This window comes from Haliotis asinina, chromosome 4 (assembly GCF_037392515.1).
Source record: "Haliotis asinina isolate JCU_RB_2024 chromosome 4, JCU_Hal_asi_v2, whole genome shotgun sequence".
NCBI classification, from domain to species: Eukaryota; Metazoa; Mollusca; class Gastropoda; order Lepetellida; family Haliotidae; genus Haliotis; species Haliotis asinina.
This window is the reverse complement of record NC_090283.1, coordinates 70,350,840-70,635,419: the sequence shown is the minus strand read 5'-3', so window position 1 is coordinate 70,635,419 and position 284,580 is coordinate 70,350,840. Positions and strand designations below refer to the sequence as shown.

Sequence of the window (284,580 nt, the reverse complement as noted above, 5' to 3'; positions counted from 1 at the left end):
ATCAATTACGTATTCAAGATAAGGACAAACGTTGGGATTTGTGCCTGTACTGAAGGAATTGCCTTAAATCAGCCGTTCTAAAGAGTCATCATCCTGATGTTAGAATCAACATGACTGAGCAGCGCAACCGCTTAAGACTGCAGAGGACACGCAACCACTGTAGAAGAACCTTCCGCGTGTAGATACACATTAGACCTTGATGACGGAGTGCCTACGACAGGAATGAGGTTTGAGTTCCAACAAAACGATGCTCGCCCTCATATTTCCCGTGTTTGTATTGACAGACTTTGACCTGCAACCATCCGAGTGTTGCCAGGGTTGGCTTATGGTCCCATTAAAGATCTGTCGGATGTTCTTGGCCGTAATGTTCGTGAACGACCTGTGTAGCCTTGTAACCTTTCCGGGCTCTACAAGATGAATGTCGTAGAATCCCCATTGGTACCCTTCCCCAACTCATTTGAGCATGTCAAGACAATGCCAAGCAGTTGTCAATAAACGTACCTGATGCCAGAGTGACTATATATACAGGGAGAAGAAACTCCGCGAAAAACCCCTGAACGTATGTCTCGGGTCGTTACGTAACCAGTGTAGCCAATATGGTGGCAGCTCAGTATGTAAGATTGAGCCCGGTATATTTTCAGCAGCCGATTAAATTCGCTGAGTGTTGTAACAACTGAAATCCAACATGTAGAAGATAGGTTAACTATTTTGTCACTTCAGTTTAAGTCAAATAATTGGTATTAGTGTCCGTGTTAGGACAGAAGATTTGCAGTAAAGTTTCAAGTCAGTATGTTCTATTCTCGATTCACCGCGAAGATAAAATAAATTGTGCCAATAAAAACTTCTTTCACACATTCCTTTAACTTTTAGAAGGGAAACATGCCTTTAGTTGAAAGGTATTTGCAAGTAACAGTAATAGTTTTATGACTTTAAAAAATGTTGGGTGTAACTGAGGTGTGTGAAAAATATGACATATCGCCGATCTGTTCTGATCCGCCATTGAAATGCTACACGCCGTTGTTTGAGTTTTTCTTCAAAAACATCTTTCACATACACCTCTAATTCTTATGAGGGGAATATGCTTTCTGGTGGAATGTGTGTGCAAGTAATAGCGATAGTTTCATAATCCAAAAAAGACTGTTAGGGTGTATTTCAGGTGTGTGAAAAATATGATATATCGCCGATCTGTTCTGATCCGCCATTGAAATGTTGTACGCCGTTGTTTGAGTATTCCTCATTATTTCCTCAGAAACATCTTTCACACACACCTTTAATTCACATGAGGGGAATATACTATCAGGTGAAATGCGTTTGCAAGTAATAGTGATAGTTTCATAGTCTAAAAAAGAAGGTTAGGGTGTGTTTTGAGTGTGTGAAAAAAGTGACATATTGCCGATCTGATCCACCATTGAAACACTACTCGCAGTTGTTTGAGTGTTTCTAGTTATTACTTCAAAAGCATCTTTCACATACACCTTTAATTCTTATGAGGGGAATATACTTTCAGGTGAAATGTGTTTGCAAGTAAAAGTGATAGTTGCATAATTTAAAACAAAATGTTAGGGTGTATTTGAGGTGTGTGAAAAATATGGCATATCCGTAATCTGATCTGATCCGTCATTGATGCTTGTGATGCTTGAGGGTTATAGTTCCGTAACTTTCTTTCTTTCTTGTTGATCTTATTATTTGACAAAACTGGAAAGGTGTGTAGGACGCTTTGTGACAGTTTTACACTTTCTGTTTTTGAGGGGTGTGTGACAGTGTCAGTTAACATTCTGTTAATGTCCATTCCATTCCCCATATGGAATAAGATATCTGAATTAATTATTAATGTAAACAAAAATGTCTCAAAGTATATTTTTTTAAAATGGACAGCTGGAGTTAACATGTGTTCTCGCGATACTTTTGCATTCTTTAACATGTTTTGAGGGGGAAGGCCGCGGGGTATCATTTATTCTTTCATTCATTCACCAACTTCATTCTTTTATTGTTTCTTTCTTTCATTCATTCACATAATTCTTGCTCTTAATTCTTACCATAATTCATTCATTCATTCTAAAATTCTGACTGATACAATAAACCAGCTGAAGTTCTGTTAAACACAGCTGAAGTAGCGCTGGGAACGAGCCAAGTCACTGTGTATGTTGGAGCATGACGACACACTAATGGTAAAGAAACCATACAAGTGACCTATCCCTGTGTAGATTATCCCTGCTGATACTGAAAATGATTGCTAGAGACAAACACTTTCACCTGTGAGAGCTTTTCTCTTACCTGTTCAAATATATTACAATGACAAAAAATTCATGTGTTCCATTCTTTTTTTCCCATGAGTAAAGACTTAGATAGTCATCAAATGTAACATGTTCTATTTGGGATTGCATTTTTTCAGTAAAGTACTGATTCTAGTACTTATGTTAGGTTAAGCAACATCCAGGATTTGAGATGGTATTGTGTATTTACAGCTTTCAGCATGGGAGCCGAGACAGTTCACACTGGAACCTAAAAATTCTGCAATATATGCTGAACAGTAAAAGGAAATGCAAGTTTTGAAAAAATGAAATCTCATAAACGTAAGCGCTCATATTTATGTCTTCTATTGAAACACTTGACAAAAAGTTGGGTTTCTTTTCCTCTTCAGTATATTTTTCTCCATGCATTTATTTTCAACATTTTCCACAGTTATGTGAACTGACATCCTTACTGGATTTAAAAAATCTTTCTACAAAAATAACTCCCACACAATATTGACATATATTTTTTATTCTGGATAAATTTTCAATCATACCTTTCTTTCATTTCTGTATCTTGAGTTGTCTGTCATAAAATAGCCTCACTGGTTTGACATTTTGAGAGTACCATAGTTAAAACCATATCACATGAACACAAGCTAGGCTGTCGTCATGAGGCTTTTGATGCTGACACGCGACGTGCCCTCTCGTACTTGAACATCACATTGAACATATCCCCACCAAAACGGTTTGCCAACCAACGGTTCTTTATCACAGCTACTTTCAGACAATCACAGGAGAAGGCTGCGTGAAAATTTGTGTGGATTGCTCTCCCCATGCCTTCGATGATGATCAGATCGGTCTCCATAGTTTTGATGGTGTCTACAAGGCTTTGGTCTATCAACCTGAAATAGACAACAACTTTCACCAGAACAGATAAAAAGATCGTTCAACACGTGAAAGGGACAGCAGAGAATGTCTTGAGGTTATAGTCAGAGCATTGGACTCTAGACTGTTACACATTCCATGACTTGATACACTTCTATAAGACCTTTGTAAAATCTATTGTATTGGTACCCTGATGAAATGTATGGGAACCATGTGAACATATGCATCACTGTATATGGACTGTTATATCTTTCGCTCCTAAAATCTCTACTTCAAATTCCCTTTGTAAGTACCTTCTAAAATTATACAACGCTATATATGGGGTGTTATATCTTACATGCCTTCATGTACATGTAAAGTATCTCGTAAAATTATGCATCACTGCACACAGACTGTTAAATCCTCTTTGCTTTGTTACACTTGTATAACTGCTCTGTAAAATCAGGTGTAACCCCGTATATAGACTGGTATACTTTGATGTACATGTATAAGGGCCCTGTAGAGTTTTGTATCAATGGATATTGACTTGTTATATCTTTCAAGCCGTTAATCTCCACATTGCCGTTCCTGCATAAGCTCCTTATAATGTATGGACCAAGTTGCACCTAAGGTTCACAGCCCACCCCACCGTAAGGAAATAAAGAATATGAGAATATTCCTTTGCCTTTTCTCACAAAATGCATCTAGACAAATATGGGACACAATCACAACATTTGGCAGGTCCTTATTAAAAATATGATCAAGAGGTCATAGAAATGTCCTGTCTTAACATGTATGCGGACATGCTACTTATATTGCATCACTTGCTAAAGAGAAACATACTTTCTGAACATTAATTTGATGGTTCATCTTTCACCAATATTAATAAGTCCACCAAACTATTATTAGATCATTCGCTCCTACAACTATTTAACACTACTAGCGCTAATCTGAATAATTAGCATATATTACTTCACACTTTCTCAAGTTTTGCTGACTTGCTATATGTTCTTACCTGAGATTTAAGCATGGTGAACCTTGACCCGATTCCATAACAAGGAGTCTTCCTTCTGTGAGGGCCTGGTTTATCTCCCCTGAAATTGCCGCCACATGCTTGGTGATGAGCTGGAGTTCGCTAAACGTGACATCATTCAGAGTGGGACGAGAGTTGGCACACAGAATCACCTGCAGGTAAGATCAAACGTTGTGATGAAGGCATGGAATTTCATCATTCCACTCAATCCCAAAGTATGGTAAGTATCGGCCTTCATTTGAAGGTTCAGCTATATACTTGAGACAATCAGTGATAACATGTAACCATTATTTTCCAGGGTAATGATGTTTATGACAAGAACATGTTCCATTGAAAGGTGATGACACACTATAATTCTCCAAAAGTCTGTTCAGAAATACGATTGGGGCACTTAAATCTGTTGTCATGACATTTTTTTAATTCTCCAAAAGTCTGTTAAGAAATACAATTTGGGCCCCTGCAATGAAACTCTTTATTCTCCAAAAGTCTGTGCAGAAATACGATTGGGGCACTTAAATCAGCTGCAATGAAACTGTTTAATTCTCCAAAAGTCTGTTCAAATATACAATTTTGGCACTTAAACCTTCTCTCATGAAACTCTTTTGATTCTCCAAAATTCTGTTAAAAAATACATTTTTGGGCACTTAAACCTGCTCCGAAGACATTTGTTTATCCAAGCACCTGATATCAGAAATTCTATCACAGCACTACTTACACTGGTCATCGAAAAGTCTCTAGAGGAATGTGACTATTTTTCCAGGTGCATATTAACTCTAGTTTTGATTACTATCAATGGCAAGAAAAGGTAAAACATTAAGACAAAGTCATCAATGTCCCCTGCAATGACAAAATACTCTTCATGAATATGTCGACAACACAGTGGAAGGAAAGCATTGAAACGTTTTTAAGTTCTGCTCCAGAAAGGAGCACTGCCACAAAATTCAGTCGCAGACAAACTTGTTGCCACAGAAATGGCAAAAATATTTTATTAAGAAATCCAAAACACCAAAAGGCACTAGTACACTACCCAATCTATCTATGTGCAAAGTTTGGTGAAGAAATATTGAACAGTTTTAAAGTTCTGCTCCAGAAATATATGTTGCAGGGAATAGCAAACAAGTACAGCTAGAAGAATGATTCAACCAATGGGATCTCTGCTACACCCAAAGCAAGGGACAAAATAAGATGGAAATGATGCTTTATCAGTATGGTTGATCCACTTTATCAGACATTTGTAAAAATTTGCCATCATTACCACAGATACCTTCAGCATGTCACTTGAAAGTATGAACACTTACATTGGTACCTCGAGACAGCAGCTCTCTGGTGAGAGGAATCACACCAAGAATGATATCAGCCCCACTGTTGTCACAGAAGATGGCTGCGCATTTGTGGGGTGGGGACCGAGACAATCTAGCCTTCCACAGATCAAAGTCATCAAACAGCCATGGCCGCTCTAAAATAACACAGTACACACATTTTGTTACTCAGTAAAGGTGAGTTATTGTGCATTTATTAAGAGATGTTTCGTATTTTCAGCTGGTCCCTGTCAAAATCTTCTATTCATTCCAGGAACAATGTGACCATACACTTCATATTGCGATTACATCTTACACGAAGTATGCTATGGAACCTACTCGTTCCTGACATAACTCATTAAGATGCAGGTTAGAATTGGACCTCAGCCATGGGTTAAAAATTCCCATCGCCTGACGCCTGGAACAAGTCAGTTTTCATTTCGGGCAATCTAATAATGTTATCTTACTTGCCTGTGGACTACTACATAATTTTCAGTTATGGTTTCATTTCAATTCTGCTGATAATGTAGCTATTGATGCTCATAATATTAATCACTGGATTTTGTGGTCCATATTACAGACTGCCATCATATAGCTGGAATATTGCCTAGTGCAGTGTTAAACAACAAACAAACAATCATTTTGATCTAATTTTTTTGGGTATACCATGCTGCCTGGATAAGAAAGACACAATAACTTGGAGTGTCATGTGGCTGTATGAGTTGTATGTTCCCTCAGGAGTTGAGATTGACAATGCAAAGTTCGTCGTCATCAGCAAGAATGTCGTCATCAGCAAGAATCCTCTAACCTTGCAGTTTATCCTGAGCATCAGCAAAGCCAAAGTCTTGTGTCTCCATGATCTTCCTGACTTCCATTGCTCCCCAGTCAAACACGTTCCCAGCCAGCAGACCCTTGGCTAGTGCCAGCTGTCGGTCATCCCAGGACAGACTGTCCAAGTGCTTCAGATGACTTTCTAGTGACTTCAAGGCTTGCTCATTCTCAAACTGCTTCTGCTGGGAAAAAGGGTCAGTGAATTCCAGCTCCGACAGAAACTGACTACTTGTATCCAGTAAGGTTCGGACATTCAGAGACCCAAAACAACTGTGGAATTAAACAAACAAAATTAAACAATGGAAACAGATATATCAATTTTCACAAATATTAATTCAGATCAAAAACATAATAGGATGAACCATGATTGAAATATCAAAACAAACTTCACTTACACATGCAAGACTTCTGAGACAAATTTACTGCTGTTCAACTTTTGCAAAACATCCTTACTTTTCAAAACACAAAGTTCCTGAGGTGAGTGAATGAGTTAAAAGTTAACGTCACATCAGCTATACTTCAGCCATATTGTGATGAGCCTGTCCTTAAGGATTCTGTCCAATGTTCTTCCATCTTGAAAGACATTGATAAAAATATTTTGGGAATGAGACTTCCCCCAGGAAATGCTGACTCGTCGAACCCACCAAGAACTTTCTGGAGAATATGGAGACTCCCCAACACTGCAGCCTTCTGTATTACCCATAGTGTCAGAAGGTCTGTGTTCCCAGTGGAGAACCTGAGCTCTTTCCTGATCAAGAGGGTTTTTCCACCAAACCAAGGGCACAGAGGACAATGGTGAGTTTGATGACAGTGTACTTGTCATCAAAGGGAGACATTTGAAAGGCTAGGTCTGCATATACATCATTGCAGAAACAGCTCAAAATGGGGGGAGCTAGCATGGAACAAGTTGTCATATGCATATGTAGGTCATGATGTACAAATTCTTATAATAATTGCACTCACCAAGGGTTCGTCTTGAGTACACTGAGTCTGTCTAGGTATCTGGACTTGAATTTTTCTGCCCTTTCCACTGCATCGGGGGAACTAGGCTGACTCTTTATAGCTTGCAGCTTGCTCTGTCAGAAAATAATGACCTCTTGTATCAACCATTTACAAAGGACTTGACACACTAAAGTATATCCCAGCTGAATTCAAAGTTCTGTTGATTTCGAAAATTGCATTGCTTGAGCTATATTAAGGGAGTACAGTCAGGCAGCGTTAGTCCAGACCCCAACAATCCGATTCCTGCGATATCTGAACAATAGCTAGCTGTAACCAATCTGGTTTACTATGTAAATCCGATGCTTCACTCTCCGTATCCGGACGTTAATTAGCGGTAACAGATTAGCTAATTACACATAGTTTTGCTTCATTACTCCAGCGGTACATCAAAAAGGTCCGAATAAACCCTTCACATCATGAACCCCATTCAGTGGTAATTGTTAAGTGACACTTCCGAGTTGAACACGTCGTTAGTTTGTGATTTTGATCAATTAGTATGTCTCACTTTTGGTTAGTTTGAGTAATGCCTGTCATGCTTACTTGCTGTATAAAACACCGATAGTGTCAAAATGAGATCAGCTGACGCTTGTCAGTCATAATGGGAAATCCTGCCCCTAAGCGTAAAAGACGTGAAATTACAGCCGGACAAAAAAGAGAAATTTGTAGATACAAAGAGAAAGCGCTTAAAGCCAGTTTCGATGTGTATGTGTAAACATTTTGGTCAAGAATTCGGACATTCTATCGGCAAGAACACAATTTTGGACATCAGATATGTTTTGTGATTGGCTGCGATCATTTGACAGACAGATGCGAACACGTGGTTGACATGTGATCTTACTTTGTGACAATGCTGCCAGTCACAAGTGTGCCAATGTCAAACTGACCAACATGAAAGTTCATTTCTTGCCCCCAGACACCACATCACACATTCAGCCAATGGATGCTGGCATCATAAGAACTTTCAAGGCCCACTACAAGAAAATATCTCATCAAGCATTTTATCCAGTGTGCTGAAGACAACCGGCCACAAATGCTTAATCTCCCGCGAAGCACTTTGATTTGTGAAAACTGCCTGGTGAGAAGTTAAAAGCTCCACCATTCAGAACTGTTACTGTCATGTAGAGTTCTTGAACAAGTGAGTTTTGTTATGTGTATGTCTAATCTATTCTGACATATTGTATGCACTGATTGGTTGTTTTATGAATATTCAAGTTGTTATGTCTACAAACTGTAATAAAGTCTTCTGAAACTTGTATACATTCGTAGGTTTTTGTATTGCCATGTGCAAGGGAAGTAACTCTACTGTAGTTGTGTTCATAAAAGTTCGTTTCAGTAGTCTGTATGTTTCACTATCCGAACATTTTTGATGAAAAACAGAAGTGTCTGGATTAACGGGGCCTGACTGTATGCGCATGATCAGAGTGCATAAGCAGTTTCATTGGTAGGGAAGATACCTTGTCACTGTCATGAGAACTTTTAAAATGGAAATCTGGAAGTTAAGTTACACAAAAAGCAAACAAATATCAAAATTTTTCACCCAAAATCGTTAATACCACTTAAAATGCCTATATACCAAAAAATAGCTTGCAAAAGTTCAGTAAGATCAGTTGTTTGTGAGTGACAGGCAATATGGAAATAGGAAACCACGTGATCACAACACACCCTTGCAGTGAGGAGCAAAAAGTATGGTTCATAGTTGAAATCCCATACAAAATCACCAGATGTTGAGTGCAGCAATGGTTTACCCAATACAATGTCATCAATACTATTATTTTAGGAAACACTTGATATTTCTTTAGTGAACTAAAATTTTAAATGATATTAAAGGTAAAACATATTTTTTTGCCTGACATCGTCAAAAAACCCTGACACCAGGATATGATAAGAAACATAAACATAAGTCAATCACGAACCATTTCAAATTTCATTATGATGGTATTCCCACTGACACAAACAAAAACGGAAGTGACATTTGGGCTTTAAGGGGAAATTTTAAAATTCTTGCTACAGCTGCATTCACACGGGTGGTACTGATGCCACCAGGAATATAATGAAAGCTTTATACACTGGGAAAGAGCTTGGGACCATACAGCTAGGGGGTGTATATGTTTATAGAGAGACAGGGCTTGATTTAAGAGATGTCAAACTACTTGCAGCAGAAGAATGAAGATTTTATGGATATCAACTTCTTTATATGAGAACACAACGTTTCGGAGTTAATGCTTACTCCTTCATCAGGTGATTGAGAATGGGGTACAGAGCTATATTTATATGTACAGGTAAAACAATAACAAAGTAACAAGTGGAATGAATTAACGAAAGCTTGTTACTTTGTTATTGTTTTACCTGTACATATAAATATAGCTCTGTACCCCATTCTCAATCACCTGATGAAGGAGTAAGCATTAACTCCGAAACGTTGTGTTCTCATATAAAGAAGTTGATATCCATAAAATCTTCATTCTTATGCATTTCACTTCTAAATGCCCTTCAAAGACTTGATACTTGCAGCAGGTGTAAGATAAAGACCTAGTTGCACCGGTCAAATTCCAGTTGCAACGCAGTGTGTTATAATGTCAGAGGTTTTGGTGCACATAATACAATTGAAACCATAGCAACACACCACTGATCCCTGTAACAAGAGCTGTCATAGCCACAACCCTTTGGTGCCATAGCTATTCAAAATTTAGAAGAAAATGAGCTGACATATTTATGCTTATAATGTTGGATTTATTGCTGATCTATTCCTGAAACATTTACTTGCATCTTGTGCAAGTTAGACTAGGTTGCACTTTGTGATATTGGGTTGCACCACTGCATGTAACAAAGAACTAATTCGAGTCCTGAGACTAATTGAGCATCCTTAGTCTCTACCTAAACACATTCTAAACTCATACAATGGAATATCAATAACAACGGTATCATACAATTGAAGACATGTTACGTTCATGAAACAGTAATGTGGAAAAAAGAGCATAAGAGTCTAGTGATGAAATCAGTTTTCACAAACTACTGAGAGAAAATGTGTGTGCAATACCTTCTCCGCTCCCTGAGAGAAGCACTCCAGCCAATATTCCCCGACTACTGAGAGAAAATGTGTGTGCAATACCTTCTCCGCTCCCTGAGAGAAGCACTCCAGCCAATATTCCCCGACTACTGAGAGAAAATGTGTGTGCAATACCTTCTCCGCTCCCTGAGAGAAGCACTCCAGCCAATATTCCCCGACTACTGAGAGAAAATGTGTGTGCAATACCTTCTCCGCTCCCTGAGAGAAGCACTCCAGCCAATATTCCCCGACTACTGAGAGAAAATGTGTGTGCAATACCTTCTCCGCTCCCTGAGAGAAGCACTCCAGCCAATATTCCCCGACTACTGAGAGAAAATGTGTGTGCAATACCTTCTCCGCTCCCTGAGAGAAGCACTCCAGCCAATATTCCCCGACTACTGAGAGAAAATGTGTGTGCAATACCTTCTCCGCTCCCTGAGAGCACTCCAGCCAATATTCCCCGACTACTGAGAGAAAATATGTGTGCAATACCTTCTCCGCTCCCTGAGAAAAGCACTCCAGCCAATATTCCCCGACTACTGAGAGGAAATATGTGAGCAATACCTTCTCCGCTCCCTGAGAGAAGCACTCCAGCCAATATTCCCCGACTACTGAGAGAAAATATGTGAGCAATACCTTCTCCGCTCCCTGAGAGAAGCACTCCAGCCAATATTCCCCGACTACTGAGAGAAAATATGTGAGCAATACCTTCTCCGCTCCCTGAGAGAAGCACTCCAGCCAATATTCCCCGACTACTGAGAGAAAATATGTGTGCAATACCTTCTCCGCTCCCTGAGAAAAGCACTCCAGCCAATATTCCCTGGCTTCAGCATCTTTAGTGAGATCTACGGTATCGGGGTAGTAGCTGTTGACGTCAAGTAAAAGAGTGCATGGCAGCAGGGGACGTTCCAGACGGTCTATCTCAAGATGGTCAAACTGTAGAAACAAATTGGTTTCTTAATACATGACAACTTTATGGATAGCATAAGAATGAAGATTTTATGGATATCAACTTCTTTATATGAGAACACAACGTTTCGGGGTTAATGCTTACTCCTTCATCAGGTGATAGAGAATGTGGTACAGAGCTATATTTATATGTACAGGTAAAACAATAACAAAGTAACAAGTGGAATGACTTAACGAAAGCTGTAAGCCAGTATAAACAAGCGCTGATAGGAACCCGACAGTTATGATACCAATGATAGAAGCCAATGGTAATACATTTCACTTCTAAATGCCCTTCAAAGACTTTATGGATAGCAACTCCTTGGGTTTATTTTCACGACGTTTCAGGGCTTATCCTAGCCCCCTCATCAGGTGGAGCTGAAATGAACGGTAAGCCTAACTGTTAACTGTGCCCATGAACTCACAATGCTTATTTCGTCACAATGCTATGACAACATGATACCAGTAGCTAACAGGAATGCTATGACAACTAGCTACTGGTATCAATGTTGTCATAGCATTGTGACGTCATAAGCATTGTAAGATCATGGGCACAGTTAACAGTTAGGCTTACTGTTCAGTTCAGCTCCACCTGATGAGGGGGCTAGGATAAGCCTTGAAACGTGAAAATAAACCCAAGGAGTTGCTATCCATAAAATTGTCATGTATTACTATGCCAACTTCTAAATGCCTTTGAAGAATCACAAATTGGTTTCTTGCAATGGTTAAAGAACGTACAAAATATAAGCATCATTCTTCTAATGTTCTAAATGTCATTCAAACAACATACTAAATTAAACAATACACAAATAATTGAATAAGTCATGGCTGAAACTATTTTGGAATATTTCCATCCTGTTTGCAAAAATTGTTAAGGCAGATCAATGGTCGCAGTAAACCGTGAATTGTTACATTGTTTCTTGAATTTAAAGTTTGACTGTACTTAGTGTCACTGGAAAGTAAATATCACAAATGTCAAGGTCATTGAATACGGCTACCACATGCAGAAATTAGCAGGATTTTTTTTGCAATATATTCAATAACCAGTATTTAAGATTAAACTGATTGTGAGTGGTCGTATGACAAGCATGGGTTGTTGAAGATCAATTCTAAGCCGGATTTAAAGTGTCATTGTGGATGGAGAAAGATTCAGCTGAAGTGAACTAGGTATAGTTTCCTGATTCTGAGATTATCACCATCCCAGTATTTGCATTTACAAACAAAACATCCATACCGGTGAGCTCCTGCTCATGGCAATGTCAAAGTTCTTCTGTTTGGGACTGACAAGGCCAGAACTGCCTGCGTAATGTTCTCCCCACGAATACCTCTCAGTATCTGGGAAACACAAAATAATGTAGATTGTAACATTTTGACAACAATATATAATGTCCTAAAGCTGTTCAACTGCCTGTAACAAACTTCTCCATTCCATCATTTAGAAGTTGAAAACAAAGGAAGGATAGTGGGTGAAGGTGTTTAGGTTTACCACGCTTTTGGCAATATTCCAGCAATATCACAGCAGGGAACACCAGAAACAGGCTTCACACAACTGTTAAACCACTAGGATACAACACCGCCCCAATATAAGGATAAGATATACAAGGATGAGCACATTCTTTATTATAAAATGTTATGAAGCATGTGATGAGTCTGATGATAGATGAGAATGTCACATCTGTGACAACCACAAATAACTTCATTGAAACGCTAGTTAGAAGTTTCAGTGTAGGTTCTAACACAGTTTTCATGCAAGTGACAATAAAGAAGTTCTTTATGTCAGTGAGTTCAGGGTGAGATGGGTTAGCCTAATGGTTAAAGCATGCCCTTGTCACACAGAAGACCCAGGTTGGATTACCCACGTGAGTACAAAATGTGAAGCCCATTACTGGTGTTTCCTACTGTGATATTGCATGAATATTGCTAAAATCTCTCAGGGTGGACTGAATGTTTCCTCATGAAACACTTATTACTCTCTCAACATCAGATTTTGATCATAACGAATTGATTTTCACAGCAACACAGAGGAATGTACAAGGTACACAAGAAGTCATCACATCTGTTACCACTCCATACAAGCACATGAGACATTACATAATACCCACCCTCCTCCTCTTCGCCTTTAAGGAAGGCACCAATGGCACCCAGGTAACCCTCGTGTCTCAAGAACAGTGCCTGGATTTCTTTCTGAAAATAACAAGGAGTAACCAGGACTTGTATCTCAACTGTGGTAACTAAGCAACATTCTTATAAACACATGGAAGTTCCTTGAAAACATCTTACTGTTATCTTATCTCACACATAAACACCATTTGCTGACTGGCTGAGCCAATCAATGTACCTCACTTACAAGCAAGTAACATTTTCTATGGTACCTGCTGGAAATGCCAAAATGTTGGAATACATTTACTTCGTGTTAGTAGTGTTTGTGCTAGTGCCTAACTCCAATGCTAATTATTATGATCCAATACCAGTTCTTCCAAAAGTTCAAAATTAACATTGCGGTGTTTGACAGCATCAAGACATTGTTCACTAGTTCCTCAGGGCCAATAGGAATATAAGCAAACATCAAAGTTATATCAACCCATGTTCTCCTCAGGATCAGTGAACAACTTATATAGTAGCAAGCAAACAGTTATCACCTTCATGAGTATGATCGTGACATGTTTTACTTTGGATTCTTCTCACTGGACGGGTGATATGTTTATCGGTAGCTGATGGGCCAAATTTGGCCATGTAATGTAATTTCACATAAAACACCTGTACGTTAAGAAAGCGTGATATAACATGTTGATCTAAACTAGATCCAAATATGTCAGACAGACTTGTGTAGTCAGTAATTGCTTACAATGAACACTTTTACAACTTAATTTAGCACTTTTTAAAATGCATAACCAGAATAGACTCAGTGGTCATGAAAAGAATCTGACCCTCAGACAAAACTGGCAGATTCACCGACATTCTGGTGGAAGTCGACAACCAAAAGAGTCTGACTGTTATCTCACAATGCTTTGAATGCAGTTGTCATATGTGACAAGATGCATGTGTTTGCCGTTCATAAATTTTACATTTGTTAATAATTTCCTGTTACTTTAAAACACTACCAGTGAACACTGTAGACTGCTAAGTTCATTGTAAATAGTGACAGAGTGAGGGATCTTTCACTCTATTTTCAGTAATATTCCCCAAGAAGACCGTACCTTGGACCAATAGTTGATGGCAAAAGTGATAGTATGCATAGTCATCGGATGACCACGGATGAAATAGCCACCAAAGTAGATCTTCTTGAGGTTATGAATCTTAGCATGGAGGTAGGCAATCTGACCGATGTCATTACTGATGGACAAGAGCAGGCTACGAGCCAAGTCCTCCTCCTTGAAGCTCTTGGCTGAAACAGGGAGAAACAGTTTCATCTGTAGCGTTATACATTTACTTTAACATTTTATTTGTTGTCTAATGCCACACACAGCAATATTCCATCTATATGGCATTGGTCTGGGATATTAATGTATTCAATCTCACAGGGAGGCTCATCAAACCTTTCTACACGTAGTGATAGTGATATGCAGAAGACAATTTCCATTTTTTATACCTATCTTTCCATTTTTTATACCAATCATAAAAGCAGTAAACATTGTACTAAGGACAGTGTTGAAAAGAGATCTGAAAGGGTTTGTTTATGAACAATCTCGCTACACAACTGACGACTTTTGTCTTTTGGTGAGCGTGCCGCTTTCCCAAAGCTGCTGGCAATGATGTCTCCGGGAAGACCTATGCTGGTGTAGGCGCCCCCGTAGATGTCCTTGACCAGCATGTCCACTGACCGATGATCTCCACGTTCCGCCAGCTCAACCAACTCGTCAAAGCTCTGTGGGAGAATGTCATAGATTATAGTGTTTGTTGCATGGGGAAATTACCAACAATAACAAGAACATGAGTAATCAGAAAACCCATAAAGAAAAACTAGTACGTTCAGGAAACAAGTGTGACCTTCCACATTCCAATTTTGTCCTGATCCGTTGAAGAAACAATTGAAATTTTCAAATTATCCAAACAACTTCTTGAGCGGCATTTAGAAGTTGGTGTGATGAAAAGCAAGGAGAGTTTTATGGATATACAACTTCTTTCATATTATTATGAGTGAGGTTTTGGTGAAGCTGCTAACACCGTTATCAAGCCAGTGACGACTGTGTTAGTAGCTACTGGACTACAGTAATAGTAGCTACACCAAAACATGGTCATAATAATATTAGTATATCCATAGAACTGCCCCAGTTGTTCAACAACCTAACTACTGCTATTTGTGCCTTTCAGTAGGAAGACTTATTGTGTTATATATATATTCTCCATTAAAATCAAGAGGGCGCGGGAATTGAACTACTGCAACATTACACTAATTCATTTGAACCTTTTAATTCAATATTGTAATCTAAATACATAGTTTTAATTGAAGTAAATTACATGGTAGTTTCCTTAGGGTTGATCATTATTGACGGTAGTGTATTATGTATTTTGTAAAGATGTGTGAGTCATATTTTGCCTAGTAGTCAATAAAGGCAAGTTGCTTTAATGACAAGAGTGATCTATGCTCTGTAGGGTTGACTACTGAGGGCAGGACACAACTACTGCAATAATGATAATCTGTTGCAATGGATTTTTCTCCTTGAATTACCTCATTTGAAGTCGTTTCCCAAATGAATGTATAGTTTATATGAAATGAAAACACGCTGAAGTTTCAAACTCTTTTATTAACTGACAAGAAACTTGAGAGCCAGATCATGTAAAAAGGTAAAACTTACAGTAACTGTTATTCACAATTTGAAACTCGATTTGCAAGCCATGATTGCTGCGATGTTTGTTCATGAGATTCCAGGGGCAGATAACTCTAAATCAAAGTGAACAAATCTAGTATTCAATGTATTTTGCACAGTGCATTTATCAACAGAAGTCAAGTACTAAACAATCAATAGTCACACGTACTATCAATGCATCGATAGTTTTTAATTTGTGCCATTGATTAATTGCTTTCGAGAACTCAATAACTGCAATCCATTGATAGTTTGATGCTTCGTTACAGCACTAAAACTCAGATGTATTGCTGGTTCTGGAGAACAGTGTCATGATGTATACAAAACAAAGCATCACGATAAAAGAGTTTATCAGCTATCTGGGGCAGTGGGTTAAACACGTGGTCACACAAAAAACCTGAGTTTGACATGGCTACCAGGTGCAACCTAAGGTAAAAACGTAAATGCAGCAGACATATTCCATTTGCACTGGTTTTATTGCACTGTGTAATTAAAGGAATATGCTATCGAATTTCGATGCTTTATTCCAATGTTTACCCACTCCAAAATTGACTTGCACCTGGTGCAAGTTAAGCTTATAACTAGGTTGCTTTTAGTAATTTTGGGTTGCACCAGTGCAAGTAACAAAGAACTAAATTGAGTCCTTTTGTGTGAAGCCTATCTATGGTGTCCCCCAAATTAAAATCGACAACATTTGGGAACAGCATAACAAGCTCAAAAAACTACTGCCAACATTACCATAACAAAAGATGAACAATTAATTGCTAGTCACTTGATGTCTAGTCTCGAGGGATGGCTACTGAGAGGGAAACAATTATTGCGATAGCAATTGTCAGTTGCACCATACTACTGCAATAGCTTATAGTCTATTACAACCAACTATTGCAATACTATTGCAATACATGTAGTTTTTCTCTCCTTGAATTGTGTCATTTGAAGTCATTTCCCAATGGATGTATATTTTATATGAAATAAGAACAAGCTGAAGTTGTTTCAGTCTCTTTTATTAACTGACAAGAAACTTAAAGCCCAGATAAAGTTTGTTTACAAGGTAACAAGGGCAGATAACTCTAAATCAATGTGAACAAATCTGATGCTTCCTATATCTTGTGCTAAGCATTTCTCAACAGAAGTATATACCTAAAATATCAATAGTTACACATACTATCGATGCATTGATTGTGTTTTATTTCTACTGTCAATTATCAGAGACTCAACAACTGCAAAGCATTGATAATATGATGCATCGTACACAACTAGTCTCTATCTCTCTATCCTGCCTTACCTTTGCCTCTGTGAGGAGTGAGCCCAGCCCCCAGAAGGTCCCACCTCCTGTCGACGTCCCACCGATCCTCTCAAACTTGTTCTCAGACTCCACCTGGAAATACCTACATCAGTCAGATTGTTTGTAAATATCACTATGTATTATCTATTTTAATGTCATGCTGTGCTGTAAAACACGACTAAAGTTCATTGTGAGCAAAGTTCTCATGGCTAAATTTCCAAGACTCTGAATCGGGTTGACATGTCATTATACCCCAGTTGTGTCGATCAATGCTCAAGTTGTTGATCACAACCCTCTATTGTTTGGTCTAAACCTGATTTTTCACAGATTGTCGCTATAAAGCTGGAATATTGCAGAGTGCAACGGACTGACTTCTTTGTATAGTCATCAAGGATGAAACCTACTGTGAGTCTCATGAGTCATATCATGGCATCAATACAATGGAGATTTTGATAGGATACAATAATATATTTGTGAAATACGAATACGAAAACATTTACGCTGACCAGAGGCATAACATGGGTCACAACTACAGAGCCCTAAACACCAATTTAAGAGTGGGGAGTTTATGTGGTAGCTGGCTGATTTGTTTCTGGAGAATAGATCCCTACCTCTGAGCTGGTGGTTCGATTCCAAGTAATGTCTTAACTAGAATCTGCACTTTACTGAGAAAGTGTAATCCCAAATATATACTGAACAGCAAAAGAAATGCAAGTTTTGAAAAAATGAAATCACATAAAAGTAAGCATACATGTTTATGTCCTCTAGCTGAAAACTTGACGCAAAAAAAACACAGCTATTTCTTTTGTTGTTCAGTACAACATATTTCACATGACCATTTTCTATATGGAATTGCAGACTTTTACTGTATTGTAAATATCTCTTAGGATGTGGACTCAATATTTTCAAAAGGTACACATTATCCATAATTCGAAGTGACATGTGGGTCATTTTTAATAATATTTTTTTTCATTTACCATGCACTGTGATTTCCAGCCAATCAATGGACACAATTCTAGAGTCATTCCCACAAACCTTGATAAGACTGACACCAGAGCCAATATTGACAAGCAGGTAGGGGAAGATGTCGGTACTGACACCCTGGAACTTGTAGTCTGGGCTACCATGACGCTGGTACCCAAAGGACTCATCGGGGATGTTTTTGAGGAGGAAGTTGCAGCCAGAGATCAAACAATCCATCTCATCTTCCTTGTCAACCCTTTTAACAGAGGAGTAGAGTACAAGTACGCAACAAGTGCATTACGTACTAGTTATACATGTATATGACAGTACAATCACTATATGTATGTACAATATTGGAAATTTTAATTATAAATTGTATATTTATATATTTATCCTATCTCACGTTATGCATCTCTCTTCCTCTCTTCGACCCAGTGTGGAAACATGCTGTCAGCTAAGTTGAATCAAATCTTCCTGGCCTCTGACCACCCGATCTCTGCCCCTGCAATAGACGCCTGTCAATCATCCTGTATGCGCAGCCAATCATGTGACTACTTGTCATTTTCTTCTTGGAGCTCCAAGTCATCTGTGATGCAGGAAGGAAGGGTGGGCATCCATTGCGTGAGATAGGATAAGTATACAAATATACAATTTATAGTTAAAATTTCCAAAACTTTTAAACTTATCCTATCTCATGTTATGCATTATCCCACAGTTGGCTGGAGAGCTGCAGATTACCCTCTGATACACTGCACAGGCAAGGATGCATTCCACAAGGGGGCCAAGAGTAGCACCAACTCCCGATATGCTACTCTGTACTTGTGATGGATGCTTCGAAAACCCCTTGGCCTACACAGCACAAAAACTCTAAGGAGTGGGCGCTCCCGAGTAAATGTGGTTTCAGCCCCAACTTTGGCTAAGCAAAAGGACGCAGTTTGGCAAGGAATTAATGCTGCCGCCCCACGATTTATCAGGAGATCCCAGTGATCTGGCACGTCCCTGCTTCAAAACTACCTCCCACTGACACATGCTGGACGGCAGTGAAAGGAGGAGTGGCCCGCATGCTCAACAAGCTTAACGTTTGGTACCAATTTGCCTACTTACCAAGGTGAGAAAGGACCTAGAAGCGAACGCTTCGAAAACTGTTAGATAATTGGAATTCAACACTTCACTGACGTGACTGCTCAGAGAGTAGAGGTCAATAAGTGGAGTGTCGATCATCTCTGCACATGCACGAGACTGCCGTGTAGACGATCGAAGCACATTCGAAGCGGTAAAAGAATGCCAATCTATCTGCCGAATCGACGAGTGATCCAGAATCGTAACGAACGACATCGGGCGAGAGACAACTGATGGTTGAGAAAGCTCTGCCATGTGTGGTGGTGATGAAACTATGTTAGCATCCCTTAAACTCCCCAAAGTCGACTGCCTGAGATCCTCACTAAAATAAGCATCCAATGCCTCCAGTAAAAACTCGTCATCTGCCAACCTAGATGCAGAACACCATGCCACCAACTTAGGGCGGTCTTTTTTTGTCTTCTTAGGTGCTGAAGAACCATCTTCTGGCCTGCGCCTATCTCTATCTGACGTCCTCCTCTCATTCACCCTAAAATTCAGCGTCATCTAATCCAATACACATCTAGGTGACCTCTCACACAAGCCAATACAGTCGACACAAAAATTCTGCGGGTCTGCCAACGAAAAGTTGCAGTTACATTCACCACAACGCTTGCGTTTTCTAGAAGTATTCTTCTCTTTAGAAACACCCATTGTCAATCACTAAATCAAGCTATCAATTCTCTTGCAAAACACCACGTCCAGCCTGTGGTGTGACAAGAAAGAGAATGACAAGTAGAGGATGTCACATGATTGGCTGCACATACAGGATGCGTGACAGGCGTCTATTGCAGGGGCAGAGGTTGGGTGGTCAGAGGCCAAGAAGATTTGATTCAACTTAGCTGACTGCACGTTTCCACACTGGGTCGAAGAAAGGAAGAGAGATGTATAACATGAGATAGGATAAGTTTAAAAATTGCACATATCATGGAAGATGGCATATAGGTATTGAAAATATTCGGATGATGGCTCATGTTCAAGATGGGAGATGGCAGTGTTTAATAATAATAATAATAAGTCATCTTTTATAGCGCACAGAGTCCAAACACCACGTGATTGCCCGCGGTGCTTTTGATAAGACAGCTAGTCTAAACATCAGGGTAATATTTTTGGAAGAGGAAAGTGTTCAGCTTTGACTGGATGGTAGACAGTTTTTCGGTGTTTTTTATAAAGATGGGCACATCATTCCAGAGAAAGGTGGATGTGAACGAGAAGCGTCTGTGTCCAAAGGTTTTCAGTTTGGCTGTGGGAATTTTGAGCAGTGAGTTGCTGGCTGATCTGAGACAGCGAGATGGAACATACTCTTTCAAAAAGGTGGATTGCATCATATAGATATTGAAAATATTCGGATGTTCGGATGTAGGCTTTGTTTAAGATACAGCTGGATACTGGATTGCATCGCATAGATGTTGAAAAAATTCGGATTAGGGCTTCTCGTCAAGATACAGATGGATACTGGATTGTATCACCTAGATATTGAATATACTTGGATGATGGTTTCAGTTTAAGATACAGCTTAATATGGAATATGTATTTTACGGGAATTCACATCACCAATGTACATGACCCACTTACTGAACCCCTAGCTTGCTGGTGATCAGGTCCTTGTATTTATATGCTCCTCCTCCTGTTGCCTTTATACACTTGTCCTTCATGAAGTCCTTGGACTGTATCAAGTTCCCTTGTATGAAGTCCAGGCATGTCTCAATGTACTTGGTTTCAAACTTGACAAAATGTAGTCGAACAATCACTTCATCTGTTTCAGAGATGTTGTAGATATGACTGCCATCATCCTGAAACAGAAAAAATTACTGTAATGATGCATCAAATTACCCATGGATTGCGATTATTGTGTCTCCAATAGCATTGTTGAAAAGAAATACCATCGATAGTATGTGTGACCATCGATAGTTTAGTAACTGGCATCTGATGATAAATGCACGGCACAAAATACAGGTAGAACCAGACTTGTTCACTTTGATTTAGATTTGTCCACCGTCTTACTTCTTAAACAAATATGGCTCTTTACTTGATCTGGATTAGAAGTTTCTTGCCACTAAACAAAAGATAGACACTAGTTCAACTTGTTTTAATTTCAAATAAACTGAGCATTCATTTGGGACATGACTCCAAATGAATCAATTCAAGGAGAAAGAGGCTATGGCAAAAGTATCACAATAGTTGGTGGCAACAGATGACCGCTATCGCAATAGTTGGTGGCAACAGACTATCACAATAGTTGGTGATAACAGACTATCACAATAGTTGGTGGCAACAGACTATTGCAATAGTTGGTGGCAACAGATGACTGCTATCACAATAGTTGGTGGCAACAGATGACTGCTATCACAATAGTTGGTGATAAAAGACTATCACAATAGTTGATGATAACAGACTATCACAATAGTTGGTGGCAACAGACTATCACAATAGTTGGTGGCAACAGATGACCGCTATCACAATAGTTGGTGGCAACAGACTATCGCAATAGTTGGTGGCAACAGATGACCGCTATCACAATAGTTGGTGGCGACAGACTATCGCAATAGTTGGTGGCAACAGATGACTGCTATCACAATAGTTGGTGGCAACAGACTATCGCAATAGTTGGTGGCAACAGATGACTGCTATCAAAATAGTTGGTGGCAACAGACTATCACAATAGTTGTTTCCAATTCCACAGTCACTCCTACCGGGAAGCATCATCAACAGTGATGTACGATGTTCCACTAGCTGTCATACCAGCCAAGTTGGCCAGGTGAACATATCAGCAAATACTTGTTCATTGAGGACTTCACAACTTCTTTCAAATCCTAAAGCTTGGTTTGACTCATTTTGTGGGAAATATAAGAGATTCTGTTTCATTCTGTTATTGGAACCATGGTTGGTTACTTGCTTTCATGATTCAGGCTGGACACAGCAATATACCAACTATATGGCGGCAGTACTTAAATAATCCAGTCTGGACCAGGCAGTTGACTGATCAACATCGTGAGCACTGATCTACGAAAATAGGATATGTGGGCAAAACTTCACAGTCATCCCTTTGCCTACACTGAAACATAGTATACTGAATACCGCTGAAAATATTATCATTCCGTGATCTACAACTAATATACCACTATGAAAGGTCTGGATTTTCCAGTGAACCGCTCACTTAACATGCACTGATGGGTCTGAATGGTCTGGGTGCCCCTATACAAACAACTCTCCTGTAGTAAGTCTGTGTTCAGGAGTGAGAGTTCTTAGGGCTAAAATCTCTTTGCACAGCAGCACCATGGTCCCCCATTTATCACCTCAGGAGTCAGCTTAGTTCTGGACCACATTCATGAAAAGTTTTGATAAATTTCAAATTCAAATTTATGAAAATATGAACTGTTCTGGTTCATCGATTACCAATATATGACAACTGTCACTGTATGAACAAATTCTGCTGTAAGTCAATGCTAAGATGTGCAGTCAAGTCTTGTTAGTCAGACCTCTGTTTATCCAACAATTGCTTTTATCTGATGCTTTTGTTGGTAACAAATTGAATAAATGTAATTTAGGCCACACCAATTTTATTTCTTGTTTTACGGATCCGCCTGCCGGATTTTTCAAGAATAAGAAAAAAACAAAAAGCGAATTTACCCGCTCAAAAAATAAAATCTTATTGTTTTTACTGGCCAAAAATGAAAACTTCAAAAGAAATTTTTTTCAAGATTGTTTTTTGGCCCATATTCACTTCATAAACTGTCAAAAGGAAAATACTTTGAGTACTTAAATGAAATATTACTTTGATTGGTGATTTTATTTTTATTTTTTTTCCCCTCCTGCTTTAGGGTTTTCTGAGGACAAAAATCCGTAAAACAAGAAATAAAATTAGTCTGGCCTTAGCCTCATTTAATTAGTCTGACATACTCATTAATCCAACTTGACGGTATAAGGTTATGATGAGGTCATGATAAGGTCATGATAAGGTCACGATAAGGTATATGACTTTAGCCCTACAATCACTTTGTACAGCTGTCCACGGTCCACTTGTCATCGCTTTTGGAGTCAGTTTATTCCAGGACCAGCTTTGATAACAGTAAAGTAGATTTCAAATATTTACAATGGACACTGACCTGTTCTGGTTCATCAAACACCTTAGATGTCCTTCTACTGACCGTAGAACAGTAGGACAGTTTAGCTAGGGAGCCTCCTGGGAACACAAAAATTGAAGAATGAAAACCACACTTGCAACAAAAACAGCATGGAATATACCTCATCAAAATCTTACACAATTAAAAATGACATCAGGAAGTCGGTGAGAGAACATACTTTGTTCAGACATCAATAGGGCATTGAAGTGGCCTTGTGGTTAAAGCGTTCTCTCATCACGCTGAAGATCCAGTTCGACTCCCCTCATGGGTACAATATGTGAAGCCCATTTCTAGTGTCCCTTGCTGTGATATTGCTGGAATATAGCTACAAGCTGCATAAAACTAAACTCTGCTTACGATGAGTTCATTAATCATCCCTAGCCTCCAGTAGAAACCCACTACTCTGTGTCTATCACTCATCAGGTTTCCACTGGTCTCTATGTTTATCCCCATAATCCTTCGTCACCCCTCCTCTGGTAAAACTCTACACTGACATAGCAATTCGGAAGAAGACCAATATCTTCAGACTGTTTTATTCTTCCTACACCCACTGTTAAAAAAATATCATGGTTTTGTGATCATTAATTCAAAATGTCATTGTTTGGAGCAGTGTATTTACCTATATCAATAGCAAATCTTCGAGCATGTTTGAGGTTCCTAAATATTCTCTCTGTTGGTAGTTCGATGCTCCGTGCATAACTGTTGGCTGTCATGTTGCTGGCAAGGGCACGCCACCCTCACACCCAACCTGAAACAATACACGAGACTTAAACACGTTAAAAAAAACTGTAAAAACATAAACTTAACCCTGACTGTGTATGTAAATGTTAATAACAGTTACCTTTAGCAACTATGAGTCATGTTTCTGCATCTCTTCCCATTCTTCTGAAAGATTTCATAACAAAACTGAATGATATATTCTTTAAATTCATACGGAATCATAAAAACGACAAGTTAAAGTGAATTAATATAACGTGAAAATATGAAGAGATATCAAAACTTTGACTGATTCACAGAGATACTAGTCACATTCTTATTACTTCAGTCAAGCTGGTTTTCCTGTAAAAAACAGACTTCTTTTATAAGGCAAAAATACAACTAAACAGTACAAATTCAAAACCTTTTTTGGGAAAGACATACTTGATGCATGGAATAGATATATTAAAGGCTCTGAATGAAACAAAGATATGACTGAAATTCTTATGCAACCCAATTGGCTAAATCACCTGTGTAACCATCCTAATTTGATTATGTTTAACTGGTTTCAAAAAGGAAGAGTACACATTAAGGACAAATGTAATGGTAATGAATACCTTACATTTTCAGAACTTCGGAAAAAAACTGATGGAACAGAACTTCATCTGAATCATGTTCTTCTCATTATTCCCCCCAAATGGAAATAGGTGATAGACACAAACAACAAATCATCCAAATAAATCTAAATCGGCAAAATGTTACCCTTGGAATGACTTCAACAAACCTGCTAAATGCACAAGATTATGTTATTTCATGTCCGAAAATATTTTCCCCCAAGTCTGTGATAAGTGGGACAGTGAAAATGACTATCATATGAACTGGAAGGCCATATTTAGTTTTAGACCAAACTCAGCTGTATTCCAGCTATATGGCAGCACTCTGAAATTAATCAAGCCTAGACCAGACAGCCCAGTGATCAACAACATAAGCATGAGGCTGCACTACTGAGAATCAATGGCATGCACCAAGCAAGTCAGCAAGTCTGACCACCCGATCCCATTTGAGCCTATTACAATAAGCATGGGTTGCTGAAGATAGATTCTAACCTGGACCTTCACAATGACATCCGTCAACCCATCCATCGATACATATCATCTTAGCATGTTTAAATTCACAACACAATAACTACCTTGTAACACAAACACGGAAATTTGCTCATGCCTCTTGTGTGCAATGATGTCCTTGTAGCTCTCCAGTAGGATTATTAATAAAATTTTCCCACAACATATATTGAATTGATGTCCCAGGTGACAAGACAGGACAGATGTTGTCATTGTTCACTGTCCAGTGCCAACATTTCACGGCTTGACAGCTGTTATATGAAACACAGATGTCAATTACATTTTGTGCCTCACAGCACAAGCTCCAGGTCATGATATTGGCCTGTATATCATATTACAATGCCTGACCAAAACACAAATGACATGTTTCACTGACTCAGAAAAACGTAGTGATGTAATGAAAATAAAAGTCAACATTAAGGTACTAGTTGTGTAACTGGCAAGTGGAAACATGTTTGTAGGGCTGGTTAAATTTCGATCAACTTTCTTATTTTATTAACCATCATTACCATTTGAAAAAGTATATGTTTGGTGAACATCACTCAGATTTCAAAACAAAATAGTCGTATCTCTTTCAGAATGACTAAACCAACAAAATGACATAGTGTGTTTTTCTACGCTGCAACCTGTCCTCTCTCATCTTTTCTTATCTCTCTCCTCTCATCTCTTCTTTCCTACCCATCTTTACACGAGAGAAATTACTTGTGTATGTAATGGGAGATGAAAAAAAAAAGAAATGAAAACAACAGAATACTGGCTTCCGCCATTTATCTGGAAAACATATACTGTAACTCATGAAATGTCTCAGTGCAATGTAGAACTAAAAAAATTTTTTTAAAATATTTAAAAAATGGGCGGTTAGATCCACAATATTTTCTAATCACATACAGTTTGAGTAGCTTCTAGTCCAATCATGCAAACAAACATCGACAACATGAGGCAGCTAACACTAAGTCTAAGATTTATAAAAGTTCACCTGAGGTCCCTAAAGCATTTACTTGCCAAAACTATGGCAACAAGTCAAAGCCTCACTAAGTCTATATGTATGAACCATTTCTTCTGACTTTCTACAGTTGACATTCTCAGACAAAAACATTTCAGAAATTCATTTCGTTAGATGGGTTCAAGATCCTGAGGTGGATCTACCTTAATCGCAGTAATTTACAACTGACTTGCAAATAACATGCATGGTGAGCAGCAGTTTCACAATAGTTGTAGCTATAAAAAAATACATTGTGCAGTAAAAGATCTCAGTTTTCATTGTCAGATTTCAAAACAGAACTGAACTGACTGTCTGGGATTATGACACCGCATTAGTGTTACTTCCCTGTCCCTGTGACAAGAAAGAAGATGGATGACATTGACAACAAGTCTGGCAATACTTTATCACAATACAGTGGAAACTGCTGAAACTGGCACTCGTTGGGACGGAAGAATTAATCTGATTTAGACAGAGTGGCAGATTGAAGAGCTAACGCAGTTACCTGGAACTGGAAGAGATCCAGTTTTGTCATTCTTATGCACATTGTTGTATAGGGCCGTCTCATCTTCTCGTGGGTTTTCTATTCTTGCTGTAAACACATTTTCTGCCAAGATCGCTGATGCGTGATACTTAGCGGTTGTTTACATCACTGACCGGTAACTAGGAAGTGGCCCAAGTCATTGAATGATCAACATTTTGCAATGTAAAGAAATTTTTTTTACCAACTTGGACAAATCATAACTTTTTCCTGCACTTTCCAACAGGATTCCTCTTCCTTACTCTTCATAAGATTACTTCCTCATTATGCCATGAGAATGGGAGAGACCATAAATAAGTCAGTGGCTGATTACCCTTTTTGTCATAGAATTCAAGAGTGATAATACACCTGATGGTCGAAAGATGCAGATATTACACGGGAAGTCTCTTCATTTAAAAACAACAAGCATTCATACAATAAGAACTGTATTCATTATTTTTTCAGAATAGGAAATATCAGTATATCACATGGTTCTGTCAATTACTGGACACATTCACGATGAAAGACAAATATTTCAGCGCATATTCACTAATTTAGCATCCCTCATGTGTAACTATATTCACTAATTTAGCATCCCTCATGTGTAACTATATTCACTAATTTAGCATCCCTCATGTGTAACTATATTCACTAATTTAGCATCCCTCATGTGTAACTATATTCACTAATTTAGCATCCCTCATGTGTAACCATATTCACTAATTACATCACTAACTACAATCACTGACCACATGCAATTTGAACATAATACATATCAGGCTATACACCATAAATAGGCATGCACCTGAGTTCTGTCTCTGTCACACAGACAAACAGATGTGGTATTTGTACTCATGAAATGTTATGGTGTCTGTTGATTACAAGCAAACTGCATCAATTATTCTTGAATGACATGATTGGCAGTAAACCAGCGTTAACTCAGATGGTCAGTTTCTGCTTTGTACTTTACTATCCACGTAGTAGTTCACCTTCTCAGTATTTGATGACTGGATCAAACACAAACGCAGAAAAAATGAGCATGTATTTATAAAATCCAACACCTGAGTGTATCAACAAATGAACCAGCCAGTGAAAGTTTTTTGTCACATGCGAGTGCACGCCCATCCGCTCTGACTGGGTTTGCTACCCCAGCTACTTAGTTTCAAGAATAGTAAATCCAAGTACAAAATATTCCACTTTTGATTTGTAACTGTACACTTACAATTTTGTTGATTTATTTCTTCATAATCAGAAATGTATATTATATGACATGGTGCATGGTGTACTTCAACCATGAGTCTCTACAGAGTCCTACTACACAAAAAGGTTATATCCAGGTTGAACATATCCTCAAGAAATACAGATGAAGCATTCCACCAAACTACACAGACACCAATCTGTTCAGACAACCAGTCTGTTAGAACATTCAGTCTGTTAGGATATCCAGGCTGGTAGGATATCCAGACTGGTAGGACATCCAGTCACGTGAACATCCAATGGTGATGATCAGATTCTTTCTCATGGCAATGAACACTGATATAAAGACAACAAAGATACAAAATCTATTTCCAGGTGTGAAATGATGAAATGATGAATCATTACTTATCATGCAAGGATGCAATTATATAAGTATTCTCCTCTATACAAGACAAAAAGACATGACAATACACTAGTCAAATTATATGTGTTTTGTCAATAAAATATTACAAAATGACTTGTAATTAGCTTTTCAAGTTTTCTATAACTTGCCTTTACAAATATGGCGCTACAGGTGACTGTTCCTGGCATGCCTATGGAAGCTACTCTGAAATATGACTCACTCACTGACTGGTCACATTTACACATGATATGATGTCACAATGTTTACAACAGAACATAGCATGAAAATGTATGGTGATAGTATTGTATTTCTAATAAAAAACATGAAATGCATAAAAATCACAATACATACTGTATATGCAAGCTGCATTTATTGAATGCCCAGAGGTTCAAATACCCCACTGCCCAACACTTGGGACAAGTCAGTTTTCATTTCGGCCATCAAATAATGTTGTCTTACTTGTCCATGGGCTACTAGATAATTTCCAATTACAGTTTCAAATGGCAAATAAACATGCATTTCATTTCATATCTGCTCAAAATGTAGCTATTAAATAAAGATAATGATAACTATGATAATAAAGTAGAGTTATCTTTCTTTGATATTGACTGCCTCTTGATAAATAGTACAGTAAACATTAACATCACATATCATGTTCATTTATCCTTTCATAAATACATCATAAAAAGCTGTCAGGAGAAGTTGCTTTCTAAAAGTCACTTGCCCTATGGCAAGTGGCTTTTTCAAATGCATTTGAACTCCTGAATACTCCCAATAAATACTCCTCTTATACATCATCACTGACAAACATATAATTTCCAAGCCTTATGTGCAGACACATATACACGACTGCCGGAATAAATAGTTCACCGGGACATCTCAGCGTACTCGACCAATCCACAACTAAATTCGCGTTTACCATCTCATTAATAAAGATCACAAACATGACCAGTCTTGTCCATTTGTCCTAAAAATGATAAAAGCTGAAAATTTAGGACGTGTCCATATTCATAAACCTCTCAAGTGCATGAGGATGGACCCTTAATTTCTAACTGACATACGTCTACATACAAGTAGGTCATTGTTATTCAATCTGCTACCTCAGATGGGGTTGTGGTTAGTGGCATAAACAGACAATCACTGGACCGTTTACAGGAACTTCAATTTTGTAATTCTTGATTAACAACACGAATAGCCAACGGAGTTTTACCTGACTTGTGATATTTCATCATCTGCAGAACTTGAGAGGGATTCTAATCAAACTTGCAGAAACAACCAAATGTCTTGTAAAGAACCAGATCACCGATGAGCGTCCCAAGGATCACAACATGAACTCCCATACAAGGTCAAAGGTTGTACAGTGAAGGTCGCTTCTCAAGATCCTCACAGCGATAATCGGTTCGCTGAACTTTCGTAATGACAGCGCGAGGTGTTACGCGCTGGGAAGGAGTTTGGGCTTTACTTAACACAAGGGACACAACTCTGTAGCTGTGAAAGCAGAGATGAATATTGCGTCTTCTTTTCTCCCGGGTGAAAGAAACAATTTGATCCACACCAGGATTATAAACTGGATGTTTTGAACACGTTTTGTTCCTCCTTTTTAGACAATAAATTGGGAGCATATTTATATATAGTCCTCAGTTGCAGCGTAGACAAGTGACATGTGACATGAGCCCTATAAAACCTTGTAATTTTGCAAGTTCAAAAGAGTTTCATTCGAAAATGAACCAATTTTCTGGCACGTTCCAACGTCAAGGGTATTGTTTTTTTGGGTTTTTTTTGTAATTTCATCATTTCATCGCCCGAGCAATACAGAGGTATTCACATTCACATTTACAGAGAATGGATTTGTTCATAATCAACACGTACATACTCGTAGCTTATGCCCTTTGTGATATGGCGTCACTGGTGTCAATATATTGACGATTTACGTAACTGGACTTCTAAACTTTTTCATGCTGCGTAAGTACAGAAAGTTGGGTATGTTAATAAGAGAAAGAAGTGCTACTGCCCTGAATGTATATTTACAAAATAAAGTTCAACAGCCCCGAACCTATATTTGCAAAGATGTAACTGCATTGAACGTATATTTACAAATGAAGGCGACTGCATTGAACTAATATTTACACAAGAAAGGGCAAATGCACTGAATGTATTTACAAAAGGAAGGTCGTCTGCACTGAATGTATATTTACAAGAGAAAAGGCAGCGGCATTGAACGTACATTTACAAAAAGGACTTTCGTAAAAGTATATTTACAAACGAAAGGACGGCTGCATTGAACCTATGTTTACAAGAGAATGTTCGAGTCCATTGAATGTATGTTTACAAAAGAAAAGTCGACTTCACTGAATGTACTTTTACAAAAGAAAGGGCAACTGCACTGAACATATATGTTCTAAAGAAAGGGCTCCGCATTCGTGCTTGTAAAACACAAGAGTCTGGGTAAGCGAGGCTGGACACGAAAACTGTATTGTCCAAAGATGGTTCAAAGAGTCTTTTAGACCCGTGACAATCCAGACTTGACATAAGAGGCGACCAACGGGATCGAGTGATCGCTGACTTGGTTGACACATGTCATTGTATCCCAGTTGCATAGATCGATGCTCATGCTGTTGATCTATTGTTGTGTCTATTTCAGACACGATCCTTTACAAACCGTGGTTACATAGCTGGAGTATTGCTGAATTCTGCATTAAACTACATCTAAACCAATAGCCTTGCTTTATGCCGCCAAGTTATAAGGAAGTCAAATACTAGTAAGTACCACCATGGAGCGCTAACAAAGAATTTTATTGCATGATGTATTTTGGCTCTAAATGTTATTATGAGTATACCACTCGAACATATTTGTTTTGGAAGAAAGGTACTGGAGATGATTTTAGGTTCGTTTTTTTTTTCAAATTGAATAATTATGGTAAATGGTGGTGAACTTTTTTTCTATTTCAAGTTGTTCTTATTAATGAACCCTGTCAAAGAGTACAGTTTGGGGTGAAGGGACGGCATTATTTTGCACAGCTGATGTTTTGTCGTAATCTGTGAGCAGCTACATTTATGGGATTCTAAGATATGCAAACACAAGCATTTATGTGGTCCATCACTGCTCATAGTAACAAAACTTCACCCACAAGTAATCAAAACTTGGTCGCCGAATCCGATTAAGGGAGGTAACCCTGTTGTTCCTGCTCTGGTAAAACACTTACACATTATATATGAACATAAAGAAGAAACCAAAACTTAAAATTATCATGTAAATAGTCACTTGTGCCGGCGTCTTTTTAAGGTACATAAAGTATAAAGTTGTTTAAAGGTTATAATGAAACAGACATGCTGTGGGTTAGTACAAATTAGACCGATTGAAGCGCACGTAATATCTTCACACATGCACCAGCCATTAGATGCACTACAGAAAGACTTTGAGTTCAGAGAGGTGTTTTGAACGGCGACTGTGCTGAATCAGGTGTTTAGATCAGACAGCTAACTGACTGCGTGTCATTTCTATATACACCGGCAATGTGAGTCGCCGTTTGATCAGGCTTTGAAGTTGTTACATGTATCTTGATCAGAGTACGTATCGCCCATGTAATCTGTCAATAGTTAGTAATTCACTGAAAAGTGTTCTGAAACAATTTTGGGCGATCATGAAATACGCAGGTAACAGATTTGATGTTTCTTAACAGGAGCTCTTGTATGCCAGGCTAGTTATGGAGTTAGTTTTGTTTGATTGTTAACCCCGCACTCGGCAGTAATCGAGGTGCATGGCGTCGTTCTGTAAAAAACAGTCTGTGCCTCTGTTAAACATTAATTGATATCCTATATCGCCCCAAAGACCATTTGAATATTAAACTGTCAACTATAGTGCAAAATATATACTGCTGGAGCTACCCTCTGTCAAGAATCGATCGGATTTCGAAAACTACTTCCTGACCGTAGTTAAATATGTGTTTGAATCACGGCCAAAAAGACTTCGCATGACACCACTTGTAACAGAACTAGAAGAACGATTTATAACATTATAATATCTAGCGATTTTGACAGAATCGTCTATGAAAATATGTTGTACAGTGTTCCCAGAAATTATTGAGAAAATCTTTGTTCTTTTTTTCTAATGATGCTAAGATTGGAAAAAGGGCCTTCACTATGCACTAAGCATACTAAATAAGGGAGACAACTCTTGAAGGCTTAGAAGGCAGCTCATTATGTCAAGCGTTACCTCCCTTGTCTGAGCAGACGGCTTCCTGTGTTGACATGGCAGAATTTACAGCAAGAGAGAAAAGAAAGCTCATTCTAGATGATTTTTAAAGGGGTGAGGCTGATGCTAAAGTGTTAGCTTGTAGACATGGTATTCCTCTGTCTACAGTTTACAGAACTTTGAAGAATATTCAAACAGGAACCGGGATAGAGCATAAAGCAGGGGCAGGTCTCCCTAGGAAATTCAGTGTTGTGGATCGCCGAAGACTTGGGCAGATTGTGAGTAGGGGCAAATTGAAAAGTGTTGAGAACATCAGAAATGAAATGATTAGCAGAGGAAGTCCTCAGGTATGCAATGAAACAGTTAGGCAGGAATTACAGAGACTTAATTGGGTGAAAAAACGTGGAATTCCCTCGCCGTTGATGAAAGATGCACAAAAGGAAAAACGTTTAAACTGGTGTCGGGCTCATGAAAATCAAGATTGGGATAATGTTTTCTTTTCGGATGAAAGTTCTGTTTGGCTTTTCCCTAATTGTGTGAAAATTTGGACCAAAGATACTGTCAAACCTATCTACCAGCGACCAAAGCATAGCCCGAAGTTTCACATGTGGGGTGGCATATCGGCTCGCGGAGTGACGCCATTGTGTGTTTTCACGGGAAATTTGACAAAAGAAAGATACGTTGACATTCTAAATGGTCACCTTCTTCCGACAGCACAAACATTGTATGAAGATGATTGGATTTTCCAGCATGATAATGACCCAAAACACACTGCGCGCTACACAAAACAGTGGTTGTCGGGTGAAAATGTTCAAGTTTTAGACTGGCCCAGTTACAGCCCAGACCTAAACCCAATTGAGAATGTGTGGGGAGTCATGAAGGACAGAATAAACCAAAAGGGACTGAGAAATATTGAAGATATGAAGGCCGAGGTGGTCCAATATTGAGATACCCTGTCACACGATTACCTACAAACTTTGATGGGTAGTGTGCCTAGGCGTATTCAGGCATGCATTGCTGAGCGAGGAGGTCTAACAAAGTACTAAAACAAGACTGAGACTGTAAAAGGATGATGTTTTAACATGTTTATGTAAGTAAAACGCCAGAAGTCAATAAACGTAATGAGTTACATGACGCAACATGATTCTCAATAATTTCTGGGAATACTATATATCGGAACTTAAGCAAAGCAGGTGACAAGATTAAATGGCAGTAGATTGTGAAAACATAGAGCTTTCATTTTCCAAAACAACTGTCACGATTGCAGGTTTATACAAACCTTAAAACAAGATAGTCTACTCACGGAAATGTACATGAATACAACAGCTTCATAGGTATTTCTCACATTACGTCATGGAGGCGCGCCCCTCTGATTGGTTGAAATTTCGTTCGCGGGAGATAATTGTCCACTCTTGTCAAAAAATTCGATTTAAGGTAATAAAATGTCGAAATAAGTAGCTTTAATGATGGGGTTTTATTTATAACGATGTCAATAAATGATTTATGTATCTGTATCCCTCTAGAGTATATGTGATCGTTAAAGCGTTAAAGATCGGGGATCGACTCTCCACGTGTGTACATTGTAAAGCCCATTCCTGGTGTCCCTAGCTGAAATGTTGATGAAATATTGCTCAAACGGCATGAATCATCTTTACTCAATCTTCCTAAAGGACCATCCTAATGCCTAGTCTTACAGACATACACGGTGTTACACGACTTATTGTGCAGGGATCAAAACGTTCATGCTCCAGGAAACAATCACAATGTGAATATGATTTTGTAAACAAACAAACAAACAAACAAATAAATAAATAGATAAATATTTTTTGTAAATAAGGATGCCATGACAAGAATATTTTACGAGAACATTTATACCCTATGGGTCTAGCTTTGGGGGAAGTTGAGGTGTATCAACACTGTCAGTGACATCATCTGCATGTTAGGTTATATAGGAGCTGTCAAACATTGGATAATCACACATGACAACATAATGTTCTGATTGCTACTGGTCAGAAAGGTACACGTGCCATCTCGCAACTGCAGGTGGATACGTGTGTACCACAATACTGATTACAGTTTACTTGATTAGTATTTTCTGATTACGCCATAGGTCTCTCAGTATGTCCATGAAAATACAGAGTGTAAACACAAATTATGAAACATTTCGAAATCACCACATCTAAAAGTAAAACATTCTGAACACGACATAAAATTACGACAAACACCAATAACCTGGTAATATATGCAAGCCATAAACATTAACCTCAAACCAGCAGATCAAACTCAAGCATGTTCTGACCAAGTAAATATTGTAAATGGTTGAGTACCAAAACAACTCAAAGTCAACGTCAGTGAAAGAGGAGAGACAGTCTTCTTGTTTGACCGTGAGCGAATATGTTCATGACCATCTCAATGTCCACCACGATTTGACGATGTTGAGCAAATGCAAACAATCTGCCAGTTAACATGTAAACGTGAAGGTTGCTGTGGATGCAGCCATTGTTGGTCAGATGTACGATAATTACGAATCAGAGCGACGATACAGAGAAAAAGTGAAAAAATTCACATCATGGTGTATTATTTGGTTTTAAATGTGAAAAACACAAAGAACTGTGTATTGATTTCAGGACTAACTCCCCAACAGTGCCACCTTTTTTCATTAATGGTGAACCAGACAGTCACTGAACACAAGTACCTTGGAACATTTAGTGATAGCAGCTTAACGCGGGATACCAACACCGGCGCCTTTTATAATAAATGCTAACAACGCGCCCATCTAATGCGCCAACTGCGATCATTCAATGTTTCCCAATCTGTTGTGATGTTGTTTTATACCCCTTTTATTCAGAGTATACTCGTTTTTTCTTCTCAGTGCCGGTTCGAGTCCATTTCAGTCAAAAACAAATCAATACAGCTGGTACAATAACCGAGGTCACTTTCGATAATCTTTCAAATCTCTATGAGCGACACGTACCTTCAACGTCTGAAAAAGTCAGAAATGACCCAACACATTTTTTAAATCAAGAGTATAGGTTTTTACTAGACTAACAGCTAGTCTCTGAAATGAACATATTTTACTGAAAAAACGTTCATAGTAAAAAAAAATAATAATATAATGAAATGGAGCCCTGAGACTTTCTTCATTTACTCGCTATGAATTCAGCAGATTGGTACAGACCCTGAAGCTATGGAAATCTAGACTTGCCACATTTTCTAGACTTGCGTGGTCTTTCTTGGATATATATACTTCAGGGTCTGTACGAGAGACTAAGGTTTTTACCATCTGGTCACTGCTACACAATGCCAATCACCTGGACTAAACGAGATCGAACATGCTTTGTACCTAAAAGTATTGCAATATTGATTTTCCAGTCATCATCTTATTCGTTTAATTATATTTACGCACATATATATCTCTCATTATGTTTTTAATAATTTAATATTTTATGTTGCAATTCATTTGTATTTTCTCAAGCTCTGTGATCCAAAGACGAATTCCTTTTAAGGTAATAAAGTATTTTCTATGTCTATGTCTTTGAGGACACTGGCTTTGTAGCCACGGTTTTCACGGCCACGTGGTTGTGAGGATAAAGATCCTCCATGGCAAAGTCGCGAGTTGTAAGCAGACAAGATTGCCTTTCTTAAATGACCACGCTCTGCCAACGGAATCGGTGTTCAGCCTTTCGCTGCTCACTGTTGCTTTGACGTCATTGTATCAGAAAGTGTTTGGGAACACTGGATACAACTGTCAAGAAAAACGGACGCGTCAGTCAATGTGGGTTGTATAATCAAATGTAGATGAACGTTTTGAAGATTTCTTATTAATTTCTGCACAAAAATATAATACAGAAGTGGTAAAACAGTTTCAAAGAAAAGATCAACGATGTCACCCTCAGAACAAACGGTATTTGACTGTCCCTCGAAAAATCAGCCTATTTCCAGGCATAATTTATTGCACAGAGTAGACAAGAAGCAAATTGTGTTCGGGTGCCACGGTTCAATACCAGAAACAACAACAATGTTTATATTTAGCATCTTGAATTGCAACATTTTTACAGTTTTAAAGTGTAAGCACGTGATTTCCGTGCTACGCTTTAGCCATGTCACCGATATCTATGCATTACATAACTATATAGTTATCGTAATGTGTCTCAGTATCATAAACACCGTTGTAACTAAGGGCATATAACAAAACATCTATAATGATGCCTGATGTCTTTTAGCGGCATTTACAGGTTGTATATGTGACCAGGATCATTTATGCATGTCGTCTTCTTAATTCTTCGAAACACAACGTTCCGGGGTCTCACAGTTCACCTGACGAACGGGTCTGAAATGACCCCGAAACGTTGTGTTTCAAAGAATTAAAAAGAAGATGTATCCATACAAGATCTTGGTCAAAACGTCTGTCGTTCTCTCGGAATGTCTCAGTACTGTGTCGTATAGAGACGACTACAGTTTTCACCATATACCCAGCTTGTATCACGGTCCCTGAAGCGCATTATCTTCCCTTCTGCCCAACCCTTTCTGTGACGCTAAAGCCCGAAAGAAGCAAGCCTGGATTTCTGAATCTCCCGTTCAGGTTAAAGTGAATTGTTGCCATCAAAAGTATACATATGTAAAGACTACGCGTTGTAGTGTAACAATGTTAGCGTGCAGGTGCGTGCGTGTGTATGTGCGTGTGAGAGCACATGTGTATGTTTTTCGTGTTTTTCGTGTGCGTTTCATCGTTATGCCACGACTTTCGGGCTTCCTTTCATGACTATGTTCAAAGGTTTCCAACACAGAAAACTGCATGGCCCTGTTTCGCTAAGCAGCACTACGACTGTCGTACCTCGTACCTTCATACTGTATCATGAGTTAAGACAACCGTAGCGCTACGTTAGCTTTGTGAAACGGGCCCTGTAGTCCCTTTCAATGTAATGTCTCAGTGTAATATATGGGGGTTTTTTTTGTTGTTGTTTTTTGTTTGTTTTTCATTTTACATATACATACCTCTCAACATGTTGCCAATCGGCGTTGTATTCTATACTGTATCTTAGTGTGTCATACAGTCCCTAGTATACAGAGGAATTTCTTACCCACATGGTCAGGGTATGGATAGTTGTTGCATACTAATCTCGAGTGTCGTATCACGTTGACCTGCCTCGCAACGACTTGCACTGAGATTCTAAGGATTTGAGTGGATAACTGATGACGTTTCAATTAGGTCACGTTGTAACGGAACTACTTTTTCATTCATAACAAACACATGCATTCTACAACTTATATGCATTGTGGGAATGTAAACATTGCGGACGTTGTCGTTTCTCTGTTTAATTGTGAGTCGAAATGAGACATTATATCCGTCAAGCGAAAACGTTATGTTTCGACCAGTGATGTTTCTGCGAGTAGTTTACTATTGAAGGCTGTATGAGGGGATGACACCTGACCTGCATCGTGACCTCAGTTAGCACTGGGCAGACGCAAATGGCATGCACAGTGACGTCAATACATTGTGACGTCATGCAAACTTACCCGTATCAAATTAGGGTATAAATGCTAACCACGTTTATTTTCCTACGTCATTGTAATCGATTGACAACCAGGAAGATGAATCGTTTAAATCCAGAGCAGAGGGGGAGAGCAATCGGTATGTTACAGCAGGTGGAACAGACACAATAGCATGTGGCTATAGGACAGATTGACAGTACTGAAGACATACCAGAGTGATAGACTGAAGGTCACTACCCTGCATTTACGGGTGTTGCGTCATTGTGACGTCACCAAGAGCAAACATCCAGTCAGCAGACAGAGTGTAACCAGACGACTCCGCATTCATGGTCTCTGTGCCGATCGACCTTTCAAGGGCATGACGTTCACGTGCCAACACTGACGTGCCAGACTGAGACTGTGCCAGGACAGTGCCACATCGAAACTGGCGAAGAGTGAACTTTGGTAACGAAAGCAAGTTCCAGCTCTTCAAGATCTGTCCCCAATTGAGCACCTTTGGGAATAACTGGGACGTCGTAAACGCCAAAATCAGCCATTGACGAGGAACGCTTTGGGAGCTGCTCTGCTGAAGGAATGGCGTCGGATCCCTAATCGAGACTCACCTACTCAGTTCGGACCTGCATCATTGCTAGAGGTGGCCACACACGATATTGAAAAATGTACTGCCCAGAAAGCTCCCAGTCGATTCTGCACTGATGATCGAACTGGACAATGTACCCCAGTGTCATTCATAAAGCCTTAGGTCACGTGCTGCGTCGTGTTCTTCGCGTTATCCATTAAATATTGTTGCTAAATGATTGAGTTTTGCAATAGAAAATAAATGTTACCATAATTGTTTTAGACCAGAGAAATAATTGGTAGTGTTTCTTTTGGACGCTAGTATATCAACGCTTGACGGTAAAGGCAAACATATCCTAGGCAAGCATGGGATATTTGTAACTTTATCAACTCGTGTTGATATAATTCATATCAGTACACAATGGGTGAGATTGTAATTCTCTCACGCACGCAAGCACGCCCACACACAATGGTATACATCCCATTTCCTTTTTTGTAAGATTTACATGCCGGTTGCACCCATCATGATTGTATCATAGATAGATAATTTAGAGCTATACAAATTTAGTCATAAAATAAAAATGGGCCACGTACATCTATACACATTTCCCGAAGTCTTACAGAGTAACCATCTAGAATATTTACACATATCTCAGTGTCATACAGGTGAGAACAATTTTCAGCTACCCTTTTGTAAGAGGGGCAGATGGGGATTGGATGGTCAGACTCGCTGATGCTTGTCGCGGTAACCCAGTTGCGTAGATACATGCAATCACTTGATTGTCTGGTCCAGACTGGATTGTTCACAGACTCGTCATATAGCTGGAACATATTGCTGTGTTAAACAAGACTAACGATATTGATCCACACACGTTTCAGTAATGTTATATGTCAACGCTGTCTATAAATAATGTAATCCATCTTGTCTAAAAGAATTCAAAGAGGATAATTAAAAATATTCCTGTAGCTGAGACACCTTGAAAACAGAATATTGATAAAGCTACCACTGAGTTTTGAATTGCTGATTTCATTAAACGTCATACTGCGAGTCTCATGAATTAATTTTCTGTTTGTGCTCGCAGTCTTAATTAATCGCTTCCTCAAACGTCACATTTTTGTGAATGCAGGTAAACTAACTAATTACTAGCAGCCATCTCTGGCTGGGTGGGCGGAGGGCGCGTGCCCACATGTTGTTTACAAGCCATGAATGGATGTGTCAGTCCATTCATCGGAATTGCGACATCCTATTGGCTATCGTCCTGTGACGTCACAGATTTCGTGACCAGTGTCACAGGACTGGATACCAACGTGGAATTATGTTAACCAGCGTTGTGTATCGATTGTCCCGTGGCTAATAATACACACGAAATGGCCTTGAAATCTTTCCGATCACATTCTCTTCGTGAACGACTGGAATCTTTGTCTCTGTCGCCAATTTCAATGTAGCAACCTATTCGATGAACATTCCGCGATTGCCTCATTAACACTCGTTAAAAATCAATGGTTTTAGAAGAAAGGATGGAATCCATGGAGGTGTCTGATTCTGCGTCAAGGTGTGGGTGTCGATTGCATAATACAAGGACGATTTCAGTGTACATTTCATATCGATGAATGCTCGGAATGACAAGCAGCTGTCATGGACATATTTCGCGGGAGAGAAATAGGAATATCGGATAAGGCTCAACAGCTGATCATTTCTAATAGGACTTGGTTATTTCGCGTAACGTTGAGATAGGTACAGCACTGGTGTTGGTCTAGCTTACAGCTTGTTGCTGCATATTTGTGATGATAGCTGTTATGACAGTGGGGCGTTGGTTTAGCGTCCGCTCGTCACGCCGAAGACGGTTCGATTTCCACAATGGGTACAATGTGTGAGGACCATGTCTAGTGTTCCCCGCCATGATATTGCTAAAATATTGATAAAAATCGGCGTAAAACCGTACTCATTGTTATAACAGTACTGTTCGTGGTACCCAGATAAGATATATACGTGAGGTAGTTTGATGGCCACGTGGTTAAAGCGTTCGCTCGTCACAACGAAGACCTGTGTTCTATTCCCCACATGGGTACAGTGTGTGAAGTCCATTTCTGGTGTCCTACCGCGATATTGTTGGGATATTGCTTAAAACGTAAAAACTACTCTCTCACTCACTCACCCACTCACTCACTCACTCACTCACTCACTAGATAAACACGTATACCACATAGTTTCATTATAGCTGAGAAACTGCGAAACGCGTATACCGATGTAACTGTTTGTCCTTCATTTCTCTAAATACTTTGGTTGCTGTTCAGTAGCAATCACGGAACTACATCAGTGATTGAGTTTAGTTTTATGGCGCATTTAACAATATTCCAGGAATGTCCCCGACGGAAGACATCGGAAATGGTCTTCACACATAATACCCATGTGGGGATCTGAACATGGTGTTTGAACATTTGAACACGGGTCTTCGGTGTGACGAGGGAACACTTGAACCACAAAGCTACCCACCGCCCCTCGATGGTGAATGCGCGACGTAGAACGAACAAGGGCGACAACTCTTCGGCCTGTATACTAAAAACAAAAATGATTATGTTGTTGTTGTTGTTGTTGCTGCTGCTGCTGCTGCTGCTGCTGCTGTTTATGCTTCTGTTGTTTTTAACGCTGCAATATTCTAGCTATATGGAGGCATTCTATAAATAATCAAAATAAGTAACATGATAATAAGTGTACATAAGTGTAAATAAGTGTACATGGACCAAACAATCCAGTTAGCAACAGCATGAACATGAGCATCGATTTACGTAACTGTCAACCAGGTAGATGAACCTGACCGCCCAAATCCCGTTAGTCACCACTTACGACAAGCATGGGTTGCTGAAGATCAATTTTGATCTGGATTGTCACGGGTCTATACAAGAATGCCTAACTGACTTTGTTTGGGCTTCACACATTGTACCCATGAAGGGCTTCGAACACGAGTCTTCGGCTTGATGAGCCAATGCAAACAAACAAGAATGAAGACTGTGTAACGTTTCGCCATATAACATTAGTAATTATAGTGTTTTATGTCTGTGTGACGTGCAAGTAAAACTACTTAAGTGTGACGCACCAGTACTACACGCAAGTATACGATGTACCACGTACTTGAACACCACAGGTTCGGGCTTACATCTTTATCACAGAAGTTACTAAACACTGAAGACCGAGAAGCATTAGCAGGGAACAATATGCGACTACCGCTGTCTCACTGGTGACGACATGACGTATCATCGGCACCGGTTCAAACTGGTATCAGCAACCCATACTTGTCCTAAGAGGCGACTCTCGGGGTCGGCTGTCCAAACTCTCTAACTTAGTTGACACGTGTGATCGTTTCCGTGTTGTGTATATCGATGCTCATACCTTTCATACTGTTGGTCACTGGATTATCTGGCCCAAACTCGATTATCTACAGATCGCAGCGATATATGCATGGAATATTGTTAAACAACAAATAAACAAAAACAAAGACGACGTTCTGCCCATGTGAGGAATCGAACCCGGGTCTTCAGTGTGACGAGCGAACGCTTTAACCAATAAGGTACCCATACGTCCCAGCCTAACATTGAAATTGTATGACATGCAACTATCACAATAAGGATTGTGTGACGTAATGGTGGTGCCACCCTAACTACGTACCCATATATATACTCTTCAAGAAAAGTAGGGGAACTTCTTTGTTATATTATTTACGATTAAAAATATTTACGAGATTTATCGGAGTCAGTCAATGTTGATATGATATTATTGAATGTTTTGAGAGTGCATCACTATTTGCACTTCCTTACAACCATAGCTATTTGGAATGTTGTCGCTTTTGAAAAATGATTGGTGTATGGCGTGTAATTAGCATATATACGATTTTCGTTTTAAAACAAACGACTAGAAACAAACACTAACAAATGTGTGTTGCAAGATGAATGTAAAAATTCATAGTGATTTATCGACCTTCTTAAATAAACGTCAAAATCGAGAATGGGACTCCATGCACGTGTATGGGGTTACTGCATTGTGCGTGTGCATATCATGCGTTGTGTTTAGGGGTGGTAATAGAGGGAAATGGTGGTGCGTTCATAAGAGATGTGTCCTTGAAACGTTTACTCTTCCTATCCAAAGTGAAAGTTCTGCTTCCCCTACTTTTTCAAAGAGTATAACAAGAATGAAGGCAGCGTTATGTACCGAAAGAGAATGGGGATTTATGACGTACTTCTACCGTCATAACACTAAGCAGCCATGACACCCACGTGACGGACAGTACAGATAGTGTTTGGCGTATCACTATCCGAATGACGATCGTACCTGTGACGTACCAGTGAGTGAATGAGGATGGTTTTACGTCGCTTTTAGAAATATTCCAGCAGCATAACTGCCGTATCACAATAACAGACATGACGGCTTTATGACGTACCATTGTGTCGATGGATAATGTGTTCCGTAGCACTGAATGACGATCGAACGTTTGACGTACCACAATAACAGCAATGGGGGCTTTATCACGTACCACTATATCAATAGATAACGTCTGGCATATCGCCATCCGAATGGCGATCATGCGTTTGACGAATCAAAACAACATCACTGAGGATGATGTGATTGACGTACCGCTAACACAACATTCCATTGTACGTACTACTGCTACCACTTCCTAAAACCATCAAACATTAGAGTGAGTGAGTGAGTTTTGTTTTACGCCGCTTTTAGCAATATTCCAGCGATATCACGGCGGGGGACACCAGAAAATGGGCCTCACACATTGTACCCATGTGGGGAATCGAACCCGGGTCTTCGGCGTGACGAGCGAACGCTTTAACCACTAGGCTACCCCACCGCCCCCTCAAACATTAGAAAGTAATAGGCTGTGAACAATTTTGTTTTCACCTTCAATCATATTTTAAACAAATAAATATGTCATTCCGCTTTGCAAAAGAGGATATCTCATTTAATGTATTATACAACAGCTTATCGCCTTTCGTATTCTCCTGCTGCGGCGGGGTAGCCTAGTAGTCAAAGCGTTCGCTCATCACTCCGAAGACCCTGGTTCGATTCTCCACATGGACACATTGTCTGAAGCTCTTGTCTGATGTCCCTACGCCTCGATATTGCTGGACTATCGCTAAACTCGGCATAAACATAAACTCATTCATTCACTCACTCGTATTGAGACCAGCGTATTCAGACCTTGTTGGGTTGTCTCTAGACATTCCAGGGGCGGTGGGGGTAGCCTAATGGTTAAAGTGTTCGCTCGCCACGGTGAATCCCCGGGTTGGATTCCACACATAGGTATAATGTGTAAAAGATGTTCCCGGTGTCTCCTCCGTGATATTGCTGGAATATTGCTAAAAGCGGTCTAAAGGCATTTGCCATTTCAGAATATTTAATTAACTAAGCTTGATGTAATGCGATCGAGCAATACTGGTGGTAAAAATCTCTGTTTAAGTTTTGTGGAAAACAATGAAATGTTTCGGGAAATAGAATAATATTACCTTTTGTAAGCCTAGTTGATAAATCCTTGTTGACGTAACTTAAGATTAATTATGAACCTATTACAAAATTACGGAATATTCATGTTATTTCAGACACGTGAAAATCCACAACAAGGGTGTGACTGTACACTCTTAGTCGAATCATATCAGTACATGTTTGAAATGTTAAGTACAGGATATTTTTCGTTTCATTGTTATATTTTCATCCTGCAATTCTCCCGTATGTTTCCAGTGACTTTTCCATGTGTTGCACATTGCCTTGTTACATATTTAACTGGGCTTTCCCCGTTTGTCGCTTGTTAATTTTAGAGTGCTCGGAGGGGATTCCCTGGTGTAATGACGTCATAAGAGGTCACGTGATGTCTACATTCACGAAAACTACTGAAAATGTGTGTCAAATGAAATATCATTCAATAAAACGTATCGAAGGCAAAGACTCCTACTCAGTATTGCATCATATACTACTGAAATAGTGACATTTGTGTTGAAATGGATACCTGAAAGCGCTAAACTACAGCTTTCAAGGCAGTGTATCCCGGCATTCTTTGAGCTGATTTCCTCAAAATATTCATCATGGCGGCGTTTATTCCAGGTAATAAAATATTTTACCATTCTATGCTCTGTATGGTAGCCCACATCCATTGATCATTCATCGAGGTATACTACCCGATAGATTCATCTTATCAGGTTTGTTTTCTGAGATATAGTTGTAATTGCGTTCAGTATGATGCAGATAGCACCCTTAGTCTGTTGTCTAGTCGAGATAGACTGTAGATTTTAGGTGCACAAATTTACCATATTGGGATGAAATCTGTCAGTTTTAAAAGGAAATTTGTCAGTTTGAGTGCTTATTTTTAATGTAAAGCTGTTTCGTGAAGGATTTTTGTGCATCGCTGAAGCTGTACTGTTGTTATTTTGTGACAGACACTGAAAACCTTCACGTCTGTCTACATTTTCAACCCCTTACGTTGCCGATTTGTTGTCATTGGCGGAGGTGTCAGATTTTGACAGTTGAGGAAGCTGGCACAAAACAATTTTCTTTCCCATCTTTTCCTTCCGAGATGAGTATGATATGGAAAATGCCTTGATTCACTGAATTCACAAAGAAGTAAAATTAAGCTAAAGAGGTTTAAACTGTACACTGCACATGCTGGCATTTCCGAATTATCATTTGGTGAACGTAAATGCGGGGGCGATGTCACATGGAAACGGAGATACATTGGATTTCTTATTTCTGTTATCCAAAGCCGGTTCCACATCGCGATTAGGGTTGATTACATGCAGTGTGTGTTCCAGTTGTTAGTATTTGATTCATCATTTGAGTGGTGACAGTCATTTCAATACCCCAAGACAACCCAGTGGATCTAGCATCCTTGATTTCATAGCAGCTGGCATTATGGTGAAGATGTGAGTAGAGACTTTGGCTACCATATGTTGAGAATTTAGATCAAATCATAGATATCAATTATATGCAATGTGGGCAATATTATGTTAGTATACAATACTTTTTTGTAATATTCACTGTTTTTCATATTTGGTTGAAATGTGGAACTGATAAATTTTCTCATGCAAGTCGACCATTTCAACCCAAAGTATGATGTGTGTGTAATCTGACAATAATCTTTTGGCAATCTATGTCTGTTCTTATTACTTGAGGTTGAACTAGTAATATTAAAAAGTCAAGATGATTTATCTTAAAATGTTTAGCTTTACTTTTATCTTTCAGGATTTATTCTAGTACATGTACACACTAAGAGCATAAAGATGTTTCATGTCAGAGATTATCTGTGTTACATTTCAAAATTTGAAAAAAATAAATAGGACTGTAAGCTGAACAAAGGATATCATTATTCTCTTGCTACAATATGTGTAGTTATTTCCATTTCACTGTTCTTCAGTATGTTTAGTGTAAACTGTTCTATAACATCTTGATCCTTGATTAGCAATGAGTCAGGGTATTAATCAATGGAAATGGGTTTCTATTGTGAACAACATATTGATCGTATTGAAGTGTTGTGATATTTAGACTAAGATAATTTCTGAGAAAGATACTATTACTCTCAGTGATTCTCATTATTCAATATTTTATGACACTTCATTCACCTCAGTTAATACATAATTTACTTTATATTTGATATTCCCCAAACGTATCCTTTTCTAAATGTTGGTACAACCATTTAGCTGGGTTGTGCTGCATAAGATATCAAATAACCATAACTGAGCTACAAGTTTGTCCTTCCAAGATGAGTGAAAATTTAGATGATGTTGTTGAAAATTGTCTGTTTTAACATATCAGTCCACAGTTTTAAATTGTTATAACAGATATGAATATACATCTGGAATGTACTAATATTTTTTTTTTTTAAGCCTTGCATACTTTCAGTTGTTGTTAAAGTGTACTCAAGAGAATTTTTATTTTCTGAATTTCAAAATTGGTTTCTCAGATTGAATAAATAAAACATTTGCTATTTCTGTAATCTGTATTTATTGGTGTTGTGCATGCGTGTCACCAGAATGACATTAGAGAAAGTGGCGGATTGACTTTATCACAAATATTTGGGGCTGCTCCAGTCCGTATATTTTATATGAGCAGATAAGAAATTTCAACTGAGTGAACACATGCAATATTTTGTGGTATGCATTGCCGTGAATGAAGCGTAGATTGTGATACTGAAGTCAATTCCTGTACCCTTGACTAATTTTACATTAACATACTTGAATTTCTGAAAAAAACCCAACTGGGGACTCATTTGATTTGAGCAAGGCAACCTATGCCTGTTCATATCCCAATCATAGATTGCACATGTGGATTCCCCCCCCCACCAAATTAATGTCATATAATTATTCTGTTTATTCATACAATAAATATTTATCAATACAACACATTACATTAGCAATAAATGTAAAATTTGTTCATAGACAGTTTACTGTAATATTCACCATAGTGACGAATACAAACTGTGAATGCAATGCACATAGATTTACACTGTTGAGCGCATATTTGTATGTGAATATTTGTCAAATTTAATGGTTAGTTTACTGCTCTGAAACCTTGATTAGATTAGCTTGATTAGCAGATATCACCTCTTGTGGAATCTTTCTGTGTGCTTCCGTTTGTGGAACCTTGATATATCACTCAATATTACCACTTGTGGAATGTTTATCATATTCCTGTGAGCCATCACTAGTGGAAACAAGTGTGGAATTTTTGTCATATTCTAGTATGTCATCATATTATGTGCAATATTTCTGGTGTCCCTGCTGTGATATTGCTTACATATTGTTAAAATTGGCTTTAAGAAAGTAACTTGTCCTGATGAAAATTCCACTTCCCCTGATTTTAGGACATAATCATAATGATGTAATCGTGCAAGAATAAATCAGCTTCATATTTAATAATGTTTGCTGGACTGTTTGTTGAATAGTCTTAAATAGCAAAGAAATATAAACCTACTGTATTATCCTTGTGAAATTTAATGGCTACATTCTGAGCAGATATGAAATGAAATCCAAGTTTATTTGCATTTTGAAACAGTAAATGGAAATTATCTAGTAGCCAACGGACAAGTAAGATGGAAATTGACACAAACAGTAACAAAAAGACAGCCATGAATAGCTAATAGGTTCGGTAGAACAATGAATGATATCTGAATATGTTTTTATGCTTAACATTGCATCCAGAGTGGTTAGGTAATTTTTATCACCATGAGATATCTAGAACGTCCATCATTGATTTTTGATTAACTGAAGATATTTATACATATCACCAATTAACGCATTCATCCCCAGCATGCTGATGTTTACATTAAAGATTTTATAGATTTCCAGATTTATATGCTATTGCAGCCAAAGAGTCGTTGTGATCTTCCTTAAATGTTTTATCACGATTTTTCTTTATAAGCAGTATTCTAACAGTATCATAAAAGATTGTATTGAGAATCTCTTCTTTAACCTCACAGGTTGGTTTCAACAAATGTTCTTTATCTTGTTCATTTTTGTGTTTTGGCTGAGCTGTGTGTGTCAACTGTGATCATGTTCTGTATTTTGACCTATCAGTGTTATTTAAGATGTATCAATAACATATATACTTTGTTAATCAGAAAAACTACACTAGTAGGTTTGAAATGAATCGTCAGGTGGGCATGATGTGTAACAAATATTGAGCAATGAATATTAACATTAGGTCTGAAATCAATACAAAGTCAGCAGTTGGTGAATTACCATTACTGCTATTTATTATATTCAATGAAACAATAACAAGTACATTCTCTGACATGTTTTAACCATGCTGACCGATGTCATTAGCCCTCATGCTTGGATATGTTCCATTTGGGATGACTCACTTTGAAAAGTAAAAGCAAAATCAGTCACAACTCCTTTCAATAAAGGGCTGATGGGGTAGCCGAGTGGTTTAAAGCATTTTCTGAAGGCAAATGCTGAACTGAATTCATGAAGAATTAGGGTTTATTCACATAAGGTGCCACTGAATCAAAGGAGCCCTTGTATTTATAAATATCATTATTATCAATATCAATATCATATGCTTGATTTTAGCAGATGCTATTTGCTGAACACAAAGAATTTCCTGGCTTTCACCTTCTTTATATACTTATATAAAATGAGAAGAATATATATAGAATTAAAACAAGATGAAATCCAGGAATTTGTTTATGTTTATCAATATCATAGTAATGTATTAAGTGTGTGAGTGAGTGAGTTTAGTTCCAGCTCTATGGCGGTGGTCTGCAAATAATCGAGACTGGACCAGACAATCCAGTGATCAGAATGGGCATTGATCTGCACAATTGGGAACCGATAACCTGTATCAAACAAGTCAGTGACTACCCAATCCCGTTAGTTGCCTCTTACGCCAAGCATAGTCGCCTTTTATGACAAGCGTGGGTTGCTGAAGACCTATTCTACCCCGGAATCTTCACAGGTCGCAATGTCTAGAAGTAATCATCAAGAACCCCAACGTTCACATGGTTTAATGTTTTGTTTGTGTGTATAATACTCATTTGTAAGAGAAATCAAAGCTGAGGAAAGAAAGTACATGTACCTGATTTAATATCAAATGTTACGCTGGCAATGTGTTTGTATTTGATCTGTATTGAACAGGTCAGAGAGGTCATGATGGGGCAGTAATGGTCACAGATATACCTTCCATCTCTTCATTAAGTATCAATTAAATATTGATTGATGTGGAACATTGTTGTTAGAATCATGAGAAGTACATTGGAGCAGACGTGAAACAACTGTTTGTGTGACAGCTTGTGCAAAAATCATTGAGTCTAACATTTAACATGCCTCTCAGCAACAGTTTTGATTGAATTTAGTGGTTTGTGGACTATTTTTAACTTAGCTTACTAGACCGAACAGAATGTTACTAGACTCATGTTTTGTCTGAACCAGTGGCTAAAGCAGGCCATTGTGATATTGTTGCCACTCGGGAACCAAATGCACAATCAGTTAGTTATCTGAGCACTTGTGGTGAATGATTTTTTATTATAATCGAAGGGTATAATTTTTATTGTAATCACCCGTTTTCAATTTTTTTCCCACAGTATTTTTTTTTTCAAATTCTGAGTTTTTCTAACTAATACTGTTATGAAATGAAATGCATGCATACAAGAGAGACACTGGAATAGTAATTAAACAATGAAAGTTGTTAAAATTTTACAGTGCACATAGCTTTACGCTTTATCAGGTTGAATGGTTTGTTTACTTCATTCAAGTGTGTTATACTAAATCAACAAAACTGCAGTTAATGTAAAAAATGTTATTTACAATCGATGGTTATTTTTAATCCTCTTTTGATTGATCTTTTATTATTTTTGAGCATCGGAACTCTACTAGATTGTGATATTCTTAAGTGGGTTATCTTATTTGTAAACAGTGAAGACAATACTGATTGCAGTGTTTATAAATCTTAATAAAACTTGAAATACAGTGAAAGTTAGTCAAGTACCTTATCATCACCAAGGATTATGTTTCATCGACTTTAAATGAAGTCAGTTCTCTCCTACTTGATCTCTGATATACATTGCGGCTTATGGTTTTGATGCACTATATACAATTAGCTTCAGACATTCCTGATTGGTTTAGTTCTCTGAAACAATTGCATGTTCCAGTTTAATCAGAGCTGTTGTGACCGAAGGTGTTTTTAATTTCATGATATGTACGTTACAATTCATGTGTCTTAAATACCTTTGTGGAAAGCATTTGATTGTTTGGTGATCAACTGATCCTGTAAAAATTTATTAGATATTAAGATAATGATGAATGACTAGAATCTGCTTGTGTGGGTGTATGAAAAATGATTGTCATTGCATCGCCACAGTATCCATTATTATCGAAGAATAACGTCTTCTCCTTTAACCCACTCCACTCTCTCACTCACCCACTCCTACTCTTCCGCTCTCCCACTCACCCACTCACTCACTCTCCCGCCTTCCCACTCACCCACTCCACTCTCCTACTCCAACTCCCCCGCTCCCACTCACCCACTCACCTACTCACCCACTCACCCTCTCCCGCTCTCCCACTCCCACTCTCCCACTCATCCACTCACCCACTCAACCATTCCATTCTCCCACTCATCCATTCCACTCACCCACTTCACTCACCCACTCAACCATTCCACTCTCCCACTCACCCACTCCACACACCCACTCAACCATTCCACTCTTCCTCTCACCCAATCCACTCAAGATTGTGTTGTTGGAACATGTTCTTGGGTGTGTGCACTGTCGAAGAATAATAAAGCTGTTAAACCATAGCCTGTTGTCATCATCATCACAATTATTGGTAAAATTTAGTCATGGAAATTATTTGTTGCTTTCGCTCTTTTAGATTTAGTTCATCTCATTGTGTTGGTCACTGGATTGTCTGGTCCAGACAGATTATTTACTGACCGCCGCCATATAGCTGGAATATTGCTGAGTGCGGTTAAAAATTACAGGCACACTCACACAAGTAGAATCACGATATGACTGAAACATTGCTGATGTGACAATAACCTGTAACTCACTCAGTACAAGTCATTGATTGGCCACTTCTTATTAGAAATCAAATTTGTGGCAAACTGTAGAATTGAATGATATCAAGTAATCATATCAAGATATCAAGTTGTGAAAGCTGTCCCAGTATTTGTGACCATCTTGTGATATCCCTAAATAGCATACGCTTCAGAAAGGATTTCATGTTAACATTTAAATACCAGAATAACTTCAAACAAGAACAATAACTATTTCTGTGTGATTCAAATAGTAATAAACATTACCCAAGTACTTTCATGTTGCTATTAAATTAAGAATTTAACCTCTTTAAAATCGTACTACAGGTAATAGCAATGTTAAACATAATTGAGAAAACATATTCTAGCCTGATTATTCTCAGCCGATTGTGTTATATTTGTAAATACTAAATATGGTTTTAAAGGTTAAAAAGAGTAAAATGTGTCTGTTGAAGGTTAATTTCTACTTTCTATTTCCCTTTTATTTAAGAATAGCAAATGTGATTATATTTTTTGATTTGTCAATTATGTTTTTACATGTGTAATAACTGCAAATACAGCCACACATTTGTCAAAGAAAATCAATTGTAAGTATCCAGCTTGGCTGTCTTGGCTTATTGCTTTGTTTTCCATAAACCAGTGTTCATTCAGCACGTATTGCATGAATTTTTAATCGTTAGTGATATCTTTAGAAGTCAAATATGTAGAAATGATAGTAGTAGAATTAGAATGGAGATTGGAATAATGGGATTTTGTTTGTTGTTTGGAATAATGGGATATGTGTGTGTGTGTGTGTGTGTGTGTGTGTGTGTGTGTGTGTGTGTGTGTGTGTGTGTGTGTGTGTGTGTGTGTGTGTGTGTGTGTCTGTCTGTGTGTGTGTGTCTGTCTGTCTGTCTGTGTCTGTCTGTGTCTGTGTCTGTGTCTCTGTGTGTGTGTGTCTGTCTGTCAGTGTCTGTATGTGTCCACACACACACACACACACACACACACACACACACACACACACACACACACACACACACACACACAGAGACAATTTTTCAAAACCATAAATTACTTATACGATTTTATTGTAGTCACTACAGATTTTAACTTCAAACCATGCCCATTCTGATATATAGACAAAAACATATATTTTCAATGTTGAAATACATTTTTGGACTTCACATACCTTCCATTCATAAAATCTAATGACATGTATCACCTGGAATGATTGTAGGTAACAAATGTAATTTTAGCAAAGCTGATTTCAGTACCTTTGTGATTTGACATATTTAGTTCTGGTGGAAATAATTTAACCATGTGACCATTATATTATTAATTTTTTCTCAGAATTCATTATGCTAGTGTCTATTTAGTTGACTACTAATTTTATGGTCAGACTTCTAATTTTGAATGCTGAAACTACCATTTGTAACACTTTGGGATTGGCATTTCTGAACATGTGCTATTGATGATCTTGCTACAACAATTAGCTATATCCAGCAAGGATATATGCATTTGATCTATGTTATTTTGTTGGATAGATTAAAACAATTATGGCTCCACTGTCTTCAATGAAAAAACCTCAATTCCTCAATCTATATCATGGTCAACTCTAATGCAGGCATAACAGGTTCACGGTGCTTACCCATAATCATTTTAATCCTTGTCTATCCGGAATTCTGTCATCATTTTCTGATTGAAGCAATTGGTTATCTTTATCAAGGGGTTTAAACTGAAGTACCTGTGATAAGCAAACAGGGGAAAGTGTATTTTGTCTTAAATTGGAACTGTGAAGATCAGGGTATGAATTGATCTTCAGGAACTAGCTCATGGTTGTCATAAAGGGCTGCTAACATCATCAGGTCTTCAGGCAAGACGTGCCTGATTCATGTCATCGCACCCGAATTGTGAAGAAATCCGAAATGCTCATGCTGTTGATCACTGGATTGTCTGTTACACACTCCATTATTTACAGATCATCGCCATATGACTGGAATATTGCTGAGAGTGGTGTAGAACTAAATTCGCTAACTCACTGTCCTAAATCGTCATTCAGGTTTGCCTATTTTGGCATTGTACTCATCAGGTAAAACTTGATAATGTTAAACTAAATAATACATATACTTTACTCTGTATTGTGTTGATTGATCCTATTGTTGCAAATATTTAAGCCAACTTTACACAGCTAAATTATTAATTATGATTTCAAATTCAAGTAACCAGAGCCAGTTGCCAAGCTCTAATGGAGGATGCATCTGCCTGTAGAGCAGGAGAGCAGTTTAATACCAAAAGACATGAGGCTAATGCCCTTAAGAAGCGTTAAGCTTGGCAGAACCTATAGTTTGAGTTTGAATCTAATGGGGCTGTAGGGTAGCCAAGTAGATAATGCGTTTGCTTGTGACACTAAATATCTGGGTTTGATTCCCCACATGGATACAGTGTGTGATGCACATTTCTGGTGTATCCAGCCTTGGTATTGCTGGTATATTGCTGAATCATTTATTTTTGAACTACCAGTGTTGGTGGATGTCACTAAAGTAAAAATGTCTAGGACAACATCACTTTTGGTTTCCATCCAACATGGTACTGAAGCATTGTCACACAATCTGATATATCTTTAAAGAAGGGGTAAACACTAAAACAGCCACTGATTCATAACACGACACTGACTGACTCACTGACTGACTGACTGACTCACTGACTGACTGACTGACTGACTCACTCACTCACTCACTCACTCACTCACTCACTCACTCACTCACTCACTCACTCACTCACTCACTCACTCACTCACTGACTCACTCACTCACTCACTGACTCACTCACTCACTCACTCACTCCTGCTGCTGCCTTGGTGAATAAATAGCTATTCACTTTTTGAATAATCTTGGTTTCAGTTAAATTTAATGCTAAGTTAGGTTTCAATTCAGCCAGTGGATTTGTTGGCCTCAGTGGTTGTTTTTTACCTGCACCACACAGGAAATCAACTGTGTGTACCCAGAGCTTGTGGCTTGGTGAATTCTAGGAATCTTTGTCACTGCTGGCTGTGTTAACAATTCAACTGGGAACCTGCTTTATGAGCTTACGGACAAGTGATTGTGGGCCGCTCTGTGTTGACGTTACAACATACCTGCGTCGTCACCCACGGCCGCGAGACCAGCGCTGACTTACGCCATGCCTTCTGCCCGTCTCATGTTAGATGGAAAGAAAATATTGGACATCAAACATCGCTGTTCTATTTTCTTGCTTTTCTTGAGTGAAGTCGACAACTGTAGGCTATTTAGATTAGCACAAGGATTATTGTCTGTTTGAAGAGTTTGTGATAATCTTACTAGATTAATGATGGGCTCTGGGCTTTAATCCACTCACCATGCCTGCTGTCAATAATGGATAGAGACCACCTTGCTAGGTGTTAAAAGTACTTACCGTATGTTCTAAAATTAGTGCTCGTTACTTGCCCATGGAAAGGTTGATTGTGAAAAAAATTTGTTGTATTTTTTTGTATTTTCAAGGCAAATATTTCAAGATGTAGAAAACAATTGATATACAAAGATTGTGTGAATATATGCATTATTAATGAGATGCTGTTTCATGTATTTCTAATAATTTGAGTATTTGGTGAAAGTGGTAACACTTTACTTAGTTTCCTTTAAAACGTTTAATAGTAAGATCATGGCTTGAAATAGGTAAGCAAAGAACATGTTTTGTATTCTTTACTTTTTGCTTTGGCAGGTAAAATTTAGGGGAGGTGCATTCATTAAATGCTCTATATTTATCTGGTTTCTGTGTCCTAAAATTGTCTTATTTGCGATTATTTCTTTCGATTTGTAAATAATCTGTGTCTCAGAAAATATTGTGTTTTTCTGGTTTCAGCCCATATGAAATAGTTTAAGTTTGTAGTCTTTTTCTGACCATGTTTTTAATAAAATTGACTGCTTTGCCTTAAGTGATGCGAATAGAACTTAAGCTAGTATCTGTGTCTTGGGTCAGTTTCCAATGCTTTGAAACTTTCCCAGCAAATTTAACCTTACCACTGTTTTAGTCGTAGAATACATGTGCTTTTTGTTTATAGCTACACTTTCCTTCATTTGCCAGCAGCTGTAGGGATGGTGTAAATACAGGTAGGGTCCATCTGGGTTGCTAAAGTCCTGTAAATCTAACGAATTTGATTTCGTCACAATATGGCCGAGATATTGCTGGTGTGAGGTTAAATTTTAGACTCACTCACTCTCTCACTACCAGTTTTTAGGCTCCTCCCCAACAAACACTAACAGTTTGTTCCATATTAATAAGTGGGTGATCATTACTGAGCATCTTATTTAAGTGCAGTTCTGGAAATGTCAGGTCAGCTGTCCATGCTCACCCACTACAATGCACATGTTCAGAGTGTTGGAATGGGCTCTGCTTGCCATCTGTTCTTGGTGATCTCAGTCAGTGACAGTTCAGTGGTTGCCAGAGCTGCTTCTGTCACCATCATATTTAAGTGTTTTCATATGATACCTCCAGGCAGATTCACTTGTCACTAGAACCATTGAGATGTTGTCAGATTACTAGAATTAGGGCCTGATTTAAGGCAAGTCATAAGGGTTTATAAGCCTGGTGCTCCGTCAACAGAAAGCTGAAGTGAGTGCATGTGCCCTGAGTATATAAAATACAGGCCAAAATATTGCCAAAGATATGTGACACTGTGCCTTTAAATGTTATGGTGAGCAATCTTCAGAAGGTATAGTTAGCACTACTTAACTGTTGTGTTTTCCTGTGATCCTGTTCACTGGGTGCTGAGTCATGTTTAAATTACTGTAATTGTGTTAGTATCACCTGTTCGCTGTTCGCTGCTGATCACAATGACTCCACCACATGTTATATTATATATTCTGTGTACAATAATCATTAATAAACACCAAATGTCAAAGAAAAAATGCCTGATTGTGTTACTTTGACATTTTGTCATTCACTTTAAAGAAAAGTGTAGATGAAAACAAGCAAGATGGCAGCAAGTAGAGCAGCTGTTGAAGAATATGTTACTGCCTACTTGAAATAGTTTCATTGTGTTTATTTTGCTAAATGAAAATTGATTGTTAAATGATAGATTGCTTGTACATCCAGCTTTTGATCTGTGCAAATAGTTAACAGTTACCATGGTTTCAAGGGTAGACTAACCTAGCTAGTTTAACCTGTATAAGTCTGTATAAATGATCATATTTTAAGTTGTGTGAGGTGCTTTCCATTTGTATCATTCTTCTGAAAAATAGATTTTTTCTACATAAATCTACAAAATTTTGTAAGGAAGTCAACAATAATTCTCTCAGCCTGATAGAAATCCTATTTCAGAACTAGTTGATTTGATTTACGGAAGGGAACACGTTTCAAGTTTCTCCTGTCAATACCTAGTTGCACTTCCCATCATGGATCCAATACTGACGTTCTGTTCATGTATTACTGGGGTGGTGTAGCCTTACGGTTTAAGTGTTCCCTCGTCATACAGAAGACCTGGGTACAGTTCCCCACATGGGTGCAAGGTGAAGCCCATTTATGGTGTCCTTCACATTGATAATGCCAGAATGTTGCTCAATGTGGCGTAAAACCAAACTCACTCACTCACAATTTTGATTCTGTCTGATTCTCTAGTTGAAGCAAAACTAACTCACTCATTTGTGTTTTACAGAGTTCTCAGATAGCCGAGGGAACTTAGGTAGGTGTAGCTCTTTTCAAATCAGGAACCCTATCCACTTGTGCTGGTTATTGGTCACAGTATGCAGATCGATACTTGTAATCATAACCCCACCACAAAATATACATGGGCCATAGTGGGGCAAACAAAACTTGTGAGCAAACAAAACCGAATCGTGAATGCGTCCATGTTGGGACACGTACACAAGTACGTTGTTCACTTTGCCGTTGTATGAGTCAGGGAACTGTATCAGTTGTTCATGTTTTGATGTTCAATTCCACATTTAATTTTTTATGAATAGAATCTCCCAAACCTATCGATAATCACTGATGCAAGTGAGAACACTCGTTTGACTGATTATGTGATCAATATCTCTCTCACTACTTTCGACCAAGCGTTCATTGCACAATGCCATTTGTAAGACTATCATAACATATGAGTTCTGATGAGTTCAAAAGCTATGAATTCTTTGTGGAGTGGCTCACAGGGGTGTTGTAATGGGTTCAAATCCCATTTTTGTAATCCTTGTTCTGTTGTCACAAGTCCAGTGACTTTAGTGACATGTCACAATTATTGCTGAAGGCTTTCCTCCAACAGTCAATTAATGAAAGAAGTTGTGATTATGCAAACTAAAGCTTTTTGTTTAGTACCTTTGTGTGTTGTTCCCTTTGTATCTAATTTCTGTGTAATTTAACCTGAGTATCTAAGGCTAGAAATTGTTGGGCAGAGTTTGGTCCCTTTGCCATGACAGAATCCTCTCAGTCAGGATTTAATTCTTTATCTCCACTTTGGTATATTTTCACTGTACCTGTGTTTAAAGTTTTCACTGAAGTGGGTAAAGTTTACAAGCTTTCTCACTATAGCTAATCCACTAACTTCAAGTGAATCCAATATCTAAACAAAATTTGAAAACTGTCCAACATGTTCAAAGGAAATTCAAATATGGTGCAAGGGCTACAATGAATACATGATGCAGTAAATATGATATGTACCCAGAATAAAGATGCCACAATGAATTCATACATTGATACTTTTCCAAAGATGATTCAGTTATTGATACATACAAAACTGTATTGATATTTAGTTTTGAAAGTATTGGTTTAAATATGTTTATGTATCGTTTACATTTTGCAGTTGTATCACGTATCGTGTCTCATGACACTCAAATTTGGTATGTAATCGTTACAGTGAACAGTATCATGTGTGGCCTTGGCAAACTAACATGACGTGGGTTAACTGCAAGGCTAGTACATATTCCATTCTTGCATATCACACTGTGAAAAATGACATAAGGGGGCAAGTAAAAACACCTTCCCTTAAAAATATAACAGAATTTGCAAATTTTTGCTCATGTAGACCACAAATAATGAATTGTATTCACGAAGGGCAACAGTTCTATTCACCAGATATGTGAGTGAATTGTGACAGTCTTACTTGGCATCCTTATTTGTATGTAGCTTAAGTAAACAGTGATGTTTCTAGAGACAAAAAACTTAAAAATACCATCTAAAAATCGATTATTTTAATTATTAATTATTGAGATCACGTTCTTTGTCATTTTCCATTTGAAATTATTATATAAAACTGTAATGATTGCTTTGAAACAATGTCTCAGGAAATGGCCAAACTTGTAAATGGGGTAGTGTCACAGAGATGCGGAGGTATTATGGAGCATGTAAGTAGCAACAGTATGGAGAGATGTGGACAGATGTTTTTCCCTCCACCAAGGCATATTTCAGGATATTGAAGGCAGACATATCACTGTTCTTTAGTTCCATTGATTAATGATATTAATATTTTCTGAGTTGCGCAGATGTTACTATGGAAACTTAAATAGGTTAAGAATTGATGAATGTGCCATGATTTCCATCTTCTTGCTGATGTCCTGTGTGGCATCAGTTACGACACATCTTTAAGTTGTCTTAATTTGTTTGACTCGAATACCTGTTTACATAACAACTAAGTATATTAGCCAGTTTTAGGGTATTGAGTGCAGGTGGATGGCTGCTAATCATATCTACCAGAATAGAATTGGCGGGGATGTCGACACAGAATCATCCAGTCTTCTCCTGTTGGTCATTCATTGTCTCTGTACCATGGTAACTGAAAATAGGACTGAAAACTGCAAATAGGACTTTGTTTTAACTCAAAGCCTGCATTTAATTATATTTAATTATCTTGTGATCTTTGTGAGAAGGCCCATGAACTTTAAAACTCTTTAACGTAGTGAAGATGTGATATGAGAATGTTCAATTGAAGGCAATATTTTTTAAATTGACTTATCTAGACAATGGCTTAATGTCAGTGTGTAATTCTTATAGTGTCAAAAACATATTCCCTAGGCAGGGGAGTTAAGTGAATTTGAACAAAACTTTATTCAGTTAATTTTCCTGGAATAACTAGTTTATGCACAGTCCATGAAACAACATGCAAGTCTTGTTTGATTTGTCAAACGTGAGAACCAGGTATTAAGCAATAACAGTTATTTTCCAAATCTTTTTTATATTTTTTTAATTGCTGTGATCATGTGATCTTGTGCACTCTGCGCTGCCATTTTGTTCGAAACAAATAATAGCGATTGAGAAATGTGATTGGTCATCAAGAGGGATGTATGACGGACATAAATGTCAGTGGTGGTGTTACGATTGAGCCGCCACGATATTCCGGCCCAGTTCGGGAGGGGTGAAAACTGATTGGACATCAAGAGGGATGTATGACGGACATAAATGTCACTGGTGGTGTTACGATTGAGCCGCCACGATATTCCAGCCCAGTTCGGGAGGGGTGAAAACTGATTGGACATCAAGAGGGATGTATGACGGACATAAATGTCACTGGTGGTGTTACGATTGAGCCGCCACGATATTCCAGCCCAGTTCGGGAGGGGTGAAAACTGATTGGACATCAAGAGGGATGTATGATGGACATAAATGTCACTGGTGGTGTTACGATTGAGCCGCCACGATATTCCAGCCCAGTTCGGGAGGGGTGAAAACTGATTGGACATCAAGAGGGATGTATGATGGACATAAATGTCACTGGTGGTGTTACGATTGAGCCGCCACGATATTCCAGCCCAGTTCGGGAGGGGTGAAAACTGATTGGACATCAAGAGGGATGTATAAATGTCACTGGTGGTGTTACGATTGAGCCGCCACGATATTCCAGCCCAGTTCGGGAGGGGTGAAAACTGATTGGACATCAAGAGGGATGTATGATGGACATAAATGTCACTGGTGGTGTTACGATTGAGCCGCCACGATATTCCAGCCCAGTTCGGGAGGGGTGAAAACTGATTGGACATCAAGAGGGATGTATGATGGACATAAATGTCACTGGTGGTGTTACGATTGAGCCGCCACAATATTCCAGCCCAGTTCGGGAGGGGTGAAAACTGATTGGACATCAAGAGGGATGTATGATGGACATAAATGTCACTGGTGGTGTTACGATTGAGCCGCCACGATATTCCAGCCCAGTTCGGGAGGGGTGAAAACTGATTGGACATCAAGAGGGATGTATGATGGACATAAATGTCACTGGTGGTGTTACGATTGAGCCACCACGATATTCCAGCCCAGTTCGGGAGGGGTGAAAACTGATTGGACATCAAGAGGGATGTATAAATGTCACTGGTGGTGTTACGATTGAGCCGCCACGATATTCCAGCCCAGTTCGGGAGGGGTGAAAACTGATTGGACATCAAGAGGGATGTATGATGGACATAAATGTCACTGGTGGTGTTACGATTGAGCCGCCACGATATTCCAGCCCAGTTCGGGAGGGGTGAAAACTGATTGGACATCAAGAGGGATGTATGATGGACATAAATGTCACTGGTGGTGTTACGATTGAGCCGCCACGATATTCCAGCCCAGTTCGGGAGGGGTGAAAACTGATTGGACATCAAGAGGGATGTATGATGGACATAAATGTCACTGGTGGTGTTACGATTGAGCCGCCACGATATTCCAGCCCAGTTCGGGAGGGGTGAAAACTGATTGGACATCAAGAGGGATGTATGATGGACATAAATGTCACTGGTGGTGTTACGATTGAGCCGCCACAATATTCCAGCCCAGTTCGGGAGGGGTGAAAACTGATTGGACAGTAAGGACATAACATATGAAGTCACAATAATGATCACATGATTTCTGTGTAGTTCGGGAGGGGTGAAGAATTGTTTCCTTTACATTCGGACAGCCAGCTTGCTTGACACATGATTTTTACCTGACTTGATAGATCTACAGGTTGTTCAGTCTGACCTGATCAAGTGAATACTAATGCATTACGTGACCGTGTCATAACTGGTAGAGTCTATTATTGTGAAGGGGTGCGCCTTTGTCAACATGTCCAAACAGCCGACACAATGTCGCTGTTTAAGATCTCAGTATCAAGAAATCATCAGCAGTGTCCTAACTTTCATTAAACTGTGGATGGTTTAATGTTTCTGATTAGGGCAGACCCTGAAGTATATATCCAAGAAAGCCCATGCAGGTCTAGAAAATATGGCAAGATTTCCATAGCTTCAGGAAGAAAGTCTCAGTTCCCATTTCATAATATTATTTTTCTTTCACTATGAACGTTTTTTCAGTAAAATTTGTTCATTTCAGAGACTAGCTGTCCATGAAGATGTAATCTGTTGAAATATATGTGTTTGGACCCCCAACTAGATCTGTTGTCAAAGTATAATTAGTCTTCCAAATAACTAGTTTTAGTAGTCTCACGCATGTTCATGTTTTGTTCAAGTATACATTGTACCTACAAAGGCATTTCCTGCAGCTGAGCTACCCTATGTAGTAGCTGTGTTACGACAGATGGGGATCAGGTTTAATCGCTTTAGAAGAGCAGAGAGGTTGTGTGGTTCAGATGAGAGTCTTTGTGAATTATGTGCGTCTCTGAAAAAGGTTTCTCAGTGTTGCTGACCCGTCAAGATAGGAAAGTAACTTGGTGAATGTAGACGCCACTATGGCAAATTCCTGGGTCATTTCCCCGTCACTCCAGAGTTTACGCAGCTCTTATCTATTTAAGTAGCGGAATAGAACACAAGAAGTACCCGTTACTCTATTGGAAGATTTTTTCCATTCAATCTGTACTCAAATATCTTTTTGTGAAAGGTTATTGGTGAAAGAGAAGCTGACTTGTTCCGACATCTTCCTCAGCTAGGGAACCACGTAGGTCCACACCAGCAGAGGAATCTTGACGTAACCAGAAAACTGTATTGCCAGACTTTACACCAATTGGCCAACTTCTGAACTAGAATGAATGAGTTACGTGTTTCACCACACTCGGCCATATGTGGCAGTGGTCTGTAAGCAATCTAATCTGGACCAGACAATCCATTGATCAACAGCATGAGCATCAGTCTGTTACAATGTCTGACCTGCCTGACCACCTGACCCTGTAAGTCGCTTCTGATTACAAGCTTGGTTTGCTGGAGACCAATTCTGTTCTTTATCCACATGAGTACTGGAGCCCATAGAGGACAATCAGCGATGGCTTTGCATCAGATGCCTTTTTTGGCCACTGCACTGGATCATGACACTGTTCTCCACCCCCTCTATTTAAAAAAGGACATTTGATCTCTTTCCCCAATACTGTTACATTAATATTGGATGTCAGAAAAATCTTGTGCAAAATGAACATTCTTGTCAACTTTTCAAACAGAAGCACAAATGAAACTGATTTAGTCTGCATTTGAATTGCAGAACTGTCAGCTCTCACACCTTTGACTTGAGACTCACGGTTTTTAAGCATTTGTCATGCTCTCACAGCAGACATTGATAATCTCACGCTTTTAAAAAAAATTAACATAAATTGATCAAAGCCACAATTTCACTCATTTTTCGCTTATGAATTCCACCTTTAGGGTGTTAAAAACCTTTTCTTCAGCTTCAGGGGGGCTTTGCCCCCTGACCCCCAATCTGGTCTCAGCCCTGGACCCGACACGGGCCTGCAGCCACTAGACCCCGGCTTCTCAAGTTTTTTTTGTAGGGGGGTTGTTGGAAGCTCTGGAATTGGAGGTTGTTTTTTTTCACCATTCTTTAGTGCAGACAACAACAAACAATACAACTGTCATGGCCTGAACTTCCTGAAGACAATTTAGTGTGAATGCTGAAGTAGAGAGATCAGCAAATTAGTTCTTCAGTTCAGGTAACTACAGACAACACAGCGATGTCACCTTATTTTCAAAAAGAAGGGGGAGCCAATGCCCCATAGGATCATGATGATACAGACATCTTGAATTTTATAGTCAAAGAATCTTACAATTCCTGAATGGAAGTGATGCAAGTTCAAGGGAAATTAAACATTTCAGCAGACAGCCTTTCCCAGAAGGACAATGTGCTGGCTGTAGGTACCTGAACAGCAGTTGTAGTATGACATAGTGATTATTTCCTGTCTTAATCTTATCGAGTATGTTGTTATGCCTTGAACCTTCTGTTGTTTTGGAAACATATGGCAGACCCAGATATTGCCTTTAAGGATACACGTTTCTGAATGAGTCAAACTGCTTTATCAGCACAATTTTGCCTGTCATCTGTATCCTTAAGCATGGAGCTTTTTGACAAGAAGAAGACTTCCTTGTGATGACGCTTGTGAGAAACAGATTATTGTGTATCTTTAGCAGTTGATATTACAGGTTTCGGGACATTTCCCAGTGGTTGAATACATCCCAAATGCCCATTCTTAAATTGACTGTAGTGGGGTAGTCAAGTGGTTAAAGCGTTCGCTAATCACACCAAACCTAGGTTTGATTCTCCACATGGATTCATTGTGTGTATAATTTCTGGTGTCCCCATTGAGATATTGCTGAAAAGGAGCATAAATGTCCACTGACTTGGTTGATGCATGTAGTCATATCCCACTTGTGAAGATGTCAATTTATTACTTGGTTGTCTGGTCTACACTTGGTTAACACATGTCATTGTATCCCAATTGTGTACATTGTGCTGTTGATCATTGAATTGTCTGATCCAAACTTGATTGTTTACATACTGCAGCCCTATACTTAGAATATTGCTGATTGCGACATTTAACAACAAACTAATGAGTGTGGACAGATTATCAGTGACGGTATCTGAAGTATCATGAGTTTTATGTGACTGGTCACCCGTGAAGATCTGGGTTAAAATTGATCTTCATATACCCATACTTGTCATAAGAGGAGACTAAAGATATCATGTGGTCAGGCTCGCTGACTTGCTTGTCACATGCCATGGTATCCCAAGTGAATAGAACGATGCTCATGCTGTTGATCACTTGATTGTCTAGTTCAGAGTCAGTTATTCACAGACTGCCATGATTTTGATAGAATATTGCTGAGTGTGGAATGAACTTAACTCACTCACTTATTCCATATTATGGTAAAAGTGAAAAGCTGCAGGCAGCATCAAATCCTGCTGATTAACTCACTTCAGTCAAACAGAAACTTTCATATTCAGATTCAAAGGAGCTCTGTGGTTGAGGATCTCTTGCCTGTTTCTTGTGCGAACCCTAGCAAGTTAATCTTGCTTATATTGATCCAGAACATTAACCTCATTTGGGTGTGTAATATATTTTACCTCCATTGCTGTGTTGGAAGGAGGGACAACATACAACACTACCCTCTGCTGTGATTAGCCCTGGCCATCTCTAACCAGGCTAACAGGTTGTCATTTGATTTGCTGCTTTTGTTGCTATTATAATTAAGTGATAAAGGTTTGGGGTCTCCTGTATTGGCATTTAGGGGCCTGATGGATAGAATGGCTGTCATAAAAATGCTCAAAAATCTGTATTGTTGGTAATGTTCTGATTGGCCATTCTGTGGAACAATACATTCATCCAATTGTTTGAATTTCCTAGTGGAAAACAGATTCATCTTTGTTTCAATAATGATCTCAGTATGAGCAATTGTTTAAGCAATGCACAAATGAAGATAGATGCAGGAAAAATTTCAGTGTGTCCTAAAGGACATAAAATATTATTCACTGTACCCACAACACATCTATTACTTTGGTTGTTTACTTGACACATTGCACCATTTTACACTTAATGGGAGAACAGCAGCAGCTCAAGTCACATGCTTTATGCTGCGAGTCAATAAAACTTCACTTGCATATTTTGTTGCACTTGGCAAGTGATGCGGAACTAATTAATTTGTTATTAATATATCAGTTGCAGCCTCTTGTCTCGGTACCATGACTCTTGTTATCATGGCTGTGTTTAAATGGGAAGGTCAAGGACACTGTTGAGCAGAGTAGTTACATGTTGTGTATAAGAACCTGTGAAGGTCCCGGGGTAGAACAGGCCTTCAGCAATCCATGCTTGCCAGACCCGTGAAGGTCCCGGGGTAGAATAGGCCTTCAGCAATCCATGCTTGCCAGACCCGTGAAGGTCCCGGGGTAGAATAGGCCTTCAGCAACCCATGCTTGCCAGACCCGTGAAGGTCCCGGGGTAGAATAGGCCTTCAGCAATCCATGCTTGCCATAAAAGGCGACTATGTTTGTCGTAAGAGGCGACTAATGGGATTGGGTGGTCAGACTCGCTGAATTGGTTGACACATGTCATCGGTTCCCAATGGCGCAGATCGATGCTCATGTTGGTGGTCACTGGATTGTCTGGTCCAGACTTGATTATTTACCATATGGCTTTAATATTGCTGAGTGCAGCATAAAACTGAAGCTCACTCCCTCCCTCCCTCACTCACTCACTTTTGTTATGAGTCAGGATGTTACACTGGGTATATCTTATACCCTGTCTACATAGGGCTGGTTTGAGATGAACCTGGGAAGAACAGGGTTAGAATCAGTCTTCAGCAACCCTTACTTGTTGCTAAAGTAAAGACAACTAATTGGATTGGGTTGGCAGTCGAATTATCTTCGTTGACACATCATCCTACATCCCAGTTACTGTTGATCCTTGGATTGTCTGGTCCTGATTTGATCATTTACAAACTATCTCCATATGGCTGGAATATTCTGTCATATATAATGTAACTGTTTCATTCTATGCAGGAAAAAATATTGTTTTTTTTCTTTTTTAATTTTTTTTTGCTGCATTGAATAAACATGTAATTTTAGACATATATTCTAAGACAAATATTGAAATAATTGAGTTGAAACTGGTCAGTCATGGGTTCAGATTTATCATGATGCAGACCACACTGGGATCAGACTTACCATGATGCAGACCACACTGGGTTCAGACTTACCATGATGCAGACCACACTGGGTGTAGACTTACCATGATGCAGACCACACCGGGTTTAGAATTGCCATGATGCACACCACACTGGGTTGATACAGACCACATTATTTTCGGACGTACCATGATGCAGACCACACTTGTTCAGATTTTCCATGATGCAGACCACACTGGGTTCAGACTGCCCATGACGCAGACCACACTGGGTTTCGGCTTACCATGATGCAGACCACACTGGGTTCAGACTGCCCATGATGCAGACCACACTGGGTTCAGACTTCCCATGATGCAGGCCACACTGGGTTCAGTCATAAACTATAGAAGCTAATGCAAATTGAACTAATTAGGAGAATGTGTTGTCCTCAGTATCTCTCTGTAGATATGTTTACATATTTAGACAGAAAATCATATTTTATTTATGCGTGATTTGTTTGTAATTCATTGCATGACGATGAAATCTGCAGTAACCCCACTCTGTGTTGATGAATGTTGAAGCTGCATGTTTAACTCTTATGTATCTCTGCCTCTAGCCAGCTGTGCATAGGAGATTCACAAGTGATTGAAAACTTGACCTCTCTATAAAACCTGACTCGTGTATGTTATTGTTTTCATAATGAGCTTGGTATATGTCATGAATTACTTACAATAATCAGAAATTCATGATTCATATTCATTTCATGACTGCCACTCTCCCTGTTCGCTAATGGCTATGTGAACTGTAGCATTAAACAGCCATCCTAACATTGACTGTGCCTTTTTCAAGCACAAGATAAAAAATGAAGTAATGTTTAGATGCTATTAATTATCTTATTTGCTCTCTTGGTTGATCATATACATGAGGATAGTGGCGGTGTGCATATGATTGACTGCGCATACAACCGATTGGCGCGAACAACACCTTGGATAAACACCATGTGTCGAGTGGAATGTGTAAACATTTTAAAGAAAACTGTGCAAAGATGTGTTATACTTGATTCCCTGCCTACCTTCTTGATGGGGACATGATCAACAAATTGAAGTAAGTTTAATGCACACTTAATGGTGGGAGTACTTGAGGAAAGTCCAGTGAGTTGATGAGCAGTTACCTGGTACAAAAGCCAATGAATATATGTTTGTATATCGAATTATATATGTTTGTATATCGAATTATATATGTTTGTATATCGACTTATATATGTTTGTATATCGACTTATATCACGATATACTCAGATGCAATAGTAATTGATCATCTTGTAATTCAGCATATTTTTAAATAGCTGATTTAAGATGTGAATGTGTTGTGTTATTAGACAAAATAGACCCTGTGGGCTTTCACTGATGCAGATTAATTTTAAAATCTGAATTTCTGACTTTAAAATTATGGATCCAGATTTTGGATCTCTGTGAGGTAGACGTTTTATGCAGAGATGTCATGTCATTGTTATTTCAACTTGTAGCCCAGACCTTTCTGAAAAACCCCAATAAATATCACTGTTTATATCTATACAAACATATGACTATATGCTGAGATGTCATGTCATTGTTATTTCAACTTGTAGCCCAGACCTTTCCGAAAAACCCCAATAAATATCACTGTTTACATCTATACAAACATATGACTATATGCTGAGATGCAAAAGTTACTGATCATGCCCAGATTTACACATCATTTTTCCTTCACAGATGATTCATGGAGCAAATGTTTTGTGTTAAAATAGATGAAAGACACCTTCTGGATTTTGACTGGCACAGATATTTTAATCCCCGGCCTCATGTTTAACTCAAAGCAGGGGATATAATATTAGGCTCTGTCTGTCCGTATGTACATACGAATTGGAATATCTTAAGAACCATTGTCTAGATTCTTTTCATATTTGGTACCTATGTGCATCACAGTGTAAGATTGGTCCCAGGCAGGTTGGGTGACCTTGACCGTCATTTCACGGTCTCAAGATTACATTATTCTTCATGTCAGCATGATATCTCAAGAAGAGTTTGCTAGATTTTTTTCATATTTAACATCACGCTTTATCTAGAGAAGGCTAGGTAAAGCTGAAGTCTATTTTGGTGACTTTCACGTAATTTTCAAGGTCATAGTGACACTTTGAAGATTTCAGCGTATTAACCTACATGTTATGCTTGTTAATGAGATACCTCAAGAACCATTAACTGGATTTTCTTCTTATCTGACATGAAGCTTCAATGAGGGAAGGCACAGGACCCAGTCAATTTTGGTGGCCTTCCCTTAATTTTCAAGGTCACAGCCACATTTTGAAGATTTCAGCATGTTAGTCTGCATGTTAAGATGTTCAGCGAGATATCTCAAGAACCATTCACTGGACTTTTTTCATATTTGACACCAAGCTTCATCTGGGGAAAGTGCAAGGCACAGTCAGTTTTGGTGACCTTCCCATGATTTTCAGCGTCACCTCAACACATTGAAGATTTCAGCATGTTAACCTGAATTCACTGGATTATCTTCATAGACTTTCAGGACCTACCTTGAATGTTTTTCAATAAGCAATATTCTTAGTACCATTTTTGCATATTTCATACACTATGTCATTCATTTCAAAGGTCAAAGTAGTCTTGAAAAGATCTGTGTGTTTGAACAACTAATGAGCAAAACATCAAGACAGATCGACTGGTCATGTTTTTTTTTTGACATTTAATGTCATCTTAAACTTTCAGTACTTTTTAAGTTTGATTTGATAATTTGCGGCAGTGGATTATGTCACCTCAGTGACAATGCTTGTTAAAAATTTGAATTTAAGCCACAAGACCCGAATTCTTGGATCTCTGTGTGTTCAGCTTACAGAAAGAAGTCATGTAATTGATATATCCGGTTGTAACCAACTCTCTCCTGTAACCCCTCAACCCTCTACCGTCTATCCTCTACCCCTGACCCCATAGGTCCTATTGCTGAGGAATATGAGGGAAAGAAAGTATTGTTAATCATGCTAGTCTTTGAGCTGCATTACTAGTCTCCCTGGCAATAACACATAATCCTGTGTACATACTGTTCTGACTTGTCTGGTACCTAAACAACAACTTGTTGCATGCATGTGTTGCGCCTTTTTGCTAGTCACCTCTAACAATGGCCTATATCTTGTGAAGATTCTCTAGCCAGGTCACAGCAAACTCTCGGTACACTTTCTGTGAGGAGGACTGCTTTTGAAGTCTGGCTATTTTAATGTAATATTGTGTTTGTAGACACTCTGAAGATGGGAGGTCTTTTTCAGTTTAATATGTGAGATGAGGGCAAGCATGTCGACTGGCTGCTGTCTAGACTAAGCAGTGTCTGGCACAGCGCTCACATCAACCTGTCGCCTCCAAGACCAGGAATCTCTTCTCATGTGAAGGGAAGGGCGCAAATTGCGAAAACATATCTGAAAGAAAAAATGCATTCATGGATGACACATGGTATTTGAGTTTAATACATTCACATACTTGATGTCGTTATCTGTCTCAGGTAAACCAATACAGTTCTTTCTAATGCTGAAATTGTTGGAAATCAATGGACAATTGCTATCCAAAGTTTCATGAAAATATCATGTACAGTAATTCCATTGACCATTGCTTGTGTCTACATGCTGTCAGTATCACTAGCATTTTGAGTGAGAGAGTTTAGTATAACAGCGCTCTCAGTAATATTCCTGTTACAGTGGAAGCTGTCAAAACCAGCATCTGTCCAGTCCGGCAAGTTGTCAACACCGGCATAAAATCTCAGTCCCATCCATGGCTTACAAATTTATCATCAGCTCTATTATATGGCACATTGTCTAAACCGGATAATTTCTTCAGTCTACTGAGAGCCAGTTGAGACAGCTTCCTGTGTATATAGTGGCAGTCTGTAAATCATCAAGTCTTGACCAGACTATCCAGTGATTAATAACATGTGCATTGATCTATGTATTTGAGATACGATGAGATGTGACAACCAAGTCAGTGTAACTGACCACCTGATCCCGTTTCCTGATCATTTCATGCCTGGATCTTCATGTGTTCATTTTGACAATAATCACCATGACATGGAACTAGCTTAACATTTCCAAGAGTAATATTATACTTCTATTATTTTATGCATAAGAGAAAATAGATTATTTTGATCAAAAGCAATAACCTGTTTGTGCCAAATGAGTTCATGACACTTTTTTTCTGTTCATTTTATGTCAGAGTCAGAATCCAAATTCGAAAATGAACTTGACTGTTTTGTTATTGATTAATCGGGTAAGAATTCCTGTGTTTACAGGTTTTGAAAGTAATGAAGGCTTTCATGCAGCTTTAACAGAATATTTCAAATATTCCTCTTCTTAAATTACTAATTTCTTTGAACCACATTCTAGTGAAGTCCCAAGTGCAAGCCATGTGCTGTAAACAAGTATATGGAAATTATTATGGCGAGGCACTAACATAACCCGTGGAGGCAACTGAAATAACACAACATGCAATTACAAGTATTGTGAGAAACCACTTGCTAACAGTCTCCCGTGTTTTTTACCGCTAAGCTCATATGCCAGGCTTGGCGTGGATTTTACTCATGAAGTCTTGCACGCCATCACCAAGTGGTATTCTATGGCCCAACGGAACTTATTTATGTAGTGCACCCAATCCCTTTGTAGACTGCCTGTGTAGACTGTGCCATCTGTCTGCCTGTAATCGTAGCCAGATGCACTGTTTTGTCTACCATGTCTCCTGGGTTATCAAGTTCAATGAAATCTCAACAAATAATCCACTTTGCTGCTGAGCAACAGATATTTGAGGAACAGTAACTGCAATCTTGTAGTGAGCTGTTTGGTTGATGAAGGTCTCGGACAACCTTTCTTATACCTTTTGCGATTCGGAACATGTGTATGTCCTATAACTGATAGACGTGCTTGTTGTGTTGATTACTGATATAGGTACAATTTGAGAAGTCCTGTTCTAGTGTCCTCTGCCAAGATATTGCTGTCATATTTTTAAAGCGACATAAAACAAGCTACTCATCTGAGGGTGTTTTGAAACAGTAGAAACATTTTTAAATGTTTCCAGATGGAGGCATTCTTTGGTTTTCCTAAAAAACACCACAATTAATCTTCTAGTTATGCTACCTCCAATAACTTTTGTTTTGCCGATTTCTTGTCATAATTTGAAAGATGGAACTGTTTATTTCAAATTTTAGGAAATGATGTAATTTATATTGCTACCACTATCCTATATCCTTTTAAGTTTGATAAAGTTTTGTGACTATCTGTTATTTAAATATGGCTTTGATCCCAACTGACTATTTGATTCAGGGCTCTTTGTCTGATCCTCAAAAAACTTCATGTAATATCATTTATGTTCCTTTTAGAAATGATATCATTTACAGTGTCCTTAACTTTCGAGTAGAGATTACTTCCTTAATCTGTGGAAGGGTCTTTTTGTCTGTGCCTGTGATAGTATATAGAATGTTAAAACTTTGTTATTGGTTGAGTTCGAGTTGCAAAATCAAATAAAATGTTACTAGATTTAGGTATATATAGTTTCTGAATGTACATAATTTGGGTGGAAACCAATTCCTTTGAAATTGAAAGAAAAGGGAATCCCAGGAAAAGGAAATCTAGACTTGCTTCATGTAGAGTTTTAACATTGTTGAAAGGTTTGAATGGAAGGGGGAAAAAATGTGGTTTCATTGACAGGTAGACTGACCAGTAGACTAACACCTAGTTTCTGAAATGAACATGTTTTGCTGAAAAAAGGTTATTTGAGAGTGGTGACAAGACACCTTTTGTTGTCACATTTGCTGACCCGAGAAAGTCCGGGGTAGAATAAGCCTTCATCAACCCATGCTTTTCACAAAAGGTGAATATGCTTGTTGTAAGAGGTGACTATCTGGATTGGGTGGTCAGGCTGGCTGACTTGTATGACACATGTCATCGGTTCCCATTTGTGCATATCAATGCTCATGCTGTTGATCACTGGATTGTCTGGTCTCGATTATTTACACACTGCTGCCATATAGGTGGAATATTGCTGAGTTGGGCATGAAACTAAACTCAGTCCCTTTTGGGAGGTGACGTTTAATCTTTTGGAACCTCAACACCTCTGTTCATGAGGAAAAAGCATCAGTGCTCACATTGAGAAACCATCCACAGAATATCAGAACCATTGATGAGCCAAGACATTTCCCAAATGATCCTGTCTAAGACATGATAGAGAAATGTGTGAGTGTCAGGCACTGAACTTTTGCAAGCTCTGCAAGAGGAGTGAAATTCCTTCAAATTGCCATTTGGAGACTTTTACTCAGTTTTGTGAAAGTTTGACAAATCATGATTGTCAACTTTGAAATTTCCTTTCTTACCCACAGTTCCTTCGAGAAAGTGTTGCTTATCATCCCATGCAGCAATATTCCAGTTATATGACTGAAGTGATCTATATATTTGTCTTGAAGAAAAGAAAATGGTGATTGGAAGACTGATTGACATTTAGTCTCTGAAATGAACATATTTTACAGAAAAGAATGGGTTTTGAATTATGGGGTATATTTGTTTCAGGGACGGACTATAGGACTGATTGAGTCCTTTGTGACATAAGGTTTGAAGGGTGAGTTAGGACCAACCAGCTGTCACCATGTGTATCATACAACAGATTGATTCTCACAGCAACTGCCACCATATTGCACCTTCATTGTCATGGCGTCAAGGAACCTGCCTCTCTCCCACTGAGAATATTTTATCATGCAGAAAGATTGAAATTTATGCAATGATCAGGATCACTTTGTAAAGATTGCAGAGATAGATTTTTGCCTTTGCACATTATTATCACATCTTCAGAACCCACCTTTGAAGTTATTGAGCAATCTTTGTGAAAATCAAAATAACTCGAGTTATCTAAAAGGATTGTGCTCATTTGTTTAAAGTTTTGCATGTTTCCATTACTGCATCAGTTTGATAAAGTACATATCTTCTAATGGTAAGATATTTTTATCATTTTGTGAATTTCTTTTAAATGACAACATTGAAAAGAAGTAACGGGTCAGCTATTTGTAGCTTGGTCCATTATGATGAGGATGAGATGAATTTAAGTCCGTGAGTCTCAACGCAATCAGAAATATCGGTTTCATGCTGTGTGATTCATTAATTGAGACAAATGGGAATGGTACACATTGTAAATGAACCAACATCTTGATGGACAAGTAAGAACAGATGTATTTTTCCTCAGTCTGGCTTTACTTGTCATTTGTCATCAGCATATGCCACATGAGAATGTATGTAAGCATTTAAAGATAATTCTGATGTTTACCTTCTTCCAAATGTTGAAATATTGTCCTGAAAGGTTACTGGAATGGTTATTTTCCAAATGGTTTTGTTTATGTACTGAAATTACTTTGAAATATGTGCATGTATATCGTCATCAATGATAACTAAAACGGCAGCCATTAGGAAGCGGTAAACATTCAATAAAGGTGATGTAAACAGACTCTGTTTAGCACTTTGGTTGTTTATTTGTGTTGACTTAGGAAAACACCATTGATGGTGAACGCAAGCACATGTGACCTACTGTCTAAAGGCCCATTGTAGTCGAACGGGTTCAAAATACAGGCGACTGGACTTAGGTCAAGAGTGACAACATGCGTATTGAAATGGCAACAGGAATTGACCAGTGATGTCATCATTACAAAACTTTTTGTAGTTGGTATTATTGTCATGTCCTGTTTTTTATTTTTGGGAAACGTGAAGGACTTGAACAATGCCAGTTTACAGGTCAAACCGTATTCACCACATGTGTGAAACCAAAAGAGCTTATGGCAGATTTTGTGGGGGTGGTAGCTGGTTATGGTTTGTGTGTGAAATAGAGATTAGGTTTGTTTGTCAAGCATTGATGTTTGAAATGTGGGGAATAGGTTTGGTGTATTTGGATGCACTGATCTTACTGACAGAATATACTGGTTTCTTGTCTGTTCCGGAATGGTTTCTAGTTGTAGCCTTCATTTGCTAATTATCTTGACTGCCCCCATCGTCAAGTGGATATAGTGTTTGCCTCGAGGGTGTACTGTCGGTAGTTTGATCCTTGGCTGTTTCAGAGACGTTAAGAATAACTGTGGTACCTTGGTGCCTGGCAGTAAGGATGCAATGGGGTAGCCCAGTGGTTAAGGCATTTGTTTGTCACGCCAAAAGATAAGGATGTCCATTTCTGGTGTTCGCTGTTGTGATCTTGCCGGAATATTGCTTAAAGTGGCATTAACAGCTCATTTGGAAACAAAACAATAAACGTAATCCAAACACACTTTTGACTTATTCATGACATATAATATACATTGCTGATCATGAAAAAAACAATGGACAAAATCATAAGTGTACAGTCACAAATTGAAAGTACAATTTTTTGTACGTAGGTTTACTATGCTTGAAATGAAGCACCTGGGATACCGAACCCAGTCAGAGTGAGCTGGCTAGTACTTAAGTGTAACAAGGACTTTCATTGGCTGGTTAATTTGCCAAGACGCTCTTGTTCATGGCGTATAAGTCAGATAGGTGTTAAGTTCAAATTGCATGTGGTCACTGATTGAAGTTGTGTATTGCATATAGTCATTAGCAGGCATCTACTAGATCATCTTATTATATTATGATGAAAATAATCAAGTTTCAATGCATTAAATTTCAGAAACACTATATTAATCAGTGTGTCACAATGTAAGTTGAATATGAAGTTAAACAATATAATATTGTCTTGAGGAAAATATAAGAATCTCCACAGGAATCGGTTTAGCATCTTCATTTGTAAGTTTACAAAGTTACAGTTCTAAATACGGCAAATATTTATCAAAATGAAAACAAAATCTATTTATATAGAAATTATAATTTGCCCTTTAAAAAATCAATTTTCAAAATGAACATTTCATCTAACACATCCACTTTTTTTCAAGTTCTTTTGTCAAGCAGGGCGCATGAGAACTAACTAATATTCATGAGCAAAAACTGTACCAATCTCATTCGTCCAATCATGCAGTCATGCGTCACAATTCGACCCAGGTATTACAGGTTAGCCATTTTCTAATTGGCTGAAAGGCGAATTCCTTGAATTGATCTTTGGTATTTGCATACAAGCACGTGACAAACTTATTTATGTTTGTTATTGGCGGAAGGAAAATTCCTTACGTTGCATCTGCACACTAACGTGATTTACGTGTGGTGGCTGAAATATTGAGTTGTTTCGGCGTCATGAATGCTGTAGAACATGATGATCCAATGCTTATTTACAATACTTCACAGAATATATTTTTCTCTTTCAACATTAAGGGAACGGTCTTTGTTCACCCTTCAACAACAACACAAAACAGAGAGACAGACGTTTATTGTTTATCTTGATGATCCAATGATGCTGCAAGTGTCCGTAACTTGATAGTGCTAACAATTGACAACAAGGAAGTTAGTTGGCTGACGTTGGTGTTTGACAATGAAATGACAATACAAATGATTATAATTGATCGATTATTGGTCGGACAGAAGCGATGTGACAATATGTAACGATAACCAGGTCTAAGCTTAGGAGATGCTTTGGTGAAACATCGTGTGTATTTGCCATCACTGGAACTGAATGTACAGTGCTTAAAAAAAGTTACAACAGAACACCACGTCCACGTCTTAGATGCACAGAAAGACACTTTGCATCCCTGCACAGAAAAATGATAGTGATTTTTTTTATTCATTATTTGTTGTTTTGAAATAGGTAATAGTTTCAAACATTTATCTAAAATTAAGATTGTAATTTAATAATTTAATCTGATCTACATTCCATATATATCTTACTCACCTCCATATTTGCTCATTTTGAAAAATTTGTTTGAACCTTCTTTCAGAAAAATTTTGACCCGACGAGATCGTGAAGGGGAAAGCGCTACCAAAATGTCTGAACATAAGGACCGCAACCAAAACTGTAGTGCAGTGACCAGTGGCCCAGCTTGTGTGACCACAACGGAGGAGAATGGACATCTGAGTGCAGACGACACTCTCAAGAATGGAGTTACTCCCGAAAATAATATCCCATCAAGCAACAGTAATACACAACAATCAGTGCAGTCCAACAGGGTTAATTCCCCAAATTCGTCACGGCCATCGGTGAACCATAGATCAGGCTCACCTAACAGCTATTCGGGATCAAATGCACATTCGCGGGGTGGGAGCCCGCAGACGGGTAGTTCGGGGGGTCAGTCGGGTAACTCCCCACCAAATCATCAACATGTGGTGCATGTACACGTCAACCCAGGAGAAACATTCTCAGTCCGACTTGGAGATCAGATTCAGCATATTCAAGGTAGGTTTTTGTGTTGCTGTAGTTAACTGAAATCTGGTTTTGTCAAACAATAATTATTATGTTTATACTTGAGTGTGCTGAATTTAGGGAAATTCAACATTTTTGTTGGTTCAGTCAAGTGCTGGAATCTTCCCAGCCCTGCATGTATACTCAAAGGGAACATTTCCTGTTTGAGGTGTCCTTTATACAATTACCATGCATCAAAACACACTGTTTTCATGGCACCTGTTAGCTTGTTCATTACCATTCTTTCTGAAACACAAAAATCAACAGTCATGATTGATTTATCTACATTTAAATCTGTGTTGTGCCATACAGCATTGATGACCTTCCCTTGATGTCATAGCATATGTATCTACAGCCAAATGAGATAGCTGGCTGTTCTCTGCATTGAGTAAATCAAAGTCAAGGTTAAGGTCATTGATGGGTAACAACTGTGGCGATTTGTCAAATGTTCTGTATTCATATGTTCATGAAAAGAGAAGTTTTAAGAGCTTCAGGTGGCTAATGTTAGAAGTCCTTGCACGGTATGTGCAAAATATGTTTGTGCAAACACTTTGAAGTTAATACTATCCATTTGACTAAAAATGTTTTGTGGAAAGGGGTGTTTGAAGGTGAGATGGTTTATGGAAGTGCTATAATAATGGATTGAACTAGCAATGGATTGCAACTGTTGAATCTTTGATAGCAATTAATCAATGGTAGAAACGAAAACCTCTTCATATTGACAACTATTGATGTTATGTGTTCTTTGTGGTGTTTTGTAATTCGCATTCTATATTTCACATTCCGCGTTCCGCTTCTAAGTTGTACTTTTACGTGTAACCATATAATACACATTTCGTTGCTGTAGAAGGAAGGCATGTTTTTGGGAGTAAAGAAAAGGGAACCACGTGTTGTGGCCTGACGGACTGAGAAGGTGTTAGTCCTTTTCTTCTACATACACAACATTATTATCGATCGTTTAGTTATTGACTTCTGTTGATAAATGTGCAGCGCAAAACACAGGAAGTACCAGATTTGTTCACTTTTATTTAGAGTTTGCCACCCTGGTTACGTGTTTAACAAACAAGTTCTAGATTCCCATTTCTTGTCAGTTATCAAAAGAGACTGAAATTGCACCAGCTTCTTTTTATTCCATTTACACAATACAGTTATTTGGAAAATGACTTCAAATGAGACAGTTCAAGGGGAAAACTGTTGCAATAGTTGGTCACAATAAACTACCGTGATTGCACTAATTGTTTCCCCCCTTAATGGTAACCCTTAATCAGTGGCATATGACTTTTCCTGCCTTTGTAAAATAATTTATTTAGGAGACAAACATCATGTGTTGGCCAATTTCCAGGTGTTATTTCATTTGAAACCTCCAGCTGACACCATTGGTTCCAAATGTATCTTCAAATACTCAATAACACCCGGAAATTGGCCAACACATGATGTTTATCGACATTGTAAACAAAAAAGTATACCAAAGGGTTTTACTGTCTGCACTCGTTTACACTGAGTAGGGATATGGCAGTGAAGTGTCGTGAGCTGTCCATTTCAGCTGGTTCCCATGGTAGCGTCTGGAGCTGCTCATATGTGACGTCATACTGACTTTACGACTTTATGAATTGAATGATGTCACCAGTGTTGATGACACAACAAAACTGGTAGAGCATGCTTACCCCTTTTTCAAGGACTTGGTGTCATCACTGATTTCAGTGACCCATTCACGTAATTTTCACATCTAGTTTTACCCTTTCGCACCAAACTGATTTACATTCTTAGGATTGTCAAGGGTATTTTTTTTCACTGATGTTCTTTGTTTGGTAAAATATTATACATCTAACCTGTCACTTGGCATCAGATCAGATTGGTAGTTGGGATTCACATGTACTTGCTGTTACATGCTCCTGGGGAGGTGTATCCAAAGCATGTTCGGCATAAACTGGCACAAACCTTGCGCATGTATAATCTGGTTATTATGACAAGCTCTGACAGGGGAGGGGAAGAAAGTCTCTTCCAAATGTCGTTATCCTGCCCTGACAAGAGATTACTGCAGTCATGGTTGAGGGTAATGACATAGTTCTGCTGCTTCAGACCACCATGGAAAGACATTGAGTTCACTTCTGACAGCTGACAAGTTGTGGGAGACATACATTGTGGCATGCGAACAGAGGTTTTTTGCAACATTGTGACTAAGATTGTCATAACTATCAAATTCTGGAACTAGTCTTTTTGTTGATAATTTGTAATTATTTTGTACAAATATCGTATGTGAAAAGCAATCATGGGCTGTAGAGATCTGTGAGATCAGATGTTCACTGGTCACAAGGGGGATACGGGTTGATGTACCCTCTGTGTTTGTTTATGTTCCTCTGGGTTTGTGTATGTTTATGTTATGTTTATGTTCCCAGAAACCAAAGGGTGCCTGATGAAAGTATATTAGTTCTTACTCACCCGTCTTCAATGGAATACTGGGTATAAATGCGCCGCTGAAAATGTCCCTTTTCAACACTTAAACGATTTTAAATATATGGTAACTTCTCATGAATTACAAATATATTGCTGATATTCAAACTTCCACTTTTCTTCAAACATGACATGTTTTGTAGCCCAAACACTGATGACGTATGAGACAATCCCCTGAAGGAAATATTTCTTGCCCTTTGAACAGCACCATCCTCCACACCTTCCATACATTGAGGACGCACATCTTCAGCCAGCCCAACACTAGATTCTTATGATCTCAAATTACCTGCCCTTGGTTTTCATCACTGTTTTCATTGACAAATTAACATTGAGGTATGGAAGTGGGTAAGGGAGGTAACTGTTGTTTTGCTTAGCAACCAAAGCTGCTGTCAGTTTTAATGAATGTGAAAATGTCCATTCTATCAAAAGATTTTGGAAGGCTTTCTTGTGTGAGTATTTCAGTTTTTCAGAGTTGTATTTCTTGTAAACAATGTCATACTTAATGTCACCGGCTGCTGTTGATATCATAGAAACATCGTTGAAGCTGATTTGTTACTCAGTCAGTCTTCCAGATCGATGGACATAATGTAAAACCTGGGGTGGGGTGGGGTCTGGGGTTCTTGGGCTGGGGTTTTGGGCAGTTTGATAAGTGCAGCAAGTCAGACTGACCAATGAAAATACAGATACAGAAAATACAGATTTGAAATCTCTCATAATTGTAGGTCCTCATCTTCCATCCAAAACACTCTTTTTGTGAGATGTCTTCATGTATTTGATATAAATGAATCCAAATTTGAAAAACAAAAGACTGTATTTACCCAAGTGTAGTGTATAATAATTGTGTATTCAGTATTTTTGGAAAAAATAATTTTGAGTGTATGCGCAGAAAATGTTTACCTGGTATCCCTTCAACAAGTTCAAGTTTAAAAGTAAAAGTTTCAAATAAAATGACAACAGAATAAAAATGTACAATGAATGTTTTTTTGGTATCCATACAGAATAATTACAAGGTTGAAGTGTGTATGGTATAAACAACAAACAAACAAACATGACATCATGTGAACTGATCACAACTGAATGCAATATTCATGAACTGTAAGAAGCCAAGAGCTATAGATTAAATATTGCATGCATGCACCACAATTTTTATATATCTCAATTAATAAGCTGGAAGGATGACAAGAGCCCACATGGCCAGAGGCTAAGAGTTCTATTTCTGGTGTACACCCACTGCGAGATTAATGTAAGCAGTAACAATAACACTCCATGACTTAGAGCTAGACATGCCACCGTCATTACATAACAAACACCACCTTCACTGCCAACTTGCACCTTGTCTCCACCAAACCATACAAGACCAAGTCAGTAGGGGAGCTATTTCTGTCAATCAAAGAGGGTTGTTTCGTTCGCCAGGTCTTAACATCAAAGGTGCACTGATGTGCTCTTGGGCAGTGCATAACTTTCCATCGCTTCCTGTGTGATTAAAGTGTATACCAAGATGTATTCACGTCTCTGTTTGTCAGGGATGATGTAATATTAAGCAGGTAGAGAGTATGGTCATTTGTAGAAGTACACTGAGAGATGTTGGTATGCTGCAGTGCTTGTTTGCTTGATTATATAAAGCAGCACTAAGCAGTATTCCAGCTTTGTAAATAAACAGTCCCAAGACCAGACAGTTGTGATTGATGTCTTGAGCATCACAACAGGGGCACGATGACCTGTTTCAACCAAGTCAGGAGTCTGATCATCTGTTCTTGTTAGGTACCTCTTGCAACAAGCATGAGCTGCTGAAGACAAATTTTAACGCCACTTGATTATGTAGGTAGATCCTTATGATGTTGATCACTGAATTGCCTGGTTGAGACTTGATTATTTTCAGACCACCACCACACATATAAAATATTGCTGAGTGCAGTGTTAAAATCATGGATTCTTGTTACGTCTTGTATCTGACCAAACTATCCAATCTTTCTGATTCAATGCGTTGCAAGTTCCATGTCTTGATATGTGTGATTATGGACCAGTTGGTTTCACTCAGTTGCTCATAGTCTGATGTCATGGAATATTGTTTAGTGTGGACTGAAACAAAACTGAACATGTTTAATGAAGTCCCAAGTTGTTTACTGTTTTCAGCAATTCTATTTTTAGGCACAATCTCTCACATCTTTTGAAAATCTTTTGACCACTGAATGGTCTGGTGCAGACTCAATTATTTACAGACTGCCTCCATAAAGCTGGAATATGTGTATGCTGCATGAAACAACAAACAAACAAACAAACAAACAAACAAACAAGTAACTTTCAATAACTCATTCATATGGACTCATTGACTCTTCCCAGATCCCTTAAGCATTGATTATTTGGGTAAGTGGTACCATTTTCTAAACTTTTTCCAGTAGATGAATGTTTCAGTGTGTCTCCAGGCTTTGCTTCCATGCAGCGAGTTCTGTATTGAGCAAAATAGATGCAAACAAGAAAGAATAATTTCTTTCTGTTATTATCGTTTTGTTTACATTTCATAATTTATTACCATATTCTGCAGTGTTGGGAAAGCCTGGCTGAGGGCAGTGTAAACATAATTGATCTGCCCAGCCGCGTTAAGAGCCAGATCGATGATGTCATTGCAGGATTCTGTCTGTTCCGTGTACTTGTTAGAAACCCGAATTTGTGTCATTTGTGATAACGTCTCAAATCGTTGTTACAATCAGTAGAACTCGTGCTTAGACCTACATGGTTTGTAACTCAAAGCAGCTAATCGTGACAAGCAGATACTACATACCAAACATCAACCTACTGGTCTTGTCTGGTCTGGTCTGATGTGGTCCATCCGTCCATCCATCTGTCCGTCCATGCGTGTACATGAAGGTTCTGATGGACTAGGAATGTCATGTACTTTTATGACAGCAAAACACTTTTCTAAACTCTTGGATGGCTGCAAATCCTCTATGAGCTCCGTGAATAATGAATAACAAAACAAGTCATCAGTTCATGATTATTCATGAGATTCAGTGAAACAATAACATGTATTTGACATGTTTTATTTGTTTGTTTGTCATTTAACACCACACACAGCCATATTGAAGCTACATGGTGGGAGAGTTGTAAATGATTAAGTCAGAACCTCACAACCCGGTGGTCAAGCCATGCCTGCTGTAAGAGACCCATGCTTGCTGTAAGAGATTCATGCTTGCTGTAAGAGACCCATGCTTGCAGTTAGAAACTCATGCTTGCTGTAAGACACATGCTTGCTGTAAGAGACCCATGCTTGTTGGTGAACATGATTGACTAGTCAGGATTGCTGAATCGTGTAGATTGATACTCATTAAGTCAACCACTGGATATTCTTGTCCAGATTGAATTATTTACAGACTGCTCACATGGTACAAAATTTCTGAATTTAACTTTTAAACACAAGCAAACAAAGAACCAATTAACAAATGTCTGCTGTAGATGGAATTATGTTGGATTTTGTTCTCTGTGAATCCGACCATGATATTGGTTACAAATGTACATAATTGTGTTCTTTTCCACAAGAGGCAATGGGATGACCTTGTAATAGCCATTGCAGATCAGTACAAAGACCCAGCTTCGATTTCCCACATGGGCACAATGTGCGAGCCCCTTTTCTGGGGTCCCTGCCATGATCTGTCTGGAATATTACTAAAATGGGGGTAAAACTCTCACAGTCATGTGTCTGAAGCCCTTTGCCTATATTGGCTTATGTCCATGTTCACTCCATGGATAGGACACATATTGCAGGAATACTGTTGAAAGTGGCGTAAAACTATACTCCTTCATTTCCACAAACACAGGTTGATTAGTATGTCAATACATCGCACGATTCACTTTTCATGCGCAGTAATCATGCACACTGACTGCATGTAGACAGGAAGTTAAACAGGGTTGTCTCCCTTTTGGTTCTTCCTTCCTCCTACTGAGTGAGAAATGAAGTCTTATATATTACTAGTGCTATTTAATGAAAGGGAGGAGTGATGTGAATGTGGGTGGAAACTCATACTTCCTGCCTGTTTTGATGTTATATTCAGAATTTTAATCAGATCAATGCAATCAGGGGCTATTTTAAGGTTATCCTACGTTTATGAATATCAGGTTGTGTGGTTCAGTAAAAACTTCTTGAATTTACGAGTGGGTGGACTTAGGTATAATTTTGACAACCTGGAGAGATAAAAAGTCTATGCTGTTTTAAGCTGAAACTGGTACGAAAGTTCTGTGACTGAAAACCAGCATTAATGAGAGCCTTTGGCAGGTTTGAACACAATTCAGTTTGAGATTTGTCTGTATACTGTTAGTTTCATTTGTCTAGGCTCAGTATGAAATAACTGCCTTCCTGACCGCCAGGGATAGGCTGCATTCAACACAGACTGACAGATTCTGAGATTCACCTGCCTGATACTAGTAATAGTCTTGTTAAAATTTTGACATGTATATGAAGATATTCATCATATTTCATTTAAATAGTGGTCATTAATTAAACTTGTAAAAACAAATGATGAATTCCATTTGGATGATAATCTTAGTTGCTTGTCAAACCTAAATTACTTGCAGGGAGGTAAGTTTTGGTTAGGCCTGGCAAGTTTTAAATCCAACCGGCCCTGTGGTCTGGCTGAAAGTTTTGGGAGTTTCATACCCTGTTCAGACTCCATTGTAAATATCCTGATTGAAAGATTTTGAGAAATATGGACATTTAGAAAACAACAATCAAGGAAGTGGGTAAATTCACAGAATTTACAATGTCTGGATTAACCAGCTGTGAAGTTTCCAGGTGATTTCCAACAACTTCCACTGATAACATTTAAACAGAATCCTCATGGTATCTAAAGCTGGAAATTCTGTGAAAACTGTCCGATATGTACCTAAAAGCATTTATGATTAATTATTGACTAACTGGTGTTGACATGTATTTACAGTGCATAGCTCAATCATTCCTGGCTTGCACTCTGTCCCTGTTGATGCAGTTCCTCTGCAGTCCTAGTGTTTGAAGTGATGAGACAAAAACACAATAAATAAAGAACGCTCAGGGACCATTCATAATGACAAATTAAGCCACCCCCTATGTTGTATAAAATCAATGACGTCCCCCCACCCTCCAATTTGTCCAAAATTGCTCACCCCCTACCTCACTAGAACGATATGGGTGGGGTCACCTAAAAAAACCACTTCAACCCCTCCCAGCCACATTTTATGAACAGTCCCTTATGTCCATCCATTCACTGACCTCACACACAATTTTTTGTGTTTGTTGTTTGATACTTGTCTCAACCTGTATGGTGGCAATCTATAAGTAACTGAACCTGGATCAGACAATCCTGTGGTCACAATCATGAGTGTCAGGCAGTGAATTGAAATATGGTGACTTCACTAAATCAGCAAACATGGCCACCCAATTCTGTTAATGACCTATGGGTTGCTGAAGGCCAGTTCTAGCCCATACTTGATATCACCAGTGTACACTCTCCGGTAAGTCTCCGCTATGCCCTTGATGCATCTACGGCTAGGTCCCATAATTTTATTACCTCCCTTTGCTGGCTCCGCATTCCCACAGTAGCCAATCAGCTAAGCCGCCGTTACAACCGAGCTTGCCAGTTTCAACAAAGATAGCAGTCGCAGCTGCAAAGGTTTGTTCACAGTGCAACTCAGATTTGGGGGACATCATACAGACAAACTGACAGATTCAAAACTTTACAAAAAATATATATGCAAGAACACCTTCTACCTCTTTCAGAGAACATCTGCATGGTTTGTGTTGCTAAGTTTAAACGGTAAAATAATTTAAACTGCCAGTAGAGACACCTGATTGGCTAGAAATCCATCCAAGGGAGGTAATAAATTGATCGGCGCCGTAGATGCATCCAGGGTATAGTGGAAACGTATCGGGACATATGCCTTGGAGATATCAAGGATGATTCTCTCCTAGGTCTTCGTGGGTTTCAATCCTGAGCCTGGCTGCGCCCCTCACTTGAACTATAGCAGATATATATCTATAAATAGACAATGGTCGCAGATTGTGTACGTTTTGAAAAACAGTTTACTGAACAGCCAAAGTTGACTCACATCATTCAATATTGTTCACTCATTTATCTGATAAGGAAATCAGCAAATGTTTGAATATTGTTGAACTGTCAGTGTTTTTCTTGAGGAAAAAGATAGCTATGGGTTTTGGTCATATTTCATGTATAATTCCCACGGCATGTAATGCGGGGGGATATAGTCAACGCCTAGTCTGTCCATTCGTCTGTCCGTCCACCGTCCGTCCATAATCATTTTGTTTCCAGAGCATAACTCAGAAACTGTTCAATATTTTTAGACCAAACTTGATAGATATAATAATCTCAGCTTATGGTTGTGCCTTTTGCTATTTACAGATTTATATTTTTTTTGTTTTTCCATGGAACATTTTTGTGTTAGTCTTATGGTGGGGTGGGCTTCGTTACCGGAGCAGAACTCAAAAATTGTGCAATATTTCTCTGCAAAACTTGGTACATATATCAAACAGAACCTAAAGTGGTGCCTTTTGCTATGTACAGGTTTTTGTGATTTATTATTTTTTTGTTTTCCATGGAAACATTTCGGACCTAGTCTGAAAAGTGAGAGATGTGTTTCGTTTCTGGAGCAGAACTCAAAAACTTCTTAATATCTGTCAGTAAAACTTGGCAGATATCTGTGGCAGACCTTAAAGTGGTGCCTTTTGGTTTTTAAAGGGTTTTGTGGTGTATTATTTTCTTGGTTTCCATGGAAACGTTGTGGACGTAATCTCAAAATGGAGGGATGGGCTTCATTCCCAGATCACAACTCATTTCATATCTTTCAACAGATCTTGGCAGATATATGAGACAGATCTTGAAATTGTGACTTTACTGATTACAGATATATTGCATTTATAATTTTCATGAATTCCATGGAAACAATTCAAACTTAGTCTGAAAAAAACCAACAATGAGTAACTGTCTGATTATTTGTCCTTTCAAACATGTGGGGGCCGGGGGTTGGGGGGGATGGGGAGTCAGGGGTGGTGGGGTGGGGAGTCATGTCATCTTCTGATGACTCTTGTTTTGTTATCAGAGATCTTAAATAGACTATTTACCAATTCTTTGTCTGCGAAGATAAGTCCTCATTCATCACAACTCACAAAGCAAGAAGACCACCGTGCTCATTGTTTATGCTTTTTCAGATGCACCTGTGTATTTCACTCAAACGACTAAGTTCTTTATGACATACTTCTCAGGGAAGTTGAATGCTCTTATGATTCATCATTGTCAGAATGATTAGGACCAAGGAATTTGGCGGTGTGTGGTCTTGTACATAAGGGATGGCATGGCAGTCAAGGGTTTAAAGTGTTCACGCATTACGACAAAGATCCAGGTTTGATTCCCCACATGGGTACAATGTGCGAAGCCCATTTCTGGTGTCCCTGTCGTGATAGTGCTGGAATATTTCCAAAAGTAGTTTAGAACCAAACTCACTCACTTCTGTACATAGAGCCCATGTTATGTATTAGGTGAAGTTAAGCAATGTTGGTAATGGACGGTCCTTAGATAGGTGACTGTGTTCGGGAGCTTGACACCTGAGGGTTTCTTGGACTTCAGTCCTGTCCCACAACAAGGTACTTGTGATACACACTAAGCAATTGGGTTTGTTCAAAATTGTCTCTGTTCACCCAGCACAGTAGAGAATCTACTTGTTGTAGAGTGGAAATTGCAGGGGTTTGTACTGCTGAAAATAATACGATATATCATGCCATGAAATACATATAATACTGGTATTTTATTTTTTACCAATCGGCTGCACGCCACTGGTGCAAGCCTTTTGAGGGTGAAGGACAAAACATGGTAGACTCAATCACTTGATACCATGAATTTCCCAATAAAGTCGTGTATTGCAGGGACCAGAATAACCTATTTTTTGAGAGACAGAGGTTGTAGAACAAAAGCAGAATATCTAGCGATTACGAAAAGGTTATGTTTTTTCGCTGATGTGGTGGTTTTAAGTGAAATACATGGTATTTCTTCTCCAAGAGGTGATGACTTTCGTAGCAGGTTTTTAGATTACAAACGAAAAAGTTTTGTTTCCCGAGTTCCAAGCAATGTTACTTGGTACATAGTGCACTGATTTTGGATTTATTCGAAAGGGAATTTATCGCGGCTGTATATTCCACAATTTCCCACCCAGACTTAGTCTTCGCCCATAATCGAGAGTGGGGTGTTGACAACTTTGCGTTACATCCGTTTCTTTTTTTATATGTATATGTATGCGTGTTTGACCCAGGATGTATTATTTTCAGCAATACAAGCCCCTGTGATGGAAATTAACATGTGCAGAGCCTTTTCCCCAAACTGCATGGTACTTCACTTGAACTCCTACCCATCCCCAGATGTGTTCAGGCGATACGACCAGTATGCAATGGGTGCGTTTGAACAAGCACTTTCATTGAATAAAACCAAAATGTTAACACGGTTATTAACTGTATAGGCAGATTTTTAACTGAGGTAATAAAGTCTTGGTGTCATGAGCATGCATAAGTGTGTGGACACAGCTGCTTTATGTGAAAAGCCACTATAGCCAATCCCCAGATAGACATCCAAACATCTAGAGAAAAAGATATCAGTGCCTTGAGCATGCACTAGTTGCCTGAAAATGTGCGGTATATATCCTATATGTTATTATTTTTTGTTAATGAACATATTTCTGGTATGGTTTGTGGAGTTTATTTTCCTTTATCACTATCACACATACCATACTCTCAAGCAGGCGTGGATAGCTTTAAGGCTTATCCAATCTGCTGCCCTTTCAAACAGCTTTTTTGTTGTTTGTTAAAATCAGTGACATATTTATGCAACCTCGAATCTTGGTGAGTGGTTCTGTTATCTTGGAGGGTATATTTTTGTCTGTCATGAACATTCGTGATTTGGTAATTTCATTTGAAGGGAGGGTGTTTCAGTTTGACGTGAGTCAAACTCACAATTGTGTAATTAAACTTTCAACTGAACATAAGTGACAGAAATTTTGGCAGATGCTTTGAATGCTTAATTGTTTCCTCCATGAAAACGAAATTTGAAATTAAATGTTTTATGTAGCATGTCTGAGGATGTCATGTCGTCCAAACCATTAAAACTACTTGAGAGATGTAACGTCTATCCAAATATTCCATATTCATATGTAAGATGGCTTGCAACAAGTACAGATGTAAATTATTACTGAGCATAAATAATGACCTTGACTCTAAACACAGTTGGTTAAGACTAGACTCTTCTCTCAAGTTTGCCCTGAACAAATCTCATTTGATTCATTTGGGTGATGATACAAATCCTGTCAGTATATATCTTCATCATACCATCAGGTTAAAAATGTCTGAAATAACATATACTAGTTTGTGGGTGTAACATCCGTGCCAGGTGCAGTTATCTCATATGATAAAAGAACTAAGGACTTACTTTTTCCTTAGAGAAAGATACAATTTTTATTATGTTCAAGGTCTACTCTAAACTTTCAATCATAAAATTCATGTTCTTCATTTAATACAATATATTAATAACATAACATATTTCTTTATAGATATCATCTAATAGATACATATTTCATCCCAAAATCAATACTTAAAGAAAAACTGTTGTTCAGTTTGATAGTAACTTAATGCGTAAACATTACCCTCATAATTTAATGAGTCCATGAATTTGAAAGCAGGGTTTAACTTTAATGTGAACTGCACAGTATATTAACTGTCTCTTAACATTTCACCAACAAATATGAAGAGATCAGTCATTTAGCAAATTGTCGGCAGTCTATCTCATAGCCATACTGGCTTAAATATGTATACTTTTCTGATCTCTTTGCTATATTGTTTGATATAAATTATATAATATCATAAGTCCTTAATGTTGTTAGATTTAAATCTTGTGTTTACATTTTTACTTACATGCATTTTGAAATGGTCAATTTGTTGCAATATTGACAAACCTGCATGAATAACAACTTCTTTTATTTTGGTGTGTGATGCTTTAAAAGAGTTCGGCTTGTTATCAGCAGAAACATAAAGCATGTCAATATTGTAGTTCAGAACTTTTGAATTGCCAATTTGTGTACAAACTTCCCAATTTGTTAACATTTATGTTATGCTTAAAACATGAAGAGTTCTTGATATGTCAGTTAAAGTAATTTTATAGCACAATGTCATATATTGCAGTATGCACAATCAACATCATACTATTCTTTTACTTCATGGTATTACCGATATACTGGTATGTCGCTGTACGCCTTTCAGAGTAGACATATTGAAATGCTTTTTTGGGGGGAGAACCAATATCTTATTCAGATGCCCCGAATATGATGAAATCAGGTCAACAGCCAACGACAATCTTAAAGAAGCCCTTGAAAACAGAAATAATGAATGGGCTCAATTCATCAATATAATCAAGAGGAGAAACGAGAGGGTACATGCAAGGGCCACAACGCCAGAGGCATGCTCCACTACCTAACCTAATATATATATATTTTTATGGTTTGTTAAAATCTACACAGACTTTCATTCACACTGACCAAACAACATATACTAATTTTATAAAACAGAAAATATATTCCCCCAAAATGAAATCTAAATTCCAAATTTCTGTTGTCACAGCTATTAAGTTTATTTTCATGAATTTGGGTGTGTAGAAAACAGGCTCTGCATGTGCAATCGATGCCACTGACAGTCAAATACATAGCTCCCAGTATGATTTGCAATACATATGGATTACTGGTACCAGAATCGCAGTATGCGGAATACATATATTTGCTAGTACACAGCCCCAAATGTGTCTGTGATACAGAACTTGAAGTAAATATATCCAAGAAAGCCCAGCCAAGTCTAGAAAATGTGGCAAGTGCGTAATGAAGAAAGTCTCTAGGCTCATTGATCTGTGAAGGTCCTGGGGTAGAATAGGCCTTCTGCAACCCATGCATGCCATGAAAGGTGACTATGCTTGTTGTGAGAGGCGACTAACGGGATCGGGTGGTCAGGCTCGCTTACTTGGTTGACATATGTCATCGATTCCCAATTGCACAGATTGATGCTCATGCTGTTGATCACTGGATTGTCTGCTCCAGACTCAATTATTTACAGATTGCCGCCATATGGCTGGAATATTGCTGAGTGCAGCGTAAAACTAAACTCACCTGCTCACTCTGGGCTCATTTTTGTTGTATTCATAATTTTGATTAACCTTTTTTCTGTAAAATACTAGCTATTAGTCTACCCCCAGTATATTTGTTTCAGTCAGATTGTGAAATCAGTCATTTCGTGAAACGACTAAACATCGCAGTCATTTCATGAAATGAATAAGAGGGTCAGCCATTTTGCATCATTTTGTGTAACAACTTTCAACATACTTCAGTCATTTCATGAAATTTCATTTTATCTATATATGGCATACAGGGATTTGTGAGGTAGAGCTGCGCTGTACACAGCAAGTGTCAAACAAACAGGTGTAAATGCTTCAGAGCGAGGCTATAGTGCTATAGTCACTGCCATATCAGTTTTAACTGTTAGTGACAAGAAGTCATGTTGAAATTGTGATCCTCTTTTGTAAATTACGTTATTAAGTGAAATTTTAGGAAATGACTGAAGTATATTGATTGTGTTACACAAAATGATGCAAAATGGCTGACCTTCTTATACATTTCACGAAATGATTGAAATGTTTAGTGACTAATTTGGCAATATGACTGTAACACATTCACTCTGTAGGTGTAAATAGTATCACTAAGCACACTGGTACCATGCTGAAGGTTTATACACTGGAATAACTTACATCTACAGACTGCAAATACTGTGAACACTTATTGGATTATTCAACTGATAGATAGTGAACCAATATTGGTGAAAATTGTTTGTCTAATTCATCTCCATATACACAGGTGTTGAGTCTGTTTCGTAATATGAAATTTCTGCCACCAGGATTAATTTTGTCTGTAGTGCAGCCTATTTGTTTCCTGCTTACAGGGCTTTTTATGATTGTTTATTACTTCAGCGGAAGTCAAATTGGACTGTTTGTGAAGAGAGAGCTCTCTTGAAGGTATCATCTGGATTCTTAACCTGACGACACTATTGTGACTTCAATGAATAGACTGTTGTCAGATTGAATATGGTAACCATTTTGTGTCAGGAACTAATAAATGTCACCATATTTTCTAACAGTATTTGTGCAATCCAAGCAATGCCAAACAAAGGGTCTGTGTTTGCGTGGGACATTTTTGCCCAAACCAATTCTAATACTGCTTCATCAGAGACGGTTTCTGACCTAAATTCTCCGAATAGATCCTGTACACATATGTGTTCCTAGTGTTTGCAGTGTTCCATTTCCAGGGTTTGGGTGGTGGGAGAGAAAAAAAATGGCCCGGAATCTAGGTCATTGCTGTTCTGTTAGCCTGATTTATCAGCATTGTGAAGTAGATATGTGCTGAGTAATTGAAGATGGTGGGAACATCGACACTGGGCTAGTTGGACCATGCTGGGCACGATGGATGCTGGTCATGGAGGTGCTGATGGTGCCAACTTAGTGATATGCTCCTCTGACAGACACTGACAGTATTTATGTTGCGGACAATCTCTACAAGTGTGGGTAATCACAATTTTGTCTGTGTTTACAGTGTCAAATTATTTATTTGTCAAAATCTTACAAAAAGTTGATTTTCTGAAATAAATTGTGACATTTTACTGTGTCTGCTATGAAGGCTGACAGACCGGCAGCTGCATTATTCAGAACCCCTGATACTGGTTTTGACTAGATTTGACACAGTGTCTATTACAGATCATATCGCAGTGTGGATCAGAGATCATATCTGCAGTGTGGATCAGAGATCATATCGCAGTGTGGATCAGGTATCATATCTGCAGTGTGGATCAGGTATCATATCGCAGTGTGGATCAGAGATCATATCCGCAGTGTGGATCAGAGATCATATCCGCAGTGTGGATCAGAGATCACATCGCTGTGTGGATCAGAGATCATATCCGCAGTTTGGATCAGAGATCATATCCACAGTGTGGATCAGAGAACAATATACTTATTAGTCAGTATTTATTACAGAGATGGAAAATGCTGTAGAAAACTAAAAAAATTTACAGATGTTCTATTGCAGTGTGAGATAAGATAGATGATTGCAAATACAGACAACTGATTTTAGTACTTTATTGTACTTTCCAGAGAGCTGATTGTAAACAGTTAATATTCATTTATGCTATGCTATGCTAAGCAATAGATGTCTTCATATTTCATTATCTAGCTCATGAAATTTTACACTTGAGTTGTACATAAAATTTTGTGTGGTATTAGGTTTCTTTAATGTTGAAAGGGTTAATGGTATGTTTTTTCAGTTTTAAAGTTGTTGCATGAAACGCTTGTGTACTTCTATTTTTTTACAGGCTTCCTTTATCTGTTATGTTTGAAACAGGACATTTTCCAAATTCTATTTAGAATTTTAAACTTGGGAATTACCACCTGGGTTGCAGTGAGCATGGTAGGAGTTACCTCCCTTGTTAAGTGATCAGCTGTTTATCTTTGAAAGACATTCCTGTCATTCCTAGGCAAAAATGAGACACGATTTCTGTTTTGAAGTGACAGGTACATTTCATGGCAAATAAGGCAGAAAAAGCCACTTCTTTGTACCCGAGAATTCAATCTGTGCTTGTGTAATAAGAATGTTAGGGGAAGTATTTGTCAATTTGTGTAAATAAACACAGCTGACTGTACCTGCAGAGCTTAATTCATGCATGCATTGATTGAGTGGAAGAGTATGTAAGACTTAATCTCTGTTATCGAATGACTTGAGTTAATGTCATTGAAAGCACATACATTGAAATGAATTTGTTACAGGATGTCATAAATATCATAACTACTTAATAACGCCTGAATATTCTATTTTATTGCAAAGTATTGTGAATGGCTACAGAATTGCAGATACTAGAGAGAGCATTCTTTTGAATTGTCATGGCACTCATTTTCATATTACCGTTAACATTTTTGGAATTTAGAGTTTCAGTTTTCAGTTTGTAAGCCCAGAAAGTTTGAAAAGATGATTCTTCTCATAGGTACAATGTGTGAAACCCATTTCTGTTGTTTCCTGTTGTAATATTGCTGTAGTATTTGCTAGGAACGGTAGTAAAAGCTTATTGTACATTTGTGCATTCACAACACACATTTCTGTATTGTGTACAACCTTGAAAACTACTGAGCCCAAATGGCATGGATCATTTCTTGGGCATCCTGTCATACACTATCTGGTAGCAACTTTTATGTTGATAGATTTGTGCCGACTGCAGCAAATAACATTCACTCACTGACTAGAAACTAAACTGTTTGATTACCAAGTCTGGTAAATGATAATAAGTTGTGATGGGCTATTTTCATCCTTTTCAGTTGCTCAAAGGGCACACAATCTGATTATTATTACCCCAGATACCCCAGATACCCCAAAGCAGTGGGATGTTACAGGGTGAATAGTCACGTAACTTATCTCACCGGGTACCCATTTTCTGCTGGGTGAACAGGGGCAATGTGGAACAAATTCACTTGTTTAAGGTGATACCATATGTATCACATGTGCTTTGATCTGGAACATGACTGAAGGCCTAGAATCTCTAAGGAGTCAAGCTGCCAAACACAGTCACCCATCTAAGGGCTTTTCGCACAAAACATTATATCTTCAACTGATTTTGACCTGAGCTCTATGCACAGGACCAAACACTACCACAGTCTGTCTCACAGAAGCAAGTCTGATTTCCCAAGGTTCCCAAATCACTGAGGTTCAGATTGAATGGGTTTATTTGTTACTGTCAGTATTATATAAATATAGAGTGACGAAGCATTAGTCTACAGTCAGGCTTACACAAAAAGGTTGTACTGCTGCAGGTGTAATATCATGTATGAGGGCTAGAACAACTATCACTCACTCACTACTGTTCAGGTTACACTCATAACACGAAGAGAAAAAATTTGCAAGGTGGAATGTGGAGCAAGAATTTTGTGGTTTGTCAACACATGGGAATGTTAGGCCCAGAAACAGATGCTCTCTGACGGGAATTAACTAATTTTAGATCAATGAGATTGCTCTTGGGAGAGGGAATTTTGGTGTGTTTTTATCATCTTATAAGAAACTTGCACTGAAGTCAGGACTATCCATGCTAGTCTGTCTCACAGTCCCTGAACCACACTATTTCACTTCCACCAAGCCCTTTCTGCAATGTTAAAGCCCTAAATGAATTGAGTCTAAATTTCCTAAGGTTCAGAATGTCCCATCTCACTGGGACTCCTTTTTATGTGTTTGTTTCTTTCGAAATCATATGTATTGGAAGACAAAGCGATCAACAGCATGATCATCGACCTGTGTCAACCAACACAGTGAGCCTGACTTCCCAATCCCGTTAGTCTCCTCTTACAACAAAGACCAGTTCTATCCAGGATCTTCACAGGCTCCACCCCTGTGTAGTCTTCATTTCAATATGCTGTTAAGAGCCCTTTACTCCAGCTAATTTTCAGATCTGCTGCATTCTCTCTGGTATAATGGCAATGTTAATTATACTTGTATGTTTTCTACCTTGGAATTTAACATTCGTTAGTACTTCCTCAGGGCTCACTTTAAGCATTTAGAACTTGCACTGCTTCAACCAGAAAATGCTAAGTGGTTTGTATTTCCCACAAGGTTCCAGTGTATGAAGGCCATTTATGGTGTTCCCTGCTGTGATATTGCTGGAATATAGCTAGACTAACAACTAGTCTCTCAAATGAACATGTCTTGCTTAAAAAATTTCAAAGTGAAAAAAAATGTTGCCTTGGCTGATGCAATCACTGGATAGTGTGGTTCAGATAAATATTTACAGGCCACTACCATATAGCTGGAATATTGCTGGGTACTGCCCTGAAAAAAATGCAGGCAGGCACGCAGGCACGCAGGCAGGCACGCAGGCAGGCACGCAGTCAGGCACGCAGGCAGGCACGCAGTCAGGCACGCAGGCAGGCACGCAGGCACGCACGCACGCACGCACGCACGCACGCACGCACGCACGCACGCACGCACGCACGCACGCACGCACGCACGCACGCACGCACGCACGCACGCACGCACGCAGAGGAAGGAAATCATCTTGGTTGCTATGCACTTCAAAATTATCAGTTGTTCCCGTGTTAGCACCTCAGGGACTTGAGACAAACAGCTGGATGACAAACAGGCAATAAGATACTAACATCTTGTTCATACTGATTCTTACAAGTAGAATTCTGCTTCCTCTTTGTTGTTTGATACCCAGTTGATACAGAGATGATACACAGATGATACAGAGATGGAACACAGATGACACACAAATGATACAGAGCAGGCTGACAGGAATGTACGTCATCTTCCAAGAGGGATATCTATGGTTCAGATATAGTAAGTTCCTTCAAGAGTCTGTTTGATTTCTATACTTTTTATAAAATGCTGTTATATTTGGAAGCTTCAAGTTGTTGTCCTGTATAACATTTTAACCAGGGAACATCATTGTCTTTTACATTTTGTTCTCAAATATCTCATTTTAGACCTCTTTTTTCATACTTTGACTTAAAGGGATTTCAGTGAATTTTTAAATGATTTTTTTATTGTTGCTGACTGCAGAACAAAATCTGATTGCAACCAATCACAAATCCTTAACACTTGTACCGTGAAAGGGTATTAGAACAGCGGTTCATAGGAAGGTATGGGAAGCGAATGGGCTGAGACATATTGAACTGTGCAATAGTGTATTCAGTACATGCGAATACTGTTTATTTTTCATATCAAATCAACACTGATTAAGATATTCAAATGTTGACAAAATTGGCACAGACGCACTGGCAAAACCTGTTGTTAGATTGTCACATGACTGGTCACATGATTACTGTTAAAATACAAACACATTTTAACCACTAGGCTACTACACTATCAAGGGCCACCTTTCACAAAACTCTCGTAGGCCTATCATCATGTAACTTTTCTCGTAGCATTTGTTCCTCTTATGTTACAGGATAGGATGTATGAATACTACGAGGAAAGTTACGAAATCTTTGGCTTGTGAAAGTTTTGTGAAATGGGGCCCTGGACTTTGTTGTAGAAAAAGGAAATGTGAACTTAGTCATAAAAGTCAAAGATTGACAAGAAGGATAGCATGAAAGTATCATACATTAATGTTTGATAAAACGTAGGATTTTCTTGTACAGTATGATTTGAGAACCCATCTATTTGTGAGCTTCTGTGACATGTTCCCTCTTAAATCATCTATGTTTGGGAGCCTAGATTACATCCCAGATGACAGATCTCTGGCATTGACAGTAAATGCAGAGCTATTCACCTACCATTTTGTGATAAATCAAATTAAAGCATTCCCAGAGTGAATCTCAGGGAAAAGCTGGCAAAGGAAGTGTGCTGCTCCTGTGTTTGAGCTGCACTGTTGGAGGTAGATTGTAAATTCAGAAACATTAACCACTTGTAGTTGCTGTGCTGATGGGCTGCCAAAACCTGACTCAGAGCTGCAGGGTAGTGACTCTCCTAGGTAGGTTGCACCATCCTGACTTGCAGTAAGACAGACTCTTGGGGCAGCTTGTGCGAATGTTACCCTGTCCCTTCTGGCTTCTGGGCAACATGGAGCCTGATGACTATGTCATGTTGGAAGGCCTTGCTATTGAGTAATATTGCTCATGCCTGAGGGCAGTGTCACGTTTAAAGATGGTTGCCTTATCCTTATTTGCCTGTGAGTATATCAAACCTCAGTGTTGTCACTCTTAGGAAAGTTGCCTTATCCCTGGTTGCCCCTGAGGACACAGAACCTGAAAGTTGCCACTTGAGGATGGTTGCCTTATCCCTGGCTGCCCCTGAAGACACAGAGCCTAAGACTTGTCACTTGAGGATGGTTGCCTTATCCCTGTTTGCCCCTGAGGACACAAAACCTGAGAGTGGTCACTTGAGGATGGTTGCCTTATCCTTGTTTGCCCCTGAGGGCACAGGACCTGAGGGTTGTCACTTAATAAAGGTTGCCTTATCCCTGTTTGCCCCTAAGGACACAGAACCTAAGAGTTGTCACTTGAGGAAGGTTGCCTTATCCCTGTTTGCCCCTGAGGACACAGAACCTGAGAGTTGTCACTTGAGGAGGGTTGCCTTATCCCTGTTTGCCCCTGAGGACACAGAACCTGAAAGTTGTCAGTTGAGGATGGTTGCCTTATCCCTGTTTGCCCCTGAGGGCACAGGACCTGAGGGTTGTCACTTGAGGAAGGTTGCCTTATCCCTGTTTGCCCCTGAGGACACAGAACCTAAGAGTTGTCACTTGAGGATGGTTGCCTTATCCCTGTTTGCCCCCGACCACACAGAACCTGAGAGAGGTCACTTGAGGATGGTTGCCTTACCCCTGGCTGCCCCTTAGAACACAGGACCTGAGGGTTGTCACTTGAGGAAGGTTGCCTTATCCATGTTTGCCCCTGAGGACACAGAACCTGAGAGTTGTCAGTTGAGGAAGGTTGCCTTATCCGTGTTTGCCCCTGAGGACACAGAACCTGAGAGTTGTCAGTTGAGGATGGTTGCCTTATCCCTGTCTGCCCCTGAGGACACAGGACCTGAGGCTTGTCACTTGAGGAAGGTTGCCTTATCTCCGTTTGCTGCTGAATGACATAAAACCTGAGGCTTGTCACTAAATAAAGGTTGCCTTATCTCTTTTTGCTGTTGAATGATATAAAACCTGAGGCTTGTCACTTAATAAAGGTTGCCTTATCTCTGTTCACTGCTGAATGATGTAGAACCAGAGAATTGTCACTATAAGAAAGTTGCCTTGTCTCTGTTTTCTCCTGTCAAATAAAACCTGAGGCTTGTCACTCTTGGAAGGTTGCCTCTTCTCTGTTTTCCCTCAAGCAGTACAGAACCTAAATGTAGCATTATATATACAAATATTGTCTTTTTCTGCTTTATGAAAAATTCAAGAAGCCAAGATCCTCATGATAGTGACCTTGTTGGAAGGTTGCCCTATGTCACCTTGACAAGGATGACTCACAGAGCTGCAGGGTACAGTGCCCTTGAAAGGTTGCCCTGGCCGCCTTGCTGGGGTAGTGACCCTTGATGGAAGCTGGCCTCACCCTCCTGCCTGCCAGTCTCTGCTTGTCAACAGTTGTCTTATTGACCATCTACAGAGTGTATGAAACGCGTTGTGGTTTATTGATCCTGGTTTATGGCTTTAGAACAGTCTGACCAGGCTTCTGTCACCTTGACATTTCATTGGTCATCTCTGTTGACACGGGAAGCCCATGTTGTCTCACTCAGCTGGAGTGATGCGGTCATACTATATTAATTACGAATACTTAAGATTCTTGCATTAATGTGTTGATACTTTGGTATTAACTTGTTTCAGCCGTCGAAGTCTGGTGTTGATCTGATTGAGTTCAGTCTACACTCTTCAACTGGTTTGCCTAAAATCAGAATCTGAAAGGATTTTACAGAATGATCCATCAAAAAAAAAAAAACTTCAAGAAAAGAGAAAGTTGACTGATGTCTGAAAAAGGCTGGCAAATAGAAATTCTTAAAAAAACTTGCAAATATCAGTAAGATTAGATACATAGCATGTCAAAATGAGTGAAATCAAAATACCCTGAAATTGTAGTCAGATGAGCACAATGGCTCAGAGTTATGAGGTATTGAGTTTGCAGGATCTGCTGGTTTGTTTAGGTCCTCAAATTTCCCAATGTCTTTAATACGTCAGCACCTGGGTGTCAGCTATTGTTTTTGCTCAAAGATTTCACCAAAGTAGCAAATGTGAAGATTCTTTATTTCTTGCTTTCGTCTCATATGCTCTGAACACTGAAATATATTGCTAATAGGTCCTACTCCCTCACCGTGAGTACTAACCTATATTATTGCCAGTGTGAGGTCCTATTTAACAGTCATGTCTTAGTTTCACCCTAAGACTGTACTATTTCTGCCACCTTGAAGCACTTTTTTCAAAAGCTACACACTAAATTCTGCAGTAATGATCATTCTGTCAAATTAATACCTCCAGAAGCCATTTACAAACAAATTCCCTAAAATCCAAGGAGGAGGTCTTGCAAGTGGTATTCTAATAATATCAAACCTCTGTGATCAGAACTGACTGTATATGCTATCTTACTACTGAGTTTCAGAAAAGCAGCCCTACTCTATCCAATTATTGAAAACCATGTTTTCGAGCATGTTTGTGGTGAAGTGGTGGAAAAACTTCACTTTGGGGTTCATAAGGTGCAATGCACTTAATTATCCTGATTAAAAGCGGTATTCCCTCAAACTCACTCTTGTGCCAAGATAGAGAACTTCCACAAATTTATCTGTTTATTTTAGTTCTTGCATCCTTGAGTTTTATAACCATACTTGACAAATTCATGTTGAAAGGTGCAGTAGATCAAAGCTGGTCTAGCAAGCTTCCCACCAGGTTGTTCCACATGCAGCGTTCAGAATCTCTGTGTCAGGCTTCAACAAGTTATCATATGTTTGGCATGCAGAAGGGAAAGTTAGACCCCTACTCATTGCAGCCTTAACAAACACTTATGTTTCAAGCCTTTTAGGTCCTGTTTAAGGCTGTCTGGTCTATCTCTCAGTCCCTGAACCACACTATCTTCCCTTCATTCGGAGCTCCCTGCAATGAGAAAGCCTTAAATAACGCAAGTCTAGATTTCTCCAGGTTCTGAGTCTCTGGTCTCCCTTGGGCTCCTTTACAATTTAAATGGATTTATTTGTTGCTATCATAATTATGTATATTCAGAGACTAAGCGTTTGTCTACTTTTCAGTTTGACTGTGTCTATATGTTACTGTTAATATGATATATATTCAGGGTTGAGTGTCTGTCTAAAGTCTTCCTTGAATGTTGGATCTGGTTGGGTGAAATTCATAGTCAGGCATTACCTGAGACAAGTCCAGATTTAAAGGTTTCAGGTTTTTGCAACCAAATAAAACATGACCGGAAGATAAGTTCAATGAATGATTTTCGCATGTAATTTGATGGACACATTTTAACTGAGAATACACAATTGTTACTTCTGGGCTTAGACATTGAGTTATTGAAGGGTTGAATGGAGAGAGACAGATGATACATAGATACAGATGCAGTCTAACAAGGATGCAGACAGGCAAATATGCAAGCAGACAATGATGCAGGCGGAACAAGAAACTTGGCTTTGATCTTTCACGTCAGATTTAATCATTTATGACTAAGAGGTTGTACTTGTTCTGTTTGTCTTGGGATAAGGGTTAATTATCTTTTTGGCCTTAGTGGAACATATCTGACAGCTGAATATAGCTCCCAGTTTATATCTTTGCTCACAGATGGTTCTGATCAGCTGCTGACAAAAGTTTCCTGATGTTTGCATTACCATCTCTATGAAGAAAGAAAAAGTCCAGACATATCAGAACCTCTTCGTGGTTTCACAAGGGGCTGGCTATAACTAGTGGTTGTGTTGTCAGAGCAGAAGTGCAACTGTCTTGGTAGCAGCAGATTGTTGGCTGCAGGTTGCCTTACTTGTGTAATGTCTAGTACATGGGTCACATCACAATGGTCTGTGACTGTGAGTTACTGCTTGTTTAACAGAAGGACAGCAGCCATACTGGGTGTTGTCAATTTCTGGTGTCACATTCCAACTCTGCCTTCACTAGCAACCGGTCAGTAGCTGTAAGTTACTGCCTGTTTAACAAAAGGACAGCAGCCATACTTGTTTCTTGTCAGTTGAAACTGTCACTTCCCAAAACAGCTGTCAGTGCCTGTGAGTTACTGCTTGTTTGACAAAAGAACAGCAACCATACTTGGTGTCGTCAGTTCCTTGTGTCACATTCCAACACTGACTTCACTAGCAGCCGGTCAGTAGGTGTGAGTTACTGCTCGTTTGAAAGGACATCAACCATACTTGGTGTCGTCAGTTCCTTGTGTAACATTCCAACACTGACTTCACTAGCAGCCGGTCAGTAGGTGTGAGTTACTGCTCGTTTGAAAGGACATCAACCGTACTTGGTGTCGTCAGTTCCTTGTGTCACATTCCAACACTGACTTCACTAGCAGCCGGTCAGTAGGTGTGAGTTACTGCTCGTTTGAAAGGACATCAACCGTACTGGGTGTCGTCAGTTCCTTGTGTCACATTCCAACACTGACTTCACTAGCAGCCGGTCAGTAGGTGTGAGTTACTGCTCGTTTGAAAGGACATCAACCGTACTGGGTGTGGTCAGTTCCTTGTGTCACATTCCAACACTGACTTCAGTAGCAGAGGGTCAGTAGGTGTGAGTTACTCCTCGTTTGAAAGGACATCAACCATACTTGGTGTGGTCAGTTCCTTGTGTCACATTCCAACACTGACTTCAGTAGCAGAGGGTCAGTAGGTGTGAGTTACTGCTCGTTTGAAAGGACATCAACCATACTTGGTGTGGTCAGTTCCTTGTTTTACATTCCAACACTGACTTCAGTAGCAGAGGGTCAGTAGGTGTGAGTTACTGCTCGTTTGAAAGGACATCAACTGTACTGGGTGTGGTCAAATCCTTGTGTCACATTCCAACACTGACTTCAGTAGCAGAGGGTCAGTAGGTGTGAGTTACTGCTCGTTTGAAAGACCAGTGTTTCTTACTACATGTGTGAAGCCCTTTTCTGGTCAGCCCTACTATTGCTGAAATATTGCTAAAAGTGGCATAAATCTAAACTTACTCAATGTTCTTACATAAAACAACAGAAGAATAAGTTGTGCAGCCAGACTGGGATGCATCAGTGTTTGTATCGATCATCACATATAACATACTTAATGGACCGGTGTATAGTGGCACAATTAGTCATACCCCAACCAGACTAATCGCAGTTTAACATGTTGCAGTGGTAATAATTCCGTCCGCAGTTTAAATATGTCTGTGTGATTGCTGTCCGGAGCTGACCATCCCGGTCCAGCGGTGACTAATTTCCATTGATTTACCATCCCAATCCATTGATGCCGCAACCTTTCACAGATTACTGATAGTCTGTAAATGTGGCTAGACCCAGACTGACCCAACACGTGCTCGCTGATTATCTCCCCTTGCTATACAAATATTCCCATCCTCTCCCAACTGTTGGCGTTATTAATTATATATGTCATAGTGCTGTGTTGCTGTTGTGAATAATATATTGCAGTTTGTTTTGTTGCTCTTATGAACATGATATTACTACTTTTTGTGTTGCTATTATCGATATTATGTTATGATTCTTGTGTTCCTGTTATAAATAATTTATCACAATTTGCATATCTGGGATATGGCTGTAGGAGTTCTTTGTGATATGGATGTTGAAATGAGTTTTCATATTAAGCAAGATGTTTCATGTAAAACAATGTGATGCAGATAAGGGGAAATGATCAATCATTGATGAAGATGAAGCTTTTTGTGGTGAAGACGCTAATGAACTGATGATGATGATGATGATTATGATGATGATATGATGATATGATGATGAGTAGTAGTAGTAGTAGTAGTAGTGGTGGTGATGATGTGACAACTGATGATGATGATGATGATGATGATGATGATGATGATGATGATGATGATGATGATAGCAATGATGGCAGCAATAATGAAAATATTTGGTCTGACACTTTCCCTATATGTGTTTCTAGAATCCTACCCAGCTTAGTCATCAGCTGCAGTAGGAAGTGTTTACAGAGATGTTTCCATGGTAATGTGATAGTGTTGCAAATGATGTTTGAGACACCTTATTACAGGTTTACATTTGCTTGCTGTCCTCTTCCCTGATAAGTGCATTTTCATGACAAGAGAACTATGTTGTGGTTATGAGTTGGGGAAGAGACAAAAACTGATACCAGTGTTGGTGATATCCTGCATCATGCACAACTGTTCCCTCACAGATGTGTGTCTCACCCCTGTCTTGCTCTTGTAGCAGCACATAATTGCAAGCTGGAAAACAAAAAAGTTACAACACTCTTACAGTCCTACCTGTATTCAGACTTCTGGATGAACTTCCTGGTTTGTCTTTGATGATTGCTGCATTTATTTTCAGTTGCTTGATTTCAAATGCTAAGTACAAGTTTCCTTACTTTGCCACATAAGCATTCAGTGGGAATTTCTTCTATCTAAAAGTTGATCTTTGTCACGAAGAAAAAGTGTCATCCTTTTCATAAATCTGTTAGTTTAGGCAGGTTTATGTTCGGTCTGAGATATTGCAAAATATCATATTGTTGTTGTTTTTTGAGACTTTTGTTTTATTCCTGTCTATGACTGTTTTAAACTTAGAATTCACCACTGTATCTCTTTCTGCCACCCTGGCACACTATCTCTGTCCACTATCCTGACTCTCCAGTCAACACTATCTCTGTCCACTATCCTGACTCTCCAGTCAGCACTGTCTCTGTCCACTGTCCTGACTCCCCAGTCAGCACACTCTCTGTCCACTATCCTGACCCCCCAGTCAGCACTATCTCTGTCCACTATCCTGACTCTCTGCATCTCTGCATGCCCAAACTATCTCTGCACCCATCCACTTACCAGTCTACAAATCTATTGTTGAACTGGTCATGATTAAACAGAGCCCATATTATAAACATACTGAGTAATGTGTGAGTAAGTCAGTGCCAGAACGCCAGAACACCAGCGAGATGTAATATCAGTAGCTTTTGAATGTCAGAAGGCACTTAAAAATATGGTTATGCCCACTGGCTAATGTTTCCATTGAACCAAATGAAAAAGCTTTGACGATATTCCTATATATATCAATGTCAATTTCAGAAAAAAACTGTCAATTTCCATCTCACTTTCCTTCATTTTAAACATACTGAAAAAGATTATTTGATCAGTGAAAAAAATCATTATTTTCTTCAGTCATTCATCTCTTGATTCAACCTGTGTATTTTCCAAAGTAACCTTGAGAAGTACTAAAGGTTGTATCACCAGAAAACTCCCTGCAAATGGACCAACAGCTTAAAACAACAACTAGAACAGTATCACTGGCGCTGGAAGATAAAGTTAATGTATTCGTAAGTGCGAGTTCACCTCTTGACCTCCTTGTGCATGGAGATATTGAAGTGATCAGCTGGCCGCTAATCAAACTAGGGTAATTGTAGCTGTAATTACGCTGTGGTGCTTGGACAGGCAACATGGAGGATACTATTGAGGAGAAAGCTGGATGTTTCTGTTACATTGCCATACAACAACTGCCCCTTGGAGCAGAGAACTGTAAGCATACATTCATTTCTCTCTGTTCATATAGCTGTAAAACATCAGAGCAACCTCAGCTTGCCCACAGGCTAGTAAAGTCACAAATGGCAAGAGAACTAAACAACTATGAATTTGAGTGCCTGCCTGACATGTGTGTCTCACAGTCCCTAAGCCACATAATTTTCCCTACCGTCTCCTCCTTGCAATGCAAAAACCCTACATGAAGCAAGGCTAGATTTCTTCTGAATTTCCCATCTGACTGGGGCTTCTTTTCAATGGGATTATTTTATACTATCAAATATATGTAGACATGTATAGGACAGGCCACGGTGACGTCAGTGTTTTGATCATGTGACGCGCCCGTGTACTTCCGGTAGGCAGAAGTTAAACATAAACACGAGAGAACCATACAAGCTGCATACATTTGATCGTTGACTTGTCATACGTAACAACTCCTCCCGATGTGGTTTTCTTTTTTCCTTTGGTGTGTTGTATAATGAGACAAGTACACAGACTTTATTTTTCTAAAACATTTGTGGAAAGTATGAAATTGACAATATCCAGATTTCATACTTCACTCTGGCCCAATACTGCAAGTCTTCGTTTTTTAAAGCAAGAATGTAATGCAAAAACTCCCAAGTGTTTGTCTCGCATTTCTTTCAAACAATACAAACTTTGAACAAATAATCCCTCACATCCTGTTTCCTTGCTTACATATTGTCAATGGCATAATCAGGAAAGGTGAGTAATCTGCCTCACCTGCCACTCATACATGTTACATAAACACCACTCCAAACCTTCCTTGTCAACTATAACAACACATGCATCTACAGTTCCAACGTCTATAAATGGCATTGAGTTACCATTTTATCACATTAATTCCTACTTATAAAAAACACATACAAAAGCAGCCTTGATCTATGCTAATCTCACCAACAGGGTGGTTTCAAAACTTTCCAGACACACTTGTAGTAGGCATCAGTAATATAGTCTGGTTCATAATTATTGAGAATTTTTCTTCTTACTTTGAGCTATCCTAACACCTCAACTGATTCACTGATACTTAAAACTAAGTTATGGTATAAGGGAGGTAACTCATCTTGGCCTACTGAGTATAGTACAATTAGAGTTACCTCCCCTGAATTTGTAGCAGACGTCATTTTCCTCAGCACTGTCAACAATGTCTGCTGAAGATAAAAGAAGGTTGATTTTTGAGTTGTGTAATCAAGGAATTGATGATGTAAATACATTGGCAGAGAGAACAGGAACTCCTCTTTCTACTGTGTATAGGATTAGGAGGAATTTTAAAGAGGGAAAGGATTTGGGGCACCAGAAAGGAGAAGGGAGACCCAGAAAATTGGACTTCTCAGATCGCGTCCGGCTGGGAATTTTAGCGTCTAAAAAGCAAAGGGCAAGCATCTCCAACATCAGGTATGAAATGATAGAAAGCGGATCAACAGTTGTATCAAAATCTACAGTTAGAAGAAATTTGATTGATCTTGGATGGGAGAAAAAGACTGGAATTCCTTCTCCTCACATGAAACAAGAACATAAAGACAGGAGTGTTGAGTGGTGTTTGGCACATGAAAACTTTGACTGGGAAAATGTGATTTTTACTGATGAAAGCTCAATATGGGTATATCCCAATAATGTGAAAATATGGACAAAGTCTGCGTCAGCACCGTTGTATCGACGACCTAAATACAGCCCAAAGTTTCATGTATGGGGAGGGATATCCTTATTAGGAACGACCCCGCTGTGTGTGTTTGAGGGAAATCTGACAAGTCAACGCTACACTAACATATTAGATAATTTTCTCCTTCCAAGTGCACATGTGTTTTATGGAAATGACTGGATTTTGCAGCAAGATAATGATCCTAAACACACCGCAAAACATGCCAAGCAGTGGTTTCAGGAGAAAAATGTGACTGCATTACCATTTCCTGCATTTAGTCCTGACTTAAATCCCATTGAGAACATTTGGGGGATGATGAAGGAATGTGTGAATCAAAAGGGGTTGACAAAAATTGAAGACAGAAGAGAGAAGTGGTCCGATACTGGGACAGCATAACTCACGAGACACTAACCTCTCTGATAGGAAGTATGCCTACCCGTCTTAGACTGTGCCGTGAAGCTCAAGGAGACTTGATAAAATATTAAATTGTTACCTACACAACATGAAAAGGTCAGTTCACTTTCACAATACATTCAATTTTATCTGATTTGTTCTCGTTTAATAATATGAAATGCTTTAGCTATTCTCAATAATTTTGAACCATACTGTATATTCTTCATTCCTATCAATCCAATATGTAAGTTAGACAGTCATCTCACAAACAAAATTTTCTCGTATTGTCATCGACATTGTGGTACTGTATCGGAAAAACGTGTCCGCTTTCCACATATTCATATGCTTTCAGTTACTTGAAGGGTCTTGCAGATTCGAGGGTGAACTGACCTGGGGTGTCTATCAGATAGAAATAAAATGTTAAGTACAAAATCCGACCATTGTTTGCCTTTCACGCTACACCGTTCCCATCGTTATCATCAACCATTGTGGCTTTCTGCCTACCCATGTCTGAGTGAGCATGGTTGTGACGTCATTTCCGTAAACATATGGACACAGCTATATGTATTCAGAGACAAAGGGTTTGTGTAGACATGTATTGAAATAGTGTTTGTTGGCTCACAACCCGACAGTTTGTCAATCAAGAATACAATTCTCACTTTTGGAGTGCCCAATAATAGAATAAATAAAGATTATGTAATGTTCATCAGGGTCTGTAAATGCTTCTCACAGCGAACGATATAGTTAATGAAACTTTAATGTCAACTTCAAACACTTCCTTGGAGTTCGTCTATGTAAACAGCATTCCATTTCATTTTGTTATTGATTGAAGATATAGTGTAGTGAAGTATGTTTTTCTCATCAATATCCAAATATCGGTTGATGCCTTTTTTGAGAAGTGATAAGGTTTTGATTCCTGGTTAAAAGATCTCTGAACGTTATTCCCTTTTTTGAAAGTGTGAATACTTTTATAATATATAGTATTCATTTTCTGATATGCACAAAATCTGAAATAAGATACACCAAGTTATCGTATGTTGCCTAATACTTGATGGTAGGGTTTGATAAAATATCTCTCAAAATTTGCTCAGGATAATAAAGGACAAAGGTTAGAATGTGTTGTCTGTCATCAATCAATAGTAGTTATAACTGATAATCTGTCTGTTTACATTATCTAGAGAAAAAAATATTTAAACATTCTGAAAATTTATCAATGTTTTCACTGAAATTAGAACAGTTTATACTTTGTATCCTCTTAAAACAAATATACTCTTCAAACAAAGTAGGGGAACCTGAACTTTCAATATGGATAGGAAGTGTAAACGTTAAATGTTTCAAGGACAGACATCTAATGAATGCACCACCATTCAGAACATTAATTTTGACACTCATCTTGCATCACACATTTGTTAGTGTTTGTTTATAGATGTTTGTTTTAAAATGAAAAACATATACCTGCAAATTACATACCAGACATCAATCATCTTTTAAAAGCGACTACATTCCAAATAACCATGGTTGTAAGATAGTGCAAATAGTGACGCACTCTCAAAACATTCAATAAAAAAACTCTGATAAATCTCCTAAATATTTTTAATCGTACATTAAAAAAAAATGAATATCCCCTACCTTTTTAAAGAGTATAAATAAGGAAAATAAATGACTTATTCAATTTAACTTAAGACTGGTTCACAATGGTTCACTGTGGTGCAGTTTCCCCTTATTCTGTGTAGATGCACAGATGAACCTGCTATCAAAAGTCTGGTTAGGTAGTTGAACGTGCTAGCCTTAAACTTATTTCAGGTAGCTTAAAAATTGGAATTCTAAGTAACTGTTAAGAGATTTCTGAGATTAAAAATGTTCACATATTGTTTCCTCTATAGAAAGACTAAAACATACTCATAGACACAGATTGTTGTCAGGTTGGTGTGTGTTGTATTAGACACGTGTGCATGTAATTAAACTGAAGATAATATCTTCTCCCTGCAGAGCAAGGAATGGTCAGTCAGGTGCTGTTTCCTGCTACTGTGATAATCATCCATGTTTCTGTCAGTGTAATCACCTGATTTTGACAATATTAAGGTATTGTTTATACGGCTGTGAGCTGGTATCACTTGACCCAACCAGAGATGGAGTTGATTATGAGGGGGAGGGGGTGGTGAGGGGAGGGGTTGTGAAGGTGGAGGTGCTGGTGAGGGGGAAGGGGGCTGTGATAGCTTGGCTATTCCTTGCAGGGATTTTAGTAGATATCTCCTCATGAGATAAGTGATGGCGATTGTAAGTGCTGAGACAAAGCTGGGTTAGAGTATTTACTTTGACTGTGGATAACCCTCACTCGGGTGTATGACACATATCAGGGTTTTCGGACTGGTCTATGATTCATTAAGACCTGTGAAATGTGAAATGGACTACATTGTTTTCACAGGGTTATCGTTTACCGTGTCTTTCAGATCTATCTTAGAGACTAGTAGCTTAGTGGTCAGTGTACAGACCCTGGAACGAAAATAACTCCAAGAAAGTCTACAGTGCTTTGGCAAGTCTAGGTTTCATCCATTTTTGGAAAGGGCAGTGGTGTAGTCAAGTGCTTAAAGTGTTCACTTGTCATGCTGAAGGTGAGGGTTTGATTTTCCAGATGGGAACTGTGTTCGAAGCGCATTTCTGGTGTCTGTCGTTGTGATATATGCTGTAAAACAAGCTCACTCGTCACTCACATAAGCACAGATTACTGCAGTGTATGAAGCTCACTCACTTCAGCAAAGCTTCTATAGGGACAGAAACGCAACTGTCTGACCTATAGGCTACCCCTTGTGAATTTTGTACTAAATATATTACACCCAGCCAGGAAATACATGAGAATCGACATAAATTGGTTGTAGGACAGTTTGTATGTCAAATGTTCCAACTCCACTACATACAGAATAGTTTATCATGCAAGAAAGATATACTGTATTGTTTTTGTGTTTGGATACAAAATTACATTGGTGTATGATTGTTCCACTATTTTTCTAATGATCTTCACAGCCAGGTACACTCTGTACAACAACCACAAGCATTGATTTTATTTCATTGTCCTGCAAATAATTTGTAAAAGAAAAAAGCTTCACAACATTGAGGAAAGAACTGTGACCTTGCCTCCTTTTGAACAGTGTTGTGAACTGAATGATTTATATATGTTCTTTGATGGAAAATAAGTCATGTGGTATTGTGTTTTGACCTAGTTTGTCTCAACCAGATGTGACCCACTTGGATGCTGAGTTTCAATTGGTTCTCAGTAACTGGGCCAGTCAAATGAGGCAACTAAATGAATTGGGTTGTCAGGCTACCAGATGAAAGACATCTTCACAATTGAGTATGGATTATTGCTCATCATATCAGTCACTGGTTGGCTTGTCCATAGTGAATTACCAGGGCCCTGTTGTTCAAAAGCCTGTTAAATTTTTGTTAGCTGTTTAAAGGGTCATTAGTGTTTAACAGTGCGTTAAAATTATGGTGCTTTGAACAACCTGACCCAGGTTATAGATTTGAAATGAGTTGATATAATAAGTGAGTTGATATTGTACATGGGTCATCTATAGACATAATACAGATGAACAGTGATTTACCATTTACTTTCAAAATGTGTGGTTCAGATAATCCCTAACTTGGATACTGAATTTTATAAATGTACTTAACCTAAAATTATTAATGATTTCAGGCACAGTATCTGCATATACTTCTTGTCAAGAATCTGTTGTGCATCCCTTTGGGCACAGTATATATTTCTCCTATGTACATTCTGTACACTGTGCACATTCTTTTGCATCAATCATTGTGTGAGTTTGGTGTTTGGCATGTAACCAAAATCCATGTTCTTGTGGATAGGCTCTTTAATGTTCAGGACAAAAAAATATGTTGTGTGTATCTGGCCCCGTCAGTATTTCCAGTGATAGAAAGCAATTTGTCATGCATCCGTGTAACTTGCTGTTCAACATGTGTTCAATGATACACACAATCACTGGGATATAAACGTTGTCTATAGCCCTGTAGTGTAAATGTATACAGGAAACTGCCTTGATAGCTGGCAGGAACTGCACTCTGGGTATATCCGATTCAGGGAATATTCTCAAGTAGTTGTATACTTTCTAAGATATGTTCTGTTGTGTCGGAGGTGAAAGGGCACAAATCTTGTTTGTGACACACATGATGGATTCATATGTATTGATTTATATATGTAGTATACACTTACTGACAAAATTGACTTTCTTTCTTTGTTTATTTGGAAAAAATAATCACTTATGGCATAGCAACATTACAATAATTATAGTTTTCTTTAGTAATAAAGACTTTGGAAGATCAGGGTCTGAAATGATCTTCAGCAGCCATGCTTCTTGTAAGAGGCAACTTTAGGGATCTGATGGTGATTCTTGCTGAATTTGTTGACACATGTCTTCGTATCCAAGTTGCGTAGATCAATGTTCATGATATTGTTCACTGATTGTCTGGTCCAGAGTCTGTTATTTACAGACATGTTGCCATAAAACTGGAATATTACTGAGTGCAGCATTAAGAAAAAACTGAACACACTGGTGTCCCTGTCATGATACTGCGAAACGTAGAGATGCAACTCACTCACTCAGTCACACACCCACCTTCCTTGTAGTGTACATGATTCTCATCAATGGGAAAAATAAACAAAGCCCGGGGAAGTTTGAAAGGTTCTGTGACTGCGTGGGATGTGGTTGACTGCTGGCTGACATGGGTGAAGCAACTCATTTCATATAATTATGTAAGAGTGGAATGTTGTTTGTGCAGTTATATTGTGCATGTACTTGGGTACAGCTCCCTAAATCCGTCTGACACATAGTTGAAATACTCTCCTCCATTCTGAAAGTTCAGTATCATTATTTCATGTTAGATACCACTACCTCACAGGAAGGGGAGCTATTATCATTAATAATTGCACAAGCGTAATATTGTTTTTACTATTTGTAAGTAGAGGTTAGGTAGTCAAGCTTGTTTCTTGTCCCATCAGCAGTCCGGGTTCAAATTCTGATGTGCTGCACAGTGTGAACGTGTGTTATACTGGTTGATACTGCTGTGATGTTGCTACAAGTAGTGTGAAACCACACTCACTTGATCACTTCGGATAATTAAATCAGTTCATTAACAGCTCCATGTGTGTGAAATATTCGAGGTTTGTATAGCTTATATATTTCACATCCAACCACCATCACTCGTCCTCTGACCACCTCACCTGGCTCACCCTTCCATCAGTTCCAACTACCCAGTTCACCATCCAACTTACCTTTATATCAGTTCAAATCACTTAACTTTGATTTGATTTGTCAGGCTACCATAACCTGGTAACTCATCATCCAACTTTCCCTTCACATCAGTTCCAGTATCCTCACCTAACTCACCATTACATCAGATCCACCCCCCAAACTCACCATCATATCAATTCCAATTCGTCTCCTCCACCCCCCCCCCCATCCCTGTACTGTCCCTCCCTCTCCAATTCACCATTACATCAGTTCCAACTAGCTTATCTACCTCCCCATCTTAATCGCTTCAAAGAAACGCACCCAGCTCCAAGCACCTCACCCATTATGACTATTCAAGCCCACAAAGACTACATCCCAACCCATCATCATCCACGTTAAGCCTTCCCACAGAAATTGTACACGTGTCTAGATTGAAAAATAACTACCAAAGGCACAGTTTTCGCTGTTCATTTGAAATATGAATAAACATGAATCTTCCCAAATGTCAGAAATAATTATGCTTATGATTCAAAGTCTATATTCAGTATTGATTCATTTCAATTGTATATTGAATCATACTTTGTCCAAGAAAGAGGTCTTTTTTGTAAGTCATGCACAAATTTCTACATCCATCACTTCGACCCTGCTCTGTCCTTTCTACATAGTGATGTTAGTATTTTCTGTATATTAGGCTTGGGGGTTGGCAAAATTTTCATATTGTGATATATTGTGAAATGTGTTGGTGTATTGCAATATGTATTGCAATATTTTGTGAAAGTGTAACACATGGTTTAAGGTAAAGATACTACTGTCTCCTTTCTTTTGAAACAATTTCACCGGTCACTATCAGAATTCAAATGTAACTGTGCAAGCGATCAGCTGGAAATGTTTTCAAATTAAAGACTTTTCTTTAAAGGTTGGAACTCAATAAAAAGCGTCTGCAGTGGCATCCATCATTTTGGTTCGTTCATCCCTACAACAAGTGCTGGTACCAAAGCCTTTTTTTTCATTTATGAGGTTTAAGAATCATGCAAAGGCAATCATATGACCAATAAACGTATCCAAACTATCAATATATAATAATGTAAAGGACATACAAATGATATCAGTATTTTTGACATTGTCACAAAAATAACCAAACGTTGTCATTATTATTGGTTTAACTGGTTTGGGTAGCAATAAACTTGTTGTCCACCCTGGTCTGTCTCACAGTCCTTGAACCACATTATTTTCCCAACTACCAGTCTTTCACTGCAGTGATATAACTTTAAAGAAAGCAAGTCTATGCTGCAGTCTCCCTGAAGCTCCTTTTCAATTTATATGGGTTAGTTTATTATTATCAAAATCATACATATTCAGAGACTGTGGATTAGTATAGGCCCACCCCTACTGTATATATTTTTCTTAATGTCCTGTACTCAATTGCCGGAAAGCTGACTTCACCAAGACAGGATTGCATTTTGTCATGCAAATTTAATTCAAGAGAACATGGAGTTTAAACAAGTAATCAGATGAAATGTCATGCTTGTAAAATTTGGGAAATGTCAAAAGTTAAGTGTGCTGATGAATGAAGCAGGAATGTAGATTACTTGATTGTCTGTGTTTTCTAGGTAGGACATTAACATGTACATCAGCGCAGCAGCGTGGTAAAGGCTGGATTGTCACTGTTTCCCCGTCAGTTTACTGGGCAATGGTGTATCGCTGTTTAGTCTAGCAATATGTCAGGCATTTGTATGTATTGTAAATATTTGAAAGAAACTGTATCTGTCACAACTGTACCAAAGAAATATGTCCATTACTCCCAATATATTGGGGTTTGTTTTGATAGCAGATGGCAGTTTTACTTAATGATTTCCAATTTTAACATTTAAACAAATTATTTTTGTTGAAGATCTACCTGTTAGGCAGCTAATAGGAAACCTTTAATGAAACTGTTAATTGAAGAATGAAAAGGGAAAGTACATACATCAATCTGTCTGCATCATACACTTTATTACAGATTCTCAAAGTCTGTCATACAGACCCTGATACAAGTCTAGAAAAGGTGGCATGTCTACATTTCCACAGCTTCTGTAAAAGAAGAATGTCTTGGGGTTGCTTTTCATCATATTTTTTTTGGATAATTTGATTTTTAAAGTTTTTACAGTAAAACATGTTCATTTCAGAGACAAGATGTTAGTCCAACATTCTCAGTAAAATAGATTCTAGTACTTTTCAGGTTGAGTATTGTCTGCTTTCATTGATGTTTCAACTCCTGACAGCAGATGAAAGATTTTTAATTCTGATGGCTCATCAAAATTTCCCAAATTATCTTCACTGTTGCTTCATCTATCCATGGCAACCAGGAGTTGCTTAAGCATTATCATGTATTCAGTAGATGCATATAAATGGACATTGGATCGACATTTTGGATTTGCCTTCTAAGCAATTACCATGTTTGCATTCCCCAAATACAATTCCACTGGGTGTGCTTGTTGACTTGAGAAGAGGTCTCATTGTTTACTGTTATCGGACACCCTTGGCGGTATCAGGGATAATTAGCTCACTGATAACTTAGTGTGACTGACTGGGGTTGTGGTCCCACTCTTGAGGGATTGTTGTTCTGCTTGCTATAATTGACAACCATTAGTGCTAGGTGGAATTACATAATCCTCCAGTTTCGCTCAGAGAGGACAGAAGTTAATTGAATAGAATCCTGTTGTTGTTTGTTCAGGTACAGAAAAGTATGTTCAGTTTCTGATAATGATATCACTTTGCTGGAAGTGAGATTGTCTGGAAGATGGGCTCTGGATTCACTGGTGGAAGCTTCAGAAAATGCAACATTCTTAAATGAACTATTGCAGTTTGGCATGACAAAAAGGGAAATCAATGAAGGTAGTCTTGTAGAAAGAAATGATTTCAAAGGCTGTTGCAAAGTTCAATGAAGGTAGTCTTGTAGAAAGAAATGATTTCAAAGGCTGTTGCAAAGTAAGCATTAGGCTTTTGGTTGTTGTTTGACTCTGCATTCAACAATATTCCAGCTATATGGCAGCGGTTGGTAAATAATCAAGTCTTTACCAGAAAATCCAGTGATGAACATCATGAACATAGATCTACACTAATGGGATATGGTGACATGTGTCAACCAAGTCAGCTAGACCTCAGTCCCTCAGTTGCGTCTTCTGATAATAATGTATCAATGAAAACCAATTGTATCCCAGACTAGGATAGTCATTGTCTGTAACCACTAGAATAGATTTGGTTTTAGATGACTCTTTTAGGGAGTCAAACCCATCCCCCATAATGATCAGACAACACTTTGACCTTTCTGCTACTCAACTGCCCAAAGACCTGTGAAGATCCAGGGTAGAATAGGTCTTCAGCAACCCATGCTTGCAATAAGAAGCAACTATGCTTGTTATAGGAGGTGTCTAACAGGATCTGGTGGACGAGTTCGCTTGGTTGGCACATGTCATCGGTTCCCAGTTGCGCAGATCGAAGCTCATGCTGTTGACCACTGGATTGTCTGGTCCAGACTCGACTATTTACAGACCGTTGCCATATGGTTGGGATATTGCTGGGTGTGGTGTAAAACTAAACTCACCCACTCATGCAAATTATTGTGACTTACAACAATCAAAATTTCTGTGACCAAAACTGCACTATATATATAAGTGTTGGTCATCTGAACTCAGTGTACATGCTGGTCAGTGGTTCTTTTGATGAAAGTGGAATTATACCTGTTTGATACCTGTGACAAAATTTGTTGTTTCACATCTCCCCAGTTTTCAAAAGCCCCTCATCTTCTGCTTGACTGTCAATGCTGGTTAAGAGGGAGAACCAGAAGTACTCCATGACTACCAATCTGTTTTCTCTCTCCACAAGCTTGTTTTCTTTCACAGTCAGCAGCTCCAGTAGAGCTATTTTTCTAAGACGTTTCGTGACAATTAGTGTCAAAATTTAGAGTAATTGTGCTTGTTTTTACCATTTTTGTGTTCAAATTATATTTTCACATTGCACAAAGGTTTCAAAGTATTTTGATATTACCTCCCTGGCAAAGCAGTTTGGACATACTGTTGAGTGTTTCAAAGGGAAAAGATACATAGTTCAAAGGATTTTCTCCTTCATTTACGAGCGTGGATCTCCACATGCCTGTCTGTGGATCCATATGCTATAACATGGTGGCAAATGGTGCTGTCTGCTTTTAGCCAATTTTTAAATTCAAAATTTCTGCCTTGGAATCCAGTTTAACCTGGCGTATTTGAAGCAGAGGTTTCTTCTAGAACTGACTTGAAAATCAAATCAGTTTATTATTTTCTCACAATCTGTATTCTGCATGCATATCAGCCTGGTGTGGGAGGAGTTCCTTTTAATGATTGGCTTATTTGGATTTGTTTCCATGGAAACTCTTGAGATGGTACTTTGAAATTCTTTGTAAGGTACAATTTGGTAACTAATATCATCACTTTCCAGTGCACTTTATTTAGGGTAGTGTCATTTGTTAACTCTTGATTATTATTGTAGGAAAACATTTTTTGTTGTTATTAGGATGGGCCAGTAAACCAAACCTATATGCATTCAGTAATGCTATTTTATGTACATTTTGTAAACATAGTAGTAATGACTGTCACAAATTCCAAAATTCTGATACCTTTTTGTCTTTTTACTGTCAGAAAATGAATGCTTATAATCACACTAACTTCATTGATCAATAAGTCTGCACTAAATCTGTGAACTAAACACATATGCAGATATAAAAATATAAATGCATCTCTTTATATGATTATTATATAGAATGTTATCCAGAAAGAAATTCCCCTAGTCTGTTATAATTTCTACATTATAATTTAAGTTCAGTGTATAATAGAACCACAATTTGTTTTAATTTTCCCATTTTCCAAATGTTTTGAACACTGTTTAAGTATGTTATTATAGGTTTTTTTAAAAATGAATGTACCTCTTTATAATATAGCTCATTTGTATGAGGAGCACATCTGTTTAAGACTCCGTATGTACATATTTTGAATTTGTATGATGTTCCCATGATTTCTTCAGGGAGTGTTACAAAATCTGATCATATCTTATTTGACCAAACAGGAAATGAATTTTCCCTGTTCAGAATTTAAACAATAACTTCACTATGATAGTCGGGCTATTTGAATAGACACAGCCAGCATATAGTTGAAATATTGCTGATTGCAACGTTAAGCAACATACAAGAATAGAAAAGAAATATATTTCAGCTGAAGGGAGGAAGCAATGTAACCAATTTTTCAACTTTTAAGTGTTATTTCTTCATGTTAGATTCTGTGTAACGAAGCTCTAATATAATTGATGAAATATATTGACTCACAGAGGGACAGACATTAATACTAACTGATAAATTATGTCTTGTAAATGTATGTGAACATTATCTTGATGACAGAAGAGATCAGTTTAAATTTAGTGAGCTTTTCAATGTAAAAACATTTTTTATAGTTACGATTTGAAAGATGGATGATAATTCAGTTTTCTGAAGCCAATATTTGCCTCACTATTTTTAATGCGTAGATGTAAAGTGGGTAAAGTATTTCATAGTGAGCTGAGTGAGATGAATGGGAGATTTATTGATAGTATTTGTTAGAGCTGATGCATAACTCCTCTTTGTGCTCCTAGTATTTAAACCTGGGTCATTTACAGGAAGAAATTGTTGTGTGCATCACTCACAGGAGAAAGTTCAGTGGTTTAAATAAGGGTACCACGGAAGTGACTTACTGGGCCAAATTGAAGCTTATTAGACAAGCCAGTGTACAAAGCAATGCATTAGCCCTTTGATACAAGAACATTATGGTATAGTGTCCATATTCCTCAGTCTTCACAGCTATCAAGACACATTTTCATGGCTGAGCAGTCCTGAAGATGATGATTTCACAGTGGCTTTGAGTGCATAGGAAGAGCCTGGCTGACCTCAGTGGTTTTTATCAACAAGTGGGGCAGACCACATGGTCCATCCTGGCTGGGAGGAATATAAACACCATCAGTTTAGATGCTGAGCTGGAGGTGTGTAGATCTCTGGCAGCCAGCACAGACAGAGGGGCCTGGCTTCAAGTTACACTGCACACTCCCAGGGCTAGCAGACTGCTTCCCCCTCAACTGCCTTCTCCATTATAACACCTCCTCACTATAACATGGGTCCTGTTATGTAAGCCTGTTTTAACTCTCCTGTTATTATTGCCATGCATTGTGTACCTTGATGCAAGGTGGTGGAGACTTAAGCTAATTCTCTAAGCCGGCCCAGAGGAAAATGAGAAGCACATGTATCGCAATAATGGGGAAGTAACAGTGGAGTTGAGAATGAAGCCTGGAAATCCCAAGACGTTGTTTATTTTCTTTTATAAGAACAGGGTTGACTCCTGAAAGAATTTCAGCTGCCCTGTAGACTGAGTAATGCTGCACATATGGTTGCAGTTTGGATCGAAAAATTGTGGTAGAAAAAGTGAATGAGATTTTGGAGTGGTGGAGACTGGCTCCTGGCAAGTCCCAGTTGTGGGTAAAATCTTCAAATTGCTTGCTTCAAGCTAAAAACGTTGATTTTTATTCCATCTGCCTGTATTGTAAGTAGCCTGGAATGAGTGAGAGATCGTGTGAATATGTATATATATGAGAGCTGTGTCTAGGTCATCAGACGGGACTAGCTACACTGAGCCTGCCTGCTTGCCTGCCTGCCTGCCTGCACAGGGGAGGAGGGAATATCTTTAAGAATCTCTCTCTTCTCACTTTCATTGTCTTGGGCGTTGCTAACAGTCGGCAGGAGTTTTTCTCATCGCCACTGGCTGGCAGTGTGTATGAGCACCTCATTATGCCAGCAAGGAAGCTTTTACTTACATCCTCCAGCACTTTCCAGTTTGCTTCTCATTAACAGACGACATTTACCGATTTAGCCAGCAATTGAGTTCAGAACAGCAGGGCTGGGATTTGCTTTTGTGTTCATGTTGGACGTGACATTATTGTGAGCTTTTGTCCGCTTCTCTCTTCAACAAATGACACATAAAAGTTGGACAGAGTTGGCTCTGGTGTTTTTCCTGTGTTGCAAGTTGGGTGTACAAGGCACAGATGTGAGAATATTTCACAGATGAGAATTATGTGACACTGTTGACGTCCATCACTTAACTGTCATTGTGGATGTATTATGCAAGACATTTGGAAATCATTTCATTGAAATTTTTACAAAGATTTTCATGACTCATCCTACAGGCTCTGGTTAATTAATCTGAGCAGACGCATCATCTGTTACATTGAATGCTTGTTTACTGGTGAACAGTTTCATTGAGAATCATTTCAAGAGGCTTGGTGGACATTTTACGCAAGGCCTACAAAGTGTCAGTGAAGTAACTCAATCAAAAGTTGAAAAGTAAGTGGTGGGATACGTTGGTGCTTGGTAGCGGGGGTGATCGGAAGTGACACGGAAAAGAGGAAACCAACTACCGGTCAACACATGAGACCTGATAGATTGTGCCGATGTGTGTTTAGCCTTGACTAGCAATCAGATGCAAAGTACCTCTGACCCCTTGGGGATAAGAGCCTGCTAATTCTAGTGTCCACTTGAGCAGCTGATAGCTGTTACATCACAAGTCCCTCGGATAACGGATTAATTGAAAAGATCACAAGCCTTTGTTGCATAGTTTATGGCTGTATTATTGTGGCGATGGTGTCTTGAACTTGAAGGATAATTCTCATCCCATGGTGCTCATTGCAAGGATAAGAACATTTTGAAGCTAATTGTTTCAGTTTGGAAAAGACTGCACATGTTGACAAGTTGGTGAATTCATACGCTGCTTGGATTGTTCAGCGTTGATACTGACATACATGCTGTTTACTTTGGTGCTATTTTGCTAAGTTAGATCACAGCTGCCTTTAAACTGACAGAAGCAGGTTATTTTCTCGATGAAGTGTACAGACCCCTGTCAGCAAGCTGTCGCCCCTACACCAAAGGTCATGTGTAGTTTATGTATAGAGGAGTATACCGGCTATGGTAAGTGAGAACTTGCACGTTCATTCATTTAGTGGATGGAGTGGATATACCTAATATTAACTCAGATACCTTTATGTTTATGTTGTCACTATTATCTTGAATGCATGTACATGAAGCAACACTTGATCATAAATCAAATTAGTATTTCAGTGTTTTGGGTTTTTTCAGTATATGATGAATGCATTTTGAATATTCAAAAATGTTAGAATTCGTTTCATGTGTCTTTGAGTCAGTGAAAAATGTTGTTTTAGAAAAGGTACAAGAGAAATGCAAAGCAAGCACAATGAAGTGAACAAATTGATGCCTTAGGAGTAAACATTCAGTCACTTGCTGAAAATGTTGACAAGTGACCTCATAATTGCTCTGCCTCCTGTAGACGCTCATACATATCAGTGGTTTTCTGATCGGGCTGTCAGAATCAGGATGGAATCTTATGATTGTCGATTGTTCCTGATTTTCTTTATAATGGTGAACTGACTATAAATTCTGAACAGCTGCTATATAGTTCATGCTATTGATTGTAGTGTCATTTTGTACTGTATAATGGGCTGATTTGCAGAATGGGTTAGATTTGTAGGGTTTAAATTAATATGGGAGAGACCTTATCTAACAACAATGACAGATTATTTCTTGAAGAATTGAAAGAGACTGATAGCTTATGGGCTAGTGTTATGGACCAATAAAGAAGGCGATGATCTTTGTTACACAATGATCAGATGACAGACCTCTGTTGGTGGTACACCATTAAGTACTTGTCCATGTGAAACTCCCTCTTTTTATTAACTTTGCATGCTGGACCTTTCATCTGACCTGTGGTCTGGACTAGGTGACATTGTACCATCTGTGACATGTTACAGTTATTGCCTTGATAATTACTGGGAAGCTGAAAGGGTGGATGTTTTATGATGCCCAAATATTACTCTCTGAGCAGTAAAAGAAGATTGATGACTGGTTAGAGCATAATATATTCATGATAATCATCTTGTTTTAAATTTTTTTAATAGCAAAATATTATCCATGTTATACTTTACAAATATTGCTAGAAGAGTAACGTTGATCAACTCCAAACTTGGCCATCACTTGGTATGGCTGTAGACTAACAACTAGTCCCTGAAAAGAATGTATTTTAAAGAAAATCAAAGTTTTCAAATTAAAAAAATAATTATAATGAAAAGGAGCCCAGGAGCCCAGAGGTTAAGCTGTGGTAATCTAAACCACATTTTCTAGACTTGCAAGGGCTTTCTTGGATATATTTACTTCAGTGTCTGTAGGACAGACTAGGTACAGCTGATGAACCCATACTTAATGGATTAGATAATTCATGTGAGGTATTTGGAGGAAATGGATCGTTTTTATGAATGCAGAGCAAAAATAGTTTTGTACTTTGGTATCTGCAGGCTGGTAAGATTATGTGAACTATGATGAAAGCAAAAGAAACACAGTTTTTTTAAAAATGAGATCTCATGAAAACAAGCGTTCAGGTTTATGTCTTTTATTGAAAAAAATGACATTTCTTTTGCTGATCAGTATAGACAAGGTGAGGTCATCTGAACAGTTTTCAGCCTGGTTGTTTAACATGCATTTACAGACAATGACAGTCTGTATTCAGGTCCCACATAACTCCCATTGTTAAGTCATTTCCATACAATTGACCAGAACAGCCTGGTGAACCATCCAGCTTAGTCATGCTTGATGGAGGAGACGCCCACATGTCATGAGGCAGTGTGATTATGTAACATTGCATGACCTAAGGGCTCTCCGCAACATGCTGCCACCAAACCTTTGTTTCATTTTCGCGTTGTTTGGATGGATTAATTTCTCTTGTAACATGTGAAAGCGCAGACCTTTCCAAGCCAAAAAGAAAGCAAAACACATTGCCATGATGGACTTTTGGATGGCACTAGCTATAAAATTTATAGTCTGTGATACAGACCCTGAAGCAGATATACTGATCAGCAAAAGAAATGCAATTTTTGAAAAAATGTCTTAAAAGTAAGCATGCATGTTTGTGTCTTCTGTTTAAACACTTGACAAAAACCCAAAGTTGCGTTTCTTTTGCTGTTTAGTATATATTCATGCCCTTGCAGGTCTAGAAAGTTAGCAAATCTATATGTCCACAGCTTTTGAAAATTAAGAAACTCTCCGGACTCTTTTTCAAAATATGTATATATTTTTGTACTATGAACTTTTTCCTGTAAATTACATTATTCTCAGAGATCAGCTGTTAGTCTATAACATTTGTTAAAATGCTCGGTTTCATCGGTTGACAAAGTCTTTTTGATTTATGAATGGATGGTACTTTTTCCTGAATAAGATTCATTTAGAGAAATAGCCCTCAAGTGACTTCGAGGAAAAAGAGCCTTCTTGATTTGATGGTGTTGTGGTAAGAGGACTGTTTACCTAGTCAGTAATTCAGAAAAGACAAGCCCTTATATCTGAGCGATTGACTGCATTTAAGATGTTATCTGTTCGCTTGGAGGCTGACTGTCTCCTGATGTTGGTAATGAAGACCTTATTATCAGTGAATCTAAGCCAACCTGTATTGTGGCTGTTGATGGACCATGACTACACCAAGACATTGTGATATCAAGGTAACCCTGCTCTACACTTAAATAAAGAGGACCACTGCTTTGCCTCATAATGCAGTGTGGCTGCATGCTTAAATACTTTGTATGTTGCTTTGAAAGTGATTAAACATTTTCACCTGTCTTTACTTAAGCAATTTGTTTTGAAGTTCCATCTTTGCTGATTCTTACAAATCGTCACACATGTTCCTTTTCTGTGAAAAACTTTCCATCATAAGTCATCCTGGGTATTCCCATGAGGTAATTTTTTTTAAATATCTCAAATTAGTAAGATTATTGTTTGGGAAAATAGTTTTGTGTTGGCTAAGTATCAGAGACATTGTTCTTGATGTTTCTTTATAAATTAAGCTAAATTGTCTTTCTTCATGTTTGGAAGTCACTTCTGACTGTATAGTTTGTGAATGTTGTAATTTTTGGTAAACACAAACTCCCTTCCCTCAGCAACTACCGAGTAGTTATTGATTTTTTTTTACTTGTATAATGTCTCTTATGTTCTAAGAAGCGTTCATGTTTGAAGTTGAGTTAGATACATTTTGTCTTTACATCCTACAGTGACAAACCTATTGATGCTCTGTTCTTGAAATGTCAGCCATATTTGATGAAAGATGCAAATATTGTTTCTAAAAAATAGGTTTATCATGACAAAGAACACAAAACTGGTATTCATTTGAAACCTTCTTCTGATCATCAAGGACCTCTGTAGTTTGAGGATTAATAGAATTATTTGACAAAAAAATAGTACAAAATAAATAACACTTTGTACACATGTAGCAATTTGTTTTGAAGTTCCATCTTTGCTGATTTTTACAAATCGTCACACATGTTCCTTTTCTGTGAAAAACTTTCCATCATAAGTCATCCTGGGTATTCCCACGAGCTAAATGTTGACAGATCATCACCAGCCTTTACTGCTAAGTGGACTGGAAGATCAGGGTTAAATGCGTACCTGCACGTTCTACTGTCACAGCCGTGTCTGCGGTTTCACCTGTGTCGACTATAAGGACAAACTTCGGAAATGACACCCGTTGTATTGTCCGTGTTCGCAGTCAGGCATCTAGACATTCAGTTATGCCAGATACGCACGTTATCAAAGGGATCCACGCGAAGACTCTTCTCCCCATCGCCCTGTGCATACATTTCCACTCTGCTATCGTCAGCCTGTGGTATTAAGTCGTGTTTTGACTCCAACCAAATATTTCATGCTAAAAAATTGTAATAACACCTGCAAATATTTTATTTGTAATGGCATTTTTGAACTAAGGGAACGTTCGTGCAATATTGTTTGGTAAACATGACTGTGATTCATGGTGAATTTTCAACATTTGAAATTGAAATGTATGTTTCTAGAGCTGAAGCATGTTGCATTTTATGCAGTGACTTTAGGGTGAATTACAGTGTGTAATGTCACTTGTCGATATTTGATGTTTGACATAAAAGTTTACACTTTCTGGTTTGTATGGTTTTTGAAAATTAAAACTAAGCATGAAAGAAAAAAACAACCACAAAAATTATGATCTCATTTTCGAGGGAATTATTACGTAGGTTTGAAAAATTAAGAAAGAATGCTTTATTTAGTTTGTATGACAGACTATGCAGCGATGTGAATGCCAAATTGTTTATTTATATTTTTAACTTGATGTACTTTGATATTTAGGATGGTGTTTTGACAGCTGTATGGAAAGTATTATGTTGTTTATGGACTTTTGTGTGAATGGTTCTCACTTAATTTCTATTAGAATGCTTAGTTACAGCGGCAGGTAGGTAAACCGATGGGTTTAACAGCCAGATTTGCTGTGTAGTTTCCATCTTTATTAGCAGTCATTTCATGGCTCAGTTAGAAGAAATAAATCTCTGTAAACTAATTATAAGTCAGTTTGTGTTTATCTTTTTGATATCTGTAGAAGGACTGAGTGGATAATTCGTCTTTTGTGAAGAAAGTGTAAGTCATCTTTTGTGAAGAAAGTGTAAATCGTCTTTTGTGAAGGCACTGAATATCATCTTTGTGAAGACAGTTTAAATAATCTCTTGTGTATAACATGTTTGTCATCTTTAGTGAAGATAGTGTAAATCATCTTTTGTGAAGATTATGTAAATCCATGTTTGTGAAGACAATTCTGTAATTGTTTTATTATACAACATATGTCATATTTGGGATTTCACTTTCTTAGTAAAGTACAAATTCTAGTACTTTTTTCGGTTGAGTCCCATCCGGGATTCGAACCCGCACCCTCAGAGTCAGGCACCTAATCGCCAGCACACAAAGTCAGCCGCCTAGCCCGCTCAGCCACCGCGACTTCTGAGGGTGCGGGTTCGAATCCCGGATGGGACTCAACCGAAAAAAGTACTAGAATTTGTACTTTACTAAGAAAGTGAAATCCCAAATATGACATATGTTGCATTTGACCACTTTCTAAATGGCATCGTGTAATCATGTTTTATTATAATTATCATTTTAATATACATGCAGTGTCGTGATTGGTTTGATTTAATACTAAAGAACCAAAACAACACAGAGTGAGCACTGACATGAGATACCTTTAGTTTCCAAATTTGGTCATTATTGGAGCCTCAGTCTGGTTTCACCATTGTATCCATCGAGGTTTCAATTATCAGCTGTCCAATTGGCCCGTAAAGCAGTACAATATCAAAACGGTGTAACATAGATGGTTTTGTGTTCATTGAACTTTGAAAGAACGCTTTTCTTACAGATCATTAATACAGGCTGTTGAACACAGACAATGAATGTACTGGTGGAATACCACAAAAAACATAGAGTCATGTAGAGATCCTAGAAACCAATCTAGGTGTCAACATCAACTCTTGGTTCCCCACCCCCTACCTTCTGTAATTAAGCTCAGTTGGAAACCCTCTTCTTTGATCATGTTAAAAATTTACTTTATTTAGTTACATATGTGACATTGGAGTCTGTGAATGAGAACAATAGACTTAGCGTGGAAATTCCAGAGCCAAAGAGGCATAGCAGGGCATAAAACACAACAAGTGGCATTGTTTGGCCCTGAATGGATATAGTTGTCATTCCTTCCTGATGACACAAGTCTACTCCAGCCCTTGACCTGCACACCCCACAAGGCACAGACAGGTGATGGTATGCCTCTCAACACGTGTCTTGCTGGTCTGATGAATGTAGTTACCTATACATGTCAGTATACAAAACCTGTAGAAACACTCCAGAACAGAAACATGTCTAGACTGAAGCAGTGTTTTGTTTGTATGTTGTATTCATTTCTTGTAGGACTATTCTGATATGCCAGTTATTTGTTGATACCTGGTGGTTTAGAGCCTGAAGGTAAATATTGATTTCTTTAAATACTATTTGTTCTGAATACTACCCCATTGTTCAATAAATGTGAGAACAAGCTTTTGCAGTTTTTGAGCACTGTGGCAAGGACGGACAAATGTAGAGATTGCAGTCTTTTGTCATAAATCATGAGGCCAATAGAGCTGAAATCAAGTGCTGGTTTGTTTGAGAGGCGTTCTAGAAGTTGCTGATATAGGGATGACACAACTCTATGGATGATCAACTTCTTACTAACGGAACTGGGTGGCTAGGCTCACTGACTTGGTTGATACATATTATCTGTTCACATTTGTGCAGATCACTGCTTATTTTGTTGATCACTGGATTGTCTGGTCTAGACTTGATTATTTACAGACCGCTGCCTTATAGCTGGAATATTGCTGAGTGCGCGCAGAACTAAACTGACAAACTTAGTGTCTTAGAAGAGAAAACATTTATGAAGAATCAACCTCTATGGGCCTTAATACACTGGCCAAATTCAAAACTGTGCTTTGTAGTAAACACCCAGTAAGACACAAGGGTCCCAGTTATCACTGGGTAAGGACAAGCACAAATTATCTTTGCAACCCAGACATTCTGAATTTAGCATTGATAAACAGCCTGGAGTGTAACCCCTAATTGTGCCGATGATACCTATTTTTTTTATAGACTGGTTACAGACATGATAAGGACTGGTAGCTCTTCGCCACAGATTCCATGTTAAACACAGGGCATATTTCGTCCACCTGTAGTTTCCCTTGCTGCACAGTGACTACCAAGCATATTTGATGTCAACCAAGCATGTCTATCATTCTTGATGTTTCTATGTCGCATCAGACATCATGTCTTCATGTGTAGCAGAAAAAAAACAGATCACATTAATATGCATAACATTGATGCCTATGCATCAGCAAGCGTTGGAACAGGAACAGGTTTGTGCCACAGCGCCAGTGGGTCGCCGTTTCCAGTCAGGCTTTGTACCTCATGTGCCATCAAATACAATTTATCAGCTCATAGATAGTATATTGAATTGTGTAAGCTTTTTGGGAACATCATTACCCCAGTCTGCATTTTTATCAGTCATGTGTGGGATAAATCATGTGTAGTCATCAAAAGTGTTGTCATGCTCAGTGAAGCTTGTCAGCCCTTGCATCAGGTCGTTGTTTTGTTGGGAGCCATCTTGGCACCAGAACTACTAACATGTAACATATACTTAGCACTAGCACCATGCATGAGGTACCTCTGAAACAACATTTTCAGAATGTCTTACCAAATTGGACCCTGTCTAGTTAAGCCACTCCAGAGTAATAAGACATTAGCTAGGCAACATGCTTTAGAAGAAAGAAACAACTGCTATGTTCAGATAAGTAGCTATTTTGCATATAACCTTCAGTCAAATGCCTCAATGATGAGGTATTTGAAGTTGCAAGTAGAACTACAGGTGCCGAGGTTTAAACTATTTTACTGTGTTAAAGAAATAAGTTACTCAGGAAAGTTGTTTATTATCATTTGTTCACTTAGACGTCCTATTTTCACATACTCAAAACTTTTGATTTAACTTGAAGGTACATTAAGAAACTCATTTGGCTTGGTTCCAATTCCTTATCTGGAATTCTGCAATATTTTCACATATTTTCACAAACCTTCCCCCATTTTCTCAGCTTTGAGTGATATTTTACCTGTAGGATCATTGGATTCTCAGGTCCAGACTCGATTATTTACATACTGCTGTTTTATTTACAGACTGTTGTCATGCAACTGTATTGTTGCAGAGTGCAGCATTAAACAGAAAAAAAAAGTTCCAAAAAACTTCATGTAGGCAAAGGTGGACTTTCTGAAGTCTCAACTCCCTCCAAACTTCAACCCCCCCCCCAACCACCACCACCCAACCCACTGCTGGTGTATCCTGGGGATAGATGAGGATTAAAGATTAAAGACTCACTGGGAATCTTACTGCTGATACAACTAATTTGAATTCAATTAGCTGACCGTGACTTGTTGCTTTGTTGTATTCAGTTTATGTGCTACATTGCCCTTTGATGATGTCTCATAAAGTCACTTTCATGGCCGACTTGGTTAACTGTTCTTATGACAGACTGAACATGTCTTCCATACAGTCCCACAGAGGTATTGCTGTGCATGGAAATCTATTAAGGTAGTCTGGACGGGGATGTCAAACAGAGTTCATGGTTTATTGTGACTCGCTGGCTGTAGGAAGGGTCAGCCTTGCTTCTTTGTCAACATGACCATGTTTGTAAAGCCTGGTATTTCCATAGAAATTTATCTTGAGCTGTCTTGGCTATATTTCAGGAAATATTTATGTGTCTGTGGGAAGTATCCTATGGAGATTTCAGTAACTGTGAAAAGTGTGTTTATGTTTCTTGGATTAATCTGAAATTTGACTATGGTTAGATTCTATCAAAACCTGTTATCAGGGTCAGCTTTGGGGCTTCCACTGGTCTGAAGTATCTCATTTCAGGACATTTTTAAATTGTTGATAGGAACTGATAGAAAAGTTTAGTTCAACCTAATGAGGAGGATAGGGCATTCGAATTGAAGGATGAGGACTGTTTTTATGATATGCAACTTCTTTGTTCTGTATAGGTGGCGATAAATAAGTTGTATGTCTATAAAACAGTCCTCATCCTTCATCTACCCACATTCTGGAATGCCAATCAAAGAAGCAATTTGAATTGATTTTATCAGTGCATACATGATGTTGACATGTCCACTGGCTTATTCAAGTGAAAAAATCTTTTCAACAAATTGTAATATATGATGCGAAAGAGTAAGAATAAAATAAATTGTTGGATATGAGTTTTCAAACATATAATCTTTTGCACAAGGAATGGTATAAGTTTCTCTGAAAGTCGTTTCTTAAAAAATCCATTTTTATATACCTTTTGCACCATGCCTCAATTATGTCTTGCGTTGATAGTGCAAATACGGCTCTCAGTGTAGCTTTGCGGCAGGCCTGCCAATTGCAACTATTTACACAGCAAATACACCCAGACATAATGTTAGATAAAAGATTAATTTTGCCTCAACTGCCCAGGCAGTGATTACACAATGGTGACAGGTCCAGCCCAGGTTCTTATATGTTAGAGAAACTGACCTTTTGATTTACCAAATCTTATGCAAACAATTGATTAGATAGTGGAAAAAATCTCACGAATGTGGAGAGGTTAGTTTGTACAGGTGGTAGACGTTCGGATGTGTTGCGGTGTTGGAGGACGACTCCCTCTCTCTCTTCCGCCTATAGGTGAAAGGAAAGTGCCACTTTAACATTAATGATACAGGACAAAATGCATGCCCCTGATGAACACCACGCTGATAAGTTACAAACTGAGGTTGGCACACCTTATTTAAGGAGTGTGTTAATGTTTTATGACTTTTGCTGTAGTTTTTTTGCATGTTGAAACAGATAAGGTTGTTCATGAAAATAAGCTATAACTTTTTGTTGAAAGAAATTGTTGTAATTTTATTTCTTTGAGCAAGCAGACAAGCTGTAATTGTACTGGCTGTTTTTTGGTGTTTGATAAACAGATACTTGTGGTTAATGCTTTCTTCGTATTTCAATGAAATACAAGGTTATCAAGTTTTTAATACATTATGATGTTAAATTTTACTTGCAATCATGTGCACTGAATAAGTGAATACATATACACCGTTCGTTGGTTTGTCTAGTATGCTTTTTATTGTAATAAGTTTAAGGATAGGTGTTGGTGTACTTTCCCATGGAAATTAATATTTCTAGACAAGTTTTTTATGGCTGAAACTCAACTGGAATGCCATTACTGGGCTTAAGAAGTGACTTTGATAGAATGAGTGATATGAATGAATATAGGCTGGACCTTATGTTAACTTTACCTAATGATTCCAGCCAACCAGTTTCAACATAAAGATTCCACCTATATTGTAATAGTTTACAAATAACGCAGGATCGTTTTACATGTTTTACATAGGAAATGCACCGAGTAAACTTTCGTTCTTTCAGGCAGTTTCTTTCCTTCAGTGAGTTTTTCATTGTCTGTATGGCTGCTGTGCTCACACATATGGCCTCTCCTCAGTGGCTGCTTGATTTCCACAGGTAGCTAAATTCCCAGTCCCTGAGTCACATTCTTTTCCCTCCCTTAACAGTACGATCCGTGTCTCTTTCTTATCAAAGTTGAGCAATGAAGCTTGGGAAATGGCAGTAGTTGAAAATGTTTGAACCTGTGAATGAAACCACTTGGATTTGGCTATCTGTGGAGGAAGCTGCTAAAGGCCAAGCATTGACAGGGATGGGGAGTTTATCTAATTAAGCTGGTGATTTAGATAAGGGGAAATTTGGCCTGAGTTTCTTTGAAAAATATGAGGATACACCCACTGGGTGCAGGAATGAGAGAACAGGTACTTCTTACACTGTAATACACTGACTGAAATTGCACATTCTGATTATCTCTAAACCAGCAGCTTGAAATGAGGATTCTTATTTGGGGAAAGTAGAGAGGTGCACATCTTCACAGTTTTTTGTTTCACTTAGACTAAAGTTTAGTCTCTTAATATGTATAATTTTAGATAGTAACAAACAACCCATTTGAGAGAGATTCAGAACTTTAGGAAACATAGATTTGCTTCATTTGGGGCTTAAGCATTGCATGGACTGTGAGACAGACTATGTTTACCTGAGATACTTGCGTTAGGGAACATATAGGTCAGAGGAGAGATCACAATACTTTTTAGCTCTTTTGTTCAAATTGAAAGTGCTTTCACAACACTTGATGACTTAATGCTTTCAGTGGTTTTAACCGCAGTTTCAAAAACAGTCATGTTTGGTCTGAAATGACAATAGCCTTTGTAATTTTTACTGGGAAAATAAAAGAATGTACAGCACATGAAATGAAATTTGAAGCCATCATATCAAGGCAGGATTTCCTTGGCCATGTGGCTAGTGTTTGTGTAAAAGTTACAGAAAAAATGCTCAATGAACAAGGCCTTATTGAACAAAGCCAAGCTGTGTAAGGTGACTGTCACATAATGACAGGGCCACCCATGGGCGACTTCCATGGGAAAATATCATAGCGGACACAGACACTGTCATAATGCTGACAGGATTTTGTCAATAATTACAACCTAGGCCTTGTTCCTACCAATCTCTTCCATATCAGCCAAATGTCAAACGATGCAAAACACATTTCCACACTTGGAGCTAGCACCCACCCACAAACCAAAATGGCACGACAGGGCTGACATTTCTTCATATTGTCATTGTTGTGTATTTCGTAACATTAACGTGTGATGATCCAGACCTCAATCAGTCGATCATTTTCATCATCACAACTGATGACAGAAAGGAATGTATCATTTAGGATAAATATAGACTTTCTGCATTTTTATTAATAAAGTTATATAATTACTTGGTTTAACCATACATATGAAGTCTACACCATTAACAGCTCATACAATGTCATAGACACGATGCTCTTACCAAGGTCGTTTGGAAATGTATTACAACATAACCATTATCAAATAATTAAAATTAATAAGTTTCCACCAAGTGACCTGTTGCTAAGGTGATGAATAAACTGAAATGTTAATCTAATTTGTTGTGGAGGCCATGTGTTGGCATGGTTGTAGACTTTGACCCACCAGTTTTCCACATCCTCTGTCTGTGGTCAGTGTAATGACTGCTGTACCAGGAGAGCCTCATCACACCCTTTTGATGCTGCAACTGGCACAGCAGTAATTAGTGCACAGTAATTAGAGGGATGCAGTCAGGATTTAAAATATATTATAATGTGTCCTTGGCGTAGTTAAAGATTTTAATACAGCACTGCCTGCGTTGATCTTAAACCATAAAATTTTTGCAGTCAGATGAGTGTTTGAACGGCATTTAGAAGTGATTCACATAAAGACACAAGTTTTTTTATGGATGACAACTTCTTTATTGTGAAGAGTCATGACGTTTTGCAGTATATTCTTACTTCTTCATCGGGTGAATGAAACAATGGAGTACAACAAGCTATTTATGTACATGTAGGAACAAAACAGTATGACAAAGGACTTTGGTGCATTTTTCACAAAACACAAACTGGGCTTTTAGCAAATACTTACCTGAAAATCAGCTGAATTAGAGAGGAATGAAGATTTTGTTCATTGAGATATCATTCCTACAGTGATGGCTGCAAGTGATGTTAGAAAGTAGTTACAACATTATTTACGAGTAATGGCAACAAATTATGTTAAGAAAATATTGGTAACAAATTATGTTCATAATTAGAGGCAATAAATGTTTACAAGTAATGTCAACAAATGTTAACAAATAATGACAACAAATCATGTTAACAAATAATGGCAACAAATAATGCTAACAATTTGAGGCAACAATCATATTGACAAGTAGTGGCAATAATGCTAACAATTTGAGGCAACAATCATATTGACAAGTAGTGGCAATAATGCTAACAATTTGAGGCAACAATCATATTAACAAGTAGTGGCAATTAATCATCTTAACAATATTATGTTAATATAACAGCAACAAGTGATGTTGACATTGAAAGGCAACAATCTGTAAATCTGCAGTGGCAATACGTTTTGTCAACATAGGATTGCTACATATTATGTTAACATTTTATAGCAACAAACGGTACTAATAAGAATTAACTACAGATGATGTTAACAAGTATTGACAGTCATTGTTCACAAGTAATGGCAACAATTATGTAATGACAGAAAATAGCATTAGCTTGTGAGGGCAAAAACAGAATTTTAGTTTCTGAAATGAAATTAATTAAAAATATTTTTGTTTTTAAATTGGCTCAATAGAGCCAAGACCCAAAACTGAATCGGATACTCCTACAAATGTAGTTTTGATCTGTATTTTAGAATTTTGTAGAACACATATACATGGCTGTAGTTTCAGTTGTCTGAAGGGATATATGAGGATACATACCATGTAAAACCCCTTTAAATGTGTTTCTAAAATACTGTTTTTAACAAAATCTTGTCACTTTCCAGTTTTCATCTGTTTTTAACACATTGCTTTGGAGTGTAAAGGTTTGAATCTGTCAAGTTAAAAATTTCATTGCAACTGAAACACGTGAAACTTCATGAAAACGTTATACAGCTATATACAAGTAATCAATTTTAAAGGGTGTCATGACCTCCACACAGTTAGACTGTGAGATGGTTTGTTTATTTCACCAATATATCAACCTACAGGAGTATTGGAGTCAGACAGGCACTGCTTGTTGAACATGCATTGTTTGGAATGATACCTGGCCAGGCTACCAACTCATCATATGGACTAGAGACAGGAAAAAGTTGGCAGTTTTATTGCACCATAGACAAGATACATAGGCAATTAAGTGTCTTCTGAATCATGGGTGTCAGGATGATTGTTAATGATTGCATGATTGTTGTGTCGTTATTGTGTTTGACAGTTATTTCTTAATTGATTTATTACTGGATTTATATGTTCCGGTGAGAGGACGTTTGAAATGATGGATTATTTACAAATTAGTTTTCTGTGTTACTAAAACTTTTCTAGTTCTGTTTCAACAATATCAAGGATACCTTGCAATCTGACATATTTTACCTTATTTTGAACCATCAGTTTCATTTATAATTGAAAACTAAAACAACATTTGATAAATGATTAATAAGGACAGACAAATGACATTTCCTTGTTCACTCCCACTTTCAACATTGCACACATGCACTAGCATGCCATTCTGTGGACAAATAAGAACAGCAGCAGCAACAGTAAATTCACTGAAAATGATGCTAAAATTACATCAGTCCACAATGCACATCTATTTGAACTAATAAATTGAATTATTTCAGGTCCTTATTGAACATTTTTTTCCGAACAGAGAAAGCAGTTTATGTGTTACTGATAACAAATATTTATTTCACCCTCGATAAAATGAGATGATGATCTCAAAACTGTCAATCATCACTAAAAGACAATGTCACAAACCTTTTTGGATCCTTTCACTTTCAACCGATCTGTCATACTTTCCACAAATGTCAAAGAGCTGTCACTTTAGCGGTATGTAATGACCTTTGAATGGTTGACAACAGGGAGCCTGAACATGAAGTGTTGTCATTTTGTCATGTAATGTAATTTTGTCACCGTTGTCACTTTTATTAATGATGACCATCAGTTGTGTGTTAGGGTGAGAAGAAGACTATAGCTTCTTGAAGACTGTATGACAGTCCACTCTAATGTTTCGTGTGACTTGACAGGATTATGTCCTGCTACTCTGTATCTTCCACTTACAGTGTCACATAAAACAGGCATTTAGGCTGCTTTCAAGTAATGATTTGTTTGTCAAAGTTTCTGCCTTTTGGACCCAAATTCTAGCTTTGCTCCAAGACTCTACTGAAAGCTGAGCCATTGGATGTAAAGTAATTCTATCTTTCAAAGAGTATAGGTGGACAGTCTGTTATTAATAACCATAGTCTGTTTTTAATTTAGTCTAGAAATTATCACATAAAACTATTTATTATTACCTTGGAGACTTATGTAAATCTACTCAGATGTGTATTATTTTAGTTAGAGATGCATGGACAGGTTGTTCTCTTCAGCATAATACAGTTTTGATCCATAAGTTAGGGCATCTGTGGGCTTTAGAGAAATAAATGTAATTAAGGGTAAGGCTTTGTTAAAAAAAACATTTTCATTTACAATTTTAAGAGAATAAGTAAAATCTGTCACATAATCTCTGTAGACACATTTCTATGATTAATTGATTTTTTTTTCTTGATTTTACTGGAGACAAATCACATTTTCATGATTTTAGGAATTATGGTGCCATGACCATTAGAACTTTGATAGAACTTTGGACAAACCAGTTGCCTTTTATCCTATCACAATCATGTTTTTTAACAAATATGTCAACAACTTCGATTTTCAGAGTTATTAATATTTTGTCCTGCTGAAAAGATAAGGAATGATACTGCCTTGTTTAATGTCAATATATTGATTGTATTGATGACACCAGAGTAGCATCTGTGATTAGTTTACATGAAGAGAATTCTATTTGTACAGGTCTTTCGTCTATTGTTGCTCACTGCTGGACCACTACGCTACGATAAGACATCATTATATTTCTATGACATTGCTATAAGACTTACCATAACATTATGATAAGACTGCCATGACATCCAGATGACATCTCTACGACATTGACATGCCATTGCTGTGACAATATCATAGATTGCTATGACACCTAAATGACAATATCTACATGTGAAGATGTGCAGTAGAATTGATCTTCAGGAGCCTGTGCTTGTTGTGAGAGGTGACTAACAGGATCGGGTGGTCAGGCTTGCTGACTTGGTTGACATATGTCATTGGTTCCCATTTGCGCATGGATGCTCGTGCTGTCGAGCGCGTCCATATTGCTGGTATATTGTGGATTGCAGTGTAAAGCAAAACTCACTCACCATGAAACTACCATGACATCACCATGAAACTACCATGACATCACCATGACAATACCATGACATCACCATGACAATACCATGACATCACCATGACAATACCATGACATTCACTGGACAGCCACTTGATAATACCATTAGACTGCCATGAAATTACCATGACGCTATCATAAGAATAATTCTGTAATACTACCCACATTCGAAATACCTGCCTGCCCAACTGCCCAGGTTGCGTTATTTTCAACACGATCTGCAAAACCCTCAAATTCACCTGCCAGTGAGTCTGGTTAAAATTTAGACATGTATGTGGAGATATTTTGTAGGCAGGTAAGTTTTGATCAGGGCTGGCAAGTTTTACATCAAAACTGGCCATGTGGTCTGGCTGAAAGTTTTGTGACTTTCCTACTCTGATACTACATAACAATGTAACAGAGTGTTTGAAGCTAAATGAAACAAGCAAGGTGGTCCTGTGATTGCCCCAATGTTTATGGCTCACAACTGAGAGTTCAAGATTTATATCCCACAGCCGACCTCACTGAACCCAGCCTGCCTCCTTCATATCAAACTTCATGGTGAATATGGAAAACTGGGTGATGCCTATTTGATCCATATCTGCTATCAGGGCAAGTGAGGTAACAGCTGAATATATTTACTGAATGTACAGTTCATCACATGTTAGTCAATAGGTGCGGTCAGTCCACCAGCAGTGACACGCATAGAGGTTGGCTGGTACAGTCTCTAGCTCCCACTGACCATGGCTTGCATAACAGGGATTTGCATGCCACACAGTCATAGGATGGAAACAGGTAGGAAGCATATACTGACACACTTCCTGAAATTAGGTAACATATTTTGTACCACTGAACTTGTTTTTATGGATGGTGAATCATGTGAGTGATGGCATCTAGTCACTGCCTGCCAGATAATGGATGTTATTGTTCGAACTGATGCATTGATGATTTTGGTTTCAGACGATTAGTGTGTCTGCACTTGGTCGTGTTTCTAATGTTTTTTGACTGACTTTAAATGACTGCGGTATTCAAAATACTCCTGATAGGTCTTGGAATTCCAGGTTTGTCCCATTACACAGTAGGAGTTAGTCCTCTGGGAAGTAGTCTGACGTCTGTAAAATGTCCTTTGTTATTATGGTTTTTAGTAATGTTTTCACAATTGATATACATTTCTAACAGAAATAAAGCAAAATGTTTGTGCTGATAAAGGAATGCTTGCTTGAATTTCTTTTACACAAAATATGAATCTTTTAAGAATTTCATGGGGAGATTTTGTGTATACTGAATCAGAAGTTGTTGATGATGGGAAATGCATTAAAGTTTTTAAAAAATTCTGATTTGCAACACCATTCATTTATGTGTCTCAGTTTCACAGAAGCCATAGAACTAAAATAAAATGCACAAAATATTAAAAATTCACAACATTTTTTTGAAAGTCTAAGGTGAGTTATCATAACTCAGTACAAAGTAATATAGCAGAAAGCTAGTTGTATCATAAACGCATCTGTTATCATGTTATTTGGAAACAGCTTGTTGATACCTGCTGTACTATTTCCTGAAATTTGATTTGTTCAAGATTTGTTGCTTTGACTGAGAGAAAGAAATTAAAAGGAAACGCACACCTGTTAGAATGTACTTATCATCACCACTACACCATATCCGATATATTCAACTCATTTCTAAATTACCACACAACACCTGTTTGGCATTTTCAGACAGACATTTTTCAAAATTCAATGAAATATTCAGCAGATATATATTTCAATGCGAGAAAGGTTTTGGCATCAGATGGCTGATGATAGTATCTGGCAATGTGATGGCAAGTGGGAGAGTAAATTATGGTATTTGTATTCGAGCTAGGTTTTAGTTTAAAACATGGCTTCTTTAGTTTGCTGGTGAGTTTTCATTAGTCCATGCACTGATGAAAGATAATTTCTTTCCCTGGCATGAAGTGGTTGTGAATCACAGCAACCACAGGCAGTGTTCCCATGTGGAACCAGAGGATGGATTTATCTGTTGAAACAGTTTGTGTGTCAAGGTGACATTTTTGTAGGAGACTTAAAACAGATCTGAATCTCATACAAACATATGGAGGGAGGAAGTTTCTCAGACCAAAAACACTTTTTTGTGCCCTGTTTTCAAAATTTGTTTTCAGCTCCGAGAAATTCGCCTTCAAGATCAAATGTCACATGATAAGTTCTTGAAGAAATCCAGCCCAAAATCCCAATGCTGACAGACTTCAAGAACTCAAACCAGATTTTCGAACTAGTTGTGCACCAAGTTATGATCCAGAACTGGTGTTCATGTAAATTAAATATGACAAGCCAGGATTCCTGTTACAGTTTGCCAGCATTCTGTTTTCAGTGTATTACAAGAATTTCAACCAATTATGTTTATCAGCACATTGAGGCAGTGTGATTGTAACTTTATCTTTGGGCTGCATTATGTAATTAGCATGTTGGAAAATATGGTTCCCGCTCTTCTGTGTTGGATTTTCCTGCAGCAAGACTGTTGAGCTGTACTTAATGCTGGCTGTCTCAAGTTGTGTTTCAAACACACCCATTTTGAACTGTGACATTACTTGTGAATTTTGTAATCATGTCTGTAAGGAAGTGTTTGTGTTCAAAGTAAGGAATTTTCAGCAAAAAGTATTTCCATCATTGTCAGGAGTGGTTGGCAGTGATGTGGTCCACTGGTCAGAGGCTTGACTTTGAATCCAGAATGTGTGTACAATATGTGAATCCATTCCTGAATTCATGGTTGCTTGAGTGACAGAAAACACCTAGGAAATCTTTCTTCAAATCATGAGGTCCTTGTCAATTCCATACCCACCCATCACCCACTATGCTGCTCACTCTACCACACAACTCATCCAACTCATCACAAACCACTCTTTCACTAACCCACCCAACTGTCATACTTTCCACTCATCCAACTGTTCCACAAACCACTCATTCACTTACCCACCCAACTGTCATACTCTCCTCTCATCCAGCTGTTCCACAAACCACTCTTTCACTGACCCATCCACCTGTCACTCTCCTCTAATCCAGCTGTTCCACAAACCACTCATTCACTTACCCACCCACCTGTCACACTCTCCACTCGTTCAGCTGTTAACACAAACCACTCGTTCACTTACCCACCCTCTACATAATCATTCCCGAGAATTACATCCAATGATACAAGGTATTCCAGACCTCTGTGCAGTTCAGTTATAGACACCTTTGATCACCTCTAACATGATCCCGAGCCTGGTGAGATTTGAGGCTGAGATAGCCCACATGTAAGAGTAAAATCCATCATGCTCATTTTAGTCACAGGTTTCAAAATCTATTTATTCCCATCAAATTATTTTGGAGAGATACTGAAGCCCAATAGAGCCTTATCTGAGATAGATAAAAACAGTTCCTAGCCTAATGTACATTTATTTGTGTATACAGAGAGGGAAGGGATCTTCAGTCCAGCAAGAGCATCTGTTTAAGTAGACCAGTCTCACAAGCAGCATGTTGTTAAATCATTAATGACGAGATAAAGTCAGTTTGACCCAAATGCCTGATGATGGTTCCAGGGTGTTTTGACTTTCCAAGGATGAATGTTCAGATATCAGGATCCAGTCCTTATCAACTTAATGATGGAAAATGTTTCAACTCATGTTCTCAGTTGGTTGAAAGTAATGAGTCTTTTGCATTTGATGGCCTACTGCATACAGAAATTCTTGGTTTTCCTCCTGTTTAGAGCGTCTGCACTTGGAGTTGTAGGTCAAGGTCTATTCTTCATGTGTCTGAAAGGGTGGTGGCGTAGCCTAGTGGTTAAAGCGTTCACTCATTATACCAAAGACCCGGGTTCTATTTCCAACATGGGTACAATGTGTGAAGCCCATTATTGCTGGAATATTGCTGGAATATTGCTACAAGCGTAGAACTAAACTCACTCACTCATGTGTCTGAAGCCCATTGCTGCTGATGGCTTTGAACCATGGACACCACTGGAACATATACAGTGGCGTTAGTCACTGAATCATTTTGTTTCTGGTAATGTTTGAGAAGGAGCGATGTGGTAGCCTAGTGGTTAAAGCATTTGCTTGTCATGCTGAAGGCCTGGGGTTGATTCCCCCATGGGTACAATGTATGAAGCCCATTTCTGGTGACCCACTGTGATATTTCTGAAATATTGCTAAAAACAACGTAAATCTAAGTTCACTGTTTCAGGTGTTGAATAGAATTCAGGATTTTCATGCCAACATGTCATGTTTTACGTGTCCTATTTTAGTACTAGATCCTCTTGCATTTACGATAGCTCTACGAGGTTGAATGATTGTGAAGTCGCTCTCCCATCCCAGGGATTGTCAATTACTTGTTATTGTTCAACATCCTCTTCGTGATTTATCTCTGTGTAATGATTCACAATTTACATGTTGCAAGTCAGGGGTATTCCCCAGTTTCAGATTCTGGTGTGAAAGAGTGCGGTTCGTTGTGCCAGAACTCTGTGAATCAGTTTGCAGGTCTGTGAAGAGAATTAGAAACGATTTTGAGTCCTACAACGGTATTTGCGAGATTTTTCACTGCATGTTTTTTAAATCATGCTGTCGCTTCACAAATAGGTTTTAGTTCTTATTTGTGTGTTACATCTCCAGCAAAGCAGTGAGTTAGTTTGGAATTGATCAACAGAGTGTGCTATCTACACTGCCCTATTTGTCGTATGCATATTCGAAACGACTGACAATTTGACGGCTTCGTTTCTTTTTCAGAAACGTGGAAAATTTCACTGTTAGACCAGCATATGAAGGCTTTCCTTTATATTGTGAAATGTTTCATTGCTGTGCAACTTGTTAACAAGTCAAGTACCTCTGAAATCCAGACCCATTCTGTCTGTTTTAGATTGGATGTTGTGCTAGTTTATGTTTTCTCCACGCCCAATTCTGAGAATAGGAGTCAGCACTTTAGAATTTGTCCAAAAAATGTGCAACACTGCACAATAGCATGTACACATGACAGTTTTGATCAAGGCTTGTATATTTTGCAAGTTTGGCCACATGTCTGAGGTTGAAAGACACATGTTTTGTATACCACAGTGAACACATGCGATCCAACATGTTCAGTTAATCGAGAAGTCAGGCCAAGAGCACATGTGGGCATGCACAGAAATCACCATGTATTGTTGGCATTCATGCACACATTCTGATGTACGCCAATCATCAGTTTCCTTGCGCATACCAAAGGTCACGTCCTGCATATCCTTTGCGATAAGTATTGCATCTCCTGGGCATTAAATCAGATTAACTTCTTAATTAAACAAGTGGCTAGGATGCAGAAGGTGTTGAACTTATAAGAAGATATATTTTTCAGATGTCAAATTTAAAACATCTTTAGACGGATACATTTTTCTGACGGGCTTGTTTCTGACTCATAGAAGGCTTGTGTATCCTGTTTGTGATTTGAAAATTTGTATTTTTACGTATTGGTTTATCAGACGTCCTCTTCCTGGTCGTCATAGAGAATAAGATGCAATGATACCAACCCATACCATTTTATCATAATTGTTCCCAAAAAGCAAACAAAATATGCAACTATGATAGCAGTAAAAATATATGAATTTATAAAAAAAATACATTAAATATATTCATCAAATGCCATAGGTACATACACAGTAAATTTCAATCACATTTTATTTAGTATCAAGTTACATGTTGATATTTCCTACTGATTTAAGTGAGTAGAATGTCAATAACAAGTTCATAGAAAATGACCTTGACGACACAGCGGCACAAGTGGCACCACATTTCCTGGTATTCAGTCTTTAGGAACCTGTTATTACGGGTTTGATTCCATGATAATGTTTCAGGTTTGTCAGAAGAATACCTTATTCTCTGGGTTTCCCTAGTATAGTAAATGATCAGGCCAGTATCACTTTGGGCTTCCCCCTTACATCAGACTGAGACTATGTGATCATCTCTGTGTATTTCTATTGCCTCATGTCTTTTATCCTTTTATTTATAGTTTATAAGATATTGCCACTGTTTCTTAATGGTATGCTGTGCAATAAAATGTGTTATCACACTCTAGAATAAGTGAATGTTCAAAATGTCATAGCACCTATGCATTCACAAACGACATCCCCTTGATGGCCCAAACATGTAGATTTTTATAAGGGAACATTTTAATGATTTCAAGATATTCTGTGAAGCATGTATTTGGTCTTCCTGTTGTATTATAGTATAGACACAAACTTTCTACAAGCTGGGAAAACCCCAGGTAATTACTTTCATTGATTCATATCCTGACCGTCTGCTTCAACTCAATGTCACCAAAGAGGCAGTTGTGACTTCTGGTTGGTTAAAACTGTAGGTGTGCTAACTTTCCTCATGGTCTGACCCAGATGGTTTCACATGAAGGTGTGGCGACCTGTAGTTATTAGTTGATGAGGAAACGTGATTTACTGCAGGATATCCTTATTAGCTGCTATTGAAATCTTGAATGATCGTGGCTAGCTACCAGCGCCGTACTTCCGACAGCTTGTTGATTTCTGTCCGTCAGTAGTTCGTGCATTTTGACTACGAGTTACGCTTGTGGTAGACGAAATCCTTGAATTACTAGATTTATGGATTCATTGAATCATTGGATATTTCAATGCAAATACACAATGTTGGTCTCAAAACTCATATGACTGAAACCTTGACAGTATTTTTCTTTAATTACATTTGAAGTTGATGGATTCACTGAATCATTTGATTTATGGATTCATTGAATCAGTAGACACATCAATGCAAGATACAAGGTGTTACTCTCAATACTATGAATCAAACAGAGACAGCATGGGCCAATTTATCAATCAGTCATCCAAGATTTCTCCCTGTCACTATTTGACATTTGATATTTATTTATAGCTTATCATTCTGTCAAGAAACAGTAACAGTATACTATAAACTACAAATATGAACGTTACAGTAGTTACAGACATATAGAAATACAGATACATAAATGATATACATTACTACAGTTTATCATATGCAGTATAGTCAAATGGAATCAATGTGAGGCAATATACAGGATTCAGTTGAAATTGTAAATATCATGATATATTTTAGAAATAGTTTCAGGATTTCTGTTTGAAAAAATTGTTAAAAATTGTTCTTTTCTTGAAAGTGGAGCAAAGCCTTGATTATGAAAAGCAATGTTTGTAGAAGTGACTCCCTTTCTTTCCTCGACTTAGAACAGGATATTATATAGTGTTGTTCATCTTCTAAGATATGGCATGTTTCACATAGACGATGTTCTAGTGGGATTGCAGGTTTTGTATATCTTCCAGTTTCAATTTTGAGTTTATGATTACTTAAACGTCGTTTTGAAAAATGTTACCTATGGGCTTTGGTTTTACAATGAGATAGATAGTTCTCAAGATTTATGGATGAGTTGACCAATCTGTAGGTTCTTAATTTGTTGTTTGATGTGGGAGAATCACTTAATGACAGCCTGAACATGTCTTTACATTTGGACTGGAGTTTATTCATTGTAAATTTATTGAATTTAGTTGTATTAATTATTTCAAAAGTTTGCTTTATTATATTAAATTTATGAGCCAAGCCTATATTGTGATTACAGAGATTGATATTTGTTTCTAAGGCATCCGTAAGTACTAGTATTATATTTGTTGTGCTATCTATATGGATGTTATAGTAAATTATATTTTTGATGATAGGTACTAATAATGAGTATATACCTAGTTCTGCACGACAGGCCCTACTCCTAACAATAATTCACAAAATTTTTCTGGGAGCAGAGTGTCAGTATTTTTTAACATGGTAAAATCTACTTCTATTGCAATGTCATGCTATCTTTTTCATGTTCACAAAAATAGCTGTAAAACACTTGCAAAAACTTGTGAAACACCCAGTGGAAGAAACTTTCAAACTGTCTATTTATGCTGCTCTCCTGATTGCAACCATGTATTTTATTCCCAGACATGAATTTTACGAAATTATCATCATTGTGGATATTTACGATCTCAGTCTGCAATATATCTTTGTGTTAAAAGGGTTAGCTAAAAATAATCCATACATTAAGGCTAAAATTTACTAAAAAATCTCCAAAATACAAGATCATGAACATATTTTTGGCACAGACTACGATCCGTTTTTCTGTGAATTTGAAATTCCCATCTGGCTAATGTCAGTGTTTGTGTTCTGTATTCCTGTTAAAATATTTATCAGCCATGGGATATCAGGCTTGAATTGACTTTTTATACGATACTATTTTTGTGTCATGCATTTGCACTTTCAGCAGAGGTGCTCAGTGTGTTACTTACGATCATACACTTAGAGATTGACGAAGGCTGTTTACAAGCTCAAAGCTATTTCTGCCAAATATATGGACCTTGGCCAACATTTGTGTACATACCTTAATGTTACACATATTTAATCAATACTCCTTTGTATGTACCATGTGGTAATAATTCGGCATCTTTAACAACAGTAGGAGAACTTCATGTTTATCAAGGACCTAATTTGGCATCTGTTACATGTTAACATAAATGAGTCCATTGTTTAAGTGTTGGTGCACATGTTGCATATACCAGTGGCATGCAGTTTGACAGAAGCTGATGTGGAGATACTAGAAGTGACACCTGCACTAACGAGGCAGATGCACCTGGCACATGCAGATTGTAGGGCCACCTGGGTAGGGGTTGTCACATACTGCTGTCTACTCAATCCTGATCAGCGACAAGATTGGAGGCATTAACCGTGTACTAGAAGACCACTATCACAAGATTGATTTATTTAACCAGGGATATATATTCATATATCTGACAGGATTACCACCGTTTCTCAACAGATATCCACTGTGTGTGATATATTGAGAGAAAATCCAGCAGTTTCACATCAGTAAAATGTAACTATTTTCAAGTGGTATGTTTTATATAATAACTCTTTCCTGAGCGATGTTTTCAATACTGAAAATCCATCAGGGAATTCAGAATGTCAGGAATTTCAATTTTATTCTTGACATGTTGACTTTTTGTTGTTGGTATCCGAGTTGCATTTCCCAGTTAAAAATGAACTGAATCAGGATCTGACTTTCTACATGATCTTGAGATGCTGTTTAACTACTGGTCACTAAATATCATGGGTTTTGCTATCATGCTAATGTTAGTTTCGTGCCCTTCACTTCATGTTGCATGTTAACCTAACACCTCTGCATTCTCTTCCGCTACTGAGTTACTGTGTTCAGACGCCATACAAATACAATTCGTAAGCGTGACTTCCACAACCAATCTGCTTCCTGTCGGCCTCATGCAGGTTTTCCCCGACCTGTCAATCATCCATTTGTAGCCTTCCCTTCAGCCAGTCATATCGCAGATGTAAATCTAATTAATGAAAAAACCAGAGCAATGAATGAATCTATTTTTGTATGGTATGTATTTGTAAGTTTCAGTTTACAATATGACAAAAGGAAATGTCTTGATTTTAACTTACATAGCACATTATATAACTAGGAGTTACAGATATCTGTTGACTGTGAGCTGGTAATTATACTTCAATTTTTGCCGGTTGCGCTTCAGTATAGTTGAGACATAATGTTGAGTGGAGATGGTCCCAATTGGAGATGTTTGAAACATGGCTTTGCAGGTAAAAGATGTATTCTTATCAATAATTAATAAATCAGTAATGAAATGAAGGGTTTCTTTTAATTTCTGTTGTGTAAAACTGCTTGAGTGCTGATATTTTAGGTAAAGTTCGAGATAAATATTAAGTCTAAATGACAATTATTAGTTAATTATGTTGTATGTGCTGTTCAATAATATTCATCACAGGTTTTCAGATTGTTCCCTTCATACAGGCTTTCACATTGGTCTGTTTCAGTCAAATATATTATTTACGCTCTTTACAATTTATGTAATTGATGAAAAATAGTATCCTATTGATAAAAATGAATTGCTGACAGTGATTGAGTACAATTTGTGCTGCTTTTAGCAATATTCCAGCAATATCATCCAGGGGGGCATCAGAAATGGGCTTCGCACATTGTACCTTGGATCTCCAGTGTGATGAGCAGATGCTTTAACCACTATGCGATCCCACCACCCCCAAATTGCTGGTACAGATGTTCAGTGCTGTGTAACTTCATAAAAATTATGCACTTAAATTGCCTTGACTGGAACATAACAAAACGTTCATAAATAATCGTACCATGTAAAAGTGAAAAATATCCACATTACATCATACAAGCAAACAATGGAAGGACCACTCTGCCGTACATGAAGGGTGCATGTGATATGTGAGGAAGTAGAGCATGGGTTATGTTGGACACACCCACCAGTGGCTGCCGACAGGGCTCAAGTAGTGGAGCAACATGTGGTTCATCATCGCCTCCAGCTCACTTCTACAAGTAAAACATCTCACGAATCTACAGTTTGGCAGTCTAGATTGTTTAATATTTGAGAATCGAAATTCAGTTTTCTGTGTCAGTCTGTAACTTGAGAATCGGTCCTGACGTGGGTCAGTGGGGTAGCCGAGTAGTTCATGGGTTTGATTCCCCATGTGCGTACAATGTGTGAAGCCTATTTCTGATGGTCCCTCTATCACCATGATAGTCCAATATTGCTAAAAGCGGTGTAGATCTAAAACTCTCTCATTTACTCTATGCTGAAGCTTCAGCCTCATGAGAAATCATTTCAAAACTAACTGTCCACATTTTTGCTCTCTCTACTGAACATCACTAGATCCTAGTCCAACACTCTCACTCAAGTGACACTTGGAGAATGTAATTTTAACATTGCATTCCATATATATGTATATACTCTGCAAATTATTTCTTAAGAACACTATTACTACTTGAAATATATTTTGGCATCAGGAAAAATGAATATAGTAACGAGAATGGTATGGTACATAATGCAGTGAGATAAGAATAATTATGATTTCAAGTGACAAATAAGACTGTTAAAAGGCATACCTCTCCCTTTTTAACATCAAGAGAGTTCAGTATTTACATGTGCAAGCATGACCAATAAATACTTGTGAGCATGTATATTTTTATTAATGTGGTATGGTTGAATCAAATCTAATATAACTGCCATTTGAAATATCGTAACATCACAAGTGAAAATCATTTGTGGTGTCACCCGCTGTGATATTGTTGAAATATTGCTCACTAAGTCCATGTCTACATCTTGATTATCAGACCCTCAGAGTCATTAACGTTTACAATTATGTTTACGGCAATGACAACATGACCCTAATGATTGATTTCAAACTCTGGCAGTAATTTCATATCGGTCAATATGACCCAGGACAGAGTTGCTTTAAAACAGTTGATGCAAGGTAAAGAGAAGCAGAATTTCAGTGTCCATGTCATCAGACTGTTGCTGGAAGATGGGAAACACAGGGAATTTCACCACGCCATAATGGGGAAAGCATGTTTCCTTCAGTGTTTCTTCACAGTGCTCAGTAAACATGAAACTCCCTTTTCTGCAGTTTCAAGAACATGTTCTTTTTGAGAGTTTGGCGACAAATACCAAGGAAGTTATATTTTGGGAAGGTGGAATGGCTTGTTAATGTTCCACTAACAGTTTGAAAATTAGCTGGAGGTGCTAAAGTTGGCAGCCTGGAGATTTACCGTGTAGGAAATAGGTAATGTAAGATACTGTTCAGTAACAGCTGACATGCAACTTCATGCAAGTGTATTTGTTTATTTTGCCATTGTGTATTTTTAAGCATTTCCATATGACAAGGGCAGATTTGGTGGGTAGACTGGTTAGAGTGTTTGCTCATCATGGTGGAGACCCAGGTTCGATACCCAACTTGGTTACAATGTGTTAAGCCCCTGTCTTCCCCCTGATGTGATATTCCAGAAAAATTGGTTACAAGCGTTCAACCCCTCACTCACTATGATGTTGTCTGTGATGTCACCATTTTCTGACACAAAATAATTCATTTATTTTAGAATTATTGAACTGATGCCATTCAAACAAAACAAGTCATAAAAGAAAATAGCCCTCATATGTATGTATAGGTGTATCCTAGCTGATATGTCCTGATAATCTGATGTGCAGTGTTGGAAGAGATTTGTGGAAAAGGCTATTTGGTTAATATTTTGTAAACATGAGGTGTTTAGAGTCTGACTGAGCGAGTGAAACTGGCTTTCAAGTTAGCCATCTATATCTCAGTGGCATGTCATGTATAATCTGGCTTATGTTTTACACGCTGGTACGAGACAAGTGTAAATATCGTCCTGTGTCTCCTCGCTGGTTACAATGACACAATCCGTCAGCCAGGTCATAGTGGGAAGATATCCACCATCGCCATGGTCTACTAAACAATCTTTACACAACAACTCTTATAATTCTGTGCTAAGACGTAGGACTTGAGGCAGTTGTAGTGTTAAGATGGCTTAGTGGCGCTGGCTCAGGTGGCGGCGGAACAAAACACAAACGTCATGTTCATTACCAGACAGAGAGGATGAATCGTGCTTGCTTTGTTTGTTGTTTAGTGCCATATTCAGCAATATTCCAGGTGTGTTGCAAAATCTTAGTAAGAAAGTCTCGATCATACAATCCAGTGATCAACATCATGAGCATTGATCTATTTAACTGAGATGCAGTGACATGTGTCAACCTAGTCAGCAAGCCTGACCCGATCATGTTAGTCGCCTCTTGTGACAAGGATGGGTTGCTGAAGATCAATTCTTTACTGGATCAAGCAAATTTTCAGACAAGAAAGGATCTTAGTAGTATTGGATATCCTGTTAATGGTTCAGATTAACCCAGGTTATGAACCCAAATCTTTGAAAAACATACCAGTCAATGAACTGAATAATATATGGCCCTATCCCTCACACAAAGCTGGAAATAACTTGAATAATTAGGATCATTTTGAATCAGAGTGAACTCCTGGGACCTCCCAGGACAGGAGGGCAGAATAATGGTTAAAGCATTTGCTCATCATGCTTGGTGCATCCCCACATGGGTACAATGTGTGAAGCCCATTTCAGGTGCCCCCTGCTGTGATATTGTTGGCAGATTGCTTAAAGCAATGCAAGCCCAAAATCACTCACTTCAAGAAATCTTGTTGAAGATTTCTCAAATCATGTATGATGTCATGTTTGACTGTCTTGTGGTTGTATTTTGTAAAACTGATGATTATTTGGAGAATGCTCCTATGACTGCTTCATTAGTGTATCTGAAATGAAAAGATATCAACATCTTATAGAACATTGTGTTGGAAGTAAGAGTAAGTGAGTGAGTTTAGTTTTACACCACACTGAGCAATATTCCAGCTGTATGGCGGTGTTCTGTAAATAATCGAGTCTGTACCAGACAATCCAGTGACCAACAGCATAAGCATTGATCTGTGCAATTGGGAACCGATGACATGTCAACCAAGTTAGCAAGCCTGACCACCGGATCCTGTTAGTCATCTCCTTCAACAAGCATAGTCGCCTTTTATGCCAAGTATGGGTTGCTGAAGGCCTATTCTACCCTGGACCTTCACAGGTCTGGAAGTAAGAGGTTTTATGCGCAACAAATAGAAAATATCCACAAATGCTTGTATCCTACATTCCCTGGTCATCACAGGAAATGTGAACAGTATCCTAGCCAGTATCAGAAGAGCAGACCCTGCGAAATAAGTTTCTAAAAGGTGTAAGTGGCTTTGGAAGTCAAGCAAGGCCCTTGGAGCTAATATGTAAACAATGGCAACATTAAGATGCCAAGATAATCACCAAGTACACTGCCTGGCAGGCCATTCCCATATGAGTCTTGTCTGTACCTGCAGTGATTTCTAACTAGATCTTGAAATACTTGGCAACTGGGACCATTCTCCTCTACCTGTAGAGGGTGTGCTTGTAGATAAGCCAGCCTTAGATCACCACAGTAATCTACACTTGCCAGAGCACTAAAATGTTTTATCTGTGCTTCTGAAAATACCAGTGGTATTTTTCCTTTTTGTCTCGGCCTCACAAGGTGTGGGGGTGAATGAGAACATGGTCCAAAGCCAGGTTGATTACAGGCAGGCTATTTTTACAGCCACGATGGAGTTAGTCTAGTGAGCTGGTGCTTGTGTACCCAGTTCTGATGACAGATATGTCCAGTATTTGAAGCCCTTGCCTAGAACATGGACCTCGGTGGCTAAAATATTTATGAAATTCTTCCTGAAAAAAAAATATACTGTGATGGATTTGGTTATAAAACAGAGGTAAATGGCACAGATACTTGTGTCCTGGATGCTTACTGGGTTCATTTTTGAGAGCTGTTGAAATGAGCAGATCTTGCTGGATGTTGATGGAGACTCTAAGCAATGTCTGTTCAACGCAACAAGAAAATTTAAACATTTGGTTTTTTAAAAAACAATTATAAAAAAATGAACAGCCTAATTACCATTGGAAGTGTAAACATTCTGAACATATGTTTGGCAAGTCATTAGTGTAAACGACGGCAAACATAATACTCACTGGAGTTTCAAATTGGGAGTAAACGTTTGCAAATGACTGTGGAAAGTGTAGTTTTTGGGCACAGGTATGCCAAAAAGAAGATTACTGGTGATGACAGGCCATTCAAAGTAGCTGGGTATGTATAACAAACAAGTCATCTCATTGCTGGAAGCGACTCTATTATTGTCTGTGGAGTGTTAGGATGTGAAATGTGTCTCCTTGCTTTCCTTCAACATTGATATAAAGAATGGTTTCTGTTTCCTGGCAGGCCGATGAAAACACTGATAGCAGGAAATATGGTGTAGATGTTCGTGTTTGTTGTGCTAACTTTGGAGTACTGTTATTGAACTGAAGTAGCCATTTAAAAAGCATCTTCAAAAAGTCATGAAAACTTTGATTCTCATCTGCAAGAAACGACAGCCGTCTCTTTCCTGTTTTTGTCTCAGTATTTTTAGCTGATTGAAAATGAGACAAATTTGGCTGTAGTGGGTTAAGATTGTTAGAATAACTTACTGGAGGCGAGATTATTTTGGTTGGAGCTTTGACAGGCATTTTGGCTACATGTTTTGACATTAATATTGATTTTATTGTGGCAGCTTTCTTAATTTACTATAATAGCCTTACTTCTTACTTCAAGTATGCTACTTATTCCCTTGATATTTACTCATTGTATTCTTTTTGCTGAGCTGTGTGGTCTCTCCTTTAACAGTCTAGGAATTTGGGAGAAAAAATCACAATAAATAAACAGTGGAAAGTATGTCAAAATTTTTGGGATCCTATCCCAAATAACTTTTTCAGCCACTCTGATTGGAGCTTGCATTCACTTTTATACTTTGATATTCTCTAATTCAGAGAATGTTTTTTGTTATTTCTGAAAATAAGAATATATTTATTTTGGAGGGAAGATATATGAGACTATGTAGGTCATTATTTAGTTTATGTGAACATAACTATGAGTCATGCTAAAACCTGCAAACCCAAACAAAGGGTACTTGCTGTTAACTGCAGCAACAACTGGTCCATGGTAACCAATTACCTGCAAAACCAATGGGTACATGGTAACCAATTACTTGCAGCAATAACTGGTCCATTATTGATGGTTAACTGGTAACCAATTACCTGCAAAACCAATGGGTACATGGTAGCTAATTGTCTGCAAAACCAATGGGTACATTGTAACCAATTACCTGCAGAAACAGTGAAAACAGTAGGTCTTCGGTTTGAAAAATATAGATCTAGCCCTTTGGCAATCTGAAACATGCTAGTTGGTTTTTATGCACCATTTGACAGTCTGATATGTTTATTTTGTGAATTCACAAACATTGTGTTTGTTTCAGGCCCAGCAACTGTGAGGATGGTGTCCAACAATGGCCCACCATTACCAATGCCAATGCAGGTGCCACCCGGTCACATGGTGCAACAAATAGTTGATGAATACGGAATTTTAACACATGTCATCTTATCTCCACAACCTCCAGTTCCTGGAAGCCCTATGACGGTCAGTACAAGCTGATTAGAATTTGTTTTTGACTTGCATCACCGGCCTTGAATAATAATCAGCCACTTTACAGCTCTCGTTTCACTGTGGTAGTGCAGCTTGGTGAAATATGGAATGAGGACGATAAGTATAGATGGGTTTGAGTCATTCCATCTTCTATGACATCTTTGAGTTCAATACAAAAACATCCAGAAGCAAGAATATGACATTTTATGTTTATTATATGAGCTTTATGAGCTTTGGAGAAAGTAGAACTGATAAGGGTTCAATACAGAATCTGTGGTTCAATACGGAATTTGACCATGTCATTTGTATTGCACCTCTGTATTGCTATCCTAAGTTTACACAGGTATAAAATTCAAAATAAGATGTCAGTATTTGGAATAGTCATGGATGTCAAGACCTCTTCTAGCCAACTAGGACACTTCCTGAATCTAAATTGTGATCCTGATGGGCAGATTGGCATCAAAGCTTGTCCTAGTTATTTAAAACCTGCTCTCTTTGTCACCTTACTCAGTATTGTGAGATCAACCTATTAGTCAATAGCTTGACATTGTCACCAGTTCTGATACACAAAGATGGAACTAAAGACTAGAGAACATAATCCCCGTTTAAATGTTTGACATATATATTTATGATAGTTAAACCATAACTGGACACTGAAAGTGATATCAAACGGCATGTTTGGATGCTTATGAATCTCAGTGGAAAAAGAGTGGAGGCTTCCCACAGGTAAATAACCTTCATGGCTTTATGTCGGAACAGTTGCTATGCTCAATATCAGTGGGTCAAGTTGACAGCCAATCACTGACTGTCATGCTCAGTATTGTTTGTCCAGGTCAATCACGTTCTGCGATAGCTACAACTACACACAGTACTAGAAGCATTGATTTCTCCCCACGCCTTAGGTAGGGATGGACCTGGACGTCATAAGCAGGATTGAATGACAGCTCTTTTGAAGTGACGTCACATGCTTTTTCTTCACAACCTCAACATCGATTTTTGACATGTTGTTGGCTTTCAAGACGTGAAAGGTGTCACCCAAGATATCCAGTGATTGTTACAGACTAGCAGGGTGATCAGCTGATGGGACATTTACAAGATAGGAGATATGTGGTTTACAGGCCGGAAAGGCTTCATCAGTGGCCTACAGTCAGTAAAAACACTGTAGTCCAAGCTCCAGATAATTTTTCAAGGATTTGGGTATATAGTCCCATGTCTGTTTATATATGAGTAATTGCACTTTTTGAGGAGTAACTAGCATTTTGTATGCTCCTACTAGTTTAAAGAGTTCAGTACTTTTGCACAGAGTATCTTAACCTTATTGGTTAATTAGCATGTTAAATATATGAATATAAATGTTTCTCAACAGACCTAAGTTTTTGTAATTCTTATATTGCCAAATAGTTGGCAGCCATTTTCAAACACTCAACATTGAAGTCATGTGACTACTGCGGTAAACTCCGGACAGTGGCTATGACTTTAACAGCATTTGTATAATCACATAGGCATTACTTAACATTTGCTGACACTGTTGTTGAGTTCAGGCGCCTGGACGAATTATCACATACAAGGCAGTTTAGTTAACTGAGTAAAGTACACAAGGTATTATAGACCCATTTGGTTTTTAGTGATTCTTATGCGTTTTTGTACTCCCACATTTGAAATTAATTGAGTAAATGTGATTTTTATTGAGTATAATATGCAAATACTCACCTCATCTGGAGTCCTGCTACAGTGCAAGTCTGTATCAATGCTGGTGGTACGAGGGGTCTAGCTTAATGCATTCACTTGTCATTCTGAAAGTCAAGGTTTGATTCCCCACATGGGTACAATGTATGAAGCTGATTTCTGGTGTCCTCCGATGTGACATTGATGTAAAAGTGTTAAAAGTGGTGTAAAGCCAACTTACTTGTCAGTCACATGGGTATAAATCTCTACACGACTGTGGCACTGCTGGAATGTTTCTAAACGTGACATAAAACCCAGCTCATTTCAATATTTCAGTAAGGTTTGGTCAAACTGCCATATTCTATTTAGGAGATAAAAATCATGTGTTGGCCAATTTCCGGGTGTTATTGAGTATTTAAAGCACAGGAATGCATTTGGAACCAACCGTGTCAGCCGTTTATGTCAGATGTTTATCGACATTGTAAACAAAAAAGTAAACCAAAGGGGTTTTACTGTCTGCAATCGTTTACATCGAGTAGGGATATGGCAGTGAAGTGTCATCAGCTGGCCATTTCAGCTGGTTCCCATGGTAGCATCTGGAGTTGCTCAGTTGTGACGTCATTCTAACTTTACGTCACAATATGATTTGAATGACATCACCACTGTTGATGACACAACAAAAAAATTGTTTACGTGTCAATACACGTGAATAGTCTTGCAGTTTCAAGGAATCTAATACCATTTGATCATGTTTTTCAACCAATCAGATTACAGAACACAGTAACCTTTGGTTTACAATTTCTTATATATACTAACATGCCCAACTGTGTAAATGATTAGAGTAAATAAACAAATTAAAAAAAAACACACAAAAAAACCAGTTCCCTCGCTGATTCACTGCAGATTGGTTAATGGAGTAAACCAGTGATTAAAGTATTTGCTCGTCAGGCTTAAGGCCTGAGTTTGATTCCCCACATGGGTACAAAGTGTGTAGCCCATTTAGGTGTGCACTGTTATGATAATGCTGGAATATTGCGACGTGAAACAAGCTCACTGACGTCACTCACATAAGTACAGATTACTGCAATGTATGAAGCTCACTCACTGCAGCAAAGCTTCTGTAGGGACTGAAACAACTGTCAGGTTATCCCAGAGCAGCAAACCAACCACTTGTTGGATGAGTTTTGAGTATCCTGTATCATGGCCGGCATATGTCCAATGAAGCTGAAGCCTTGTTGGTCTAGGTTGTATCATCGCCCAGCTGAAACGGCACCATGGTTGACCATGGTCAACCACGGCTTACCACAGTAAACCATGGTATTACCATGGTTTACCGTGCTAAACCGTGGTCACCAACATTTCTAGACCATGGTAGACCATGGTCTAACATGGTCATCATGGCAGACCATGGTCATTATAGACCATGGTCACCAGTAACCATGGTAGACCATGGTCTTTTCCATTTTACCATGGTAGACCATGGTCATCACAACTCATGATCACCAGAAACCATGGTAGACCATGGTCATTGTCCTTTTGCCATGGCAGACCATGGTCATCCTAGACAAAACCATGGTAAAACATGGTGTTTTCGTTCAAAGCAGTGGTTGACCATGGTCATTTCATGAAAGTCCATGGTAGACCATGGTCATCACAGAAAAATTTTACATTTTAAACTGTGATAAATAAAAAATTTAAAAGGGGAAACCTGATGGTTTCATGACTCTGTGTTTCATTTATGAATAACAAATCTTGTAGGTCCTTGTTCTTACATTTGTGTGCATTAAACAACTAAATCTTAACACCTCAGTGAGTGTTAAAATGTAGTGTGATTTAATAACAAAAAATAGAACACGATGTCATAAAAATAATCATAAGCGGAACTATTCACTGATTTTACTAATATTTGCTGCAGAGATACACAAACAAACAACTGACGTCTTATACTCTGGAAAAGCAAAACAAAAATAACCCTGTGTTCATCTGAAAATATAATAGGCATGGTTTATTTCTCCCGATCCCTTTGTTAAAGTTGTCCATTAAACTGTGTAAATCTCGTCTCTCTCTAATACTAGTTTTTGTGTGTGGGTGCCTTTTTCTTCTTGTTTTAAAATAAACACAACAAACATTGTACGACAGAAAAGCTAAACAATGTCTCAGCAATATAGACAGTTCAAAGAAAAACTCACCTTTTGTTAATAGCTACGCAACTAGTTGATACTGTAGAGGTTTTCTAATTGCCCTGAATAGTGATATTTAATCCATAAAGTACAGACCCTGACGCAAATATATCCAAGAATACCCATGTAAGTCTAGAAAATATGGATTGTAGATTCCCTTAACTTCAGGCTGCAAATGAAGAAAGTCCGTTAAAAACCGTTATGACTTAAAAAATTGTGTAGCACAAGGTGTCAAAGTTCACGGTGCCTGTAAGGAAAGATTCAGTTTGTTCTCAGATTGTAGATTCCCTTAGCTTCTGCGAATGAAGAAAGTCTCAGCGCTCTATTTCATTATATTATTATAGTATTATACTATAGTATTTTCAATATGAACTTTTTAAAGTAAAATATGTTCATTTCAGAGACTAGTTGTTAGTCTATCCATAAAGTAAAACTTTGAAGTACGCTGTCAAATTCGTCTCATTTCATTGAATTTCTCCCGTGATTTTCTCGATCGCAAGTGAGCAGATACTTATAAGTACGTCTTTCGCATTGTTTATGGTGAAGCAAAAACATAAAACAGTAAAAACAACAAACAATTCACTTGGTACTATAAACAGAAAGAAATGTTGAAAAGAATTTTGATATCGATGTTTTTTTACAGCTTTCCAAACACGTACGTCGATCTACCCGTTGAAAAAAATCAGTGCTCTCCACTTTTGAACACATTTCACTGTCACATTCTGTTCACCACGTGCAAATACGACCATTAAGAAATTAGGTCATTTTGACTAATGAAATTAAATTTATGGGCGGGGATATGTACATAAACTGTCCTTCCACAGATCGATCAAATCGGTCAAGGGACGTGTGCACACAGAACATCAAGTTTTCGCAATTCCCACCGTTGAAAATAATACGACATAAATATTTATTCAAATTTCGATGTTTATGCCGAAATACTGTATTTCTAGCCATTATTACATCGTAAGATTAGAAATTATCCACTGTTGTGAAGTAACACGAACGCGCGGTACATGGCTCCGATTTTCGCGCCAAACACGGCCACGCCCTTCGTTCTTCCGTAATCTATTGCGACTTCATGAGCGCTAACCGTACAGCTTATTTATTACATATGCAGTTACGATTATATTCCTGGTCGTAGTAGATCTATGTGTATATATCTATGAAAACGTGTTGGCTTTAATTTTTTTCTTAAAAAATACGTTTCCACTTCTAACTCGCACCATTCCGGGACAAGCCGAATGGGGACGATCTCTTCGCGGCACGATGCCATTGCTGCTAGTGCTATGTGTCACGTAGACCTGTGTGAGCGCGCAAAACGAGCGAGAGGCGCCAAACACAACTTTTGCCAACAGACAACGATCTAAGCGAAGAATAACCTAACGTATTAGCGATTCACGGATTTGGAGGATAATCCAATGTTGGATATGTGAAGAAGGAATAGACTAGATTTATGCCGATGGATACGTCTCAGGTTGATTTCCAATGGAGATGAGCACGAGCGGTAAGTAAACAACAGCAATATTGAAATCGTTTTGAGTGCCCCGATATTTAAATTGTTTTGAGTACCTTAAGGTTCGCATACGAACATAGGTAAAGGGGTAAGCAACACTCTTTGATTAGAATGACGTAAGACAATGTAACAATAACATATATAGCAATGTATGAAGTGTTTATGTCGTACATTCTCAGTGAATATCTCTCAAACGGAAGGAATAATGTGTGATGAACGTTAATTTGAGGTTTTATGTAATATGTTCCGTTCATTTATGTTAAGACACGATCAGTATCTAACGGTACTTTAAAAACCGTTATGACTTAAAAAATTGTGTAGCACAAGGTGTCAAAGTTCACGGTGCCGGTAAGGTCAGCCTGAAAGATTCCGTTTGTTCTCAGATTACACACACAATAAAATACACTCAAATGATCATAAAAGGGAGGTAATTGCTATAGGCGCGTTTATGGACATTCCATTTTCTTTCTATCGTATAAATTTGTATTCAGCTTTGTAATAACTGCTGTTTGTAAACCAATACTGGATGTGTCAGTACATTTTGCCATTCATTTAACGTGGAAATAGGTTCAAATACTTTGAGATACGTTTTTATCAATTTTATGATAGTGCTGATTATTATAAGTATTATGAAATTTTATGCATCATTTCAGAATATTGTATTTGGTTATGAATGTAGACAAGTGATTTGGAAGCCAGTTTTGTGTTTTGACTTCTATTGCATGTTTTGCTACTGATATACACTCTTCACATTAAAAGAAAGTGATTCAAAGTCATTAATGTAAAGAAATGTTTTTAAATAACATGATTTAGTATAATACTCAGGTGAAAAAATATCTGAAGTATGGGAAAATACTTAACATTTTTTCAGCAGTTATAAATATACAATTAAACAACACAATTTCAATATTTGCTTAAGAACCTTTGAAATGGGGAAACACTGTTATTAAATGTTGTTTGTGTGTTTTTCAGATTTCCACTGGACAGTTCTGAAGAAATGGTACTAATGTTGAAACACTGAAGATTAAGTTATGTTCCAGAGCCATTTGCTCTTCAAACTGAAGACTTAGATTCGATTCCTCTCCTGGGTACAGTGTGTGTAGCCCCTTTCTGGTGTCTGTCGCCGTGCTATTGCTGGAGCATTGCTAAAAGTGGAGCAAAACTAAACTCAGTCAGTCACTCACTCACGCACTATCCCTGAAGCAATGTGGGTATCTTCTGTGATGTCCCCACTGCTCTTCGTGAAGGTTCTTCCAACATGTGTGTATAATCCTGTCTCGTCTGAGAGAAATTGTGATGCCCCCTGTACAACTTCCAGGTAGATGATTTGGGGCACTCCTGTAAATTCTGTGTTGGTAGTGACTCTCATTGTGTCTACTTTTAAATCAAATAGTCTAATGGGATTTCTGAAATTGTATATTACTGCATGAAATGTTGTCCCGAAAGAGTTCATTTTCCTGGATACAGACTGAAGGACATCCCATTTCTGTTTTAAAATAATAAATAATAATGTCTTCTGAAAAAAGATGAACATGTCCACATACCATTTTTCCTCAGCAGTGTAACTGGATTTATAATTCTAGCTGCACAGGATATCCCACAATCCCTGTGAGCTTTCCAACAGCTATCGTCAAATTGTCTTTCATTTAAATCTGAGGCAATGTTCGTAATAAACTTTGTCTTCGTAATGTAAACAGTTTGTTTTCAGTGCATGGGTCTTTTTTATGTTAATTCTTTAATATTTGATATTCCAATTGATTTCTATGCCATGGTGTTTGTGTTATATCAATTTTCTATGTAGGTTGTGGTGTGATATGGTTGGTTTTCAACATGGTCTCAATAGCCAAAGGTTATTCTGATGGTAAACTGTTGTGCAATCTAACGAACATGCTGTACTTACTATGGTCTCATTTTTTTCAGTAGTAATAAATGGTACACCATGGTCTCCTTTTACCATGGCAAACCATGGTACACCATGGTCTCTTTCTGCAATGGTAGACCATGGTTTTACTTAACCATGGTAAACTGTGGTGCCATTTACTACCACCATGATGTTTTGTTACCATGGTAGACCATGGTTAACCATGGTCTTTTTTTGCCATGGATGACCATGGTCCACCATGGTCTTATTTTATTCTGGTTTACCATGGTAGACCATGGTATGCCATGGTTTTTCTTTTACCATGGTTTACCATGGTACACCATAGTCACTTTTTACCATGGTAGACCACGGTTTTATTTTACCATGGTAAACTGTGGTGCCATTTACCGCCACCATGGTCTTGCTACCATGGTAGACCATGGCTTACCATGGTCTAATTCTGCCATGGTTGACCATGGTAGACCATGGTCTTATTTTACCATGGTAAACTGTGGTGCCATTTACCGGATGTGGTAAGCCGTGCTAGACCATGGAAACCATGGTCTGTGAACCATGGTCTACCATGGTATACCATGGTATACCATGGTTTTTTCATGCTTATTTCAGCTGGGCAGCTTCCACCCACAGCTGGTCATGGTTAGAAATCCGCATTCACCCTGACCGTAGGAACCATACTAGATAGGTTGCAGCAAAGTTGTTAAAGAACTAGTTTGTTTCACAGTCCCCCTTGAACCACATTATTTACCCCAGTGCCAAGCCTACTCAGAAATGCTGAGTCTCCTAATAAAGCAAGTCTAGATTCAGTTCCTGAATGTCACCTCCTCCAGGGCCCTCCTTTCATTTTAGACGGATTTGTTTATTACTATCAAAATCACGTATTTTCAGAGACAAAGTGTTTGTATATTGAAGAACTTAAGACTTGTAGGAGTTTGGAACTCAATTCCTCACTGGCCTGACACCTTAAGTGAAATACTTTTCAAGGTGTTGTTAGACCTCACTACTTCTGTAGTATTGTGAGCAACATCCACTATCAAATACAAAGACAGTCAATCAAGCATGTCCTTCAGCATGATATGTCAATCCCCAACTGTTATATTGTTGTAATATTGCTAAAAGCAGTGCAGATGTAATCTCACTGACTCATTCTAATACATGCAATACCATTGTTGAAATAAACATGTAAGTTGAAGAGTTTTTTAAGCGAACATTTTATACTTGAGGGTATCCTGAGAATCAAGTACCAGCGGAGCAATCTCCATGTAACCCATTTGATTTTAACACTACAATACTTATCACAAACTAGTTAACATAACACTACAATACTTATCACAAACTAGTTAACATAACACTACAATACTTATCACAAACTAGTTAACATAACACTACAATACTTATCACAAACTAGTTAACATAACACTACAATACTTATCACAAACTAGTTAACATAACACTACAATACTTATCACAAACTAGTTAACATAACACTACAATACTTATCACAAACTAGTTAACGTAACACTACAATACTTATCACAAACTAGTTAACGTAACTCTACAATACTTATCACAAACTAGTTAACATAAAATCGATAGGTTTATGCGATGACACCTGCCTGTTCTAGATCATCGAAGATCAAGATCTATTGGCCGAGAAGCCGATATTGAAATATTCATGTAAATGTGCCTGATTTGCAAATACATAACAATATATGGTAGTTTTGTCTGTCTGTCGAGCATAAAAACAAACTCTGAAAAATTGTAAACTATGCGTCTAAAATTATTGTGCTTTCTATCGAATGTGTTGATAGTTTTTATGAGCAGCAAATTTCGAAAGGGCAAACAAATTGTGATTCCACTCACATACTCATTCCGGAATATTCATCATTACCCCCTGGATGCAGACTGTGTATGCCGACTTTTAGAGCAAACAGGCTTCAACACTCATTTGTTCCAGCTAGTATTTTATTGTATTAACAACAAATTCAGTGAATGACTAGTGTTCCAACTGTCACAGTTTTAGTCAATATCTGTGTTTGTGTACTAAACTGATGTGTGCATATTTTGATTGAACAGTAGGCTTATAATTACCGTCTGCAGTGTGATGTGTGACTGCTTTATGGAGAACTGTATATGATGCAATAAATTTCTGTGGGGATATTCTGATAATAAAGAATTATCTTAAGATTTAGGTCAGATTGTGTCCTCATCAACCCATGCTTGTTGACGAACAGGGCCCAGATTTTCGAAGCTCTCTTAAAGCTAAGATAGTCATATGTGCCATACATTAACATTAACTCACGAGGATCTTAGCGCTAGACAGCTTCGAAAATCTGGGCCCAGGATTGGATGGTCAGGTTCCTTAACTTGGTTGACATGTCATTGTATCCCAGCTGCATAGATAGATGCTCATGATGTTGATCACTGGATTGTCTGGTCCTGATTTGGTTAGAGTTGGACAATTCCTGAGAACTGCATTAAACAACGAACAAACTACAATGCAGCAGATTATTTGTACTGACTAGTTACAGATGAAAAAATTTCTATAGGATAGTGTGATGTTTCACAAGCTTATGGGTTAGTAGGTCATGTCTTTTGACAAAAAATGCCACCTGTTGTAACTGAACTGTTTTCTTTTCTGTTTTCAGGGAGGACCAAACAGTGCATCCCAGTATTACCCCAACCCATATGGGCCCCACTACACAACCCACCCACAGTACACCACCCACCCTCCTCACCACCACCCACATGCGGTCCCCCCTCACATGCATTCTGGAATGCCCCACATACAGACCCCGCCCCAACACAATCACTGTAACACTCATGCACCGGTCCACTCCTCAGGTGAGTACAGACTTTGTACAAAATAATATATAGATAAGTATGTGTAATACTCTGAACATCCTTGATATCTCTAGGGTATACACTCCATTACATCTCCTCTATACCCTGGATGCATCTACGGCTCCAATAATATTTTTATTACCTCCCTTTGCTGGCTCCACATTCTCACAGTAGCCAATAAGCTAAGCCGTTGTTACAACCAAACTTGCCAGTGTCAAGTCGCAGCTGTGAATGTTGTTTGCAGTGCAACTCAGATTTTGGGGATATTATACCGAGAAATTGTCAGTTCGGAAACTTTTAAGAAATATATAAAGGTAATTCCTTATACCTCTTTCAGACTACCCCTTCATGATTTATGTTGCCAAGTATAATCGATTAGATAATTTAAGAAGTGAAAGTGAGTTGTAATTGGTACGCTCAACTTCCCAGCGCAGACACCTGATTGGCTAAAATGCTACACAAGGGAGGTAATAAATTAACAGGTCTGAACCTAGGCTATATCCAGAGTAAAGTGGAGACTTATCGGGATGTTTACCATGGAGATATCGAGGATGGACTCAGAATGATGCATCAGTTATTTTTTGTTGACTTTGAGGCAGGGCTGTCTTAAAAGATCGATAATCGGAAATTGTCATTGGGAAAAGTTAAGCCCAATAAATGTCACCACTCACCTGTCATGAAATCTGTTGATTTCTTTCTGACATTTTTGGCAATTTTGCTCAAAGTTACTGCTTTGATATTTGTTGATAATTGATCAGTATTATTGATCTCATCTATGTCAACAGTCAGTCCTGCTTTGAGGTATAGTCTGTTTGCAGTGAAAACATACCAGTGAATTTCAGTTTATACATAAAAGTAGTTAAAATAAAGTGAAAATAAGATTGCCAAACCTCAATATATTACCTTGCCAATTGAAAGTTTAAATCTCAGAATTTTAATCAAATTAGGATACCAGCTGTATAACAAACAATCATAGATTCAAATTTGGTTTGTATGAAAAGGGGCTCTACACATTAAATGAAGCACCGAAAAATATGTAAGGTTGTTCTAAGTTAACGCTCATGATGTACAGCACATAGATTTGTTTCATGGTTCCAGCTACTATGCTAATCCCCTTGCAATACAAAGTTATATTTGTATCTCACAGCTTGTGAAGAAAAATGGAAAAAAAATAAGGAAATACTTGTGCTATCATGTGTCCCCTTATTTTTTAGCTTCAGTATATCATACATATTAGATAATAAACACAATAACAAGTCATCAACTAAAGTATTGTTTGTTATATTCCGCGAAACAATAACAACAAAATGTCTGACATGTTTTGACTATGCTGACAGTGTTACTTTATCACGACAACAACCAGTAATCACATTAAGCGACCTCTACATGACAAACTCAAGTTTGACAACACGTTAAGCTTGCCCTTTTCACACGTCAAAATCATGTTGTCGAAGTTTCATGTCATTTGAGTGCCATGTCTCTGTTGGTGCAGTCACGTGACAATTTCGTTGACTGCAATTGGTCGTTTCTGAACAACATGAGTTTGACAACACTTCACACGTAAAACTCGAATTTGACATCACTGAAAAGTTTAATGGAAAATTTGATGAGAATAGAGACTGATCCTATTTCTGTACAAGTTTGACGACTGACATTGGTGTTGGTGGCAGGTTGTTGGAATGTTCACACTCTCAAGCTCAAGTTTGACAACATGTGTTGACAAACTCTATTTTGTTGTGTGAAGGCTGCTTTACTCTCAAATTCAGTGTAAAGAACATTGAGTATTATCCCGCCTGGCTTTTGGCTCTGTTTGGAAATTTCACTTTGATAAATAATACCCCAGTTTAAATAAAAACACTCCTTTTAAAAACACAAAGATTTGATTCTAGTGATCACAAATCTCAAACTGAATTTAAGGATAAATTCACCGAATATACAGGTAAATCATAACAGCCGTAGTTAATCTTGTCATGATACGTCTGAAATATTGCTGACGTGACAATAAATATCAACTCACTCACTAACTCATACCAGCTCCAGTACCAGTTTGAACCTTGTTACATTTGTCTTTGCTCTTGTTATATGTTCTTGAAAAAAAAATAGGGGAACTTCATTCTTTATTTACGATTAAAAATATTTAGGAGATTTATCGGAGTCAATCAATATTGATGTGATAACATTGAATGTTTTGAGAGTGCATCACTATTTGCACTTCCTCACACCATAGCTTTTTGGAATGTAGTCGCTTTTGAAAAATGATTGGTGTATGGCGTCTAATTTGCATGGGTATGATTTTCATCTTAAAACAAACAACTAGAAACAAACACTAACAAAACTGTGATGCAAGATGAGTGTCAAAATTAATATTCTAAGTTATTTATCGAACTTCTTGAAAACTGTCAAAATCAAGAATGGGACCTGATGCACGTGTATGGGGCTACTGTGTTGTGCACGTACATACCATGCGTTGTGTTTAGGGTGGTAATAGAGGGAAATGGTGGTGCGTTCATAAGATGTCTGTCCTTGAAACGTTTGTCAACGTCTACACTTCCTATCCAAATTGAAAGTTCAGATTCCCCTACTTTTTTTGAAGAGTATATTTTGAACATGGGACAATCTCCAGGGCATGAGCTGTGTTATGTTCACATTCACTTGACAATGGAGTAAGAATGTACACCGAAATATTGTGTTCTTAACAAGAAAGTAGTTGACATCCATAAGAACTATCTTCCTTACGTTTATCACTTCTCAATGACATTCAAAGACCACATTTCTTCGTGATACTCTACATTTCTAGACATGCTATAGTACTGTCAAAGGCATGAATATGCAACTTGTGATTCTGAACCTACATATTTTGTAAGTGACAGAATGACAGATGTAAATATACAAAATTTAATGAAATAAGTTTTATTAGCTTTGATGTTGCATAAATACAGATAAATGTGCTCAGTGACATAGAACACATCCATTGTGCTTGCACCTCATGCTTTGTTAATGAGGTGTTTATGTTGGAAATGTGAAGATATTTCAGGGTGATTGTGTTTGAATTTATTTAAACATTTATTAAAAACACTTCAATCTTTTCAAATAAACCATGTAGATGTCATGTCCTTAAACCATACTTTATCATGTGTTGAATTTTTGTAAGATTTCGGTGTTTAGTAATATATCAGTGACAGATGGAACGGATGGTATTAAATTTTTGTTTCTACCACTTTGTTTTATTGTGATGTTCAGTATCAAAATATTTGCTGTCCATGTTTAATTACACGTCTGAAAAACATTTGATTGGCAGTAGTAGGATAGCAGCTTGTTTTTGGTTTGTAAAGGGGACGTACTGGAAGTTTTGACAGACATTGACAGGGGATTGTGTTGATAGGTGGTACTCTTCAGCACAGAACAGCTCCGCATGGAGCTATGTTATGAAACACTCGTGAAACACTGCACCGTTAAGACAAGCTGTAAGCAAAATTAAGTACATAAATTATTCTATAGAATATTGTTTTTATGCTTTCACAAAAATAAATAAATTTATGTATTTTGTTTAGAAATATTTTTTCTCTTACTGAATATTCAACTAGAAAACAAACAAAATTCACTTCACCATCTTATGAATCCTATGCCTGTTTCGCTGAATAAAGAATAGAAAAAAGTAAATGTAATTGCTGTAAATTAAGAGTTAAATATTACTTTTAATATATTTTAATATAAAAACTGGTAAGATATGAACCAGACAGGGTCATTTGTTTTGTGTTGTCAATAACAATTGTCATCAAGTTCCCTGGGATCTGTTCCGATTTCTGATTGTACTAAGATGTAATTTACAGTCATTTCATGAGTTTCGGATCATATGCCTCAACACTGTATTGAATAACAAAGAGACAGTGAGCTCATTGAAAATTCCTGGCTGTAGCTTAACATTGAGGTTGACGTCTCCCACATGGAGCTGTATAAAGAGGAAGCCCCTTACTACATACACAATAACATATGGTAGCCTTAATCTAACATGTTCCTATTCATTTGATAGAATAAACTACATTTATGCTCCCCTTGACTATACAGCAAGGTATATTCATGTTATTTTATCATTTTTGTTGTTATAATGAGGATATAGTATTTTGTTGCATGCTACAAGGAAGTGATGTGTCAAGGTATGGCCATGGAGTCTGTGCTGACACGTCAATGACAAAACTGGTGTTGTCTGTGGTGAAATATACAAAGTAACAGGATTACATACCTTTCAGTCTGGTACTTTTGCTGCTGTGGGTATGCCCCAGCAGACATTGCCAAAATTTATACTTGTCATTTATTGATTGCTCTGATTATTGGACTGTTAGCCTATCTGCGATAGGTCAGCTGCACAAATAGTCTGCTGGCCAGTTGTCTGCAATATATGCAAATTTCTCAAGTGGTTTTTGATGACATTTGTTGAAATCAACATTAATCGATATCATAATGAATGCTGAAGGACCAAGCCCCCCTGTCAATTCGCCAGAAGATCGGAACATGCGACAGAGATCAAAAGTAAGAAAGAAACTGGAACGGAGGAGGACAGATGGCTATTACCAGCAGACACGCCCACCTACAAGGCGGAGAGGGAACTCTGGGGGTGAGGATCTGTTCATGAAACTGTTCATGACATAAATAATAAAGTCATTGTCTTGTAGGTCAAGGCTGATCACAGATCAGGGTGCGAAAGCGTATCCAGCTATCACTGTATATCGCAGTTAATTTGCTAGATTTTGTTGGAAGACATGTCCCTGTTTTGTGCTAAAAGCAGTTGTTCTTTCATCCTATGTTTTGTCATTCATTCATAAACTCTTCACTTTCAATGCAACATTTGTTTTTTCAAATATTTACATCACAAAAATGCCCCATTCACAATTAGATAGGTATTCACCATAACCAATTGCTGCTAACATCTGGGATATTTAGTGCTGTTGAACTGCATAATTATTTTCATATCATACTAAAAAGTTACATTGTTTTGGACATTATAGTTAGGGTGATAATTATTTGGATCAGCTGTTAAATGCACCAGTTCCTGGCGTCTGTCATGTTGACAAAATCTTATGTTGTCATGCTGATGAAAATGTGAATCATACAGTCATACTTACGAAAATGTGAGTCAGGTGGTCATGATGATGAAAGTCTAAAACAGGTGGCCATAGTGGTGAAAATGTGAATCAGGTGGTCATGATGATGAAAGTCTAAAACAGGTGGCCATAGTGGTGAAAATGTGAATCAGGTGGTCATGATGATGAAAGTCTAAAACAGGTGGCCATAGTGGTGAAAATGTGAATCAGGTGGTCATGGTGATGAAAGTCTAAAACAGGTGGCCATAGTGGTGGAAATGTGAATCAGGTGGTCATGGTGATAAAAGTCTAAAAACAGGTGGCCATAGTGGTGAAAATGTGAATCAGGTGGTCATGGTGATAAAAGTCTAAAACAGGTGGCCATAGTGGTGGAAATGTGAATCAGGTGTGCATGCCAATAAAAATGTCAATGAAGTGGTCATGCTTATGAAAATCTAAAACAGGTTGTCCTCCTAAGTAAAGTCTAAAAAAGGTGCTGATGGTGGTGGAAATGTGAATCATGTGGCCATGCTGATATAAGTGTGAGGTGATGTTATATATGTGTGATGGATGGCAGCACAATATTGCACTGGAAATAGGAAACAAAATCAATTATTTTTGAGGACTGGTGGTGAATGATTATCCATCATTTTTTATGTAATCACCAATTTTAGAGGTTTCCCCCCAGTTTCTTTTAATTAATGTAATTATTCTGTTTATTTCTACAACTATTAATCAGTACATCTCATTATATTCACCAGTCAGCAGCAAGTCTCATTATTTTAACAGGAAGTCTTAGGGCTCCTTTTCATTATATATATATATATAGTATATTTAATATGAACTGTTTTTTTTTCTGTAAAATATGTTTGTTTCAGAGACGAGTTGTTACTCTATTGAAGTACCTAAAATTCATTTCACTGTTGCAGTAATGAAATCCTTATTTCATTGTATATTTTTGTCATTTCATCATGCCTTGGTGTATATCTTCTACTGCTGAATTATTCAGTATAGAGCTGACATGGACTGTCATTTGGTCTCATAAAATGTATTGGCAGTATTGATTGTGGCACCAAGAGGAAGTTAAATTGCTGAGAGAGGTCAGGTCACCCTAATGTTTAACACAAAGATACGATTCATGTTACAACAATCTTCACCAGGAATTGTTTCACAAAGTGATATATTATCTAACTGTCATCTAAAACTGCACCAGTAGACATTCAAATATCAACTGTTGGAACAGAAACACATGAATTTTTCTCTGTCTGTCTACTTTCTGTTTAGCTTTGTATACCTGGATGGTCATATGTTGTTTGAATACGTAGCATCTTTTAGGAATTTACAAAAGATTAAACCTGATACTTGATTTGAAAGAAATGCAGGGAAGTGTTCTGTCAATTTTGCACTTAGGATTGTGTGTCTTACAGAGCAAGCAGTAGAGTGATTATTCATTGTGACAATACTGGTAGATTTTGTCTTCGAAATTCCCTTCTGTGCTATGGCTATTTGATAACTCCCTATTTCCCAAACTACTTGACTTGAGACTCGTAAGAGGAAGAGAAGGAAATGAAACAATCAGCTGTTTGAGATTGTGTCGTAGAGAGGAACAGTTTTCATTTCTGTTAATGGATTATATAGATTGCAAGATAAATATTCATTTCTTTTAGCATGGTGATGAGTTCTGACGTGCACACCATTGCTTGCACATCTTCATTTGCAAGTCTGAAATTCCTGTGGGCAAAGTAAGAAGGGCATAGTCCTTCACTGTGTTGTCTTAATGACTGGTTAGAATAGCTGTTCGTGGCCTCTATTTGAGCTAAGCATCTGTCAATGGGTGACGTGATCCTTTTGGTTCCAATGAGTGACTTTCATCTCATTTTGTGAATACCTTTGAGTGCTGATATAAAGTGATGGTTGATCATAAACCTGTCACACAACAGTATCTATTTGATCTATTTCATTACTGTCATTGGCCAGTTTTTACATCCAATGGTTTGTGGCTTGGCAGCCTGAATATTAAATATTATATTTTGTGTGTTGCAAACTCTTGGGCACAGGTGGGAAGGGTTTGTATGAGAGCAGATGAAAGAGTGGCATTATTTTATAACAGTCTTTGAGTAATTATTAAAGATTGTTATCATATGGTTGGAAAATTGCTGGGTGTGGTTTAAAAAACAAACAAACGAATAATGGAACAGTTGCATTTTCCTGCAACAGAGAAAAATAGCTGTTGGGCAAATGTTTATTGAATTTCGTTTGACATTTTTTGCTGGTATTGTAATATCTGAAGAGGTTAACATGACTTTGAGTCTCAGTGTGAGTGAGTGAGTGAGTTTAGTTTTATGCCGCACTCAGCAATATTCCAGCTATATGGTGGTGGTGGTCTGTAAATAATCAAGTCTGGACCAGACAATCCAGTGATCAACAGCATGAACATCTATCTGCGTAATTGGGAACCGATTACATGTGTCAACCAATTTAGCGAGTCTGACTACCCGATCCTGTTAGTCGCCTCTTATGACACGCATAGTCACTTTTTATGGCAAGCATGGGTTGCTGAAGGCCTATTCTACCCCGGGACCTTCACGGGTTTGAGTCCCAGTTATTAGTGCGCCACAGACCCAGGTTTCATTCCCTGCATGGGTACAGTGTGTGAAGCCCATTTGTGGTGTTCCCCACGGTAATATTGCTGGAATATTGCTGAAAGTGGTGTGAAACTGTAGTCACTCAGTCAGTTATTGGAAAGTGCATTCCTGAAAGTAAATATGTTATTGTGTAAGAGTGACGTGGTTAGTGAGTGTTCTTTACACTGCTTTTAGCATTATTCCAACAATATCACAATGGGTACACCACAAATGGGCTTCATGCATTGTACCCTTGTGGGGAATCAAACCCAGGTCTGATGAGCTAATGCTTTAACAACTAGGCTACCCCACCGCCTCTTTCTGTGTAACAGGTGACAGTGAATTGACATATCGCAGTGAAGGACATGCTTGATTGACTTTCCTCCTATTTGACGGTGTGGATGTTGCTCAGGATATCGATCACTGGGTTGTCTGGTCTCGATTTGATGATTCACAATCTGTAGTTGTCTGGAATATAGCTTAATGCAGTATTAAATATAAACAAATAATTTTGTACAGTTGTGGAGCATCGTGATATTGCTGACACATTCTTCATTTTTCAATCACAAACAGTTGAGCTGAAAGGTAGCAGATTCATAAAGGCCAAGGACAGTCACGATCTGTAATCTTAACCGTCCTGCCAAACTCACACAACCTCTGATTTTAAATCCTGACATATATGTTTTTTTCAACAATTAATCTGTACTTTGTCATTCAACCATTCCTATCTTCACGAAATGAAAACCAGCTAATTCAGTTGCTATCTATAAGAATTTAAAATATCTTAAGTGGAGTGTTAGAAAACAGGATCTCAGGACTGTTTTTGTGTTGTTCAGTGTTGCTATCTCTTGTTTACAGACTGTCTTCGTGAAATCTATGTCACAGAAATAAGATCCCGCCAATATGTTTCAACAGCTGTTTTGTGTATAGGTTTCCCATGAGTAGACTGTTCTGACTGAATTCTGTCTGTTTTGTCCCATATGCTAATTTGTTACGAGAGACTCCTATCTGTCCACCCTAGTAGTGCTTTAGGCTAAATATAAAAAAAATGAAATGTTTCTCGGGCATTGGCGCATCACTTTTATTTGTGAACATAACAATTTTTATTGCCATTTTAAAAAATAATTTTGACTTGGCCGTGTCCCACTTATACATTTGTCCTGTATTAGAATGAGAGTCTGTAAGAACGAGTGTGACTGAATCCACAACTCACTAACACATCTAAACTTCCTAAGCTGTATTTCAGAGAGAAAAACAACATTAAAATGTGTTACTCCCTCATCACATATTTTTCTATCAAACTTTTATAAAAATGTCCTACTGCCCTAATCACTTTTGAAAAAAATGTGCCTGAGAAACATTTAATTATTTTCATGCAGCCTTAGATGGCAGTACAGAAGACCAAATTATTCAGTGTCATTCAGTAATTATTCCTGACATCCCTTAAACCAAGATTGCCTATATGATTTCTTTTCTGCTATTTCACTTGCAGCAACTACTGGTATGTAAGTTTTAAGAGATTCTTAAAAGGGCGTATAGGAAATGCCAGCTGTTTTTCTTATTGATACTCACATTACCTGGTGTTTCAAGTTGAGATATTTTTTGAGGACATTTTTCTCATCTGCGCATTCTTTAGCAATGAAATAGGATATCCCTGTTTTCAATTCTAGCATTTCAGCTTTCAGATTTAAGGTTTCATTATGGTTTCTACTGTATACATGACACATGATGGCAACTGGCCTAGTTTCTATGTGGAACACATATTGAAATTTGCTGACTACAGGAAATTTAAGCTCTGCTTTGCTTATGTCTCGTCATGTTATTCAAGTCGTGCAGTTTGTGTGATGTGAAGCAAGGACATACTGCTGGAAAGTATTAAAGGATCTAATTTGAAGATTAATGTGTAATTCATGAAATACTAAAATTCTGTGATCAAGCAGGAAAGAGCCGATATACTACTCTTATAATGAACTTAATGGTCATAATTGTTTGTAATAGCCACATGTTTGTTATGTGTATTTCCAACAAAGTGCGAAACAAGTGCCATTAAAACAGTTTGTTGTAATCCTCAGTTAATTATAGATGTAGTTTTCGCAATGATAGATCAAATGACACAATCATTACATATTATGTCTTTGCAAATATATATATCTATATGTAGGGGTAAAGAGAGTCTGTCTCACAGTCCATATGTTGTTATTCCATACCATATTATTTTCCCTACTGCCAAGCCCTCTGTGCAATACTAAAAACTTGAATGAAGCATACCTAGATAGACTGACAGCTAGTCTCTGAAATGAACATATTTTACTGAAAAAACGTTCATAGTGAAAAAAAATAATATAATGAAATGGAGCCCTGAGACTTTCTTCATTTCCTGAAGCTAAGGAAATCTAGACTTGCCACATTTTTTAGACTTGCGTGAGATTTCTTGGATTTTTTTGCTTCACGGTCTGTACGATAGACTATGTACCTAGACTTCCCAAGGTTCTCAATCTCTGGTCTCCTTGGGTCTCCTTTTCAGCTTATATGGATTTGTTTGTTATCACCAAAATTATATAGAGAATCTCACCCTCGTGTCTACTGATATCAAACATATCAACACGAGTTGATAAAGTAACAAATATCTGACGCTTGCCCAGGATATATTTACCTTATCAACAAGTGTTGATATAAATGATATCAGTAGACGGGAGGGTGAGATTCTGTTGATCATCGAAAATCATTCTACGTTCGTTTTCAATGAAAAATGTTCATATCTGAACACAGCACAGCACTGCAGCAATGTCATAGCATTGTGACGTCATCAAGTTCATGGTGTCATAGCATTGTGCAAAATCTACTGTTAAAATGATATCTCCTAGGAGATATTGTTTGATCTCACACAAGCGATATCTCGCGTGGAACACAGTTTTGGATGATAAATAAATATATATTCAGAAACTAAGCATTAGTCAAGAGCAAAGAGATTTCCAACCGTTTATCCTTGGCACAAGTCACAGTCAAAACAGAAAAGGTGAAAATATGTTTGATGGCACTTGTATGCTTAGTTATTTATGAGTTACCATTAGTGAACCTGATTTTGATTATATCATTTGCAAATCAGCTTCAAAAATGTCAGGAATCTTTTGGTAATACCCACAAGTGTCTAGTAATTTGACTTCTCCTCATCAGTGTGTAGTGTTATGTGGTGAAGATTTCTCCTTATTACACTCTTAACTTTGTCAGTGGCTGTACGGGGCGATTCGGGAGCCTTGTGATTAAAGTGTTCACTCATCATCTCAAACACTAGGGTCCCAACCACAAAACGTTTGTAGCTCTGTGACATCATAAGCCTGTAATAAACTACAGAGTGATGACAGGTCGTAATGTAGTGAACATTGTTTTGATCGGGGACCCTGTCTCTGGTGCCCCATGCCTTGATATTGCTTCACTAAGTTCAAAGTACCTTTTGCTTAGGGAACTATCCTTGACTTAAAACCAGGTTTTAGTGAATGAATGTTGTTTTGTTCCACATTGCAGTTATACAGATTTATATTCAGTAGAGGTGTGACGATACAGAAAATTCATGATAACATACGTATCGCGATATCTTGAAACGATACTATACAATTCGATGCACATAACGATAACGATTAGTTATTTTCTTCAGAAATATATATTTTGATATCAAGTAACAGTGTAAATTTCGACAAAACTGTCAATTTCTAGTGATCATTAACAATTTGGAGGTTAGCAATACGTATCATGATACGATATATTTATCTTCTGATAAAGTATCACAATTGTTGATGCTATGATGCATTGTCACACCTCTAATATTCAGTGATAGTTTTGACTGGAACAGTGTGTGATAGTATTTATTAGCTACTTTTCTGCTTCACTTGTATTTAGTTGAGAAAGGCTGACAGTATTTTTATCTGTTGTTTCAGTAAATGGAGAGGTCCATACAAGCAACAGCGTGTCTAACATGTCCACATCAGAAAATGGACCCACAGAATCCGAGGAAGATAATTCCTTAGTTATACAGAGTCTCTCAAATATGTCCCCTCCTAAGGTAAAGTGATATATTGGTATTGTCACATGTTACTATCAACAGTTTCCTAGCAATAAGATTTTATGTTGACTTTTAGGTCCGTTATGAGTGATCATAATTAAGAGGTTTGCTAGGACCCTTGATATTAATATATTATATGGGTATTTATATAGCAATATTGTCATCCCAAATGCATGCTCAAAGTGCTTCATTGTATTTCCCTCAATGATTGGATGTCAATCTCAGCAGCACAACATTTAACCAATTTCAACTCCCTAGGGATCATCCAACTCATGCAGCCACTAGGCGCTCTGATGTGTTCCATCTTTCTGGACGAGGTCCCCATTCACAGCTGGATGGACAGGGGCACATAGTCTCAGTCCTTTATCCAAGTTGACTGCATGTTCTTGTACCTACAACTAGGTGTTCACATATTCATGTCACCACCAGCTGGTCATATACCAATAGATGCATGGGTTCTTTTAAGTGCACAGGGTTGTGCACTGCACACTAGGGCTTGTGACAACACTAGGGGTTGTCCGCACAGAAATGGGCTTGATCCCGACACCCCAAACTTGCTGGATCACTGCTCTGTTTCTTTAGCCAGCTCGTCCACAATGACCCCACATCTGTGTGATGTGACCTAAGGATCCTCAGTCATTTGATTTTTATTTTCAAGTTATGACAATGACCCTTAATGGTATTGCTAAATTAAAAACTATATTTGACACAGTCTGTGTTGAAATTCTCTGGTTTACTTAGCTGTTGGGTTGATATGACACAGGAAGGCACCTGACTCTTATGATGAGTAAGATAAACAAAAAGACACTGACAATTGGATACCAATAGAAATAGATTAGAAAATTGTTTTGTATTTAGATTAGAGTCTTACGTTAGTGCATTCTCTATTATTTAGATTGATTTGACGATATTACCAAGTTATTACTATTGTAAGTTCCTTCACTTTGCTGGCAATGAGCAAACCCATTGGATTTGTGAAAGGTAGAACAGATGTAGGCTAGTGCACATGCAGTGGATGATGATGATACTGATTCTGCATGTAACTGCACATGCCTTGCTCATAAGACACATGGTTGCTGACAACCTCAGGCTGCTTTCGTCACACTGGCAAGTGCCAGTGGGCGGCACTCCTACATGCTAATATGGATCATGTGTCACGTCGGTGCTCAACATATCCATGTTTGCCAGTAAGTGATTTGATTTAATTTGCATTCTGTTTGGTTGTTGAGTCAATGGTTAAATCAGAATGTCTTTAATTCTCCTCTTTATATTTTTTCAGGTGACCGATATTGAGGCGAGAAGTGCCTTGATACAAATATCCCCCCCAGATGTAGAAAGTAGTGACATTGAGCTTGACCAGTCCGATTTTAAATATGAACTGCTCCTCTCTGACAAGGGCCGTGATACCAAATACAAACCTGTCTATAAGTAAGTATTGTGTGACCTTTCTACACTTACTACTTTGTACACTTACTTTTGTTTATTGTTTAAAGCCACACTCTTTACCAGATAATCCAGTGATCAACAGCATAAGCATCAATCTACTTGACTGGGACACAGTGACATGTCAACCTAGTCAGCAAGTTGGACCACCTGATCCAATAAGTTGACAAGCATGTGCTATACTGAAGACCAATTTTATCCCGGATCTTATCGGGTGGACTGGGAAAGTCACTTCTCAAACATATCATGTTACTTTTGATCACTTTTTAGAAGGCGTTGTGTATTCATACCTTCAACCTTGCGATTCTTTCCAAATTACACATGTCCACTAGACGAGGAGTCCACAAGGTATGTGGTCTAGACTCCATTTTGTAGAAGACACATTGGCTGGATTGCTGGCTTTGTTGGCAGGTCAGGTGATTATGTGCCTTATTCTGCAAGTCGGTGTTCAAAACCTGCTTGGGACTCAACCACACTTTCTGTACCACTGAAAAGCTGCATCAGTACATCATATATAGTTTCTCCTGTTGCAGACATTTGAGTCACTTTGTTACTTGTACATTTCAAGCAGTTTGTTTGACAACACATGGAATGTTGCTTATCCTAACATAGACTAAAAACTAGTCTCTTTTTTAAATGAACATATTTTACTGAAAAAAAATTCAAATTAAAAATTTTCTAGACTTGCACGGGCTTTCCTGGATATATTTGCTTCAGGGTCTGTTCAACAGAATAATTCTGACAGTGTAGTCATTGTTCCATGTGTGCAGTGGGTTTTTTTTAACAAAGTTAATATTTTGCCGGACAAATTTGTTCATATTCGGATGGAATATAACACTGGTATCAGAAAGTCAACATCTAGTTAATGCTTAAGAAATTTTCTCACTTTTTGGTAAATTTTGTCGATAAATGTCAAATCATCTTTCTGATACGAAATGTGTTTTGAGTGACGGTTTTCCAACTTCTTAATATGACAGCGTTCGCCATGATGCAGAAATCCTGCGTAACTGACTCCCCCAAAACATGTCCATGGCCCCTCCTCCTTATGATGCCAGGGTGACATGATGACCGAGTGCAAACACTGTATTGTGTCACAGTTGTTTTGGTTCAGCCTCAGGATTTGTTTACCATTCCAAGTTGATTTGCATTCATTACAAATATCAGCTCCCTCCTCAGCAATACTCCAACCCTTTAAATATTCAAATCTGGAACAGACAATCCACTTATCACAAAGATCCAGACGGCTGGAATATAACATGCTCAAAGACAAGGTCAGTGATTCTGACCATGTGACCGTATAATCACCTGTTGCGACATTAAAAGGTCAAGGTCTCTGTGCATGGATTAGATTCTGTTTTAATCCTGTTTTTGTACAAAGCTGTAGATTTTTTGTCGTAAGAATAGAGTGGATTATTGGTTCTGTTGTTTGTTTCAGGGGAGATGCCACTGAAATAACATTAAAAGATCTGAAACCTGCAACGGAGTATCACTTACGGGTTTGTACTATACTCCATGATGACCTCAAAGGTAACCAGACTGACAGCGTCAGCTTCCGCACAGCATTCTGTGAACCAGAGGCTCCTCAACCGCCAAAACTTGTGTCAAAGACGAGAAATAATATACAGCTGAAGTGGGCTGTAAGTATGGTGATAGGAATCTACACAAACATTACGTGCATGCACACATATTTGTTGTGTATCTGACTGATAGGTGTTTGTTGATGAACCACTCCTGCAGCGTGACTGATAAACAGGATAAAACAGTGTGATAGATGAAGTCAGCAGCAGATTTCTGTGGATTTAAAAGAAGCTTACTCAGCATGAACATATCTTTTAATATCTTAATCAGCCTTGGACGCTCAATATTTACTTCCTGATTGTTAACAGGGAAGAAAATGTGCATTCTCTTTTAAAGAGATTTAATTGAAATTAATTGACATGTTATGAATGGTGTCTGTTTAATTTAATGTTTTATTTCATATTTTGTGTTTGGACTTCATGGAAAGAATGTGATTAAAACATTTCTATTTTAATAGTTACAGAGATAATGAAATCAAAATTGTGTTTTATGAAGGATGTTATATATCTTTGACATTCTTGAATATCTTTATTTATTCAACAGGCCACCTGCGAAAATGGATCAAAGATATCAACATACACGCTAGAGTATGATCAGGTACGTGAGAGATGATCTCACTCTGATAGCAAAATCCAAGTGATGATCTCACTCCTATAGTAAAATCCAAGTAATGATCTCAATCCCATAGTGAAATCCAGGTGATGATCTTACTCCTACAGTGAAATCGAAGTGATGATCTCGCCCCTATAGTGAAATCCAAGTAATGATCTCAATCCCATAGTGAAATCCAAGTGATGATCTCACTCCTACAGTGAAATCCAAGTGATAATCTCATGCCTATAGTGAAATCAAAGTGATGATTTCACTCATACAGTGAAACTCATATGATGATCGCTCTCATACCTCTCAACAGACTGACAATATGAGAACAGGAGCCCTGAAATTAATTTCTTAAATGTGAATGATGAGAAGATACTGAAATCATGAAATTAATGCGATCATTTTATTAATGTGAAAAATGTGTCTGTGCGCTTCTCCTATTATAATGACATACTTCAGTGTGACCATGAGCACAGATTTCAATGACACTAATTGAAATCCATTTAGTTTATTGATCACCAAATTATGTAACAATAGTGGAAGTGTTGACACTACACATTACACCAATACAGGTCACTTCCCCATTACAGGTATCTCAAGTCACATGTAATTATCACTGGTTACAATCACCTGGTCATTGCTTAAAGTTACTCAAGCACATCAGCAGACCGGACATTCTGCAATGTTTATAATATTGTCATAAGACAAGTAGTAGCAAGTAATCATGTGATCAAACATGGCAGCGTAATCAAAACCTTGTCTACTCAATTTCATTCATTGTCAATAACAAGCCTGAAAAGAAAAAGAACAATATCAGAGGTTAAGGGTGTCACATTTTATCATCAATACAGATTCCTGAGTTCGCAGTATATAGATAGACTGGCAAGGCAAGAGAAGATTATACTGATTGGTTTTAATTGATAGGATTCTTGTCTCATGTCTAAATTTCTCTCATGTGTTTTTTAGGGTAATCGGGATGGGAATTTTGTGGAGATCTACAATGGTCTTCAGCGCCAATATCGAGTGAATAAACTACAAGCTTCCACAAGGTACACATTCAGGCTTGCGGCAATCAACAGCATAGGGAAGAGGTAAGTCTGGCTTGTCTTTGTACTATAAACCCAATGAAGATCAGGGTTACAAATGGGAGATCAGCATCATGCATTTGCCAATTTCCAGGTGTTATTGAGTATCTGAAGCATGGGAATATTTAATTTGAAACCTCTAACTGACGCTGGTAGATGTTGTTACTGTAGTCATATATTGAAACTCAGGTAAGGAACATATAAAACAAGCATGAGTTCAGGTGTTTGTATGTTTTATGTTCGGTGGCCTGTAATATGACATGTTTTTGCAGCCCGTTCAGCGAGCCTGTGAGCTTCTACACAAGTGGGAGCATACCATCCCAGCCTGACCCTCCAATGTTGTCCGAACCCTTCGTCTATGCTCTCACGGTGTCATGGATCAAGAGGCCAAATGATGATGAGTTTTTATTACAAATGGAAGATGAAGCTACGGTAAGACTAACGACCATCAGTTAAAATTCAGTGTTTAAACTTGATAATTAACTTAAGTGTATTATAACCTAAATAGTCACAGCATAATATATGTCAAGGTGCCAACCTCTCTGATATAGGCGGAGTTACTCAGAATTTCAAATGCAAATCCACTTTCCGATTTGTCAACAAACTGAGTTTTGAGAAAGTACAAAGATGTTTGTCAATTTAGAATATTTAAAGTAAGTTTAGTATTTGCCCATTAGCATGTGTTTAGTTTGAGTTGTGTTTTATCTGGGAAGTATGCCCAGAAAATGCATAAAGTTCCCACGCTAAATCTAAAAGATATCGAGTGGAGTCCCCCAGACCCCCATCATCACAAGGGGACCAAGCCTCTTGTCACGTTCAACCCGAAATCGGGTCTCAGGCCAGGTTTTCATCCAGGCATGACTGTTTTCATTACATTCAGGGTTGGTAGCTCTGCCAAGGAAATATTTCTGACAGTGAAATGGAACTATTTTATTTTCACCAGTACATTCATAGCAAAAACAAATGACATTGAACTTCCTTGTTCAGCTGTTCATAGGTGGAGCAATGTTCGTTTCTACTTCCCTTTATAGAATTAAGGAATGAATGTTTTCTTTCAGGGTCATGGTTTTTTGCCTGCATACAATGGTCCAAACCTATCATGTACAATAAGGAATCTTAGACGGAATACTGAGTATAAATTCAAGGTGAGTCTCGTTAATAGCTTTTTATCTGTCTATGTCTGATCTCATGTACTGTATAACTGCTGGTGATGGAAGTATTCTGTTAGTGTTGTTTGGTAAGTAGTACTGGTGTATTCAAGATATCAATGCTGTGAAGTTTCTGATAAAATATGGGGCTGTTCCACACAACAATCACAGAGTCAAGACAGATGGAACTCCCTTACTTTAACATTGAATTACGTCAGTTGTAGTTAACAGATGGTTTCATAGATTCATGTGTCAGATACACACAGGTTACATGAAAATTTGACTTAGCACTGTTCCAGTAGTATAACTGCAGGGGACACCAGAAAAGGGCTGCACACATTGTGCCCGTTGTACACGTGTCGTCAGCGTAAAAAACTAAAGCTTTAACCACTAGTCTATCCCTCCACCTTAAAGTCTGTAGGTGTCCTCAAAGTGCTTTTTGTGAAGAAATAGCACAACTAGAGCTGAAATGTCCATGAATCATGATGTCTGTATAAATGTAGTTAAGATGAAGAGTCAATGTGTGTGTTCCTTGTCTACAGCTAGCTGCCAAAAATGATGAAGGTCAAAGCAAGTGGAGTGATATAGTGGCCCACAGGACACTGCCGGAGCGCCCCACTGCTCCACCTAAACCACAGATTAAAGGAAAGATATTTGCTCACAACTTCAGGGTCATATGGGGTAAGTCTGCTTGCTGTATAAGAGTGATAGGGTGAGTGAGGTTAAGGGCTCAAGTCACAATCGGTTAAGCAACATTGGGCTCTCACAGCTATTGGATGGGTGACCATTTTTGGCACTTTACCTTACCTGAGAGTTCCTAGGACTTCAGTCCTGCCCCACAACAAAGCGTGTGCGATACATGTGTTCTTCACTTATGCAAATGAGTTTGTTCAAAATTGCCTCTGTTCACCTGGCAGGAAAAATGGGTGCCGGGTGATGTAAGCCATGAGAATATTAACCTTCTAACGCTTGGGTTAAACAGGGTAATCATGATCAGATTGTGTACTTTGAGCAGAACATCTATCCTGGTAAAGGCGCCCTATGAATATTCTCATTGTATTTATTGTCTCCTTAATGGATTAGTTTGGATAAGTATGATGAGTAGTGTTGAACTCACCCGCTACTGTCTGTTGTTGAGAGATTGGTTTCTTCTTGTTCCAGATCCACCTGCTGACTCAGGGGGTTCGGAAATCACCAAGTTTGTTCTTGAGCTTGATGATGGAAAAGGTACGTGTCACAGCTTTGTCGAAGCATGCATGCCTTGATTCTGGCAACAATTCAGTAATAACTTTCACTTCATGCACTTCAGGGTCACATCGTAACACTTATGGCAGGACCACTTTCCCCACGGGGATGCAAACCCTTTCAGGGATAATAGAACATGTAACCGATTTATCCAAATATCAATATTTTTCTCGTTTAATCCCATGACTGCATGCATTCTCAGATTGATTGTGCTGTTCATCAGCAATTAATAATTTATGTTTGTTGGAGTATGAGGAATGCCTTTTATGCATGAAATATTTATGCATTCAGCTACAGCTCTCACTGTGGTTCAGTAGAACTGAAAACGTATGCATTGGATGAAAAAAGAAATGTTTTTCGCAAATTACTAATTTTTTCGATGCACTTTTGCGTTGCTTACTATAAGGAGGAGGTAAAGTGTTGATGGTGCATGGCTCCCAGATGCAGTCTTTGTGTTCAATTAGTTATATATGTCAATGTGTCCATGCTGTCTTATCCTGCAATATACTGGCTACGTTAAGGTGGCCTGTAAAAACTGAGGTCAGACAAACCAGTGATTTGCGGTGATCTTTGCCATCTGGGCACAATCACTCACTGTTGGCCATGGTCTTGTTCCATAAACCTCTCATTGCACTCTGACTGATGCTAAAGTATTCGCTGATGATAAAGTATTTGATCCCCTTAGTGCTAAGATCGCCTTGTGGACAGGGACCTTGGATTGTGACTTCTGTACCTTAACATGGACTTACAACAGGAGTATCTCTTTGGTTTCTTTGTACAGCGGATCCCTAGGTTGCTATCGTAATCCATAGATCATCATAGATGGGTTGCCCAGTCCTTCTTTGGCTTACTGACAGGAGTATGTTATAAGATGTTCAGTGGTCATGAGGGAGCATGGGTTGATGTCAAGCCATGGCCCTAAGGGACCAGTGAACAGCCTGTTTATCTTACCAAACACCTCAATGTCCATTTTAACTGTTTGAAGCATGGACATTGGATCGTACAATTCACCCAACCTGTGTGACTCAAACGACTCGAATCTTGCATCTTGCGTTTTATCCTACAGGTATTGTCTTCGTAAAGTTGCTGTGGTGTAATTTCCCTTCTTAACTTTCATATGGACTACATTCGAATGTTTTATCAAAATCTATTTATTGAATGCGAGCAGTTCTTTATGTACCCATCGCAAGATTTTGCAGACAACCCAAGAAAAACAGATTTGAAGTTACCTCCATTCCATTGATTTGTATTAGCAAAACATCAGTAATTATACACTGGTATTTGAGATTAAGAAGCACTGCCATGAAGTCCTGAATTACCTGCCATTGGCAGCGGAGAATACTGAAATGTACCATGCTTGAAAGTGACATACATTGAAAGCAACAGAAGAACACTTAGCCAATCAGAAAAAGACATTTATGTGTTAGGCAAGATAAATATATTGTGCTAGCGGTATAGAGATATACTGACATCATCAGTTCATTTTCCTGTTATGAGTAAGGCTTGTGAGTCACTGAATCTGTCATCCTTAATCATCATCCAAGGAAAGCAATACCAGCGCCTTGAGCTTGTACTAACTGCATGGATATATAAATATCCTGTATTAAATAAATAATAAAAGTATTAAACATTTTATTTTGATAAATACCCAGACCTCATTCATCTCTAGCTTCTTTTCTAAAGTTATGTCATCATATGTCATTCAAGTCATGAAGATCTTTTCAGAATATATTGTCAATCACTGGATTGTCTGGCTCAAGGTAATTTTTTTACCGACTGCCATCATCTAGCTTGAAAATTGCTGAGTGCAGTTTTAAACAAGAACAATCTTGTCTCTATCCTAGCACTGACCTTTTCTAGCTTATGAGAGTGATTTAGATTGGATAGCAATTTTTAACACCACTCCACTGAAATGATTTGAAAACATAGCTTAGTTATGAATGGCCCAGGGTGTTTATCAGCTTTGTATAATGATGCCATTCAGGAGTAATCTTGGATGAGAATCTACAAGATAAATATATGCTTTACGCACCATGGAGGAGTGTGTTATGCATGAAGTCTATGAGCTTGTCCTTGGTGTATCCATCCTTTGTACTGTGAGTGTAGTATATATAACCCACTTCTCGTTATTCCCATCGCCTTTGTTCAACATTAGAAACAAGAACTGTTCTTAGCCAACTGTAGAAACTAGTTATTAGACTGGAATCTCTCATAAACACTTCAGCAAATAGTTGTATGCATTAAAAACTTCTTATCATCAATATCATTCACGTTTGTTAAAGTTGTAATGTGATTTTCTTGAATTTTGTTATAAATATCTTAAGATATCTGAATTATAATTTGTCTTTGTTAGGGGCAGTGGGGTAGCCAAATGGTTGAAGCATTTGCTCGTCCTCTGAACACCCAGGTTCAATACCCCACATGGGTACAATGTGTGAAGCCCATGTCTGGTGTCCCCGCCCTGATGATGCTGGAATACTGCTAAAAGTACTGTCAAACCTCACCTGCTACTTATGTTAGATACTAGTTTGATGATGGTTTATTGTTTTCAGGTTATGACATAGTCTACGAGGGGTCAGAAAGGGAGCAGATGTTTGACCACCTCATCCCTGGCCACACATATCGCGTGAGGGTCGCATGCTACAGTTTGGGGGGCAGGAGTGAGGTAAGATCTAATTTTAGTCAGATGCTGTTGATATGTTTCAGTTGTTCTTGTTCTGAGAAGGGTTAGCCCAGTGGTTAGTGTTGGCATAGTCACACCCAAGACCTGGGTTTGATTCCCCACATCGGTACAATATTTGAAGCCCATCACTGCTGTGATATTGCTTCAATGTTATTAAAAATCAGCGTAAAACCATACTCACTCACTCATCCTCTTCCCGAGACAGTATAAGATAAAGACAATTGTAAATTAGCCTTTCTGGTAAGAATTGTTGCATAAAGTTTGAATTTATATCATACCTTACGTTGAAAAAAAATTTGTCATCTTGACAGAAAGTGACTGGAAAACTTTGTGTAATAATTTAATGCTCTTCAGCGATGTTTAAAAAATATACTGAACAATGTTGTTTTGTCAAATATACTGGACAAAAATAGTTGAAGTTAAATTTTGAAGTTTTCAAGAATGATGTATTTATTCATAGACAAATTGATATTTCATTTTTTCAAAACTTGCATTTCTTTTGTTGTTCTGCAAAGATCAAATTTATCAAAAATGATTTTTTTTTCATATTTCAGTTTTCCGACTGTTGCGTGGCAGTAACGCAACCAGTATGTCCAGGACAGTGTCACCCTCCGAAACTGCAGGGCAAACCAAAAGCAACATCCTTGCATCTCCGATGGAGTAAGTCCTGTAGACATCATATTCTCCTCAGTGTTTCAGTAACAACAGAAGTTGTTTATCTCTCTACACATAATTGTTTACTTGAAACAAGATTTATTTTTCTATTTTTTTTCACTCAATATTACTTATGAAATTCATAGATCATCATCGTTCCTTGACAGATGGGTTCTTGTATATAATCTGCAATGCTTTCTGTTAATGACAGAATGTTTTCAGTGTATATTCCTTGTGATAGTGGGCATAATGACGCTCGGAGCCTTTTAATTATTTCACATTTACTAATTAAAGGGATGCTCATACTGTAGATCACTGGATTGTCTGGTCCAGAATTGATCATTTACACACAGCTGGAATATTGCTTCATGTGGCCTACAACAACAAACTAAACCTAATCATCGAACATGTCACAGTTAATTTTCTCAATCATGGGTTCAGTGCCAAGCTTACCGTGATGCCTAGAAGAGTTACGATAATAGAAAATAATCTAAGATCTATCCAAGGAATGATTACAATTTAAAAAATGTGTCTTTTTATTTATCAGAATTTTGTTGTTTTAGGTTAACACACTTGAATGAAGTACACTAACCATTTAATCTGAAGAATATTCACAAACGTGCACTCAACAGTGAAGAGCTATGTGCTTCATAGTCATAGTTTCGTATTCATCACTAAATAGTACTGTAATCTGTCGAGGATTAAATTTGAGATCTGTTGTGAAAATAAGAAGATATACTGTTAAATGTTTGTTGTATAAACAAATAAAATAATTACTTATACATTAATTCGAAAAAACCTGTTGGAATAACCCTTTAAATTGTTGATTACATTAAAAGATATGTATTTCAATTATAATCAATAATTCTTCACAAGTCCATAAATGTGGTCTTACACCCCACACCCCACACCCCACACCCCTGCCCAACACTGCCTCCCTCCTTTAGTACTGATAGTACCTGTCCTCATGGGTTTGACCAAAATTGTAAATATCTAACAACACATTTTCACTTCCCTCTCAATTACTTTTCATAGTTGCAGTAAACAGTAAATCAGACTTGCTGTCTAATGTCCATGGCATGGCTGCTGATTGCATGTGTCTCTGTTTGAAGGTTATCCTAGCTATGATGGTGGCTCATCTGTGACGTCATATGCAGCTCAAATGATCACACCGGATAACACGACGAGGGAGGTGTACCGCGGACATGATTTAGACTGCATTGTGGCAGGGTTGTCCCCAGGAAGACCATATCTCTTTCAAGTCAGAGCTTTCAATAGGGCAGGGGTAAGTAACTGTGTTCGCAGTAAGAAAAAAAGCTTTGGGTTTCTGAAACTCATAGCCTTGTGAATCTTGCATGGCCATGCACTGCAGGTACTTGCACCAGAGAGTGATGGGGTCTTTTGTAAAATTTAGAATTTAGATGACCTTTCCTTGCATTTCAGGGCATGTTGTCATCATTCTCAAGTCAGATTAGCTGAGAGAAACTTTATTTTATTTTTGGCGTTTCCCTGGAGAAAATATGTTTTGAGTTTTTTGTCTACAGAATTCAAAATGCTTTGCATGCAGAACACGCAGGTGGAAAATATTTTGCATGTAGCCTGGCAGTCTTACAGAGGTTCAGGCATCAGCTGGATTATCAAAATTAATTTGTGGTTCAACCAAACATCTTATTCCTAGGTTTGAGGGACAGTAGTATAGCTTAGTTGTAGAAGCATTCACTTGTCAAGCATCATCAGACCAGCTGGGACTGACCCTTGGATCCATGTTTTCAAGGTCATTTCTGGTGTCCTGTGCTGTGATATTGCTGAGAACTGCCAAAGGTGTAAAGCCCAACAAACTACTTTGTCTAGGTCGTACAAGATCAGTGTGGTGTATTTTCGCTTGTTATTTTCAGGGAGGACCATGGTCCGACCCCTTGGAGGTGGTGAGTGGTGCGGGAGTCCCCGACCCGCCCAAGGCACCCCAGGTGAACTGTCGCTCACCACACAGTGCAATAATCTCGTGGGAGGAGCCCTTCAACAACGGTGCTATGATTTCAGAGTATAGACTTGAGTGGCAGCAGCGAGCTGACAACAATGAGTTCTCTCAGGTACAGTAGAGTGTTGTGAACATCATCGAGACAAGAAACATAGCAGAATGTCATAAGGAGGAGTATCATAGTCTATTTTGTCTGAATGGGGAAAGGGGGCAGAAAAAAATCACTATCAACACCTGTAAAGTGCCTCATATTCTGCCACAGGAATACTTTGAAAGCAGCTGTGCTGATTTGTTAGACTGATGACTTCACAAAGTCTTTGTTTAAATTTCGGAAGGGACTGAACCTGAAAAGTTCTTGAATGTACTGAGAAATTGTGATCTTAAACATAACATGTTACATTGGATCACAATCTGAATGCACTGCAATGCTTGGTACATTGACAAACTACCTTTATGGCAAGTCTCCCGTAGTTTGCCAGCTGTCATGAAATTTGGATGAGTACAATGTGTAGTGGCAACATGTTGTGTGTCACACATATTCCCTTGATGGTAGGTCCCCAGTAGACCATACTTGTCTTGCAGCATGAAACTAGGATTTATGGGTTGCACCAAGTCACACATCTACCATTGTTTCCCAACAGCATTCCAAACTGGCCATAATGAGCAATGCCCTTCCTCCATTCTTGTCCATCCAGGACATGGTGACTATGTAAGGCCATTACAAAGAATAATCACCTGCTGAAACAATGCGTATGACACACCCTCCTACCAAATGAGTTTATGTTTGTTCATTACTGTGTTTGTGTGATCTATACTTGATTATTTCGACTTAAAGCAACAGTATATCAAAGACTTTAACATTTATGAAATACATTCCCAATATTAGATTATTCTTTAATGGGCTTGTGGTCAGTATTGGAAATTGTAGATAGTGTTGTTAGGCCTATTTTTAGGTTGTAAATAATGTTGTTACAGCCTTTTTTCTTATACGTTGTTACACCCTTTGTTCTTATATGTAAATAGGTATTATTGTGATTTTTAACATGAAATTTGTTGTGTACATGAACATTTGTTTTTGAATGTAAGTTAGTATAATTATAAATATATCTCCATGTGTAAACTTGGTGTCGTCGCTGTATAGTTGAAACAATGCCTATGTGACGTTATTTTGATACTTACTGACTTTCCCTTCGTTACATAGTGTGCAGACGAAGGGAGATAACCCTGATACATGACATAATATAATCAGGCTCTCAAGATATTCTAAACTAATTAACATTTTTACTAGGTGACTATTAAAAATATTGAAAAAATATCACCTTATTTGGTAAAAAAAATGTTAACTGGTCAACATTTTATTTATCCAATTATTCTGTTGAAATAACTGTCGATCCTTGCAGGAATATGTTAAAAGTGAATGTAAATATCCTTTGCGAGGCATTAATTTATTACCAAACTGTTCATGCACTGACTCTTTTCTGTTGAGTGGGTTCTGGGTTCAAATCCTGGTTCGCCCAAGTTTCATTGCTTGGTTTGTCAACTACAACACTATACGCATGCTTTTGATTTTCACCAAAGAGATAGTCATTTAGTCATACTACCAGAATATTTGTCAGGGTGGCATTAAGCTGAACCCACCCTGAACTGTTCGTGTGTTTATGTTATATTTTGTGTTGCAGTTATACTTGGGTCCAAATTTGAGTTATGAGGTGAAGGGTCTCACTCCAGCAACACTGTATTCCTTCAGAGTTCAGGTGAGTTGTTGTATATAATACACTGATCATCTGTGAAGATATTAGAGAATGATAATAATACCTGTAAGAGTCCACCTGCAATTATTCCAGTGTGTTTTGTTCCCATTGTTTCACGTTGGTAAGATAAATACCCATTCCCCTGGGATATCCCAAACTCATCTCTGTTATCAGCTCTGAATTTTATGGCTCTTAAGATATCAATGACCAAACAAAATGTCCCTTTGCTGACAGTGTCAAGTGCCAGTGGGTGTTTGCCAGTAGGTTCTTATAAACACTAACCAAAATGATAGCCCCCTGTTAGGATGCTCATGATATAATTTTGGGCTATTGTTCCACCAGGCAATCAACAGTGCTGGTTCCGGGCTCTACTCCTCCTCGTCCTCCTGTGTCACACCTCCGTCTAGTCCAGCGTCCATTGTTGCAATCAAACCTCACATCACAGCCACGTCGATCATGCTGATGTGGAGGGAACCCCATAATAACGGCAGTGACATCATCTCATACAACATTGACATTGGTGAAAAACAGCTCCTCTCCATTGAGCCCGTCACAGAATACACAATTGAAGACCTCCTTCCAGAGACCACCTACAGGTGAGTTTCAGATATACTGAACAGCAAAAGTTTAAGACACACATGTCATAGTTTTCCAATCGCACAGATTGATGCTCATGCTATTGATCACTGGATTGTCTGGTCCAGACTTCATTACGAAAGGAATTTTTCCTGTATTGGCCAGGATTCGTTACACGATCAGCTTGACAGTAAACCTTGTATACTACTGTCACATACATAAAGCTGCGGTCTTTTATATGAAGATGCTGATCTTCAGAATTGTTCTTCAGCAACCCATGCTTGTCGTAAGAGGTGAATAACTGGCAGGCTTTGACCATGTCTTTGTATACCCAATCAAGTGGATCAGTGCCATTCTGCAGATCACTGGACTGTCTGGTCCAGACACTATTATATGCAGACTGTAACTATACAGCTGGAGTATTGCTCAGTGCAGCATGAAACAAACGTTACTGCTGCATAGATTTTTCTGTCCCACATCTTACTTAGAATGTCTATTTTCATGATAATTTCATCTGAGCGTTCTTATTCGCTAATGCGTCATACACCTCTGTGATATCAATGTTAATTCCTGAGGTTATCAGTTATCAGTACAATTTGACCAATATTTCAGAATCCGCATCCAGGCCGTCAACAGCATTGGTGTCGGAGCTTTCAGCACCCCGGTTAAAGTAACCACTAAAGCTTTGCCTCCAAATCCCCCAAAGATTGAGTGTGTCAATGTCGCGCCCAACAGTCTCAAGCTGAAGTGGGGTGACGGTCGAAATCCAGATATGATCACTTATCATCTGGAGATGGAGAAAGACGATGGAAGGTTGGTAGCAGATGCGATCATCAGGGATACGTTAGCACGTTATGGTATACCAACCAGAGCTACTGATAACTGGACAAGATGAAAAGACCACTAGTTTAAGAGGCTTGAGCATGTACTAGTTGCGTGGATATGTGTGTTATTTAAATATCCTGTGATAATTTTCTCCTGTAATAATTTTGTAGTAACAGGCTCAGAATATTTATATGTGTGGTGTGACACGCTTTGTACTCCTACAGTCCACCTCAGAATAGAAATGGATGGACACAATATGCCTACATGACCAGTTAGAAAGTGGAGAGAGATAACATGTATATCAAAATCATCACCACATGTGTGAAGCCAGTGTCTGGTGTCCCTTGCCATGATATTTCTGTAATATTGTGACAAACAATGTAAAACCAAACTGCTTACTCACTCACTCTCATAAATTCTGAAATATTTTCTTGTTTTTCAGTTTTCAAACAGTATACAGTGGTCCTGCTCACAACCATAAAGTAAATCGTCTGACAGAGCTAACAAGCTACGAGTTCCGCATCTATGCTTGCAATGAAGCTGGCCAGGGACCCTGCTCGGACACGTACACATTCTCCACAACAAAAGCACCCCCGCCTGCAATGCAAAGTAAGATCATGAATACTTCTGTCATTAGTCTTACCACCAGAATTACTCTACTGTGTCATTCTTCTTTATGTCAGTGGTTGAAAACAAAAGTAAGTTTCTCATGTATTAGCCAGCATTTATTTTCTGGTCAGCAAAATCTGATAAACTTGGTCTACAAGTGTCAAATACATTCAGGTGAGGTCTTCCCATCTATGAAGATCTGGGTTAGAATTGATCTTCAGCAACCCTAGCTTGTCGTCAGAGGCAACTAACAGGATTGGGTGGTCAGGTTCGTTTACTTGGTTGACACATCATCGTATCCCAGCTGTGTAGATCGATGCTCATGCTGTTGATCACTGGATAGTCTGGTACAGACTTGATTATTTACAGATTGCTATGGCTTTATGGCTGGAATTTTAGCCGTTTGCAAATATCAAATGATGGAATCTTGCAGGAATTCTTTCCGGCTCTATTTATGGCATAATACCCTCTTTCTCAAACACTAAATGTTAGTTATTAATAAAATCCCTTGTGCCAACAAAACGCTGTAATTTGCTGAATTATTAGTTGAGTTGGCTTTTATTATTGGGAGTCTGGTGCAGAAGGCTTCACTTGCCAAGTCAAAGAGCGCAAATTCAATTTCCCACCAAAGCACAAGCATCCATTTTCGGATGTCCGCCACTATATTACAGGAATATTGCTGATGTGTAACATGTAGAAAATGGCTTACTTCATTACATGTTCCGAACTTTGTGTAGTATATTATATGAATATCCTCTGTTGTCTGTTGTAGCACCGTCAGTGAGCAAGTTGAGTCTGACCAGCTGTGTTGTAGAGTGGCAGAGTTGCCGACAGATGGGCAGTGACACCATCGTGTATCTCCTGCAGCTACAGAGGGTGGACAGCCATGACCACGAGTACAAACAGGTGAGGATGGGGACAGTCTGGGGTGGTGTAGGACTGGGATGGGTAACACAGATACCCTGGACAGGTAGGTAAGGATGGACCTGGGTACCTGTCTCAGTATCAAGTCACAAATAGATTAAACAATTGTAATATGTTATTCTTTCATGATTAAAAGGCTGTATTGACTTTGAAAGTTTAAGCATAGTTCAGAGTTTATGGTGGGGTACCTGAATAGAAAATATGGACCAGCCATAGTGTGATGGTCAAACAATTCCTCAGCCATGATATTATCTAGAAGTTAAGTTTTAGAAATCACTGACTGTCCTTACCAGAGTAACCTTGAAACATCTGAAGAAGATACCCATTTTGTAAGTCACCATGTATTTAATGCAATCACACGTCTGAATATTTGAGGGACACAGAAGGCAGAGGACTGGGCTGTCTTGGATGGTTGGGAAGAAGGTTAACCATGTTCTAATACTAAACATTATGACACCTAACGATTTGCTGATAATAAGAAGCTCATTCCTTGCTTGTGCTGTCACCACAAGTATTAAGACCCTGAATCTTGACTTGCCACATGGGCTGAATTGGGTACATGTGTTTTAGGTTCAGTATAACAGGCTGGTCCTCCTACTGAGATATACATTTCTTGAAAGGAAAGTACAACTATGTTCCCATATTTAAAGACTCATGTCAATATTGCATCAGACAAGCACACGTTCATGCTGGTTATAGTGGCCTCTGGTGGTGGTTTGTTCTAAACAAATTGAGGGACTTTGTGCAAGGGAGATAACTCTTCAACAAATTTCAAATGTCTTCCAGACCTTGACCTCGTATCTTCATGACATGAATTTAGAAACTGTCCATCAAAGAAGTCATGAATTGAGAAGGTTTTTATTCAAGTTTAATACTTTTTTTGACATTTGATGCAGCTGCTCTGTCGAATGTTGGCTTGAACATGTCTAAATAAATTTCTGTTTGATGCATGATAACATGTACTGCACAAAGTGCAAATGTAGATTGTCAGGAATTGTAAATGTGAGATTTTGTTTCAGGTATACCGGGGACCAAACACACAGTTCATGCTAGAAAACTTGCAGCCAAAATCGGATTACCATGTGCGTGTGTGTGCTATTCGACAGTGTGACAGTGGACTTGGAGACATAATGGGTGCATTTAGTCAAGGCAGGGGCTTCTCCACTCTCAGCCCCCAGCCCACCAAACAGGCCACAACTAGAGTCGAGAACAACAGCAAACTAGCCGAGCCAAAGCCACTAACTGACCAGCAATGGGCAACCATTATTTTTGTAGGCTTTGTGATCGTAGCCTTCGTCATTGCCTTTGTGACACAGCAAGTGATAAACATGAGGCATTCGAGCCGTTGATGCTTGTTGTGAATCACATGAAGAGGCTATGGTAGATTACGAGAGGATCCCAAAGGAACAGCCAAGGGCAGGCATCCTAGGAAACCCTAAAACCCGACTGTTTCACAGAAGTTCATCACACTTCACTGAAAAGAATTTGCTTCAAGTTTAGTGCTAACAGAGTAAAGAAAGTCGGAAGTGTAAATTCTTGTTGTTTTCCTCAAGTGGTTGAAAGGAAAAATATCGGTAGAAGGTATCAGTACCATTGCCATGGCAACTCCCAAGATGAAGATAATCCTTCGATCATGCCACTTAAGATCATACCTGTTGCATAACTTACAACATTACAGGCAATTTGCTTAGATTTGAGATGTGCTCCTAGAATGAAGGGTCCAAAATGTGTGTGTCAGTTGACACGGCTTGCTCTGACAGAGCTGAGAGGTGAAATGACGATTGTGGAAAGAAATACTGTGTATAATATCATGGGTTGTTGTCCCTCCCAGCTGCTCAAGTGCTTAAACTAAAGTCCAAAAAGCTTCACAATAGTGGTAGCGTTTGGACTGCTGTGGCATGAACAGCCTAATCTTGAGGACAAATTGTTTCAAGACTTTGTCGTTCGGTCATTCAATGTTGTTAATTTTTGACTGTATGTCGGCTGACTTGTGACATTTGCTGGTCTGAAACTTGGACCTGAAGCTGCTTTGCGTATCTGGGGAAAAAGGAATTTCTTCCATGACATTGAAGATGTTATAGATGACAGAGAATCCTCAGTGGTCAACTGCTATATTCTAATTGTTTTTGTTGTTGAGAACTGCATGGTGTTAAACCGATCTGCATTTACATTTCATCAAAAGTTACACATGAGGTAGAATGGATTTTTATGTACATAATTAGAGATGCCAAGATAATTTTCCCCGATTCCTGTTTTCATCTGCTTGTATTGTGTGATGGGGGGTATCTTTCCTACACATATGTGTACAATGTATATTATCCAAACAAGTAATTTTATTTTTGACCTACTCACTTGTTAGAGAGAAGATGTGTTCACAAGCTAGTCATTCTAATATTCTTGTTATATGGTGGTCCGAGCCCCAAAATATGGCTGCCGTTATTGTACAGATTGACAAATACTTATTTTCATTCTAAACTATAATTGTATGTATGTACGTACGTATGTTATGTGTGTATGTGTATCAGCGAGACTCATCGGTCTAATTGCTTAATTCACAAGAAAAAAATCTGTCAAAAACATCTCAATGTTCTCACAAGTTTGCAAAGCATTGGATGTGTTCAAATGGTGCTGTACTATTTCTGTAGCTGAAAATACAAGTCATACCATAAGATGAAGGCTCCGACCTTGGGTGAGTAGGCATTGGATCGTTGACCGGTGGTGGACAGGTCAAGCAGACGCAGGTCACCCATGAGGCAAGGTCATTGACCGGGTCACAGCGACATGGGTAGAAGCTCTGTTTGGGCTGTTCAGTCCTGAAGGCATTGTGTAGCTACATCAAGTGACACAGTTGATATTTTATGCTTAATATCTGTGGGTATAAAGTCTGTGTCTCCACTAGGTTCTTGTTTTATTTTAACGTAGACTTGTATAGCTTTATTGGTATTTTCCTTGTTGAATTTTAATAATGCAAACTGCTTAAACCAGGTCCCTACGTCAGCATGACAGCTGGTTAACAATCTAGCATGCACCGTTCTAATTCCCCAACAAGGTTGATTGGAAAGGTGCATGCGACATCTTGTTAACAATATATCACTGTTGTCTGACAGGAACTGTTACCATGGTGATCTGACATTTGATCCATCATCAAGAGGAGGGTTCCATTATGCCATGGAAGAATCTACTTATCAAGCTTAACAAAGTCCAGGGTTTCTGTCGCAAGGTTTCCTCTTCAGTCAGTGGTTAGTGAGGTGCGGATTTATGACTTAAAACTCACCAGTCACTTTCATTAGGGACCAAGGATTTATACACACACAGCTGGAACTCATCAGCATTTTGTTTGGTGTTTTTTTCATGTTAGTGTCATTCCTGTAAAGTCATGTAAAGAAATGGAATGAATTGTGTTTCTCACGGGAATGTGATTAATTGTGAGAACACAAATAATATGAAAAAATGACAAATGAATTTTCGCTATGAACCAGTGACTGAAGAGGTAGGCTTGTGGAAATCATATTTGGTGGAGAGGGAGTACAGGAATTTTTAGACACTTCAAACCGGGTATGCCATCTCCTAGACTGGTGTTTTAATGGATGAATCTCTTTTAACAATGCAGCAATTGTGTTAAATTATTGTGATATTATGTTGTAAATTATCAGTTCATAGTGTCATCTCATGCTTTCCTTAGGGCATGGCAATTGTATATAATCACTGATATTACTTTTTATCATTAAACACATGGTGATACATTCTCATAGTGAGTTTTGTTAACTATCCTGCACTATACTTCCATATTCTGTGACTATTTGTTATGTACTTACGTTAGTCTTTTGCATGCCTTGCCATTGAAGTGATATCACACTTGCTGGTATTTCCATTGTTGAACTAAGTCTTTATGCAAGGAATATCAAACCTTCATCATTTAGGATGTTGATCAAAGATATCTCTCCTTTATTGTGACCAAAGAAGACTGACCAAACCCATCAGATGTGATTGACGAAACTGATTTACCAGATCTGAATCTAGTCATGAAATTGTCAAAATACTAAGCTTCCCATTCTACTGAACATTCAAAGCTGGATTGTTCAAACAAGCAGCTTACGTAAACCAGCAGGTTCACTGGCATGTATTTCCTTGCTGTTTAAGGCTTATGTGTATTATTATTTTGTAAATGCCATATATATTGTATTTTTACCTGCATCTTAAGCAATTTGTTCATTTAACAGTCTTATAGTGAGAATTGTATTTACTATGATATTGTTAGTTTGTTTAGATTATGAAGAATAAACATTTCAGATGCACACATCAATGCACACATGGTGATTTCTGCTAATGTTGATTGCCTCGTTACCAAGACCCGACACAGAATTTCTCAGTCTTAGACTTAGATTCTCAAAGGACTAGTTTCAAATGATTTAAGAGTTACATTCATATTACAATACCCTGTCAGAAACAGTTCTCTTGTAGATCACTTGTCAAAGTAGACTGTTTTGGATGTTGTCCCCAAATCGGAGTTCTGCAGAGTGGTGGAACATTGAGGGTTTTGGGGAGTTATGGCCCTTACTTGGAAGAAAGACGATGCTGAGTTCTGGAATTGGTCAGTAACCTTGACAAGCCGATATCCGTTGATTGTAAATTATGATTCTGAACTGTTATTTAAAGGACTGTTCTAAATAATGGTCAGACAGCATTAAATGGACTCATTCACACCAATAAGTGGGCTAGGTTTTGGTCACTTAGAGATGTGGGCAAACATGCCTGATTCAAGTGATCCTATAGTGTACATGTAACACTGCATTAGTGGTTAGTCTCATCACTGGCTGTGGTTACCTGAACAAAAATGGCAAGCATCAGTTCCATCCCATTGCTATGGGCATTAGTATTCCTTGTTTTTTTATGTTTCATTTTTAATTCTAACATTTCCACAATTTTACCCAAACTACTTCTCCCATTTTGCAGCAGTTAAAAAATTGTTGAGGAGGCCATGCAGAAAATTGTGGAAATGTTTTGTACAAAGGACCAGTTTTATGTACTCCATTTAAGGTGTAGGCAAGCAACTTGGTGCTACTTTGCACCCAAATAGTCTCTTTGTTTGTGCAATCTTCTTCCTCATCACCAGTTTCTTCCCCTGAAGCCAAACCCTGATGGTTTGCAAATGAGAATTCACTGTTGCTGGTATAAACTAGTATGTTGTGTTATAAACCAGGGGATGGCATACCATTGAGTTTTAAATTACCCTTTGTATATACAGTTAAAAGGGTTTGCTCATTGATAATTTTAGTGGATTTTACCCTGCAAAGTGACTGTGGTTATTCTGATCTAAAATATATCGCTCAGCATGTAACACCAATACAAACATCCCTGAAATGTGGTAGAATGTGATTGGGCTGTTGTCATATTGATGATTGTCAGAAGCTTGTGCAGATACATATTACAGGTAGATCTACATAACATTTCTGTTAGCACTGCATAAGCTGCTTAAGGAATGATAGCAGTGTTTTGCAGGGTAAACTGCTGTATGGGCCAAAATGAATTACAATTGAGTGACTCCATTTGGTTACAATTTCATTTACACTATTTTGAGAACTCCTAAATGCAATGGTGTAATTTATGGTATAAACTATTGAACTGTCAATTAACAATGTAGTCCTCAAAATAGTCACTATATTTATTCTGTGATGTTGGGTCATAAGTAAATATATATATTCTATCAATAAAAAAGAAGAAAGTTGTATTTTGTTGATTTTGGTTTTTTTCGCAAAGATGGTGTAGTGGTGGAAAAGACGGCCAAGGTGCCCATGACAATGATGCTAGAGTTAGCATTCATTCATCATATGCTGACTTGTTGAGATCAGAGTTTGAGTCAGTCTTCAGACACCCATGCTTCTTGTGATAATCGACTAGTAGGATCGGATCGTCAGACTCGCTGACTTGGATGCCACATGTCAACATATCTCAGTTGCGTAGATCGATGGTCATGAGCCTGATCACTGGATTGTGTGGTCCAGACTCGGATTATTCACAGATCACCTCTGTTTAATTGGAATATTGCTGCATTAAACAACAAACCGAATCAAATCATAACGTGCTGCTTTAGTTTAGCCACATTCTGCATAGATTTGATCACTCAGTGGAATAAATAAAACTAAACATGGCATCAGGATAGATTCCTGTCGTCTAATCGGAAGAGGATGATGTTTAAGAATCGTTGCCAGCAAATACGTTTCGGAAAGTAAGTGGACATTAACAGGTTCGCGGTCTGCTTCCTTTGATGATATCCCACTTGAGACGCTTAACTTGAGTCTCTCAACGTTATAGTATCGCATGAGGACTGGCTATCCACTTGAGTCTAGATTGTCTCGCTGTTTACTTGCAATTGACCACAGTCTTGAGAACCTTCTGCTCCAGTCAGACCGCAAGATGGACATACTCGGATCAAGATATCTCTCATGTCACATCCCATTACACTCCGAACCACGTGAAATGGTTATTGGTGAAACAGGCATTGAAGAATGGTGCTAAAAGCATGGCCTTTGTATTTAAGTTCGATCTCTGTGATGTCATGGCAACAAATGTAGGCATATTGGAAAATAGTCTCCTACACGTCAGTTGAGGCAGGAGTAATCTACCGAAACGTAATCTCTCTTTGTCCTGAAACCTCAATGAAATCAAACTAACGTCAGTTGAACAATAAGGCCTGAGCACCTCACCCATCAAACCAATCTTCTGGTTTTGGAAAGTCGCTGACACTTGCGTTATTATACAAGAACAAGGCTCAGCCATCCCTACAGCACGCGCGCGTATTCAGGTCACTATAGAAACTTTGAAAAGTGACCAGAATCCCTTTACACATGCCCTCGTAATCATGACCCCACCCAGCAAGATCCCAACCAGTATCGCCAGGAAACCAACACACCCGGACAAATAGATACGTTTTAAATACAACCAAGCATTGAGAACCAAACATGGTGTAATCTATACTCTCACCAGGCGAATCATCATGCTCACAACTACCACAGGAATCCAGCACGTTCGCCATGGTTTCACTCTGTTCAACTACTGCTCACTCTAGCTGAATGATATAATGATCAGCACTACCCTTCACCCAGTAAGTGAATCGGCATGGAACAAGTCCAAACCTGCACCCATTCGTATGTCTGTCCCACCTTGAGGTTTTTGAAAACTCGCTTCATAAGGAAAGACCTCGTACCACATCAGTCGTCTCCAGCATCTGACCACCCCAAACAACAGGAAACAATAATATTGTCGAGTAAATCAGTTGTGACTTGTGTACCCACGAAGGTGAAACTCTCCGTCTCATTAACGTAAGGGTCAAAGAACATTGAACACCTACCAAATCAGCCATTTGAAATCATATCATCAATTGCCCCAGCCACAACATCAGGCGGTCACCCATTGCAATAAAGAAGTAGACTGTTCATAGTACATGCTTTCCCTTCATGTTTACAACTTCTGAAATGCCTGTCAAAGGGGTGGGACAAAGTAGACATATTGTCAAAATGATTGTGGACAAAAGTCCTCCACGACAAAAAACCCTGAGGACATATATATATATATATATATATAGTCTGGTTCATAATTATTGAGAATTTTTCTTCTTACTTTGAGCTATCCTAACACCTCAACTGATTCACTGATACTTAAAACTAAGTAATGGTATAAGGGAGGTAACTCATCTTGGCCTACTGAGTATAGTACAATTAGAGTTACCTCCCCTGAATTTGTAGCAGACGTCATTTTCCTCAGCACTGTCAACAATGTCTGCTGAAGATAAAAGAAGGTTGATTTTTGAGTTGTGTAATCAAGGAATTGATGATGTAAATACATTGGCAGAGAGAACAGGAACTCCTCTTTCTACTGTGTATAGGATTAGGAAGAATTTTAAAGAGGGAAAGGATTTTGGGCACCAGAAAGGAGCAGGGAGACCCAGAAAATTGGACTTCTCAGATCGCGTCCGGCTGGGAATTTTAGCGTCTAAAAAGCAAAGGGCAAGCATCTCCAACATCAGGTATGAAATGATAGAAAGGGGATCAACAGTTGTATCAAAATCTACAGTTAGAAGAAATTTGATTGATCTTGAATGGGAGAAAAAGACTGGAATTCCTTCTCCTCTCATGAAACAAGAACATACAGACAGGCGTGTTGAGTGGTGTTTGGCACATGAAAACTTTGACTGGGAAAATGTGATTTTTACTGATGAAAGCTCAATATGGGTATATCCCAATAATGTGAAAATATGGACAAAGTCTGCGTCAACACCGTTGTATCGACGACCTAAATACAGCCCAAAGTTTCATGTATGGGGAGGGATATCCTTATTAGGAACGACCCCGCTGTGTGTGTTTGAGGGAAATCTGACAAGTCAACGCTACACTAACATATTAGATAATTTTCTCCTTCCAAGTGCACATGTGTTTTATGGAAATGACTGGATTTTGCAGCAAGATAATGATCCTAAACACACCGCAAAACATGCCAAGCAGTGGTTTCAGGAGAAAAATGTGACTGCATTACCATTTCCTGGATATAGTCCTGACTTAAATCCCATTGAGAACATTTGGGGGATGATGAAGGAATGTGTGAATCAAAAGGGGTTGACAAAAATTGAAGACATGAAGAGAGAAGTGGTCCGATACTGGGACAGCATAACTCACGAGACACTAACCTCTCTGATAGGAAGTATGCCTACCCGTCTTAGACTGTGCCGTGAAGCTCAAGGAGACTTGATAAAATATTAAATTGTTACCTACACAACATGAAAAGGTCAGTTCACTCTCACAATACATTCAATTTTATCTGATTTGTTCTCGTTTAATAATAAGAAATGCTTTAGCTATTCTCAATAATTTTGAACCATACTGTATGTATGTATGTATGTATGTATGTATGTATGTATGTATGTATGTATGTATGTATGTATGTATGTATGTATGTATGTATATATATATATATATATATATATATATATATATATATATATATATACATACACGTACCATATTGTATCATTATGTATCTTTCTTTGAGTTTATTGTTTCAGGGACTTTGGTCCACAGGAGTTTTGTTCGCAGACCATCAAAATACCTCCAAGACATCCTTCACCAAAGAAAACTAGCAGTCGTACAATCCGTTTGATTTCATTTGAGTACGATGAATTGCTCACGATCGCAGAGTGAAGTAATTGCAACAAAACCAAATTTTGCACAGGCTCATTAGAACTGGGTTAGATCTGGTCTTCACCAAGCCATACTTGTCATAAACCACTAACGGGATCGGGTGGTCAGGTTCCATGACCTGGTTGACAAATGTCATCCTATCCCTGTTGCATGATTGATGCCCATGATGTCAATCACTGGATCATCTGGTCCAGACTCGATTCTTTACAATCCAGAGTCACATAGCTGGAATGTCAGTACATCAGTTATGCCGTGAGCACAGCCTATTGAGGGTAACACGGTCACAGGGTGTTGCCTGGATGGTTATATCAAAGAAAACAATACAGGAACAAATTTCAATGCTTAGCCGCCATTTCTTTGGAGATCATTAGGGAACAAAATACATGGATGTAATCAGGAATCCAAGTTTTAAAATTAACCTTCATTTGATCATCGATAAACCATAGAACTGGCAGTATTATCCTAATTAACGCTCATTAGATCATCGATAAACAATAGAGCTTTAACACTCATTTGATAAACAATAGAACTGGCTGTATCATCCTAATTAACACTCATTAGATCATCGATAAACAATAAACTGTAACACTCATTAGATCATCGTTAAACAATGGAACTGGCAGTATTATCCTATTTAACACTCATGAGATCATCGATAAACAATAGAACTGGCAGTATTATCCTCGTTTATTTCTGGTCAGTGGATATTGTGGATGTGTACTGAAAGTGCAACTAAAATCTCCCCCAAAATAACACCGTCATGTGTTTACTATCTAAATGCTGTTTATGTTATAAACACTTGTTTATCAGCTAAACAGTAGTTTAGTTTCTAAACCGTACTGGTGTTTACAATTTAATCACCTAACGGCTGTTTAACAAAAGACTCACTTTTCTAAACGCAAAAACCTGTTTATATTAAGGTTAGTGTTTAGGAGTAAAGCTTTATCTTGTTATTGAACACATCTAAGGAATATTTGACTGGAAAATCTAAAATATGACGCTAACCAATGATTGTTCGTTGGTAATGAAGCAATTATAAATTGTGGAATTTCAACCAATTCCCAAAACTAATAACGATGGGTAACAATGGGCTATGAAATAAATCTTACTTTCGTTAATATGGAGTTATGTTTATATTATATATTTATATGTTTATTTAGGGTATTCAACAAGAGCAGGGGGTAACCGCGCCACACGTTTTAGCACTCACTGCCACGTTGTTCCATTAGCTAGCAGACAGGAACTGGGATACAATGACGTGCAAAGTAAGTGAACCTGACCATCCGATCTTGATAGTCGCGTCTCAAGACATGCATGGGTTTCTGAAGACCTATTCCAGCCTGGATCTTCACTTGCTATAGTATGAAGTTAGGGAAACTCAGCTGAATTATACTCTTCACATATGTTCTGCGGGACAACAACTACAATTCTAAGGAATCTAAAACATATGAACCTCACCTAAAACGCTGGGGTCCCAAATGCGCAGACCACAGCAGGCTGATGGGTTATTCAGGGCTTTGTTCAAAAGTGCCTTCTTGAGAAACTACATGCAAGAAATTGCCTATCCCATCAACCGACCTCCCGATCACCAACAGCATTGACGTCCTTCATATTGACCCCAGTAACTATATAGCTATATCAGTATCCTTGAAGATGTCAGTGATGCCCCAGTCCTTGTTGTAGGAAAACCCCACAAAATTCCAGGCGTTGATCTTCAAAATATTTCGGCTATAATCATGATAATAATTTCCGTCATACAGTGTAGCGACGAGTTTTGTTCCATCCTCTGTCAACTTCACCCCATTACCCGACCCCGCCATACCGGCGTACTCAAGGGTCGTTGCTGTCTGAGACGAGGTGGGATACAGGTTGAAGATCCAACAAAATGCCCCCCTACCATCGAGGTCGCCAGTGTTTGGTATCTGAATATGAGAGTCCGATGTTCCTGTCAGTTCCGCTGCTCCAAGATTCCCCTCTCTCGTCCCTACCACAATATTAATATTTTTTTGTCATATTGTATCAAATGTGCCATATCATTCCAATATGAATTCAGAGTGCATGGTTTATATCACTCAAAACTGTGTTCCTCCGGAGATATTCGTTTTGACACTAGATTTTGTACAATGCCCTTACGTCAACAATCACATGACTCCCAACGCCATAACGTCAGAGACATGTTGGCATCCCTGCACTGCAAGTCTAATGTCAGTACCCTGTGCAGAGATGTACATTTTTCACTGGAAAATAATGAAGAGTGATTTGGCAAGTCTCGAATATTTGTAGCTTTATCAAGTAGTGCAGATATAATTGATACCAGTAAACGCAAGGGTGAGAATCTGTATTTACCGCTCATGTTGCGAAGTATAATGGTGCCAAAAATGTCACTGGATTGGCAGCTGATAGTTCGACTGTCACGACGTGTCAGAGAAGCTTCCTGCTTTCTTGGACATTGATTACTTTATCTGGGCCATGGATATTATCGTGGTGTTATGCATCATGTAGTAGGGTGGATAACAGATCAAAATTGACCAAGTCGTTCACTTCGTGATACAAGTATTAAATCGGCTCGCTTGGCAAGAGGTATGACTATACGAACCCACACACAACCCAACCCCAACACCTAAGTAAAACAAACAATGAGTTTAATTGCACAGCAGTCACATGATGATTTTACATGATAATTCAATAGTAATATGTTACAATTGTAGTTATCAATCAGCTTTCAAAGAACACAAACATCATACATAGATTCGTTATACATACTACATTAACCACGACACACATTCAAAAGTATACAACGTAATGTCATTGTTAAATACTCTACACATCAAGTCAGAGGGCGTTCACACAATCTACATTGTACACAGTTACGAAACAGCATAGTATTCACAACGTAGTACAATAGATACAATTTACTAGACAGTCACCCCCCGATTTGTGACTGTCATCCGTATTATATACCTATTCCAGCTATCGCAGTTAATCGCGTTCACAGATAAATCTTACAATAACGTTGTTATTGTGAACTTCAGATTATATCGTATAGATGGACCAAGGCATCGATGGCCAGTCGTGAGTATGCCACGAAGGGATACGTGGCACGCACGTGATTTGACCACTGGGAGCTACAAACAGCCGTAAAGACAGATACATGCACAGCACCTTGGTTCTGTTAGGTTTAGAGATACTGGTCCAATGTTCGTTTTCACTGCGACCCTTGACAGGTTTAACATTGAGGAACGTGGTCAACTGCCCTGTACATTTCCAGTGTTCAATAACACATTCCGTTATAACATTTTGGTAAAACTTTGTCCAATTTTCCCGTGTTAATATAAGCACCAAAATTGGCATGGTTGCTCAACATCGGTTCCCTGTTTAAAAAAATACCTTTGGCCAGTCAAAATCCAAGGTGGCCACCATTTTTCAAGACGGCCACCACTGGTTATACAAACATGTTATCTTTTTCGTTTGACTATCATTTTAGCAGATGTTTTTCACTCAGATGTGTAATTCGACTTTAGTTTAGCATGCAGAAATCAGAAACAAAGCAGCTAAGGTCCGCAGTTGAGGAGGAGCACAGATCGACCAAGTTTGTCCCACAAATATTCAATTGTATTCAGATCGGGAGATCGGGAGGACCATGCAAGAACCTGAACGTTGTGCTGAGCAAGTAAATCTCTGGTGAATCTTGGTGTATGAGCTCTTGCTTCGTCATCTTGGGAAATCACGTTCGGACTGTTCCTAAGTGGAATGACATAAGGCCAGATGATTTAATCACAGTAAAGTCTGATTCGTAAGATTGCTTTGGACGTGAATAACATCGGTTCTTCCACTGCTTGCCCAAACCATAATACTTTCTCCACCAAATCTGTCTACATCCTGTACTGTTCATGACGTCGTGTGTACACATATGCGCTTCCGTCAGGATGCCTGAACATATACCAAACTGCGGCTCATTACTGAACTTGACATTTCTTCACTTTGTAGTGGCCACTGAACATTGTTTCGACGCCTCTGTCTATGTTGTTGCGACCCGTGAAGGTCCCGGGGTAGAACATGCCTTCAGCAACCCATGCTTCCCATAAAAGGTGACTACGCTTGTCGTAAGAGGCGACTAACGGGATCGGGTGGTCACTCGCTGACTTGGCTGACACACGTCATCGGTTCCGAATTGCGCAGATCGATACCCATGTTGTTGATCACTGGATTGTCTGGTCCAGACTCGATTATTTACAGACCGCCGCCATATAGCCAGTCACTCTGTTGTTGCTGGTGAAGTCGTGTAAGGAAAGATCTCGGCAAACGAAGGACGGTTTTATCTGCTACATAAGCTGTGGAAGAACCTGTCCTGGTCGGATGTGTTTATTCGATCTCCTCCTGACCACGTGTCGTTCCACTGCCAGAGCCTTCACATGGTTCTCTGGGACGCAGTAAAAGGCCTTGCGATCGCTTACTGTTTGTTTAACAAATGTTGCACAGATTGTGCGTAAACAAGGAAGCACATGAACCGCATCACATTAATGGTTATTACCTTTATTGATAATAAATCGGAACACATTAGGTTGCATTTTTGAGACAGGTTTTCAAAGGCAATGGATTGAAATCAAATTTGATTCACTATTTCGGCCAACTATTAGTGGGTGGGAGTGGGTGGGTGGATGTATATTTGAAGAGTGTGACATGCCTGCTTGCCACAAGAATTGGTACAGTTCATCACCACCATGTATAGTGTAATAAAGCACACTTTCACCCTGAACTTTTATGGTTAAAGAACGAGGACGCTTGCAAAGTATTGTCAGTTCACACATGTTGACTATGTGAGTGCATCTAAAGACTAAATTGATGCAATCTTCGTGCATAGTTTGAAAAAAACTATTAACCTCGGAAAACGTACTCACTATGATTGGACTGTGTTGTTTATTGTGTGGGATTTAAAGTAGATTCATGGCATATGTGGGTAATGTGTCATCAACTTCTCTAGATGGTATTCAGTGTGTGTACGGGGTTGTGTTTATTCATATTATTGTGTGGGACTTGAAGCAGATTCATGACACACGTGGGTTCAGCCACTTGGTATATTATCCAACTGTTATATCCAAGAATGTTGGCAGGTCGTTTCAAGTGGTGCTGCCAAAATACTGTTTACTTCAGTGATTGGACACGCGTGGTTTTGCAGTTGTTACTGGCTATAGAAATTCACTCAAAAGTGAAACAGATTTAGGCACGCACAGTGAAGGCCCACGAGAATGAATGCAATTGGTGTAACATTCTGGGTTTTCTTGAAGAGTATTGTGTCATCACTCCAAGTGATATGAAATCGGTCATGTCACATGATAGTATTGAAAGTTGAAGCAGCGTTTTTATAGTCTTGTGTAAAACCGAATCAAATCTGAATATTCTGCACGAGCGTGAATTGAGGTCAATATGGACCCATTCCTAATGAGGTCAACCCCATGTGCCAAACTTGCAAGATGAGGTCAACCCCATGTGCCAAACTTGCAAGATGAGGTCAACCACATGTGCCAAACTTGCAAGATGAGGTCAACCACATGTGCCAAACTTGCAAGAACTTTCTCCATCACCGTGATGAGGTCACACAGCTGGGTCATGAGTCCAAATGCTCATCATCTTGGGGTTATATATATGTGTATATATGTATATATATGGCGGATTTCTGTCTATTTACCCCGATATACAACAACCGTAGCATTTGAAATGTACTAATTTATGTACGTTTGAATGTCTGTGTTCCTTGCATTGAAGTCTGAGGACAGATCTGAAATGAAGATTTGGTGTGTAAGAAGTAGCCTCATAAGTGCCATGTGTCATTCTGAATCATTCATCAGTTCACTGTGTACACGTGTCACACATATACCTTTAAATAGATGAATGAATAATATAACATTTTGAAATCATTCTTTATTGTTGTTTGTCAATTTTACAAAGGGTAAGTGGAACAATGAAAGCATTTTCCCCAGCTGGTCAATTTAATTGTTTGTTGTTTAACGCCTCACTCAGCAATATTCCAGCTATATGGCAGCAGTCTGTATGCAATCAAGTCTGGACCAGACAATTCAGTGATCAACATCATAAGCATCGATCTATGTAATTGGAACATGACAGGCGTCAACCAAGTAAGCAAGCCTGACCACCTGATACAAGCTTGGGTTATTGAACCCTACTGATCAAAGAAATTATGTTGTAAACACATTGTGTGACTTTTGACGATTAATGAGACAACCTCCATGGTCAAGATGTCCAGATGTCTGTTTCTTTATTGTTTAACGCCATGCTCAGGAATATTTCAGCAATATGACGGCAGTCAGTAACTAACTGAGTCTGGAGCAGACAGAATGATCATTGATCTACTTGTCCAGAGAGTGAAAGTCAGGTGCTCTTGGAGCCCGCTTTCACATCAATTGACCTGAACATCCTTACAATGTTATAACAGATCAGTGTAAGGCCTGCAATGAATACACTATGTGGAAAATATGATATGTATCACGAATATTGGGTAACAAATGCGAATAATTATTCACAAACGTACTACTGTACTTAAATGATTGATGCACAATATGGAATGCCCAAATTCTTAATTTGTGACAGCAATATCTGTGATCCAATGACACTCAAATCTGTTACGCATTAGTTACAGGCGACAGTACCATAAGTGGCCTTGGCAAACTAACATGACTTTTGCCACTCCAAGGCTAGTACATATTACATTCTTGCATATTTCACTTTGAAAAAAGGACATAAGGGTTCTTACCTTACCGTCATGTAAAAATCTTTAATTTCATTGGTTAATGACACTTAAAAAAGTTTCCAAGTCACCCCTCTCTTGGGGGTGAAAACGAAACAATTCATAATGAAAAACGTCAAAATTCATAATGACACCCCATACACGTGTAGGAGGCATTGTGCAAGCATTGTGTTTGCGTGTGGTGATAACGAGAATTGACGCTGCACACACAAGATGAATGTCATTGTAAAGTTCCTCAATGTGTTTTCTTTCCACCAGACCTCAAATTTTCTCTTTTTCTGAAGAGTTTATTTGTTAACATTCGGTTATGGTGACCGCGAATTAAGAATTGAATTCATCAAAGGCTGCGTATTGATTCACTGAATGTGCGAGTGAATCATAACAACCATATTGACCACCAACTCAGTTTGTGCCAGGGAGCTATCCCGTTCATAACGGCATGCCACCAAATGACAAAGTAATACTAGAAAGCGTTGTAGTTGTTCACAGTTTCATCATTAGAAGCTAACAGTAATTGAGGATTAGAAACAAGAGGTATCAAAGGACCGGTCAATGCTACAATAGATCGAATTAAGTTGGCTGTGACCAATCCTCACTGGAGGTTATAAAATGTTTGCTCTATATATCAAGTAACCCCTACTCTGGTCCAGAAGTGGGAGCCTGCTCTGAAAATATTTCAAACCCAGATAAATCTAGTCTAGTCTAGCCTAGTGTTCTAAAATATAGTTTTGACAATAAAAATGCACTTGGCCTAAACTAGGGAACCCTGTTTCCATGGTTATCCATGGATGGTTAGAAGAAAGTTATACAACATATTTAGTACCTTGGTCAATGAGATTAGCTCCGAAACACCAGACAGTCGGTGCAGGATCATAATCACTTATTTAAAACTAACTAACAAAACCTTTGGCACAAACATCTAAGGATACAGTCAACACTAGGTAACACGGACCTCCAAAAGCCCGTGGGAACAACCTGTAATTATGTTTCCTCAGATGAGGGAAACAAGCAGGAAACTAACTACTACACCACAAATAAATGTGTAATTATCAAAATGGTAATTTCTTTTTGTGGCACTTGTCTCTGTCACACATCACTGATTTCATTCACGTGCCACAGTGGTAGAGGTGACCAGTTTGAGAGGTACAAAACCACCAAAATGATCAGCTAGCATAAGGGCCTCAGACATGTAGATGTTAAGAGTATGTTACAATCAAAAGGTAACTGATGCCACCTGATGTCTGCAGTTCAGCCTCAAGGCCACAATCTGAACTGGCACATCCACTGCCTGCTGCTGGCATCCAACAATGCCCAAAGCATCTTCCTATGGATTCAAATCTGGCCATAGTGGGCTAAAGCAAAGTGTCAATAGCAAGTGCTTGCAGAAATCAAGTCACAGCACGAGTGATTTCAACCATTAACATGGGAGCATGTGTCGAGGAGCATGTGCACGATTGCCAGAATGTGGCCATGACAATGGTCTGAATGTTCAGAGCGAGTGAGTGAGTATGGTGTCACACTGCTTGTAGGAATATTCCAGCAATATCACGGAGGAGACACGGACATTGGTTACACACACATAGTATCCATGTAATTTGGATGTACTTTATACTGAATATTGATGTGATTCCCTCAGACTGTAACCATGCCGAGGTTACAATAATGATATACTGTGGGGCACTCCATGACACAGCATCCACCATAAGGGACTATTGGTGCAATGAATCACCACATCCTGCCCTACTCCAAGCCAATCAAAGTCTCTGATGCTGATCTGTGGGGAATCAAACTCGGGTCATATACAAGACAAACACTTTAACCACAAGGCTACTCCTGTCTCTGCAGTGCCGACTAGTGAGTGGATATAAATAGGTACTGACACAAGAGATGGTGAACCTCAGGCAGATGATGCCACAGTTATGGTAACTCCTATGCATATACACCATGAACACTTTAGATGAATGCTGGATAAGCCTAGTGGTTAAAGTGTTCACTCGTCATGCCAAAGATCCGGGTTCGATTCCATACATTCCTACAATGTATGTAGCCCATTTCTGGTGTCCCCTGCCGTGATATAGCTGAAACAACGTGAAACAACCAACCAACAACCAACCAAGTAACCTACCAACCTCACTCATTCATGTCCAGGAACCAATAATCTAACGAGTCATCTGTGAAATCTGAAACTGTGCACCTAATCTGCTGCTATGCTAAAGTGGTATGCAGGTACCTGACCGTGCTGTGCAGATGAATCGTTGCTGATGTCCCTGGTGGACCAGGAACATTTACACGTTTCCTTACAAACATTCACTTGTCAGTAATGCCTGTTATGTTTGTTGGTTGACAGAACTGCGCTTGACACATTGTAAAGAACCAAACTAAATAACCTGTCAAGCCACATGGCACATGAAGATTACAATGATTATACATATTTCAGTGACAAGGCTGGTTAGATGTAGTTTAAGTATAAGACACATAATTAGTAGTATTACATAGTACTTTCGTTTACACAGAGGACTTGCATTTAGAGTTTCACGTGAATTTTACAGCAAACAGTGTCACTTTCCCGGTGAGGTGTGCCTGGACATGACAATGCTATGACATGTTTTTCATTTCGAAGCAGTTGGTTTCTGGAATCAACAAAACAGGGACATTCGTAAATTGTATGGTATTGACTGGCAGATGCACCCAGATACGGAATAGCCCTGGTTTCAGAGGCATGGCATGCGCACATGATCGTAACCGTAAACATGATCGTCATGGTGAATCATGGTCTCCATCACTCTCACTCATATGTTGAATCAGTAATTTCTTTAACTTTTCGTCTGTTGTTAGCTTCAGAGCGGGTGTTCTTGTGATGTCCAAGGCAAACACATCAGCTCCATTCTTCAAGAGTTTTCCAGCAATTTCAACCTGGTTACTCTGACATGCAACATGTAGTGGTGTCTGCTGCTTGTCGTTCAAAGCTTTCACGTCTGCACCCTTCCTGAGAAGAAACTGAACCATGGCTGGTCGCCCAAACTCACAAGCAAGATGAAGACATGTAGCATGGAACTTGTTCTGTAATTTTAAATCCTGCAAAGATGGCTTCAGTTCTTTGAGAACCCGCAGACCACCTGGCCTAGAGCAAGCAGTGTGGAATGCAGTGTTATTGTTAGAATCTACACATTTAGGATCAGCACCTTTCTCAACAAGCAGTTTCACCAATTTGGGTTCCTTACTTGCACATGCATAATGTATAGGAAATCGATCGTCGGGAGCTGGACCAATAATGTTCACAAGTCTACGCCAGGCCGTCAGTAAAACCTTCACAACTTCAGTCCTTCCGTTTTCACAAGCTTCATGTATTGCCATCTTTTTCATCTGATGCCACATGTTTCCTTTGGCTCCGTGATCTATGAGAAACTTCACAATGTTGCAATGTCCATGTTTGGCGGCAATGGTCAAGGGAGTGTTGCCATAATCATCGTGAAGCTCAACTGAAGACTGGAATTGGGTCACCAGCAGCTCCACCACTGGGAGATGACCATGGAGACATGCTGTATGAAGCATCCCGCCCACTTGAACAACTCTTTCAACACTGGATGCAGTCAAGGAAGCTTCACTAGATGTTGGCATTGCAAGGGAGATTGTTGCACAATCGTTTACCATATCTGAACATGATCTTTCAAAATTCAAGACTATTTCCAGAGATCTTACATTTCCTGAGATACAGCATGCTCGGGTGATATTTTTTATATCCTCTTTAGTTATTGGCAGTTTGCGATTGTTGTGTTCGTCGAAAATCCATCGAAACAAATGTTCTTTTTCATTCCATGATGACCAAAACAATAATGGAAATTGATGATGACTGTCTTTTGATTCTAGAATGGTGTCAATATCTGCTCTAGTCGCACAGTAATTTGCGAAACTGTTGATAAATGGACCATCACTAAAAGCTGGGTGACGGGTAACCAGATATGGAAAGCCTGAGCGTATCTCAGTCACAAATCTTTCAGACAAGAAGTCAAAATGATCAATCCCTAATATGAAATATCCCTCATCATTTTCTTCCTGACTTAGAGAATTTACAAGAACTCTCTCACACAGAAATTTCCCGGAACAATTCTGGAGAAGTTGTTTGGGATATTCAGTCCCAAATACAATAGCAACAGCATCGCATACACAGCTATCTATGAAGATGTAGGAATTGTTGTTTTCAGACCGTTTCAGGTACAAACCTTCATTCAGAAGATCTCTGGTGGCCAAATCTAATTCAGGCAACGTCACTTCGTATGGCAACATGGCAAGAACCTTTTGTGCTTTCTCGTCTTTTAATACACCTTTGAGGAAGGAGTCTTGTAGCTCTCCCAAAACCATCACAAGCAATAGCGCTATAAAATAGCTCTTATCATCTTTCTGCCGCAGCAATTCAACTAAAAGCTTATAGTAAAGAACAGGCATCTGGAAGAACGTAACAGCTTTTCCTTTGTCATGTAAATATGCTGACTTTGCAAAAAATTGACAACATTTGGGGAAGACAGGTGTGGAACTGTTTGCACACTTTGCAATTTCCTCCACTAAGTCGTCTTTAAGTATAACATCTCGTTGTTTGAGATGTTTATACAAGATGCTCTTCTTGTCAACGAGTGTCAAACAACCAACCCGCTGCAGATCAACAACAGAACTTTCAGAAAAGAACTTCTCAAGTTTCAAATGTGGCCGACATTTCTGAAAAATCCTGTTGTTGCAAGTAAAGATGAACTTTTTGTTATCAGAAACACAGACACTAACAGAGGCAAAATACTCCCGCAACGAATTTACCTTCACTTGATCAAAGTCTGATATTCCAAAAGTGTTTTTTATGAATATTCCCTGTTTCTCGTCAACATTCAACATCTCCCTCATTTCTTGTACACCTAACAGGATCAGAGGTTCAAAGTTTTGCTCTTTTTGCAATTGCAAAAGAACTGCTTTTGCTACCATGGTCTTGCCTGACCCAGGAGGTCCGACAATGAATATCACGCTTTCCTTCTCTGACACTTTCCAGACTTCATCAAAAGCCTTTGTCTGGACAAACAGCTTCTCTTGGCTGGCAATCTCACTCAGGCTCTGAGCTGCAATACAAGATAAATACAGATTGAATAAGTGCGTATGGGACTTGCTAACAGGTTTAAAACAATTTACAGTAAATCGTGAAATTGTGGTGTCTCCAAAGTTAAATGACTCCTGGCTCCTAACCAAAATGGTGACTTCAGGTGACTGAATTCAGTGACTAACATGAGAACTGATCTACACATACAATCCAGAGATTAGCATCATGAGCACTGTTCTCTGCATGTTGGATACAATGACATGTCAACCAAGTCTGCCTTTCTGGACCCCGTTCCTCAACATGACTGTACAGTGTTCTCGTTAACGTAAAAATTATGTGTTTCACGCAAATACATTCACATTTCATGCACGGTATTATCTACCTGCAAAGCATTTAGTGTTCTGAGGCCAAGCAAACCATAAAACAAATTTTGCCAAATGATACAACAAAATGAAATAAAATTTTCTCCAATTTGACATGCGAATGGTGATTACATGCTCTATTATGAAAGGAAGTGATATCTAAATTTTGACATCTAATTGGTGCATGCACTCCCAAGATTTCTGTGGCTGTGCATCTTTGGGACGCAGATCTTTTTTCCTATCGCGAACACTGAATCATAGAGCTAGAACAGTTGTAAGTCTATAAGAAAGCATGTGGGTTACAATCGACTTAGCGCGTCGATAGTTTCGTGGAATGGGGCCCATACAACGTGCACTAAGCCTATTAGTCGGCTCCTACAACAAGCATGGGCTGCTGAAATTTTATCCTAAATCTTCACAAGTTGATAATGATCATCTTAGGGCACATGCGTAAGCATACCCTGATGTTAAGTATACCCTGATGTTAAGTATACTCTGATGTTAAGTATACCCTGATGTTAAGTATACCCTGATGTCAAGTATAACCTGATGTTAAGTATACCCTGATGTTATGTATTCCCTGATGTTATGTATTCCCTGATGTTAAGTATACCCTGATGTTATGTATTCCTTGAGGTTATCTATACCCTGCTTTTCAGTATACCCCGATGTTAAGGATACCATAATGGTATGTATACCCTGGTGCTACGTATACCCTGATGTTAAGTATACCCTGATGTTATGTACACCCTGATGTTATGTATACTCTGATGTCAAGTATACCCTGATGGTATGTATACTATGATGTTTAGTATACCCTGATGCTATGTACACCCTGATGTTATGTATACCCTTGGGTTAACTATACTTTGATGTTAAGTATACCCTTGTGTTAAGTATACTCTGGTGTTAAGGATACCCTGATCTTGCACCTACTTCTAATGTTCTGGTAACCTTCCATCGTTGACATCTTGTAGATATTTTTATTGTAGTTGAAGTTTCCCACTGCTTGCACATTGTTGGAGCGATTGACAGAAACCGACATGGCTCTCTTGTCTTGTCCTGTAATGGAATTATGATCATAACAGACAATGGCGATCTCTGACAATCTGGTTCTGTGTTGTTCCGTAAGCTATGGATGAGTTAAGTGATGCTGAAGAGAGAAAAATCCGTGGGAGGGTGTGAAGTGCGTCACTGAGTACCGCCCTACACCACTTTTAGCACAATGTACCCATGAAGTGAGTACCGCCCTACACCACTTTTAGCACAATGTACCCGTGAAGTGAGTACCGCTCTACACCACTTTTAGCACAATGTACCCATGAAGTGAGTACCGCCCTACACCACTTTTAGCACCATGTACCCGTGAAGTGAGTACCGCCCTACACCACTTTTAGCACAATGTACCCGTGAAGTGAGTACCGCCCTACCCCACTTTTAGCACAATGTACCCGTAAAGTAAGTACCACCCTACACCACTTTTAGCACAATGTACCCGTGAAGTGAGTACCGCCCAACCCCACTTTTAGCACAATGTACCCGTGAAGTGAGTACCGCCCTACCCCACTTTTAGCACAATGTACCCGTGAAGTGAGTACCGCCCTACACCACTTTTAGCACAATGTACCCATGAAGTGAGTACCGCCCTACACCACTTTTAGCACAATGTACCCGTAAAGTGAGTACCGCCCTACACCACTTTTAGCACAATGTACCCATGAAGTGAGTACCGCCCTACCCCACTTTTAGCACAATGTACCCGTGAAGTGAGTACCGCCCAACCCCACTTTTAGCACAATGTACCCGTGAAGTGAGTACCGCCCTACCCCACTTTTAGCACAATGTACCCGTGAAGTGAGTACCGCCCTACTCCACTTTTAGCACAATGTACCCATGAAGTGAGTACTGCCCTACACCACTTTTAGCACAATGTACCCGTGAAGTGAGTACCGCCCTACACCACTTTTAGCACAATGTACCCATGAAGTGAGTACCACCCTACCCCACTTTTAGCACAATGTACCCATGAAGTGAGTACCGCCCAACCCCACTTTTAGCACAATGTACCCATGAAGGAAATAGGACAAAGGTCTTCGACGTGACAAACAATCGCTTTAAACATTGGTTATCCTATAACCTTCAAGTTCTGAAGAGAACCTACAGGGCTTGGAGAGATCGAGAGAAGTTGTATGAGAAAGACAAGGGGATGATAGAAACTACATGACTTGGAGAAACGGAGAAAAGAACATCAAAAGAGTTGTATGAATGGACGTAGGGATGACAGAGATGGTCTTTATTCTTTACATCATGAACATGACAGAGAGCTGTGTGAGAGAAACTGGAATGAGAGTGAGTGAATGAGTGGGTGTAGTTTTACGCCCCTCTAAGCAATATTCCAGCTATATGACAGAGGCCTGTAAATCATCGATTCTGGAATAGACAACCCAGTGATCAAGAGCATGAACATGAATGTGTGTAGTTGGGAACATGAGTCAACCAAGTCAGTAAATCTGACCACCCGATTCCATTAGTAGCTTCTTATGACAAGCATGGGTTACTGAAGTCTGACCTGACCTGCGGGCCCCGCAGCAAGAGGCAAAAGGTCACGAAGGAGAGAGAATGTGGTGAAGATAGATGCAAGGATAGTGAATGACAAAGACAGGAGTGATGAGAGACACAGCTGTGATTGAGAGAGGTAAGTGTGAATGACAAAGGCAGGAGTGAATGAGAGATATGGGTGGGGTGTGATTGAGAGATGAGTGTGAATGGCATGAATGACAAAATAATAATAATAAAAAATAAGTGAATGAGAGACACGTAGATGAGAGAGACAAGAGTGAATAAGAGGAGGGGTGAGAGTGATAAAGACAGGTGAGAATGAGAGAGACGGGTGTGAATGACAAGGACTGGAACTGAATGAAAGAGGGGAGTGTGAATGACAAAGGCAATGAGTGAAAGAGAGAGGATGTGAATGACAAAGACAGGATTGACAGAGAGAGGGATGTGAATGACAAAAGCAGGAAATGAATGAGAGAGAGGCGGCTGTGAATGACAAAGACAGGGGTGAATGAGAGAGACAGGTGTCAATGACAAGGACAGGAAGTGAATGAAAGAGAGAGGGTTGTGAATGACAAAGACGGGATGTTAATGAGAGGGCTGTGAATGACAAAAATAGGAGTGAATGAGAGACAGAGAGAGGGGGTATGAATGACAAAGACAGGAAGTGAATGAGAGAGACGCGTGTGGATAACAAGGACAGGATGTGAATGAGAGAGAGGGGTGTGAATGACAAAGACAGGAAATGAATGAGAGAGAGGGGTGAACGACAAAGACAGGCGCGAAAGAGAGAGGGGAGTGAATGATAGACAGGAGGGGCATGAGAGAGAGGGGTGTGAATGACGAGGACAGGAAGTGCATGAGCGATGGGTTTGAATGACTAAGTCAGGAGTAAATGAGAGACAGGGGTGTGAATGACAAAGACAGGAAGTGAATGAGAGAGAAGGGTGTGAATGACAAAGGCAGGAAGTGAACGAGAGAGAGGGGTGTGAATGACAAAGACAGGAAGTGAATTCTTTTGTCAAATTGACTTCTATTCTTTTTACATTTGCCCAATTGACTTCTGTCTATATCACTATTGCTCAGTTTACTTTGACCCTTTTCACTTTTGCCCAGTTTAATTTGACACTTTTCACCTTTGCCCAATTTACTTTGCTCCTTTTCACCTTTGTCCATCTCAATACTGTCACTCTTACTTGTACTTGGCTCTCTTCTGCCAATTTCATCTCTGCCTCTCTCACTTCTATCCATCTCACGTCTGCTCACTACTGTTACATCTGCTGCATCAAGGTCTGGGTAGTGTCTACCTGATTGGATCCCATGGACACTGTGTAATGTTGATTCAGCAGTTTTGTCTCCAAGTGAAGTTGTATGTTTATCAGCATGACTCTCATCATCTTCAAGACAATATTCCTTCCGTTCTTTCTTGTTCCCAGTGATGAGTGTGTCATTGCATGTAACCAGATTTGCATTTTGACTGTTTGAATGTCGTCCGTCTAATGTCATACTGCTCATCATCTTCATCAAAGAATCATCCTCAGAGACATCAGTCTCACCTGCAGGACCTCTTCCACCCAGAGCCTCATGAGGACTGGATGAAGTCACTGTATTACCTATGCCTTCACAGACAACTGGTGACTTCAATTTACAGTCAGACAGAACTGCTTTCACTTCAGTCCGCATCTTTGTGGGCATATCTTCAATTCTGAGTCCTTTAGATGGATTTGTTCCGGAATTAAAAAACAAATCCTCCGAGCTACTGGAGCTCATGACACTGCTTGTCATAGACAAGTTCACATTTGAACGAAACTCTCCCAGAATGTCTTTCATGTTAAATGTGGTGTCCACAGAATAGTCCTGCCCATGTGGTGTCATTTGCCACAACAAATCACTCGCATATGTTTGATTTCCAGTTGGTCTCTGTGAGGCAGGTGCTTCCACTAAACGTTTGTATTGTCCTTTAGAACCCCCAACCGCACCATATTTCCCAGGTAACCAGTAGCTACTACCTGCATTCACCGAGTCCTGCTCTGTCAGGTGTCTTTGGTCAAGATGGACACAACTCTCAGTCTCCATATTACGTACTCCCAAATCTGCACTTCTCACAGGTAGGCACTGGGATTGAGGCCTATAATTCATTGTCACATTACCACCGTTCATTAGTGGCAGGTGGGGACCTGGTATATCTGTTGCATGACATTCATACCCAACGCCCATTACAGGTATTTGAAATCTTTCCACATCTGCATCATGACCTCCTTGATAGCCAACATTCGTAAAAGGCGCTTGAAATCCTAGGACATCTGCATAATGGTCGCCTTGATAACCAACGCTTATTACGGGAATCTGAAATCCTTCCAAACATGTATGATTACCACCTTGATAACAAAAGTCAGTTTCAGGTACACGTGACCCTTCCACACACGTATCATGACCTCCTTGATAGCCAACATTCGTTACAGGTATTTGGAATCCTTGCACAGCTGTGTCATGACCCTCTTGATAGCCAACACTCATTATAGGTCCTTGTGATCCTTGCACACCTTTATCCTGACGTATTTGATATCCAACAGGCACTTTCGAGTCTTCTACCCTTGTATCATTGCCTCGTTGATAACTAACACTCGTTAGAGGTACTCGTGATCCTTGCACACCAGTATCATGACCTACTTGATAATCAACAGGTACTTGGGAGCATTCCACACCTGTATCATTGCCTCGTTCATAACTGACACTCGTTAGAGGTACGCATGATCCTTGCATGCCTGGATAATGACCTAGCTGATAATCAACAGGTACTTGAGAGCCTTCTACCCTTGTATCATTGCCTCGTTCATAACTGACACTCGTTAGAGGTACGCATGATCCTTGCATGCCTGGATAATGACCTAGCTGATAATCAACAGGTACTTGAGAGCCTTCTACCCTTGTATCATTGCCTCGTTCATAACTGACACTCGTTAGAGGTACGCATGATCCTTGCATGCCTGGATAATTACCTACTTGATAATAAACAGGTAAATGGGAGCCTTCCACATATGTGCCATTGCCTCGTTGATAACCAACACTCGTTACATGTACTTGTGATCCTTGCACACCAGTATAATTACCTACTTGATAACCAATCGGTATTTGGGAGCCCTCCACACCTGTATCATTGCCTCGTTGATAACCAACAGGTATCTGGAATCCTTCCACACATGTGCCATTGCCTCGTTCGTAACCAACACTCGTTACAGGTACTTGTGATCCTTGCACACCAGTATAATGACCTACTTGATAATCAACAGGTATCTGGAATCCTTCCACGCCTATATAATGACCACCTTGATAACGAACACTTGTTACAGGTACTTGGAATCCCTGCACATCTGCATGACCAATGCTCATTAAAGGTATTTGAAATCCTTCCACACCTGTTTCAGTACCTCCTTGATAACCAACACTCGTTACAGGTCTTTGGAATCCTTGCACACATGTATAATGACTGCCTAAATTACCAAAGCTCACTACAGGTACTTGTGATCCTTCCACACCTGTATCATGACCCCTTTGATAACCAACACCCGTTACAGGTACACGGGATCCATGCACACCTGTATGAGCACTTCTATGATCAATACTTGTCAAAGGAACTGGATGTCCTTGTACATGTCTATCCTGAACTGGATGACCCACAAAATCTCTCGTGTCCTTCGATGACATAGCTTGTCCCCACATTGCCCATGTGACAGCATTAACACCACCTGCACAACCAACATTCCCAGCAGCCTGCATGAGGTGAGAGTTTCTCAGACACACATCAACCTGTTCCACAGAATCAGTGGAATGCCTCCCACTTCGGACCTATTTGACGGACTGTGCACAAGGCCAGTGTCAGAAAAGTCTATCAGATCATCATGGCAACTGGATGCTGCTCTTTGACTGGATGTTGTTTTTCTGCTATGTCCGTCTACAGCTTGTTCCTCAGCACCAGGGAACACACATGCAAGACGTGACTGTCTTCTGGATATGATACACAGTTAGACTGTAGACATGTAGCAATGGTGACTGTCATTCTCATAATCTGGTGGTGTTCAGTTGATGGATTTTGCCTTCTGAGCGCTAGTGACTTTTTGTCTTGTACAAAAGCCGTCTTGACCCCCAGAGTACATGTGTCTGAAAATAGTTAAATACAGTTTAGTTTTAGTTTACCCATATATTTCAACAGATAAATGCAACAGATAAATGCTACTTAACAGAGCCTTTTAAATGATTCAAAATCAAGTCTCTTTTAGTTCCACAGGAATATGTAGTCACACTTCAGTAAAGTAAGGTCTGTTTGTCTGCTGTTTAATGCTTCACTCTGTAATATTCCAGCGGTATTGTGACAGACTATTGGTATGGGTTTAACTGCAGCGAGGACAAACAGAAAAATCTATTTTCTGCCTTAAAAATATTTATTTTGTCATCAGATGGAGGGTTTGGGTGTGTGTGTGTGAATTGATTTCATAAGCTGAAATAAATCCAACAGAAAACTGTCATCCTGTAATTGAATCTGGAACCTTGGATTTCAGTTAATTCTTGTTACAGATTTATACAGATAATACAGTTCTTCTGACAATCTGGGTAATGCAGAAGGCAGCAGTGTTGGGAAGCCTTCATATTCTCCGGAAACTTCTTGGTGTATTCAACTGGGTAGCGTTTCCTGAAAGCCCCATTGTCTGGGCTGTAGAGGCGACAAGGACCCTGAGCCTTACCGACCTGACTGTGCCAGGTTCTCCCGAACCCTCTCTGCTGCAAGGTATTAAAATCATGAAGTTGTTGACATTCTTGAAAGAGTACACTAATTTTCATTCTCTAAAGTAACTTAGGAAACGTTAAGAGAATAATGTTTGAGAGAACACGTGTGTGCCTGTTGTAATGACACATTATGTGTGTAGCTACATAGGGTAGGAAATGTAGTTACATCATCATCCCGTGTGTGGGTGTGGACCTGTCTAGTCTATGCTTGAGTGCTTGTCTGTCTGTCTGCTTGGATTTGAGTTTCTTCTGTGTGTGCACGCGTGTATGTGTGTGTTTGAGTGTGTTTGCGTACTGGCAAACAAGGATAAGTTGGAGGGGCGCAGAGGACGCAGTTATGAAAAGTAGGCGGTGCACAGCAATGAACAAACCCAGTTGTTTTGTGAAAGGGAGAGCTAATGCACGTGCAGTGCATGACGATTGAATCCACCCCTTGGATGCGCACGCCTTGCTCATAAGACTGTAGCAAGTCGGTAATATACACTACACTTCATCGTGGACAACTTGCCTCCGTGGATGAGAAACCTATGTGAGAAAACTGGTATCACACATATGTGTGAGATCGATTTCTAATCCCGTGATTGGCTACTCCATGGTGATGACCTAGGGTCAGGTTTTGACGAACTACTTTCCTGTTTAAAATTCATTGATGAGTTAAACGTGCATCAATCGAACAGGAACTCGTTACTCGGGCCAATCACCTTAACATGTAGGTGACATGCTATATTCCCGATTGCAACATAAACAAGTAACAATAAAACACGATTAGAATAAGTACAATGCGGATATAGATATTTTCTAATTCCTTTTATTAAAACATTTCACTCCAGTCATGATGGCTCGAATAATTAGTAATACCTATGTAAACTATTATGTGAATATCACCGTTAGAGTTAAATGCCGGGATTCCCTGTTGTATAAGTTGAATGTTGGGATTCCCTGTTGTATAAGTTGAATGTTGGGATTCCGTGTTGTATAAGTTGAATGTTGGGATTCTGTGTTGTATAAGTTGAATGTTGGGATTCCCTGTTGTATAAGTTGAATGTTGGGATTCCGTGTTGTATAAGTTGAATGTTGGGATTCTGTGTTGTATAAGTTGAATGTTGGGATTCTGTGTTGTATAAGTTGAATGTTGGGATTCCCTGTTGTATAAGTTGAATGTTGGGATTCTGTGTTGTTGAATTCACTCATGACAATCAGAACCAGAACACTCACTGAAGCTACGTACAACATGGAACGTTAGCTTGCAAGGGTTCATGACTGAAAATGGTAAAACACGCCCTTTCAATTCAGTGGAACAAGTTCAGGAACGGTTAATCTACACAGCATCACATAAGAGATTTCTCAAAGGACACATGCAACGTAAAATACAACTTTGCAGATTCTGGCACCTTTCGGTATGCACTTACCCAAACAAATCATCACAACTGCCAATTAACAAAAGATAAAGTTGAAAAAAAGCCCGCGATGAAGAAAAAAAGCCCGCGAAATTAGAGTTCAAACGATATGTCTACGCGCCAGGCTGCTAATGGCAATATGCAATGCACAACTTCAGTCACTGACCGAATACAATTTGAAAATAACACCTATCGGGTTTATACGCCACAAACAAAGAGATGGGTCAGTGTATCGGCAAATGAACCAGTGGCCAATGAGAAGATTTCATTACTCTTGAGTGCACACACAACGACTCTGACTGGGTTCTGTATCCTGGGTCCTTCGTTTCGAGCGTAGTTGACACAAGTAGAAAAAATATTGCACTTTTGATTAGCGACTGTACGCTTATATTTTTTTTCATAATCAGCAATGCGTATTATATATCATGAATAAGTGACAACTGTTTTTTAATGCTATTTGATTTTTTGGTTGCATGTGACCTTGAACATATTCCTCCGATGCAGAATAATGCAAATTACACGCCCTCTTAACGTGCAGGATGTAACTCACATTTCATACTGGCAACACCGTAACATCGGTAACATTTCAAGTGGCAGGTTCCCCCTTGGGAAAACGAGAACACTGTGGCAAAGAAGAGTAGTCCCCCATTGACAGTGACCCTAACCTTAGCAATGTCTCATTCCAGCACATAGGTGACACCTAATTACACACAAACAATAATTTTGGCTCCGATCGATGGGGGAACATTGAACGTAAATTGGTACACAAGTTCAGATTCCCAAAATACTGATATATCCAATGTTCCGACGCCGAAAACCACCAAATAATGACGATGACGGGACGCATGCTCAACTATGTTATACTTAGACGAGTTAAAATCATTCACATTTACTCAGTGCCATCATTGTTTACAAGTGTGTAATTAATATTATGTGATCTAATTCAGTTTGCATTATCATTATTGCCTTGACGACGTGGAGATGTGGAAGAAACCTTTTTTGTGGAGGTTCATCTTGGGGAAGATCAGTGATGAGGAAGCCAAGTGACGTCACTCATTCATAAACCTTGCATTGTGAATCATTGCACAACTACGATGAGAAAATATGAAAATTAATTCTATTCGACAATAAAACGGTACGATTTTATTTTGTGTAAGTATAAATTACTGTACGCGTGTCAGTCGGATACTGTTTATCATGTTTATCTTACAACGTGTTGTTACAGACACTCGTTTAGTAACCTCTATCAGTCTGTGAGATCAAAATAAGAGACCGTTGGACCGTTGACTATCTTATCTTTCACTGGTAGCACCTGGCACCGTACCAGGTAACTCATACGCCTATGGCTTCAGACTGATGGTATACTTTCATGACAAAATTAATAAATCTAAAACAAAACTGGGTTTGTACTAAAGATGTTACGCTTAGGAGATAAACATCATGTATTGGCCAATTTCCGGGTGTACTGAGTATCTGAAGCACGGGAGTACGTTTGGAACCGGGCGAGGTTTCAAATGAAATATTCCTGTTCTTCACTTTGGATAGAAAATTTTGGATTGAAACTGTGTCTGTTTTCCCTGCGTTTCAATACGCATGGATCAATGTCTATATACAACACTGCCGCACTACAGCAGCTTGACCACCAACATGACTGATGGAAATTCTGATAAAACATTTATTAAAACTCAAAAAATACAATTATTGGATATTTCCTCCACAGTTCTATGGGAATTTCACTATCATATTACCCTCTATTATAAAAACATTAAATTACAATACACGGTCCCTAACATAAACAATAACACATAAATCAGAATGCCTTACTTGTTTCCGTTTAGAATGGGAAAATCGCAAGATGGCGGTCTGGTGAAACACCAAATTTATGTCCCGCTGTGCATCGTTCACAATAATGTACGTAAAAAACTGAACCACCAGTTCAGTTCTAGCTGCCAGGTTCCCCGCAAGGCAGTCACTGTTATGTTTGTACGCTTTGAGAAAAAGCTACGCGTTCGGTTGCAAATGAAATTTAGTCACCGTCCATTTAGGAGAGCATATCTCTGATTCTCAAAGACACTAGGTTAATGTCCTAAATAATTTAAAACTGTATAATATGTCATTGCCTATCCAAGTACATAATTGTAACAGCTTTCTTTCGTTACTGTTGAAAGCTCAAACGATTATATTTTGAATTGTAGGAATTATGCTAGTTTAGTGACTGTTGCACATTGAAATATACTATAAAGGTGCTGTATATACTGTAGCACTGTTTGCACCATACACAAAATACATTCATTTCTTTGAAAAACGCATTATATCAGTTTGAAAGAACCATCTCAGAGCGCCAGATAATTTTTCAAGCAAATGGGTGTTTACTCCCATGTCTGTTTATATATCAGTAATTGCATTTTAGGAGGAGTAACTAGCATTTTGTATACTTCGACTAGTTAAAAGAATTGAGTACTTTTGAGTTTCTTTTCCTTCTTGGGCACTCTCTTCTATTAATACATAAATATAAATGCATCTGATTAAACTAAAAGTTTTAGCATTTGTCCAGGGAGCCACCGCATGCGACGAATGTTACAGATTTGTGCGAGATGGTGACATCAAACTGAAATGGGACCTTGTTCAGCCCAGGTGTACGTAGCCGAGAGCAGCAATGCGGTCTTACACAGTCAAGACATGGCCCTGCATCGCGGCCGAGAACACCACCTTCATAAATCCTATTCAGATTCTAGCGGCCGATTACCCCTTCTATTTTCTTGAGATTTTTAAAATATACTTCCCATGGGCTTTTGACTGAAAGGTCGATACCGATCTACTCCCAGATACAAATACAAGTAACTGTCATGTTTTTATGATCATATGTTTATATATTAATGGGCATGTTACCCGTAAATCTCGTGTTTCAACGATAGAATCTCGTGTTTCAACGTTGAAACTCTAAGTTTACGGGTAACATGCCCATTAATATATAAACGTATGATCATAAAAACATGACAGTTACGTGTATGTGTAGGGAAATTATCTGGGAGTAGATCGGTATCGACCTTTCAGTCAAAAACCAACGGGAAGTATGTTTAAAAAATCTCAAGAAAATAGAAGGGGTAATCGGCCGCTAGAATCTGAATAGGATTTATGAAGGTGGTGTTCTCGGCCGCGATGCAGGGTCATGTCTTGACTGTGTAAGACCGCATTGCTGCTCTCGGCTACGTACACCTGGGCTGAACAAGGTTCCATTTCAGTTTGATATCACCATCTCGCACAGATCTGTAACATTCGTCGCATGCGGTGGCTCCCTGGACATGTACTTGACCATTGTTCAACACTAATTAACTAGCATTCGTTTGGCAATAAATATTATTTACATGGTTTTGTGGTCGGGAAATCCCCATCGCCATTGCGTCATATGTGCATCGCCATTGCGCTTCAAATCCCTTTAAACCCCAAAGATAACGGATACTGATCTTGCTCTGTCAATACTGCTTATTTGATTATCGGACATGTGTTCTCTAAAACATGTAACATGAACTCACAATTTCCTTGTAGCAACTGTAAGCATCCCATGCGGAAAAGATAGCAGACGACTGTGCTTGTTGCACAAGACGAGTAATGTGTGACGTCAACAGGGGAATCCCCAAATCTGATGTTCGTTTGCATTCGTGACCAACTCGTGTTGTTCCGGGACAAGCCGAATAGCGACTTGTGCCCCATTCGTAACAACTCGGGTCATTCCGGAAAGCCGGATAGCCTTCTTGCAGCAATCGTAACTACTCGTCTCTTTCCGTAACCGCCATCCGGCTTTCCGGAATGACCCGAGTAGTTACGAATGTTCTTGCAGGTTACGGAAAGAGGTGAGTAGTTACGAATGCTTGTGCCCCTCATTCGTAACTACTCGTATCATTCCGGCAAGCCGGATGAGGGTCACGGAAAGAGACGAGTAGTTACGAATGTTGTGCCTCTCTGGAAGGATTTTATATTGGGATAGGAACATAAGAACTACTTCAAACGGGAACGATAACTCCATCCCTGTTTGATTCCAATGTTTCTTAATATCACCAGTGCACCGCCACATTGTATTGATGTTTATGTTTTTACTTACCTATTTAAAACAATTAAACCTCACTGATACAACTAAAAGAAGGATAAAACATATTTGTTAAAGACATATTCTGACGTAATTATGTTTCCAATTATATTTCTGAAAAGGGTTTAATAATCACAAATGGGATTTGTTTTATCACATATGCAAATAACATATATTTTGAATAAAACTACATCAAATTCAAAGTCAGAAACTCCAAAATGACTTTAAAATATTTCTCAAACTGAACATTTGTGTGACTTTGCTGTCATGCTACAAATGGAATTTTTACTGAATTAGCTGAAAAATATGAATGACCAATAAAGGTCAAACTGAAATATTCCCAGAGATATGAAATATATGCCCAATGTTAAATGTTACAGTTGATTAGTATTGCAGATATAATATTATTGTTTTGAAATTCCTAGCGATATAATTATATCTCCTTAAAGTGTTGGGAGCGGACGTACAATCACCACAACTAGCTCGTAAGATCCCCAGAAGATACGTCCAGTTGGACAAGTAACAAACAGTAATAAAAAAACACAGGTGCGTGTATTTGAATCTCTCACCACCAACCCCATGATTCTTATAAAAAAACGTCCCATTTGATTGCAGAAATTTTAGGGATAGAAGAGGAAGTTATCAAATCTCTCTCTCAATATTTTCGACAGCAACAAATTGTATAAGTGCATTAGGGAAGCATTGTCTTTCCGTTCTTTATGCATATGAATATTAGTGTTTTTTGCCACTGTCTTATACTTACACTGCTTTATTTTGTATTGTACATGGATCATTAATCGTAATCTTAAAATCTTAAAAGCAGGATGGCATTAGCATGTGCTAATTAAAGTTCCATCTCATCTCCGTTTTTACACTTCTACTGTAGATCGGAATACTAACAAACCCTTCTAATTAAATATTTCCAAATGTTTCAAATTCACAAGTTTTCAACGTTGAACGTTTACATCTGCAATGAGTGAGTGAGTGAGTGAGTTATTTAACGTCACAAGGGCAACATTTCAGCCATATCGTGACGAGAACAAACATAATTACAAAGAATATGTATATATTCTAAAACCCGTCGCCAAAGTACGGTAAAATAACTAGAGTATATTTACAAAACATATTATTCAAAATGTATCTAATACTTCTATTACCTTTACAAATTCAATGATTAAATGATATTTAATATTAAAAAGATCCGTCATTGTTTTGACACTGAAACATTTCTCCCTTGTAATGGCAAAATCAATACAGTCAAGCAAGACATGCTAGACCGTGATTCCTTCATCACAAGGGATACAAAACGGAGGATCCTCACCTTTAAGCAAATATTCGTGAGTGTATCTAGTAACGACCTCCTGAAATCTGGACTGACATCCCAAGTAGGTGTAACCAATATAGGGTTTTATTGTATGTAATTTATTAATACCCACTTGGATGTCCCCCTTCTTCTGCATCAGATCACAGATATAAGATCTATTGGTAGCTCTATAATCTGAATATGGAATGAGAAGTGGTGTCACAGATTTGTTGAGTGCTGCCTTAGCAGCAAGATCGGCCCTTGTGTTCCCAGAGATTCCTGTGTGACTGGGTGTCAAACAAGAGACGATGTCACATTAGCCAGTAGTAAGATCATTATATAATTCAATAATTTCAATTAAAAGTGGATGTTTACAAGATAAGTTTTTAATAGCTTGAAGACATGAAAGAAAGTCAGAAAAGATTATACATTGTTTATGTGTAGGATGCCTTTAGGTGTATTTGAGAGCTGTTAGTATTGCGTTTGCTTTTGCTGTAAAAATAGAGCTGTTATCCAAGAATCTAGAAGATATTGTTTTGGAAGCAATGGCAACGGCACATGCAACTGCGCCACCATCTTTGGACCAATCAGTAAATAAAGATGTATATGTACTATATTTACTTTTTCACCGATCATATTCTTGTTTATATTGTAATTCGTTAGTTTCTGAGTTTTTAAACTTTGTCAGTGTTAGGTCAACTTGTGGCCTCACTAATTGCCAAGGAGGAGAAGAAAGAAGACGGGAGGGAGATATATTCTCCACCTCACTCCCAGCAGCAGAAATGTATTGTTGGATTCGTATCCCAAGAGGAGGAAACCCGTGAAGGTCCCGGGGTAGAATAGACCTTCAGCAACCCATGTTTGCCATAAATGGTGACTATGCTTGTCGTAAGAGGCGACTAACGGGATCGGGTGGTCAGACTAGCTGACTTGGTTGACACATGTCATCGGTTCCCAGTTGCGCAGATCGATGCTCATGTTGTTGATCACTGGATTGTCTGGTCCAGACTCGATTATTTACAGACCGTCGCCATATAGCTGGAACATTGCTAAGTGCGACGTAAAACTAAACTCGCTCGCTCGCTCGCTCGCGCTCGCCCAAGAGGAGGAACAAGTGAAGTTTTATTATTGTACAAATCCTGATAAAGAGGATTAAAAACGCAGTTGTGAGCAGGATTGGATTCATTTAAATATAACTTTGTAATATACTGTACAGACAATTTGATACGGTGAAGTTTCAAAGATGGCTCATCGGCCTCAACGTAGAGACTGTCAATGGGAGATGTTCCGAAAGATCCAAGACATAGCCTCAGACCTTGGTGATGGACAGAAACTAACGGCTATAGGTTGCTTTTGCAGGCTCCACCATACACAATGGAACCGTAATCAAGTTTCGATCTAACCAGAGATCTATATAAGTGAAGGAAGGTAGTTTGGTCCCCTCCCCACTTTGAATTAGAAACAACTTTTAACAAATCGAGTGCCTTCAGGCATTTGGCTTTGAGGTACTTAATATGAGGCAGAAAGGTTAGATGCGAGTCAAAGATGAGACCAAGAAATTTAGCCTCCTTCACAACTTTGATGGGTGTGCCATTTAATGATAATTCGGGGTCTTTATGGGGTTTGTATTTCCTACAAAAATGTATACAATTAGTGTTAGTTTTAGAAAAGTTAGACCCGTTTTCCAGACACCATGATCCTGATTATAATGAGCAGACAGGGTTGAACCCACTCGCACTAAAAATTGCCTGTCGGTTAAAAACTGTGAAACAAAGAGAGGCAAACGACCTCGCAAACCAAAATCATGTAAATCCTTTAAAATGCCATGCTTCCACGTAGTATCGTATGCTTTCTCAAGATAAAAAAAAGATATATATACTGCGTGTTGTTTGGTGATAATAGCATTTTGACGAAGGATTCTAGACGTACTAAATGATCAATAGTACTTATATTCTTCCGAAAACAACACTGAATATTTGTAATGATGTTATAAGTTTCCAGATACCAAATTAATATGTTATTTAACATTCGTTCCATGCTTTTACAGACGCAGCTGGTTAATGATATCGGTCTGTAATTTGATGGATCCGTGTCATCCCGGCCAGGCACTACAATGGCATTACACCACGAAGGAGGAAAAATTCCAGACATCCATATTTTGTCAAATATATCTAAAAGTGTGACCAGACATGGTTCAGGCAAGTGTTTAAATAGCCGGTAATGAATATTGTCATCACCCGCTGCAGTATCACGAACTTGATCAAGAGCCGTGTGGAGCTCATGTAATGAAAACACTTCATTATAGTCCTCATCATTATTGGAATCGAAATTAGCGTTTGTCTTTTCCTGTTGTTTTTTGTATCTCTGAAATCCAGGGACATAATTTGCCGAGGAAGAATTTTTGGCAAGACTTTCGCCAATTTTATTTGCAATGTCCGCTTTTTAGTGACTAATTTGTCACCATCTTTAAGATGGTGAACAGCAGATTTTGAACCTTTGCCTTTTATTCGCTGAACCATGTTCCACACTTTAGACATGGGTGTACATGAATTAATTTTTGAAACATAGTTCCTCCAATGAATTGGCTTGTTTTACTTATACATAAGTCGTGCCTCTGCACTAGTAATTTTAACATTGTTGAAGTTATGAACAGTAGGATGTCTGCAAAAATATTTTGTTGCTTTCTTCCTACGTTTTCTTCCTGTTTGCACTCGTCAGTAAACCGTGGTTTATGAATATGAGGAGTTGCAGAGGACTTAGGAATGGTTTGATCAGCAATTTCATTCAGTTGTGTTGAGAACATCTTGATGGGATCTGGTACATTACTGAAGTGATCAGGTGTTAATTTTTCAACGCATAATTGTTCATGTACAGGTCAATTGACCTTAGTGACAATCTCACCGTGATGAAGGTGGATTGTCATCTGGTGTTATAGATTCCAGGAGAGTAGGGAAGTGATCGCTTCCACAAAGGTCATCATGTACAGACCATTCAAATTCATTTGCATCTGTGAGGGACAGATTAAGTGAAGAATAGATTTCAGTGGCAGGGTGTAAATAGGTGCTGGATTCATCATTAAACACACTTAAATTATTATCAGAAATAAAATCTTCAATGACCTTGCCTTTACCGTTTGCACTTGTACTTCCACATAGAGGGTTGTGCCCGTTTAAATCGCCCATGATAATGCAAGGCTTCGGTAGCTGATCACACAGATTCTGAAGATCAGATTGTCTTAGAGAAGATAATGGTGGAATGTATAAAGAGCACAGAGTAAATGTAATATGCAAAGTTAGGCTTGAAGATTAGTATATAGATGAACAGCACTATAGGTGACGTTCTATCTTACTAATATACTAGAACCTCCAGTCGCTTTATCTCCTGGAGGAGAAAATGAATGGTAACTCATGTACTGCCTTAGATCAAATAAATCGGTATGCTTAAGATAGGCCTCTTTTAGACAGATTGCCGAAGGTTTAAAATCCTGAACTAACAACTGTATGTCACTAAAATTCTTTCTAAGTCCTCTGCAATTACATTGGACTATATTAGATGAATGACTCATGGAGGTTCAATGGGAGATCTCTCGCGTGACCGTGATGACGCAGAACTCCTCACAGAACTCTGTGATAATGGAGTTACATCCATGTCCATAGAACTGTAGGTGTTGTGGACAGGGATTCCTGGGAGATTGGTTTCTATTTAACTTTTTTCTACCACTTTTTGTGTTTTTTCCACTGGATGGTTGTTCCAAGGTTGTTCCGAATTGATCCAAGTCAGTTCCGTCTGACATGAAACAGACGAAGTTGGAGCCGCCTGAGAAACAGGATTAGCATAGGTGAGTGTGGAATGAGATGTGGATTGAGAACCTAAATGAGAAGTCAATAGCTTCATGGCTTCTCCAAAAGTAATGTTGTTCTCACATTTTAGTTTTAGGATTATTTTATTCTGTTTGCCAAACTGGGCAGGATTTGTACAGTGCAATGCTTGTTGACAGTCAGAGTGCAAGCCTTTGATCCGTGGCCAAACTTCTGTCAACGGGTTCATATATGGTTGGTGCGTCGACTTCGGATCGGCTCATGGATAGGATGACTGGAGAATTACATACATGCAATACTTTGACGAAATGATGAATGAATACGTTGATGAAGACGAAGGCATATTTTAGTTCGAACGTCTTTAGTTGGTTCTACAAGACATGACAAACAAGTATGCATGAATTAGGTGAGCGGACTTCCAACTCAACCCCAGGGCCTTTCCTGCGAGCGGCATAATCCTGCTCGCGGTCGTCCCTACAAAGACAGTCGGAAAGCCGGTCTCCACACTCACATCTCACTTCTCATGTCTCACGTGCAGTATAGATGTGAGCATACATATATATAGTTTTTAACAACAATAGGCAGGCAAAGATTCAACAATGGACAGATAGAGAAGCTAATACCACTTCCTTCTACAGCTGATGTGATGACAGACACAGCCAAGGGGGATGACCAATAAAGGCCATAAATGTCATATACAGTAATTAATGGAAGTGACAAAGAGGAACAAGGTAGCTGACAAAACAATGTACTCTGCGGAAGTGATAAAGATCGAGATTGCAGATTGAATAATAATAACTAAATATCATATAGCCTGGTCACATAGTTTTTGGTCAGTAGAAATATTTGGACATGGCTGTCCTGAAGTAGACACTATAACACTTCTGACATTTAAAACATCGGAGTGGAGTGGGGACATACACCTCCATTCCGATGTTGACATAACCAGCTTTGATAGATTGTGGTAATGAAGATCTGGCAAACGTAAACAAGTACGTATTCGTTGGTTCTATTGTTGAATCTTCCTTCCGCCTAGTAAAACGTTTAACAGAAGACACTCCTTGTTTTAATTCATCAGTTATTTCCTGCTCCGACATACCAGACAGGGAACGGGTCCGGTCACGTACTATGCCTCGGCAGGAGTTGAGTGTCCAGTGTTCAGAAAAATCACCGGAATATTGGCAAATTTAGCGATGGATAACAGATTGAGGGATTGTTGTTTCCTCACACATTCCACTAGTAGGAAGCCCGAGCGAAGCCGGGTGACATTCTTCACCTCGCCACAATGTCCTTGGACAGCCTTAGAAATGGCAATGGGGTTCAGTTTAATTGGTAACTGGTCTTCAGCTTCTATCACGATGAATCGAGGACAGGAATCAAAATGTGGAATATTCTCGTCAGAAGAAATTGATTCTAGATGCCTGCGTTTTGAGCCAGTGTGATTATGTTAATCAGTTTTAAAAAATGCACAATAACATGCAATGGTTGCAGAGATATTCCACGACAGTTATTGGGATCATCTCTTCCACCTGAGTTACATAATGGTATGATCACTCCGATAATCCATGCTTCTCCATACCACAGTTCAAAATGTAATTAATAGTAAGTTCATATAGGGAAGTATGTTAACAAAAAAAAACCAAAAAAAACAACAAACAAACAAAAAAAACCCCCCAAAACGATTTTTAAATTTCGCGCTAACGTAATGAATTTGTTCTGGAAAAATTACTTACGTTCAGCGGACCAATGAGATTGCTCGAAAGGCCACACGCGAAGTTTTGGGAAAAGGCCAGAAAATGGCGGAACGAAACAAAACACACACACACACACACACACACACACACACACACACACACACACACACACACACACACACACACACACACACACACACACACACACACACACACACACACACACACACACACACACACACACACACACACACAGAGCTATAAATACGAGGCGGTCTTCCATGGCTACCTCATTTCAGCAAATCTCACGACTGAAAAACTTTTTGTGTATTCTATTTTCTCCTTAAATTATTTCAAGACCTAATATTGAAAATCGGTGAGGTGAGTGTATTTGAAAATGTTGAGTTTGATCAGGACATGAGGTATCGGAGGTCAGTTATGTATGAAGAGTTGATTAAACAAACAACGACAATCGAATTTTCATTGATTTCAGAACAGGCTGTTACCTAACTGTTAAAATTGAACATTGAGATAGTTGTATCCGGATATTAGGGTTGAAAATTTATTTTAAATTAAATAGAGGTATAAAACGTTTCATAGACTGTCTTAAAACTTCTTGGTGCAGAACAATATGTAGTCACGCAAGTTGCACATATATCACACCACGTAATCAATTATGCCACGTCGGAGCATTTCTAGTGTAGAAAAATAGCTTCACACACCATGCATACTCGATCGCGAGAAAACCAGAGAATACGTCCTTTGCTAATTACCTAACTGATTTACATAAGCTGGTGTTCAGTGATGGCAGTAGAATCTGGAATCAATACATAACGTGAATTTCAATAGTACTTCGCCTATTGAACGTTGTCATGAATAACTGACATTATGCGCACACAGTTCTCTAATCTCTTTCTTTTCTATTGTTCCATGTATTTGTGCAGTAATGGTTCTCACATCCTACCCCTTTTGACAGTGCAGTGCAGTGCAGTGCAGTGCAGTGCAGTCCAATATGTCATCATACAAAACACAGCAAAGAATTGCATCTTTGGGATAATAACAATTAACTACGGAAAATATTTTTAAATGTGTTGGAAATTGAGACTGAAATATATGAAGACCAATTTACGGTGAACTACGGTTGGGCATCAATCCTGGTTCGACATATCCTCTTGTTTTACGTATGTCGACTAATATATACAATGACGGGACCCAAACAAACCCAGTTCGTTACATCAGCCAGTTCTTTGTGATTGTCTTCGCTGTAAAAGAAGTATTGTTGTTGAATTCTTTCTTTTTCAAAGCCCACAATCTATCTTTATCTGTGTATTTCAGACCAGCAACACCTTGAGCTGATGATGCATTTCTAGAGAACGTGAAAATACTTGTTTGTGTCCACGTGCACCAGTCTGTACACACGTGAAGACATCGTGGCATTTGTCAGCAGACTTGGCGATGAAGTGGCTCCCACTTTGCACTCCCCATTGTCGTGAAAGATGAAAACGTGACACCTGGTGTTACCAGTACACATGTGGACACACTCTGTGAAGGTTCTGTCGTTGGACATGGCAATGATATCGCCTGGCGATTGGAAATCGTAGTTTCGAACCCAAATGTTGAAAAAGTAGCAAGTGTCTGTTAGTGTCGGTTGATCTGAAAAAGAGAATTATATACTCCAGATAACAGAGCTTACACGTGTACGTGTCTGTAATGTAAGTATGCTGTAGTATGACATGTGGTTTAGAGTGAATGAGTGAGTGAGTAGTACTTTGTACTTTCCTGGTCCCTCCTTATGAGGCCCACTCTGTAGCATTCCCAGAATATCTGTATGGCATCCTCTATGTTCTAGAACAGTAACTGCATTCTGTACTGTCCACGTAACCCATCTTAGTGAGAAGGCAGTTAGTTGGCAAGATATGGTGTACGATTTGATATTGGAGGCAATGTAGTTCAGTCACTTCCGTGCATCTAAATGGGATAGAACTGATACTCCTCCTATCTTGTTCATTAATATCATGTCTAAGAACGGTCTCCCATTTAGCGAAGTGGTTATTTCTCTCGCGCACGTTCTTAATAAGTATTTAGAAGTAATACTGCGTGACTGTACTTTGTTTGTTCAGGTGGTATATGTGAAACGGTAAAAGAGGAGGTTGTATGAAAGTGTTTAATGTTGGATTCTACAGAATTGTCTTATATATATATATATTTCCACTCAATGTGTAAAAGACCTCGGCTTCTGTGTCAGAATTCAACACTTTTTAGACAAAACATAAAATGAATGGCTTTGCCATTGAAATAGTGTCCTGAATATATCATCAATTAGACGGTTTTATTATGTATCATCTTGTGAGCAGCACGCGCACCTGTCTAGCATCAATTTAGCGTAAATTAAAATTTCACAACACCTGAATATTCATTTGGGATGTAAAGTTTTCTTCTGATGATTATATAATTATTTCACTTCATAAATGTCCAATGAAAAGTACAATGAGATCGCTTTTTCAGTATGGAACTATTAGAATATAGACGTAAGGTTTGTCCAAATTAAGACACGACCTGGTTTATATATTTGTAAACAATGTTTGTATAAATATTGCTTGAGTTAGATATTCTACCATCAAAATGTGTTTTAATCAAATTTGAATTGACTTTATTAACTAAAACATAAAACGTTTTTGACAAACTCGCACCTGGTCAATCCATTTTCATAATTGTTTTGTCCATGAAAACGACACGAACCAATGAAGTGAACAAGACAATTCCTTTAAATGTGTATGCCTATATATGTAAAAAATGTACAAATCATTTTCATTAATATCATTAGTTTTGATTATATTATAAGGTTGAATCAAATCGCTGTTTATTAACCTGTTCATATGAAACTGCAATATTTGTCCCAACGTATTGTACATCACAGGAACTAAAGCACATGTTGCAGTAACGGCTACGTGTGATCTTGTGTAGAGGCTTAAAATGTGGTATAATACACTTGCTGGGTCAATTTCCCGTGTAAACATTATTCAAACAATCAAAAGCTTTCAAAGAATATAAACGGATACCCTATATCCACATATGATATGATGCTGAACATAGATGTATGTAAATAATGAAATCAGTTTCATGAAAAAATATCTGAACGATACGCAAAACATGCATCACAATACCAAAAGTGCAATCGGAATGGTATGGGCATTGTGTTTTATTCTTGTTCAACCGACTTTCACCTCAAAGAAATTGCCTAGTATGTACAACAATGTTGACGTGTGACATCACAACTGATTACCGATTTCTTTCAAAATGGCGGCTTCGCTGACGAGTGCACAGATTTGGCGACGACTCTTTCCTTGATTCAATGATCTTTTGTACATAAATGTGTGATGTAAGTAATCAGAATTATTCTGACTATCTGTGTATTGTTATATGTTTTATAGTTTACATCATAAATGACGGAAGGAGCCAGAAATGACGGTAAGTACCGTTGTCGTTCTGCGTGATTTTGCGTCAGTCATGGCGTCAAGCTGCACTAAAAGTTTGACAGTTTCTTATGAATTATCAAATGATTGCATTGTGTATATATTTTTAAATTGCTATTTCTTGCTGCGATACTCTTCCCTTGAATATTCTAAGCGCATTGAGCCATTGTAAGCAATGATTGCACGGCTGGATGTTGGAAAATTTCCGAAAATGCTATGCAGTGTAAAATCGGAATTTTTGTTTGTTTACATTTCAAACAAGCGCTGTCTTTCGAGCACAGCGTTCGTTTTCTTACCATGTATCTTTCGTTTCGTTTTATCTAGAAGCTGGTATTGGTGACAAAGACCATTTGTAATTTGCTTCTAAGATGTGTGGGGAATTCAATGATACATTTATGAAATATACGTGATGTAATAGGCGTCTCGAAACGTGATTTGGTAAACACTATCCGATATCCGAAGTCCCATCAGATTCTGGGTTCATCGGCGACGTTTCAGAATTATCATTACTGACACATTTTGAAAATGCACAGCAAATAACGCTCTGAATCGCGATTTTGTCTAGTGTGAAAAATGGCGACATTTACGATGAAGCCTATTTTGAAAGGCAATTTTAAGCACTTTAGCTTCCGCAGAATTCAAAACTGTGAATGTGTGTGGTATATATATTATTGGACTTCAAAGTGAGGGGTGTAGAGGAAGGACATATATGTCCCTGTGGCGTCCAGGGAGTTAAGACGAAACTTAAGAAAAATCATAGACATTTTTAGAATACCGCCCCCAATCTCCAACCTAGGCTAAGATACGTTAACTTTGATAGTGTTTCAGCGCAAGCCAGACAGAACTCCATCGTATCGCGGGAGGGTAAACCAAAAATTCATTCAGCAGGAAATAAATATAGCTCATGACATCACTCCCGCTATATTTTTTGCAACAAGGATATGGAGACGACTTAGTTTAGATGGAGTGGGAAGGGTCAAATATGAAACGTAAATGTTATAGCAGGCACTTCATGGATGGGAGTTAGACAGACTGGCCTACCTTTAGAATACAGCACCACAAACTTTAAAGGCACGTCATAATGCTATTTTACGTAATTGCAGGTGATTTTGTTTTAAAAGCACGTTCTTGAAACAGTGTCCTATGACGCTGGCATAGCAACATGGTCGTCAAGCTCAGCGAGTGCGTATAAGCTCCGCTCACTGATGTTTCATCTCTACCAACCATGTCATTACAGAAACCCAACGATTTTGCGAGTTTCAAGTAGTAGTTCCAGTCGGATGCGCAATCTTTCGCAAGCACCAGTTTTAAATATTTTTTCCTTTTTTGATTAATATGTTCATGTTTCTTTGCATTAAGAGATGCTGAGGAGTTATATTTTGTGTATTTATATATTTTGTATTTTTAAATTTAGTAAGAATGACTTACATTGGTCACATTGTGCCATGTTTTATTATTCTCAGTTTTGGTCAATTAAAATAATCTAAATATATTTTATATTTCGGTTTCAAGCGTAACTATTTGGATCAAATGAATTATAACTGTAAATTAATATACATATATATCATTGTCACTCAGTAATTTGCAATATTACAAGGAAATATTTATTTTTCGAAGCGGTAAGTATTCATTACACTGCATGGGTATGTCAGCCATTTTCGTGCCGGTTCGGTGAGCGTATTCTATTTTGGGTTAGGTTTAGGGTTAGGGTTAGGGTTAGGGTTAGGGTTTAGGGTTTAGGGTTAGGGTAAGGGACCTAATCCAATAAAGTAGGTAAATGCATGAGTACCAATTGTTTTCCTTTTCCACTTTTAATACTTTGTTCACAAAGAAAAACGGGAGACCAAAAACTTCAAAAGTTAAATAAAACGATGAAATGGTTTAATGTCGAAATGTTGAGATGATGGAAATCGGCCTCCAGCAATTTTCACCTCTGGATCTACATACTTTCAATAATGATTCGAAGTCTAACTCACCCTCGTGCCGTCACCAAACGTGCCCATGTCTCACACATTCCTTAGCGTGTTCCCTACAACACTTTTCTGTCATGAAAGCACACAATCATTTTTATACAAGCACGTCATTAATATTCATGCATGCACCGTGAAATCAACGTCTGACGCCTGGCGTCAACAACCGTTTTCAGTTCGAACCATATCGGCTCATTCAACACAGCATGGTATCTTGTAGATTACGGACGATCGTGCCAAATGGTATCGGGACCATTCGGCAACCGTCAGTAGATTGAAAGCACGAGGCACCAACATTCGTAACTACTCGGGTCATTCCGGAAAGCCGGAAAGAGGCGAGTAGTTACGATTGGAGGCACCAAGTCTACCCGTAACCTTCGTAACCTAACTGTCCGCAACCAATTCGACTCTTTCCGTCCATTTCCGTGAGGTCACAGGAACTACTAGCAACAATGTGGACGTAGCTCAGTCGGTTAGCTGTCGGGCTAACAATCCGAAGGTCGCGGGTTCGCGTCCGACGGGTTCTCACAAACTGGTTGCCTGTCACACTGACATGTCATCTACGACTGGGAACGTCCTCACGAGAAATTGTGGTGCTGAATTCTAAAGAGTTTAATGTTATTAATTCTCCGGCGTACTGTTTACGGAGATTCGATGCATTCCGTCGGTTTAAAAAAAAGTAAGCTAGTCACCCCCTGGAACCACTGTCCTGCAGAGGTGCAGTGATGGTGTGACTGTCCGCCTGCATTTGCAGTGATCGCGTGCATGTTTTGGTGGCGAATCTAAGATCGGTGTTAAAAAGCTATAGCTAGTCACTATTTGCGAAACAGAAACAATATCGTTTAAATATTAACATTTCACGAATGCACAGGTTCTGGCGGTGATATGTAGAAAGTTTCAAGCGGCTAGGTTAACATGAAGAAAGCAATCGTCGATTATCGGCAGAACATATCTTTTCACGTAGACAAATACTGATTTTGTTTAAAATATATTTCCATTTTTACTAAGAGTGACAAACAGGGTTAATACGTATCACCAGCAGTACCCTCTGGGAAAAGAGGAAGTCATTCAGGTCCACACTGCGGAAGTTATTGTACCAAATGTAAACCTGATATTCAGTGAAGTGATCGCGGGAGTACAGTGAACACATAATTCAGTGATCGGAAATTTGGAATATGCAGTGATCGGAAATATCTTTACACTTTTTCTTAAATCTTATCGAAAATATGAAATAAGTAGGTTTTTCGATGTAACAAAAGTATATTTTCAGTCAGTTTCAGACTTAGCAACATGAATGAGGGGATTAGGTGTGGATATTGCCCTTCTATGGATGACTTTTTCTGCAGTTGCCAATCACACAGTGATTGAAACAAGGAGATTTGAAATGAGAGACAATGACCATAACACTTATAAAAACAAAGACAATAATTCATATTTACCAAGCGTACACGTATGACAATGTATGTCAAGCCTACTTGAGGGTACAGAAAAGACATTACCCATCTGCAAAAGCACAAAATCTCTACCCATAGTACCGTAAGCCACAGCTAGTCCCCTAAGCAAGAAAGCGATCCAGAGACACACGAGTATCGCCAAAGGGTGAAAATTGATCAGTGATGTCATTTGGCTGAAATATACTCCGACTTTCCATTAACATACTCACAACTACTTACGGAGATTTGTTGTTGACCAACTGATCAGTGGTCAGACAAACGTGAACGGAGAAGGTTTCAACGATGTGGAGTACATACAATTAATCCATGTATCGTGTGAGGGGACACCAGAAATGGCTTCACACATTGTACCCCTTTGTGAAATCGAACCCGGGTGTTCGGCGTGAAGAGCGAACGCTTTAACTTCTAGGATACCCAACCGCGACAGTAACTTAAGGCTAAATTCACCCTTAAGTCTGCTAGCGTCATTAATGAAGGGCAGCCAAGCTATTCGTAACAACAAGTTGTAAGATCTTCGTTTTTGGTTCAAACAAATACAACTGGACCTTGTACAAACTTTCTTAAGAGTATGGAAAAACACATTTACTTCTTTAAATTCCGATGCATTCTGTTTCAAATGGAACACATTTTATTCAAAATGTCGACATGGAAATCCATTTGTTGACACTGGCTGAAAGAATAGAATAGATAGATTGTGAGCCTGGGGAAATCTAAACTTGCTTCATTTAGGACTTTAACATTGCAGGGAGGCTAGGGTGTAGGGGAAATAATGTGGTTCAGGACTGTGAGAAGGTGTCAGACCATAGGCCTGGTGAAACTTAGCGGTAGGTTGCTATTCGCTTTTATGTGAGTCAGGGTGCTGCTTGTAGACTGTGGCAGAGATTTCAAGATTTCAAACTAGTCAGCAGTCTTAGATAATAGGTACATGATTTAACCGATTAACTGATTCCTTAACGCAGCAGATCTTACAACAGAACACATCAATGTTAACAATGTAAGGATATCCAGGAGCACCGGTTGTCGACGTTTAAAGGCAGACGGACTCTGCCCTCAGGATAATAAACCCATGTAGCCACTTTTTAGCACACAACACAATACAACTTCTTCACTGGCCAGGAGGCGAACATGGGTTGGTGTATCCTCGATGTTTGTTATGTTAACTGTGTTAACTTCCAATTGTTTGAAGCAAGGGTACAATACCTTCTGTAGCCATTGCTAGAATTTGCCAAGAAAACCAAATTTAGAGTTCTCTCCCTTCCATCGCATTCGCAAAATACAGGTATGTTCCGTATATCATACCTGATCCACTGTAACTCGAGATAAAGAATTACTATAACGAAATACCAGATGAGCTCGGCATTCCGAGCGGCGGGGTACACAGAAATTGTTACTCACTTACATTGAAAATAACAGAAAATTTTTAAAGCGCTCACAAAGCGACATCTAGGCGTGAAGTGTGATAATAAACAATATGACGACCCTCTTAGTTCTATCACTTCTAAGAAACATTTCTAAGTTTGTGTTAGGTTGTACATCGTTTGACCCTTTATTAATGACGATTCTACCATGACTCAATAAAATACTGGATTCTGATTGGTTGTTCAGAAAAATCAGACGGCATCAATTCTGGATTGACGCCATCTGATTTTAGGCCGTTGCACCGCGCATGAACAAGCCTTATTGTGAGAACTACTTCCTTTTGACCACAATGATGGCGGGTCATATCAACAACAACAGAGACATGCTGTACTGCGCGTTCGGTTCCAATTGAAATTTAGTCCTGACTAAAGTCCGTTTGGCCCAAAAGAGGACGATGGATTGCAATCTAACTCGGAAACTGTTAAACATAGCATACTCAATGAAACGCTGATCGTAATCAAACCATCATACCAACTCTGTGAGTATTTTGAAGAATTTTTGTCTTAAAACTAAAACAAGTTGTTTAACAATCTTTCATTAAAATATTCACAGACTTCACTATTTGTTACGAGGGAGGAGTGCAGAGAAAGGAACAGCCAGGTGTTCGTGAGCACGTGCCCAAGTGCTGAGAAAGTCATTTTTTCATTAACCTGTGCTGTGCCGTCTCCATCCTTTCTTGCATAATAGCTGGGACTTTAATTTCTGTTTCTATGCCAATAAAGCTTAGATCCAAACGATGTATTTCACTGCAAGCATGCACAGTGGGTGCACAGTCATTGGACCCCGATCACTTCAAGATCACATTTAGATAGATAAAATGAATGTTATGGATTCAATAGGGCAAAGGCGTCACGTATATGTGGAAAGGTGTATGTATCATTGTCAATATCGGCTCATTGTAATGCTGAAAATCAAACTATTAGGAAATAAACTTAGTATTTGTCTACGTGAAAAGATATGTTCTGTCGATAATCGACGATTGCCTCTTTCACGTTTGACCTACCAGCTTGAAACTTTCTATTTATAACCACCACATTCGTAAAATGCTAATATTTCAACCATACTGTTCGTGTTTCACAGATGGTGACTAGATTTTTAACACCGATCTTACATCCACCTCCTAAACAAGCACGCGATCACTGCAAACGCAGGCGGACAGTCCCACCATCATTGCACTCTGCAGGACAGTGGTTCCAGACTGTTGATTTACATACACAATCTCCTCTATAGCTAAGAGCCATGTCTAGCGCGCAAACCGGAAATACCGATACAACGCTAACACTCACCGTATTATCCATTTGAGTGTCTTGCTCGACTCCACCCCTTCGAAAGTTTCTATTACAACTTTTCATATGTAAATATAACTTACAGTTATCAATGTTATCAAAGAAAGCCAGATATTTGTTGAAATGATCCCCACTGCCCCATGTCTCTAGCCTTTATGAAAATTTATTTTCGAGTGATTTTTGGAACTTAATGACAACGTTTATGGAATGCTTTGATATTCAATGTAGTTGTAAATCGTTAACTCATGCCAACACATGCGGAATACTGTATTTTGTAACATTTTAGTGTTCACATGCTTCACACTTTCCTGCTGCCAGTAGTGTCGTCGGACCATATGTTATGAACCAGCAAGTATACATTGAATTGTCAAGCACGAAATAATCGACTGAGCTCGTACGCATCATAGACAAGAAGGTGTGCCGCGATTTTTTGCAACTCGGTTACCTTTCGTGAACGCCCGAATAGACAGGTAAATGATGCTTTTTGTATATAAAATGTTTACGAATCACGTGTGGTTCATCAAACTACCCAGCCGTTTGAATAATATTTATCCTCACTATTATGTCGTAAAAGGAGATATTAGTGCGATCGTAACATCTTGAAAGCATCAACGCCATTTTGCAAACTGTGTTTAGGTGGGCTCCAGATACTTTTTAACAGGAATACATACTCGATAATGTTTCAATACAGGAGTACTGAAAAAAAAACAAGAGTACATTTAGAATACTGAATGAAATTTAATTGAGCATCAGTTATCTTGGTTTTTTGTTTCATATTTTTGTACCACGGCATTCCCATTCTTGGGTAAACAGGCTGATAAACAATGAAACAATACTTGTTTCAAAATAAATGAATCTACGACCGTACACCAATGTTGCGGTGTGCTTTCTGATTTATTTCCTGTGTCCGTATGGTGTATACTTTTTATGCGTACATACGCCGATACGATCTTTAACTGAAGTTGGTGGGTACTGTGTGTCCCATATCGGCTCTAGTTTCTGTCGATGATGTAAACGATAGAGAATTTAAGATGCTACGGCAAAAGAATAGAGGCGCCGACAATACTTTATCAGACGATAATGTGCACGTTTTGCATTACGTCACAATGTGTTGACGTCGCTGCGCCATTCCAGTTTGCCCCCTCGTAATCGCACTTTTTTGCATTACGTCACAATGTAACCGACGTCACGATGGATGTCAGTTGCCATCGCCTCGTACAGCCTCCCTCAGTAAACTGCTTCGTCGCATCCCGTTTCTTGGTTTGCAGTTGCATCACACAGCCGACATCACTGTGGAAACATTACGTTTATGTTTTCCGACGGATAAAATGTCTCATAGTTCGACTCAAAATCTTACAGAGACACGGTAATGTTGGCAATGTTTACATTTCCACAATGCAATCGTGACTTGTCAGCTTCCTCTTAATGTACTGATCTAAACTTTCGTTGGTAGTAGAAATGACGCGGTCATATTGCCTTGTATGGTTTAAGAGAATCACAGATGTAATTAAAATGATCTAGAGAAGATATTTAACCCGAACATAAACCTTTGTCTTAACATAGGGGGCTGACCCGTCAAAAGAACAGCGCGTCAGGTAGCCCTGTGCGAGGATTCTTAATTTAGGTCACAGACACCGTCGTTTGTTTTCTGCCATAGATTAATCGAAATTAGGCTTAGAAGTTATTAAATACGGCATCTTTATTTAAGAAATACAGTTCGCTCTTCCACCATGTATAGTATAATAAAGCACATTTTCGCCCTGAACTATTATAACGTTAAAGCACTCGGACTATAATATACTGAACTACAAAAGAAACGTCGCACTTTTCAAAGTCATTTTACTCACACCTGATGTGGAATTTGATAGGTTGACAGTTTATGCTACTGTAACATTACAAATATGGCATTTACCATTCATAACACATCATTTTAAAGAAATGAGATTTCTGAGTAGGATTCAAACTCATACCCTTTCCGTGAACATGGTAATGCTCTCGAACGCAACTTTCTGAAAAGCATGATGCACGTGCAAATCCCTGGTCTAGTGGGTATAAAAAGGACCCCAAACCATCATCCTGTCATTCGATTCCTGATCACTGTCACCATGCCACGTTTGACTCGAAATCAGAGGGAATAAGCCATCGGACGTCTTCATGCTGGTCGACGTCCACGGGTCATTGCCAACGACTTCAACTGTAGTGTTCGGACAGTCGAGAGACTGCTGGAGCGGTACAATGCAACCAACAGCACTAACGATCGTCAGCGCAGTGGCCGTCCCAGGGTAACAACAGCACGTCAAGATCGTCATCTTCATCGGGAGCACTTGCAGGATCGCTTCCGCACAGCGACAGAATCGGCTCGAGCGACTGTTGGAACCCACAACAGACCCATTTCTGCAGCAACAGTTCGTCGTCGGCTGAGAACTTTCAACCTGGCCTGTCGACGTCCTGCTCAGGGTCCTGTCCTGACAGTTCGACATCGTCGGGAACGTCGTCTGTGGGCTCAACAACATCGGAACTGGCGCTATCAGCAGTGGGGTACTGTCATCTTTTCAGACGAGAGTCGTTACTGCATATCCGTGGCAGATGGCAGAGCTAGAGTTTGGAGAAGGAGGGGTGAACGGTACATTATATTGATGCATGTCTTATGGAGAGGGACTCGTGGGGAGGACCAAGCATCATGGCTTGGGGTGGCATTGGACTGAACCACAAACTTGGACCCCAGGTCTTCCAGAATATTGGTCCAGCTCGAGGAAATGGAGTGACTGCTGTCCGTTACATCGATCAAGTGTTAAGACCGCACGTTGTGCCACATTTCGCCCGTCATCCAAACCACGTGTTTCAAGAGGATAATGCTCGTCCTCACACAGCCAGGATAACGAGGGACTTCTTCCAACAGTACAACATCCGCACATTGCCCTGACCTGCTCTAAGTCCAGATCTAAACCCAATTGAGCACCTATGGGATGAAATTCAGAGAAGGATGAATGACCTTCGACCAAGGCCGACAGCTGCTGCAGAACTCACGGCAGGTTTTCTCAGAGTGTGGAATGCTATCCCCATGGCCTTCATCAACCACTTGATACACTCCATGTATAGGCGTTGCATAGCAGTTATCAACGCAAATGGTGGCCACACACGCTACTGACTTCAACCCTGAATGTCAAGGACATGACCTCATCATGTGGCACCATGTGTTGTCAGTCTTGTTTCTGGAGTACTTGTTAATCAACAGGACAAAACAGTTCCTTCAATTTCAACGATAATGTGCACTTTTTGCATTATGTCACAATGTGTTGACGTCGCTGCGCCATTCCAGTCTGCCCCCTCGTAATCGCATTTTTCTGCATTACGTCACAATGTAACCGACGTCACGATGGATGTCAGTTGCCATCGCCTCGTACAGCCTTGTACAGTAAACTGCTTCGTCGCACCCAGTTTCTTGGTTTGTAGTTGCATCAGACAGCTAAGATCATTGTGGAAACATTACGTTTATGTTTTCCGACGGATAAAATGTCTCATAGTTCGACTCAAAATCTTACAGAGACACGGTAATGTTGGCAATGTTTACATTCCCACAATGCAATCGTGAAATGTCGCTTGACTTGTCAGCCTCCTCTGAATGTACTGATCTACACTTTCGTTGGTAGTAGAAATGAGACGGTCATGTTGCCTTGTATGGTTTAAGAGAATCACGGATGTAATTAAAATGATCTAGAGAAGATATTTAACCAGAACGTAAACCTTCACCAAACTGTTCATCATTTGTTGTAACCTTTGTCTTAACATAGGGGGCTGACACGTCAAAAGAACAGCGCGTCAGTTAGCCCTTTGCGAGGATTCTTAATTTAGGTCACAGACACCTTCGTATCCCTTCTGCCATAGATTAATCGAAATTAGGTTAAGAAGTTATTGAATACGGCACCATGTATAGTGTAATAAAACACACTTTCGCCCGGAACTATCATAGTTGAACCACGAAGACGCTTGCGTCCGAGGGCTTTAAGGTTATAATAGTTCAGGGCGAAAGTGTGCTTTATTACACTATACATGGTGGCAGAACGAACTGTATTTCTTAAATATTACTAGTTTTAATTTAGACTTCATCAAAGTAACTGAGAACTGTAGCATTTGGTTTGGAGTTGTGTATGCAAAGAATGATTTCAATTTACGTACTTCTTGTCTGACTGTTGGGACATGATCAATGCATACACTGATCAAAACTTGACTTACTGTTTTAGTAATTTTCACTTTTGATCTGGACATGAATTAGATCTACGAGTGTAGTTTAGAACAGTAATATCCCTCCCTCTTCTTTTTTTCAAGTTATACCCTTGACCCTTGCCATAAGAGGCGACTAATGGCACAAGCGTTCAGACATTGAATGACATTCCTCAAGCTTTCTTCAATTGCTTACCGCCGTCTATGCGTCGTCGCTGTTATGTCTACATCGACGTCAATGGTTGACACACACGATACTGAATTTGTTACTTTGACACATCTCTTTAAGGGCGTGCCACCATCACTAAGTGTCAAATTAAACAGTTATGGCGGAAAACACCAGAAATCACATTTTTGTGGATTAATAAATGGTCTAACATCAAGCAATGCACATTTACTTTATTCCAAACGTATACAACGTGCTAAATTTACAATAGCTATTTTCCTCCCCTTTCTTAGAGTGAGACAATATATTTAACGTCACATCGGCAGTATTTCAGCGATATCGGGAAGAGAACATTTAGCAATGAAAAGGACTATATGTATATTGTAAAACCTGCTGACGAAGGACAGTAAAACAACTAGAATATCACAATTAGCATTAGACCCTTTCTTAAAATAAATGTTTAGGTGTATATAGTAGAGCGAGTTGTTCAACTCTTTAGCTTCCTTGGGTTAATGGTACGTTAAACACACGGTTGTGACGTCACATGATGAATCCACGTGACTGATTGAGTTTTACGCCGCGTATAACAATATTCCCGCATTATCTCGGCGGGAACACTAAAAATAACTTTCACTTTTTGTAATTTTGGTTACTTTTTTAATATTGAAAGTCTATTGAAATTGTCGAAATTTTGCTTTGTTTTTAGTTTGGTGAGTGAGAGAGTTAGGTTTTATGCTGCTGTTACCAATATACCACCAATATCGCGGCGGTGGACTCCTGAAATAGGCTTCACACATTGTACGCATGTGGAGAATCCAACCCGGATCCTCGACGAGCGCTTTAATCGCTAACATACCCATCGCTCCCTATTGTTATAAGGTGAAAATTGCATTCGTATACAAGAAACGATTTATACATCTATCATTGAGATTTGCGGTTAGTTCGGCATAGCACCAATGCTATTACTATTGGGTAATATATTTAGGGATGGAAAAAGGGAATAAATGTCAAACAACAGAACAGAATAGATTCGTCAAGTAGCAATTAAAGCTGAGTCACTGATTAGAATTAAGGGAGATTTCCAATCACGAGGTACGACATGAGACCAGGGAATGATGTAACTTCTAACGAATCAGAGAGATTGTAGAGGGTCATGTGACAAGGGTGGAGCAGGCTCGAACACCTTAAAATGATACCGTCAGCACTAACAAGGTGCGGTGCGGGTTGAAGAGACAGCAGAACGTCCACATCCCGATTGATCAGTAAACAGCTTGCCCTACCCTGTCCAGGCCAAGACCAATTGTTATGAGGAGAGGGATCGAGTAAACCGATGTGAGTATAGAAACTTGTGTTGAGTTATTCATTGTATGCCTCAGTGCCAGTACATGAATGCTATGTGTTAGTTAGGAGTCCCGGTCGTCTGACCACTTATTCCTAGATGTAGCCCCCCCCGGACAGACCAAGCGAGTATGCCACCAGAGCTGGCAGCACCCCTACTAATTCAAAACTGCCATCGTAACAGGTAACTGGTAAGAGGGTTTACTAACACCCAAATCCCAGTTACGACACTATGTCATATGCCATTATTGTTATATAATAATGTTATATGGTGTTATAAATGCCAAGTGACTATAGAATGACACAATATACTATGCTCTAGGTTTTTATTAAGATGGCAACTTATGCCAGTCATGTGACAAGACTATACTAAACATCAAAAGAAACGCAACCCAAACGCAACTGTTTTTGTCAAGTGTTTAAGTAGATGACATAAACATAAACGTTTACTTTTATAGGATTTCATTTTGATGTTTAATTTATTTGTAAATACCTGGTATTCCTGTGGTTAAAGCGTCTTCACACCGGAGACCCGGGTTCGAGTCCCCTCATGGATACAACGTGTGAAGTGTGAAAGTGCCATTTAGAAAGAGGTCACGTGTATCATATGATATATTTGTGATTACACTTTCTCAGTAAAGTACCGATTCTAATTCAAACATATATACTATATGTTACATTTTACTACTTTTTCATTGTCCTTCATTCTCGAAATACCACAAAAATACCAGGATTAAATACCCGGAAAATTTGGAAAAAAATAATCCAGATACTTGATTTTTCATTTGTTCTGCTTTTACACCAATAAATATATTCAGTGTCGAGAAACGTAGAAGTACTTTGCATTAGAATTATATATTATCAGCATTTGAACGAACCTCTTACAAAGCCATGGGTTTCAGGTGATACTGTTGTTGCTGAGAGTCGTTGTGTAGTTGTTGTGGAGGTCAAGGACGTTATCGTTGGTTTTGAAGTATCCGTCGTTGATGGTGCTGTTGCCGAGCCACTGGAAGGTGTTACTGATTCTGTAGTGGGTGTGGCTGAGGGTGTCGTTGTGGATGTATATGTTGGTATAGTTGTAGGTGTCGTTGTGGGAGTAGTTGTAGGTGTTGTCGTGTGTATAGTTGTAGTTGTTGTGGGTGTTGTAGGTGTCATTGTCGGCGTCGTACTTGTCGTTGTGGGTGTAGTTGAAGGTGTCGTAGGTGTGGGTGTTGGTGTTTGCGTAGTGGGTGTGATTGTTGTTGTAGATGTCAGTTTGGGAGTAGTTGTTGGTGGCTTTGTAGGAGTGGTTGTGGAAGTAGTTGTGGATGTAGTTGTAGGCGTAGTTGTAATCGAAGTTGTCGGTGTCGTGGGTGCATTTGTGGGTGTGGTTGTGGGTGTAGTTGTGGGTGTTGTGGGTGTGGTTGTGGGTGTGGTTGTAGGTGTAGTTGTGGGTGTAGTTGTGGGTGTTGTTGTGGGTGTAGTTGTGGGTGTAGTTGTGGGTGTAGTTGTGGGTGTAGTTGTGGGTGTTGTTGTGGGTGTGGTTGTGGGTGTTGTGGGTGTAGTTGTCGGTGTCGTTGTGGGTGTCGTTGTGGGTGTGGTGGGTCTTGTGGGTGTGGTTATGGTTGTGGTTGTGGTGGGTGTGGTTGTTGTTGTGGGTGTTGTTGTGGGTGTTGTGGTGGGTGTTGTTGTGGGTGCGTTTGTGGGTGTTGTGAGTGTTGTGTGTGTGGTTGTGTGTATAGTTGTGGGTGTGGTTGTTGTTTTGGATGTGGTTGTGGGTGTAGATGAGGGTGTGGTAGAGGGTGTGGTAGAGGGTGTGGTTGTGATTGTGGTTGTGGGTGTCGTTGTGGGTGTTGTTGTGGGTGTCGTTGTGGGTGCAGTTGTGGGTGTCGTAAGTGTAGTTGTGGTCGTGGCAGTTGTTGTAGTTGTTGGTATGAAGTCTTCAGTCCAGTCTAAAACGAAAAAGGGATACTATCAGTATTCAGATGCTGATCTTAATGTTAAAATTTAACACTATGTAATTTTTTTGTTTTGTTTCCTTGCTGTATACATGCACACTAGGCAACATTTCAGCTGTTTGGCGGAAATCCTTAAATACATCGACTCTGGACGAGAGAATCCAGTGATCAACAGCATGATCATCGATCTACGCATTTAAGATGCGATGGTATGTGCCAACCAAGTCAGCGAACCTGAAAACCCGACCCCTTTAGACGCCTTTTTCGACATGCATGGGTTGTTCAAGACCATTTATATGGGAATTTTATGGGTTTCAGAATGTATTAAGTGTCTTAATCCTTCAATGGAGCCTTTATTTGGACAAGAAATATTGTGTGCGCTAAGAAGCTAGGAGTTGTAGCGTGAAGCTTAAGAGATACGCAGCTGAAAAAAGCAATTTACATTTACAACAGGAAAGCAATGGCAAAGGAATTTATAAGCATATAAACCTCACCTAAAACGCTGGGATCCCAAATGGACACATCACAAAAGGTTGGTGGATTTTTCAGGGCATTTTTGAAAAGTGCCTTCTTGAAAAACTGAATGCAGGACACCTTCCCCTCAAAATTGCCTGTCCCATCAACCGACCTTCCAATAGTCACGTCACCAACAGCGTTGACTTCCACGTGAGTCCGTCCCGTGTATTGCCCTGGGTCTTCAACATCATCCTTGAAGATGTCAATGATACCCCAGATCGTGTTGTAGGAAAACCCCACAAAATTCCAGGCGTTGATCGTCAAGATACTTCGCTCGTACGAATCATAATAGGTTCCGGTGACGTCATACAGTGTAGCGACGAGTTTTGTTCCTTCCTGTGTCAACTTCACCCCATTACCCGACCCCCCGACACCGGCGTACTCAAGGATCGTTGCTGTCTGAAAAGATGTGGGGTACAGGTTGAAAATCCAACAAAATGCCTCTATGCCATTGAGGTGTCCAGTGTTTGGTATCTGAATATAAGAGTCTGATGTTCCTGTGAGTTCCGCTGCCCCAAGATTCCCTTCCCCCGGCCCTACTACAGTATTGTGCAGCAGAGCCGTGATGCTGGAAGCAGGTGCCCCGTTACCATGGAGAGAGGCGTGGATGGGCCAAAACACGTCTGGCGAGCTGAACTGTTTCTCCGTAGAAAAAGTATATGCATTCTTTTTTTTGATGTCTCCGTTGACAGCTACCACCAAAACTGCAAAATATTGATACACTTTAAAGAATATCCTATTTGCATGATAATGAACTGATGAAACTTGGATATCATGTGCATGGTATTACTAACTGGTCGATAGGAGAAGGAAATCAATGTTGGTTCACTTCATTATCATTTGGGTAAGTTCAGTTATTAAAAGTCCCCTAAAAATGTAACGAAAATAAATCATTATTATCACAATAAGATATTAAAGTGTTTTTCACGTGCCTCGTGTATAGAACTGCGTCTACAGTCAAAACACATCTTGAAATCGTGAAATCAATGAGGAAGAAATCATTGGTGTCCGCCACGTGTTTCTGTAAAAAGAACGTATTTTCAACAGCACTTCACGTCTTCTAACCAAAGATCACTGATTCCTCCTCGTTCGTAAACCATCTGAAAGACGCTCTTCTCACAGGTACAGAGCCGTAAACCATCTGAAAGACGCTATCTCACAGGTACAGAGCCGTAAAACATCTGAAGACGCTAATCTCACAGGTACAGAGCCGTAAACCATCTGAAAGACGCTAATCTCACAGGTACAGAGCCGTAAACCATCTGAAAGACGCTAATCTCACAGGTACAAAGCCGTAAACCATCTGAAAGACGCTGATCTCACAGGTACAGAGCCGTAAGCCATCTGAAGACGCTAATCTCACAGGTACAGAGCCGTAAACCATCTGAAAGACGCTGATCTCACAGGTACAGAGCCGTAAACCATCTGAAAGACGCTAATCTCACAGGTACAGAGCCGTAAACCATCTAAAAGACGCTGATCTCACAGGTACAGAGCCGTAAAACATCTGAAGACGCTATCTCACAGGTACAGAGCCGTAAACCATCTGAAAGACGCTGATCTCACAGGTACAGAGCCGTAAACCATCTGAAAGACGCTAATCTCACAGGTACAGAGCCGGAAACCATCTGAAAGACGCTGATCTCACAGGTACAGAGCCGTAAAACATCTGAAGACGCTAATCTCACAGGTACAGAGCCGTAAACCATCTGAAAACTCTAATCTCACAGGTACAGAACCGTAAACCATCTGAAACACACTAATCTCACAGGTACAGAGCCGTAAACCATATGAAAGACGCTAATCTTACAGGTACACAGCCGTAAATATCTGGGTAAGAACTGGTCAGCAGTAACCCATACTTATTGAAAGAGGCGACTAACGGGATCGGGTGGTCAGGTTCGGGTGGCTGTTATCTTGCTTTGTGCGGCGTTCAATAGCAAGCAAACAACCAAACAAAAATACATATCGAAACCAAAACTGACCACAAGTACGTTGTAATATATTATGACCAGAAATTATTTAGAATTTTAGGAATCTGTTTAATTGGATTTCTAGTACAAACAGCCTTAACCAGGTATCAAGTGCTTGTTTCATTCAAGAGAGACAACTGTGTTAATTTTTTCATTAGTTTTCCTCCTTTGTGTACTTGATAGCAGACGACATTTTCTGTGATCCTCAGTATGGGTGATTTAGAAATGAGGAAGTTGACTTTAGAGTATTTTTAGTTTAGTTTATTTATTTCAATACTGAAAGGCCTCAGGCCTATAGTATAAAACACACATCATACTACTCATGATATAAAGTAGTATAATATCATGGAGTCATATCATACCATATAATGCTGTATCACGTCATATTAGATCATATGATATCAGATGGTACCATGTCATGTCATGTCGTATCATATATGTTCTCACATCGGAAATAGTATCATACCATATCATAATACATCATATCATCGTCTCACGTCATATCCTATATATCATATGTCAAAGATCAGCTTGTACATCATATATAATGGCATATCAAATCATATACATGACATTTTAGCAAATGTAATATAGTATCATGCTAAATCACTCACTTCTCGATATCACACATATCTTTATATCATTTGTAGGGCGCACTCCATATACATATCATTTATAGAAGAATTGTCTGGATAGCATAGCTTTGTGAATAAAAATTGCAATATTTTGGATTACCTTTTCATTTGAACACGTCAACAGTGAAGAGAATTTGGCAATCGATGGATGTACAAAATAGTATTCTTTCATATATTTTCTACGTAGTGTATCAAATGCTGGACAGACAAGAAGGAAATGATATTCGTCTTCTATTGCATTGTTAGTGCAACATTTACATAGTCTATCTTCTCTTTTTATATTCATAAATCTCCCCTTTTCAATCAATAAATCATGGGATGAGCAACGAAAACGTGATAATGCTGTTCTGAATTTCTTAACATTTACACATGATAGATAACCTTCAGTATAAATGTGGGTTTTTAGTGTTGAGTAATACTTACACTTTGTTGATAATGAAACAATTCCCAACCACTTTTGTTGATATATGTCTTTTAATCTTTGTGTGAATGTATTTAAAAACAGTGATGGGGCGAACACTTTTTGATCATACCATAGGTTATGGAATCCAGTTGAGAAGAGTAGGTTTTTTACCTCTGATACCCAGTTCTGCTTACCGTTTTCATGCAACAATAACATCATTTCATAACATTTTTTGGGTAAACGGTGTGATGACATGTTTAATAACTTTATCCAATATTTGATCACTCTAGTTTGCTGGAATATGTGGAGGGGAAACCTGCCACATTCTCCATATACCATAACGTCTGGTGTGCTCATCTTTACTCCGAGAAATGTTTTACAAGCAAATAGGTGAACTTTTTCTATACAATCAAAGTATTTCAAGCCCCAAATTTCGGCACCATAAAGTAAAATCGGACTGATTTTGGTGTCAAATATTCTAAAAAAGGATGCTAGATTTATATCTCCTAATACTCTCAGGTTTCTTAATATACCGATTAGAGCCTTACGTGCTTGCACAGATGCGTATTTTGTGTGTGTCGACCATGACAGAATGTTTGTAAAATATACTCCAAGGTATTTGTATGATGTAGTTCTTTCTACGACATTACCCTTATAATACCATATTTCCTTTTTCGATAGTTTACCTCCTTTCTTGAATGCAATTATTTTTGTTTTATTCATGTTTACACTTAGACAATAATTTTGGCAATAGGTTTCTAATTCGTTTATCTGCTTCTGTAGGCCGTTTATAGTGCTAGAAATGAGAACAATGTCATCTGCAAATAATAAGAGGAAAAGATAGAACATATCGGGATGCAACTGGATACCATGTGAGCAATTTCGCTCAATCTGTACCGCTAGCTCGTTTATGAAAAAAGAGAACAGGAACGGGCTGAGTACGCAGCCTTGCCTAACTCCAATGTTTACATCGAATGTTGCAGACACCTCGGTGTTGTTTCTAACACAGGCTTTCACATTTTGATATATATCACTTAATAACTTACTCATTTTGGGGCTAAGTCCATTCATGTTAAATAATGACCAAAGTTTATGTCTTTGGACAGAATCAAATGCCTTAGAAAAATCAACAAACATTGCATATAGCTTACCACTCTGTGTATTCAAATATCTCTGGATCACACTCTGTAGTATAAACATGTTATCGGTTGTTGTGTAACCCTTTCTAAATCCTGCCTGGGCTTCATTTATTTTGTCCATTGATTCACCCCAAAAAATTAGTCTTTGGTTAACAATCGATGTGAACACTTTACTGAATATGCTCAGCAATGTGATTCCTCTGTAGTTATCTACTTTATTTAAATTTCCTTGCTTATGTATAGGCACTATTATCCCAACCGACCAGGCTGTAGGAAAGGTCCCTTTTTCTAATATCAGATTAAAAATCAATTCTAAATACGGTAGAAGAAGATCAGCAGAGTGTTTAAAGAATTCTGGAATTACATCATCTATTCCCGGGGATTTGTTAACTTTAAGGTTATTGATACTTTCTAGAATCTCTTGTCTCGATATAGGAGAGTCAAGTATATCTTTTGAAACGTCACTGGTTGGGTTAGAGTCTTCTGGCCCACCTTCATTACTTTTTGTGTCTTCCTCGCTACCCGTATTTTGACATGCAAATAAGTCTCTAAAGTGGTGGAACCATTCCTGGGTTTGGATATCATTATAAGAATCCTTTTTCTTATTTAGGGATTTAAGTTCCTGCCAAAATCGTTTTGAGTCATTTATATTTTCTTCTATTATTTTTTGCTTATTGTTATAAAATGAAGTACGTTTATATTTGCAGAGGGCATTATATTTATTTCTTAACAGGTTATACTGTATCAATGCGCATTTATCTTTATCTTTCCTGAACCTATTCAAAGATTTACAGCGTTCAGCTTTGAGTTTTCTGCATTCATCGTCATACCATTCGTTCAGATCATTTCTCGTACTTCTACACTTTCTTTTCATATCTGACGCTGCCAGGCAAAGGGCATCTACTATAAGATTAACGCTAGTGTCTATACATGTGAATGCACTGTCCACAGATTTATCTAAAATATCTTGCACAGGGTCCGAGAGAATGTTCTCTCTGAAAGAGTCAAGCTTGTTATGATCCCACACAAATCTATAAGTATTCTTACAACCAGATTTCGTACGCGACGATTTCACATGAAGCGTACGTAACTTCATAGTGAGCGGAAGATGCGTTGACTCGGGTCGAGACGTTATCTCAAAATCAGATACATATTCAAACAACGGTGCAGATGATATAATATAATCGACGACGCTTGCGCCGTTATTGCCAATGAAAGTGAAATCTCCAACTTTAGTGTCAGACCCGCATCGCCCGTTCATTATGTGTATGTTAATTACTGCACAGAGATCCAGAAAACATTTTCCAAAGTTGTTTATTATCTTATCGGCAGAGTAACGCACTTGGTTGAAATTATCACATATAAAGTCTAGGAATGCAAAGTTTTGATTTTCAACTTGTTCAAGTATATCGTCTTCGACAAAATCTGCATCTGTACCTGTCCGTGCGTTAAAATCTCCACCGCATAAGATCAAAACATCTTCGGGGATGTCACTAAGTATTTGCAGTAGACTATCTTGGAAAATACTAATACCATTTTTACATGATAACACAGGTCTGTTGTACCAGGTAGATGATTCTGGGTGTACATAGACACAGGCATATAGAATATTCTCATCCAGACCAAACATCTTTTTGTCAAACATAATAAATATGGAATTTTCAGTGATTTTCGACCACAGTAAAAACTTCTCAAACTCTTTTTTTATCAAGACAAATATTCCACCAGATAATCTACCGCATTTAGCAATTCGTTCAGCATGTTTGCTTATCGAAACGTAGTTTGAAAATACATCTTGTATATACAGATCATCTACCCAAGTCTCAGTTAAACCTATTACATCAAAACTCTGTAAGTAATTTATAAAGTCGGATTCAGAAAGTTTATGGAAAATTCCTGAAATGTTCCAAAATATAAAATGGATGTTTTTATCTGACACATTTGTGTTTTTTTTTTCGCTATCTTTATTGTGATCATTGTAGTGTTCTAAAGGATTTTTGCGAGTGTTCTCAGCCTGGCCTAACCCCTATCTATTTTGTGTTCTGTTAGGACGGCGTGATGCAGTCCTATTCTTGTCTGTTTGACGTTGCTGACGTGGTTTGGCTTGTAGATTATCGCTGGTAGTTTGAGGGGGTGTGTCGCTCTCGTTTACCCTGAGTATTGGGGCCTCACTTTGTGCTGGCTCTCTCGGCTCCTCAACAAGTTTGTTGCCTTTGTAATAAAATCTCCTATCTGGATGTAAACTTCTTTTTCTAGCAAGCTCTTGTCTTTGTGCAACCGTGAGATCATTGGCGATGCCAATACCCTTTTCCTTCAGAACATCCCTCATTTTAACACTATGCCATTTATCCTCCCAGTGTAGCATTTTCACAACAACAGGTCGATTTGAATCTGATTTCTTAGCATTTATTCTGTGGGCCCTCTCTATGTCTCTTGGTCTTAGTGGTGGTAGTTCCTTCACTTCCCTTGCAGTATTAAGCACTTCCAGAACCTTAGCCTTGCTTTCAGTGTATGTCTCTTTACCTGAAGATTCTGGAATACCATACAATACCATGTTATTTCTCCTACTTCGCTGCTCCTGATCCTCTATCCTCGTCTCTAACTCACACAGATAGTCATCTGCGTCTTCCATTCTCTCAATCAGCGAATCTATGTCTAGTCTGAGTACATTCTGTTCTTCTTTAGTGTTGTCAATTTCTGTCTTAAGTTTACTGATATCAGACTGGAGGGATTTTATGTCCACTTTAACTGAGTTGATTTCACCACAAACCTTGTCTTCTGAATCCTGGATCCGATTAAAAATATTGTTTTGCATTTCCTCTAATTCTTTACTCAGAGGCCCTGGATTCAGTTCTACATCACCAGCCAGATGTATCGTTGATGGGAGAGATGAAGCACACTGTATGAACGGTCGCAAAGTAAACAATGTGTTAGGGCTAGTGACGTCACAACTGTCACACAGGTGTAAACATTGATCGGTCGACAGCATGGATGTGAAGAAAGGCAACATGTCAAACTGTTCCCCATATTTGGTCAGAGAGAAGGAGAGAATAAGATGCACTGATATCAGTAGAGCACATATGGTGAGTCGATAGGGCATGTCTGAGCTGTCTGTGAATGGCGTGTACCTGCTGTTTACATGGTCAACCTGCCGTGTACCCCTCGGGTGTTTAAAGCGTCCGATCCTCGCTCTATAGAGCGAAATATCAATCATCATGAATGAGAATCTGTGCTACAACCTTTACTGGGTATCTGTGGCAGTTTATATGTATGCTGGATGCGGGAATGTTATATTACCAGACTTTCTTTTCTTCTCAGCAGATTTCATCGACTTCACTCAGGGGCGCATAACTCTCGTCTTATTATAACAAGGACACCTGATCATCTAAAGTGCTTTCAAGTAGAACAGGCATCCCTTTGTCCACTCTTTACCGTGTTTTAAAAATATTGCAAATGGGTATAGCATTGAGCATCAGGGAGGCACAGGTAGGCCCAGAAAAATGACAGTCGGTGACAGGAAGCGGCTTGGTATTCTTGTTTCTAAAAACAAACGAAGGAGTTTAGAAAACTTGAGGTTGGAGGAACTGTGGCCGTCTCTAAGAAGACAATTAAACTGATCTGCGTGTATTGGGTTTGCTGAAAAGTCGATGAATTCCATCAGCGATTCTGAAACCCGAACAAAAAGAGCGAAAAGAGGAAACTGAAAAAGCCTTGTATCAGCGGCCAAAGTACAGTCCGAAATTTATCGTGCGTGGTGGTATATCTGTGTTAAGGGTAATGCCCTTCTGTGCATTTGAGGGGAATATGAACAGTGAGAGGTACACAGATATTCTGCATTGACGTCCATCTGCTCAAGTGTTCTATGGATCTTTTTTAAATTTTCCAGTAGGACAACGGCCCAAAACATCGTTCAAAACATTAACAGGCCTGGTTTCTGACCCAAAAATATGACATAATTAGATTGACCAAGCAATAGCTTTGACCTAAATCCAATAGGGAAAGTTTGAGGACTTATGAAGGAAAGTGTCGATAAGAAAAACCTGATAAATATTGCTAAAATGAAACAAGTGGTCCGATATTGGAATAACATGGATCACGACTTTCTAACTTCTTTGATCAGTAGTATGCCCCGCTGCATTGATGCCTGCATTGCTGCCCATGGTGACTTGACAAAATACTTTGAATGTGGAGTAATATCCTGCTAATATTCACATTTGATACACGAGTAATGAGTGATTTTTTGAATAAAAAAATACAATCTTTAAATTCTCAATATAATAATTTCTGGTCATTCTATAAAACTGTGGTAAATTGTAATAATATTGTGGCAAATTGTAATAACTTTGTAAATTGTAACGACACGGTGGTAAATTGTAACGACACGGTGGTAAATTGTAACGACACGGTGGTAAATTGTAATGACACGGTGGTAAATTGTGATAACGCTGTGTTAAATTGTAGTAACGTGATAGTAAATTGTGAGGATAATGCATTAATTTGTAATAGTGCCTTAAACTGCAATACCATGGCGGCAAACTGTAATACGGCAGTAAATTCTAGTACTATATTAAACTATAAGCTAAACGGTAAATTGTAATGACACTGTGTTAAATTGTAGTATCATGGTGGTAAATTGTAATGACGCCCCCTTAAACAGAATATCATGTGTAAGCATTGGATACGCGTTAATCCGACCTTCTTATCCGACATTTGGCTTTATCCGACACTTTTGTTAGTAATAAATTGAATAAACGTAATTTTGTTTCATTATGTAATCCGACAATTTGCTATGCAATGGACGATATCGAATTAACGAGGCTTGACTGTATGATCATTTTTACCATAGTAAAATTTGTTTCTGTTTAGCTGATATAGACAGGGAAAACTCTTTAAATCATATCTCAAATGCTCATTATGTTGATCACTGGCATGTCTGGTCCACACTATTATTTACAGAACGCAGCCTTGAAGCTAGAACATTGCTGAGCATATATAGTCCCCAGAGTGATGAACCACTTTCATATAGCAATAACAGATACGAAACACTTTCATAATCATGAGATATTTCTGACTTACACAGAAGCGATTAATACGGTTCACATTCATAAGAAATCTCTGCTAGAAGCAGAGTCAGTTGTACAGTTGTCATATCATGAGCACGTGTTTCTTTCAGCAGTCGTACAGCTGGAAGCAATGCCTGGTCAGGCTCCTCCCTATTTAACTGATTAAAGCCCACGAGCATCATTTCTGTCAATGATAACTCACATCGCGAAATATCCTCCTCAAGTTTACCGTACCATATTTTCAAAGTTTTATTGAGGCCTTGATGTTTTAACCTTGATCAAACAACGTCTGAGTGGCTTGATGTTCTTTGAAATGCTCGATTGTACCACAAACGTTGTGAAAGGTAAACACCTACGGTTGGATCTGCTGGAATATTGCTCGGCGTGAACGGAAGGTTGACTATTGGGGAATTGGAACCATCCCTTTTGTCATACAGCCTTGTGGAGATTTTGTGTCTTTCTTAAGACTCGTCTACACCGAGAATCTTTTCACTAATCGCAATTCAGTACTCGGGATACCTGTCGTAAGAGGTGCGAAGTATTTATGTACCAGGAAGTGCAAAAGAAAACGGCGACGTGAGATTCTGAGATATATTTAGGTTTACGTTCTCGAAGGCACAGTGTGTCCATGACTTCGGTCTTGGAAGCCGCGACAGTTTACACTAAGTCTTTTTAAGGAGGTACATTAGGTACATGGTCAGACTAACAGTTGTCCTAGTACCATTTGGGGAAGTCGCGGTGGCTGAGTGGGTTAGATCGCTGACCTTGTGTTGCTGGCGATTAGGTGCCTGACACTGAACGAATCCCTGATGGGACTCATATATAGTCTCTGAATTTGTAGATTTTCTAAAAGACATCTGCAGTGGTATAACCGAAATGAACAGCCAACCTGGGAGTCAAGTTCTTATTTTAATGGACACGGCATTTCGGTGTATACCCTTACTTCTTAAACACGTGGATGAGTAAAATTATACTCCGACACACCATGTCCACAAAACATACAGAAGTTGTCAGCCAGCCATCCTTTACATTGGCATAATACTTAAAATACTTTACCTGTGACAAGAATCAGATACGTCCTTAAACACATCTTGCTTCACAACCAATGAAGATAACCGTGGTTTAAGAGTCCTGCGCAATCTCCTCAGTTGACTGGCGTCGCTTCTTATACCATTGTGTTAGCTCAATCAATATAAAATACTTTCCTTTCAAGACTTTCCTGCCTAAACTTCAGGTGACCATTCAGAATGTTTCACGAATCTCGACACACGTGATACTGAAGGCTGCTACTGGCTGGTGTTTCAGTGTTTGAAGGAGACTGGGTGTGTATCCAACCTTACAAAGATACCCGTATCAAGTCATTATAATATGCATCGACAAAGTTAAGACAAATACATATATACTGTTTAAAGCTATGTGACCAATAGGAGTATCGACCTTTTTAGCTGTGAGTGATTGAGTGAGTGCCTGCCTGGATAGGTGACTGAATTGTGTGTCGTCGAAGGTTGTTTTTATGTAGTCGTGATGTATGTCAATAGAGTGTTGTAACACTGTCAACAGAGTACAACGTAAACATGGAAATCGGAAGTAGAGAAAATTGGTATTTTAATCTCCGGGCGATGTTCGCTCATGCTCAGTATTAGTGCACACTTGCTAAAGGGTAACGTCGTCTCTATACACAATACATTTTCCGGTAACTTCTTGTTTAAAACGTTACAATATATTATTGATTTAGTTTGAAATCGAAGTGGCAGCGTAATAATTAACTTTAGTGTCACACTTTGCAGTCCATATTTGTGAGAAATGCCCCAGCTCAGAAAGAATGTCGCCAACAGGAGATGGTATATCGACTACGTTAGTGAGATGACATGCTCAGTTGTGAAAGTGGAAACATGTTTAAAGACAGAACAAGATATATTTACACAACATTTAACAATCATACTGCTAAACGTTTTCTTAAATGACAAAAAAAAATTAAAACGTTCTGTGGCGCAGTTTTCATGTGCGTTACACCATAGACTATAATTCAGCAGAAATTTAATTGTAATTTCTAAATTGCAGCGAACATTTGTATCATCGCATAGTTAGTTTACTTAATTGTGGAATAGAAGAAAAAAAGACGTTTCATATCAAATGGTGTCTTTGCACACTTGAGTTTAACAACTTTCAATGTAGATATAACCGTATAGTTAAGGGTGTATTTTACGTTATGGCTTTTCTTGCAAAATGGAGGAAATAAACACGCGTCAGATCATACTATGGGTTGGCTTGGTGCTGATGATACTGCAGAACAAACCGGGAACCTGTCTGAATTTACATATAGCGTAGTTACTGACTTAATGTCCACATTAAGGAAATAAACACGCGTCAGATCATACTATGGGTTGGCTTGGTGCTGATGATACTGCAGAACAAACCGGGAACCTGTCTGAATTTACATATAGCGTAGTTACTGACTTAATGTCCACATCGCTCATTAAGTAACCACCCGTGAAAATCCGGGTAAGAACTGGTCTTCAACCCACACTTGGTGTAAGGCGTGATCAACGGGGTCCGGGTGTGAGATTCGCTCATATGGCTGACACAAGGCATCATATCCCAGTTGTGTAGGTCGCTGTTCCGGCATTTAATCACTGGATTATTTGGTCCAGACTCGATTGTTTATAGACAATCGCCATATCGGTGGAATATTGCTTAATGGCAAGAAACCAACAAATCACATGTCCTTGGGATTTCTCAGATCAAATCAGATATGACATGAGTTTGCTGTTATTGAATCTGTAGCACACTCTCACATCTCATTTCGTATGTTTCAAAACACTTACGACCAAACTGGTAGACTTTCAACCTTGAGGCGTCTGTACTGAGGTACTCTCAGTATATCCAATTAGGAGATAAACATCATGTGTTGTTTATATATTCCCGTGCTTCAAATACTCAATAACACCCGGAAATTTGCCAACACATGATGTTTATCGATATTGTAAACACAAAAGTAAACCAAAGGGGTTTTAGTGTCTGCACTCGTTTACATCGAATACGGACACAGCAGTGAAGTGTCATCAGCTGGCCGTTTCAGCTGGTTCTCATGGTAGCATCTGGAGTTGCTCATTTGTGACGTCATTCTAACTTTACGTCACAATATGATTTGAATGACGTCACCACTGTTGATGACACAACAAAACAATTGTTTACGTGTCAATACGCGGTGAATAGTCTTTCAGTTTCCGGGAATCTAATACCATTTGATCATGTTTTTCAACCAATCAGATTACAGAACACAGTAACTTTTGGTTTACAATGACATAAATCTTCATTTAGGTTTTTAACAAATTATTGGAGGTGTCTCTTTTTTCTTCATTTTAACGCTGATGCATTGAAGTAATTTCAGTCACGCAAATAAGAAGGCAACATGAAAATATACGACTGCTAAACACACACATACATATACACGCACGCACACGCATACGTACACGCACACGTTTTATATTACCAAATCTAGTGCACGGTGGTACATTATATAACAGCCTGTTCAATTAAGTTTAAAGTTCACAAGACAATGCAATGCCCTCAGTAACAATAGACACAATCATATATCATATGTGGAGCTTCTTTTACGTGGACGGTGGCCGTTCTGCTTGACAAGTATTAAATGAGCCACGACCTGACAAATGACCCCAATTTGCATATATGGGGACACCCTCCAGAACATTCCATTTGAAACAAGAGGGAAACGGGTTGTCGTCTAAATATTGAAACATTCGATTTCCTCGTGAGAATCGTGTCGTGATGGTGTCTTGCTAAACTAATTCGCTCTACGAGACACGTGTTAAACAGTAGCGGTGTTGATTTCACGCCACAGTCAGCATGTACTGCACGTGTTTAAGCGCCAATCTACCTGTAGCAACCAAATGTATTCGTCCAGATTACTTGCCCCGCCTGTTTGTCACAAAAGCTTTCACTGCGTTGGCTAATCTAATACTTGTCAAGCAGTAGTGCACGAGTATGAATGTGGCACGTGTTTTTCTTTGTGGAGCAGTCCTGAAGTCCTTCATTCCTTACTGAACTTCTAAATGCCTCTCAAAAAAGTACTTATTTCCTGGAAACTCTATAAAGTCAAAAACGCTCATCTAACTGGGGACTCACAGTGATCAACGTTGAAACCCGCACCGTGTACCTGGTATAGGGGCTATGCTTTTAAAGTGTTCTAGTCGAACTCACGTGTCCCGATGTAACGGGTTCATTCATTACACTCTAAACACACATTTTCGTTGTGATGGCAAAATTACTGGAAACACCTTACAGCTGATTAATCTTTGTTAATAACCTAGAACAAATTATCAATTCTATCTCTCACGATTAATGTACTGACATTAGCATTAATTCACTAAATGGGTTTATAAGCAGCATTTACAATTTGTTCGCATAACCTAAGGCTCACACTTACTGAAGTATCCATCCAGTGTAGCAATGCACATGACTGTGTATTATTTAACTATAACGACTACGTCACTTCCTGGGTGATGTCACTTGAACAGAAACACGTCACTTCCGGTTCATTTCTGTTCCTCGCACACGCCTGTCGCTATCAATTCTAACCTCTCTCCTTTTAAAGAAATGAACTTTCCTCGTGTTGCCTTTCAACTCTCGTTGAGTTGTAACTTCCGTCATTTTTTCAACAAAATCGGCGAAGAAATGAATATCTATGAAAACTGTACAGCTTCAGTCATTACATAAAAGACATTAATTTCTACTCTGATTTCGTTCAGATTTGAAATATAGATTTATAAACAACGGTATACGATTTCAAAGTCTAGACCTTGACTTTTATTTTTGAAAATGACTGTTCCAACAGCGATTCGAACCCCAGTAGTGTATGACGTCATATGAAGCTTCTCTGTTCTCCGCAGCATATCTGCTGACATCTTTTAGAGTACGCGAAGTTGTTCAGTCAAAGACAAATCACGGTGGACAGGTTTGCTAACAAACCTATACTTTGCTGGTGACCAATCCTTTCTGGAGGTGGTTTTCCTGGCCTCCAAAACAAACCAGCTGGGCTTTTCCATGAGCATGCCCATGTTATACAGGGGTACCTCGATGGGGTACCAGGGGTACCTCGATGGGGTACCAGGGGCACCTCGATGGGGTACCAGGGGCACCTCGATGGGGTACCAGGGGTACCTCGATGGGGTACCAGGGGTACCTCGATGGGCTTACATCCCTGGACGGTATTATTACCTTTCCAACAAGCAATTTCTGCAGTGATGGATTCCTACATGAACCAAGATTTTATCAGGTTGAGAATCTCCCTTCCACTGGATCTCCTTTTCAATTTTAATTTTCAATGAAAGGAATGATTTTGTTTCTATCGAATGTGCAGGTGTGCAGGTACTTAGACATGATACTTCTTCTCGGAAGAATTTAACGAGTGGAAATCTCCACATGAATCATACTGACTACAACAATAATGTGATGTTTTGCTACAGCCTTGATAATATGTGAATCCAAAATGAAATGCATTTTTTTACAACCGTCTTTGTATATTTTTCATATTATTATTATTTCATTTTTAAAAAGCACATCAAATAATCGATGTGTGGCATCGTCAATGCAGTGAGCATGCGTTGAACAATGTCAAAACATATTTGCATAAAAGGAAGGCACATTTCAATCAAATAATTATTCTGTCCGAATTAATGGTAGACTACTCTATGTTCTCCTTATGATTTCAAAATATTGATAACATATTACCATTTTCTTAAGTTGTTGAAATCATTAAACGTCCAACTGTAACACTTAACGTCTCATCAAAATGGAAAGTTGGGCAAGTCCTGAATACTACCTAAATGTATAGCTTTGCAACGTATCGGGCTTACACGAAAGAATTGGCTTGCTACGCGCGTGACTGGACACAAGTGGAATTCATACAATGAGGATTCCCAAAACCTCACAAGATTTCACAGTCTCAAAACAGACCAATTTGATCTGATTGTTCATGCTCCCTCCATAGCGCTATTAAGATTGGATACAATATGTGAAGCCCATTTCTTGTGTCCCCCGTCATGAGTGAGTGAGTGAGTGAGTGAGTGAGTTATCATTTAACGTCACGTCGGCAATATTGCAGCCATATTGTGACGAGAACATACGTGACATAAAAAGGAATATATAGGCATATTATGAAGAACCTGTCGACGAAGGACAGTAAAACCACTAGACTATCACATTTGGTATTTACAACTAGCGTAGAAACTTAAAAGCTAATATTATCACTATTTGGACAGTACAATATAAAAACAGGCCATAGATCGCCAACAACCGAAGGTAGATCACCATACTAGGGACCATGGGGACTTACAGTACCTCAGCTACCTGCATGGTTCCTAGTTGGATTTACACCATCCCCTCAGCTGCTGGCGACTGTATGCAAGATTAGCCACAATTTAAAATTACACATATTCTACGACTAAAAAAGTGAAAGATTAAATCTGACTTCAACTGTTTGGGACTTACGTACCCTCTCAGGAGGACAATAATTTTACGGTACTTCAACCCCCTTCGAGGATACAGCCACTAACAATCTTAGTTGCTAATTCAACTTCCAATCATAAAATATTTATCTATTTACAAGTCATGTAACAGGTCTATTTCCTTTAAAAATCCAATGATTAAATGATAACTAACATTACTAAAAAGATCCTTCATAGTTCTTGATTTAAAAAAATTATCCCTTGTGATGCAATATTCAGCACAGTCAAGCAAGACATGCTTGACTGTGATTCTTTCATCACAAGGGATACAAAACGGAGGATCTTCACCTTTAAGCAAATATTCATGTGTGTATCGTGTGTGGCGAATACGACATCGTCGCATGATAACCTCCTCAAATCTGGACTGACAACCCAAGTAGGTGTAACCAATGTACGGTTTTATTTCATGTAATTTGTTGATACCTACTTGAGTGTCCCACCTCTTCTGCATCAGATCACGGATGTAAGACCTAATGATAGCTTTATAGTCAGTGTATGGAATAGGAAGTGGCGTCACAGATTTGTTGAGTGCTGCTTTAGCAGCAAGGTCGGCCATTGTATTACCAGAAATGCCAACGTAACCAACAAAAAACGATGTCGTATTGGCCAGTAGCAAGATTATTATACAATTCAATAATATCAATTAAAAGTGGATGTTTACAAGAAATATTTTTAATAGCCTGAAGGCAAGAAAGTGAGTCGGAATAGATTATATACTGTTTATGTTTAGGGTGTCTTTGAATATATTTAAGAGCTGTCAATATGGCGTTAGCTTCTGCTGTAAAAATAGAACTATTATCTGGTAATCTAGAAGATATTGTTCTGGATCCAATGACAGTGGCACAAGCCACTGCGCCACCATCCTTGGACCCATCTGTAAATAAGGATTTATAATTGCTATATCTATGTTTCAATTGATTAAATTCTTGTTTATATTGTAATGCATTTGTTTCTGATTTTTTAAATGTAGTTAATGTTAGGTCGACTTGTGGCCTAACCAATTGCCAAGGAGGAGAAGAGAGAAGACGGGAGGGATCTATATGATCCAGCTCAATGCCGGCAGCAGAAATAAGTGGTTGTATTCTTAAACCAAGAGGCGGAACAAGTGAAGATTTCTTATTGTATAAATCCTCATAGAGAGGATTGAAGACACAGTCATATGCAGGGTTTGACTCATGGGAACATAGTTTTGTGATATACTGTAAAGCTAATTTTATACGTCGCTGCTCAAGAGATGGCTCATCAGCCTCAACATAAAGGCTGTCAACAGGTGAAGTTCTGAAAGATCCAAGACAAAGTCTTAGGCCTTGGTGGTGGACAGAATCTAAAAGTTTTAGGTTGCTTTTGCAGGCTCCGCCATAAACGATGGAGCCATAATCAAGTTTAGACCGTATCAATGATCTATGTAAGTGAAGGAGGGTAGTCTGATCCCCTCCCCACTTTGAGTTTGAAACAACCTTTAACAAATCCAGTGCTTTCAGGCATTTAGCTTTAAGAGATTTAATATGAGGCAAGAAGGTTAAGTGAGAATCAAATATTAGACCCAGGAATTTTGCCTCCTTTACGACTTTGATAGGAGTGCCATTTAAATATAGTTCAGGGTCCGTATGCGGTTTATATTTCCTACAAAAGTGTACACAATTAGTTTTCGACTTTGAGAATTTAAAACCATTCTCAAGACACCATTTATTTATTTTATTTAAACACAATTGCAGTTGTCGTTCAATAGTATGCATATTTTTACCACGACAGGAAACATTAAAATCATCCACAAAAAGTGATCCATCAATCGAATCATTTAAAACCTTGGATAAACTGTTGATTTTAATACTAAATAAAGTGACGGACAAAATACTGCCTTGTGGGACACCCTGATCCTGATTATAATGATCAGACAGGGTTGAACCCACTCGGACTTGAAATTGCCTGTCTTTTAAAAACTCTGATATAAAAAGAGGCAAACGGCCTCTCAAACCAAACTCATGTAAATCCTTCAAAATGCCATGCTTCCAGGTTGTATCATAAGCTTTCTCAAGATCAAGGAAAATTGATACAGCATGTTGTTTATTGACCATAGCATTTTTAACGAAGGATTCCAAACGGACCAAATCATCAATGGTACTACGATTTTTCCTGAAACCACATTGAATATTTGTTATTAGGTTATTGGTTTCAAGATACCAAACCAATCTGTTATTCACCATACGCTCCATGGTTTTGCAGACACAGCTAGTAAGCGATATCGGTCTGTAATTTGATGGATCTGTATGATCCTTACCAGGTTTTGGTATTGGAACTACAATGGCATTACGCCATGAAGGAGGAAATTCTCCAGACGTCCATATTTTGTCAAATATATCTAAAAGTGTCAATAGACATGGTTCAGGTAAGTGTTTCAGTAGCTGGTAATGGATATTATCATCACCCGCTGCGGTGTCATGAGCTTGCTCAAGAGCTGTATGTAGCTCATGTAAGGAAAACACTTCATTGTAATCTTCACCATTATTTGATTCAAAATTAAGGTTTTTCTTTTCCTGTAACTTCTGGTATTTCTGAAATTCAGGAACATAATTTTCTGATGAAGAATTTTTGGCAAGCGTTTCTCCAAGTTTATTGGCAATTTGAGATGTGTCAGTAATCAACCTATCACCATCTTTAAGATGGTGAACAGCAGATTTCGAACCTTTGCCTTTTATTCTCTGAACCATGTTCCATACCTTGGACACTGGTGTGCGTGAATTAATCCTGGAGACATAGTTCCTCCAGGACTGCCGTTTGTTTTGTTTGAACGTACGACGTGCCTTCGCATTTAGTACTTTAAACTTATTTAAGTTATGGACAGTTGGATGATTTCGAAAATGATTCTCTGCTCTTTTCCTCGCCTTTCTAGCCTGTTTACAGTCTGTGTTAAACCACGGCTTCCGTACATGTGGATTTGTAGAGGATTGTGGTATGCATACTGCAGCTGTCTCATTTAAAACGTCAGAAAAACGCTGAATTTTATCACGTATTTGACTGAAACATGAAGGTTGGAGTTTAGATGAGCACAATGTTTTAAATAAGGACCAATCTGCCTTAGAAAAATTCCATCTTGTGTAAGATGGAGCTTCAGATGGGGAAATTTCTGATAAAATAGTTGGAAAGTGGTCACTTCCACAGAGGTCATTGTGGACTGTCCAATCAAATTCATGAAGTAGATTAGAGTCTGCAAGAGACAAATCTAGAGAAGAGTAGGTGCCTGTTGCAGGATGCAGATATGTATTTGAGTCATCATTGTATATACAGAGTTCATTATTGGATATAAAATCTTCCAGTATTTTACCTTTACTGTTTGTATTTGTACCACCCCAGAGTGGGTTGTGGCCATTCAAATCACCCATTATAAGGCACGGTTTCGGAAGTTGATCATAGAGAGATTGTAGATCAGATAGTTGGAGTGCTGAAGAAGGCGGAATATACAAAGAGCATAATGTAAGTGCAACGTGAAGAGTAAGTCGCACTGCAACGGCTTGGAGATTAGTTGTAAGAGTTACAGGGCTATGAATAACGTCTTGTTTGACAAGTATTGACGATCCCCCAGAGGCTCTGTCACCCGGAGGTGAAAAATAATGATACGCATCATATTGACGTAACTTAAAAAGATCTGTTTGTTTCAGATGCGTTTCCTGCAGACATATTGCTCGTGGTGCAAAATCTTGGACCAATAGCTGCAATTCATTAAAATTGGTTCTTACCCCTCTACAATTCCACTGCACTATATTTGGTGAATGATTCATCACTTTGGTGCATTTATTGGTGATCTACCACGCCTTGATCTAGAAGGCGATAAACTCCCTGTCCGGTGATGGATAATTTCAGACGTATCCATATCTTCGAGGGACCCAAACTTATTAAAAAGCTGAATCTCATCTTTTGAACCCTTAGCGACTCTATCGCTTTGGTTGATTCTGGTAAGTTTTTGGTTTCCTTTCACAGTTTGTGCGACTTGATGTCCAGGTACAGCTTTTGACTGACACGAATCTGATTTGGATTTGGAATGAACATTTCGACCAGAGGACTTTCTATCATCTAGCTGAGTCTTTGGACTTGCGGAGTCCTGTGTCAAAGGCATAAGCTGAGGCTGAGATGGCGTCATGGCTGCAGTCTGAGTAGCAGAGTCTCCTCGTGGTAATAATTCTTGATTTGTGATGGGTTCAGGAGAATTAGATTTTATCCATGTCAGCTCTGTCTGACATTCAACTGAGAGTGTGGTCGTGGGTGGTCTTTTACTAACAGAAGCGTAAGAGTCATTTGGGTAAACAGAGGGAACAAGCTTCTTAGCTTCAGCATAGCTGATATTTTGAGAATGTTTTATTTTATTGACTTCCATTTCCCTCTTCCATATCGGACAATCTTTTGATGAGGAGGAATGCTTTCCTGAACAGTTGACACATTTTTAAAAGTTATTAGTACAGTCTTCTGTAACATGAGATTGCTCCCCACAATGAGCACAAGTAATACGGTTGGAGCAAGAATTTATCCCATGACCAAATTTCTGGCATTTAAAGCACCTCAGTGGATTTGGTATATACACTTCAACTGGAAGATTGCAATACCCAGCTTTGATTGACTTTGGTGCCGTTGGAGAGACAAATGACAATAAATATGTGTTTGTGAGAACTACCTCAGAATTGTGACGCCTCGTAAAACGTTTCACGTGCGTGACACCTTGATCTTTCAGTTCAACCATGATGTCAAGCTCCGTCATGTCCTCTAAAAGATGATCTCGATCCCTGACAATGCCTTTACTTGAATTCAGTGTACGATGGGTTGACACTAAAACAGGGCATCCGGCCAACGTATCAACTGACAGCAGGTTGGTTGCTTGTTGTCGTTTACTACATTCTATGAGTAACGACCCAGATCTCTGTCTCCTGATATTTTTCACGTCTCCTGCAATACCATACACTGCTTTGGAAACAGCAAACGGATTGAGTTTAATTGGTTTTTTATCCACAGATTCTATCACTAGAAATCTCGGCCAATAGTCTACCTGTTTCAATGGTCGATAACTGTCATTTGTGCTTGGGTCATTATCAAGCTGACGTTTCTCAGGGGGGTTTCAGGTTCCATGTTAATGTATATAAGATTCATCATCCCAGCTCCCCACCCACCACCGAGTATCATAAAGACAATGCTATCTACAAGTGGATCTCCGACCTGCAGCACCAAGGATACTGGGATGATATACTCCAGCAGAAGGATTAAACAAGTAATCAGTCTACCAGATTGGCCCATGAGCCATCGCCTTCTGGCACCAGCATCTAGGCAAATTTTATCAAATTTGAAAATTCATATATCATACAATATATACTTAAAACCAATTATGTCAACATTGTGTCCAAGCCAAATAGTTATTGAGCAACGAAATAGAGTGCTCAGGGCTCGGCATGACCAGCCGATTGGTTGAACCGGGCCCATTCAACCACCCGTCTAGGTGAAGTAAGGGTTAAAGGGGTGTGTTGGGCAAAGGGAGCACGATTACAGGCCCCCAGCGCCCTCAACCCCCAGACTCCCGTCCTCCACCGACACAGGGCCGCAACCCACGGCAAACGGGTTGGTGGACCAAATATGCCCCCGGGTCCACAACAGGGGTGTTGGCGAGCTCTTGGGGTTACCCAGCACCCACCACGAGGAGGTGGCTCGCCACGGGTGCCTCCCCCGTCATGATATTGCTGGAACAACGCTAAGAGCGACGCAGGAAATACTCACTTTATCTTGGATAAATACATGTTATGAATTGTTGTCTTAAAACAGAACAATGAGAATTGTCAGATCTCAACAGATTTTGTTAGAAAAGTAGTTTTACTGTATGCTTTAAAAATGCACACATGATGATCAAAGTAACCATGTTTGAAATTATGCATTCTGTAGATGCACATTACAAGTGCAAAAGGTAAATCCTTCTGTAATCGATATTCGATCACACACCGGAGAATGCCATGAATGTTATGCACACCCCTGACGTCCGTCTGGAACCCCCTAAACACTCGACATTTCGAAAAATATTTACAAGGAAAATATTCATCCATGTCATGTCATTAAAAGAGAACATGTCAAATTCTTCAAAAGAAACCTAAAGATACGTTGAAGTCAATGATAAAGAATGTTTGAAAGGCCAAGTACTTTCAGAGCCTGTGTCATTGTCACGCAAGCGTCTAATGTTGTCCTTAAGACTTACATGAGATGGGTGTAATATTATCTTCTCCTGACAAGGACTATTTGGAAGCGTAATAGCTTAATCAGAGGTTACATTGGACACATCTATACGAGAATATAGCTTGTCTCTACTCCTGAAATGATAGCAGAAGTTCAGACCGTGGATTCTTATTACGATCACTCTACAGTGCACAGCCTCCATCAGTGACACACCATCAATTACTGCTCTAAAGCAGTTTTACATTCGGCTGACCATGCGTCAAACCCAATTAAATATTTCACATTTGGGGTTACTTTAAGAATAAAACATTTCTAATTTCACAAAAAGACATGGTCCAGTTTCCAAACAAACAAAAAACAAACAAAAAAGACCCCCCCCCTGAAAAAAAAGACAAATTAAGAAAACCCCAAAGCAAAGAAAAATCCCTAAAAAAGCCCCCCCCCTAATCAACTACTCCCTCCCCCCAACCCAAACCCCCTAAACGAACACACGCACGCACGCACACGCACACGCACACACACTCACGCACACTCACACACCAAAAAGCAAATCAAAGAAAAAAACAAAACAAAAAAAAAACAAAATAAAAAAATAAAAAAAACGTTGCAAACCACATGACGTCATGGCGTAACAAACCCATTGGGTATCATTTGTTTAATAGATAGATATTGAGACAAAGGGTGCCATTGGAATTTCCCACGCAACTAATGGTTATTCAAAATTTAATTAAATTTTCAAAATTTGACATTTACGTACACATGTGTAAAGGCAAATGTCCACTAGGACATCACTCGTACCTGAACATTTGTCAGCCTGGACGACTTTAGAGGAGTTCTTCGGGTGCTGTCACCTATATGTTTGACCTTCACCCTTTGTTTTGAAGTTAATCAATCATGTCTCTCTGCATAATATGAATTGATATTAAACTAACACAATGTTGTTTATTCCATATTTCTTCATAGAAATTAATTGCCAAGAAAAAACTTGGCAGCAGAGCGACATCCTATGAGATCAGTGATTTATCAAGTCAATCAGTCATTTATCAAGTCAATCAGTGATTTATCAAGTCAATCAGTGATTTGTCAACTCAGTCAGTGACTTATCAACTCATCCAATGATTTATCAAGTCAATCGCGATTCATCAACCCAATCAGCAATGTCACTGTCAGATATGACCACCATTAGTGTTGATGCATACGCATTGAAGATACCACGTAACAGAATACCGCCGTTGGAGACGTTGGTCCAGATGACAGCCAGCGAATGTTCCAGATGAACTAATGTTGCCGTGAGTTCAAGCTATCTCATCCCAGATCTTGCCTGGAGTGAATAGAAGATCTGCGCCTAGATTTTCGAAGCTCTCTTATTCTGACGTAAGAATAAAACTGTCGTAAATGCATATTTTGGAAGCTATCGTAACACTTACGATATCTCAGCTGTGTCCAAAAAGCTACGACTGGTACAGACCTATCGCAGCCTTATTTCATGGCCGTATCTTGAAAAAAAGATGGCGGCCTACATAGAGTTATGAAGTGATAAAAGTTCCCCGAGCGTTCAGAGACCGATCCCGTCAGCTGGACACGCTTGATGATGCCGAGCTCATTAGCAGATACAGACTGCCGCGTATGGCTATCATGCATGCAGCTGGTTGACATGGTGGAGCCTTTTCTCCTTACACCCGGCGTTCAGTGCCCCTGTCTCCAGAAATTCAAATATTAATCAGATTACGGTTCCTGGGGAAAGGCTGTTTTCAGGGTGAATTATCCGATATGCATGGCGTCTCACAGTCAGTAACGATACGCGAGACACTGGACGCCCTCTGCCCTGTACTTCGGTACGTAAAATTTCCCAATGATATCGCTGCCACAAGGACTGTTAAGTGCAAGTTTTTTGCCACTTCTGTTCCCTAATGTAACAGGAGCTATTGACGGGACCCTTATCCCCATCAAGAGGCCTCCAGACAACGAGGATGCAGTGTATGTGTGCCGAGAGGGCTATCATGCCGTTAACATACAGGCCATATGCGATGCAGACATGAGGTGTGTTTGAAAATACCCATTATTGAAGCAAAGACAACTTCAAACAATAACATATCCACGCTAAAACATCGACAACTGCATAATACGTCTTTCCACTTGGACAAACCATCGCATCTTGTAAACATTAAAGACCTTGACCCACATTCAGGCTCCAGTAACCAATCATATTTGGGGGTTCTGCTTTGGGTTACGAAATTAGACATGAGGAAAGGGGCTCTTTATGGGTGTTTGTATGTTTTAGATCGGGACATAAATGGCCAAATACTTTCATGATTAAGGTCAGTTTAGATCATAAGATTAACTGTTACAAAAACATTCCCATTATTAGACATAGAGAGGTAACCCTAAACAATGTTTACGTATGATGTTGACATATTTGTGTTACACTCTTCAAATTTATCAAAACCTCCTTAAAACCATAAAACTGATTAATTTGTGTACAAATACCATAAAATAGTAGTATTGTTTCTGTCCCTGTCAGTATGAATTTATGTTTCTTAGACCTTCAGTTCTTTATAGATACATGTACAGAAATGTCAAGTAAGTGTAATAGTCTCTTCTGTGAATGCGTTGTTTCGGAAATGATACTGAAAATTTAATAAGTAAGATTAGTACCAAATCATGTTAATATTCTTATTAACAGGTTTTGGAATGTCGTCTCCATGTGGCCAGGATCGACTCATGACTCGTTCATCCTGCAGAATTCTGCCAATTTGATTGAGTTTGAGACTAATCCTCCGGACGGTTGGCTTCTTGGAGACTCAGGGTAAACTAATATTTTACATGCATTAACATTGTGGTTAAAGATATGTTTAATGTTGATTGCAATAATTATCAAAATGATTTTATGTGTACTTGTTTTGACAGGTACCCATGTAGGCCATGGCTGTTGACACCTTTCACAAATACACACACCCAGGCTGAAGGGAATTACAACAATGCTCACTGTCGAACCCGGAATGTCGTGGAAAGAGCATTTGGCCCATTGAAGTCAAGATTTCGGTATTTACTTAGAATGTTATAGTCAATAACTTTTACATTGTCTCTTTTAAAAAGTTGAAGTATAATATGTTAGAGTTTAAAATGTTTGGATGTTGTTAATCATGAATTATGATATCAAATAAAGTAATAACTGTTGACAGTTGCCTCCACAAATCAACAGCAGCACTGTGGTACAGTGTGAAGGTTAGCCACAATATAGTGTATGTCACTGCACACCTTCACAATCTTTGCATCGACCTGAGACTGCCACCATCACCTGAGGGAGATGAGGAGAATGTTGATGAAGAAGCACAGCAAATCCACGGTGCTGCTACTGCAGCTGCTAAAGATGGGCTAAAAAAAGGAGGCAGCTTGTAACCAATGTCTTCACATAAATGTATCAAGTGCGCACACTAACAAATTAATTGTCAAGAACGACATCCCTTGCAAAATCATTAAACAAAATCAAATCACATACGAGGTCAAAATTTGCTTTATATCACCAATCATAAAAGATCCCTCCACTTTGAATGGAATCTGAATGAAAGTAAGACAGGTACATTAACACTAGTCTGCTTGACATAATTCCAACATATTGGACTGAATTTTATCATTCTTAAAAATTCCTAAAGAATGAACAATTTCTGGTCGAAATGTGCTTACCATGATAAACAGTTACAAGTTCCTACCAAATGTGATGAGAATCTGAACAAAGGTAAAGGTGTTCAGATCTGAACAAGAATTACCAGGGGTAGTAAGAACCACTCACACACCAAATAGATTAAGAAAATTATATTTATTCAATGAAAAAGTGTTCCAACTACAGCTGTAAATGTAATTTTATTCTGTATCACTTGCACTTGTTATTCAATGATTTGATTAATAAAATGTAATTACAGGAGACAGTGATAGGTTTGTATTCTTTTGCAGCGCCAGGCGATCCTCCTCAACCTGCAGACGGCGTGTCTCCACTATGAGAATTTGTTTCTGTACTTCCAGTTCCAGCACTCACCTTATTCTCCTCCAGCAACAGAATCTGACTCTTTGGTTTCACTGAATAAAATATTTTACATTTACTGTATAAGTATCGCTGATGGGTTAGTTCTAAAAAAATAGACATAATTGTTGTATCAAATCACAAAGACAAACATCTCTCCGCAGCTTGGATAATATAAGAACCACTGTAGCCACAACAGTGTAAAAATGGACTATTGATTATTACAATCACTTACCTACACAAGGTATTTCTTCAACATTTCATACGTTAGAATTGTATATTAGATTCTCATTGCAAAGTTTTCTTTATGCAATTGCAAATTACCTTTTGCATTTTCATTCCCAAGTGTGGTGCCAGGATTAGCCATTGCAAGTCAACATCTGGAATGATTCAATTAAAATTGAAGGAATACAGATTTCATTTTATTTTCAACATCATTTAATAATTTGCATAATTACTGGGCTAGTTTAATATTACATATATGCTACTATGACAATAAATATGCTATATTTCATGACTTATGTTACCTTCAGAGGTGGGGTGTACATTTGTAGCTTGTGTAACAGTGACAGTGCCAGATGTAGATGCACGGCTATGATGCCAATCGAAGTCATTGCAGCAGAATTTTCTGAAGGGACTGTGGCATCTGTAAAATTATTATTAGTTGTCTATAATGAAAATACATAACCTGAGTATGTTGGTCATTACATATTCTGTGCATGAAAAAGTGCTCAAAATGTGTTTAAAAAATGAGTGAGTGAGTGAATTTTATTTTTACGCCGCACTCAGCAATATTCCAGCCATATGGCAGCGGTCTGTAAATAATCGAGTCTGGACCAGACAATCAAGTGATCAACAACATGAGCATCGGTCTGCGCAATTGGGAACCGATGACATGTGTCAACAAAGTCAGCGAGCCTGACCACCCGATCCCGTTAGTCGCCTCTTACGACAAGCATAGTCGCCTTTTATGGCAAACATGGGTTGCTGTCGGCCTATTCTACCCCGGGACCTTCACGGGTCTTTAAAAAAGGATTTTTTTAAGCAGTCCATTGTTTGTAAATTAAGAAAATGAACATAAGCAACATCATTGTTTTGATCATTTTTCATCAACCTTATCTGTAACTTAATTTGGTGATACATGTTCCATTAAACACATATACTACGTGCTGGTGTAACCTGAAACCATTTGTTATGAGACTTTGCAATGCTGTTGTATATACCTTCAAATGTGAATTGTCATTAAACTGATATTGCTAACGTCAAGAAACTACAGTTGCGGATGATATGAACGTTGAATCCTGCTAAATTAGGATTGGGATAGTGCACAGATACTAGTGACTGTATCATAAGTTAAATACTTATGAAAGTAGACTTAAAACCCAACTCACATCGCCTCCATTACAAATTTATCACAAACATATTCATTTTCCCTCATACTAACATTCTTCACTGTCAATACCGCCTTCACACCCGTCCACATGACATTTCGGCATCAATGACAAAATCTACAGGGAGAGAAAATATCAAATTTACATACTACAGGAACAACAACAATTGACAATACAAAAGGCCACACATTTATCTAGGAAAAAGGACATGCTCAAAGCTCAGACATGTTATGATGTTAGAAATTAATACAAATCAAATTAGAAACCACACTATTTCATGCCAAATATTGATAGCCAATAATTAACAATTACATGTGTAAGTATTTATTTCTGATAACAAAATCATACCATCTGCTCAATATCATTGAGGGTCTCTCTGTAAACGGTGGTCCCCCACCAGTGCGATTTGCATGGCGTTTGATGGAAGTGGCTTTCTTCCTGGTTTGGCTCCTGACAACGTAACAGTTTATCATTAATGCCATGGTGCAAGTATACATGGACAATCAATCAATAACATCAACCTCAGGAAAACAATCAAATTCATGATTTATGCAAATTAGGTAACAATGTCAAAATTTGTATTGAATGCACTTCTTCGTATTATATTCCCGCCAACATTCAAGATTCATTTTATTCTGGCTGGAAATATTGATGTTATTTGACATAATGCACTTTTGGACGGATGAATGGACACATGGACAGATTATTGGAAAGAGCGCTAAACTTTTATAGTTAAACTATCCCATGAGCATATGGTAGCGCCAGTAGGGGAAAATGATCACATTTCTCGTAGGCCTATTTCTTGGATAAAATCCTTTAACTTTTTTATTAATTTTATGAACTATACTTGAAACATAGTATTTCGATATATGGGATAATCATGTATAAAAGAAGTAATACAAGCACTTCAAGTCTGCCCACTTCTTTTTAATTTCTTCCCATATTCGGTGGACAGCACTGCTGGCATTTATTCTGCATAAAAGGAATAGAAAAGTCACTGGAGGCATAACAATTTATTAGACTGTGAAGCAAATACCTTGAACAATGGGGTAGAGTTAACTGCAGTTCACAGAAAGGTTAATAATACAGACATCTGTGGTGTTCAGACCGTTTTGTGGCCTATGCAAAAACAATTGAAAAAACGAGTGTCAACTTACATTGCTATCACTTCGTCCCACGCTTTCCGTTTGGCTTTTAACGTGACGGTTGATGTGAAGCTGCTGGAAATTAATTGATACCGCTTCGACACCACTGATACCAAGATGGCTGTCTCGGAAGCGGTCCAGTTGGATTTCTACGGTTTCTTAGTAAATATGAAAGAAGCGTCTGTCGGCGACTCCATCTTTGTTTACATTCACGTCTGCTAGTAGAGTTCTAGCCATCTCATCCCAGATCTTGACTGGAGTGAAAAGAAGATCTGGATCACAACTGATCTCCACCAGCCCATGCCTGTCGTAAGAGGCGACTAAGACAGTGTAGTGTTCATGCTCAGTGACTTGGTCAACACACGTCATTGTTTCCAGTTTGCGTAGGTCGATGCTCATGATATCACTGGAATGTGCGGTCCCCTTGTTTACTTCTTGAAAGTTTGCTGAGTGTGCTGAGTTACACAACCAACACACAAATCTGTGAGATACATTTACAACCTCTCTTAATTTTTCTTTGACATTTTCCAGTCTGTCTTGCCACTCAAGTCTCTTCTCTCGTTATCTCGAGAATAAATCATTGTAATTGCTAAACACCCAGTAACAAATGCAGAAGCAAAAGATTCCAGGAAATAACGAGCTAAAGCAGCATTTAGTCTGCCAGATCGATGCAGTGGTTTATCTCTGGATATGCATTGATGTTAATGTGTAATGTTCCGTATATGCTAGTCGCCCACAAATCACATCATCTCTCAAGGCAGTTTGAGTTGTGAAGGAAATTGAAATTAGGACTTAACAACAGACAAGTTTCAATCAGTAACAAAACATACTGTTTCCTGTTAATGGCAATCACTCTGTGCAATAACTATCGATCTTAAGGATTTGCGTCCAGTTCGTATTTGTTCACGCATAGCGTGTTGTTTGGCTGATGGATGGTACTGTGAAAGCGGGATTGCCACAGATGTACAGAGTATGATAGGCGGGGAGAAATGTATTAAGGTACACTTTACGTATAACGATAGTCAGGATCACGTGTTATCGTACCGTAGTCGTATAAGGATTGGCAGGGTCAGGTGTGATCGCACTGTAGTCGTATAAGGATTGACAGGGTCACGTGTTAAGGCACTCTTAACGCACAAGGATAGTTAGGGTAACGGATTAAGGTATTGTCTTTGCATAAAGACTGTTAGAGTTTCGTGTTGAGGTACTCTTCACGCATATGGATAGTCAGGGTTTCGTATTAATGTAAGAATTGTCAGGATGAAATGTTGCTGTTCTTGTACATGATTGTCGGAATGTTTCACATAATTAATTAGTCAAGGTAACGTGTAAAGGTAGTCTTCAAATGTAAGGATAGTCAGGGTGAAGTGGTAAGATACTCTTAGTTTGTTGTTTAAATCGTCTTTTAATTTCAATTTCCTTCCAATCATTTTAACACCCATAATTTGCTTTTTTCCGATAATGTTTGCAATGCCACATGCATGTGCAAAATAAAAACAAATCCGATTGAATAGTTTAGAAGATCTAAACTTTAAGGTCGATTTTCTCGAAAACAGGTTTTTGTTATTTAGTACACTCTGGTTTTCAGGCGTCTGATTCTTCCTTCTCACTTTTGACTGGGCGGTCATAGGTTGCTCAAAGGTTAGTTGGCGCGACCTTCTGCTAGTGTTTGTTAGATTTAGTTAGACTCAGACTCTTAGAAGTGTAAGGAATAATACTGAGCCAAAGCTGACTAATACTGGTTCAGCCCCTTTCATCTTATCCAGCAGTGCAACCATGTATTAGGGGAAATATGTGATATTCTGGTAAATGTCTAAATTACCTGGCAAATATCTAAAAGCTGCGGTCCAGTATGTCGTGGCAAGATTGTTTACTCAGCAATGTGGCAGCGGGCTGCAAATAACACAATCTGGACCAGACAATCCGGTGATAATGCATGCCCATCTCCACTGACTGAGGTACGATGACATGTGTTAATCCTGTCACCGAGCCAGACCAAATCTGACCTGGATCTGACCTGGATCTGACCTGGATCTGACCTGGATCTGATGGCAAGTTGACAAAAGGACTTCGTAACGTTGTTCCTGGTGTGCCAGCACTCGATGTGAAGAACCGAAGTAAGTGAATAACTTGGCAAATAATTATCCCAATGGACTAATTACAAAATGCACCTTAACATTATAGACTATCCGGTTGTTTGGTTCAGTAGAGATATTTGCTTCGTCAACATTCTGTTCTTTTCAACACTGCTATTATGTATGGAAAAAATATAACCACCGGTACTCCATTTTGTACTGTATACTTGAGACAATAGCATTGCCGGTGGAGTTACTTTGTTTACAAGTAGCATCCAACGCTTATGACAGATAACAATCGATCTCATCTATGCAAATAGAAGCGACAATACCCTTTCCACAATTCTAAGAAATTTCTGCTAAAAGTACTGTCGATTGCACAGTTGTGACTGGATTGTGAAATGTTGTTGGTAAACAACTCGAATCTGGGTCAGACTGCTAAAACGGTGACAGACCATGTGTTTATGATTCACGATGACGTAATGATGACAACAGGTGTTCGCGAAAGGTTGAGTCTGTTCTACCCCACAGGTGGTACAGAACATCGCCCAATTACAATTTAAAGGTTAACTAGGGATGAAAAATATGTCATTGACTCTGTGATGACACAGATAGTAACGAAAATGGTGAGAACGTCCGGGCCTACCACATTCTGCTATAACAAAGTATGTCTAAAAATGTCTTTGCCGATATCAGATACAACTCAGAGAGGGTCGGTGGGATAGTGTAATCGTTAAAGCGTTGCGTCGTCACGCCGAAGACCCGGGTTCGATTCCCCAGATGGGTGAAAGGTGTGAAGCCCATTCTGGTGTCTCACGTCGTGATAGTGCCGGAATATTGCTAAGGTCGACGTAAAACTAAGTTCACTACAACCCAGAGTGATGACTAAGTGATGACAGAGTGATGTCTTCACCCACACCAAACACAGAACAGGTTACCGACATGTAGCCTGCCATGCTGTGTGTAGTGTAAAGCTTGCTTGCACGTGTATACTGTCAGACACCTATCTATACATAAACAAATATCAGAAAAATATAAGTAGGACTCTCGTCCCAGCAATACAAACAACTCGACATTGGAAAATACTGAGCTTCACAGTCACCATACTCTGGCTGACTCAAGTACTTGATTGTTTGGTTTGGGCTTGCTGTTCATCCCGGATTGTCAGTTCTTTTATGTACTGCTTGAGAGAATTTTCGTTACCCGATTTTAACATTTAATTCATAAATATTTGCATACTTTGACACAATCCTCAACTTTCTTCTGAACATGGCTGCTGAAGCAAAATTAATACACAGTGATCATGTCCATACTGGCACAACAGCGTAAAAGAAGAAAACACTATGTATGATATGTAATACTGTGGATGATATGTAGATATACGTTTTGTTTCCCGAGGAACAACACCAATGACGTCATCACAGCCACTAAGTGTATTTCATTTACCTCAGACACTACTGATTATCATTACTGATCTTCGCGGAAAGTATCATCTTACAGGAAAGCCATGTACCTGCTCCCCAGCAGGTAGACGTATAATGTGCATATATTTGCATATTGTTTGTCCTTCGACTGTCAATAGACACACTCGTTAAGCGAATGTTTTCACGTTAGATTCGTATTAGATATTAATAGTTTGTTGGGGAGTGTTTGACTCGTTGTCTTCTTCAAAATATGGAGATTTTTATGTGTTGCAAGATGAAAAAACCTGAGATTACCCATGGCTTCCTAGGAAATAAAGTTCGCTCTTCTCCAATGTGCTTTTGAAATTTTAAATCGTAATTTCCATTAGAAATGATTATATTTGGCATCTTAGAAAAGAAAGACAGTTTGCTCAGTTTGTAATAAAGTACAGTTCTGCCCTTAAAGTACGACGACAGTAGTCCGAGTGTTTTGACTACTGTTCAGGGCAAAACTGTCTGCATAAGTCTGCACTGTACCCTGGATGCATCTACGGCTCGGTCCGAAAATGTTATTACCTCCCTTTGCGGGGTCGCATTCTCACAATCAGCCAATTAGCTAAGCCACCGTTACAACTGAACTTGCCAATGTCAATAAAGATAGCGGTTGGAACTGCAAAGGTATGTTCGCAGTTCGCAAATTTAAAAAAGTATATGCAAGAACTCCTTCTGCCTCTTTCAGAGAATTTGTGCATGGTTCGTGTTGCTAAGGTTAATCGGTTAGAAAAGTTAAAAAGGGAAAGTGTGTTGTGATTGGTTCGCTCAACTTCCCAGCGTATGCACCTGATTGGCTATAAAGCCAGCCAAGGGAGGTAATACATTTATCGGGCTTAGCCGTAGATGCATTCAGGGTATAGTAGAGACTTATCGGAACGTATACCCTGGAGATATCGAGGATGTGTTAAATTGTGAGTCGAACTATGAGACGTTTTATCCGTTGAAAAACAGATAAGTATTGTTTCCACTGGTGATGTTTCCCAGGAAAAGGATGCAACGGTGTGGTTTACTGTAGCAGACTGTACGAGGCGATGGCAACTGACATGCATCGTGACGTCGGTTTCATTGTGACGTAATGCAAAAGTGTTCGATTACGATGGGGCAGACTGGAATGGCGCAGTGACGTCAACGCATTGTGCAAAAAGTGCACATAATCGTCTGATAAAGTATTGTCGGTACCTTTGATCTTTCATCGAAACATCTTACAAAGTAAATAAAGTCACAATATTCAAGATTTGGATAACACTGGTGAAAAAGACGAAAAGAAAATACAAAAACCACGGTTCTGGACAACATATTCATCTTACACCACTGAATAGAGTACAGATGATGCATGTTTCAAAGATGGCCGGCATGGCAGCCATTTGTAATCAGTTTTAGTGCTCACTTCTAAGAGACACTTGTGCTGGAAGCAAACGCACTGTATTTCTGAATCAAATGCTGTCATAATTCATTAATTTTTGCTGACGTTAACATTACGAAAAACACAATAATATACTGCTGTAAAAATTACGCTGTGAAAATGCATCTATCGCATTTACAATGAACATAACCATCAACATACACGTCAACAATGTCATAATACAGAACTTTTCTGCACGTAAAGTAGAATGATCTCACTCATATTACTATCACAGAAGTTGCAAGCTTTCCATAATTCAATATTTACTCCTGTGTCGTATTTACCCTTTATTTTGTTTAGGAGGAGTGTCCACACTGCTGCAGGTTAAAACTATTACAGTGCATATATTTCCTCATATATTTTTATATTTTTCAAAAATAATTCTTAAACTAAAGAAATTCGTATAGGAGCAATTACTATGCATAGTGTATCTTGTTTTGTCAAGCAAAGCGTCAGGCAATTAGCAAACACGTAAATGCCAGCCTTAACTAATTAATCACAGATGAAATTAGTGAGCTGTGTCGGCACTGGCCTTTCTTCTCGGCTACATCCCATGGTCAAGCGCAGATAGGTAGGCCCATCTCAGCAGGAGCATCTATACCACCAACTAGGCCGTAATCGAAAATCAACTTTACCATCGTACCACCCTCTTTGTCTTGTCGTAAATGCCATGACCACGTACTGACAGATATTTGGATTAGCAGCTGACACAAACCAGCCATGCCTATACCATAAAGAAAATCAAGTCTTGTTAGGTAATCATCTCCTTACCACCTACCTCGTATAGTAAACCTTGTCAGCATAGGGTAGATAACGCATATGGAAAGCTCCAACATCGGAGAAACTTGATAACGACAAACGGGTAGAGCTGTGGGTTATAAAATCCTGGGTTCTTCCATCTCAGGCACACTTGCTTGAATAAACCCAAGGAACTCACAGCTCTCTCCTTTCTTGTTTCAAGGTAAGAAACATTTAAACCTCATTCTTGTTTATGTCTAACTTGCTATTTCTTTGTAATTATCGTCTTAAAAGGCTAGAGTATATTGAAGCGCTCCTACGATATTGAAGCACTCTTCAGTGCAAGTGCTGGTTTTACATTAATTCTTAGCCACTACCCAGAAGTATTTAATTATGCACATTGCGTCGTGGGCTCCTCAAGTTTTATGTTTTTCATGTACAAACGAATATTTCTTTTCTATCTTTCGACACACAGCTGTACATGTCTTTGTCCAGTTTTATTCAATTTGCGTGTTAGATCTGTACATACAGGTTAGATTCGTGTTCAGTAGCCTAGATGCTTGTAGTTAGTCGCAAAATCAGTTCCGAGAGTTTATACAATTATTTCGAGCAATGATGAATTTATATGTAGGGCAGTTATTCCGTATTTTAAGAGATTCCGTGGATCAAATAATATTCGAGTAGATTTGCATCAAATACGCGTTCACAGAACAGGTTACAACAGTCAACATTTGTATTTTGATGTCTCATAAACATAAATAAGTATTTCACTTATGATTTGAAACGTTCAGTTCCACGTGCTCTTGTATACGGTACAGAACAGTTTATACGTGAATTTAAATACCGTAATCATTCGAAAATGGCATTGTCTTCTCTTCCTATTTCACGAAATTATACTTTCAAACCCGCATAGTTCAGCATGTAATTTCAGCCTTCATTCTGTTCCTATCCAGTGCCGTATTTTATCAGAGCCATCCTAGAAAGTTAACATTGCCATTTAGCTGTGTTATTGTCTTGTTTGTAAAGCACAAAAATGTACATTCCGACATCTTTAAGTATAGCATTACAGTATTACAGATATTCCACGTTATTGATAAACTCCGTATATATCGAAACCGCTCGTTGCCCACGGCAACATCAGTCGGGAAACATTTAGCGTAGTCACCCAAATAATTCATGATAAAACAAATTAGCATCACTCTAGCTAAAACTGTACCTTCTCCCCTGTAGTTACATATATTACTTAGTTATGTCACGTACCGTATTGTATTGAGAAAACATTTGCTAACGTTGTAGTTAGAGTGCGTCTTGCAATACCGTAGTTAATGCATCAAGCGCGACCTACCATAACGGACATTAATCCAAACCGTAGTTAATGCAATAGGCACTACATACCGTAATTATCGTGGACCCATTACCGTAGTTAGAATATTAGGCGCTACACCCCTGATAGTCATAAATCGTTACAATAGGTATCACTTTACCCGCAAGATTAGGTTATGTCGTATTATTTGTATTATGTTTCTGTAAGCAGTTACCATGCACACTCTATTATACCACTCACTGCTTAAATTACTTGACTTATACTGAAAGTGTATTAGGATATTGATTGTTATGCTTAAATTATTTGACTTATACTGAAAGTGTATTAGGATATTGATTGTTATGCTTAAATTACTTGAATTATACTGAAAGTGTATTAGGATATTGATTGTTATGTCTATTAGTTGTATGTCATTATTATGTATCAATTGGTGTTTTGTGAATGTCATCTCAAGACACTTGCTTGAATAAACCCAAGGAACTCACAGCTCTCTCCTTTCTTGTTTCAAGGTTCGCTCCCAATAGCTAATTCCCCAAATCGAGGCTTGACAGCCCCTTTAGCCTAGTAAAGTTAAAGGTTGCCCTAACCGGCACAAGCGAGCTGTCTTAAAACCAACGCCTGTGGATTGTTTCCATCGATCATTTGTTAAATAACAAGTGCACCAACCGTCAGAGAGTTGATTAAACAATGATACTGACAGATTGAGAACAGTAATCGAAGTAGTGGTTTTATACAGGCATAGCAGAAAGTGGTCCTTATGTGTGTGTCCGAGCAGTTTGTCTTAACACAGATGTTAACAGATGGTTCGTTGTTAACAGAGA

At 38.8% G+C, this 284,580-nt stretch overlaps 5 protein-coding genes and 1 long non-coding RNA gene across 10 annotated transcripts; 3 read left to right on the top strand and 3 right to left on the bottom strand.

Moving 5' to 3' along the window:
* Window positions 1–2,747: 2,747 nt before the first annotated feature.
* Window positions 2,748–29,883, bottom strand: LOC137281848 (4'-phosphopantetheine phosphatase-like). 2 transcript variants are annotated; one of them, XM_067813492.1, is made up of 16 exons: window positions 29,676–29,883; window positions 24,169–24,297; window positions 23,532–23,608; window positions 21,001–21,218; window positions 18,382–18,565; window positions 17,347–17,439; window positions 14,959–15,121; window positions 14,454–14,641; window positions 13,359–13,440; window positions 12,491–12,591; window positions 11,089–11,244; window positions 7,224–7,336; window positions 6,238–6,530; window positions 5,430–5,587; window positions 4,114–4,283; window positions 2,748–3,136 (listed from the first exon to the last, which is right to left on the bottom strand). In XM_067813492.1, the coding sequence occupies exons 2-16, from the start codon at window positions 24,260–24,262 to the stop codon at window positions 2,902–2,904; spliced, it is 2,325 nt and encodes a 774-aa protein (XP_067669593.1). In that variant the 5' UTR covers window positions 24,263–24,297; window positions 29,676–29,883; the 3' UTR covers window positions 2,748–2,901. The 2 variants fall into 2 exon arrangements, with proteins under 2 accessions (XP_067669593.1, XP_067669594.1); XM_067813493.1 differs by lacking the exon at window positions 29,676–29,883 and adding an exon at window positions 25,435–25,499.
* A 14,841-nt stretch (window positions 29,884–44,724) lies between these two features.
* Window positions 44,725–195,193, top strand: LOC137281839 (fibronectin type-III domain-containing protein 3A-like). Of its 4 annotated transcripts, none has more exons than XM_067813477.1 (24): window positions 44,725–44,808; window positions 75,871–76,325; window positions 150,359–150,519; window positions 160,414–160,609; window positions 165,081–165,221; window positions 172,244–172,368; window positions 173,648–173,796; window positions 175,247–175,448; window positions 175,933–175,986; window positions 176,956–177,080; window positions 177,347–177,506; window positions 178,133–178,219; window positions 178,765–178,903; window positions 179,384–179,449; window positions 182,020–182,132; window positions 182,705–182,810; window positions 183,917–184,089; window positions 184,700–184,894; window positions 186,462–186,536; window positions 186,876–187,129; window positions 187,722–187,922; window positions 188,377–188,543; window positions 189,316–189,449; window positions 190,487–195,193. In XM_067813477.1, exons 2-24 carry the CDS (start codon window positions 75,917–75,919, stop codon window positions 190,814–190,816), a joined length of 3,762 nt encoding a protein of 1,253 aa, XP_067669578.1. In that variant the 5' UTR covers window positions 44,725–44,808; window positions 75,871–75,916; the 3' UTR covers window positions 190,817–195,193. The 4 variants fall into 4 exon arrangements, with proteins under 4 accessions (XP_067669578.1, XP_067669577.1, XP_067669580.1 ...); XM_067813476.1 differs by lacking the exon at window positions 44,725–44,808 and adding an exon at window positions 45,581–45,623; XM_067813479.1 differs by lacking the exons at window positions 44,725–44,808; window positions 75,871–76,325 and adding an exon at window positions 103,882–103,983.
* On the top strand, window positions 155,707–157,574 carry LOC137281841 (uncharacterized). The gene is made up of 2 exons (XR_010956771.1): window positions 155,707–155,877; window positions 156,859–157,574. It is a non-coding gene; the product is annotated as an uncharacterized lncRNA (long non-coding RNA).
* Window positions 195,194–204,562: 9,369 nt separating the features above from the next.
* Window positions 204,563–223,225, bottom strand: LOC137281838 (uncharacterized). Its single transcript, XM_067813475.1, has 4 exons — window positions 223,126–223,225; window positions 214,610–217,571; window positions 211,794–211,919; window positions 204,563–210,517 (listed from the first exon to the last, which is right to left on the bottom strand). The coding sequence occupies exons 2-4, from the start codon at window positions 217,188–217,190 to the stop codon at window positions 208,179–208,181; spliced, it is 5,046 nt and encodes a 1,681-aa protein (XP_067669576.1). The 5' UTR covers window positions 217,191–217,571; window positions 223,126–223,225; the 3' UTR covers window positions 204,563–208,178.
* A 23,491-nt stretch (window positions 223,226–246,716) lies between these two features.
* On the bottom strand, window positions 246,717–249,615 carry LOC137281133 (GATA zinc finger domain-containing protein 14-like). Its single transcript, XM_067812262.1, has 3 exons — window positions 249,595–249,615; window positions 248,384–248,670; window positions 246,717–247,737 (listed from the first exon to the last, which is right to left on the bottom strand). Exons 1-3 carry the CDS (start codon window positions 249,613–249,615, stop codon window positions 246,717–246,719), a joined length of 1,329 nt encoding a protein of 442 aa, XP_067668363.1.
* A 22,368-nt stretch (window positions 249,616–271,983) lies between these two features.
* Window positions 271,984–273,608, top strand: LOC137281132 (putative nuclease HARBI1). The gene is made up of 4 exons (XM_067812261.1): window positions 271,984–271,996; window positions 272,129–272,249; window positions 272,893–273,015; window positions 273,392–273,608. The coding sequence occupies exons 1-4, from the start codon at window positions 271,984–271,986 to the stop codon at window positions 273,606–273,608; spliced, it is 474 nt and encodes a 157-aa protein (XP_067668362.1).
* The last annotated feature ends 10,972 nt before the right edge of the window (window positions 273,609–284,580 follow it).

What these genes read in the sequence shown, in the direction of transcription:
- LOC137281848 (XM_067813492.1), bottom strand. Translation starts at nt 24,262, where the DNA reads ATGACAGCCAACAGTTATGCACGGAGCATCGAACTACCAACAGAGAGA. An exon ending in CTGGTGTCAGTCTTATCAAG is followed by an intron (nt 17,440 to 18,381) that starts GTTTGTGGGAAT and finishes AGGTATTTCCAG; the next exon opens with GTGGAGTCTGAGAACAAGTT. An exon ending in TAAAGGCGAAGAGGAGGAGG is followed by an intron (nt 12,592 to 13,358) that starts GTGGGTATTATG and finishes TGTGTTTCCCAG; the next exon opens with ATACTGAGAGGTATTCGTGG.
- LOC137281839 (XM_067813476.1), top strand. An exon ending in TGCACCGGTCCACTCCTCAG is followed by an intron (nt 160,610 to 165,080) that starts GTGAGTACAGAC and finishes TGAATGCTGAAG; the next exon opens with GACCAAGCCCCCCTGTCAAT. An exon ending in GCGGAGAGGGAACTCTGGGG is followed by an intron (nt 165,222 to 172,243) that starts GTGAGGATCTGT and finishes CTGTTGTTTCAG; the next exon opens with TAAATGGAGAGGTCCATACA.
- LOC137281838 (XM_067813475.1), bottom strand. Translation starts at nt 217,190, where the DNA reads ATGCAGGCTGCTGGGAATGTTGGTTGTGCAGGTGGTGTTAATGCTGTC. An exon ending in CAGAAGAGAGCCAAGTACAA is followed by an intron (nt 211,920 to 214,609) that starts GTAAGAGTGACA and finishes ATTCCATTACAG; the next exon opens with GACAAGACAAGAGAGCCATG. An exon ending in AGGTTACCAGAACATTAGAA is followed by an intron (nt 210,518 to 211,793) that starts GTAGGTGCAAGA and finishes CTTGTATTGCAG; the next exon opens with CTCAGAGCCTGAGTGAGATT.
- LOC137281133 (XM_067812262.1), bottom strand. Translation starts at nt 249,615, where the DNA reads ATGGCTTACGGCTCTGTACCT. An exon ending in TGGCTTACGGCTCTGTACCT is followed by an intron (nt 248,671 to 249,594) that starts GTGAGATCAGCG and finishes ACATCTTTTCAG; the next exon opens with ACAGCAACGATCCTTGAGTA. An exon ending in GGTGACGTGACTATTGGAAG is followed by an intron (nt 247,738 to 248,383) that starts GTCGGTTGATGG and finishes ACTGGACTGAAG; the next exon opens with ACTTCATACCAACAACTACA.
- LOC137281132 (XM_067812261.1), top strand. An exon ending in ATATGCGATGCAGACATGAG is followed by an intron (nt 272,250 to 272,892) that starts GTGTGTTTGAAA and finishes TCTTATTAACAG; the next exon opens with GTTTTGGAATGTCGTCTCCA. An exon ending in TGGCTTCTTGGAGACTCAGG is followed by an intron (nt 273,016 to 273,391) that starts GTAAACTAATAT and finishes AACTGTTGACAG; the next exon opens with TTGCCTCCACAAATCAACAG.